The 288358-nt window shown below is 47.6% G+C and overlaps 4 protein-coding genes across 16 annotated transcripts; 1 reads left to right on the top strand and 3 right to left on the bottom strand.

The window, feature by feature from the left end:
* Window positions 1-20300: 20300 nt before the first annotated feature.
* nkiras2 (NFKB inhibitor interacting Ras-like 2) lies at window positions 20301-28943 on the bottom strand. Of its 2 annotated transcripts, XM_041173800.1 has the most exons (4): window positions 28908-28943; window positions 26054-26191; window positions 23564-23805; window positions 20301-22329 (listed from the first exon to the last, which is right to left on the bottom strand). In XM_041173800.1, exons 2-4 carry the CDS (start codon window positions 26145-26147, stop codon window positions 22093-22095), a joined length of 573 nt encoding a protein of 190 aa, XP_041029734.1. In that variant the 5' UTR covers window positions 26148-26191; window positions 28908-28943; the 3' UTR covers window positions 20301-22092. The 2 variants fall into 2 exon arrangements, with proteins under 2 accessions (XP_041029734.1, XP_041029735.1); XM_041173801.1 differs by lacking the exon at window positions 28908-28943 and having other exon boundaries at window positions 23564-23757.
* Window positions 28944-32815: 3872 nt separating this feature from the next.
* dnajc7 (DnaJ (Hsp40) homolog, subfamily C, member 7) lies at window positions 32816-75911 on the top strand. 3 transcript variants are annotated; one of them, XM_041173798.1, is made up of 15 exons: window positions 32816-32943; window positions 50207-50295; window positions 52462-52521; window positions 53598-53647; window positions 54162-54275; window positions 55739-55813; window positions 58703-58821; window positions 60897-61050; window positions 64268-64432; window positions 65270-65361; window positions 68011-68084; window positions 68939-69085; window positions 73740-73892; window positions 74717-74779; window positions 75638-75911. In XM_041173798.1, the coding sequence occupies exons 1-15, from the start codon at window positions 32873-32875 to the stop codon at window positions 75673-75675; spliced, it is 1464 nt and encodes a 487-aa protein (XP_041029732.1). In that variant the 5' UTR covers window positions 32816-32872; the 3' UTR covers window positions 75676-75911. The 3 variants fall into 3 exon arrangements, with proteins under 3 accessions (XP_041029732.1, XP_041029731.1, XP_041029733.1); XM_041173797.1 differs by lacking the exon at window positions 53598-53647 and having other exon boundaries at window positions 52462-52586; XM_041173799.1 differs by lacking the exons at window positions 50207-50295; window positions 53598-53647 and having other exon boundaries at window positions 32857-32943; window positions 52462-52586.
* Window positions 75912-80926: 5015 nt separating this feature from the next.
* On the bottom strand, window positions 80927-212988 carry LOC121269227 (2',3'-cyclic nucleotide 3' phosphodiesterase). 5 transcript variants are annotated; one of them, XM_041173777.1, is made up of 4 exons: window positions 212967-212988; window positions 85678-86323; window positions 83991-84124; window positions 80927-81923 (listed from the first exon to the last, which is right to left on the bottom strand). In XM_041173777.1, the coding sequence occupies exons 2-4, from the start codon at window positions 86303-86305 to the stop codon at window positions 81492-81494; spliced, it is 1194 nt and encodes a 397-aa protein (XP_041029711.1). In that variant the 5' UTR covers window positions 86306-86323; window positions 212967-212988; the 3' UTR covers window positions 80927-81491. The 5 variants fall into 5 exon arrangements, with proteins under 5 accessions (XP_041029711.1, XP_041029708.1, XP_041029709.1 ...); XM_041173774.1 differs by lacking the exon at window positions 212967-212988 and adding an exon at window positions 106660-106783; XM_041173775.1 differs by lacking the exon at window positions 212967-212988 and adding an exon at window positions 106325-106750.
* A 10879-nt stretch (window positions 212989-223867) lies between these two features.
* Window positions 223868-271641, bottom strand: LOC121294039 (NGFI-A-binding protein 1-like). 6 transcript variants are annotated; one of them, XM_041217553.1, is made up of 9 exons: window positions 271473-271641; window positions 266018-266237; window positions 257283-258114; window positions 242974-243107; window positions 239036-239156; window positions 235789-235908; window positions 234871-235048; window positions 228477-228692; window positions 223868-224290 (listed from the first exon to the last, which is right to left on the bottom strand). In XM_041217553.1, exons 3-9 carry the CDS (start codon window positions 258075-258077, stop codon window positions 224235-224237), a joined length of 1620 nt encoding a protein of 539 aa, XP_041073487.1. In that variant the 5' UTR covers window positions 258078-258114; window positions 266018-266237; window positions 271473-271641; the 3' UTR covers window positions 223868-224234. The 6 variants fall into 6 exon arrangements, with proteins under 6 accessions (XP_041073487.1, XP_041073486.1, XP_041073484.1 ...); XM_041217552.1 differs by having other exon boundaries at window positions 266054-266237; XM_041217550.1 differs by lacking the exon at window positions 266018-266237.
* Window positions 271642-288358: the final 16717 nt, after the last annotated feature.

Genomic DNA, 288358 nt, shown 5'->3' with positions numbered 1-288358 from the left:
TCCTGAGGTAAGTCAAAAAACTTCTTTAGCGAAGCCAAGAGGATCAGAAGCCTGGCTCCAGACCCCACAAGGAAAGCGTTGACGTTTCGAGTCCTCATGACCCTTCGACAGAACTAGTTCTGTCGAAGGGTCATGAGGACTCGAAACGTCAACCCTTTTCTTCTCCGCCGATGCTGCCAGACCTGCTGAGTTTTTCCAGGTAATTCTGTTTTTGTTTTGGATTTGCAGCATCCGCAGTTTTTTTGTTTTTATCCCCCAAGGAAAGCCTTGGACTCTGCTGCCTGAAGCCCGTCCCACTTCTCATCTCAGTTGCTGTAGCTGTTTAAACACAAATAGAAAGACCTGCCCCAGGACATTCCCCGAGTCCCTCCCAGCCTCTGAATTTATAATCCAGTGGGATCGGTGGTTCTGACACTTCATTTTCCAACCCTAAGTGTGAGAGCAATGGGATTGGTGTCTCATGGCGTAGCATCTGCTTGGAGGCAGGCACTGGGGGGTCTTGGAGCATTTGCAGATTGTGACGTGGGTTACAAAGCGGTGAGGGGCCGGAATGCTGAATTATGTAAGCATTGAGTTGGGGACCACTGGGTGGGCTTTCCCACACGCCCCAACTATAGTCCTGCACCCACTCCGAGTTCAAATGCTTCCCCTGAGTGAAAACTTGAGGTGATACTGAAATCTACCACAACGGGTTGGACCGGTGGCAGCCTACAGATCTTCATCACCACCCACCCCCCCCCACCCCCCAAAAAAAATATTCTCACTGATGACAAACGTCTTTAAGTGAAGGAAGATAATGACGTTTGCCCATCGATTTATTGGACAAAGAAATCACTTAATTACCCACTGAAAGGCCAAGGTTTTTTGCTAAGAAGTTTCTATTATTCCAGCAGTGTTTTCACTGGCAATTCAGTATCGAGCGCTGATAACATCAGCAAGGTGATTCCGTGGCTTTAATTATTTTAGTTCTTTACTATGCAAATGGATGATGATCAGCTTTGCAGTTTTATTGTCATCTTTTCTGATTTTTAAATCTGTAGCTGACACGAAAACTGTGATAAGTGTGTAAATGGGATCTATTGTGGCAGAAGAAGGGAAGCCTTTTTTTCTTCAATAATGTAATGAATTTTCCTTTTGAACTGTGTACCTGCACTGATTTATGAGGCAAAGGAAAGGACAGTAATCAGCCAGCAACAGCTGGTGGTAGCCGATAGCCTGAGAGCCGCTCTTCAATAGTATTCAACGGACAATAAATTGGCAGCTGTTGTCTTGCCTCTGACTGTTTAATTGGTTGGAAACAAAATTTACCGCTCATTGTCCTAGAGAGAGAAAGCAAGCCCGAAACTGGTCCAAAGATTGATTTTAGAACGTGACTGTATGAAAGCTTTCTCCTTTTGCAAGTGGTAAAGGGCTGAAACTTCAATGTTTCATATTGTGTAGAATCCTGTCCTACACAGTAACATCTGTTATGTACCCCAACTTGTGCTAAACCATGTTCAACATTGTCTAATCTGTAGTGTAACCCAATCTGCGCTGACACTGTACAATCCATACTGTATCCCAATTCATGCTAAACTCTGTCCAGCACTGTAAACTCTACAATGTATTCCAACCCATGCTGCATCTTGTCCAACAATCTGGTGCAATCCACAGTGTACCCCAACCAATGATGTCTCCTATCCAACAGGACACTGGGCTGAGTCCTGAAGCTGAGTGACTGGGCCCCCTTCAAATACAACCATTTTTCCTTTGTGTCAGGTATGATTCCACCCTCTGGTGTGTATTTCCCAATCCCCCAACAACTTCAACTTAACTAGGGCTCCTTGATGCCAAGGGCAGTCATCCTCATTTCATCTCTGGAGCTCAGCCATTTTGTCCATGCTCAGAGAGCTAGTGCAGACACAGTGGGCCAAATGGCCTCCTTCTACACCATAACAATTCTGTGATTCTCTCATGTTTGAGCCAACACTGTAGTGGGATTTAGAATAGAGTAGTCCTGGCAGAACTCAAACAGAGCATCTTGGAGTAGATTATTGCTGAGTAAGTGCTACTTGATAGCACTGTTGACAACTGCTTCCATCACTTTGCTGATGATTGAGAGTAGGCTGATAGGGCAGCAATTAACTGGGTTGGATTTGTCCTGCTTGTTGTGCACAGGACATACTTGAGTAATTTTCCACATTGTTGGGTAGATGCCAGTGTTGTAGCTAGAATGAAACAAGTTAGCTAGAGGCATGGCTAGTTCTGGAGCACAGATCTCCAGCACTACAGATGGGATGTTGCTGGGGCCCATAGCCTTTGCTGTGTCCATTCAATCATTTCTTGACATCACATGGAATTAACCTAACTGACTAAAGACTGGTATCTGTGATGATGGGACCTCAGGAGAAGGCCAAGATGTATCATCCACTTGACACTTCTGGCTGAAAATGGTGGTGGTCTTGCTTGCACTCATGTTGGACTCGGCCACCACTTAGAATGGGGACGTTATGGTGCCTTCTTCCCCAATAGTTGATTAATTGCCCACCATAATTCATGACTGGATGTGGCACGACTGCAGAGTTTTGACCTAATCCATTGGCTGTGGGATGACTTTACTCTGTCTATAGCATGCTGTATCCACTGTTTAGCAGGGATGTAGTCCTGTGTTGTAACTTCACCACATATAACAAGTGACTGCTTTCGCTGTGTTCTTCTAAACTCCTCATTGAACCAGAGTTGACCATCCAGCTTGATGGTGATGGTGAAATGAGGGATATGCCGCACCATGAAGTTTTGATTATTGCTGAAAAAAGAGACATGTTGAAGTTTTTCATTTTGCACTCATCAGGACAATTGAAACCGGCGCAATGTGTGTACATGTTCCTTCTGTCTGCTAAACCGTGTCCATCACTATATAATCTGTAATGTACCCCAATGCATGCTAAACAGTGTCCAACACTATAATCTGTAATGTACCCCAACCCGTGCTAAACTATGTCCAACACTGATGTGCTATTTGAGAAATTTGCCAGGGGGTTCTCTACCATGGTCTACTGTAAGCCTACCTTCACTGGTCAATATACATGTTGAGATTCTTACAGTTCCACACGCTATAAGATTGATCTTATCAGCAATCTTGTAAATAGGGCCTAAGCCATTTGCTCACCACGCAAGCTTGATGCTGAAATAGGAAATATCAAGGACATCCTGCAGGATAATGATTACCCTGACCAGATAATTTCACACTGTATATCATGGCAATTCATGAACAGGACTAAGGCCATCACTTTCAGTCCTGAAAAGTGCGCAACCAACCCCAGATTATCCTGGAAGGGCAAGGTATTTTGGAAATTTGAGCAGCAGGTGAAGCTAGCTGTTTCACACTGCTACTATGCAGTAGCAACACGAGTGGTATTCAACACTGAATGGCTGTCATCAAGCCAAAAATTTGTTCTGCTTATCACACAAATGAGTAAATAAAGACTGGCAGATCATATCAAACAGCATGTCCCAGCCACCATTTGCAAAGGGCAAGGTACAGGCCACATCCAACCAGCCTGTGCTTGCAAAACTCAAAACACAGTGTCCATGATTGGATAACATTTGCTAAATAATCCTCAATGTGCTAAGAATTATGCTGACAACCAATTTAAGATTGTCAGTCAGGCTTGCATTTGGGTGTACTGAAAGCTACATATATTAATACACAGGGCCCTGTTCTTTGCAGACAGAAAGAACATGTATTTACACATTGCACCTGTCTCAGCTAAACAAAAGAAGTGACAGCCATTCACTGACTCATTCCTCAGGACAATGCTTTGACTAATCAGGGTCAAGCTGCCTGGTTTAAATGTCAAACAATGCTTGGCAGTTAACCGTCAGTCACTATCACTGGTGCATTCTCCATGGTAACACCTCTACCAATCAGAGTTCACTTGCTAACCAATCAGCCCTCTCTTCACATACACTATAAATTGTTCTTTTTCCCCTTATATTGGTATTCTTGCATAGTGTCCTGATGAGTGCAAGACAAAAAGCTTCTACATGTCTCTTTTTTCAGCAATACTCAAGTTCTGTACTATCGAACGACTGTAAGTTATAGATTGTTGTGTAATGCAATTCTGCTGCTGCTAGTGGGCCACAGCCCAAGGTTGCTCAGTTTGAGCTGCTCGATCGAGTAAGCTATCCCATTTAGCACAGTACAGTGCTAAATCCCATCCAATACAACACACCTCAAAATGTATCCCTGCTATGTTAATTCCCACCCTGCATTACACACCTTATAATATTCCCTCCCTACACTATAATCGCATATTTTGCTGATTTCTTTGGCCATAGCTCCCTCCCATTTTGCAAGTTCCATTGATGCTGAGGGAGCTATCATCTGTCCAGCCAACTTCCAACAATCACTGGCTCTTTTTTCTGCACCGATGAAATGATCAAAATCAAAACTCTCTGAAGTTATCAACAGTCTCTCCCGACTGACTGATATTTTAATTTGACATGACTAACTGACAATTGTGGTATATCAGATCATTCGCTGAAAAGGCTGCTGCAAAATTTCAACTTCAATTTGCTCTTTCAGTCTAAACTCAGATCTATCCCTAACACAAGCTCCAGATTAACCTGCTGCTCTGTGTTGGGAGAATGCGATAGTTGCAGCTTTAACCATGAGATATAACTTTTATTAAGCAATTGGTGTTACGTAGCTCATCTGTATTCATTAACAAGAGCCTCGCCTCACAGTTAACAAGTAGACTGTCAGAGTGAAGATAACAATGTATGGCATTATTCCTTATTAAATATTCTTTATTTAATTACAGTGGTACCAGAGTGAAAAACACCCTTTGTCTCTCAACAGATAATGGAAATAGGTGGATAATCACTGATCTAAAGTTTTAGTTTTACATGTTCAGTACAATAACACCCCAGCAAGGAATGAAGACAAATATATCACAAATAATTAAGAAAATATTACCTGTGGAAGGGTCACGAGGACTCGAAAGGTCAACTCTTTTCTTCTCTGCCGATGCTGCCAGACCTGCTGAGTTTTTCCAGGTAATTCTGTTTTTGTTAAGAAAACATTACACTGTTTTATCCTCCAAGAAGGTAAATTAAGTCCAGAAATGCATCTGGATTACAAATCATTGCACGTAAAAATGACATTGTGTAGGTCAAAAGACGTTTCTAGAATGTGCCATGCAGTTTTGGATATTCTACCTCAAAAGTGATATTGATGCATTAGAGTGGGTTTTTAGAAGATTGATTTCAGACCTTACAGTCTAAATCATCGCATGAAAATATCAAGCAACTAAACTTATTTTGCTAAGGGGAAATGTGATACAGATTTTTAAAACAATAAGAGATGTAGGTAACCTTGAGTTAAGCAAGCTATTTGGCAGGGAGAATAAGCATACATCTGGAAGGTACATGTGTAAAAGATCCACAGCTCGAGGAAGATTAGGGATTTCCTGCCAACCAATTTGGAACAAATTCTTAGACAAGTTCTTTATTCAGAGCCTGTTGTCATATTTAAAAGGGAGCTGGATACCTGTTAAGAGATAGGTGTGAGGAATATTGAGGTATTGGAAGATTGTTTTTCAGAGCAGGGTAAATTTTGTATTCCTTAAAGTTGGGAGTCAACAGATAATAACAACTGAGGGAATCCATGATAGAATAACACTGAATAACAACAGATAATAACAACTGAGGGAATCCATGATAGAATAACACTGAATAACAACAGATAATAATGACTGAGGGAATCCATGATAGAACAACACTGACTTAGGATGGAGCCAAACTGATGGGCCAAATGGCCTTTAGCAGCTACAGATTTTCTTGTGCTTCTCAAGGAAAGGTGAAAAAGAAATATCAAAAGACTTTGAGCTGCAGAATTCTGGTCGATAATTGGGATGGCGGAGAGCTATGTTAACAATGGCCAAAAAGGCTTTCTCTAATTTATCATTATTTTAGTGGTGCACATAATATTTTTGGCTGCTCACTGTTACTGTGACATGTGCTTCAATCTAAAAATTTGGTGTTGCTCTTGATCCAGGATTAATCACAGAATCTTACAGCCATTCAGCCCATGACGTCTATGCCAGCTCTTTGGAATGGCTATCCAATTTTATCCCATACCCTAGCTATTCCCCTATGACCCTGCAAATGAGTTCTCTTCAGGTGTATTCAGCTTTTAAGACTTCTTATGGAATCTGAATTCATCTCCCTTTCAGGCAGTGCGTTCCAGATCATAACAACCCTCAGTGTGAAAAATTCCTTCTTATTTCCAGTTGAGGGCTAAACAGAGATTTGTGAAGGTTTATTATGACTTCCTTGTTTTTGTACTCAATCACGTTTAAAAAGCCAATATCCCATATGCTTTCTGAACCATCTATCAACTTGCTCTGCCACCTTCAAAATTTGTGAATATGCACCCCAGTTACCCCTGTTGTTGCAACCCACTCAAAATGGTGCCATTTAGATTATACTGACCATTTCACTTACCTGTCTATGTCCTTATAATGTCTGCTGCTATCATGCTCACTATTCACTAGGTTGTCAAGTTTTGTGCCATCTGTAAACTTCGAAAGTGTGCTCTCTGTACCCAAGCCTTGGTCACCCTTGGAGAGTCTCCATTGAGTGCTAATTCTCTCCAGTCAGAAGTACATCCATTCAGCACAATTCTCTGCTTCCTATCCTTATTCAATATTGAACCCAAGTTATCATCAGCCCTTTAATGCCATAAGTATGTTATAAGATACTTTATCAAATTCCTTTTGAAAGTCCATATATGCAACATCTGTCCACAACCTTCAGCAATCTTCTCTATTTCTTCATCAAATAGTGATTGAGATGGACAATTGAGTGTAAAATCTTTCCACTCCCACTTAATTGGAACTCAGCATCCGTGTCTGTGTTATTCAATCTCCAACAAGTTCAGAAGCAGCCAATGTTACCAACACATCCAACTCAACCATCTTCCAAGAAACATTGATGTTCTTCCCCTCAATAGTTTGGGTAAGCTGTCAAGGAAAAAACTCGGAACCTTCCAGATCCACAAGGCTCAGATACACTGCCCCCACAAGCCTCTCTGCCCAACCCCCACCCGACCCCCCAACCAACCCTATCACCAACCTGCATTCCCACCCACCTGGTACTTTTACCCACAGAGACACTTGAAACAACATTTTAAATTAAAACAGAAACTTTTATGATCGACTAGTATTCTGCACCAACAGATCCGTACGATATTTGTCAGTCTCATCGGTATTTGTTGTTACATCTTCATGAATAAAACATTCATAATTAAGGTTTATGAAATAGTCAGTAATGTATTACTCATGAATTGGTAGACATCAGAAGTCTATTAAACTCCAGAGTTCTATTTCTTGTGATCTATCTGTCAATTACTCAGAAATATATCTATATTTTCTATCTGTCAAGAAACTCAGTAGATAAATTATTGACACAACATAACTCTTTTCAAAGTAAAAATCCGAAAGACATAATAATGAAAACATTCAGAACAAAGGATGAGACACTTATTCTTCTGGTTTTGTTATAGGATTACATGGGTGGTCAGGAGATTATAACGTGTAAAAGTATATCTAAAAGGGATAAGAAAATGTAAAAGGCATAATAGTTCACCACTATTTTGAAATGGAGTCCCATTGTCCATTACTATGAGAAAAGCCAAGTTTAAGACATCCCAATAGTCCAGTCGATCATCTCTGAACTTCCCTTTAAACTTTTTTTTAATGTTCACAGGGAGCAAACAGTCATTTTATTAATTATCATTATATTAGGGCATCAAGGAGCCCTATTAAAATTTAAATCAATGGGAATCAGGAGGAAAACGCTCCACTGGTTGGACGTAGCACAAAGGAAAGTGGCTATGTTTTTATGGAGGCCAATCATCTCAGCCCAGGACATTGCTACAAGAGTTTAACATTATTTTCCAAAAGGTGGATCCTCCGGCTGTGTAGCACTCCTTCAGTATTGCACTGGAGCGTCTGCCTACATCTTGTACCACTGTTCCTGAACTGGAACTTAAATTCACAGCCTTTAGATTCAGAGGTGTAAGTGCCATCTATTGAACGCTGATGATGAGAGTAAGGATTCTTCAGGTGTGTTTAATGAATATTCTAGTTAATCCCAGCTTTAAATCTGGAATTTCCCTCCAGAAGATTCAGCAGATATTTTTTCCAAGTATGATATTCTGGCCGTTTAAGGAGAGATTCCAGTTCAAAACCACTGCTATTATATCTGGTTACAAGTCTAGCTTAGTTTTGATCATCTCATCTATTTAAAATACAACAAGAGCTTATATTTATATATATAAATGAATATTTTCCACATAACATGCAGCAACTTATTGAGAGATGAATTGCTGCTCTTGTCACCAAATAATGATAATTATCCATATTTTTAAATGCCTTCAAATAAAATTCAGAATGTATGAATAAGCGTTTATTATCAACAACTGTGATATTTTAACATAGATAATTTAAAATATGTAGTGCGTAACTCAGTGTAAAGGAGGCAGACTTCTGAGGGTTCCTTTGCTTGTGAGACTAACAGTAATGAAACAAAATCTTGCATTTCTCTAGCGCCTGTCCTGACTACAGGATGCCCCAAAATGCCTCACAGACAATGAAGCAATTTTGAGGTGTACTCATGGTTGTAATACAGGGCAGCTGATCTGCACAAGCAAGCTTCCAATAATCCTTAACAAAAACAGAATTACCTGGAAAAATTCAGCAGGTCTGGCAGCATCGGTGGAGAAGGAAAGAGTTGACATTTCGGGTCCTCATGACCCTTCAGCAGAACTGGGGCGAATGATAAAAACAAAAAACTGCGGATGCTGGAAATAATCCTTTACAGGCACAACAGGCTGATGTTGCCCTCCGGTGGCCCAGAAATCCATTACAGGCAAAGGAAGCAAAGAAACTGCTGCAAGTAACAGCATAAAAGCAAAAACCACCAGGAAATGCATCGCAAGGAAATCAGGAACCCAGTAGGTTATTGGCCACACCCGAAACATTAACCTAGTTTTCTCTCTCAATTAACCTGCGCTCCTAGCTTTTTGTTTTGATGCAAGGGGGCCAATTCTCCACATTTGCCAGTTCATGATTCTCTGCGCATTCACTGTTGTAATGCAGGAAATACAGTAATGTACGGAGAAACCTGTGAACTACAGATCCCGACAGGCCTGGTATCAATGTCCCTTCTTTTCAGGTGTCGGTATATTTCAACTGGTCATTTTACTGCAAGTTTTCCGCATCAACTTATCCCTTCACAAATCTGTTATTAAATGGTGATTTTAATTTTTATGAAGCCAGGAATTGATAATCAATTATCCACCCATACAATAAAAGATCCTAGAGTTACTTGAGGAGATAGTCAGTGGACAGCATAAGCTTTTGACACCACTTAGGATTGTGGAGTGGATGCGGGCACTGGATTGTTCTTGGTTGAGGCTGGAGCTCAGCATACATCAGGTCTGTGGCAGGACCGCTTTTCTGGCAGGTGACCAATGGGATTCATAAAAAGTTCTTGCATTTACATAGCGCCTTTCATGACCACAGGATGTCCCAATGCATTTTACAGCCAATTAAGTACTTTTGAACTGTAGTCGTTGTAACGTAAGAAACACAGCAGCCAAGCTTTGCACACAGCAAACTCCCACAAGCAGCAATTTGATAATGACCAGATAATCTGTTTTAGTGAAGCTGTTTGAGGGGTAAATATTGGTCGGGGCACCGGTTCTTCTTCAAAATAGTGCCATGGGACCTTTAATGCCCACCTCGGAGAGCAGACAGGTCCTCAGTTTAACATCTTATCTGAAAGACAGCACTACCAACAGTGCAGCACTCCCTCATTATGGCGCCGTGGGTGTCATCCTGAAGTGGGGCTTGAACTCACCACCTGCTGACTCAAGGGCTGCCAGCTGTGCAATGGCTGACATATGAACCAGGAAGTTTCCACATAGAAGTTCTGCTGAAGGGTCATGAGGACTCGAAACGTCAACTCTTTTCTTCTCTGCCGATGCTGCCAGACCTGCTGAGTTTTTTCCAGGTAATTCTGTTTTTGTTTTGAGTTTCCACATCGGGGTGCTTGAAACTTGGCTTTAGTCAAAAAGGATTTTTCATCAACCCATGGACGTTTTGGCTGCCTACCTCGTGCTGATTAACGAATTTTGATTGTTTTTTCCTTTGGCTGGATCATAACTCATTTTGAGATTCAGCAGCCGTTTTCTGAAATCTCACCTGAAACTGGCTTAAAACGCGTGCCTTACAATTTCACTGTCATTAGACGCAGGGAAACATAACTGGAATCAATCCATTGAAATTAATAGGAAACTTTACAAGGGCCATGTTTTAAGGTGTTTTAACACACTAAGAAAATGGGCTCTCTAAATCGAAGACGGTCTGTAATCCATATCGTATAGTTATCGTTGTTTGCCAGTGTTCGTAGCACTAAGCATCACTGTATTTACAATATTGTTTTTAGAAGGCCACACCTCGGTTGGAGTAGGTAGTGAAGGTGAGCTCTGCGAGGGCTGCTATAGTCAAGTAGCAGGCAGTAGGTGCCACAACTTTGTAGGAACATTTTGACAGAATTGGATAAGAGTTTCAGCAAGGGATTTGTTGCTGCTCAGAAACCAATTTTTTTTTTTTAAACTTCACCTCAGACTTTTATCTTCAATAAAGGTGAGTGTGAGGTGATACGTTTCGTTAGGGAAAATAAGGAGATCACATATCCCTTGGAAAATAAGTGTCAAAACGGGACAGAGGAATAGATAGTTCTGGGGATACAGATATGCAAATAACTAAAAGGAGCAGCACAGATTTAGAAGGCCAGAAAAGAATGTAAGAAAAGCGTTGAGGTCCATTTCTAGACTGAGGGCAAGGAGGTAAATTAAACTTGTATAGAAGCCGGGTGAGACCACTGCTTTTTTTTTGTTTATTCATTCATGGGATGTGGGTGTCACTGGGCTAGGTCAGCTTTTATTGCCCATCCCTAATTGCCCTCGTTCAGAGAGCATTTAAGAGTGAACCACATTGCTGTGGGTCTGAAGTCACATGTAGGCCAGACCGGGTAAGGATGGCAGGTTTCTTTCCCTGAAGGGCACTGGTGACCCAGGATAAAGGCAAAATGCTGCGGATGCTGGAAATCTGAAACAAAAGCAAAAAATGCTGGAAAAACTCAGCAGGCCTGACAGCATCTGTGGAGGGAAAGACAGAGTTAACGTTTCGAGTCCGTGTGACTCTTCATCAGGCTCTGAAGGGGAGCCATATGGACTCAAAATATTAACTCTCGTCTTTCTCTCCACAGATGTTGTTAGACCCAAATTAGTGAACCAGACGGGTTCTAATGACAATTGTTTCATGGTCAAAATCAGACTTTTAATTCCAGATTTTTTTTTTTATCGAGTTCAAATTTCATTATCTGCTGCGGTGGCATTCAAACTCAGGTCCCTGGAACAGTCCCCTGGGCAGGTCCCTGGAACAGTCCCCTGGGCAGGTCCCTGGAACAGTCCCCTGGGTCTGTGGAATATCAGTCCAGTGACAATACCACTATGCCACCACCACCACCCCAGTTGGGAGAATAGTGCACAGTTCTGGACTCCATATTATGAAGAGGACATAGAAGCACTGAAACAGGTGTAAAAGATTTGCAAGAATGATGTTAGAACTCAGAGATCATACCCGTTATGAACAGGCTGGGATTCTTTTCTCTAAAAAAAGAGGATGCTGAGGGGTAACGTGGTAGAGGTCTTTAGGATAATGAAAGGGGTCCCTGAGGTAATGCACAGAAGATGGTTCCACTTGGGGACCATAAAAATAAGATGGTTAAGGATAAATCAAATTGGAAATTGGGTAAGGAGAAACTTATTTACCCAGAAAGTGGTCACAGTGTGAAACTCAGTAGCACGGGAGGCGGTTAATAAAGATGCATTTAAGGTGGAGCTAAATAAGCAGACAAGGGAGAAAGAAATAGAAGGATATGTTAATGGGAGGAGGCTTGTGTGAAGCTTAAAACACTGGCAATGATGTGTTGAGCCTGTTTCTGCATTGTAAATATTTTGTAACAATTTGTATCTGCAAAATTTGAAGTGTTTCATCAGCTACTTGCACTATCGGGGATAAGTGTAGAAAATCACTGGATTTAACTTGGGGTGTTGTGCCAGGACAAGTGACTGTTTGCAGCCCCATGTCACTCCCACATTGTAGGGACTAAGGTAAACTTGTGAATGGAATGGATTAGAAGCACACAACATGAGTGGTCAGAGAGCTCAACAGCTCGTTGCCATGAAAACTCAGGGTCCCTCAGATAAAACGCAGGCCAGTGATATGTTTCCACATTTACTTGACATTAATTTGCACAGAAGATTTGCAGGCTGGCCAGTTAAATGACAAGTTAACTTTAACCGTTGAGGATTGCACTTTGATAGGAAAAATTGAAACATCATCTACACCTTCCAAAATAAATAAAAAAACTGAATGGGGTAAAAGAGTAAAGCAATCTGGGGATAAAGGTGAATAGACTATTAAGAGCAGCACTGCAGCATTAGCAAAGCAATTAAGAATACCGAATTAGGCCAAATGACCTGCGTTTGTGACGTTCAATGAGATCATGGCTGATCTGGCTATGACCTTAACTTCACTTTCCTGCCGGCACCCTTGACTTCCTTGCAGAACAACGATCTGTCTAACTCTGCGTTGTAACCACTAACCCAGCCTTCACTGCTTTCTGGGGAAGAGAATTCCAAAGATTAATGACCTTCTGAGAGAAGAAATTCCTCCTTGTCTCAGTATTAAATGGGAACCCCCTTATTTTTAAGCTGCGCCCCCTAGTTCTAGACCTCCCCCCACACCCCCCCAACACCCCTAACCCCAAGAGTGCCTAGATCTCATTGAATGGCAGAGCAGGCTTGAAGGGCAGAATGGCCAACTCTTGCTCCTATTATGATCTTATAGAATTACGTTGATAGACGTCACAAACACAGGTCATTTGGCCTAACTCGGCATCCCTAATTGCTTTGCTAATGCTGCAGTGCTGCTCTTAATGGTCTATTCACCTGTCAAGCCCTCTTAGAATCTTACACGTTTCAAAAAGGCCACCTCTCATTCTTCTAAACTCCAATGAGTATAGGTGCAACCTGCTCAACGTTTCCTTATATATAAAGTCTAAATGAAATACATTTTAAGCATAGGCTTGATTTTTTTTTTTTGCCTTTGAACAACATATGGAAAAATTGTTTTTTTTTTAAGCAGTCAATAGTCCAGGAGGCTGTGTGTCTACATCAGCAGAGCCGTACTCCTATTGACGTGAATAGGGAGTGAAATCTTGTCAGCTTTGGTGTGCTGGTTATATTATCACATCCTCAGAACACCGCAGGGGAGCCATGCAGAACTGTCAGCACAAGTTTGTCATTACTTTCCAATCTGGGGGAAGGCAGAAGTAAAATCAACAGCAAAGCGCCCAAGAACAGGCCAAAAAAAAATTTTTTTTTAAATTCTGATCTGAATTTCTGAGGTTGGCAGTCACCTGACCCAGATTCACTTCTAAAAATCGAACCCTTACAAATAATTGCAGCTGACTCCAAAATTCACGGGAGGACTTTAAGGTACCTACGTGTCTCCCATGGTGTTGGTCACCATGATCTCACTTCAAACTCAGGGCAGGATCTGTGTCCCCCCCAAAGGGTAGAGCAGGGCGGGCGAGAAACTCGCATCCTGAGGCCTGGTGGGTTTTTGGCTCCCAGGCCTCACTTACGTTCTCAAGAGTGGTATCCTTTTTATTTATTCTTTCACAGGATGTGAGCACCGCTGGCTGCAGCCCATCCCTAGTGGCCCTTCAGAAGGTGGGGGTGAGCTGCCTTCTTGAGCCGCTGCCCTCCCTGTGGTGTAGGTGCCGTTAGGGAGGGAGTTCCAGGATTTTGACCCAGCGATAGTGAACGAGCGGCTGATACAGTTCCAGGTCAGGATGGCGAGTGGCTTGGAGGGGAATTTGCAAGGTGGTGGTGTTCCCCTGTGTCTGCTGCCCTTGTCCTTCTAGCAGGACTTTGGGAAGATTAGAGGCTGCCACCAGGAGCTGATTGAAATGGTCCCCGGGACTAGGTTTGTCAAACCGCCAATATTGCCCCGGAGTCTCAGAACAGGCCCAGCCTGCTTCAGGGTTTTCCAGGCTCCCGCTCCTTCTCAACCAGAAGAGTTTATTTTTGTTTTGCATCGTTTGGCACAGAGACTGGGCATGGATGCTTTCCTTGGCAGTGTTAATCCAATGGGCCAGTCCCCACTGCTCCCCCCTCTCAAGCCTCAAGCTGGAATGGTATCAAAAATGCCTTGGCCCCAGCCACCAGAGGTCCAGGCTGCAGGGAGAGACCAAGGCCTGAGATCCAGGAGCTTGAGCGCAGGGCAGGGAAGGGAAGATGCCAGCTGCCGATCAGGCGGTGAAGTGTGAGTAACCCGGGGCACGTGAGGAAGGTAGCAGGACACCCGGCTCCATCAGCAACTCACCCGGTCCCCCCACCCCCGGCTTCCCAGAAAATGCTGGAAAAACTCAGCTACCAGCATCTGTGGAGAGAGAAACAGAGTTAATGTTTTGAGACGGTATGAACCTTCTTCAGAGCTGAAGAGAAGTGGAAATGTGATGAAATTTATACTGTTTAAGAGGGGTGGGGGTGGGGCGGGTGAAGCTGGATATAAGGCCAGCAATAGGTGGAAGCTAAGGAGAGACTGACAAAGATGTCATGAACTGAAGGACAAAGGGAGTGTTGATGGTAATGGTTAGTGCTAAAAAAGGTGCGCATAGTGGCGTAAAGGTAAGAAAGCAGAATGTGATTATGGCAGAACAAGGGTGGCATTGTGTGAAAGAACAACATGGAACAAGTAACAGATGGACCTGTAGGGGATGGGGAAGGGGGAGGGAGCGGTGGTGGGGAAAAAAGGATAGAAAATGGGATTTAAAAAATGGAAAAGACCACGGATAAATGAATAAAAAACAAGTGGATAAAAACTAAAAATGAATGTAGAAAAAAGGGGTGAAAAAGGAGGTGGGGATGGAGGAGACAGCTCATGTTCTGAAGTTGTTGAACTCAATATTCAGTCTGGAAGGCCAAGTCGGAAGATGAGGTGCTGTTCCTCCAGTTTGCGTTCACTGGAACATTGCAGCAGGCCAAGGATGGACATGTGGGCATGAGAGCAGGGTGGAGTGTTGAAATGGCAAGTGACAGGGAGGTCTGGGTCATGCTTGCGGACAGATCTTTTTTAGCACTACAACACTCCCTTTGTCCTTCAGTTCATGACATCTTTGTCAATCTCTCCTTTGTCCCCACCTAACACTGGCCTTCTATCCAGCTCCACCCTCTTAAACAGGAGCTGTGCTACTCATTAAGGGAAAGCAAATTCAGCCATCGCATTAAAGCAGTGGGTGAGTTGAACATTTTTGTATTCTCTCTTAAAAGAAATAAATTAAATTGGTTTTTATGTGTGTATGGCCCTGAACTGATTTTGTCTATGGCCCTTGATAAGAAAAAGGTTCTCCACCCCTGATCTAGAGAAAGGGATGGGTAAGTCCTCTGCTGCACAACCATGAGGAGTTAAAGTCAAGGCCAGTCAGAGAGATCATACTTTAGAAGGATAAGATATAATGCAGCAAATGTAGTGCCTTTAACGTGGAAGAACATTCCAAGGTGATTCTCAGAGGCTTGGGGGGGAAATGGAACCAAGTTAAAGAAGAGATCCGGAGAGGCACGGTTAAGGAAATAAGTTTTAAGGATGTTCTTAAAGGAGTAGTTAGAGGTTGAGGACTTTAGGGATGGGTGGAACCTAGGCATCTGAGGACACAGTCAACAAAAGTGAGCCAAAGAAATATGGATGTACATGAGGCCATGTCAGAGGAATGTAGAGTTCGGGGAAGGATTGTAGGGCTCAAAGCAGAATAGTCCATTGGTAAAATGAATCGGTTCATTTAAGGCACAAGATCTAATTACTGTAAATAGGATCCCAGTGTGTATTACATGCTAACTGGCTCCTCTTCAAGGTCATTAAAGTCTGGCATTTTTCTTTTTTTAAAGACAGCTTTGTGTGTGTAAGAGTTTCGTGACATCTGAAATTTGACACTGTCATGAGGATCTTCTCTCTCATTGTTCACAATAAGTCACAAGAGCATTATGACATATAATGCACAATATATTTATTATTCTGCTACTAAAGGGCAGCAGGATCTTAACACTATGAAAGATCTAATTGCTGCAACGTTCTGATGTACATTCCTCTTAAGGCCAATCCTAAGGTACATTCAGTAGCCAGAGAGATACAATCTGTGGTAATAATTTGTCTTCCCTTCATACTACATTTTGTTTCAAGAGTTTGATTTTTTAAAAATTGTGTCCAATGAACTCTTGAAGTGGGGTGGACCCCTCTCTCTCATAAATATGCACATAGATAGATATCTTTTAACAGTAAGAACTGATACAAACTTAAGAGTCTGCATTAAAAACCTTAAATCAGGAATTGCATAACAGGCCCATTAACCTATAATAAATAAGAGGACACTCAGTAGAGTTCATTCAGCCACACTGTGTTAACTCGATGTTACTACAATTACACAGCTCTTTCTTGAGGCCTTTTCCCTCCCTGGTTGTTGCTCTGTAACTGCAAAGCTGAAGAAAAATCTTTTTATTAAGAGATTCCATCTCACCAACGAGGCTTCAGGCCGATCCACAAAAACAACCTGCTCTGAAAACTCTGCTCACATTTTGACAGATGTGACAAATTCAACCACAGCAGCTGAGACAATCCACAAAATTCTTTTAAAAAAAGCCAATTTGCCCTATCCCCCAATATAAACAGACGGGTCCTTTAAAAAAATTCCAGGATCCAGATCCAGATCTTCGCCAAAAACTAATCAATTCCTCCTTGGGCCATACCCTATCCGTATAACCAATGAAATCTGTCCATTAGCTTTTGATATATTGTTTGCAGACAGACTAACAGGGACAAAAACATCATCCCTGCCCACTTTCAGTGGCAGAGGCAAAAAGATAGGTCAATAATTTTCCAGTGACCTGATTTCAGCATCTGGCTTTCTCTTCACTTTTCTAATCTGTTACTTTTTTTTGCTCCAATGGCCTGTTCTTGCCTTTATGTTTAGCATTGAGTAGGCTTACTGTGCAATATAAAACACATAGTGTTCCCTGAATTTAACTTTCTATAGTAGGATATTTTATTTTCATGGGCCTGTGAATGCAAGTGGGGTTGTGCGCATGTAATAGTGTGGCAACTTGTTATCAATTGCATATCTCCAATGTAGCAACACTATAAATGGGGGCACTGCCTCTGCCAGTGTGAGGAAGCTAATAGACATTGCCATTAACCCCAATTCCAGGTAATTTATCAGCTGCCTCGCAGTGTCAGGCATAATTACTCCTCTGAGATCATGCGATATAAGCAACACTCAAACATTTGAACAAAAATGTTCGGTAGAATTAGATAGATACACAAGAGGATATTAAATATATAACTTTCTAACCATCTGAGGGAGACATCACATCAAGTAATTGGCCGCTCACTGTTTTATCACAGCACCTGTTCCCTCAAGGAAGCATTGCTTAGACTCAAAGTTCACGTCTGTATCGACAGTCTGATGGATGCTTTCAAAAATGCTATTATATTTGCTTATGATTTGTGGGTAGGGGGTGGATTTATTTTGTTTGCTTTCTGAAGCAAACAGGACAAAATATCACAAATACTTTTCTGATGGAGAAGATTACATGGAGTTTCATTACACTTCAAACATAAACAGCATTTCAGATTAGACAGAATTATATATCTCAAAATTGACTGCACTTAGCTGTGGTAGAAATGTCACATTCTTGCACTGTCATAAATCTGTTTAGAGACTGTGATTTTTTTTTGTGTGGTGGCAATTAGTCATTATTTTGGTGCTCAAAAACTAATTAGGGTCAAGTTTGATTGACCAGCCCTGCGTGTTTCTGAAATGTTAACACACGTGAATTTACAGATTTGTAGCAGACATTAATAACCGTTACAGCCAGGTTTCATGAACCAACAATTCGATTAGAACTGCCAAGAGATTTTGAGGCTCGAGACTCAAGTGGAATAAATGTTTAATATCCTCATTGCTTGTTGAGGATTTCTTTGATCTTGGGCATTGAAACCTGCCTTTGGAAGTTCGGAAACATATGCAAATGGTTTCAGGTGAGGAAGAATCCTACAGGGCCTCAATTACCTATTGGGATTGAATATCTCCAGATTGAGGTGCCAAAGAACAGCTCCCCGGCGTTCATCTCTTGTAATGTTTCATCAGAGACTCAGTTTAAAAGGTAAGGGGAAGAACAAAGAGTTCCAATTTTAAGTACGTAAGTTAAGTGCTACACTATGGTTATTTGTTTTTTATTATTTTGTGTAATAATCTTATTCCCTTTCCTGTATAGTCATTACTGCTGAACACCTCTCCAGATCAACGTGGCTGCAACCCACGCCCAAAGCACTTCTTTCAGCTTGCTATCAACTGCTGAATCAGGGTTTTTTTTTTACTGATTCAATAGATTATTTTATTCTACGTAGATGTTTGCTTCTCATCTGATACGCTAGTTACAATGGGCAAATGCTGAAAGTTCCACAAAATTTCAATGCTCTCAAGTTTTCATTCTCTAGTGATGGAGCACACACAGGGCACTCAGGTTAGAAACATGTGCTTCAGCCTGAAGCAGTGGCTGAGGAGAAGGATGGAATCAGTGGCAGGAGCCAAGGGTGATGGGTTCAGTCTTACTGATGTTTACCTGGAGGAAATTGTGGTTCATCCAAGGCTATACATCAGACAAGCAATTTGACAGTAAAGGGAGTGGAGAGTTCAATATAGGTCAGCTTGAGAGAATAAAAAACTATTCCTGTCCTTTTGACACAAGCTGTATCCTCCCTCACAGCTGCCAAAAATGATGGCAATCTCCACAGGCAACATTTAAATTTACTACTGGAGAATTTGTGAAAACCATTTCTTTAGATGGGTCCCCTGCAAAGACAAAAATTCTGCTACAGAAGTCTGACTGGGTCAGCAGCTGCAATACAAAGGGGTTGATTCTGGTAACAAGCTGCCCTAACACCTAGACTTTGAGGCATCATTGTGGCACCTGCAGTTAATGGAGAACAACAGAAAATATATTCCTCATACTATTACAGTGTGTACAATATTCAAACGCTAAAATCACTATCGTAAACCTCTTCGTCCCATCATTCAATATACTCACCCGCAACCCATCTCTTCTCTCTACAGCTCCACTTCTAACTTCCTGTTCCTTTCAAAAGGTCCCCAAGCATGTTGGCTACACATCCACCTCACCTGAAATTTCCTATTTGGATCACTCCATCATGCTTTCACCCAGCTCGCAGGACATTAATAATTCCGGCCAAAATCACAAATGACACCTTTTGTGACTCTGGACGTAGTGTTACTCCTCCTCAACCTCTCCAGTGAAGAAATGGTGAAGGAGGCTGGCGTGGTCAACCACAGTAATCCAATTCAATAGGACAGTCCATGTGTGGTTTGACTTCTGCCTATCCAAAGACAATGCTCTTCTTCCTCCCACCACACCACCTCCCCTAGAATCCTCCAAGCATCTATCTTTGGCCCCTCATCTTTCTTACTTATATACTTCTCAACATCACCTTCAAACACTGGGTCTGGGTCAGCATCCATATGTATGTTAATTCAGCTGGTTCAACCCCTTAAGCGCTTTCTTATTGAAGCATGTTCGATGAGTCACCACTTAATTCAGCTGAACATGCAGGAGATCACTTTCAACATCCAACACAATTCTGCTCCCTCTGTCACCTCTAATGCACAAGTCACTCACTCAAACCTTGAACCCCAAAGTCTTGTTTGACATCGTTCCACATCCTCGCCATTACCAAGACTGTAGACTTTTACCACTGAACTTTTCAGTCACCCTCGTTCTAGTTTACCTAACTTTGTACGTACTTTATATTGTCACTGCTTTAGGTTCAGAACGGAAGCTATAAATCAACAAGTGCGATAGGCGTCACTTTACTTTTGCCCACTAATCTCGATGTATTTTCTCTTTTGTGGAACAAGATAAGGTGTCAGTGCAGACTCAATTGGCCTCCTTCTGCACTGTAAAGATACTGTGAAGATGTCCCTTTCTAGAAAGCTTCCTAATATTTCACTGGAATCATCTTGGCAACCTTCCATAAATAAACTTTTAAAAATCTATAGACTAGAAATCTGAAATTAAAAAAACAAAATATTGTAAATACACAAATCTGTAAAGACAAAAACCATTTTATTATGTTTTGCATGTGTACCCTTCATCAGAATCCAAGGGTCTGCCTGCTTGTTAAGTCTTTCTCTTGCAGGAGATGCTTGCAAGTTTGATTAGGATAGAGGGGCTGGGACCCCAGTTCCTCCCAGGCTCATTCATGCTTGTTATTCCTTTTATTTACAGCCCACAGTACAGCATTACTCAGCTCATTACTACATAACCTAAAGGTCTCCTTCAGACCCAGGTGCATGGACTCTGTCGCCATTCATTCTGGTGACACCTGGGTAGCCTATTTTTCTTTCAATTTTAATTATTTCAGCATTTCAGAATTAAGCTTTTTTTTAAAAAAAAAAATCTGGTCTGGTCATGTAATTTATAACGGCCAGCTTTTCTACAGAGGTTCCAACAGCATATGTAAAACAAAACCTGTAAATGTTAGTAACCAAAATAGAAAATACTCACTCACTTTCCCAGAACCTCTTCACCCAATTCAGGGTAGCGGGGAGTCGGAGCCTATCCTGACAGGCACTGGGCGCTAGGCGGAGTAGACCCAGGACAGGACGCCAGTCCGACACGGGGCAGACACTCACAGAGGGGTAATTTATCGTAGCCAATCCACCTAACCAGCACATCTTTGGATGATGGAAGGAAACCCACACAGACACGGGGAGAACGTGCAAACTCCACACAGACAGATACCCGAGGTCAGGATCGAACCCGGGTCGCTGGAGCCGTGAGGCAGCAGTGCCATCGTGCTGCCCGATCTGAAAACACTGACAGATGAAAATAGGAGTGAAACGTTTTGTAAGAATATCTTATCTTTCAGACGCTGAGCCACCTTGCGTCCCTAGCATTTTTATTTCAACAGAATATCCAAATCCGTCACTCCATCTCTCTTCCCACCTCCCCCCATCCCCCCAGTAGCATGGTACTAAATGATCACTGTACAGGGTGCAGAAGAGATTTACAAGGATGTTGCCAGGATTGGAGAATTTTAGATATGAGGAAAGATTGGGGTTGTTTTCTTTGGAACAGAGGAGGTGGAGGGGAGATTTCATTGAGATTTATCAAATTATGAATGGTCTAGATGTGGTGGACAGGAAGGACTTATTTCCATTAGCAAAGAGGTCAATAACCCAGGGGAATAGATCTAAAGTAACTGGGGCAAGGGTTAGAGAGGAGTTGAGAGAAATTCTTTCATCAGATCAGGGTAGGGGTCTGGATGTCACTGCCTGAAAGGGTCGTCGACACAGAAACCCTTATTGCATTTAAAAAGTATTTGGATATGCACTTTGAAATGCCATAACCCATGGAGCTATAGACTAAGAGTTGGAGAATGGGATTAGGCTGGATAGCTCATTTTCAGCTGGAAACAAACATGATGGGCTGAGTAGTCTCCTTCTGTGCCATTAAATTTCTATGTTGCCTGATGAAGCTATGGCAATGTGTTAGTAAAGAAGCTAAAACTGACCGTGTTGTGCATGGATGACCCTTTATAAGTTTTAGTTGACCCTTTCTTTCCAATCCTTTAATCACTTTTACCTACAATGACACCTTTACAATAACAGTCAATGCACTTCAAAAGTAATACATTCATACTTTCAAGATTACACTTCAATAAGGTCCAGTATAAATAGAAGGTAGAGCACAATATAAATAGAAGGTTTGTTATGTGAATGGGAAAGGAACATTAGCAACATAAATACAGTACAGGATCTTCTCATGGGATGTATGCTTTGCAGGAATGGAATAAAGTTTTTGCATTTAAATGGAATCTTTGCTTTTCAATTACTGTATTAACTGTCAATTGAGCCGCTCCCCTTCTTCCGGCTCAGGGGGAATGTGGATTTGCTTTGGGGCTGTGTCATCTTATTAGCCAGATGGACAAATGGCTCGATCAGAGTCTTGCGTTCTGCCACAGAAACCTCCCACAGCTTAACCTTCTCCGACTTTGCCCAGTGTTGAGCAGCATCATGGTCCACACGTCGCCCCTCCTGTAGTTCACATTTGTTCCCCAAAATTACAATTGTCACCTGCAGAAAGACCCAAAAAGGGAGAGCTTTTAATGCCAAAACACATTTAAAGCTTTCAAGACGCTTTAACATCTATATAAGAATTACTGGAAAAAAAACTTAAGCAAAAACTGAGTAATACTATTTCATGATAAAGGTAATGGTGCAAAGTGACTTCCAGCTCAGGAGCTCCCTCATTGATTCAGCTGATAAATGCACAGCCCTGTGTGGAACCAAGCCAGGGTGAACACAGGTTCAATGCCTGCTTTGTGCCGAGTTAGCTATCTCAGTCTCGTTTCCCAGCTTCAGCCCCATAGCCCTGCAGGCTTGGTTCCCTCAAGTGCCCATCCAATTCATCATCTCCGCCTCTACTTTGGGACTAAATTGGACAGCTGAGAGGCATGATGGGCCAAGTGGCCTCCTTATATGCTGTAAGAATCTATGATACATCAACAGACATAGTGCCTGTGGCAGGATATTTCACCATGGCAAGAAAAGGTGCAGATTGAGTTTTTTGAGCATAATAGACTTGCTCTGAAGGTCATTCAGCTGACTGGTTCTTAGGTGTATGAATTACTTGCAGGTAAACTACACACAACCTCTTTAAAATGACGGGCATAAGGACAGTGTGGCACAGGCTGATGAGATGGCAGACTTTTCTGCCGCTGGCTGCAAAAGTCCTAAGTGACATGAGCATAGGACACCTGAACCCAGTTCCTGGTTGGCTCAAGACACAGCGCACACAACTGTCTGCAAACTGGAAGTCTCATTCAGCTTGTTCTGGATGTTTATTTCATAATTTTTTTGGGATCAAGGAATGGGGAATTTAAATGGGTTGGGCAGAGTCCACAATAATGTAGGTTGTACGTTGTCTGTGGAAGAGCTGTGCTTGATGGACTAAATTGCTTTTTTCCATCTCATATTTTATATTCTTGTAAGAATAGTTAGTGTGTGGAATGCCTGTTGGTACATTTGGGCTGTTCTAAGTTTGTAATGTGCTAGATGCTGAAAGAAGTGGTAGAATGTTCCATTCTTCAGGACCAACATCCCTCATCATAATAAGCAGAAATTTCACCAGTGTAGCATTTTCCAACAATTTACATTTGAAGTGCAGCTCTTCATTCAGCTGTTCAGAAAGTCTAAAGTGTTATTGGAAACCATTAAACAAAGGGAAATACACATTCTTTTAATCAAGCACAAAGGAACATGGAAATGTTTTGGTGGCTGGACCACAAAACAGTGTTTATCACAGTACCTCCTTCTTATCGCGGGACCTGTCGATTTCCTTCTTGAGGGCTTCGACTCGCTTGAAAGATTCCCGGCTGTCTATACTGTACACCAACACAAATCCATCAGCAAAGGAGTAGTAGTGCTTGGGAAGCTCGATGCCTTCCCTCAGGCCTCTTGTGTCATAAAAGCGCACCTGCTCCCGGACACCACGGTCTGTCTCTATAGAACCAACATAAATATCTTCCAGGGTTTCATTTGTCTCGGAACCTTTTGGGGGGGGGTGGAAAAAAGGGAGATAATATTGTGCATAAAACTCTTAGAGGCCTTGACAGGGTTGATGCTGAGAGGCTGATGCCCCTGGCTGTACAGTCTCGAAATCAAGAGCAAAATCTCAGGGTAAGGAGTTGGCCATTTGGGACTGAGTTGAGGAGAAACTTCTTCACTCATGAGATTGTGAATCTTTGGGATTCTCTGCCCAGAGAGCTGTGAATGCTCAGTTATTGAGTATATGCAAAAGACTGAGATTGATAAGGTTTTTGAACACTAAGGAAATCAAGTGATATGGGGACAGGATAGGAAAGTGAAGTTAAGGTAGATTGGCCATAACTAAATGAATGGCAAAGCAGACATGAGGGGTTGTATGGTCAACTCCTACTCTTATTTCTTATGTTCTTATGTGTCAGGCACCAGACTATAATAAAACCAATGTTGTTATTATTGCTTTTCCTCTTCAGACATCCCAGATGTTAGTATATATTTTACAAAATAAAAGAACTTTTACCTCTGTGGCATCTTAAACAATGTTAAGACTTTCCAAAATGCTTCACGGCCAAAGAAATATTTTTGAAGTGTAGTCATTATCGTAATGTAGGCAAATACTACAGCCAATTTGCACATGACAAGGTCCAATAAGTAGTAATGAAATAACACAGGGAGACAAGGAATAGGAGCAGGAGTAGACCATATGGCTCATTGAATATGCTCCACCATTCAATACGGCATGGGCTGATCTTGGGCTTCAACTCCGTTTTCCCATCTGCTCCCCATACCCTCAGTTCCCTGTGAGAGTAAAAATCTGTCTATCCCAGCCTTAAATGTATTCAACCATTGGGCATCCACAACGCTCTGGGGTAGAGAGTTCCTAAGGTTCACAATCCTCTGAGTGAAGTAATTTCTCCTATCTTAGTCCTAAATGATTGGCCCCTTTCCTGAGACTGTGCCCATGTCTTAGACTCTCCAACCAGTGAAAACAATCTCTCAGCATCTACCCTATCAAACCCCCTCAGAATTTTGTAGGTTTCAATGAGAATGCCTTACATTCTTTTGAAGTCCAGAGAATATAAGCCCAATTTACTTTGCCCTTCATCATAGGACAACCTCTCATCTCAGGGTCCAATCTAGTGAATCTTCTAGTGAATAATCAAGTGAATAAATGACCAGGTAATCTGTTTTAGTGATGTCAGTGGAGGGGCTTTGGGAGATCCCTCCTGCTTTTTTTCGAGTAGTGCCCTGGGATTTTTACATCCACCTGATTTAATGCCTCATTTGAAAAGTGGCACCTTGACGATACATTCTTGAAATACTACACTGCAATGTCAGCCTAAACTTTGGGTTCAAGTCTCAGGAGTGATTTATGAAATGGGAGCAATCTATAAACGCTAGAAGTGCAAAGGTCAGTACATATCAGAGCAAGACTCCTGACTGAAAGGTTAATGTATCTTTCTGTTATACATTCCCTGTGATTTGTATTTCACTCTCTTCAGTATTCAATATCTGCATATGTAGTTTCCTACTGTTTGCTATTAGAGTGGTCTATATTCATCCCCCACTGCAGCTCCCCAAAGAATACATTTTCATAGCTAGCTCGATCTCCAGGTCAGAAACTACACCTGAGACTGCTGTAGTCATCACCATATGGTGGGAAACTTGCCCCACTTGTTGTTACAGGAATAGGGTGCAGCTGCTGTTGTGATGTAAATATACCTTTAGGGGTGCATATCTCAAACTGCTATCCATCCCTATCCACCATGAGACAGGATGCGATGTATAATCCTATGTACCCTGTAGACAGAGCACAGCAGCTGTCCTGCAGGTCCAATGTGTCTACATAGCCTCCCAGTTACTATTGTATGTATATAGTTTCATCTTCAAGTAAAGAAACTACATTATTGTTTTACCAATTCTTGTTGTATGCTTGGTATATTTGTGCTAAACAGAAGAATGCAACAGCTGTCTCTGGTTACATTCCAAGTGTCAGCCCCACCAGCGCATATTATTGGCTCAATACTGTTATAAAAAGTCTTTTATTACAGACTTATATCTGACACTTGATTGGTGACCACATCGTAATTCCACCAGCAAGGCATGTTATACCAGATCTCTTCATTCAGCGTATACCAACACACCAAGAAATAAGTCCTTTCCTATCCACATTCTACACACTGGTTGAAACCACAGGAAGGCTGTAAATAAAACTGGATTTTTTTCCCCCCCTATCTGTTGTCTCTGTACTCACCAACAGTATGGTTCCCATAGAGAAGCTGTTCCAAAATGGCAGTTTTTCCAACTGATGCCAAGCCACAAACCACAACTTTACAACTCTTCCCCATCTCACTCTTCTGGAACTGCCAACACGAATGGGGAGAAGTGGATACTGTATGGAACAAAAGAAGTGAAAATATTCAATAACATTCAGCACAAAGCATGTGAAGAGCATCAATATACAGAATTAGATTTAAAGTGGTTATGAATTCAGTATTTCTGGCTTGCAAGTGGCATACTTGAATTCACACAACACAGAGATTGCAAGCATAATGTGCCAATATCATCAGTATTTCTTGATGGAGGGCTGCAAAATTGATAATATTGTCAGGGTGATCTGGAAAGCGCTGCCCAAAAGGGCGGTAGGAGTAGATTTAACAGTAACTTTCAGAAGAGAATTGGATATATACTTGAAAAGGAAAAACTTGCAGGGCTGTGGGGGAAGGAAAAGGGGTGTGAGACTAACTGCTTAGCCAGTACAGGCAAAATGGGGCGAATGGCCTTCTGTGTTGTACAATTCCACATGTTCAAGAAATAGGTAGAAAGAAAATCTCAAATGCTGTAAATCTTTACAAAACCTCGATTATTTGCACTCTTCATTGCTCAGCAGTATTTACTGGTAGAGTTGGTTTAATTTTGCACAAAATGGCAAAATTCAACTGGGTGTTTTGGTTAATGTTGAGAGTCTCTGGACATGTAATTCAGCACAATGTGGTTCTGTTCTTGTTGGTCAGTAGCTGGTAGGATTTACCATACATACAGGTCTAAATTTTAACTTGGAAACTAGCAGGATTTGAGGTGCCAGCAATTTAGTGCCTTGTTTTAATAGTTTAGTAGAAAAACTTGGGTCTTCTCTGCACATACTGGGACATTGATCAGGTAAACTCAATTCATCAGGATTCAAAAAATATCTGTCACACTAAGCGTTGGTGGGGTGGGGGTGGTGGCGGGTGGCTAGTGACTAATCATCTACTAAGTTCCATCCACCAACATCCTTTATTTGTGTTGAGCGAAGGGAAGATAGATAATTGAGGTATAAACGTAACTGTTATAAATGTCGATTCTCACTAGCATGGTCACTTGGTCTTAACCACAATTGTGTGTGTGTTACAGTTCACTCAGGGAGTCTGACTTGCTGTGACAACATGCACTTTTATAAGCATATTGTACTCTGGAGCTATGGACAGTGATGGCAGAGGTTCCAACTTCCTTTCCATCACATGGCTGACCAGGAATCTCTCCCCCTCTTACCGCCTTTCACTGGCGTCTGTCAGAAGAATTTTCAGACGGATGCTCAACCTGCTTGGCTGCATTACAATCACACCTTCCGTGGCCACCAAGTCCTGGGGTGGGACTCGAACCCAGGGCTTCTGGCTCAGAGGCGGGGATGCTACCCACTGCACCACAAAAATCTCCTTAACCACATGATTACCATGGCCCAATCAATTATACAAAAAAAGCAACAGTTGCTTTTTGTTCACGATCCATATATCCAGTTTGTTTTTCATAATGATTTATTTATATTCTAGCTTTTTAGTTTTAAGTCCTCTTTTTCCCCCTCTTTAGCATCAAGTCCCACCCTGCTCAGCCTCTCTCGTTCTCCTTGGCCCAAATCCTCCTTTTCCTCTCGGTGAAACCCAGGGCCAAAACTGAGACACGCTCAGCTACTCTGTCCCCATCAAACCCAAATCAACCCAAATCTCTCTCTCGCTTCCTCCAAGCTTGGCCCGACAGCCAGGGCTGGTAAAATGAACACAGAGTGAATTTAAATAGCAACTGAGGAGAAATGTATGAACAAATCTGGCAAAAATGCATAAAGAAAGGGGAGACAGAGACAGAATATGACAGGCAAGCGAGTGATAAAGAGATAGCGAAGAGAGGCTTTAGAAAGAAATGCAAAAGACTAATCTTTTTTTTTGTATTAGCGATGTCAATTGAGGGATAAATATTGGCCAAGACACCAGGGAGAGTTCCCCAGTCACCGGGTCTTCTACATCCAACTGAAAAAGCAAACGGGGCCTCAGCTGAACACCTCACTTGAAAGACAGCACCTCTGGCAGTGTAGAACCCCCTCAGCGCTGCAACGAAAACAGAAAACGCTGGAAAAACTCAGCGGGTTTGGCAGCATCTGCGGACAGTAGAAGCAGAGTTAACGTTTCGAGCCCCTATGACCCTCCTTCGGGGCTGGACTCAGTACCCCCAGTGCAGTGCTGAGGGACCGTCCTCAGCACTGGGAGATCAGCCTGGATTCTTGGGCTCAAGTCTCTGGAGGGGGGAGGGGGGAGGGAAGAGGAAAGGGAAGGGGGGAAGAGGGGAAAGGAGGGAGGGGGAAGAGGGGAGGGGGAGTGGGGAGTGGGGAGGGGGAAGAGGGAGGGGAAGGGGAGGGGAGGAGGGGGTAAGGGGGAGGGGGAAAGAGGGTGGGGAAGAAGAGGGAAGGGGAGGGGGAGGGGGGAAGGGGAGGGGGAGGGGGGAAGGGGAGGGGGAGGGGGGAAGAGGGGAAGAGAGGGGGAGGGGTATTTGAACCCACAACCTGCCCAGCCCAGAGCTACCCATTGAGTCACAGCAATGCAAAGCTAAAAGGTTTCTGAACACTGAGAAGTACATAAGCAGAATTAACAAACAGCCCAATGTTTCTGCCCTAGTCAGATCCCAACCTCTGATTTACAAACAAATAATAAACAAGGTGATTCTTGTTTTTTGTTGGGGGGGGGGGGGGCGAGGCCGCTCTATTATCACCCCCTCCTGAATACCCGGGAGGAATGAGAACATTTAAGGCCGTCACATTAAAAGGTTAAAGTCAACGGGACGCTTTTCCCTTCAGTACAAACCTGTCCTTCCCTTCCCCCAAAAACAAACAACAAGAGCGCGCGGCACAAGCGTTACCCCAGCTCCACCCCTCACACAGCGCCCTCACCAGGCCCGGAGGAGATCTCACCACCACCCACAGCCACACACAGCGCCCTCACCAGGCCCGGAGGAGATATCACCACCACCCACCCCCCCCCCCCTCCACACACAGCGCCCTCACCAGGCCCGGAGGAGATATCACTCCCCCTCTTTAAAAATCTCAATGAAGAATTGATCTGCCATTGACTTAATAGATGGCAAAGAAACACTTTAGTTATTGGAAATTATTTAAGTCCAACAAACCTTTCTTTTGTTTTTTTTGCGCAAATGCTGTCCCTCATTCCCCAGATTCAAAGACTTGCATTTATATAGCACCTTTCACAACCTCAGCCTGTCCCAAACCCCTCCACAGTCAATCAGGTACTTAGTCACGGTTGTAAAATAGGAGATGCAGCAGCCAGTTTGTGCACAACCAGCTCCCATAGAGAGCAATGTGTTCATCTGTTTTGTAGTGCTGATTGAGGGATAAATGTTTTGATGGGATTCTAGGGGTAACTCCCCTGATCTCCTTCGGGATAGTACCATGAGGTCTTTTACATCCACCAGAGAATGCAGACATGGCCTCGATTTAATATCACATCCCAAAAACAGCACCTCCATCAGTGCAGCAGTCAGTACAGTATGTAATAACTATATGATGCTCTGCAGCAACTCACCAAGTCTTCTCTGGCAGCACCACTCAAATGGTCAACTGCCAACCTAGAAGGTCAAGGGCAGCATTCTCGTTGGAACACCTTCATCTCCAAGTTCCCCTCAAGTCGCACACCATCCTAACTTGAACATATACCATTGTTCCTATAGCGTCACTGGGTCAAAATCCTATAAGACCCTGCCTAACAGTATTGTGAGAGTACCTTCAAAACACGGACTGTTATAAATACGTTAACTGTAATGGTTTTGTATGTCATTTACCATGTGAAAAAAAGTACTTTCAGATGATGACTCAAAGGGTTGGTCTTGGGACCACTAACCATGTGATTGGCTGCCCAGTATCATCAGTACCTGTAAGTTCATGCATTCATGCTTGGTCAGCATTGTTAGATGACGGCCACTTATGCCTGTTTCCCTGAGCTCCTCTTTCACCTGAGTCACTCCTCTTGGCTGTGGTTTCCTGGAGTTAAGTCACAACGTGGATGAGCCACACTAATACTTGGACTGGAAGCTGCATTATTGTGCATATCAAAATAGCAGTACAAAAGGACACTGTTCACAGTTGGCAGGAGGTCCAGGAAGACAGAAGCTCGCCCCAAGGATGGAAGCCGAGACATGAAATCCAAGAAAAAGTGGGCAGCTAAAAAAGCAAATTTCAAAGCAACTCAGTTGGCGTACAAAAACCGACAGGAGAAAGATAGCACAGCAAATCATAGGTGCACAGTCCATTCAATGTCCATTCAGCAAAGCTGAACTCAAAGAGAGTTTTACCGAGAAACTCTCAAAACCAAATAACAAAGCAAACCTCCAAAAGTTTGTATTATATAATGGAATGAGAGATTACAACACTTTGAAAGAACCCATACAGAAGGAAGAGGTCAAGGAGGCAATTAAAGGCAATGATAAGAGCACGGCAGCGGAACTTGATGGGATGAAGGTGGAAGACACCATGGACGTCCAGGCAGAGTACGAAGACAGGCTTCCATGTTTCGTCTCCTTCTGGCTCAAGTCAAGTTCCATCCCAAGGGTCTTGAAAAAGAGTCGCACAGTTCTCATTCTGAAGACAGACGACACTGAGAAACTAAAAAGCATAGACAACTGGCGACCAATAACGATCGGCATGATTTTATTACAACTCTTCACTAAGATCATCGCTAAAAGCTTAAGTGAAGCAGTCCAGATCAACCCAAGGCAGAAAGGGTTTCTGGTGGCGCCTCCTGGTTGTAATGAGAACATCATAGTTCTAATAAACATCATGAAAGGGGCCAAACGCAACAGGAAATAGCTGGCCATTGTCTTTGTGTATCTGGCTAAGGCATTTGATTCCGTAGGACATAAAATGCTCATCGAGGCACTTCAAAGAGTGGGGCTGCCAAAAAGACTCATAACAATGATCACAGATCTGTCCTCGGAAACTAGCACATGTATTGAAGGTAAAGATGGTCAAACGGAACCTATCAATATCATGAGAGGGGTCAAGCAAGGTGACCTGTTATCATCACCAATTCTGTTTAACATCACGATGGATTCCCTGATCTGTTCCCTACAGGAGTTACAGTTGGGTGTCCACTTGCCCTTCTGGGGAATGCAGATTAGTTGCTCAGCTCTGGCGTTCATTGACGATATTGCTTTACTCAGTGACTCCCATGCAGGCACGACCAAGAACTTAGCCATCGTACAGGACTTCTGCCGGGACACGGGGTTGGAGATGAATGCCGGGAAGACCATGGGCTTCCATTTCATCCACAACAGGAAGACGTTTCTGTACAATAGTATGGCGAACTGATAGTTGAGAGGAAGTCCAATCTCATACGTAACACCAGGAGAGACAGAGAAATATCTGGGAGCCAGAATCGACTCCTGGGCATGGGTAGCTAAGGAACAATGGGGATCCAAAATTGATGGATGGATAGCGAATTTGAAGAACACAGCACTTTGACCTATTCAAAGGATCAAAATCCCTAAAACCCACATGATTCCAAGAATCTACTTTCATTTAATCCTCGCAGAGGTATCGCAAAACACATTGGTGAAATTCAATCATTCCATTAAAAATGCTAGGCTCCTGCTTTTGATTGTTATTCAGTGAATTGATTTAGTTGGTAATGTGGACTTCAGATAGAATCGAATTCAGCTGTGATGCACCCAAAATCAACTAAATTTCTGACAAGGACTTACAAGTCACATGCATAACATATTGGAAGTTAGATGTTGACCATAAGAATGAGACAACACCTTCAGAAGAAGAGGGAAAAAATGGAACAACACAAAATAAAATTGACGTGTCAAAATAGGTCGTCTTTAAAGAATGCCACATTCACAATTTTGGCCTTTTTGATTGTGTTCATAGCACAAATATCTCAAGCATGCTCGCAGCCTGTACCAGTGCCACTGACAAGCGGGTTTAAATGTTAAGGAATAATGCTCGGTAGTGATATTGCCAAGCAGTGTCTATGTCAGTAGCGCACATGTCTGCCATTATCAATGTTTGTAATGGTAATGTCAGACCATACCCATGGCAATCATACCAGTGCTTATTCAAGTAATGACAGTGCTGGGCAGTGTTATTGCCAGCAGTGCCATGATACCAGGCATTTTAGTGGTAGCGCCAGTGCCTGGCATTTTTTTTTTAATTATTCTTTCGTGGGATGTGGGTGTCATTGGCTAGGCCAGCATTTATTGCTCATCTCTAAAAGTAATTATCATCACTGTCGTGGTGCCAGGCATTGCCTGTGCTGGTAATGTTGGTGCCGGGCAGTGTAATTTCCATTAGTGCCAATGGCAGGCTGTGTGGTTACCATGTGCCATTGTGCCAGGTATTGCCAATACTGGTGCCAGGCAGTGTAATCACCAACAATGCCATAATTTCAGACATTACCAATGCTGGTAGTGTTGGTGGTGGGTGGTGTATTAACCATTGGTACCGCTGTGCCAGGCAATGTAATTACCATTATTGCCAATGCCAGCAATGTAATAATCATCAGTGCCATGGTGGCAAGCATTGTTTATGCTGGTTGGGCCAGCAGTATAATTGCCATCAGTGCCATACTGCCAGGCATTGCCCATGTTGGTATTGTTGGTGCCAGACAGTGCCAGCGCCAGCCAGTGTTAGTCCTCCAGCAGCTCCGGAGGCCAGCGGTTGTTTGTGCCGCGGGGGACTCTCTTGCCCCCGTTCCTCCCGGATGGCCAGCTCTTTGTTCCGGAAGCCGGCGTGCCGGGCTCCGGGTGTTGGGAAATGGCGGCCGGAGACTGCGATGTGATGATGGCCCCGGAGCCGAGCGGAGCGGGAGAGGCCGATCTGGAGAGGTAGCGGCGGCGGGAGGGGGCGGGAGGGGGCGGGACGGGATGACCGCCAGAGCCCGGGAGGGAAGGAAACCGAGCGAGGGGACAACCAAGAAATAAAAACCCGGGCCTCGGGCCTCGAGTGGAAGCGGTGCCCGGCTCCCCCCCTCCTCCCCCGGGGTAGGGGGAGGGGGGCCCTCGGGGTGACTCAAAGCCACCCCCCCTCCCCCCCCCCCGGAGGGATGGAGAGTGGGTCCCGGGGACGGGGGTGGTTAACACCCCCCCCCCCCCTCCCCCCCCCGGGCTCCCGTGGGTGAGAGGCTCCGGCTGCAGTTTAATCCGCTCAAAAAAAAATTATGTTTCGGAAATGGGTCCGTTTTATATAAATAAATAACTGGGAAACAGTGGGTCATTTCTCAGCCTTTTGGTGCTGCAACTGCCCCTTTCCTCCCGCCCTGAGGTGGAGGAGGAGGAGGAGGAGGGGGGGTGGGGGAGACCCCCCCACTGCGCATCCCCATCTGCCTCCAGTTGTGTTTTTTATCTTCACTTTTCTTTAATCGATCAGCATTTACCGTTTGTAACATTAAACATTAGGGGTTTTTTTTGTACAAGACTCTCTCTCCCCACGTCCCCCCCCCCCCCCCCCCGACGGGAGGGAATCGCTTCTCCATATCCACGTGGGGTTTGATATCAGGATGGGAATCAGACCGCCCCCCCAGGTTTAAACACTAGAACCTTCCACTCAGATCTGCATTTTTTCCCCTCTGAGATCAGCTCACACTCGCTCCGTGGAAAATATCTTGTTTAATTCGCGAATGGTTCTGATTTTTTATCAAACATTGATTTGCTCAGTCAAGTGCTTGTGGTTGTGGGTGAAAATGTTCCCGGCTGTGCACCAGCCAGTGAATTACTCACTGTAGTGATGAGTTCTTTCATTCTGGTGATGTAAGAGGTTCCTCTTCCCCCGCACCCCTCCTCCCCTCTGCCCCCCACCCCCAACACCCCTCCTCCCCCCACCCCCCCCACCCCCTCCCTCTCCTCCACCCCCCCAACCCCCACTCCCTCTCCTCCCCCCCACACCTCTCCCTGCCACACCCCCTCCCCCCTGCCCCCCCCACCCCCTCCTCCCCCCTGCCCCCCCCACCCCCTCTCCTCCCCCCTGCCCCCCCACCCCCTCTCCTCCCCCCTGCCCCCCCACCCCCTCTCCTCCCCCCTGCCCCCCCACCCCCTCTCCTCCCCCCTGCCCCCCCACCCCCTCTCCTCCCCCCTGCCCCCCCACCCCCTCTCCTCCCCCCTGCCCCCCCACCTCCTCTCCTCCCCCCTGCCCCCCCACCTCCTCTCCTCCTCCCCCCACCCCCTCCTCCCCCTGCCCCCCCAACCCCCTAAATATGACCTCTCAGAAAATATTTCAGCATTATATGCAGTTGGAAATCTATTAATTCCTTGGTTGTGTATTTGTTTGGAGCAAAGTCAGAATGCAGTACCAGAATTTGCTGCTGGACAGGTAGGGAGATTGTAAAACAAATCCTTTGAATGTAGAAGATCAGGGATGATTTAATTGAGCTGTTTCAGGTGATTAAAGGATTTGCCGGGTTTGATAGGGAGAAACTATTTCCTGTGGTGAAGAAACCCAGAAGGAGGGGGCATAACGTTAATACTAGAATCAGGCCCCTCACAGGTGATATCAGGAAGTAGTTCTTCACACAAAGTAGTTGAAATCTGAAACATTCTTGTACCAAAAGGTGTTCAGGCTGGTTCAATTGTAAATTTCAAAACTGAAATTCTTCGATTTTTGTTAAGCATGGTTATTTAAGGGTTACTAAAACAAGACTGATGCAAGGGATTGTGATACAGATCAACTTTGATCTAACTTTTTTCACCCAGAGGCTGGTGGGAATCTAGAAATCACTGCCTGAAAGGGTGGTAGAAGCAGAAACTCTCATAACGTTTAAGAAGTATTTGGATGTGGACTTGGAATGCCATGACATACAAGGCCTAGTGCTGGAAAATGGGATTAGAATAGTTAGGTACTTGTTTGACCGGTGCAGATTCAGGGGGCCGAAGGGCCTTTTTCTGTGCTGTAGACCTCTATGACTCTATAACTGAATGGAGGGACAGGTTCAAAAGGCTGAATGGCGTGCTGATATTAATACTGGACAAGTCAGATCCCAGAGTGAAACCTGGCTTGATAGATCCTAACCATTTTCTAGATATCTGGGAAGAAAGTTACTGAACATTCACAGGAGTGTGCTGGTGAACTTTTAACATGATGAATAAAATATTTATTTAAGAAAAAAAAAATTACACCAGACAAAAAGGATGGAAAGTTCTCAACACAAGAAATGCTTCAAATTCACACTATTCCTTTACCCCTGCAATATCTTTACAGACACGCAAACCAGTGGAGAGTTTTCACTAGCTTGACACACAAAGGCTTCTCGCTTGGGACTGGCACAGTTGCAAATGGTTTTCTGCTGGTGAATTCCTGAGCTTTTCACCCAACTGGTGTATCTCCTCAAGAGACCCAAAAACCGCATTCTAAACTCTATTGTCCGGTAGCACCTCTGCTAAACTGATCGCTTTACTGAGTTCTGTGACTGACTATTCAGTCAACTACTGTCCTAATAGATTTGTCATGTTTTCTTCTCAGAGAGCTGAAAATCCCTGCCTTCACTCTCTAAATTGTCTCTTCTGTCTTTTCTCTGCCTGTGTCACTTGACCACTGTCACTAAGCACCAGTAACAGTTTTTCTTCCAGAGTCCCTAAACTTTTAACTAATCTCCTTACCTTCAAGGGTTGGAAAACTTCACTAAAAATGTATATGTACAAACAAACCCTAAAGACCTGACCTTTCAGTCAGGAGCCCATCTAGACTTCCCAGCATCAAAGTTCACGAACAAAACCTAAATGAAACTTGAACCCTTTTTACCTTACTTAACACATGTATATTCAATGTAAAAGTTATACATTGTTTCTAACACTATTGATGATTCTTTTAGTCTCTTGTTTCTTTTACTCCACTCTCCAAAAAGAAATGACTTTTCCTCAACGTAAGTAAACATTTATTGAGTCATGAATTGCAATGTAGTAAACAGAAAGTTGGAGCATTTTTTTTACTAGTGATATTTGTGAAATATTTGCAGATTCCCATGTAACACTTGAGCTGTGAAGAGTGTATATACATATATATAGGAATAGGGCAGGGGAATAGAACTAGTTGCTCTTTCAGGGAGCAAACCAAAAGGACTGAGGGCCAAATGACCATTACTGGAAAATGATGTGATTATTCAATTTGCTATTTCTCAAGTGGTGATTCTGCTAAATCCAATGTACAAGTTAGCATTTTGATCAATTCTGTTGTATCTTTTACCTGGAACTTGGTAGGAAATTTTGGTTCAGCTCTGATTCTTCCCCCACACATCCATCGAAGGTCATTATTATCAAGTAATCTCCGATGAGAATTCTTGCTCTGCAACAGCACAAAAAGAGCCACCATTTGGCTATTATGCCTGTCTTGGCTCTCTGAAGAGATAATCCCTCTTTTACCATTTCCCGGTATATTTTAAGTATTTCTTCAATTTTTTAAAGTAGATAATGGATTCTCTGCAGCCCTCTTTCCTTAGGCTATTGCATGCCCTCGCAACCCCTCTGTGTGTTTGAAACAAAAACCTCCTACCCTCGCCCTTTGCTCCTTTGGTGATCTTAAATGTATGATTACTGACTTCCAATTAACCAAACAATGAATTTAGTTATTCCAAATTTGCTTCAAAATCTGTGTGTGTGTGTGTAGGACCGTTTTCTACAGATTGGGGCAGATGTGGAAAGGGCTCACTGCCCAGTGTGGACGCTGCATCATTCATTGCAGGAAGCACCCAGGTTTGATCCCTGGTTTGTTTTATCTGCTAATCTCAGCTAGAATTAGGTAATTAAATGAGAGAGGGGAATAAACAGTCAGATTACACCCTTGATTACCGTTTAATCTTCCTTGATGGTAAGCATGTATGGTTACCAAGGGTAAAGTATGTCCAGGACTGCTGTTAGACAGCGGTCCAAACAGGGTCTTACCTATAAGACTCAGGTCTCAGCTTATTAAGGAATTCTTCCTCATACAACTTTACCGGTGTCTGGGAAGCTCTTTCTGTGTTATCAAATTGTGCTATCAAAATGCTTGTTTGCTGGATCTTGTGGAGGAGAGTTGGAGCAAAGGAAAATAAATTAAATCATATAATTTCTCTGAAAGCCTGCAGAGCGGAAAAACATTGCTGCTCATCAGTTCATAACTTAACATTAAGCTCTGTAGCTAAAGGAACTTCATCTGAATTCCTTGAGATTCTGATTTTAAGATGTCAGATGAATGTTTCTTTGTTGCATTTTTTTATTTATGTAACACTCATTCTTTTAGACAAGTGACCTGATGCTTAGACGTTGAATGGTTCCTGGTGGTGTAACAATGTTATACTGGGAATCGTAAACTTATGAAATGCAAATATTTTTCTGATGTTAAAGGGCCAGAGGTGGATTTGATGCTAAAGGTACCTATTCTTGAGCACCCTTGATACCTACTTTAGTCAGCTCACTGACCAGTGTGGAAGCTGCATCATTCATGGCAAGAAGCACCCAGGTTTGATCCCTAGTTTGTTTTATCTGCTAATCTCAGCTAGAATTATGCAGTTAGATGAGAGAGGGGAATAAACAGTCATTTTACACCCTTGATTACTGTTTAACCTTCCTTGATGGTAAGCATGTGTGATTACCAGGTGAGGACAAAAGCAAACTGGAATGTGATCCCCCCACCAACCCAGAAGCCAAATAGCTTTTTGAAACTGTTCAAACTCGTATCAAAGTGGAATTCTACTCATGAACAGGTGGTTTCTTTGTAGGGAGTTGCGGATATGGAAGCGTGGTATCCTCTTCTCCGTTTTGACGGAAGCACAAATCTGACCAAATCTTGTCGGGGCAATTGTCTTATGAAGGTAGAAATTGTCCTTTTTCATAGTTCTTGCTAGGGTGTTATTAAAAAAGGACAATTCCTGCCCTCATGAGAAACAATAATCCTGATTTTGCAAAACTGTCAGCGCTGACTGTTAAAAGCAGAAATCAAGAAGTTGCTGTCAGTGATTCCCGTTCCTCCACAGGGTGCACTAGTGAAGTCTCTGCAGATGGCAAATCACTGAACTGAGAAGAGCCTCCCCTTTTAATGTCACTGTTGCAAAACCTGAAAAGGTTACTTCTTGTTAATAAGGTGAAACTTAATTTTTAATGGCGTATGATGAACAAGTTGATGAACAACTTCTCTGGGCTGGAAAACTAATTCTATATTGTATAATGTCATTATTTTTCCAATATGAGAATCCCATAGTTTTTAAATATTTTAGATCATGAACTCTCCTCCATCCCCACCCCTTTTCCAATCTCCCTTTTTCCAATAATTTATATATATTTTTCTTTTCCCACATATTTCCATTATTTTTAAATGTATTTCCATCCATTGTTTCATCTCCACCTTTCAGCCTATTTCAATTCCTTCACCCCACCCCCACTAGGGCTATCTGTACCTTGCTCATCCTGCTTTCTACCCTTAATGTCACCATTAGCACATTCCTTAGCTAATATCACCACCAACAACACCCCTTTGTCCTTTTGTCTATGACATCTTTGGCAATCTCTTCTTTGCCTCCACCTATCACTGACCCTCTACCCAGCTCTACCTGTCCCACCCCCCTCAACCAGCTTATATTCCACCTCGTTTCTATATTTCTTTAGTTCTGATGAAGAGTCATACAGACTCGAAATGTTAACTGTATTCCTCTCCGCAGATGTTGTCAGAGCTGCTGAGTTTTTTCAGCTATTTTTATTTTTGTTTTAGATTTCCAACATCCACAGTATTTTGCTTAGGATATTTATTTATCTTAGGATAAATTTAATTTTACTTTTCTATATACTGTATGGATACCAATGTGCCAACTAAATTTGATGCAGTTAGGTGAAAGTATCTGTAAACTTTAACTGTTTTCTTAATTGAGAATGGCACTAAAAAGTTAGCAAGTTGCTTGATTTGGCAAGAGCCGCCATAGAATTCAAGCACACTTATACTGCTGCTCAGTAAAAACTCCAAACAGATAGTTTTGAATCCCATCAGTCGAGTTCAGCAGATCCCCCTTTTTCCAATAATTTAAATATATTTTTCTTTTCTCACCTATTTCCATTATTTTTAAATGTATTTCCATCCATTGTTTTATCTCTACCTTTTAGCCTATTTCGATCCCTTCCCCCTACCCCCATCCCCACTAGGGCTATCTGTACCTTGCTCGTCCTGCTTTTTACCCTAATGTCAACATTGGCACATTTCTTAGCTAATATCACCACTTTGTCCTTTTGTCTATGACATCTTTTGGCAATCTCCACCTATCACTGGCCCTCTATCCAGCTCTACCTGTCCCACCCCCCTTAAATCAGCTTATATTTGACCTCTTTTCTATTTTTCCTTAGTTCTGATGAAGAGTCATTTGGACTTGAAACGTTAACTGTGTTCCTCTCTGCAGATGCTGTCAGACCTGCTGAGTTTTTCCAGGTATTTTTGTTTTTGTTTTGGATTTCCAGCATCCGCAGTTTTTTGCTTTTATCTTAAGAGTTCTGCATGGTTCTGGTACAGTTGACATTGGTAGTGGTGCCATTTAAAATTTAGCGTTGGACTAGATTAGGATTTGCTACTGCAGCCCACACAGTGTGGATCATGTCAGTCAGCTCTGTTACATGGCTGAGTTTGAGTTTGCTTTGTGAGCTGGAAGGTTGTAAGAAATGGCTGATGCTCCTGTTTTTTTGTAACCCGCCCTAACATTGGCACTTTTTTCATATCCATGAACTGCCCCACTGTAACTTGGAAAATTTAAGAGTGTGATTTATTGTTTGATGCAAGTTACAGTTTTGGTGGATCTGTTAAACCGATACCTTTTTAAAGGGTACGACTGTTCTGGTGCTTAAAATGTGATATAATCCCTAAAAAGAAATTAAACAGCAGAGCAGATTGTAGGTTAAAAAAGGATGCTGGGCAGTGAGCAAGTGAATGGCTTCAAATTAATTGAACCTGTTAGGCTTTGTGTTCTCAACATGATTTCCTCATTTTATCATAAGTTTCCCACAATTGATCCATGACTTCCATTAGCAAAACTTGTATGAGAAGGTGGTAATACCAGTATAGTAAAGTGATAAAATTAATTGTTTTATTGGATGTGGTTTTATCAAAAGCTGCAATGCGCTTAAGGCTTCCTGTAGAATGCTGATCAAAGGGAACCGAGGGTTATGGGGAGTAGATAGGAAAGTGGAGTTGAGGCCACAATCAGATCAGCCATTTTCTTATCGAATGGCGAAGCAGGCTTGAGGGGCTGAATGGCCTACCTGCTAATTTTTGTGTTCATATTCATATGGCATTGGCTTGTGGACAAGCTCACCTCGCACACGATTATTCGATATTCACTAGGAACAGGAATCTCTTGTGTGAACTGTCAAGAAGACGTGGAGAAAATATGGTAATTAATGTCACCATTAAATGGGAACTTATTCATTGTATGTAGCAACATTGTAATGGCATGTTCACTTTGCCCGTGCCTTACAGAGGGTAGGGTTCTACAGGAAAACTTTGGAATGAAATTAGGGCCTGGCATTTGATTAAAGTGCATGTACAAAGTTCAGTGCCTGACTATTGGTCCTCCCATGATCTGTCCATGAAAAGCCAGAACAAGATGAAATTCCCTCTGAGCACTTTGGTGATGCTGTAGCTATAGATATGGTTGGGGGTGGGTGGATGGATGCGTGGGTTGGGTGGGGGGTGGGGGGTGGTGGTTTGCAGAGGGTGGGATCTGTGGCTTCTGGAGCTTGTGAAGTTCAATCTCATGGTAGAAGTGTGAAGCTGCAGTCATGACTGTGCATCACGCACATCAAATTTAATATACTGTAGGTATTGGGGGTCATGTATTACCTTACCAGTTTCTGATTATGTTTATCTGCCTTGTCTGTCCAAGACTTTGGAGAGTGGTGGAACAGAAGTGTCTCAGATAGAAAGAATGAAATTGCAAAATACAGCATCTTTCACGACCTCAGGACTTTCCCAAACAAAAAATAAGTAATTTTGAAGTCCCATCACAATTGTACTGTACAATTGTACAGCAGCCCATTTGCCCCCAGCAAGGTCCCACGAGCAGCCATAAGTTAAGTGACAAGATAACCTGATTTATTGGGTGTTGATTGAGGGATGAATCTGAGAAGCTCCCGAGCTCTTCTTTGAAAACTGCTAGGAGATAATTTAGCCACTTTCTCAGTAGTGCACTGAAATGTCAGTGTAGATTACATGTTCAAGTCCTTCAGCGTCTTCTTTCTGACCACTGAGCCAAGCTGACACCCTAGTCGTTCTCATCCTATGGTGTATAAAAGTCCGTGGCACAGCCTGAAAATTCAGCTGTAGTTAATACTAAATTGGCAGTTTCAGTGAGTTGCTGTCTGGAGGTAGGATTGAAACATTGTGTAATGGGAGATTTAGCCACAATCATCTAAGTTATTTGAGGCCTTTAACGTAAATAAACCTCCCACAGCACTTCACATGTTGGGAAATGGAAGCTGAGATGCAAAACTACTGATTAACAACAACATGCATTTATGGGAGACATTATGGAAAGCTTAAGGTGACTGTGGGAAAACAATGCTAAGATAGCCTCTATTCATAGTGGTCCACATTGTTACTTTTCAATTTCATCCCCAGCAGTTAAAGGGAATAATTCTTTGAGATTCCAAATCCTGGGGCTGGGGACAACCCCAATTCTTCAAGCATGCCCAGTCACTCAATCATAATTCAATGTTTTCTCATGATTCAAACACCAATCCACTGAATGGCTTAGAGCATGGTAACAACACAATTTAAGGTCGTAGGGAATGGATGGGGTGTCATCTGCATTAATGGCAGTAGGTAAAACCCTTGAAAAGCAACAGCTGTTGCTAAATCTTGGGAGATTAGTATCTTTATCTTTTAATAGTTGTTTAGTAGTACAGAACTTGAGTATTGCTGAAAAAAAGGGACATGCTGCACCTTGCACTCATCAGGACAGATTGCAAGATTACCAACAGTAAAGGGAACAACAATTTCTACTGCATGAGAAGAGACTGCTGCTGGGTTGGCAAGTGGAGGCACTACAATGGAGAATGCAGCCAGGAACAGTTAACTGCCAAACTTTTGTTCAAATTCAGACCTTTACTGTTGGTTAACTTGCAGTCATTATCTTTATGCTACTGACTGCAGGAGACCCATATGTCAGTAGTTGATGGCATGCTCAGAAAGTAAAAATACCTTTGATCTGCATCCAGCCAAAGCTTAATCTGTTCTGGACCTTGGTGTTGACATATAAAAGAAACAATTTGTTCCCCTTTTTAATAAGTGCAAAAGTCACCCAAGAAGTAAGATGTATCTTTTAAATTTGTAAAACAATAAAATAAATGATGTAGCTGCTGATGAATTCTACAGAAGACCACAACTTTTTATTGCCACAGAGGTGTACTCAAGCTTGACACTAAAAGCTACCTTTGCTGATCAACGCTAACCTTGCCTGGCGCCTTGTCTCTGGATTTTAACAGCTAAGCCATGTACCAATAATTGTTATTTCTTTGAATGTCCCCCATCCCTTATTTTCAAGCTATAACAGCCTGCAGCGTTGGAAAACAAATAGGCTTAAAATCAGTTTTTTGTCAGGTTTATTCTCTTTAATAACTTACTGAAATTGTGGATCAGTGTTGTGTGATTTTGGACTCGGGATCAATGCTGTTACAAGAACGAATATTGGGACTACAAAAAGAGTAATTTTTGTCAGGAGCAGGGTTCACCTGGTTTACAGTTTTAACAGCTACCAATCCTTTTGGGAGCCTGGAACTTTCAGTGATGGCTTCAGCCGTGCTGTGCTCTAATATTACTGTTTCTATGTTTAGATGGGACACATTAATACTTCATCCACTCGTCAAGGACATTCATGTACTGTGATATTTGTTTAAAATAGTCCACAGAATACACTGCATTCCTTGCAAACTGGTAACCAAGGCTTACTTTCAAAAACATTTTCAGGGACATTTTTATTTGCATCTCCCACTAATTTTCAGAAGTATTTTGTTAATATAGCCCAAGGAAAATGCCCTACATAATTTGCATTCGATTCAAATCCTTTCCAGTACTTTTCTCTTGATCGAGAATCTTCTGGAAATATGAGTCAACATCTAAAACAAAGGTATGTTAACGTTTCCCAGGCATTGCTGATGCTGCATCTCTTGAAACATAAGCCTAACTTTCGCTTTCCATTCCTGACGTATTGCTACACATTTCCAGCAACTTCTATTTTGTTTCCAGATATTCCAGCCTTCATTTTTCTTTCTCTCTCACCTTGTTTTGGCTAATGGTTTACCGGTGTAAAAGTGATCGAAAACGGATGACAGAAGATAGTCAAGTGGGACTCCTTCAGAAATATACTGCCCATTCCATAATTTGAATGAAAAAGGATCAGACTTCAATCATGGCTTCTGTAAATTGTAAATATCTGCAAGCTTCAAATGTGGTGTCCCACTCTGCTTGAAAGGACACAAGTACTGAATTTTGAGCATCAGTCTAATATTGTATTAACCTCTACGCTTTATAAGTAGTAGATTTTGGAACCACATTCAATGGAAATTTTAATTGAAAACTAAATTGTTCAGGAAGTAATACTTGGTGTGTGGACTTGGAGCAATTGCTACAGATTCACGTTTGTATTTTGGCATTTTTCAAGTGAGTTTACAGAACTGTGCTGAAATATCTGAAAAGTCATAACGCTAATACCCATTTATAAGCTACTGTCATACATGTGAAGAGGAAGCTTTTAATGTTTTGAAATTTGGTATAAACGAGCTGTTCATTGGAACAATACTGTGAATGTTGACCATATCCACCAATTGTTCTCTGTTTCGAACAGGAAATGTTTGCCAAAGTATGCCCCTCTGCCTGCCCTTAGGAATTAATTGCAGACTAATAAAATTTAGTAATGTTGGGCAGTGCTTGCTTACTTCCTGGCATCTTCAGGAAATTCCTGCTTGCATTGGAATGTGGTGCTGCTATTAGAATACTCTTACTCAGGGTGTAGTGCTGCTGGAGCGCAACAGAGCGCCGCTCTGGCATCTCCAACCAGGGCCCAGAGAAGGGGTACCAAACACTGGGGCCTGAGGACTTTGTGGGGTGGGGGGGGGGGGTGCAGGCTCTGTTTTAAACAGAGTTCTCGTCATCCACACTGAGCAGCCAGAGTTTAGGACCTGACAGACCGGCTGAAAAAAAAGATTGGAACTTTCAGGCTGAGTGTTCTGATTTTTTTAAGCTGATCTGTCAAGTGAGTTTCACTTATTGCTGTGTTGCTGTTGGGGAGGGATGGTGGGGGGAAATTGAGTGGGAGGTTGTGGGGCAGGGGTGGGGTGGAGGTTAGAGGGGGTTGCGTTGAAGAGGGAGGGCAGGGGTGGGGTGCTGCCAGAGCGCTCCGGAGCACCACTCCGGCATCTCCTGTTTAAAGGCTTTAATATTCACCGCTGGATGGTAAGCTCTCCTTTGCTGATTGCCCATTCACTATATGCCCCACTTGATTTTTTTTTCCACTGATCTCAGTGGAACTCATTCTCATTAATTGGCTGACTGGATTTTCAATCTGAAAGATTGGTGTTGATTTTAATCCTCACTGCCCCCAATATTGAAGCTATTTGTTTCCAGGGCTAGCATGCAGGGGGATTTGGCTGATTAATGGCAACAATCAGAACTGGAGGGAAATCTTCACACAACCACATGGGGCTGCACGACTTGTGACATGGCCGGCCAGTGCAGGGACCATGTCGAGTGAATTCTACCCGCGTTATTATGTGGGGCACAAGGGCAAGTTTGGCCATGAGTTCCTGGAGTTTTCAGTTCAGGCCGGAAAGTAAGAGTTGACCAGAATGTCCGGAACTTGTGGTGTAGCTGTGAATCCGGACCCTGGGAGGTTAAGAAATGGCAGAGGGAAGGCCAGCCCAGGGTCCCAGGCCTCACGCTGCTGCTGCTGAATGTCTCTGAGTCAATGTGCAACAGCAGTAACCTTCCTGTACAGCTCCCTGACACAGCTTTCTCATAAACAGACATTTCGGGGCCTTTGAAGCTCAGGGTTCCCAGGATCTAACGCAGCATCAATATCCCTAAACACCCTGCTGCATTTGCCTACTGAACATTAATTCCTTGGCTGTGATGGCCTGAAGATGTGAAACCCTTTATAGAATTTGTATTCCCTGCTGACAGCTTTACATGGAATTTACAGCACAGAATCAAACCCTTTGGCCCACCTCGTCTATATTGATATTTATGTTCCACAGATACCTCCTCCTGCCCTTCTTGATCACACTATCAGGGTAACCTTCAGCTTTCTTCCTCATGCATTTATCAAGTTCATTGAATGTATCTGTACTAGAATCATAGAATGGTTACAGTACTGAAGGAGGCCATTCAGTGCGTTGTCTCTATCAGTTCTTTGCAACAGCAACTCAGCTAGTCCCACTCCTCCACCTTTTCCCAGTGGCCCTTTAAAATCTTTTCAGATAATTATCCAGTTCTGCTTTGTAAACTGCAATTGAATCTGTCTCCACTGCATGCTCAGGGAGTGTATTCCAGATCCAAACCACTTGTTGCATAAAGAAGTTTTTCCTCGTGTTGCCTCTGGTTCTTTTGTTAATCACCTTAGGGTCCTCAACCTTCTGCCTCCAAGGAGAACAGCCCCAGCTTCGCCAATCTATCCACAGAACTGAAGTCTCTTATCCTCGGAACCATTCTCGTAAATCTTCTTTGCATCCTTTCTAAAACTTTCACGTCCTTCCCGTTGAGGCTTAACCAGTGTATTATGTAGGTTCAGAACTTACTTGCTTTTGTACTGCGTTCCCCTATTCATAAAACCCAGGATTCAATATAAATTATTAACTGCTTTCTCAACCTATCCTGCTACCTTCAATGATTTATGCACATATACACCAGGTCCCTCTGCTGCTGCATTTACTTTAGAATTGCACCCTTTATTTTATTTCACCTTCTCTCGTTCTTCTGACAAAAATATATCACTTCCCACTTCTCTACATTAAATTTCATCTACTATTGTCTGCCCATTCCACCAACTTGTCTATATCCTCTTGAAGTCTATGACTATCCTCCTCACAGTTCACAATGCTTCCAAGTATCACATCATATTCAAATTTTGAAATTATGCCCTGTACACCCAGGTCTATAGTATAAAACAAGAAAAGCAGTGGCCCCCCCCTATATACCCACCCCCAGTCAGGAGTAAGTAAAAGTTTTCATATTTTTATTAGGCTTGAATTAAATAAACTGTTGCATGATGAAATTCTAGTTATTCTAAAGACTAATATTCAAAACACATTGTTCGAAATAAAATGCCTACCAGCACTAATATTTTTCATTCAAAAAGCATAGTTTTGCTGATGTTTGGGGACTCAAATGATTAATACATAAGAAAACAACATAATAATAGATTTAGAAATAATTTGGCCAACACGTTTTCTTAGAGCTCTGGCACCTCAAAATTTATCACTACACCCCTGCTCTTGCTGACTAGTGCTAATTCAAAGTCAACTTTCCTTAAGAAATCAAATTATCCAGTAATTCAAATTAAGCAAGTTTAATAAAACAGCAAAGGAGGCAATTTGCTTGATTTCAAATCAACAGATATTTTGAATTTAGCAACTCCAAATTAAGGTTAAGTTAGCACATTAACATGCTACTCCAATGTTAGGAGTTGCTTTATTATTGTAATAGTAAACCAATACATTTTAAATCACGCCATTTGAAATAATACAAACTTTGGTGCCTCTTGTTTCTGTACTCCCTATGATCCCCGTTCCCTGCAATTCTTTTGTCCTTTACTTTTTTAAGTGCTGTCTTTCCCTGTCTATTACAATCTAAAATACTCTCATAAAACTGACTTAATCCTTTTACCGACTTTCATTCTTCCTTCTTGTGGTTCCCGTTATCCATTTTGTCGGTGGCAAAAACCTAAACGCTGTGGCCTTTCATTGATAATGCCCATAAAGTCATCAAAAATTATTTTATCAAATGGATATGCTTATTGTTGACCTCACCCTCAGATACTGGTTGAGTAAACTTGGCCAGGGCACTGTAAGGTTTATTAGAGTAAGTGAAATGCTCTGATTGTCCCAAGCTCCTTGGGGTTATACTACTGCTGTGTTCCAAATTGAAGTAGAATGTGATATGTTAAATGGGTTGTTGTATAATAATTGGCTGTGGGCGTAATTATGTCATAGTCATTGATTCTTCTGCTTAGATGCCACCATGCATCTGGATATAGCACAAAACAGTACACTCTCCCAAGCTGTGCAGTAACCTAAGAAATAATTAGCATGCTTCCACGACCTTAGTCTCAGCGAGAAATTTCAATAGCCAAAAACTTTATGTAGTTAAAATATTTACTGTTAAGTTGTTCAACCTTTTAATGTTGTTTCAACCTTACAATTTACGCAGTGATCTTATTTTTTTATTATTCATTCTCGGAAAGTGAGGACCATTGGCAATAGCAGCATTTATTGCTCGTCCAAAGATGCCTTGAGAAGGCAGTGGTGAGCTGTCATTGAAACCTTTCCAGTCCATGTGATAAAAGAGCTCCCAGGGTGCTGCTTAGTAGGGACCTCTCAGATTTTGTCCAAGCCACTATGAAGGAACCGTGATTTATGTCCAGTTTGAGATGGTGTTTGACTCGGAGGCGATGGCGTCCCATGCACCTTGTCCTTGTAAGTGATGGAAGTCAGGTAGAATGTTATTCCTTTGGAATTTCTCCTGGTATGTATTCTCTGCACCTTGAATACCTGTTTGAACTATTGTACTTTTTATTAAACTAGCAATTTGCATATAGCCACCGGAGGCAAAGAGTTTGATGCACATCTCTAGCAAGGCAAAAGACAAATGGGAGCTGTAATGACGAAGGAGCAGAATCATGATTAATCAGAATCTCCATGTTTTGTGCATCCTTAGCTTACCTATGCCATCAAAGCGCATTCATTTCTTCACTTAATTTACCTCTCCCTTAATTCTACACAAGGCATTCTGCATCCCCTAGTTAATAGGTGATCTTGAGTGTGGCCCTTTCTCACTATTTGTTTGGCCAATTCCAACTAGGATCACCAAACAAGGGTTAGAAGGCAATAGCTCGGGTCAGATCACTCTGTTATAAGCCTTATTTTCACCAACTAGTTACCCCCTCTAATTGCATTCAAAGTGTGAAATAGAATTTATCTCCTGTAGATAATATTTCATTCCTTATAAATTGTTACAAGGCACCTTACTAAAAATCAGCTAATAAAATAAAAAACAAATGCTGCAAATCCAAAATAAAGACAGAAAATGCTGGAAATTCATAGTTGATCAGTTCTTGTTAAAGAGAAAGGCAGAGGTTATGGTATTTTGCTTGTATACTCTTTTTTGGAACACCATTTTGGTAAAAGGGTTCATCCCTGAAATGTCATAATCTGTCTTTTCTCTCCTGGCTGTGTATTTTCAGCATTTTCTATTTTTTCCTGCCAAAAATCAGCCTCCTCTTGATATGCAATTAGTTATTCAATACCAAGTTTTTGCATCTGTACCAAGAATGTCTATTGAATTAAAATTTCTCATTTTCATTGACATTAGATTTAAGACATCACTTAAGGTGCCACATGGTTTTCACAGGAGACATTCTATTAACTAGAGCACCCTAGTCCATGTCTGCTAGTGTAATGTCAGCCTGGAAAATTTGCCTTATTTTTAGGCGATGCACATTGGTGTAGGGCCTGTTTCTGATAGTGTTGAGTTACTGTAATAATATTTCATGTCTCAAACAGGTTAAAGGTTAAGGCTGTGTAGTTTCCATTCTGGTATTGTTTGTGATCATTGTGTTTTGCTGAATCATTTCATTACATAATTTCTGAGGGATATACTTGCATTGGAAGCAGTTCAGAGAAGGTTCACTAGGCTGATTCCTGAGATGAGGGGTTTGACTTATGATGGAAGATTGGGCCGATACTCATTGGAGTTTAGAAAAATGAGAGGTGATCTAATTCTGAGGAGGCTTGAAAGGGTAGATGCTGAAAGGATGGTTTCCCCTTCGTGGGAAAATCTAGAACTGGGGGTACAGTTTCAAAATAAGCAGTCTTTGCATTTAAGGTCGAGTTGAGGAGGAATTTCTTCTCTGAGGGTTGTTAAGTATCAGGAATTCTCTTCCTCCAGCGAGCAGTGGAGGCTGGACCATTGAATATATTCAAGACTGGGTTAAACAGATTTTTGATTGACAAGGGAGTCAAGGGTTATGGGGGGATAGGCAGGAAAATGGAGTTAAGGACACAATCACATTAGCCACGACCTTACTGAATGGCAGAGCAGACCTGATAGGGCCGAATGGCCTATTGCTCTTGTGTATTATTGCGCCGTGAATATATTGGATATTTCAATGGGACTCTCCCCGCACCACATATTCAGTCTTGCATAGAGTTGCCTCAGGAGGTGGCAGAGGTTTATGAGGCTGTTCCTCACCCCGGATTCAGGAAGTTGACAGGCTAGTCCCCTTGACGGGCTACTCTGTGATTCCTGACAGCTGGGCTTGAAATTCTGCCTAAATTTTAATGGTGGTAAATCGGCTGCCAACTCATCAAGACATGGTTTCTTAAAATTTGTCCTGGGATGTGGGCAACACTGGCAAGGCGTTTATTGGTGAACTCTGGTTGCCCTGATAAGAACATACACTGAGAAGATGGTGATGTATCTTATGCTTCATGACAGCTTCAGAGGAGATTAGCAGTCAACCATATTGTATACACTGGAGTCATGTGGGAAGGGCAGGTTCTTTTCACTACGGGGCATTCATGAACTGGTTTGGAGCTTTACAACAATCTAGTAATGCCTGGTCACCTTTCTGATGCTAGTGCTCAAGTTTAACTCCCCGCATTGTGAGCCCAGTACCATCAGCCTACCACTGTACCTGTTTTTCTTATGCAAGATGTAAGGATGATAAAGGTTATTTGCACAACCTAAATTTACAAGGATACAAATTTATAAAAACATCAGCATTGCAATACTGCGCCATTTTTTCTTAAATGATTCAAACCTGGAAATTGTTAAAAGCTTTTGTGACAATTGAGGGAACAATGAAGTTAGATTACATCTGGGGAAAAGAGTTAAGATCCTCTATTTAATACCTAAAATTAAAGCTGTTTTTTAATTCTACAGAGAGGCTGAATTATTTAAAGAGCAAGGCAATGTATTTTACGCAAAGAAGGACTACAACGAAGCATTTAATTATTACACAAAAGCAATAGGTAAGAATTTGGTTTAAGCCAGCATCTGACACCATTGCAGTGCAAGAGATTATGAACTTTTAAGTTTAAATTGATTCTTTGAAAATGATGGAGCAGTTCTGTTCTGTCATTTTAAATGCTTGAAGTTTAATTAAAATGATTTACTGTCATCCCTTTCCAGAGTCTTTTTCCCAAACTGATTTATAAAACGAGTGTGGCAAGCTGGACAATTCTGGGCAAAACTCACTGACACAGTTAGTGTCATCTCTTTGTTTCTGTTAATGCTGTATATAAAGTTTGACCATTTTAACCTGGTTTTGGTGTCTGCCATGTAAAACTGCCCCCAAATTGTAATGAATTCTAATTTGACTTCAAAAAGTGGCTAGTACGGGAAGTGAAGTGGCAAAATTCACACTGCTGAGGTCGTTGGGCAAAGAAACAAGGAGTTTGCTCTGCCTCTGACCACTGTCATAACAGGTCGGAGGTTACTGGACATCAGGTGTACCTGGTGCAAGTGTTGAGCCCTCGATCATATAAAATTAGCTTTTTGGATTTTGTTTTTAAAAACAGTATTTATGTTTATCCATCCCATTGATTCTGGATGGACAAAAGATGAATGTGGTGAGTCTTGCAAAGATGGCCTGTTAACTGACAGGGAAACAGTGTCACACAGCAATCGAACAGAAATATGTCACTGATGTTTGTTCAGCCCACGCAAATCGAAAATGATGATCTCTTGCTAGTGCTGATCTCCAATCTTAATATTACAAGTTGGTTTTAACAATTGAGATGGTAGAATTGGCTTCAGCTCCCCTGGATTACAGATTTTATCACCAAATTCAAGGAAGCCAGAGGGAGATAGGAACAAACTTGGCTGTGATGCCTTTCCTGCTTTAATGGCCTTCTATGGTCACTGTCAAGGGGCTCACACATGAAGAATGGTGATGGATGTGAGATACCAGAGAGTTGCTGATATCTAAAGATTCAGTTCCAACCTTTCAAGGGAGAGGAGCAAATTGGAGGGTGGGGGAAAATACAAGTATCTTTAAAAGTTGTTATTATTAAACCTAACAAGCTATTAACAGTTGATTTTGATCAGTGGTTCCTTTCAGAACCAAAGTCTTTTTAACTTTAAAGAATTTTTAAATCCATTTTTTTCATTACCACAGCCCATGGGAGAATGAGCGGAACAGGATTTCACGGTAAACGATTAGTCTGTTGGTTCCCTGCCATTTTCCTTACATAAAAGCCATATTTTAATGGCAGGGGGCACAGATTTAAGGTAATTGGTAGAAGGATTAGAGGGAACATGAGGAAAAACTTCTTCACCCAGAGGGTGGTGGATGTTTAGGATTCACTGCCTGGTTTGGTGGTGGAGGCAGAAAGCCTGAACTCATTTAAAAGGCACCTGGATCTGCACCTAAAGTGCAAGGCTATGGACCAGGTGCTAGAAGGTGGGATTGAAATGGGCAGTTAGTTTTTTTTTAATTTCTTTATTGGCCGGCGCAGACACAATGGACTGAGCTGTAACTTATCTATGGTTCTATGAAAAGGCTGGTTTATATGTTGTTCCCTAGAGCTGTGCAACACAACAGTGTTCAGAATCAAACTTTCTCGCGCCTGAACACACCCTCTTCCCAACCTCCCCTACTGACACAACACCCCAACCCCACTCACCCCCAGAGCAGGTAAGGATATGAAGTAAAAGACACAACTGGAGAGAATAATAACCCTGACCTGTTTTCTTATTTATCATAAAGCTGCAATATTACTGGTGTGAGTGACATAAGCCAAGGGAGTCAACTTCAGACCATTTGTTCCATCTCCCTTTACAGGGCTTGAGAAAAAGCTTTATTAAACAACAATCAAAAAAAAGTTAACATTTCCAAGAGATCTGGATAAATAAAGCAGTGCAAAGTTAGTTCCCAGTCAAGGGAGCATTCAGGTGACTTCAATTAAAATATGGTATCCTATAAATGATTTGTTTAAGCCCCTGGAGGAGTTCTGTGCATAACTACTCATCAGCAGATGAGTTTGATTGTAGAGCTATTTTCTCCTTTTAAAGATTTATGAGATATAATTCCAAATTTGTGTTGGTTTTTATGCTAAGTAATAAGTGAGATGTTTAATTTGGCATTTCCAGTACCTGTTCTACAGCTCCTAGTAAGTGTTCATCTGTTTTCCCAGATATCTGTCCTAAAAATGCCAGTTACTATGGCAACCGAGCAGCAACTCTTATGATGATTGGTAAGTTCCGGGAGGCTCTTGAAGATGCACAGCAGGCTGTGAGGCTGGATGACACTTTTGTGAGGGTATGTCATGGATGATCAGACTGAATTGTAGTTTGGGTAGTAGTGAATCCCTGTTTCGGTTTTTATTGTATAACACATGGCAGAATTCTCTTTCAAGTTTTTCCTCGCATTCTCCATTATCCTTGTCACTATTAATTGTAATGGTTAGTGTGCTTATAAGGAAGTGCATTGTCTTAAATTTGCTTCTCTATAGAATGGGTAGTAACCTCAAATTCTGAAATTATGTTCATTTTTACCTTTCCTATCAATGGCAGAGGAATGTACTCACATTTGCCTCACATCAATCTGTTGTGACCTGCTTTATTTTCTTTCTGGAATGTATTGACTCACTTCTTTAAAACAAGACATTAGGGGTGATGCCTGTTAAAGCTCTATTGTACATAGTTGTATCTTTGATATAACACAAGTAAAATAGACCTTAAATGTGGGTTTAACCCGGTTTTAGTAAACATGTACATTTGTTTGACTTGAACTGTGAATTAGCTAAGATGTCTTCTGAGATGAACTGAAAATTAGCAAGGTTGGGCCTGTTAAGCTCAGCCATGCTAATAAACCATAGAAAATAACCACAATAATTCCCCATTTACTTTACAGGGTTGCCTCCAATGGCGCACTTCTTGTTGCCAATTTTGTAAACTAAGCAAAGTAGCGACAGTGCCACTGGAGTCACCAAGATGCCCTGGAACTAAATTTGCCTCCGCTTTCTGTATGCCAGAGATGCAAATGTAGACAGCTGCCTCCAGCAGTGCATAAGTAACATCAATCATCTTGGATCTGGCCACAGGTGAGCTGGCCCCTCAGCTCATCAGTACAAGCCGGCAGTGTGCTTTTGTATTTTTGGCCTTAGTGGAGCTTCCCCAAATTTTGGCAAGGGCCTAACCAGACTGAAAGAAGTATCAAACGTGCCATTTTACTAACTATACTTCTAAAGCTGCTTTAAAGCTTCTTTTGCAACTCCCAAACATTTCTATGTACATAAACATGTTGTCTGTTGTCATATTCACCCCATAGCGGAAACATCACAGATTCAGGAGCAAGCCCAGTACGTAACCATGCCAATGGTAATGTTCTGTAGTATAAATGTTGTGTGATACTGTTAATTGATCACCTAATATGATTTTTATTTTGATAACCGCCATATGTGGCCATCAGCACTTCAGTCTAGTTTTATATTAATAGGAATGTTGTCTAATAGAATAAAACGCTTAATTGTACTGATGGGTGTTTTTCATAGTTCAAAGCGCATATGGCACGAACGTTTTAAACCCATTATACTTTATTGAGGTCCTAATGCCAACACTGCAGTCGCTGTGGCTGCTGTTTTTTTATTGCCAGCTTACATCATTTTATCCCCATGAGTTTCTGTGGTGCACCACAGAATACAGACGTTGATGGTCTGCTCTGCCCCTTTACTAATTTTGCTACTTTTCTAAGCAAAACTTATATTAATAGTTGAAGGGGGAAGGAAACCTTTTTTTTTTAAAACATTTGCCCTGTTGCCCCAAAGTTCACTTTTATGTTGCAGATAAAAAAGTAACAATGCTGCTAAAAAGTTTAATTATCTTTTAATTTTAGGGTCACCTGCGAGAGGGAAAATGCCACCTTTCTTTGGGAAATGCCATGGCAGCTGGTCGGTGTTTTCAAAAAGTTCTGGAACTGGAAACCAATAATCCTCAGGCACTTACTGAGGTATGGAGCAGGCTTGTTAGAAATATTGCCAGTATTTGATTTACCAAGCTACCTTAAAACAGTGCTCCTGGATTCTAATGTTGCAGATTGACCTGAGAGCCTTATATCTAAACATCATTATGTTTTTGCAATTTTTAAAAAAATGTTTGAATTCACAAATACTTATGCAGCTAGCTGTGACCAGCTGTTGGAATCACATTTTCATTTAACTACACAGTCCGTTGTCTATTGACCATCTTTTTTTGGGTGAGGAAGTAAAGCGTAAGCCCACACTGGGGTCAAACTGGTTTTGGGGGGATTGGAACAGATTGCTTTAATGCTGGATAGACCGTGGGACAGTCAAAGGAACAACCTTGCATCAGAGGGGCAAAAAGGCCTGGCTGAATGTCATTAAATGTAGGGAACCAAATGCTTTTTGGTTTCATGCTTTCATATAATGCTATAAAGCAGTGGCAAATAGATTATGAAAAAAACAGGGAGGGTGGGTTGAGGGTGAAGTCACAGGTGCTTGTGCAGGTTAGGAGGAGAAAACATTTGTTATTAGGACATGAGTACATAAAACCAAAAGAAAATGCTGAAATTTTGTAGTGATAAGGAGAGACTGAGGAGAGACAAAGAGTGATCAGCTGTGTAACAGCGCCAATCTAGGTTCCTTCCAGATGCTAGCATACTGCAATAAGATTCCTATAAATTATTGATCTGCATTAAAATGGCTACATGCCAAAAAAAAGGCAGCGGAGAGGTCAAAAAAGACTTGAAAGGATAGCGAACTGCAGGCATAGATGTTAGTAATTAAAAAGAACAATCTCTGTGCTGGGGCTGGGATAGAGGTCAGATTGCATCGCCTCAAAAAAAGATGTGTGCGTACAGTTAGAACCAACATTTTTTTCTGGGCTTTGGAGAGGAACAAAAGATTTAAGCAAGATGTGAATTAGAAAGATTAATGGGTTTTAAATTGGGATTTATGATGGGGGGGGTGGGGTATGGTGGTGGTGGTGATTTGTTATTTTGAATGAATGAGGGGCCATACAAGAAGGTACAGAAAGATTGATGTCGACAAAGGACTGCTTGGGTTCAAGTTTTAAGGAACTGGGAGGAATTAAATGGAGCAGATTGTGGGCTTTGTAGACAGGATAAGATTGATGAAGGAAGAAAAATGTTTAAATATGTATACTAAATATATATTTTAATCATAGACAAATTATACCATGCAGACTGCTGAGTGTCCACAGTAAATTGCCTGTCTCAAGCTTCATTCACACATTTTGTTTTTTATATTTACACAAAATTAGAAATATTTTGACCTGGCATTATCACCACTGGCACAAATAGGATTGTGTGTTACTTAATGCTGTACAATAGATCCTATCTGAATAAGAACCTAAGTTACTATATTAAGCACTATTTAAGAAAGTTGACCTTATTTTGGAATCGTGTATTTGATTGTCCTGCCGTTTCTCCAGCTGAAGAATGCGGAAGCAGTATTGGAGTATGAAAGAATAACTGAAGTTGGCTTTGACAAAGGAGATTTCAGAAAGGTAATCAGACTATCATAAGTACATTGTTGGAAATGTATTGAAATTTAATTCTTAACAACGTGGGGCTTAAAGATATAAATCTTTTTTTAAATGTTGCAACATGTAAGTATTCAGCATGACTGGCTCACTTTCAAGGAGTTAATTTAGAAGATCTGGAAATTTATGAAGATTAAAATAGCCTGTTTTTACCTGGTGACTTTGTAAACTGGTATTTAAAAAGTTGCATTCTGTCAACATGCTGCGACTCTGGATTTTAAAAAGAAACAGTCAAATAATTGAAAGCACCTTCTTCTCGCTCTTTGCCCTGTTCCAAAAGAGAGTGCTGGCCTTCTCTGATGTTTAACAGTACTGCTATGTAGGTGGTTAGTAAAACTTTGCTACAAAGCTACACTCTGCCTTCACTTAGTGTATCCCCACAATAGCACTCCACAAAATCGAGAACTTGTGCATTATGGATGCAAACCTACGTCCTCCTTTGATTAAGAACAAAAAACTGCGGATACTGGAAATCCAGAACAAAAACAAAAATACCTGGAAAAACTCAGCAGGTCTGACAGCATCTGTGGAGAGGAACACAGTTAACGTTTCGAGTCTGTATGACTCTTCATCAGAACTAAGGAAAAATAGAAAAAAGGTGAAATATAAGCAGGTTTAAGGAGGGGTGGGACAGGTAGCGCTAGATAGAGGGCCAGTGATAGGTGGAGATTGCCAAAAGATGTCATAGACAAAAGGACAAAGAGGTATTGAAGTTGGTGATATTAACTAAGATATGTGCTTATGGTGACATTAAGGGTAGAAAGCAGGACGAGCAAGGTACAGATATCCTTAGTGGGGGTGGGGTGGGGGGGAGGGATCGAAATAGGCTAAAAGGTAGAGATAAAACAATGGATGGAAATACATTTAAAAATAATGGAAATAGGTGGAAAAAAATATATATATAAATTATTGGAAAAAGAGGGATCGGAAAGGGGGTGGGGATGGAGGAGAGTTCATGTTCTAAAGTTGTTGAACTCAATATTCAGTCCGGAAGGCTGTAAAGTGCCTAGTCGGAAGATGAGGTTTGCCTTGAGCTTCACTGAAACAATACAGTAGGCTAAGGACGGACATGTGGGCATGAGAGCAGGGTGGAGTGTTGAAATGGTAAACAACAGGGAGGTCTGGGTCATGCTTGCGGACAGACTGAAGGTGTTCCGCAAAGCGGTCAGCCAGTCTGCATTTGGTCTCTCCAATGTAGAAGAAATCGCATTTGGAGCAGCAAATGCAGTAGACTAAATTGAGGGAAGTGCAAGAGAAATGCTGCTTCACTTGAAAGGAGTGTTTGGGCCCTTGGATGGTGAGGAGACGGGAAGTAAAGGGGCAGGTGTTGCACCTTCTGCGGTTGCATGGGAAGGTGCCGTGGGAGAGGGTAGAGGTATAGGGGGTGATGGAAGAGTGGACCAGGGTGTCCCAGAGGGAACGATCCCTGCGGAATGCCGCCGGGGGGGGTGAAGGGAAAATGTGTTTGGTGGTGGCATCATGCTGAAGTTGGTGGAAATGGCAGAGGATGATCTTTTGAATGCGGAGGCTGGTGGGGTGATAAGTGAGGACAAGGGGGACCCTATCATGGTTCTGGGAGGGAGAGAAAGGTGTGAGGGTGAATGAGCAGGAGATGGGCCGGACATGGTTGAGGGCCCTGTCAAGCACCGTGGGTGGAAAACCTCGGTTAAGGAAGAAGGAAGACGTGTCAGAGGAACTGTTTTTGAAAGTGGCATCATTAGAACAGATGTGCTGGAGGCGAAGGAACTGAAAGAATGGGGTGGAGTCCTTTCAGGAAGTGGGGTGTGAGGAGCTGTAGTCAAGGTAGCCGTGGGAGTCGGTAGGCTTGTAATGAATGTTGGTGGACAGTCTACTGCATTCGCTGCTCCCAATGTGGTTTCCTCTACATTGGAGAGACCAAATGCAGACTGGGTGACCGCTTTGCGGAACACCTTCAGTCTGTCCACAAGCATAACCCAGACCTCCCTGTCGCTTGCCATTTCAACATTCCACCCTGCTCTCGTGCCCACATGTCCGTCCTTGGCCTGCTGCAATGTTCCAGTGAAGCTCAACGCAAACTGAAGGAACAGCACCTCATCTTCCTACTAGGGACTTTACAGCCTTCCGGACTGAATATTGAGTTCAACAACTTAAGATCATGAACTCTCTTCTCCATCCCCACCCCCTTTCCAATCCCCCTTTTTCCAATAATTTATATATATTTTTCTTTTCCCACCTATTTCCATTATTTTTAAATGTATTTCCATCCATTGTTTTATCTGTACCTTTTAGCCTATTTCGATCCCTTTCCCCCACCCCACCCCCACTAGGGATATCTGTACCTTGCTCATCCTACTTTCTACCCTTAATGTCACCATTAGCATGTATCTTAGCTAATATCACCAATGTCGACACCTCTTTGTCCTTTTGTCTCTGACATCTTTTGGCAGTCTCCACCTATCACTCCCCCTCTATCCAGCTCTACCTGTCCCCCCCCCCAAACCAGCTTATGTTTCACCTCTTTTCTATTTTTCCTTAGTTCTGATGAAGAGTCATTCCGACTCGAAAAGTTAACTGTGTTCCTCTCCGCAGATGCTGTCAGACCTGCTGAGTTCCTCATTTGATTGTTTCTAAAAGATTCCCATCCATTCACTAGGATTGCTTTTATAAAAAAAAATGTAAGGTATTGGCCTCTTTTACTTTAACCTTTCAGTATTGATCAATTCATTATGTCTTCATTGGCTAGTGAAGTTGAAGGGAGTATTTGTGGTAAAGTAATTCAGCAATTCTAATTTCAGTCCCAATCTAATGGAATTAAGGAATTAATTGTTTGATGTCCTATGTTACGTCGTCTTCTCTGAAATCTTCACCCAGGTTGTATACTATATGGACCGTGCCCTTGAGTTTGCTCCTGCCTGCCATCGCTTCAAAATCCTTAAAGCTGAATGCTTAGCACTGCTTGGCCGCTATCCTGATGCACAGTCAGTAGCAAGGTAGATATTCATCCCTTTGAGTACCGTAACTTTGTGTTATTTGCTGTAGTTTCTCATATTTTTAAATTGCAGTCATTGTGGTGATGGATATTAGTTCTGAGGAATGACTCACTTTCTATTTTGAATGCCTAGAGTTAACATCATCAGGTATATAATATCAAATATTCCCAGTTATAGTCTGGTGAGACATAAGGCTGAATGTTCCCCCTCTCGGTGGGGTGTGGATGCAAACCCGACTGGGTCCTCCGATTGGGGACGTGCCGTCACTTTGCGTTACGCTCGCCTGGAAGGCTCCCTGTGTGGGGGTGGGATTCCGTGAGCCGTTCCCTGTGTTGTTTTGCTCATGCGTGTGAAAGAGCGCAGAGATCTCCCTGAGGCACGGAGGGCACTGTCAGGTGAACTGGGGCGGGTGAAATAATTATTTTTTAAAAATTTTTTATTGACTTTTAAAACACTTCAAGGAACCTCATCCCAACCGTGGATGAGGTTTCATGAAAAATGCAAAGGCTGCCTGAGCTCTTCTCCTGCTCGCCAACTTTAGAGTTGAACGGGTAGCTCAGCTAATTACTTTTGAGATGACCATAATAGGCCTTTGAAAGTTTGGCGGGTGTGCAGCCGACTGAAAATCTAAATGACGCACGGTGACATCAGGACTCCTGCCAGGCGTCACCACACATCATTTTATGCCCCCGCTCGCTGACCGGAGAATTCTGCCCATAGAGTAAAACTTCCTCTGCCCCAGTGTCAAAAAAGCAACGCGTACCACACCAATGTGAATGCTTTCCCCACTTTTCCTTGCCAAGGATTAGAGGCATGTTTTAACTTTAGTCCCATGGGCACCAAGAACTGAGCATTTGATATTGCACCACTCACATAATTGGAGATGTGCAATAGAGTTTTTAAAAAAGCGTATTGTGAAATAATGGTCCATAACTCCCAGGCTGCCCAGCATTGGATTGTAGGGTACAAAAAAAAGGGGGGTGTGGCCTCCTTCACTTGGACTCTCCTGCACTTCGAAACTGGGCCTCGAGGACTGCTGCATGGCCTGGATCTCACCCGGCCTGAGTTAGGAGGTCGTGCGAGATAGGATCGAAAAAGATTCGACGTAAATAATTGGGCGCGGAGTGGCAATCTGACGCTTCTTTCTGCTCCGAGGAAGTTCAGGCCCAGTGTATTTCCCTGATGACCGAATGAGTCCTCTTAATCCTGCTGCTATGTTCCTATGTAAAGGCCAAGTAGGTAAAGCACAAAGATTTGTAAAATGCCAAGTTTTACAGGCCAGAATATACCAGGTTCAATTTCCTGTCTGTGCTGAGTTAACTATCTCATCAGGGACATCGCTTGCTGTGCAACAATTGGCCTCATTGTGCCATGGCTGAACAGGGAGAAGTCGTGTGTGGGGAGAAACAGCCAAAATAAAGTCCTAATACTGACCCCGGCTAGAAAATGCCTGTATATAAATGTTGCGTGACAGCATTATCAGACTTGGCTGCAACCTGCTGTCAAGTTCCCTGCAGAGACTCATTGTTCAGCCTTGCAGGCAGAGGTATCGTAGGGCTGCCAGTGCCCATGGGGCCATATCACAACATGAAACAGTATTTTCAAGGATAGAGTGGATAAATTGGTGGGCAGTCTATAGTTTAAAAAAGCATTAATAAGTGTTTTCTTTTGTAACTTTGCTGATTTTTCTGCCAACTAAACTGTTCATTTTAAGTAGTATCGTAGAATCCTACAGTGCAGAAAGAACCCATTTGGCCATTGTGACTCTTCTGTAGATGAGTTATCCAATTAATCCCATTCCTCTAATCTTTCTCCATTGCCCTGCAATTTTTTTTCCATTAAGCATTTATCCAATCTCCTTTAGAAGTAACCATTGAATCTGCTTCCACAACCATTTCAAACAGTGCACTCTAGATCCTTAGGTACTCTATTAAACCCCTCAGAATTTTGAATGCCTCTCTTAAATCATCTTTTAACCTTCTTTCCTCCAAAGAGAACAATCCCGGCTTCTCTAATCTGACTGCTTAACTGGACTGTTAGCAATAATCCTTTGTTTCTGCTCGTTTTTCTTTCAGTGACATTCTACGTATGGATTCAACAAACGCTGATGCCCTGTATGTGAGAGGACTTTGCCTTTACTATGAGGACTGTATTGAAAAGGCTGTTCAGTTCTTTGTCCAGGCTTTAAGGATGGCACCTGATCATGAAAAGGCCCGACTCGCTTGCAGGGTAGGTACTGATGGCCCTTTTGTGGGTAGCCAGAGGCTGAAGGCTGATACTCTTCCTACTGTGATTGATTTTTGTAAGAGATTTTCTCTTCCAACTTGGTGACATTTTGAATTGGTTAATGTGATTTAAGGTTTTTTAGGTATCAGTCACAGGGAGAATTGGAGGCATCATTTTTTTCTTCCTTCCATTTTACTTGCTTGCAGTTGTGCAATATTTTCTTTTATTATTGTGAAACTGGGTGAAGAGTCAGCACCAAGGTTAAAAAGAGAGGAGAAAGAATGAGATAAATCAAGTAGCAAGTGTGGAGAGAAAACAGAAAGTTGGATCTTCTCGATTTGTTTTGCTCACTAGTGGCCTTTGGTTGGCTCGAGCCACTGTGAAATGAGGCCAGATGAAATGTTCTATTTTTCAAAAAAAAATTCTAGATAAATACTGGATTATTACTTGTTTCAATTTTACAGTTCTTTTTATAATGTTGAAATGTCGGGCCTAAAATATCATCCAGTGATCTTTTGAGATGTTGGTATGTTTTTCCAGATTCGATTCAGAGCAAAAATCTAACCAGTAATCTCCAAACTGAGTTGCTTCATGTCTGAGCATAGTGAAATCAGCCCTGATGCAGTGAATTTGGGTTTCGGATAAACAGATGTTGGAATATATTTCAGTGATCCAGATGAAAGATTTTATTAAATCATTTATTAAATTCTCTGTCATCCTGTGATCAGCGACCACTGTGTGTTATAGTTGGTTGCTACCAAAGTGAATGAACCTTAGAACATTAGAAGTATTGTAACAAAGTTAGAACCAAGGTCAGTAGAAGGCTTCATAATATCTACAGATTTGACACATGGCTGTCGACTGTAATTTCTGGACCAAGTATTTGGACAGAAAGCAAGATATATGCAGTAGTAACATATGTGCAGAGTATTTTCTCTACATGTTTTTAATAAATCTAATTAGTAAATAATCTAAATTGGCCAAAAGGTATCTGCCACGTCTCCCTAGTTTAAAGTTTGAGTTCTCAGAAAATGCAAAGTGTCTTATCAGAGCACAAAGGATTGCCGTCTCAGTCAAGACCTTCATTGTGCTGATTACTTTTTAATCAGCGGCACCAGCAAAGCCAGGAAGCTAACCTTACCACAAATTAATTCTGTTTCCAGCCAAGGGGAATGGAACAACATGTTTTTCTATTCAATCATGGGATGTGGGTGTCGCTGGCTAGGTCAGCATTAAATGCCCATCCCTAATTGCCCTTGAAAGGTTGGTGGTGAGCCGGTGTTGCTTTGGTGCATTTCCGAAAATAAATTTGTAAGTAATTTCACTATAGCTACTGAGATGGCTCGGTATGGGATTGTAGCATCATGTCTCCATGGAAGAGGTCAACTTGCAGGAAATACAAGTTTCTGGGTGCCACACTTTAGGAAGGATGTGAACACATTGGGGAGAGTGCAGAAAAGATACACACAAGAATGGTTCCAGGGATGAGGAACTTCAGTCATGAAGATAGATTGGAGGAAATTAGAATTGTTTTCCCTGGGGGGGGGGGGCGGGAAAGGAAGACGGAGAGGAGATTTGATAGAGGCATTTAAAATCATGAGGGGTCTGGAGAGAGAAAGGAGAAAGTATTTCCACTTGTGAACGGATGGAGAACGAAAGGGCACAGATCTAAAGTAATTAGCAAAAAGAAGCAAAAGTGATTTTAGAAAAAACTCCTACACACACCGAGTGGCTAAGGTCTAGAATTCACTGCTTGAGAGTGAGTGGAAGCAAGTTCAATCAAAGCCTTCAAAGGGGAACTAGTTATCTGAAAAGGTAGAATGTGCAGGGCTATGGGGAGGAACAGGAGGGGGACACTAAATGAATTGCTCATTCAGAGAGCCGGTGCAGACACAATGGGCCGAATAGCCTCCTGTACTGTAACAATTCTGCAATGCCTCTCTTTATGACCTGTTGGTGGGGGCAGAGAAAATTCCACAAACACTTTAGAACAGCAAAAGATGATTTTTTTAGAATCATATTTGCCACACTATCAAAAACTCTTGGATAGGTATCCAAATTTCATTCACAATTATCCATTAATTTCTGCAATTGCATTCAGCTACAGTGACTGTTGTGTAACTGCGTTAGTGACTTCATAATATCAGGACCCTGGCAGCATCAACTCCAGAAAATATAATTGCACTGCTGCTTGTCCTAGTTCATAGAAATATAGAAACTAGGAGCAGGAGTAGGCCATTCGGCCCTTCGAGCCTGCTCCGCCATTCATAATGATCATGGCTGATCATCCAACTCAATAGCCTGCTCCCGCTTTCTCCCCATATCCTTTGATCCCTTTCGCTTCAAGAGCTATATCTAACTCCTTCTTGAAAGCATACAATGTTTTGGTCTCAACTACTTTCTTCAGTAACGAATTCCACAGGCTCATCACTCTGGGTGAAGAAATTTCTCCTCATCTCAGTCCTAAATGCTCTACCCCATATCCTCAGACTGTGACCCCTGGTTCTGGACTCCCCCACCATTAGGAATACCCTTCCTGCATCTACCCTGTCTAGTCCTGTTAGAATTTTATAGGTTTTTTTTATACAGATGCCCAAGATAATACACCAGGGTCTTGAGTTCAAATCCCAACGCAGCAACTTGTGCAATTTAAACTCGATTAATAAACCTGGAATTATAAAACTAGTCTCCGTAATGATGAACATGACAAGTATCATTGATTGTTGTAAAGACCTATCTGGTTCACTAATGTCTCTTTAGAGAAGTAAACCTGCCATCTTTTCCTGGTCCATGTGCCGCCTGAAATGGGCTAGTAAGCTACTAAGTTCAAGGACAATTAGGGATGGGCAACAAATGCTGGCCTTACCAGTGACACCCACATGAAAGAATAAAGAGAAAAAGGAGAAATGCACAGCAGGCTGGCAGGAATCTGAAAGAACGAAAGGTTCATATTTTGGGGTGGGGTCCTTCATCATAACTCTAGGTTCTGTTGTACCAGAAATGCTAAGATTTGCCTTTCAGTAGCTTGAGAATAGATTGAACCATTTTAGTGAGAGACCTACAGGGGGGTTTTATTTCAAATTTGCATCTTTCAAGATAGTAATGTAAATGTAACATAAAAGAAAAGCCCGATGGTTAAACATAAATTTCTGATGTTACTTTACGACATGTTTTAACTGAAACAACAGTATGGCGCTACCTACTTTCTTTCTGCAAATAGAATGCTAAAGCTTTACGAGCGAAAAAGGAAGAAGGCAACCGGGCTTTTAAAGAAGGATCCTTTGACGAGGCGTTTGAACTTTATTCAGAAGCCCTGAAAATAGATCCAAATAACATCAAAACTAATGCTAAATTGTACTGTAATCGAGGAACAGTAGGCTCCAAGGTAAGTTGCTTTAGTTTTTACAGTTCCTTCATATAAATGTTATCTGTAGCAATCATAAGGGTAAATATGTAAGATTGACCCCTGATTTTCCTGATCAGGTTTATCCAGTGATTTGTGAGCTGGGTGTTAGGTGATGATTTCTTGTGAAAAGGTATGGGTGTGACAATTCCCCTCAGTTCTCTGGTTAAGGTAGAGATAAAATTAATCCAGATCCTTGCTCCTGGTCACCATCCGTTGATCTCTGTTGGAAATGCACATCAAGTGAGGACACGATGGGGCTCAGCTGTGATGTTTACGCACTCTCTCGCCTTATGCCTGGCCATGACTCATAGTCAAGGCTCCCATGAATAATAGGGATCACAACAATTGGAACCATCAAAGAATCAGTGCCCACAGGAGAAAATTACTGAAGAAAACAGTTCAATTCAGGTAATAAATGAATAGTACACTTAAAATTCTTCATAAATTTGAGAACTGTGCTGAATTTGCTCCATGGCATAACCATGAAGCTATTATGTCTATATATGGGGTGAAAAGGTTGCACATGTTTAAGAATAATTTCAGTTTTTTGCACTGTCAGTAAAGAAATTACAATTATAACATGTACTAAATGCATTTTAAAATGGCTTTCTGATTTGAGAATATTTAAAGAAAGTCTGTTCTTTTATTTAAATATTGAGAAATGCAGCAGTGTGGCTATGTCCGCCCATATATGACATTATAACTTTGAGAAATGTCATGGCAAATATAAAGTAGCTTTAAAGACCCATGCTGTAACATTATTGAATCAGGTTAATGAACCCTAAGTTCACTGGTTGTTTGGAAAATATTTTACAGCTCCATAAGATGCAGCAAGCAATAGAAGACTGCACAAATGCAATAAAACTTGATGACACATATATCAAGGCTTACATGCGGCGGGCACAGTGGTGAGTAATGGGTTTGTTGGGATGATTTTCAGCGTTTCCAAATTCTGAAAAATGTTTGTTTTGAGCTATTGCATCCACTGACACTAGACTAAGGCTTTACGTTTCACGTACCACTTTTCTAGGTTCCTATCAGACTGTGATGGTTTGGATTTGAGAAGTAAAAGAACCATATCTTAACTTCCGTGACAGCCAGTTCCAACACGACAAGTTTTTATCACTGAAAGAAACTGACAATCATATAATCATCCCATACAAAGGAAGGCATTCAACCCACTGCGCCTGTGCTTCCTCTTTGAAAGGGCTTTCTAGTTAGTTCCGCTCACATGCTCGTTCCCCAGAGCCCTGCAAATGTTCCCTTTCAAATAAATATCTAATTCCCTTTTGAAAGTTACTATTCAATCTGCTTCCACCATCTTTGTAGGTGGTACATTTCTGATCATAATTCATTCTGTGAAAGAAAAGAAATTCTTTAATTCCCCCCTGCACCCCTGGTTGTTTTGTGACTTATCTTCTGACCTCTCCAACCCTCCCACCCGTGGAAATGGTTTCATCCTAACTAATCTATTAAAACGCCTCAATTTTGGGTAAGTATATTAAATCCTTTACCAAAGGAGAGCAATCTGAGCTTTTCTAGTCTCTCTGTATAATGGAAGTTTCTCATCCCTGGTACCATTCTCCTAAATCTCCTGTTATGTTCTTTCCAAGATCTTCAACATATTTTTGCCCAGAATTGGTCAAAATACTCTAGCTGAGGCCAAACCAGTGATTTATAATGGTTTACTATCACTCCCTTGCTTTTGTACTTCGTCTCCACATAATTTATTTTGCCACCTTGTCAACTTTTCCTGCCATCTTCAAAAGTTTGTGTATGTGAAGCTACAAGCCTCTGTTCCTGAAAACATCCCCTCCCCTTTAAAATCATACCATTTAATCTATAATGCAGCACTTCATTCTTCTCTGGACTAAATATCACCTGCCATGTGTCTTTCCATTTCATCAGCCTGTCCATATCCTCCAGAAACCTGCTACTCTTACTGTTTATTACATTTCCAATCTTTTTGTCTCATGCAGCCATTGAAATTTTGCCCCAAACCCAAAACCAGGTCATTGATATATATCTAAAAGAGCAATGGTTGCATTATTGACTCTTGACAGAATACTACTGTATATTTCCATCCTATCTAATTAACAGTCAGTTCATCACCACTGTCTGCCTTTTGCCTCTTAGCTGATTTTGTGCAACCCACACCACCACTACCCCTTTAATCCCGTGGGCTTTAGTTTTGCTAACTAAGCTTTATGTTTTATCAAATGCATTGTGCAAATTGATATACACTAACTGCACTGCCTCCTTTGACCCTCCATTATTTCATTGAATAACTTAATCAAGCGTTGTCAGGACATGATTTGCGTTTAACAAATCTATGCTGGCTATTATTTGTTAACCGTCGTTCTTCCAAGTAATTAGTTTTGCCCTGGGTTATAGCCTGTGGAAGCTTTCCCACCATTGATGTTAGGCTGACTAGCCTATAGTTACCTTGTTTACCCAATCCACTATTTTTAAACAGAGCTGTAACAAATGCATCCTTCCAGTCGCCTGGCCCTACTCCAATGTCAAAGAAAAATTGTAGCCAAAGCCTTTACTAGTTCCACCTTTATTCCCCTCAGCAATCTAGGATGCATTTTCCATCTGGATCAGGTGCCTTTTCTACCTTGATCACTGCCTTCTTTAATTATCTCCTTTCTATATCTATTCTGTCCTATTCATTTTTTGTGCCACCACCACCTCCTCCTGTACCATGACATTAGCAGCATCCTCTGTACTGAGTACAAAGACAAAGTAATCATTTAGTACCTCAGCCATGTCCTTTACTTCCCAAAAAAAAATCATTTTTGGTCTCTAATCATGAACTGAACTATATTGTACAGAAGCAACCCTGTAGCACTATGATCTAGTTTGTATCTTACTATTTTTTAAGCTTCATGGGAATTGACTCCTTTTGTGCAAATGCATATTTAACTTGAAAAGCACACTGTTTCTCCTAGCCTTGTTTGTAATCGTTTTAGTATGTAGAACATTTTCTGTGAGAGGCAGTGCTAATTGCTTACCAAACTGTAGCTCGCACTGACAGAAGAAGGAAAGAACTTGTTTTATAAAGTACCTTGCCATGTCCTCGGGATGTTATGAAATGCTTTGCATCCAATTACAGTGCAATCATCATTACAATGTAAGTAAATAAGGCAGCTAATTTTTCGCACACCTAGTCCCGTAAAACAGCAAATGAATGTTGGCCTGTACACCTACCCCACTCTTCCAATTTTGCTGTGGGCTCTTTTACATCCACCTGATCTCATTGAAAGACATCAACTTTAATATTGCATCATTTCCTTGATACTGCAGTGAGATGCTAGCTTAAATTAAATGTTCAGGTCCTGAAATGGGCCTTGAACCCAGGACCCCCACCCCCGATTAAAGAGTCAAAAGTACTACCGACCATGCGAGGTCACATTAGAGTAGCTGAAATTGGCTGATTACGTGAAAGTGAAAATTGAACTAGTCTGGAACCTCCTTTCTAAACACTGGGAATCTGAGAGTATCCCGTTACCTATGATAAATTTGTACATTTTATGAATTTTTATATTCTTTAGTTATATGGATACAGAACAATATGAAGAGGCTGTAAGAGATTATGAGAAGATTTACCAGACAGAAAAAACAAAAGGTAAAATTAGATCTTCCAGTGGATGTTTCTGTAAAGGCCTCGACATAAAGCTTCAAAATGAAGCAAAATGTCTCAAGATATTTATTCAGCAAAGCAAGCAGAATGCATTTGATCTATTTGTTGAAGTTATTCACTAGTTACAACTAATAGGCTGTATTGTTTTGATTGTATACAAAATGAATGAAGTGTGCATGGTATGGTGTGATAGCCAGTCAGTTGTAGAGTGTTTTATGATGCAGGCAACTTTGAAGACTGCTTTTGGTGGTACTGGGTATGCTGCTGCACTTGCCCAGTGAATTTTGATTGTAGTTAGAGTAGTGAGATTTACCTAACTGCATGCAAGATGACATGTGTCTCTTCCTCATATCATTTGTGAGGAGCGACAGAACCTACCCTGTTTCTCTTACCAAAGTATGTTTTCTCAGTTAAATTATCAGCACTGCCCAAATTAATTTATTGGAGCGGTTGAGAATAGAACTTGGTGTTCCCTAAAGTATAAATCAGCAGATGGTTGACAGCGAAGTCGCAGATAGTGTATTCATGAATGGGCCCTGAATGCAGGAGCTTTGATGGGCTGAATTGCCTTCTCTTGCTGTGAGTTTTATATTTTTATAAAATTCCACATCCAACCTTTAAGGACAGCAGATGTTTCTCTGGTTTGGGCTGTTCAAATGTCTTCTGAATGACCTGTAAACGGCTACATAAAAAATAAATCTAAACAATTGAGGCTGTGAAATGAGAAGACAAATAATGTGTTTGAGTTTATTTAAATTTAAGCATGCCTAGTTAGCACTCCTTCCCTTGGTGGAGCACAACCCATGACGTTTAGGATTTTGATGTTTTCTCTTGTTAAGAGCACAAGCAGCTTCTTAAGAATGCACAACTGGAGCTGAAAAAGAGCAAACGAAAAGATTACTACAAAATTCTTGGGGTTGACAAAAGTGCTTCGGAAGATGAAATTAAGAAAGCCTACAGGAAGCGGGCGTTGATGCATCATCCAGGTATGACAGGTTTCCCTTTGTTATGTGATACAAGAGCCTGCTGGCTCGTAACACTTCCCAAAGCTGAGCCCGAGCCCCAGTGCCGTTGAATTAATTTTGCTGTACCTGAGAAGAATATTCTGCCTCAGAATTTGCATTTAAGTAGAAAATAAGAAGCGAGTTCAGCTACGCTTATTTATAATTTCGAGACACTTTTAACACTCTTTGTGCGATTGTGCCTTTTGGACTTGCCTTGTTCTGCCCATACATTTATACTCTTTAAAAGGAAAGCCAGTGTGCTTTATTGGGAGTTGAAAAGGTGAAGGCTTTTTTCCCCCTCCATACCTGCTGAAATGAAAGGGCTTGATGGGGTGAATGACCCATAAATTTTTATAAAATTCTATTGCAAAACTGTTACACACTGCAAAATTTTCTGTAGCTTTATGCTGTTCAAATTTTGTTATCCCCAGAGTTAGCCATATATTCTTGTTTGCAAATGTCAATGTTAATAACTTCTCAACACACTAACATAGGATAGGATACATCCTGATGTGCAAACCAGTTAACTCATCCAGAAAAAATCTACAATCCTCTATCAATGAGTCACAGTATCTTCCCAGTGCTGAAGGAGGCCATTCGGCCCCCATTGAGCCTGCACTGGCTCTCTGAAAGAGCATTCCACCTAGTCCCACTCCCCTGCCTCATCCCCATAACCTTGCACATTCTCTCTCTTCAGGTAGCGATCAGAATCAGGCGCTTTTCTGGGGTGAAAACCAGTCAGCCTATTGTCCATCCCTGTGTTTGCTTTACAACTAACTTTATCTATTTTAATGCTATTTCCCTGCCCTTCCCCTACATTACATACTTCCTTTTCAAATTTCTAGCCACTTCCATTTGATGATATAGTTGTTGCTTCAATAATCAATTGTGATAAAATTCAATAAGGTTCTGATAACCCTCATGTGAAAGCATTTCCTCCTCTTAGTTCCCCCTTCTCTCTCCGTAATCTGAGTTTAGAACCCTTATTGCTGAGTTGCCAACCGGTAGAAACAACCTTTCACTATTTTCCTGTCCTGAACCTTTTGCTACATTGAAAACTTAATTAGCCATTTAACCTTCTCTGTTCTCATTGAGAGAACACCCAGGTGTTTGAGCCCTACTTCAGAGTTTTAGTCCCTTATTCCTGGCACCATTTTTTTTGTACCTTTCCTTGGCTCTAATATATTTTCAATAATGGAGATCTCAGAACAGCACACAATACTACCCAGATATGCTTTAACTGATCTCATCTGCGAATATGAGTTGAGATGAGAGTGACTGCCCTTGACATCAAAACAGCATTTTACCGAGTGTGGCATCAAGGAGCCCTAGCAAAACTGGAGCCAATAGGAACCAGGGGGGGAACTCTGTTAGTTGGAGTCACACCCAGCACAAAGGAAGATGGCTGTGGTTGTTGGAGGTCATTCATCTCAGTTCCAGGGCATCACTGCAGGAGCTCCTCGGGGTTGTAACATTTGTGCCACACAAGTGCCAGACAATGACCATCTCCAACAAGAGAGAATCTAATCATGGTCCCTTGATAACCAATGGCATTACCAATGCTGAATCCCTCACTATCAACATCCTGGGAGTTACCATTGACCAAAAACTGAACTAGAACAGCCATGTAAATACTGTAGCTACAAGAGCAAGTCAAAGGCTGGGAATCCTGTGGCGAGAAACTCGCCTCCTGACTCCCCAAAGCCCGTCCAAGGCACAAGTCAGGAGTGTGATGGAATACTCGCCACTTGCCTGAATGAGTGCAGCTCCCACAACACTCGAAGCTTGACACCATCCAGGACAAAGCTTGATTGGCACCCACCCACAAACAATCACCCCCTCCACCACTGACACACAGTGACAGCAATGTGTACCATCTACAAGATGCACTGCAGGAACTCACTAAACCTCCTTAGACAGCACCTTCCAAACCCACAACCTCTACCATCTAGGAGGATAAGGGCAGCAGACACATGAGAACACCACCACCTGGAAGTTACCCTCCAAGCCACACCAACCTGACTTAGAAATATACCACCGTTCCTTAATTGTCGCTGGGTCAAAATTGTGGACCTCTCTCCCGAACAGCACAGTGGGTGTACCCTACACCACATGGACTGCAGCGGTTCAAGAAGGCAGCTCACCACCACCTTCTGAAGGACAATTAGGGATGGGCAATAAATGCTGGCCTAGCCAGTGACACCCACATACCATGAATGAATTTTTAAAATGTAACGCCAAATCTCTCACCTTTTTGTGATCTTTTCTATCTACACTTTATTTAGCAACAAAAACCTCTGCAAGTCAATAGAAGCCCTACTGTACAGAGCAGTTGCACTGCAGTGAGACCTGGACTGTATCAGCATCACAGAGCACTAGAGAAATTTTATCAGCAATGCCTCCGCCACATCTTCGAGATTCAATGGGAGGAGTGCCAAATAAATGCTATTGACCTTGAAGCCAGCTCCCCAAGCATTCAAGCAAAACTCCTACAAAATGAACTTTAATAGACTGAACACTGTGTCCGGGAAAACATCTCCCCTGCCAGATCCTGTTTTCTCAACTCTCAAAAGGCCAATGCTCCAGGGGAGGACTAAGAAAAATGCTTCAAAGAGGCTCTGAAACTCCCCTTCAAGCGGGGCAACATTGACGTTAATGACCGGCAGGAGCTTGTTACCAGTCATTGAAAATGGTGACAATCTGTCCATCGAGCTCCATGATACTTTGAATCGCAACTTCTTAATGATGAGGCAAGAGTGTTGGCAGAGAAAGGAAAGAAAAGGAAGTAAAACCTGCCACTTGATCATGGGACGTGCTGCCCCATGTACCCAAAGGTCTGTGGGTCAAGCATCAGCCTGTTTAGTCACATGAAGATCCATGGCAGAAACTCATGGCCCTGAGTGGGTGCCATCCTCGCATTGAGGCAGAGATGATGGCATATCTATGTCCATGTTTAAAGAGCCATGTTTCTGTATCCCTAGATTCCACTCTTCTTGTGCTCTAAGCATCGTATCAGTTAGGTTATACTTCATTTTACTACATATTTTTCCAAAATATGTAACTTCACATTTCTCTGCAATGAACTGCATCAGCCACTTATTGGCCCACTCTGCTGACTTGTATGCGTCTCCTGCATTCTATCCAGCAAATTGCCGTGGCACCTAATTTGGTGTTATCTGCAGACTTCAGCATTATTCCTCCGCGCTTAGATGCAAATTATTTAATTTAGTGGAAAGCAAAGAGCTCTTCGATGACAGCTGTCCTATTTTGAAAGAATAGCAGCCATGCTGCTGTGGGACATATTTTCTGGCCAGATTGTTTTCTAGTTTGCCTGTCGGAGGAGTTAACTCTGGAGTGGGCTGCCACCTAGTGTAATATTTGTAAAATTTCCAGGTACATTCAGAATGGAATAGATTCAACAAACAGCAGGAGGAGATATGTTTCAATTACAAGGGAGAGGAACTGTTTTAAAAAAAAATTGTACAACTAATGGCCAAAAATATAGCAACGAATGCAGCAGTAAATCTGCTTACTCAATAGGTTGTTTTGAAGCTGCTAATCTAGAATTTCCCACCCTTAGGCGAATTAATCTGTTCAACGCCAATTTTTGCCACGAGCCTTTTATCATGCTGAATTTACAAAAGTGCCTATGCAGAACCTGTGGATTCCTTTGTTTATTCAAATTCTACTCAGTGAATGTACAAACAGTGGAATTTTACTTTGCATGAAAACTGCATTGCTCCTCATTTGCATATCATGTAGGACCAGTCAAGCTGAATTGTTAGCTAGCAAATAGATCCACCCTTCCCATTCTGCGACCTAACTCAACCCAAGTCGACGCAGTAAGAAACCTGGATGTATCAATGCATTTTTCCTGCCAGTACCGTGGAATCAGAACAGCCATAGCTTCATAAATTATATATCGAAATGTACATTCCCACAAAGTATATTTGTGAATGTACACCTAAGTGTCCTGTGACATGCGTGTTTATTATTTATTCTTTCATGGGATATGGGCGTTGCTGGCTAGGCCAGCATTTATTGCCCATCCCTAATTGTCCTTGTGAAGGTGGTGGTGAGCTGCCTTCTTGAACCATTGCAGTCATGTGGTGTGGGCACACCCACAGTGCTGTTAGGGAGAGTGTTCCAGAATTTTGACCCAGTGACAGTGAAGGAACGGCGATATATTTCCACGTCAGGATGGTGAGTGGCTTGGAGGGGAACTTGCAGGTGGTGGTGTTCCCATCTATCTGCTGCCCTTGTCTTTCTAAGTGGTAGCGGTTGTGGGTTTAAAAGGCGCTGTAAAAGGGACGTTGGTGAGTTGTTGCATTGCATTTTGTAGATGATACACATTGCTGCCACTGTGTGTCAGTGGTGGAGGGAGTGAATGTTTAAGGTGCCAATTAAGCGGCTGCTTTGTCTGGATGGTGTCGAGCTTGGTGAGTGTTGTGGGAGCTGCACTAATCCAGGCAAGTGGAGAGTATTCCATCACACTTGTGCCTTGTAGATGGTGGACAGACTTTGGGGAGGCAGGAGGTGAGTTACTCACAAAGGTTACATATTTGAGAATTCAAACTTAAAATTGCAAAGAGAAACACACTTCACTACTAACTGGCCTCTCTACCTCTGTCCACAGATCGACATAGTAGTGCCAGTCCAGAGGTACAGAAAGAAGAAGAAAAGAAATTTAAAGAAGTGGGGGAAGCCTTTAGTATCCTGTCAGATCCAAAAAAGAAAGCACGTTATGATAGTGGTCAGGATTTGGATGACGACGGCATGAACTCTGGTGGTAAGTGCTCTTCTCTGCAAAACTGTCTGCTGGCGTTCACCACTTTAACCTGCAACATTTCCATACAGCTTTGAACGTACAATCCTGCACAGGTTGTCAGTCTGCAAATTTCTAATTCAGAGTAAGGTAATTCCGAATCACTTGTAAGCTAATGACTTTTAGAGAAAAGGCATTGTCCGGGATTTTTCAATAGAGGCTATTTGAACATGTAGTACTATTTGCAGCTTGGCTACAACTATATCTAGATTGTAAAGGCTGCTGCATAACAGCTTCTTGCATTCACTCGATTGCCAGTCCTCAGGCTTACTGTCACTGCAAAAGCTATGGTTACAGTAAAGTGTTTTGCTTGGTTTTCAAGTGCGGCCTAATAGGTGAGAAGAAAATATTTGGTTATTTGAACCCAGGGTATATTTGCAGTGACTTCAGATGAATATGTGGGACCATATTGGAGTAGTGTGCAATTTTCCCCAATGGACTTGTGATAAACATACTGTGGTGCTGAGCCAGAAGCATCTTACCTGTGCTGTTAGGGCCATTTCAGCTGAAAATTCAGCTTGTGCTGTTGCCCCAGATTATCTGGGTGACTCTTGCTGGAAATCTTTGTGTATGTGGGCTCAAAGGTGCCAGATTTGCTTCCGATGGTCCTTGTACTCGCATGTGAGCTGCCTGAATGCCCTCAGAACCTGAATCAGGAACCCAGTTCACATTTCAGTTCAGGACAAAACCAGAAAAAGAAAAAAACATGCAGAATAGGTTAGTTCTGTTAACAGTCTACAGTTTGAGATTGTTTTATTAACGTTAATATGTATATTCTTTTGTTACAGATTTTGATGCTAATAATATTTTCAAGGCATTTTTCGGTAGCCCAGGTGGCTTCAGTTTCGAGGGTGAGTTTGAAGCACTTGGCACATTTGATAGGTACAGGATGCATAATTGTGAGCTTCTAATTTAAAAGAAAGTCATGTTGTAAGAGTTTCCTCGCCTCAACCAATCATTCAGTGGGAAGAGGCAAGGCTTCCAATGCTCTGAGCTGGAAAATGTTCCTGTGTGGAATTAGGAATTAGGGATTGGGTTGCTGACGTCCAGCATCAATAAATAGCTTGACAACATTTACTCTGCCAGCTCACATGCAAAATTTAACTGAGTTGCCCCCTGGAACATGGAGTCAGCATTTTCAGAAAGATGAGGAGCAGTTATTTTTAGATAGATGAAGGTGGCCATTTGGCCTTTTTGGTTTCATTCTCCCAGTGTACCGACCCTATTGCCTTCCCAGTGGAGGCGGACAGGGCTTTGGTCCAGTGCCTCAGATAAGGATGGACAAGTTCCACCTATGATGGGGCAGCCATCGGTGGTCCTGGTGCCGGAGTTACCACAGCCAGCCACTAAAAGTAGCTCACCTTGGTATAGTGCCTAATCTGCACAAACAGCCTTCCAATAATATTAAACTTATTCACACCAGTTGCGACTTAATTACTAGAGATCGGATGTGCAATCCACTGTAGTGAGGAGAAATTCACTTCAGATAAATTGACCTACCTGTAACCAAGTGGAAGTTGCTGTTTACATTGAGTAGACTTGTAGCTGTTTAATATTGGATGTTGATGTTGGATATTGATGTTGGATATTGATGTTGGATATTGATGTTGGATATTGATATTGATATTTGATATTGATATTTGATATTGATAATTGATATGGATATTGTAATGTTGGATGTTAATAGATTTTTCTCTTTCTCTTTTCAGCTTCTGGTCCTGGGAATTTTTTCTTCCAATTTGGCTAATGCACAACCTTTTGTTCAATGTCACTGGGTGTAACTCGAGCAAAAATAAATAAATACCCCCTGTTTCCCTGTGTTTAATCTATTTAGAGGAAAAACTTTCATGTTTCAGTTGAATACTTCTTGTATTCATGTAATTCTATGTTTTTGTTGAAAAAGAAGCCGTCATCACAGAATGTGAAGCTGACCTTATTAATGCTTTGTTTTTATATTAATTACAAATAAAAAGGATTACCTCATTTTGAAGTATGCAGTCCCTCACGCTAATGATCTTCAGTTATGTAAATAAAGGCCATTGAGCTTTTACGTAGGTGAGAGTATTTCCTTCCAACACAGGAAAATCCACTTTTCATTCAAACAAATCTAGAACTCGTACTTGAAGCAGTGGATTTTTCTGTGCTTCTCTTCAGCAGAATGACCAATTTTTAAATGACTGCTGGAGTGGCTCACTTTGTCAGCCTCTCTGCATAGTCCACTTTTCACGTTCTTCCTGGTTATCAACCTTGCTGGTGAAAGGAACGTTTGCTACTGAGTTACAGGTGCTAGTTTTAAGTTGCTGCTGATAGGGATGGGGAAAAGAGAGGAAAGTGATTTGTTTAAAGGCATGTTTAATTGCAGCTTAGCTTTAGAGCTGGACTGGCAGGAACCTTGCCATCGTTATAAAATCATCAATCTAGGAATTTTCTGAACTAATACAATGGCATTTCATAAAGATCGTCTGAACAAATCACCTCAAGTTCTGGAAACCTTGAAGTGCTCCACTGACACTTTAAGGAAGTCATCTGTATTTATAACCTAACTATTCTACCTGCATGTGCTCAGTGTATGTCAACACATAGTGAACTACAAGTGCAACAGTAAAGTTACCATGAAAGGAAACATGAAACCCCTCATAGCTGAACACGAGTTACAGCTCTCCTCAAATTATGTTCATTTGCCCAAATCAAATCACATTTTTGATGTGATATCGTTGCCAAGACCTTCAGGTCTTCTCATCCAAGGGTGCTCTGGAATCTCTGTCATGCTCACACCATTAGCAGTTTGGGTGAGTTGTTTCTGGGATGCTAACTCACTTAGGTCACGGAGATAGGATTTTGATGATATCTGCAAAATGTTTTGAGCCGAAGCACCACTTGGTAAACAAGCACCCCATATTAAAGAGTCTCAGCTGCATCGTAGCAGGCGGGTTCTTAAGTATCAAGCGGACTTTGGGAGGCACTATATGTGAGGCAAGTCGCCACAGACTATGCAGATTCTAATTTGCTGCTTACAAAGTGGCCAGGGCCTTGAGCATGTAGCAGAGTATCTGAGGCAAAGAGGGTTAATGAAAATGGGATTAGGAGAGGACAATAAATTTAAAATTGTACATTTGTATTTATAGGCCCATTGTATCTTTTGTGTGTATGTGTTTTTATGCAATTAATTGAGATGTTTTCTGAATTTTTTTTTTGGTGATGTGGAAATAGGAAGGAGGGAAATCTGCTTCAGAGTAAACACTCCACCTCCATGAATATTGCTAGGTTGATTTGTTTTTAAGAATTGAAGTAATGTCTGGGTCTTGAGGAAAAAAAAAAAAGTATTCAAACTAAGCCCTTTATCATTTTTAAATGAACACTTCTGTAAATGTACAATAATTTGCAAAACACAAGCATCTTGCATTAAAACCCTGATCATTTGGACTACAGTGTGCAAATTGGAAAGGACGGCTGTACATCAAGTCTCCCCATCAGCCTGTAACTCATGTCCATGAAGCATCAAGCCAACAAATCTCTCATCTCTTTAGCGCTGTCCGCTGGGCATTCACTTCTCCAGATTCACCTGCATCACGTTTATTTAAAAATAAATCAGGTTCTCATTTAGCTCATTTTAACGGAGTTCTGTGACATTTTATCCAATTTACTGTTATGGTCTTAACTCCGTAAAGTGCTGACTTCTGTGGGGATAAGCCTTTTGTATAATTCATAAACTTAGACTTAGTACGTTACTAAATTGCAAGTCTCTTCCCATTCAAAATTGTTTTTTTTACTTGCAAATGACACTTTTTTTTGTAAATAACAATTACTCTCGACTTGTTTTGGTGTTGAGCTGCTTGCCTTCATTCAGTTTAAATTTGCAAGTGGCAGTGTGCCATTTGGATTGTCTGTATGCATTAAAAACCCATTTAAAGCTGATAAAACATATTACAAGATTGTGAATTTCTTGCAGCATTCTGCACGAAAGACAGCCAGACATTACAGTGAAACCTTTCATTTATGATTGGCCAGTACACTTGTGCAAAGTTTTACAAACTTTTGTCATTGGGGAAACAAACTGGTAAGTGACCTGGACCTACTAAGATACAGCTCACTTTTTTTTTTAAAAAAAATGAGCCTGATTGAACATTTTAAAAGCCATTTCTGAATATACAATGACATTAAAGGAATATTTTTTAATATGTACACTTAAGATATTGAATATATTCTTCCCAGCCCCAGAAAGCAGGTTGACTTGGTCTCCTATCCTTGCATTTTTGTGGCTTATCCCATTTTTTTTAAAGCCCACACCTCGCTTCATAAAGATGTTTCTCATGTTAATTTTTTGGGCAGAGAGGTAGTTGCATTATATATTTTGACCTACCACATCACAGAAATGTAGTTAAAGCAACATTGGGAGTGGAAAGGGTGCAATAAATAGGCAGAAAAGATTGGACAGATTTATCCCCTGTTGTGTCATTAATGCATATCTTTGAATTTAAAAAAAAATACAGGAGTAATGTTGACATTACTTAATTGGCATTTGTAGCCTTTTTTTGTTAATGATGCAGACTATTTTTGAATACTCTTAAAGATATTCCAGAGTGAAATACTTCAAACTTCGGCCGAGCGAGGCTCAACTAAGGGTGTCAATCTGTAAAAGAGGAAGCCTTTTCTTCACATAGAATTATTAGTTTGTGGAAAAAGTTCAAAAGAAAATGGCCTGAGAGAAAATGTTAATGAATCTTTGAGTTGCATCAGTTGCAGTTGATTTTTTTAATATATATTTAAGAACCCTTGAAATAGAAGAGTTTAGTGCAACATCATACGGTTATTTATCCACTGAGCTATCAGGACTTCATGCCTAAATAGATATACAAGGGAAAGTGAGGAATTCAAAAGCTCTTGGTCTGACATTATGAATCTTTATATTAAGAAAGTAAGGTATTTAATAAAACTGACAATGATCATTTTTTAAAAAGTTTGAAACTCTGCTATATATTTCCCACCTGTCCACTAAAATTTTTTCTGTAAGGGTTGAAAAAAAATTGAAGAGCTCTGCCCATTCCTTCACAGGTATTTCTTAGTACATTCCCTCCCTATCCCCGTCAAGTAGTGTAAGCTGCAATTCATGCAAAGATATTTCCACAGGTTTTGGTGTCAATTTGATGCTTCATCCAAGCAGTCATTCGTCCAGAATAACAAGTGTCTGATGACTGTTCAGGCTGTGACAGCCATGCTCCATCTTTCTCGCCTGATGTTCACTTGCGTGCACCCCCAACAGGGACCACTGGATGATGTCTCTCGTTCCTGGCCATTTATGTACCAGCCATTTGTGTATCTTCCATTTTCCTGGGAAGCTGAAGCCAGTGTTAGTGTCTTAATTGCCGCTCTACTGAGAGCAGTTAACTCAATAAAAATGAAAAGATCACATCTAGGACTTTGGTCCATCTGGTTCGGTTCAACAGTCTAAAAGATTGAGGAAATTTAAAGGATCTGACTTCAGTTTCATACCAAGAATCCAAAGCTAAATTAAGTAATATCTAAAGGTTTGATCTGTTTTGCCCACCTTCCTTCAGTGAATGGGGTACTTTAGTTAAATATTCCAATTAACTGAGCATAACACACATGAGTTGGAGATCTAAGCTTTATGTATATGTTCACTTAAGCAACTGGTGGATGAGTGTAAAGGAAACATGGGTATTAGATGATAAGTGCTGAAAATTTGAAATGAAGGGAAAATACATGAGATAGGTATACCTATGGTGGAAGTGCTTCAGAATTGTTCAGATAAATAATCTATACCCAAAATATTAACCAAGCTTGTCAAACATATGTTGTTGATGTTTGTGCAAAATGTTTGTGCTGTCTGACTTTGAAAATCATTTGCAATTATTGTTTTACTATAAGGCCAAACATTGTCAGGGCGGGGGGGGGGGGGGGGGGGGGCGGTGCTAGGGTGCGGTGATGAGGGAAAAAGAGGCATTAATATTCTGGATAATGCTTAGTTTACAAACTGAAGTTGAATTGCTGTTGGCTATTATGACAATTTTTAGTTTTGTGCCTGTTTTCACGCTGAAAATTGCCAAATACAGACTGTCAGACTGCTGTTTTTTTTAAAACCAGACCCCTTTTATAAAATGAAAATCAACACCGGGTTATTAGCATTAATGCGTTAGTTCTGTAGAATTTTTTTCTTCACATTTTATGTTGAACTTTTGGGGAACTGGCCTAGAGAAGTTATCAAGAGCCAACTTCTTCATTAAATTGTTAAAGGGCCAGGTCAGTGACACTTATACAGTACAGTTAATTTCAGTTTCCTATATTGTGGCTCCATACCTCCTCCTAATGATGACTTCCCACACTATTATCACTGCTGGAATATAGGTATCCAAACATATATAATATTTAAAAACTTAATTCTAATTCCAAGTAGTTATTTTCCACTTAAGGTGTCCTCATGAACCTCATGAAGGGTTTTAAATGTTTCCTATTTTGTGTAATGTATTTCTCTAGTAAGCCTTGTGATGTACATTAAGCTGCACATACTTTGTTCTGATTGTATGATTTCTCACTGTTTTACTGCTGTACAATATGTACACTCTGTACAGTATTCATGTACAAAGTGAATGTTAAATAAAAATAAACAGGATTGCTCTGTTAATAGATGATTTCAATACATCAGAATTTTTTTTTTTGCATGCCTGCTTTGCAGTTATTGGCTCAGGCAATTGTGTAGCCCTCAAAGGGCTTCACTGTCCAATGTGGTAATCTTAACAGCAAGTGGTGTCTGACATTTACAGTAGCCATATACTAAGCTTGATCCTGTTCCCATCTGCTGCTATTATTCATACTTATGCACACAAGTAGTAACTGAGCAGGCAACAGCAAAATGAATAAAGAAATCACAGACTTGCTAAATGAGTACTCTTAAATAATGGGTCTTAAGTTAGACAAGTTTTCAGAACCTGATGGTTTCTACAACATAGTATAAACTATAGTTAAAGCATACCAATGAAACAGATGGTTCCATCTCCTTTATTGAAACTCTGGAGTTACATCTTTGAGAAAGCAACATGACAGAACCACTCAGAACAATTAAAACAAAAAGCTGCATATTTAAAGTAAGCTAGCATTTTCAATAATTGATCGGGTGGATTCCCACAATAGGCAGAAACTCTCACCTTATCTACACTTCTTGCGTGAGCTGGCACAGAAAAACTTAGGCACAAACACATTATAGCACCTGCATGCTACAGTAGTCTTAACGCTGGTTCCATAATAACCTGATCTCATCTGAAAGCAAACAAGATTAAGTACTAAACACTAGGCCAACTGTTAGTATTAGTCATACTGAATCATAACAAGCCATTATAGCTGAAGCAAGAAAATGTCCTACCTGAACAACAACTACAATCATAAAAAAATTGAGAAATATAGGAAATTGTCACCTTTGGTTAAAATAAGTACCCTTAATGTGCTTGGATGTGGTCACAGTTATCTACACACTACCATCTATTTTAACTTTTACTGTAATCCAGTTAAAACTTTTCACGTCTCACAATCTGGTTCACATTTTGTTTCTTTCTAATTCCCCTCTGACTCAGTAGTGGGCTTCTTTTTTGGGTAAAAACCAGAAAAAAGGGTCTTCACTTCAACCGGCTTGGTCAGATCGACAATCCACCTCCCCTCGCCATAGCAGCAAAGCAAACCTTCTGCTGTCTCCAGTTGTTGCTCTGGTTTATTGCCGGCCTTCATGAGCTTTAAAATTTTGAGCAGGTCTAATCCCGTCTGAAGCGACTTCACTCCGGGAGCGCAGGCCAAGGTGATGTGGGACCTGCTGCCAAATGGCAGGTCTGTCTTTTCCTCGCTGTCACTGCCATCTTCACACAGTTCCTTCCTTGGCCACAGTAGTTTCTGATCTGTGTCCAGTAGAACACGGGCTCCCACTGTTCTGGGTGTGACAAACAGCGCTGTCACGTTCAGTGTGAAGGCCTTCCCATAATTTTCTGCCACAGCCTAAATGGGGGAAACATAAAAAGAATGCAGCACTACTTACTGATCAAGATCACACAGCAGAAAGTAAATGGTTCTCTTAAGTCAAACACTAGGGTTTGGTTGTGGTTCAGTTGGTAGCACACTAGCCTCTGAATTACAAGATTCCAGGTTCAAGTCCCACTCCAGGGATAGAGAACAAAAATTGAGGCTAACACCCCAATGCAGTATGGAGGGAGTACTGCACTCTTGGAGGTGCTGTCCTTAAAACGAAGCTCCATCTGCCTGCTTGGGTGGATGTAAAAGATCCCGTGATACTACTTTGAAGAAGAGCAGCGGAGTTATCCCCGGTGTCCTGGCCAATATTTATTCCACAATCACATCACGAAAAGAGATTATCTAGCCATTATCACATGGCTGTTTGTGGGAGCTTACTGTGCACAAACTGGCTGCTCTGCTGTGTTATCTACATTGCACTTCAAAAAAATACTTCACTGGCTGTAAAGTGCTTTGAGATCGCTGTATAAATGCAAGTATTTATTTTTAGTTACCACAGGCAAATAGATGGTAAAAATATAGATACTTTTTTCATAGATTACAAACATAATAGATTACTGGACATGCCTGTGTTTATGCTCCACACAAGTCTCGTCCCACCCCTCTTCATCTAACCTCATAAACTTAACCGTCTACTTCTTCCCTCTGACTCTTTCACTTCCCCTTAAATGCAACAGACACGAGGAGAGAGAAAAACAAATGCCTTCTCGTGTCTGGGCACACCAACTACCTTGCAGTCCCAATAAGAACCAGGTGGTGGCAGTGCTGAACGAATTGCCATTTTGCACTTCACTGCAGCTTAAAGAGCTCTGCTCTTGTATTCCCAAGCTAAAATCTTTCAAAACAAGTGTGCAAATAAGAAAACGTTATGCTCACAGAATGGGTTGTAGTCCAGCCTGAAGAATGGGAAGCACCCAACTTGGCACAGTTGGAATTAGACCAACAGTAAAGGCAACACTCGGGGACAGTTCCATTGTTAGTGTGCTGACCAGTTTGCACTGATACACAGATCATATGTGGTTAAGTTTATGGGGTTAGATGAAGAGGGCTGGGAGGTAGCCTGTGTGGAGCCTGGGCTGTTGACTCCTGGAAGAGAGCTTAAACCCAGGCCCTGTCTGCCTGTTCAGGCGGACATAAAAAAAATCCACCCATGCCATTCAAAGAGTAGTGACTTGGTCAACATTCAGCCCTCAAACAACACACCACCAAAAATAAGATTGATTAACCGTTCATTTCATTTTTAATTACACAGTGTCCCAACTGGACACTGACTGATTAGCTCAGCCACTAAAATGGATGATCATCCAGTCAGTTCATTGAGTAATGATTATCAAATTTCCTTAAAGAACAGTTCTCACAAGAACTTTCCAATCATAGAATGATAGAGGCCATTTGATCCATCGTGCTTGTGCCAGCTCTTTAGTAGAGCTACACAATTAGTCCCACCCCCCCCCCCGCTCTTTCCCCATAGCCCTGCAAATAGTTTCCGAATGACTTCGGTCCATGTCGCACAAAACTGTCCCTCATTTGGCACAAATTGGCGGCCTATCCTCATAATCAGACAGAGAAGTGGAAGCTTGGTGAGCTTCTGAAGTTTGGAGGATTATTGTAATGAAGATGCTAACTGGTCTCCCTGAGAGAGAAGTTGGTGCTGGTGTTAAAATCATAAACAGAAGTGGCTCCTGCTGTTGTATAAGGGTCTGGCACATATAGGGTTAATGGGGGACTGAGAAGCTGAGTACAGTACCGCCCCCACAGTGATGTAAGAAGACACATGACCCAGACCGAGGGTCAGTCTGGTGTTGTACAGAGACTTGTAAAGGCCTTGGCATGGAGACAGCTCCTGTATATCTGTAAATAGTTACAAGTAGTTAATAAAAACTTGCTGTTAACCTAATGAAGACTATGAAGACTTCTTTAAGAGACACCATTCTGTAACCAACTCCTGCAAATGTTATAAATCCATTAGCATCACCTTAGCTTATTTCCGAATAATGGTGAATGACAAAGATTCTCTGCCAACCAATTACCAACCTTACTGGAAGAGTACAATTCACAGTCTGGGACTGTTCCATAGCCACAGAATTTTGTTGTACAATGCAGCACACTTGGCCTCTTCTGGAAATATTCCTGGATGTTGAATTCCTCTTCTGAATGCCATTGCACATCTGTAATGAACAAAGTTACCTTTACTGCATTGCTCAGCTTCTCTATTCTGCAGCGACTCATGACACCAGCATCCATTCTCTGTGTGTCAACGGTCAGTCCCTTTGTTCAACAAAGAGCATGGGAGAGGAATTTTACATAAACTCGCTCCTGTTCATACCCAAAGTGGTGGACATGGTACTATTTCGAGGGAGTGCAGGGCAGTTCTCCTGGGTGTCCAGGTCAAATAACATCACTAAAAAAAAAATAGATCTGGTCACTATCTCATCCATGGGCCCTGCAGTGTGCAAACTGGGTGCTGTATTTCCTGTATTACAATGCTACCAAGCACTCTGGGACATCCTGAGGGTGTGAAAGGTGCTATATAAATGCAGGTTTTTCTTTTACGAATAGACAAAGAGATGTGCTGAATGAGCTAGATCGTCACACTACAATTGGTCTTTATGTCCCTTGACTGAGAAGTAGAATAATCAGTAATATTCCTACTCTCGGTCACTATCCAGGAACCTCTGCTCACATAGAAGTTGAAAGGACAGAAATATGCCATTCCACCCAGTTGGTGGTGTTTATGCTCTACCCCTCTTTATCTAACTAGGGTTGCAGACAGGGCTTTAAACTGAAAAAGTGAGCTGGTGGGGTTGCATGTGAGGGTATTTTTAAAAATCTAAAGAGAAATCCCAAAGCACCAGAGTGTAGCGATGGTAAAGATAAGCAGAGCGTGACGGCCAGCGAGACTAACTAATAATGCAAATAAAGTCCAAGCAGGAATAATGGTTAAAAAAATTAAAATTATACCTATTTATCTGAAAGTACAAAGCATCTGTAACAAGGAAGATGAACTCGTGGCATAGATTCTGACTTGGAAATATATCGGCCATTCTTCACTGTCACTGGGTCAAAATCCTGGAACTCCCTCCCTAACAGCACTGTGGGTGTACCTACACCACATGGACTGCAGCTGTTCAAGAAGGCGGCTCACCACCACCTTCTCAAGGGTAATTAGGGATGGGCAATAAATGCTGGCCTAGCCAACAAAGCCCACATCCCTTGAACGAATAAAAAAAACCAAACAAATTATAGATAAATGGATTTGATCTAATAATCACCTCAGCTACTCTCCTTCCACGTCTAACCACTCTCTGGGTAAAGAAATATCTCCCAAATTCCTTTTTGGATTAACAGTGACTATCTTATATTTTTGACCTCTAGTTTTAGACTCCCCCAGAGGTGGAAACCTCCTTTCTGCTGTATGTATTTGGATGGTCAACTGAGGACTGCTGAGATGGTCTCCACAGTCAAACAGCTTACCAACTCAGGAGGAATGGCTACCGTTGCAAAGTACCGAAGGGTTGTCGGCACGTCTAGAACATAACTCGCCACCTTTGGGAGAGGGGGAGGGAAGAAAATTAGAGTTACTAAATTAAAATAGTGATTCTAATGCCAAGCGAAGGTTGGACATGGAATAATTAAACTTGGAGTATTTAACCATCCAGGACTATGCCCTTAAGATGTGGCATTGCTCCCTCCAAAAACCCCACAGAGAAGATCACGTTACTTGTTCTGAACTCTTCTAAAAACTCGTCATTACTGCTGAGCAGATTCAGGAAACCCTCCGCCTTCTCACGCATCTCCTTGGCACTCTTCCTCAACAAGAACCAGCCGAAGTAGTATGGTATGATGTGTTCCTGGAAACCCTGCTTTATGGTGTCCAGCTGCTTCACAGACAGTTTCCACTGGTTTTTTTTCGCAAGCATCTCGCAGTTGTCTTTCCACTCGGTCTTAGGGGTGACAATGAGGACAATATAGTCATTGTCTCTGGCTAGATCAATGAGGTAGGTCAGACGCTCCGCATTGTGATGGTTGTCGTCAACCACGATGACCTTTCTCATTTCCTTCAAGCCCTCTTGAATTTTCTCATCCACCTTGGCGTACCAACTGTCGCTGGATTCAGCCTCCTCCACCATGGGAGAAATCCCCAAAGGGTCAGCAAAAGCACAAGCAATGGATGCTTGGTAGGTTTCTGAGATCTTGCTGCCAATGGTAGACTTGCCGCTCCCTGGCAGACCGCGTAGAATGAAGAAGGTGTGGGCTTCTTTAATGAGCTGGACGGTGTTGTTGTCATTAAGGAATGGGAAATTACCACAATCAACGTGGGGTTTGGGCTTAGAGTGTTTCTCCCCCATCGTAATTAAATTCTTAACCTAAAAAGCAAAGAGAAACAAAGTGAGAATGGCAAAAAGAATGTTTCTAAGAAAATGAGATTTCAGTAGTGACCTCTCATGTAAATGCCACCAGATGTTGGGCTTTTGATTCACTTCCTCAATAAAAGAGAAGAAAGACTTGCATTTATATAGCAACTTTCATGACCACCAGATGCCTCAAAGCGCTTTCCAGCCAATCAAATACTTTTTGAGGTATAGCCACCATTCTAATATAGGAAACATGATAGTCAATCTGCACACAGCAAGCTCCCACAGGCAGCAATACAAGATTACCCAGATAATCTGTTGTTATGATGCTGATTGAAGGATAAATATTGGCCAGGGCACCAGGATAACACCTCTCTTCTTCAAAATAGTACCATGGGATCTTTTACATCCATCCAAGCAGGCAGGTGGGGCCTCAGTTTAACATCTCACCTGAAGGAGTGTCAGCCTTGGTTTTTGTGCTCAGGCCCTAGAGTGGGACTGGAACCCAGAACCTTGCTATTTAGAGGCAGGCGTTCCATCAGTTGATCCACAGCTGACACCCTGACAAAGCAGGGTAACTACACCTGGAGTACTGTGTGCAGTTTTAGTCTCCATATTAAAGTAAGGATATTTTTGCATTACAGGCATTGCAGCACGGTCACCACACTGGTCCCTGGGAATGAAAGGGTTGTCATATGATGACAGGCTGAGTAAACTGGGTCTAAATTCTCTACAGTTCAGAGGAATGAGAGGTGATCTCTTTGAAAGATTTTGAAGGGACTTGACAGAGTAGACACTGAGCGATTGGTTCCCCTGGCTGGGGAAGCTAGAACAGGGGGTCACAGCCTCAGGAGAAGGGGACGGTCGCTTAGGACTGAGATGAGGAGAAATTTCTTCATTCGCAGGGTTGTGAATCTTTGGAATTCTCCACCCCAGAGGGTTGTGGATGCTCCCTTGTTAAATGTATTTAAGGCTGGGACAGGCAGATTTTCGGTCTCTCAGGGAATCAAGGGATATGGGGGGGTGGACAGAAGTGGAGTTGAAGCCCAAGATCATCCATGATCATAATGAAAGGCAGAGGAGACTCATGGGGCCATATGGCCTAGTCCTGCTCCTACTTCTCCAGTTCTTATGTTCTTAGCTTCATACGCCTGAAGTCCAGCCTCCTGTGGATGATGAATGTAGTATCTGATGTGGCACTGATGCAGGAAAGCCAATATCGATTGCGGCTAGGAGTGGGTTTGCCTAATCTCAAAGGACTCCTGACCTAGGCTGGGGGAAAATTGGCTAGGTATGAGGAAAGACTTCTTCACACAGCAAATGGTGGGTTCTGGAATGCACTGTTTGGGATCACTGTGGCTTTCAAAAGGGAATTGGATTATTATCTGAAGAGAAAAAAATGGGAGGTTTCTGCAGGGAAAAGGCGGGATATTGGGACGAGCTGAATTTTCTTGCAGAGAGTCAGCATGGACACGATGGGTCAAATGGCCTCCTTCTGTGCTGTGGCCATTCGATGATTCTGTCCTCAAATCAGTGCTGGTTGGGCCTGCTGAAAAGTTGGTGAGTAGCAGAAATCAGAGAAGGCTACACCATCGCAGGGCAGCTAAGGGTGGGTAACAGTTGCTGCCTATATCCCAAAAACAGGTCAACAACAGGTGAGGACAAATCAGGCTCTGCCACAAGACCCTACTTGACCAACTTGCCCACTCTCATGAGGGCTGGTGTTTTGGAACAAAGTGAAGCTGGGAATCTGTGCGATTATGTCATAATTCCCCAGCGCAAAAGCACATCTTCAGGGGAGGGAGTCGGGTGGGTGGAGGGTGAGGAGATAAAACAAGGAGGTTAATAGCTAAAGATGCTTGACCTTTACAGAACAGAATTCAATGGTGCAAATTTATCATAGAATCTTATGGCACAGGAGACCATTCAGCCCATCGTGCCGGTGCCAGGTCTATGAAAGTTAGCTATCCAATTTGTCCCACTCCCCTGCTCTTTCCTCACAGTCCTGTAATTTTTCCTTTTGAGTAGGTATCTAACTCCCTTTTTTGAATCTGCTTCCTTTCCAAATCATACGCAACACTGTGTAAAAGAAAGATACAACTGAGTGGTTTGCTTCACCATTTCAGAGGGCATTTTGAAAGTCAACCACATTGCTGTGGGTCTGGAGTCACATGTAGGCCAGACCGGGTAAGGACAGCAGATTTCCTTCCCTGAAGGACATTAGTGAACCAGATGGGTTTGTACAACAATGGTCGCCATTACTGAGACTAGCTTTTTAACTCCAGATTTTATTAATTAAATTTAAATTCCTCCCTAACAGCATGGTGGGTGTACCTACACCACATGGACTGCAGCGGTTCAAGAAGGCAGCTCACCACCACTTTCTGAAGGGGCAATTAGGATGCGCAACAAATACTAGCCAGCCGTGCCCACATCCCATGAAAGAATAAAATAAAATGTATAAGGAAAATCTGGACTTAAAATTAAAGCCGGACATTACACAGGACCTTGAGATCAAGGTTTTTATAAACATGTGAACAATGATGGACAGGTAAAGCCTTCTGGTTGATTCTGCCTGTTGCACACCATTCTAATACATTACTATGAGAATATATACATTCTCAGCCCCACCCAAAGCCATGTGATCCCCACTGAAGGGGGGGGGGGGGGACAGATAAAATCCCAAGACAAAAAAATCTGGGAGATACTTTTCCAAACAATCTGGGCAGCCAAAAACGTTCCAGGAGGTCACTTGACCTAAATTCCCTGCACTGCTTACCTCACTTCAGATGGGAACAAATGCAGCTCTCATTGGGAGGAACTCAGCGTATCAGCTACGTGAGACAGGCTCACCCTTCTCTGGGAAAAGAGCCCACAAGAGTGGCAGAAGTGGAGGCGATTATCGGCTTCAAAAGGAAATTGGATGGACACACGAGGGAAATAAACTTGCAGGGTTACGGGGAGAGAGCGAGGGAATGGGACTAAGTGGATTGCTCTACAGAGGGTCAACATGGAGCAGAGTTTTACGCCAGTGGGATTTTAATGGTCCCGCCGAAGTCAATGGAGTTTTGAACTGCTCACCGCCTTTTACAGCCCCATCCCCTGCCGGGACAGGGCCATAAAATTCCTCCCATGGACTCGATGGGCCAAATGGTCTCCTTCTGTGTGGTAATGAGGTTGCTATGACATCTAACCTAGGTCTGGCTTTGTACAGCTTCAAGTTGTGGCCCCGGGTCCTCCCTCGACTAGTTAATCGGAACAAACGGTCAAGTGGAACACAATCTATTCTAGAAACAGTGTCAACAACATTGACAACTTACAACGCGTCTTTACCGTAATGAAACCTTCCAAGGTGCTTCACAGGAACATTATAAAATAAAATTAGACACCGAGTCACAAGAGGGAGGCAATAGGTCAGCTGACCAAAAGCTTGGTCAAAGAGGAGGATTTTAAGACGCGTCTTAAAGGAGGAAAGTGAGATAGGGAAGCAGAGAGGGGTGGGACGTTTTTAAAAAATATACACAAAATACCAACGCGCTGAATGATCTGAAACAGATGAGTGCACACAGTGCCCTTCAAGCAGGTGTTGCAAACTGTTTTTTTTGAACACTGCACACAGAGGTTTCCTGTTTGTGAGATCGACAGTGAAATGGTTCAAACGTTAAAAGCAACCAGATTAATATCCACACCCCTGCTATTCTCTCCAGAAACAGAAAACTGTGGCATATGCGAGCACAGTGAGTGAGTGACTCCTGGTTACAGGACAACCTTAGCAAGGGAACAGGCGTCAAGTAAACCCAGTCAACAGCCAGCATCATAAACAGAGGTCACAAAACAGAATACAGCAGATGCTGGAAATCTGAAATAAAAACAGAAAATGCTGCAAAAAAAAACTCAGCAGGACTGGCAGCCTCTGTGCAGAAAGTGAAACAGAGTTAACGTTTCAGGTCTGTGGCCTCTCGTCAGAACTTCAGAGCTGTATTTCAGATCAGAGCTGTATTTCTCTCTCGCTACATGGTTGCTGCCTAACCAGCTGGGGTTTTCCCAGCATTTCCTGTTTCTGTGTCATAAGCAGGAGGCTTGGTTCAAGCTGGGACTCTTATGAGTTTGACGAGAGGTTTGTGGTGATGCTGGGACCCACTACGTGCAGCGTAATAGAGTGGATTTGGGCAGTGGATGATGGAAACTAGCAAATAATCGAGAATTCACAAATCCTGGTTGAATGCAATCGATAGTCAAGGTTCACACAGAACAATCAGACCATGTCACTGGGACTGCTCAGTGTTTCATCGTTTTTAAAAGAACAAAGATACAAATTGCACAAATGTTCAAAACTCTTGGCAACCCCCTTGATAATAAAGGCAGTGTGTCTGAACTGAACCCAATTAAATGGTGTGTGTGAACTGAACCGCATCTTGGGTCAAGTTGACTGATGCCAGATTGGCACCAACAAGCCACATGCTACCTTCTACAGTCCTGAACAATTCGGACAAACATTTGGGAATAGCTGGAGGGTGAATCATGGGAATTTCGCAAATGCAACGCAGAGAATTACATTTATGTTCTGCTATTAATTGAAAATGAATTATTCAAAAACAGTAACCATTTTTCTGACCAGATCTACTCTGAAGCTCCAGTTTATAATTCAGACTTGTGTCTCACCGAATACGAAGTCTGTAATTTTCCAACACTTGCTTTACTGGACAGTTATGGCTGTTCCTATTTTGCTCTTAACCGTCTATAATGCACACTCAGTTCCGCCCAAGGGTTGCCAACTCAGGCTGGACATGTTGGGATACATTGATGGACGAGATGTTATGGAAAGCCAGTGGCATGAAAACTGGATTTCTTCACTGGCCCAATTACTCATCCAGCTGCCATCTCACCCCACTCACCTTGGCCACTCTCCTGGATTCAGATTTTTGACATTTATTTCCCCTTTTCGGTTTCTCCCTTCTCTGCCCTGCAACAACTACCTAGGGGGACTTTTAAATGTTTAATTCTGGCTTCCAACATGAGTTGTGTTCCATGCCCCAAGATTAGAAGACAACAAACAAAACGACACTTACACTGAGCTGACTGGCTTCACAGTTGTCGTAGAATGGCCAAGTTGTACTGTTAGTGATAGAGTTGATCTACAGACAGTTCCTGGGTGGAAGCTTTAAATTTATTTACAGTATATTCAGCAACAACTATATGTGTGCTTTCAACTCCAACTCTAACTCTACATTGACTGATGAGGTAGCCTGTGCTACTCTCCTATTGGCTACTACAGATCATGTGATCTCTCCTAACAAGTATTATTCTCAAAGGTACATTACCCACTAAATAAAAAGATAATTACTACATTCCTCCCCCTTTAATTTATCTATACATATTATATTTACAAGTACATATTTTTCAAGACAGCATAATATTTATACTGGGTAAGGAATTTACAAGTTCAGTCCTTCAGGTGGTTTCCTGGTAAGTGTGGAACATCGCAGATCCACAACTTCAGATTCTTTGTCAGGAACCTCCTTCTCCAGAGTTGCCTGATAATCAGGTGCTTCGGTGGGGATTTGCAGTTCTGTATCCTCAACTCTTATAGGAACATCAGACATGTCTGTGCTGGGTTGAGCATCTTCAACAGGAAACCCAGGCCCGGTCATGATCACTGGTGGAACCAAATCTTGGTGATTTGTCTCTCTCTTCCTTAAACGGTCCACATGTTTGTTTATGGATGATCCGGCCTTTCACCTCCACGTGGTAAGATAGAGGCCCAGTCACCGCACTTATTTCACCCAATAATCACTTTGGTCCTTCCCTGAAGTTTTTCACATATGCCAACCATCTCAAGGTAAATTTCCTCTCGCGACGATACCAGCCTAATTTTCTGGCTTCCCTGACTCCTTTCAGCCTTCCCCATTAAATTCGGCATTATTAAGCTCAATCTCGTCCTGAGATGGAGTTTCAACAATAACTCTGCAGCTGTGATACCTGTTGTTGTGTGAGGGGTTGTCCTGTAATGAAAAAGAAAGCTTGCTAGCTTGGTTGCCAAGGAGTTGCCAGTTAGCTTTTTCTTACCTGTCTTGAACATTTGAACCACCCTTTCGGCCAGGCCATTTGAGGAAGGGTGGGTACGGTGCAGTTTCTACATGAGTGATACTGTTGAGGCTGATAAACTGTTGAAACTCAGCACTTGTAAATGCCGTGCTGTTATCGGAAACGGCTACTTCTGGTAGTCCGAGAACGGCAAATCTCTGACATAGTTTCTCAATTGTAGTGGCCAACATTGGTGACTTCACCTCATATATGTCCCAACCATTTTGAACGGGCATCGACAATGAGCAGAAACATTGTTCCCAGGAAAGGTCCAACGTAGTCAATGTGTAACCACACCCAGGGTCTACCTGGCCACTCCCATGAGTGTAACGGAGCTGTCACCGGCAACTTTTGCAGTGCTCATTTTGCACACAGTGCTTTACTAAACTCTCTATTTAGCCATCCATCCCTGGCCACCATTGATAGCTGTGTGCTATGGTCTTCATTCAGGAAATCCCTGGATGGGCACTGTGTAGTTCAATTAAAAGTGGCTCCCTTCCCTTTTGAGGAACTATGATTTATGCTCCCCATAACAAGGTGCCATCTTCGCTGGTTATTTCATGTCTTCTGTTGAAGTACGGTTTCATTTCATCAGATACAGGCTCCTGTGACCAACCATGAAGCACTTGTTCTCGTACCTGAGATAGGACTGGGTCCCAACTTGTCCAGTCTGATCTGTCGAGCACAGACCAGCAAGGAATCTAAGAAATGTAACAGTAAAGCAAGTTCCTGTGGAACTAGGACATGCTCATCATTTTCTTGTAAAGGCAAACGATTAAGGGCATCAGCGTTTGCGATTTGATTGTCAGGCCTGTGTATGAAAGTGTATTCGTATGCTGCCAGAATTAAGGCCCATCGTTGTATTCTTGCTGAGGCTATGGGTGGTATAGCTTTGTCCTCACTAAACAATCCTGGCAATGATTTGTGGTCTGAAACAATTATAAAATAGCAGCCACGTACATACTAATGATTGAAAATTAGATGAGGGATAGGAAACAGGTTAGTGGGTATTATTCTGGCTGGAAGAAGGTTTGTGGTGGAGTTCCCCAAGAGTCGATATTGGGACCTTTGCTCTTCCTGATATATATAATTAATCTAGATCTTAATGTGCAGGGGACAATTTCAAAGTTTGTGGATGACACAAAACTTGAGAGAATTGTAAATTGTGAGGAGGACAGTGTAACATTGACATTGGCAAGGACATTGACACATTGGTGGAGTGAGCAGATAGGTGGCAGATGAAGCACAATGCAGAGAAGTGTGAGGTGATACATTTTGGTATGGAGAATATGGAGAGACGGTATAAAATAAAGGATACTATTCTAAAGGGTGTGTAGGAGCAGAGAGACCTGGGTGTATATATACACAAGTTATTAAAAGGTGGCAGGACAAGTAGAGAGAGCTGTTTCTAAATCATACAGTATTCTAGGCTTCATTAATAGGGACATAGAGTACAAGAGCAGGAAGGTTATGATGAACTTATATAAGACACTGATTAGACCTCAGCTGGAGTATTATGTACAGTTCTGGGCGCCACACTATAGGAAGGACGTGAACACAATGGAGAGAGTGCAGGAGAGGTTTGCGAAAATGGCTCCAGGGATGAGACGCTTCAGTTATGAGGAAAGATTGGAGAAGTTGGGGCTGTTTTCCTTGGAGAGGCGAAGGCTGAGAGGAGACTCGATAGAAGTTTTCAAAATAATGAGGGGCCTGGACAGGATAGATAAGGAGAAACTGTTCCTGCTCATAAATGGATCGAGAACCAGAGGACACAGTTGTAAAGTGATTTGCAAAAGAAGCAAATGCGAGGTGAATAAAAACTTTTTCACACAGCGAGTAGTTAGGGTTTGGAATACACTGCCTGGAAGTGTGGTGGAGGCAGGTTCAATTGGATGATTATCTAAATAGAAACAATGTGCAGGGTTACGGGGAAAAGGCAGGAGAATGGTAATAAGTTAAAATGCTCAGAGGGCCGGTTCAGACACGATGGGTCAAATGGCCTCCTTCTACACTGTAACCATTCTGAGATATTTCTTAGCACCAAAGGTGATGGATAGGCCCTTCTTTTTCTATCTGTGAGTATCCCTTTTCCACTGTGGTGAGCGTTCTTGATACGTAACCTATTGGCTGTCCCGTGCCATCATCCATCCGATGAAAGAGCACTGCTCCCACTCCGTGGGGAGATGCTTCACACGTCAGCACCAATTCTTTCATCTGGTCACGATGCACATAATGGACGAGTGCAACAATTGTTTCACCTTTATGAAAGCTTCTTTCTGGGCTGCCTCACAAGACCAATATTGGTTCTTTTTGAGTAGAGAATGCAGGGAGGGGCAGCACTGTAGACAAATTGGGTAAGAACCACCCATGATAGTTGATCATTCCTAGGAATGATTTGAGCTCTGAGGCGTTCTTTGGTGCAGGTGCCTCTTATGGCTCTCACTTACTCCTCAACTGGTGGAGGCCCTGTGAATCTACCCGGTGACCCAAATAGATTAGCTCCCTCACTTGGAAAGTGCACTGTTCTTTTTTTAAATGCACTCCAGCTTCAAGAAACGTTTTAAGACTTCTTCTCAGTTTGCCAAATGAATCCTGTCACCAATACATCATCTAAATAGACTACAACCTGGGGCAGTCCCTGCAGTGAGCTTTCTATTGTTCTCTGAAAGATAGCACTAGATGAGGAAACACTGAAAGGCAAGTGTGTATATTGGTACAATCCTTTGTGGGTATCAACTGTGACAAATTCCCAGGAGGCATTATCCAACTCTAGTTGTCGATAAGCATGACTCATGTCAAGCTTTGTGTACATTGTCCCTCCTGCCAGCTTGGCATACAGGTCTTCGACTTTTGGAATGGGGCACCTGTCTAGCTTAGCTGCCTTATTAACTTGTCAGTTTGTAATCTCCACAAATTCGGACACGCTTTGGTCGGGTTTAAAGATGGGGACTATGGGTGCCGCCCATTCTGAGAACTGAACAGGTTATACAGCGTCCAGTTTCTCTAGTCTGTTCAGATCAGTGTCAACTTTTTCTCGCAGGGTATATGGCACCGGTCTCACCTTCATCAAGTGAGGGGTTGCTTCCAGATCCACATGAATCTTGGCCTCTAGGCCCTGGATTTTCCCTAGTTCGTCCTTGAAGATGGTAGCACACTTTCGAAGTAGCCCTGGTAGCCCACTTGCTCTCAACTGGAAAATTCCAGCCCATTCTAACTTAATCTCCTTTAACCAATTTCGCCCCAGGAGACTTGGCCCTTCACCTGCTACCAGCAGCAAGGAGAGCTTTGTTGATCGGCTTCCATAATGGACAGTTACTCTGCTTATGCCTTTTACTTGAATGTCTTCACCCATATATGTTTTGAGCTTGGCAGCTGTTTCTTCTAAACTTAATTGATGTTCACCATTATTCAAATATCTGAAGGTTTGTTCCCCAATTACTGTAGTGGAAGCTCCCGTCTCCATTTCCATTCTAACAGGTTTGCCAGTTGCCTTCACTGTGACAAATATCGGTTCTGTCTTTCCAGCTTTCAGATTAAATGACGAGTAAATGTCAGAATGTTGTTGTTTCAGGCCCTTCTACATTGTAGATTTCATTTAGCTTCTTCTTTTGTTTACAAGCCTGCTTGAATCTTTCCGTGCACTGCCTCATCGTATATCCATTTCTGTGACAATAGTAGCATTCGATTTTTTTAAACTGCCAGTCGCTAAAAGACTGATTCTTTCCACCTCTATTAAAATTATTCTTCAATTTCACTGCTGCGAAGGCTGTTTCCTGCTTCTTGGCGGAGTCTCGCTCTTTCACGCCACTTTCAGCCGAGGTTTCCCACCCGATGTAGAGGACGGAGCCATTTTGCGCCCCCTGTATGGCTTTTGAATCTCTTACTGCACTTTCCATGGCCAGCGCTATCTCTAGCGCCTTCTTGAAATCCATGCACTTCGGACAATAATCGTTTCTGAACAGTGTCCTGTTTAACACCACACACTAACCGAGCTCTGAGCATGTCGTTCAGAATCGCACTGAACTCACAATGTCCTGTTAGCTGCTTTAAATTTGCCATTCAGCATGCAATTGTCTCACCCGGGGCTCTGTTTCATGAATTAAACCTGAACCTCTGCAGCATGGCTGAGGACTTGGGTTAAAAGTGACCCTTCACCAGGTCCAACAATTCATCGAAATTTTTCGAGTCTGGGACACTGGGTGCCATCAAACTTCAAAACTGACTGCAGGTTTTGCTCCCACTAGTGCTCAAGAGGATCGCTCATCTCTTTCTTCCCCTGTAATCTCGTTTGCTTGAAAAAAGAACGTGAGACATTCTATGAATTGAGACCAATCATCTGTGGCTGGTTCAAAATGATCATTTCTCCCAAATTGTGGTATTTTGAGAGAGGATAACTTCTTCAATTCTAATGGAGCTTGCTACTTATAATCATAGGGCGAGCTACAGTGCCGATTTCTTAACTTGATTTCTTCTGCTCGATCCTGTTTTATCCTCATCTCCAGTTTGTTACAGGGTGGCCGAGATGTACTAATAGTGATAGAGTTGGTCTGCAAACAATTTTTGGGTAGAAACTTTAAGTTTATTTACAGTATATTCAGCAGCAACTATACGTGTGCTTTCAACTCCAACTCTAACTCTTCACTGACAGCTGAGGTAGCCCGCACTACTCTCCTATTGGTTACTACAGATCATGTGATCTCTCCTAACAAATATTATTCTTAAAGGTACATTACCCACAAATAAAACCATAATTACTATAATAGCATCAAATTTCGCGACAACCGCAACGGATGTGATGCTAAACTTTATAAAAGTCCTCGGACTGTCTTCCCAATTCAGTGATATGAATAATTAAACCAGCGCCTTTAACCAACAGACAGATCTTAACATGGATACAGAAAGCTCCGTCTACCTATCTCGCCTCCAACAGGTTTACTTGAACTGAGATGTGCTTGAAATGTTGACATTTAAACTGTTTTAATCTCGCGCCTGTACTTGCGGCACCAACTGCCAGAGCCCTGCTCCGCCCTAAGACCATTTGCAGAACTCGGATGTGTTCAGCACACGAACCGAGTCCACAGTGCTACAGCAGCACAGAACAGTGGTTCCACCCCGTCGGCCCAGCTTGGGTCTGTCCCTGTTGGTGAGCTCGCTCGGTCACGTTTACTGATCTGAGATTTTCTAAGCACGAACGAGGAGAATTATATCATCTCAGAAATTTGTGTCTTTCCCAAGATAATGTACAGAAACAATCCTAGCCACCTGAATTTATGTTTATGTCGTCAGTTTGTTCACCTTTTTCCTGGCGACAGATACAAACAATGAACGTTTGGTCTTTTAAAATCTCCCGGATTACTTTTAAAAGCCACCAGGAGATCGATGCCGATTCCAGGAGACTCCCAGCCATTCCTGGAGGGTTAGCAACCCTACCCTGTCCTTCTTGACAGATGTTTCAACAGAGGGATACCGATTGTTTTAATTCTCTGGCCCAACACTCCTGATATTTGAAACTGGAGTCTCTTGAATATACTTTTGGTCACAGGTTTACCTAACTCCAAAAAGTAAGGGAACTGAGAGAAATCGCTCTGAAAGCAGTTCACTGTTAAACAAAGACCAGCCCACAGCCAATCAAGGTCTATTTCACCAACAAGGGCGTTCCAGGTAGCACCACTTTCAAAAAACTGATCTGTATCAGATAAGTAAGACCTTTCAAGACTGCAGTTTTCCCCCCGTCATATTTAAGCAGGCTTCTCATTTCCGTATAGTTCAATATATGAACCCAAAATATAATACGAGTAGAAAAACAGAACAACTAGTTCAGATGAAGAGTCACAGACCTGAAACAGTAACTCTGTTTCTCGCTCTCTACACAGACACTGTCAGACCTGCTGAGTTTTTTTCCAGCACTTTCTGTTTTTATTTCAGATTTCCAGCAACCTCTGTATTCTGCTTTTCGACTCCCGTTTATGCTGCTGGCTGTTGACTGGGTTACAAGGGGCGGACTTACAATGAGACACACCGAGCTGTGGCATGGGACCCCCAAACGACAGGCCGGGGTGGGGGGGGGCTGCCAGAACGAACGAATGAGCTTCAAAGCATTCAAACTGAGTGTGCGAACTGGTGGTGCCACAGCCCCTCCCACCCAGGGGGGATGCGAGACGTAAGGCGAGAGCCTTTTCCTCGATGTTTCCTTTGGCTTTGCTGCAGTTGCTCCGCTCTGAGGCTGATTTAATTTGGTGTTCATTAGTCGTTTGGTAGGGATAAGGGAGATGGCCAGAGCGGCTGGGACCTAACTCCAGCCAGTACTCCAGTCAGGCCGGCTTCATCTACGGGGGCAGCCTCCCTGAACTGCCCCAGCCCAACAGGCTGTGGCCAACCACGGGTCGGGGTCACTGAGGGGAAACGCGTGTGCCTGACCTGCAGAGGACAGATTCCCCTGGGAAGGTGCTGGTGGCTCAGGAAGCTGAGCAGAGACACGGGGGAACGGTACAGCTGACTGGGAGTGACTGGGGGTACGACGCCCATCGGACCATTACCGGGAACCGCCGGGGGGAGTGGTGGGGGGGGGGGGGTGTGGTGGTGAGCGTGTGCTGGGACAAATGGTGGAAATCGGAACAGAGAATCCATGTCTACATGTGGGGATCACGGAAGACCTGCCCCACGGGCGTATCCATTATCTTTTCCGCAGTCTGGCTGGACAAGGGGAAGGGGGTGGAACGGGATTCCCACCTACACGCTTGCATAACCCCACCCTCTCCAGCCTCAGTTAAGGCCACTGAACTCGTGGCACGCGCCCAAAGGCCTCTGCCCACGGCCCCGAGAGTAAGGACACATATGGAGAAGTGCCCTGCCACCACCAAGGGACCAGGGAATGGGCTGGTACTAGTGCCGACCGAAACGGTGCTATACCAGGGGGTACACTACGCGGTAGCTTCCGTGATTCTGAACCTCACAGGAGGTGGACTGACCTGAGTGGTGCCCCAAGGAGACAGAACAGCTACACCAGGCCCTGTTAAGAGAAACGTTCAGGAAATTCTACAAGCTCGATTTTGCCGATGTAGACAAAACAGAACTGGACACTACCCACACTGAGTACTTTAGCAATGCAGGGAACCTGGAATGATGTTTTCACAGCGTATAATACAGGATCCTCTGTGATAAACAGTCTGGATGACATAGAATTGCAATCACAAATAAACAGTTTAAAAACACAATTACGATAAACCTTAACAGAGGAGAACACAGGGATAGGCTCAGAGCTACCCGAGGACCAGACCATGATGGTCCATTTCAAGGAGATTATTGCTGAGTTAGAAAGGCACGCCAAAACAGTGAATGTTCTCATTCGAGAGGATAGGAATGCACCAGACCAGGCTGCACAGCATGAGGTGTGTGTGCTGTACGGGGCACGGTTACTGGGCAAGGGCCGCAGCAACCTGGAGGATTTAAAGCCAGGTTTAGTCCCCTCCTGGAGCAGCAACAAGCACCTCGCAGCCCTCCACCCATTTGAGAACTCACTCAGCCCGTGTCAGGTCCGCCCAACCTCTGAAGCCTACCCTGTCCCAGTGGATTGTGGGCGCTCCAACCACACCATCATGGGTATGGTAGTGAGGATGCTGGACATGGATGGGACAGCCCGACCTGCACCGGTATATAGGGTGGAGAACATTGGAGTCATTCAAGTGGGGGCACACGTCCGGTTTGCAGTGGCCCCACCTTACATCATAAAGTGGGAGCACATGATGACAGGTACAGACCTCTCTGGGTGCCGGAGCCGGGGTGCACACGTAGTACTGTGTCCCCAGCAATTGAACACCTATTCCAGACCACAGTGCGGGTTTAAAACTGCTGGTGCATGGCTTATAAACTGTACCATAGAGGTAATGGCACAAGGCCATGTTCCCCCAGAGGTAGCATATATAGGGGGTGGGACATATTGTGTCACCACAAGCGCGCCCCACTACCAGCTTGGACAGCACATCCGGTGTCCGGTAAGTGACAGCAGTTTTTGTTTTAAACCCGAGGCAGAAGTTCCAGTGGCCCAGGAATGGATTGTCCACATTCCTGAACCCTCCACTGCTCACCTCACTGTTAGGGAAAACATTACCAACCTGCAGAGCTCTGTCACACATTTCAGTTACAAAATTCTCCCTCTACCAGAACATCTCACTAAACTACTAAAATCTGTAGAGTTATCTCAAAAGTATTTCTAAACTTTGGAACAGGAAACACAGGAGATAGAGGGAGAGATTCAAGGTATCACAGTCTCACCCTGGTGGGACATTTTCGAAAGCATAGAGGTCCCTTCATGGGTCAGAATGGCTTCCTACATCCTGGTGGTTTGCCGGCTGGGAATAGTGTTGTACCTGTTGTGCTCTCAGTGCAAGAGAAAAGGCAAAATCCTCGAGTTCCAAAACAAAAGGACCCGGAAGAAGCATCATGCTAAGGTGGAGAGAGAGACACCTGTTTGAACCTTTCATATATTTTTTTTGGTGTTCCTGAATAAAGGTTGGTTTTTTTTGTGTTCGGTTATTTTTAAGAAATACTTTTATGTGTTGTATTTTTTAATAAAGATGTATGTGCACCAAGTGGGGTGTTGGACCCTCTAAGTGTTTGGATGTAAATAACTGCATTTTGCCTCTGCATGTTTACGTACAGCACACTTTAAAGAATGGGGAACGTATGTGTCATGAGATCTTAGATAGGTAATTACAGGGGAAGATTGACTATGGAGGGTCGGGAATTTTGTTGTTTTTTTCCAGTATGATACTTGAAGCAAGGGTTTAAGTATCACGGGGGGGCTGAAGGGTTCTCAAAATTCCCACATTTTTCATATCATCAACAAGGATATGACTTTTAGACTTTTATGGCAGAGGTTCCAACAGCTGAGTTAAGTGTAGAACCCAGCAGCCCATGAAGGCCGAGGACTGGACATGCCTGGGCTTGTTGAGTGCAGTGTGGATTGTTGCCTGTAACCAGACAACGAGAGGAGGCAGAATATGCATTCTTCCCTTTAAAACAATCACCCCAGAGGAAGACTTCATCTTACACGAAACTAAAGCTCATAAAAATCTTGCCTAAATAATCACTACTAACTACTAAGGCAGGAAGGCAGCAATCAATGCAATTATGCGAGTCCATCTATACTCCACATATACAATGGCTTTCAGTTCAAAACTAGTTACAGGGACAGGAAGACAACGATAAGCATCATGCGAGCACATTAAAAACAACGAGACAACAATCACCTGAAAAAGCCCAAATCAGACAAAGAACTAACCTTGGTTTGGTTTCAGATAAGAAATTCGAAATAAACAGTATAACACCAGTTATGAAGGGGGTGGGCAGTCTTTGAAGGGTGAGCAGTTTTGGAACAGTTGAAGCAGAGTTTAAGCAGGGAGAGGGAGCTGAACCAAGCAGAGGAAGGAGATCTGGAGGTTTGCAGGCCCGCAGGTGAGGGGCACGGGGTGGCAGGCTCAACCGAAGACAAGGCCGCAACCACAGCCCTCCACGAGGATCGACCACCCACAACCGCGCCCTCCACCCAACAGAAGAACCTTCGCAGATTCCACAGACCAGGACCACATGGGGATAGCAGGCCCCAGAGGACACAAAGAGCGTACCCCAAAACCGCAACCGGCTTACCTGGCCGGATTTCGAACTGTCAAGGAGCCCTGGGTTGGTTAGCATGATCCCTGACCTCTCCTAGTTCAATTTAGTTAGGTTTTGGGGGTGGGGCAAGGGTAAGGGGATTAGTAGCGTGATTTTCCCTCGTTATGCCGTGTGTTCCCCATTCTTAACTCAGTGTACTTTGTACGTCTGTGTAATCTCAGTGTAATCCTAATGTTATAAATTCATTTGTGACTTCAATAAACCCAGGTTTTTTTTTTTCTTGCACCAAAACCAGTTGGCTGCTGCACTTTGTCACAACCCCCAAATAAGTCCAAAGTCTAGAACCCAGGGAGTGGGAGCGATTCGGACCGCTCAGAAGTCAGAGGGTGAAGCTAACACACACACCACCACCCCCTGCACAAGCTCCCACAAACAGCGATGTGATAATGGTCAGATAATGTTTTTTATTATGTTGATTAAGGGATAAATATTGGCCAGGACACTGGGGAGAACTCCCCTGCTCTTCTTCAGAATACTGCCCAGCAACCATTAAGCTTGCTGTCTGTCATTTTATGGAAGACATGCAAATGTAGAAATTGATATTGTCTAAGCCTTCTTTGAAAGCACTGGGTGTCTGTGAACATTCCATAGCTTCCATCTGGGCTGATCCCCAGAGCAGTGTCTTAACCACTTTTTAACCTCCCACTACTGCAGGTCTGCTGGCAAATAATGTGCAGCAGCTGGCAGGATTACTCAAGAAGGGGGGGATTCCTGGTGAATGAGTCAGGCTGCGAACAATAATTTATCGAGTATGTTGTGCACATTAACAGCTGACACACAAAAACAGCCTATCCAACTAAATGGTGCGTCTACAGAGGTGGCTGGAATTAAACAACGTGAAGCTGTAATTGAGGTCTCTAAATTAAAAATTCTAACTGGGTTAAACTTCAATCTTGCAAGTCCCTTGTGATTTGTGCAAGAGTGGTCAAACATTCTGCCTCCAAGGCCTCAGCCCCTGTGTTATAAACATTCCACTGACCCCCTGTGACACAAGGAGTGTTTTTCTGCATAAAAATTAGTTACACAGTTAAACAATATCTATATTTACATTTATTGTTAGTTTACTCACTTAAGGTGAACCTTGTTGCTAGTGCTGGTTTGCTAAACACTTTGCGGCCACACCTCTCCTTCCTGTATCTAGAACCTGCTCCAGCCCCTACAATCGTCCGAGATAATGGAGTCATAGAATCTCACAGCGCAGGAGGCCCTTCGGCCCATTGAGTTTGCACCGACACGTGAGGAACACCTGACCTACCTACCTGATCCCATTTACCAGCACTTGGCCCATAGCATTGAATGTTATGATGTGCCAGGTGCTCATCCAGGTGCTTTTTAAAAGATGTGAGGCAACGCGCCTCCACCACCTTCCCAGGCAGTGCATTCCAGACCGTCACCACCCTCTGGGTAAAAAAGTTTTTCCTCACATCCCCCCTAAACCTCCTGCCCCTCACTTTGAAATTGATCTCTTCACTCTTCCAATTTTGGCCTCTTACACATCCTGGTAGATGGTGGTGTAGTAGTAACGTTGCTGGACAAGTAATCCGGAGACCCAGGTTACTGCTCTGGGGACATGGGTTCAAATCCCACCATGGCAGCTGGTGGGATTTGAATTCAGTTAGTCTTAGTAATAGTGACCACAAAAACCTATTTGGTTCACAAATGTCCTTTAGCGAAGGAAATCTGCTGTCATTACCTGGTCTGGGCCTACATGTGACTCCAGACCCACAGCAATGTGGTTGACTCTTAACTACCCTCTGAAATGGTCAAGCAAGGGCAATTGGGGATGGGCAACAAATGTGATGTCCACATCCTATGAAAGAATAAAGAAAAATCATCAGCATCTGTGCCTCTAGCAGGTTCTGGAACTGCCCCTTAAATCTCTCCAGCTCTCACAAATCCTTGAAAACTTATCGTTGTAGCCTTTAGCTACCTGTACTAATATGTGGCTTGGTATCAAATTTTGCTGGATAACAGTCCTGTGAAATGTCTTGGGATATTTTAAAGGTGCTAAATAAAAGCAAGTTGTTGTTGTTGGGCTCCGGGCATTCCCAGGATTCAGCAGTTTGGTCAGATCAGTGACAATCAGGAATAGACAAGCCGGCTGCTTTACATCAGCTGTGAATCATTAAGCAAGTGTTGCATTCATTTCAAAAAGAATCGCTGGTTAATTTGTGACTGTGTAAAGTGCCACTGGACTGATCCACAGTACAATTCCTCACCTTCACATATATCAGCTTGCCTTTTAGTTCAATCTCCTTCTCCAATGTTGAAAGCTTCTCCTCAATGGAGTTTAAGTGCTGTTGAATTTCTCGAAACTGTTCCTCCATTTTCCTTTAGGATCTTCTCTTTGTTCCCTGAGATCACTAGTTAAACAAGGCTCCTTCCCAGCGACAATCTCTGTCTCTGAGTAACAATCTACAGTTAAGCCACTTCCCCAACAGCTCTTCACTGGAAACAGCTCACTCCTCTTGAGTGACAGCTGCTCTGGTCAATCACCTCCCTAGGCACTCCTTTAACGGACAAAACTGACCATTCAACACCACCGGAAGGGCGGGATTTACAGAGTTAATTGCAAGAAGCGCGCACTCAAAACTCGTTTCAAAAACAGAAAATGCTGGAAAAACTCAGCAGGACCCTTCTTCAGAGCACTGAAGAGTCATATTGGACTCAAAACGTTAACTCTGTTCCTCTCTCCACAGATGCTGCCAGACCTGATGAGTTTTTCCAGCATTTTCTGTTTTTGTTTCAGGTTTCCAGCATCCACAGTATTTTGCTTCTATCTCAAAACTTGTTTGTTCAGTTTAAATTTATATTAATTCCTGGTATTAATTTCTTTCTGACAAGACAACATGCTTTGACGGACCCCTTAAAACCTTCTGTAGACCCCTAGCTGAGTGCATCCCCCCCCTCACCCCCAACAGTTGAGGGGTTCTGGCTCATGGGCAGTTAGGTCATTTTTAAGCTCTACATCCATAGTTTTGATCATTGGGTGAGGGAATCCCTTTTCACTCCAATTTATAATGGACTGGTTGTTGAAGGTTTCAAGAGCTTTGCGATCATTAAACTGAGGCCCTATCTGCCCTCTCAGGGGGACATTAAAGATCCCATGGCACTATATCGAAGAGCAGTCAAGTTATCCCCAGTGTCCTGGCCAATATTTATAATTCAGTCAACATCAGAGAAAATGATTGGACCAGATCTTCTGCTATCGGGAGCAGTGATGCACTGAACTTAAGTTGTTGTTGCTCATTGGGACCCTCGGAAGTCGTGACCTCTGCACATGCATTGTAATTACCCGGGAAGTTTAAACTTCCAATGGGCTGATCTGTGGTGTCCAGGGCACTATGCAAAAGTCTCTTATATTGGTTTCAGTGTCAGAGACTTGGGCTAGGTACGCACTAATTACCCGGATACTTACCCTAGAATTGTTACACAATTTAGTCTCTGGTGTAACTCAGTGGTTAACAGCATAACTCAGCCCAACACCACAACCAACCCCCAACTGCACACTCTACCCAACCCGATCTGACAACCACTCCCAACCTGATTACCGCCCCCCCCCACCCCCAACCTGCTCCAACTGACTCCCCAATCCGACTATACCCCCGGCCTGTCCCAGCTACCCTACTGCTCAACCTAACTATGCACACCCACACCCTCCCAACCCCACAACCTGACCGCACCTCCCCCCAACCTAACTAACCTCCGCCACAAACCCCAGACCCAACCTGACCCAACTGCCAACCCCCCCCCACCGACCTGACCCGACTAACCACCAACCCAACCACCGTCCCACACGACCCGCCTCCCTGACCCAACCCGACTCCCTGTGACCCGACTACCGGCTCCCATCACCCATCCAATCGCTTCCCCCCCGTTACCCTCCTGACTCACTCGCTCGCTATTCCCGCTGAAAGACTTGACACCTTTAAAAGACTTTACCTGAACACGGCATCTAATGTTGCAAAAAGCCACTGGGTCCCTGGGGGTGGGGGGCTGGTCCTCCCTGCCCATCTTCTCCTGCGCTCGTTGGTGTTCACCTTCAGGGGCTGAGGCCCTGCTGCATCTGGGATCAGCACACCCGGCCTGGAAGGGCGCAGAGGGTGGTGAAGCGTGGGGCGTTGCTGCTGATTGGAGACCTGACCCTGGGAGCTTGCTGTGCGCAAATTGGCATTACCGCTGTGACCACGCCTCAAAGGAACTTCACCAGCTGGAGAGCTATCTCCACGCCATAAATTCTGATGAAAGATCACTAACCTGAACAGTTATCTCTGTTTTCCTCTCTCTCCAGAGATGATGTCTGGTCTGCTGAGTATTTCCTACCCCTGCTGTGTTAATTTCAGGTTCTCAGTATCCGCTGGATTTTGCTTTTCTTTATCAATCCACGTTTTTTAATTGAATTGGGGGGTGGGGTGGGGGATATTGTTAATTAATTAGAACCAATTCGTCCTGAAGAATTGCAGGAGGGGAGCAGTAACAGGGAAATGAAGCTTGCAGAACGGAAGGGGCAGCAGAACAATGACCAAGATGCTGAGGGAGCTGGATCTCCGCTAATGCAGCGCAGGGTTTTGCTGATTGCGCTCCGCACTCACCAGCCTCCAGAGCCCAGCTCGCATCCCAGCCCCGGACCAGCAACAACCAGCGGACAAAGTCACAGCAAAACGAAACCAAAAATAACATAACAAGCGCGGACCCGACACACACACACGCACACGCGTGCTCGCCCCCCGACGAACAGGGTTCGCGCGCGTCCCGGAAAAAGAGACAATAGAGCGTGCGCGTAACAGAGAATAAATCGCACAGCTTCTCAGTAACATTGTCTGTAAATCCCAGTGAGTCCCCTCCCTCAGTGTGTACCCTCCCTCAGTGTGTCCCCCTCCCTCAGTGTATACCCTCCCTCAGTGTATACCCTCCCTCAGTGTGTCCCCCTCCCTCAGTGTGTAGCCTCCCTCAGTGTGTACCCTCCCTCAGTGTGTCCCCCTCCCTCAGTGTATACCCTCCCTCAGTGTATACCCTCCCTCAGTGTGTCCCCTCCCTCAGTGTGTCCCCCTCCCTCAATGTATACCCTCCCTCAGTGTGTCCCCCTCCCTCAGTGTGAATACCCTCCCTCAGTGTGTCCCCCTCCCTCAGTGTATACCCTCCCTCAGTGTATACCCTCCCTCAGTGTGAATACCCTCCCTCAGTGTGTCCCCCTCCCTCAGTGTATACCCTACCTCAGTGTATACCCTCCCTCAGTGAGAATACCATCCCTCAGTGTGTACCATCCCTCAGTGTGCCCCCCTCCCTCAGTGTGTACCATCCCTCAGTGTGTCCTGCTCCCTCAGTGTATACCCTCCCTCAGTGTATCCCATCCCTCTGATAGTGTGACTACCGTTCCTCAGTGTGTACCCTCCCACAATGTGTACCCTCCCTCAGTGTGCACCCTCCCTCTGACAGTGTGACAACCCTCCCTCATTGTGTACCCTCCCTCTGACAGTGTGACTGCCCTCCCTCAGTGTGTCCCGTCCCTCTGATAGTGTGACTACCGTTCCTCAGTGTGTACCCTCCCACAATGTGTACCCTCCCTCAGTGTGCACCCTCCCTCTGACAGTGTGACTACCCTCCCTCTGTTAGTGTGACTGCCCTCCCTCAGTGTGTCCCGTCCCTCTGATAGTGTGACTACCGTTCCTCAGTGTGTACCCTCCCACAATGTGTACCCTCCCTCAGTGTGCACCCTCCCTCTGACAGTGTGACAACCCTCCCTCATTGTGTACCCTCCCTCTGACAGTGTGACTACCCTCCCTCAGTGTGTACACTCACTCTGATAGTGTGACTACACCCTCTCAGTTTGTACCCTCCCTCAGTGTGTTCCCTCCCTCTGGCAGTGTGACTACCCTCCCTCTGTTAGTGTGACTAACCTCCCTCAGTGTCTTCCCTCCCCCTAACAGTGTGACTACCCTCCCTCTGTTAGTGTGACTACCCTCCCTCAGTGTGTCCCCTCCCTCTGGCAGTGTGTCTACCATCCCTCAGTGTGTACCCTCCTCACTGTGTACCCTCCCTCACTGTGTACCTTCCCTCTGACAGTGTGACTACCCTCCCTCAGTGTGTCCATTCCCTCTGACAGTGTGACTACCCTCTCTCAGTGGGTCCCCTCCCTCAGTGTATACCCTCCAACAGTGTGTACCCTCTCTCAGTGCGTACCCTCACTCAGTGTGTACCCTCCCTCTGAAAGTGTGTCTAACCTCCCTAAATGTGTAACCTCCCTCAGTGTGCACACTCCCTCTGACAGAGTGACTTCCCTCCCTCAGTGTTTCCCCTCACTCTGAGAGTGTGAATACCCTTCCTCAGTGTGTTCCCTCCCCCTGACATTGTGACTACCCGCCCTCAGTGTGAACCCCTCCCTCTGACACTGTGACTACCCTCCCTCAGTGTGTACCCTCCATCAGCCTGTACCCCTCCCTCTGACACTGTGACCATCCTCCCTCAGTGTGTACCCCTCCAACTGACAGTGTGACAACCCTCCCTCAGTGTGTACCCTCCCTCTGACACTGTGACTGCCCTCCCTCAGAGTGTACCCCTCCAACTGACAGTGTGACTACGCTCCCTCAGTGCGTACCCCTCCCTCTGACACTGTGACTGCCCTCCCTCAGAGTGTACCCCTCCAACTGACAGTGTGACTACCCACCCTCAGTGTGTACCCTCCCTCTGACAGTGGAACTACACTCCCTCAGTATGCACCCTCCCTCTGATAGTGTGACTACACTCCCTCAGTGTGTACCCTCCCTCTGACACTGTGTCTACCCTCCTGCAGTGTGTACGCGTCCTCTGACAGTGTGACGCCCCTCCCTCTGTGTGTACCCTCCCTCTGACAGTGTGACTACCCTCCCTCTGATTGTGTGACTACCCTCCCTCAGTGTGTCCCCTCCTTCTGGCAGTGTGACTACCCTCCCTCAGCGTGTACCCTCCCTCACTGTATACGCTCCCTCAGTGTGTACCCTCCCTCTGGCAGTGTGACCACCCTCCGTCAGTGTATCCCTCCCTCTGACTGCGACTACCCTCCCTCAGTGTGTACCCTCCCTCTGACACTGTGACTACCCTCCACCCGTGTGTCCCCCTCCCTCTGACACTGTGACTACACTCCCTCAGTGTACCCTCCCTCTGACAATGTGACTACGCTCCCTCAGTGTGTACCCTCCCTCTGACAGTGTGACTACACTCAATCAGTGTGTACCCTCCCTCTGACTGTGTGACTACCCTCCCTCAGTGTGTACACTCTCTCTGACAGTGTGACTATGCTCCCTCAGTGTGTACCCTCCCTCTGACACTGTGACTACCCTCCCTCAGAGTGTACCCCTCCAACTGACAGTGTGACTACGCTCCCTTAGAGTGTACCCTCCCTCTGACACTGTGACTACCCTCCCTCAGAGTGTACACCTCCAACTGACAGTGTGACTACGCTCCCTCAGTGTGTACCCTCCCTCTGACACTGTGACTACCCTCCCTCAGTGCGTACCCCTCCCTCTGACACGGTGACTACCCTCCCTCAGTGTGTTCCCTCCCTCTGGCAGTGTGACTACCCTCCCTCTGTTAGTGTGACTAACCTACCTCAGTGTGTACACTCCCTCTGACAGTGTGACTACACCCCCTCAGTGTCTTCCCTCCCTCGGACAGTGTGACTACCCTCCCTCTGTTAGTGTGACTACCCTCCCTCAGTGTGTCCCCTCCCTCTAGCAGTGTGTCTACCCTCCCTCAGTGTGTACCCTCCCTCTGACAGTGTGACTACCCTCCATCAGTGTGTCCATTCCCTCTGACAGTGTGACTACCTCCCTCAGTGGGTCCCCTCCCTCTGATAGTGTGACTACCCTCTCTCAGTGTGTACGCTCCCTCTGACAGTGTGACTACACACCCTCAGTGTTTCCCCTCCCTCTGAGAATGTGATTACCCTCCCTCAGTGTGTTCCCTCCCTCTGACATTGTGACTACCCTCCCTCAGTGTGTTCCCTTCCTCTGTCAGTCTGACTACCTCCCTCAGTGTGTACACTCCCTCTGACAGTGTGTCTACCCTCCCTCAGTGTGTACCCTCCCTCTGACATTGTGACTACCCGCCCCCAGTGTGAACCCCTCCCTCTGACGCTGTGACCATCCTCCCTCAGTGTGTACCCTTCCCTCTGACAGTGTGACTACGCTCCCTCAGTGTGTACCCTCTCTCTGACAGTGTGACTACACTCCCTCAGTATGCACCCTCCCTTTGATAGTGTGACTACACTCCCTCAGTGTGTACCCTCCCTCTGACACTGTGTCTACCCTCCTGCAGTGTGTACGCATCCTCTGACAGTGTGACTCCCCTCCCTCTGTGTGTACCCTCCCTCTGACAGTGTGACTACCCTCCCTCTGATTGTGTGACTACCCTCCCTCAGAGTGTACCCCTCCAACTGACAGTGTGACTACGCTCCCTCAGTGTGTACCCTCCCTCTGACAGTGGAACTACACTCCCTCAGTATGCACCCTCCCTCTGATAGTGTGACTACACTCCCTCAGTGTGTACCCTCCCTCTGACACTGTGTCTACCCTCCTGCAGTGTGTACGCATCCTCTGACAGTGTGACTCCACTCCCTCTGTGTGTACCCTCCCTCTGACAGTGTGACTACCCTCCCTCTGATTGTGTGACTACCCTCCCTCAGTGTGTCCCCTCCCTCTGGCAGTGTGACTACCCTCCCTCAGCGTGTACCCTCCCTCACTGTATACGCTCCCTCAGTGTGTACCCTCCCTCTGGCAGTGTGACCACCCTCCGTCAGTGTATCCCTCCCTCTGACTGCGACTACCCTCCCTCAGTGTGTACCCTCCCTCTGACACTGTGACTACCCTCCCCCCATGTGTCCCCCTCCCTCTGACACTGTGACTACACTCCCTCAGTGTACCCTCCCTCTGACAATGTGACTACGCTCCCTTAGTGTGTACCCTCCCTCTGACAGTGTGACTACACTCACTCAGTGTGTACCCTCCCTCTGACAGTGTGACTACCCTCCCTCAGTGTGTACACTCTCTCTGACACTGTGACTACGCTCCCTCAGTGTGTACCCTCCCTCTGACACTGTGACTACCCTCCCTCAGAGTGTACCCCTCCAACTGACAGTGTGACTACGCTCCCTCAGTGTGTACCCTCCCTCTGACACTGTGACTACCCTCCCTCAGTGCGTACCCCTCCCTCTGACCCGGTGACTACCCTCCCTCAGTGTGTTCCCTCCCTCTGGCAGTGTGACTACCCTCCCTCTGTTAGTGTGACTACCCTCCCTCAGTGTGTCCCCTCCCTCTGGCAGTGTGTCTACCCTCCCTCAGTGTGTACCCTCCCTCTGACAGTGTTACTACCCTCCATCAGTGTGTCCATTCCCTCTGACAGTGTGACTACCTCCCTCAGTGAGTCCCCTCCCTCAGTGTATACGCTCCCACAGTGTGTACCCTCCCTCAGTGCGTACCCTCTCAGTGTGTCCGCTCCCTCTGACAGTGTGACTACCCTCTCTCAGTGTGTTCCCTCCCTCTGACATTGTGACTACACTGCCTCAGTGTGTTCCCTTCCTCTGTCAGTCTGACTACCTCCCTCAGTGTGTACACTCCCTCTGACACTGTGACTGCCCTCCCTCAGTGCGTACCCCTCCCTCTGACACGGTGACTACCCTCCTTCAGTGTGTACCCTCCCTCTGACAGTGACTACACTCCCTCAGTATGCACCCTCCCTCTGACAGTGTGTCTACCCTCCTGCAGTGTGTACGCATCCTCTGACAGTGTGACTCCCCTCCCTCTGTGTGTACCCTCCCTCTGACAGTGTGACTCCCCTCCCTCTGTGTGTACCCTCCCTCTGACAGTGTGACTACCCTCCATCTGATTGTGTGACTACCCTCCCTCAGTGTGTCCCCTCCCTCTGGCAGTGTGACTACCTTCCCTCAGTGTGTACCCTCCCTCACTGTATATGCTCCCTCAGTGTGTACCTTCCCGCTGACACTTTGACTACCCTCCCTCAGTGTATCCCTCCCGCTGACTGCAACTACCCTCCCCCCGTGTGTACCCCTCCCTCTGACACTGTGACTACACTCCCTCAGTGTACCATCCCTCTGACAATGTGACTACGCTCCCTCTGTGTGTATCCTCCCTCTGACAGTGCGACTACCTACCTCAGTGTGTACCCTCAATCTGACAGTGTGACTACCCCCTCTCAGTGTGTCCCCTCCCTCAGTGTGTACCCTCTCAGTGTGTCCCCTCCCTCTGACAGTGTGTCTAACCTCCCTAACTGTGTACCCTCCCTCAGTGTGTACACGCCCTCTGACAGTGTGACTTCCCTCCCTCAGTATTTCCCCTCACTCAGAGAGTGTGACTACCCTACCTCATTGTGTACCCTCCCTCTGACAGTGTGACTAACCTCCCTCAGTGTGCTCACTCCCTCTGACAGTGTGACTGCCCTACCTCAGTGTGTACCCTACTTCTGACAGTGTGACTATCTTTCCTCAGTGTGTACTCTCCCTCTGACAGTGAGACTAACCTCCCTCAGTGTGTACACTCCCTCTGACAGTGAGACTAACCTCCCTCAGTGTACCCTCCCTCTGACAGCGTAACTACACTCACTCAGTGTGTACCCTCCCTCTGACAGTGCGACCACCCTCCCTCAGTTTTTATACTCTCTCTGACACTGTGACTACCCTCCCGCAGTGTGTCCCCTCCCTCTGATAGTGTGACTACCTTGCCTCAGTGTGTACCCTCCCTCAGTGTGTACACTCCCTCTGACTGTGTGTCCCCTCTCAGTGTGTCCCCTCTCTCAGTGTGTCCCCTCTCTCAGTGTGTCCCCTCTCTCAGTGTGTCCCCTCCCACAGTGTATACCCTCCCACAGTGTGTACCCTCCCTCAGTGTGTCCCCTCCAACTGAGAGTGTGTCTAACATCCCTAACTGTGTACCCTCCCTCAGTGTGAACACTCCCTCTGACAGTGTGTCTAACCCCCCATAACTGTGTACCCTCCCTCAGTGTGTAGACTCCCTCTGAGAGTGTGACTACCCTCCCTCAGTGTGCCCCTCCCTCAGTGTATACCCTCCCCCAGTGTGTACCCTCCTTCAGTGTGTACCCTCTCAGTGTTTCCCCTCCCTCTGACAGTGTGATTACCCTCCCTCAGTGTGTACCCTCCCTCAGTGTGTACACTCCCTCTGACAATGTGACTTCCCTCCCTCAGTATTTCCCCTCCCTCTGAGAGTGTGACTACCCTCCCTCAGTGTGTGCACTCCCTCTGACAGTGTGACTACACTCCCTCAGTTTGTACCCTCCCTCAATGTGTAACCTCCCTCTGACAGTGTGACTACCTCCCTCAGTTTGTCCCATCCCTCTGATAGTACGACTACCCTCCCTCAGCTTGTATCCTCCCTCTGACATTGTGACTACCCTCCCTCAGTGTGTAAACTCCCTCTGACAGTGTGGCTACCCTCCTCAGTGTGTACCCTCCCTCTGACAGTGTGACTACCCTCCCTCAGTGTGTACCCTCCCTCTGACAGTGTGACTACCTCCCTCAGTTTGTCCCCTCCCTCAGTATGTCCCCTCCCTCTGACAGTGTGACTGCCCTCCCTCAGTGTGTCCCCTCCCTCTGGCAGTGTGACTACCCTCCTTCAGTGTGTACCCTCCCTCTGACAGTGTGACTACCCTCCCTCAGTGTGTACCCTCCCTCTGAAAGTGTGACTACAGTCACTCAGAGTGTACCCTCCCTCTGACAGTGTGACTACCTCCCTCAGTTTGTCCCCTCCCTCAGTATGTCCCCTCCCTCTGACAGTGTGACTACCCTCCCTCAAGGTGTACCCTCCCTCTGACAGTGTGACTACCCTCCCTCAGTGTGTACCCTCAATCTGACAGTTTGACTACCCTCTCTCAGTGTGTACCCTCAATCTGACAGTGTGACTACCCCCTCTCAGTGTGTCCCCTCCCTCTGACAGTGTGACTACCCTCCCTCAGTTTGTACTCTCAATCTGACAGTGTGACTAACCCCTCTCAGTGTGTCCCCTCCCTCAGTGTATACCGTCCTACAGTGTGTAGCCTCCCTCAGTGTGTACCCTTCCTCAGTGTGTACCCTCTCAGTGTGTCCCCTCCCTCTGACAGTGTGTCTAACCTCCCCAACTGTGTACCCTCCCTCAGTGTGTACACGCCCTCTGACAGTGTGACTTCCCTCCCTCAGTATTTCCCCTCCCTCTGAGAGTGTGACTACCCTCCCTCATTGTGGACCCTCCCTCTGACAGTGTGACTACCCTCCCTCAGTGTGTTCATTCCCTCTGACAGTGTGACTGCCCTATCTCAGTGTGTACCCTCCCTCTGACAGTGTGACTTCCCTACCTCAGTGTGTACCCTCCATCTGACAGTGTGACTTCCCTACCTCAGTGTGTACCCTCCCTCTGACAGTGAGACTAACCTCCCTCAGTAAGTACCCTACTTCTGACAGTGTGACTATCTTCCCTTAGTGTGTACCCTCCCTCTGACAGTGTGACTACCCTCCCTCAGTGTGTCACCTCCCTCTGACAAAGTGACTACCCTCCCTCAGTGTGTGCCCTCCCTCAGTGTGTACACTCCCTCTGATTCTGTGACTACCCACCCTCAGTGTGTACCCTCCCTCTGACAGTGTGCCTACACTCCCTCAGTGTGCACCCTCCCTCTGACAGTGTGACTACCCTCTCTCAGTGTGTACACTCTCTATGACAGTGTGACTACGTTCCCTCAGTGTGTACCCCTACAACTGACAGTTTGACTACCCTACCTCAGTATGTACCCTCCCTCTGACAGTGTGACTACACTCCCTCAGAGTGTACCCCTCCAACTGACAGCGTGACTACGCTCCCTCAGTGTGTACCCTCCCTCTGACACTGTGACTACCCTCCCTCAGTGCGTACCCCTCCCTCTGACAGTGTGACTACCCTCCCTCAGTGTGTACCCTCCCTCTGACAGTGTGACTACACTCCCTCAATGTGTACCCTCCCTCTGACACTGTGTCTACCCTCCTGCAGTGTGTACGCATCCTCTGACAGTGTGACTCCCCTCCCTCTGTGACTACCCTCCCTCTGACAGTGTGACTACCCTCCCACTGATAGTGTGACTGCCCTCCCTCAGTGTGTCCCCTCCCTCTGGCAGTGTGACTACCCTCCTTCAGTGTGTACCCTCTCAGTGTGTACCCTCCCTCTGACAGTGTGACTACCCTCCCTCAGTGTGTACCCTCAATCTGACAGTGTGACTACCCCATCTCAGTATGTCCCCTCCCTCTGACAGTGTGACTGCCCTCCCTCAGTTTGTACCCTCAATCTGACAGTGTGACTACCCCCTCTCAGTGTGTCCCCTCCCTCAGTGAATACAGTCCAAGAGTGTGTACCCTCCCTCAGTGTGTACCCTTCCTCAGTGTGTACCCTCTCAGTGTGTCCCCTCCCTCTGACAGTGTGACTGCCCTCCCTCAGTGTGTCCCCTCCCTCTGGCAGTGTGACTACCCTCCTTCAGTGTGTACCCTCCCTCTGACAGTGTGACTACCCTCCCTCAGTGTGTACCCTCCCTCTGAAAGTGTGACTACAGTCACTCAGAGTGTACCCTCCCTCTGACAGTGTGACTACCTCCCTCAGTTTGTCCCCTCCCTCAGTATGTCCCCTCCCTCTGACAGTGTGACTACCCTCCCTCAAGGTGTACCCTCCCTCTGACAGTGTGACTACCCTCCCTCAGTGTGTACCCTCAATCTGACAGTTTGACTACCCTCTCTCAGTGTGTACCCTCAATCTGACAGTGTGACTACCCCCTCTCAGTGTGTCCCCTCCCTCTGACAGTGTGACTACCCTCCCTCAGTGTGTACCCTCAATCTGACAGTTTGACTACCCTCTCTGTGTGTACCCTCAATCTGACAGTGTGACTACCCCCTCTCAGTGTGTCCCCTCCCTCTGACAGTGTGACTACCCTCCCTCAGTTTGTACTCTCAATCTGACAGTGTGACTAACCCCTCTCAGTGTGTCCCCTCCCTCAGTTTATACCGTCCTACAGTGTGTAGCCTCCCTCAGTGTGTACCCTTCCTCAGTGTGTACCCTCTCAGTGTGTCCCCTCCCTCTGACAGTGTGTCTAACCTCCCCAACTGTGTACCCTCCCTCAGTGTGTACACGCCCTCTGACAGTGTGACTTCCCTCCCTCAGTATTTCCCCTCCCTCTGAGAGTGTGACTACCCTCCCTCATTGTGGACCCTCCCTCTGACAGTGTGACTACCCTCCCTCAGTGTGTTCATTCCCTCTGACAGTGTGACTGCCCTATCTCAGTGTGTACCCTCCCTCTGACAGTGTGACTTCCCTACCTCAGTGTGTACCCTCCATCTGACAGTGTGACTTCCCTACCTCAGTGTGTACCCTCCCTCTGACAGTGAGACTAACCTCCCTCAGTAAGTACCCTACTTCTGACAGTGTGACTATCTTCCCTTAGTGTGTACCCTCCCTCTGACAGTGTGACTACCCTCCCTCAGTGTGTCACCTCCCTCTGACAAAGTGACTACCCTCCCTCAGTGTGTGCCCTCCCTCAGTGTGTACACTCCCTCTGATTCTGTGACTACCCACCCTCAGTGTGTACCCTCCCTCTGACAGTGTGACTACACTCCCTCAGTGTGCACCCTCCCTCTGACAGTGTGACTACACTCTCTCAGTGTGTACACTCTCTATGACAGTGTGACTACGTTCCCTCAGTGTGTACCCCTACAACTGACAGTTTGACTACCCTACCTCAGTATGTACCCTCCCTCTGACAGTGTGACTACACTCCCTCAGAGTGTACCCCTCCAACTGACAGCGTGACTACGCTCCCTCAGTGTGTACCCTCCCTCTGACACTGTGACTACCCTCCCTCAGTGCGTACCCCTCCCTCTGACAGTGTGACTACCCTCCCTCAGTGTGTACCCTCCCTCTGACAGTGTGACTACACTCCCTCAATGTGTACCCTCCCTCTGACACTGTGTCTACCCTCCTGCAGTGTGTACGCATCCTCTGACAGTGTGACTCCCCTCCCTCTGTGACTACCCTCCCTCTGACAGTGTGACTACCCTCCCACTGATAGTGTGACTGCCCTCCCTCAGTGTGTCCCCTCCCTCTGGCAGTGTGACTACCCTCCTTCAGTGTGTACCCTCTCAGTGTGTACCCTCGCTCTGACAGTGTGACTACCCTCCCTCAGTGTGTACCCTCAATCTGACAGTGTGACTACCCCATCTCAGTATGTCCCCTCCCTCTGACAGTGTGACTGCCCTCCCTCAGTTTGTACCCTCAATCTGACAGTGTGACTACCCCCTCTCAGTGTGTCCCCTCCCTCAGTGAATACAGTCCAAGTGTGTACCCTCCCTCAGTGTGTACCCTTCCTCAGTGTGTACCCTCTCAGTGTGTCCCCTCCCTCTGACAGTGTCTAACCTCCCCAACTGTGTACCCTCCCTCAGTGTGTACACGCCCTCTGACAGTGTAACTTCCCTCCCTCAGTATTTCCCCTCCCTCTGAGAGTGTGACTACTCTCCCTCATTGTGGACCCTCCCTCTGACAGTGTGACTACCCTCCCTCAGTGTGTTCATTCCCTCTGACAGTGTGACTGCCCTACCTCAGTGTGTACCCTCCCTCTGACAGTGACTAACCTCCCTCAGTATGTACCCTACTTCTGACAGTGTGACTATCTTCCCTTAGTGTGTACCCTCCCTCTGACAGTGTGACTAGCCTCCCTCAGTGTGTACACTCCCTCTGATTCTGTGACTACCCACCCTCAGTGTGTACCCTCCATCTGACAGTGTTACTACCCTCCCTCAGTGTGTCACCTCCCTCTGACAAAGTGACTACCCTCCCTCAGTGTGTGCCCTCCCTCTGACAAAGTGACTACCCTCCCTCAGTGTGTATCCTCCCTCTGACAGCGTGACTACCCTCACTCAGTGTGTATACTTGATCTGACAGTGTGACTACCCTCCCTCAGTGTGTATACTCCCTCTGACAGTGTGACTACACTCCCTCAGTGTGCACCCTCCCTCTGACAGTTTGAATACCCTCCCTCAGTGTGTACCCTCCCTCTGACACTGTGTCTACCCTCCTGCAGTGTGTACGCATCCTCTGACAGTGTTACTCCCCTCCCTCTGTGTGTACACTCCCTCGGACAGTGTGACTACCCTCCCTCAGTGTGTCCCCTCCCTCTGGCAGTGTGACTACCCTCCCTCAGTGTGTCCCCTCCCTCTGGCAGTGTGACTACCCTCCCTCAGTGAGTACCCTCCCTCTGACACTTTGACTACCCTCCCTCAGTGTATCCCTCCCTCTGACACTGTGACTACCCTCCCCCCGTGTGTACCCCTCCCTCTGACAGTGTGACTACGCTCCCTCAGTGTGTACCCTCCCTCTGACAGTGTGAATACACTCCCTCAGTATGTACCCTCCCTCTGACAGTGTGACTACCCTCCCTCAGAGTGTACACCTCCTACTGACAGCGTGACTATGCTCCCTCAGTGTGTACCCTCCCTCTGACACGGTGACTACCCTCCCTCAGTGTGTACCCTCCCTCTGACAGTGTGACTACACTCCCTCAGTGTGTACCCTCCCTCTGACACTGTGTCTACCCTCCTGCAGTGTGTACGCATCCTCTGACAGTGTGACTCACCTCCCTCTGTGTGTACCCTCCCTCTGACGGTGTGACTACCCTCCCTCTGATAGTGTGACTACCCTCCCTCAGTGTGTCCCCTCCCTCTGGCAGTGTGACTACCCTCCTTCAGTGTGTACCCTCTCAGTGTGTACCCTCCCTCTGACAGTGTGACTACCCTCCCTCAGTGTGTACCCTCAATCTGACAGTGTGACTACCCTCCCTCAGTATGTACCCTACTTCTGACAGTGTGACTATCTTCCCTTAGTGTGTACCCTCCCTCTGACAGTGTGACTACCCTCCCTCAGTGTGTCACCTCCCTCTGACAAAGTGACTACCCTCCCTCAGTGTGTGCCCTCCCTCTGACAAAGTGACTACCCTCCCTCAGTGTGTGCCCTCCCTCTGACAAAGTGACTACCCTCCCTCAGTGTGTACCCTCCGTCTGACAGCGTGACTACACTCCCTCATTGTGTATACTCCCTCTGACAGTGTGACTACCCTCCCTCAGTGTGTATACTCCCTCTGACAGTGTGACTACACTCCCTCAGTGTGCACCCTCCCTCTGACAGTGTGAATACACTCCCTGTGTGTACCCTCCCTCTGACACTGTGTCTACCCTCCTGCAGTGTGTACGCATCCTCTGACAGTGTAACTCCCCTCCCTCTGTGTGTATCCTCCCTCTGACAGTGTAACTCCCCTCCCTCTGTGTGTCCCCTCCCTCTGGCAGTGTGACTACCCTCCCTCAGTGTGCACCCTCCCTCACTGTATACCCTCCCTCAGTGGGTACCCTCCCTCTGACACTTTGACTACCCTCCCTCTGACTGCGACTACCCTCCCTCAGTGTGTACCCTCCCTCTGACACTGCGACTACCCTCCCTCAGTGTGTACCCTCCCTCTGACACTGCGACTACCCTCCCTCAGTGCGTACCCCTCCATCTGACACGGTGACTACCATCCCTCAGTGTGTACCCTCCCTCTGACAGTGTGACTACCCTCTCTCAGTGTGTACACTCTGACAGTGTGACTACGCTCCCTCAGTGTGTACCCCTCCAACTGACAGTGTGACTACCCTACCTCAGTATGTACCCTCCCTCTGACACTGTGACTACGCTCCCTCAGTGTGTACCCTGCCTCTGACACTGTGACTAGCCTCCCTCAGTGCGTACCCCTCCCTCTGACACTGTGACTACCCTCCCTCAGTGTGTACCCTCCCTCTGACAGTGTGACTACACTCCCTCAGTGTGCACCTGCCCTCTGACAGTGTGACTACCCTCCCTCAGTGTGTACCCCTCCCTCTGACACGGTGACTACCCTCCCTCAGTGTGTACCCTCCCTCTGACAGTGTGACTACACTCCCTCAATGTGTACCATCCCTCTGACACTGTGTCTACCCTCCTGCAGTGTGTACGCATCCTCTGACAGTGTGACTCCCCTCCCTCTGTGTGTACCCTCCCTCTGACAGTGTGACTACCCTCCCTCTGATAGTGTGACTACCCTCCCTCAGTGTGTCCCCTCCCTCTGGCAGTGTGACTACACTCCTTCAATGTGTACCCTCTCAGTGTGTACCCTCCCTCTGACAGTGTGACTACCCTCCCTCAGTGTGTACCCCCAATCTGACAGTGTGACTACCCTCTCTCAGTGTGTACCCTCAATCTGACAGTGTGACTACCCCATCTCAGTGTGTCCCCTCCCTCTGACAGTGTGACTACCCTCCCTCAGTTTGTACCCTCAATCTGACAGTGTGACTACCCCCTCTGCGTGTCCCCTCCCTCAGTGTATACCGTTCAAGAGTGTGTACCCTCCCTCAGTGTGTACCCTTCCTCAGTGTGTACCCTCTCAGTGTGTCCCCTCCCTCTGACAGTGTGTCTAACCTCCCCAACTGTGTACCCTCCCTCAGTGTGTACATGCCCTCTGAGAGTGTGACTTCCCTCCCTCAGTATTTCCCCTCCCTCTGAGAGTGTGACTACCCTCCCTCATTGTGGACCCTCCCTCTGGCAGTGTGACTACCCTCCCTCAGTGTGTACCCTCCCTCTGACAGTGTGACTACCCTCCCTCAGTGTGTACCCTCCCTCTGAAAGTGTGACTACAGTCACTCAGAGTGTACCCTCCCTCTGACAGTGTGACTACCCTCCCTCAGTATGTACCCTCCCTCTGACAGTGTGACTACCTCCCTCAGTTTGTCCCCTCCCTCTGACAGGGTGACTGCCCTACCTCAGTGTGTACCCTCCCTCTGGCAGTGTGACTACCCTCCTTCAGTGTGTACCCTCTCAGTGTGTACCCTCCCTCTGACAGCGTGACTACCCTCCCTCAGTGTGTATACTCCCTCTGACAGTGTGACTACCCTCCCTCAGTGCGTACCCCTCCCTCTGACACTGTGACTACCCTCCCTCAGTGTGTACCCTCCCTCTGACAGTGTGACTACACTCCCTCAGTGTGCACCCGCCCTCTGACAGTGTGACTACCCTCCCTCAGTGTGTACCCCTCCCTCTGACACGGTGACCACCCTCCCTCAGTGTGTACCCTCCCTCTGACAGTGTGACTACCCTCCCTCTGATAGTGTGACTACCCTCCCTCAGTGTGTCCCCTCCCTCTGGCAGTGTGACTACACTCCTTCAATGTGTTCCCTCTCAGTGTGTACCCTCCCTCTGACAGTGTGACTACCCTCCCTCAGTGTGTACGCATCCTCTGACAGTGTAACTCCCCTCCCTCTGTGTGTATCCTCCCTCTGACAGTGTAACTCCCCTCCCTCTGTGTGTCCCCTCCCTCTGGCAGTGTGACTACCCTCCCTCAGTGTGTCCCCTCCCTCTGGCAGTGTGACTACCCTCCCTCAGTGTGTCACCTCCCTCTGACAGTGTGACTACACTCACTCAGTGTGCACCCTCCCTCTGACAGTATGAATACCCACCCTCAGTGTGTACCCTCCCTCTGACACTGTGTCTACCCTCCCTCAGTGTGTACGCATCCTCTGAGAGTGTAACTCCCCTCCCTCTGTGTGTATCCTCCCTCTGACAGTGTAACTCCCCTCCCTCTGTGTGTCCCCTCCCTCTGGCAGTGTGACTACCCTCCCTCTGTGTGTCCCCTCCCTCTGGCAGTGTGACTACCCTCCCTCAGTGTGTCACCTCCCTCTGACAGTGTGACTACACTCACTCAGTGTGCACCCTCCCTCTGACAGTGTGAATACCCACCCTCAGTGTGTACCCTCCCTCTGACACTGTGTCTACCCTCCCTCAGTGTGTACGCATCCTCTGACAGTGTAACTCCCCTCCCTCTGTGCGTACCCCTCCCTCTGACAGTGTAACTCCCCTCCCTCTGTGTGTCCCTTCCCTCTGGCAGTGTGACTACCCACCCTCAGTGTGTACCCTCCCTCTGACTGTGTGACTACCCTCCCTCAGTGGGTACCCTCCCTCTGACACTTTGACTACCCTCCCTCAGTGTATCCCTCCCTCTGACACTGCGACTACCCTCCCTCAGTGTGTACCCTCCCTCTGACACTGCGACTCCCCTCGCCTCGTGTGTACCCCTCCCGCTGACAATGTGACTACGCTCCCTCAGTGCGTACCCCTCCCTCTGACACGGTGACTACCCTCCCTCAGTGTGCACCCGCCCTCTGACAGTATGACTACCCTCCCTCAGTGCGTACCCCTCCCTCTGACAGTGTGACTACCCTCCCTCAGTGTGTACCCTCCCTCTGACAGTGTGACTACACTCCCTCAGTGTGTACCCTCCCTCTGACACTGTGTCTACCCTCCTGCAGTGTGTACGCATCCTCTGACAGTGTGACTCCCATCCCTCTGTGTGTACCCTCCCTCTGACAGTGTGACTACCCTCCCTCTGATAGTGTGACTACCCTCCCTCAGTGTGTCCCCTCCCTCTGGCAGTATGACTACCCTCCTTCAGTGTGTACCCTCTCAGTGTGTACCCTCCCTCTGACAGTGTGACTACCCTCCCTCAGTGTGTACCCTCAATCTGACAGTGTGACTACCCTCTCTCAGTGTGTACCCTCAATCTGACAGTGTGACTACACCCCTCTCAGTGTGTCCCCTCCCTCTGACAGTGTGACTACCCTCCCTCGGTTTGTTCCCTCAATCTGATAGTGTGACTACCCCCTCTCAGTGTGTCCCCTCCCTCAGTGTATACCGTCCTACAGTGTGTAGCCTCCCTCAGTGTGTACCCTCTCAGTGTGTCCCATCCCTCTGACAGTGTGTCTAACCTCCCCAACTGTGTACACTCCCTCAGTGTGTACACGCCCTCTGACAGTGTGACTTCCCTCCCTCAGTATTTCCCCTTGCTCTGAGAGTGTGACTATCCTCCCTCATTGTGTACCCTCCCTCTGACAGTGTGACTACCCTCCCTCAGTGTGTTCATTCCCTCTGACAGTGTGACTGCCCTACCTCAGTGTGTACACTCCCTCTGACAATGTGACTTCCCTACCTCAGTGTGTACCCTCCCTCTGACAGTGAGACTAACCTCCCTCAGTATGTACCCTACTTCTGAGTGTGACTATCTTCCCTTAGTGTGTACCCTCCCTTTCACAGCGTGACTAGCCTCCCTCAGTGTGTACACTCTCTCTGATTCTGTGACTACCCACCCTCAGTGTGTACCCTCCCTCTGACAGTGTGACTACCCTCCCTCAGTGTGCCACCTCACTCTGACAAAGTGACTACCCTCCCTCAGTGTGTGCCCTCCCTCTGACAAAGTGACTACCCTCCCTCAGTGTGTACCCTCCCTCTGACAGCGTGACTACCCTCCCTCAGTGTGTATACTCCCTCTGACAGTGTGACTACCCTTCCTCAGTGTGTATACTACCTCTGACAGTGTGACTACCCTCCCTCAGTGTGTACCCTCCCTCTGACTGTGTGACTACACTCCTTCAGTGTGCACCCGCCCTCTGACAGTGTGACTACCCTCCCTCAGTGCGTACCCCTCCCTCTGACACGGTGACTACACTCCCTCAGTGTGTACCCTCCCTCTGACAGTGTGACTACACTCCCTCAGTGTGTACCCTCCCTCTGACAGTGTGTCTACCCTCCTGCAGTGTGTATGCATCCTCTGACAGTGTGACTCACCTCCCTCTGTGTGTACCCTCCCTCTGACAGTGTGACTACCCGCCCTCTGATAGTGTGACTACCCTCCCTCAGTGTGTACCCTCAATCTGACAGTGTGACTACCCTCTCTCAGTGTGTACCCTCAATCTGACAGTGTGACTACCCTCCCTCAGTGTGTCACCTCCCTCTGACAAAGTGACTACCCTCCCTCAGTGTGCGCCCTCCCTCTGACAAAGTGACTACCCTCCCTCAGTGTGTACCCTCCCTCTGACAGCGTGACTACCCTCCCTCAGTGTGTATACTCCCTCTGACAGTGTGACTACCCTCCTGCAGTGTATATGCATCCTCTGACAGTGTGACTCACCTCCCTCTGTGTGTACCCTCCCTCTGACAGTGTGACTACCCTCCCTCTGATAGTGTGACTACCCTCCCTCAGTGTGTACCCTCAATCTGACAGTGTGACTACCCTCTCTCAGTGTGTACCCTCAATCTGACAGTGTGACTACCCTCCCTCAGTGTGTCACCTCCCTCTGACAAAGTGACTACCCTCCCTCAGTGTGCGCCCTCCCTCTGACAAAGTGACTACCCTCCCTCAGTGTGTACCCTCCCTCTGACAGCATGACTAGCCTCCCTCAGTGTGTATACTCCCTCTGACAGTGTGACTACCCTTCCTCAGTGTGTATACTACCTCTGACAGTGTGACTACCCTCCCTCAGTGTGTACCCTCCCTCTGACAGTGTGACTACACTCCCTCAGTGTGCACCCTCTCTCTGACAGTGTGACTACCCTCCCTCAGTGTGTCCCCTCCCTCTGACAGTGTGACTACCCTCCCTCAGTGCGTTCCTTCCCTCTGACAGTGTGACTGCCCTACCTCAGTGTGTACCCTCCCTCTGACAATGTGACTTCCCTACCTCAGTGTGTACCCTCCCTCTGACAGTGAGACTAACCTCCCTCAGTATGTACCCTACTTCTGACAGTGTGACTATCTTCCCTTAGTGTGTACCCTCCCTCTGCCAGTGTGACTAGCCTCCCTCAGTGTGTACACTCCCTCTGATTCTGTGACTACCCACCCTCAGTGTGTACCCTCCCTCTGACAGTGTGACTACCCTTCCTCAGTGTGTCACCTCCCTCTGACAAAGTGACAACTCTCCCTCAGTGTGTGGCCTCCTTCTGACAAAGTGACTACCGTCCCTCAGTGTGTATACTCCCTCTGACAGCGTGACTACACTCCCTCAGTGTGCACCCTCCCTCTGACAGTGTGAATAACCTCCCTCAGTGTGCACCCTCCCTCTGACACTGTGTCTACCCTCCTGCAGTGTGTAAGCAGCCTCTGACAGTGTGACTCCCCTCCCTCTGTGTGTACCCTCCCTCTGACTGCGACTACCCTCCCTCAGTGTGTCCCCTCCCTCTGACACTGCGACTACCCTCCCTCAGTGTGTACCCTCCCTCTGACACTGCAACTACCCTCCCCCCGCGTGTACCCCTCCCTCTGACAATGTGACTACGCTCCCTCAGTGTATACCCTCCCTCTGACAGTGTGACTACACTCACTCAGTGTGTACCCTTCCTGTGATAGTGTGACTACCCTCCGTCAGTGTGTACCCCTCCCTCTGACACGGTGACTACCCTCCCTCGGTGTGTACCCTCCCTCTGACAGTGTGACTACGCTCCCTCAGTGTGCACCCTCCCTCTGACAGTGTGACTACCCTCCCTCAGTGTGTACACTCTCTCTGACAGTGTGACTACGCTCCCTCAGTGTTTACCCCTCCAACTGACTGTGTGACTACCCTCCCTCAGTGTGTACCCTCCCTCTGACACTGTGACTACCCTCCCTCAGAGTGTACCCCTCCAACTGACAGTGTGACTTCGCTCCCTCAGTATGTACCCTCCCTCTGTCACTGTGACTACCCTCCCTTAGAGTGTACACCTCCAACTGACAGCGTGACTATGCTCCCTCAGTGTGTGCCCTCCCTCTGACACTGTGACTACCCTCCCTCAGTGCGTACCCCTCCCTCTGACACGGTGACTACCCTCCCTCAGTGTGTACCCTCCCTCTGACAGTGTGACTACACTCACTCAGTGTGTACCCTCCCTCTGACACTGTGTCTACCCTCCTGCAGTGTGTACGCATCCTCTGACAGTGTGACTCCCCTCCCTCTGTGTGTACCCTCCCTCTGATAGTGTGACTACCCTCCCTCAGTGTGTCCCCTCCCTCTGGCAGTGTGACTACCCTCCTTCAGTGTGTACCCTCTCAGTGTGTACCCTCCCTCTGACAGTGTGACTACCCTCCCTAAGTGTGTACCCTCAATCTGACAGTGTGACTACCCTCTCTCAGTGTGTATCCTCAATCTGACAGTGTGACTAGCCCCTCTCAGTGTGTCCCCTCCCTCAGTGTATACCGTCCTACAGTGTGTAGCCTCCCTCAGTGTGTACCCTCTGTGTGTCCCCTCCCTCTGACAGTGTGTCTAACCTCCCTAACTGTGTACACTCCCTCAGTGTGTACACTCCCTCTGACAGTCTGACTTCCCTCCTTCAGTATTTCCCCTCCCTCTGAGGGTGTGACTACCCTCTCTCACTGTGTGCACTCCCTCTGACAGTGTGACTACCACCCTCAGTGTGTTCTTTCCCTCTGACAGTGTGACTGCCCTACCTCAGTGTGTACCCTCCATCTGACAGTGTGACTACCCTCCCTCAGTGTGTACCCTCCCTCTGACAAAGTGACTACCCTCCTTCAGTGTGTACCCTCCCTCTGACAGTGTGACTACCCTCCCTCAGTGTGTACCCTCCCTCTGACAGTGTGACTACCCTCCCTCAGTGTGTACCCTCCCTCTGACAGTGTGACTACCCTCCCTCAGTGTGTACGCTCCGTCTGACAAAGTGACTACCCTCCCTCAGTGTGTACCCTCCCTCTGACAAAGTGACTACACTCCCTCAGTGTGTACCCCTCCCTCTGACACTGTGACTCTTCTCCCTCAGTGTGTACCCTCCCTCAGTCTGTACCCCTCCCTCTGACAGTGTGACTACACTCCCTCAGTGTGTACCCTCCCTCTGACACTATGACTACCCTCCCTAAGTGCGTACCCCTCCCTCTGACACTGTGACAACCCTCCGTCAGTGTGTACACTCCCTCTGACAGTGTGACTACCTTCCATCCGTGTCTACCCTCCCTCTGATACTATGACTAGCCTCCCTCAGTTTGTCCCATCCCTCTGATAGTTTGACAACCTTTCCTCAGTGTACACTCTCCCTCAGTGTGTACACTCCCTCTGACAGTGTGACTACCCTCCCTCAATGTGTCGCCTCCCTCTGACAGAGTAACTACCCTCCCTCAGTGTGTACACTCCCTCTGACAGTGTGACTACCCTCCCTCAATGTGTCGCCTCCCTCTGACAGAGTAACTACCCTCCCTCAGTGTGTACCCTCAATCTGACATTGTGACTACCCCCTCTTAGTGTGTCCCCTCACTCAGTGTGTCCCCTCCCTCAGTGTGTACCCTCCCTCAGTGTGTACCCTCCCTCAGTGTGTACCCTCCCTCAGTGTGTACCCTCCCTCAGTGTGTAGCCTCCCTCAGTGTGTACACTCCCTCAGTGTGTACACTCCCTCTGACAGTGTGATTTCCCTCCCTCAGTATTTCCCCTCCCTCTGAGAGTGTGACTACCCTCCCTCATTGTGTACCCTCCCTCTGACAGTGTGCATAACCTCCCTCAGTGTGTACCCTACTAATGACAGTGTCACTATCTTCCCTTAGTATGTACCCTCCCTCTAACAGTGTGACTACCCTCCCTCAGTGTTTACCCCTCCCTTTGACATGTCACTACACTCCCTCAGTGTGTACACTCCCTCTGATTCTGTGACCACCCTCCCTCAGTGTGTACAGTCCCTCTGACACTGTGACTACCCTCCATCAGTGTCTACCCTCCCTCTGATACTGTGACTACCTTCCCTCAGTGTGTCGCCTCCCTCTGACAGAGTGACTACCCTCCCTCAGTGTTTACCCTCAATCTGACAGTGTGACTACCCCCTCTTAGTGTGTCCCCTCCCTCCGTGTATACCCTCCTACAGTGTGTACCCTCCCTCAGTGTGTAGCCTCCCTCTGACAGTGTGACTAACCTCCCTCAGTGTGTACCCTACTTCTGACAGGGTCACTATCTTCCCTTAGAATGTACCCTCCCTCTAACAGTGTGACTACCCTCCCTCAGTGTGTACACTCCCTCTGATTCTGTGACTACCCACCCACGGTGTGTACCCTTCCCGGTGACACTGTGAGAACCCTCCCTCAGTGTGTACAGTCCCTCTGACACTGTGACTACACTCCTTCAGTGTGTACACTCCCTCTGACAGTGTGACCACCATCCCTCCGTGTGTATACTCCCTCTGACAGTGTGACTACACACCCTCAGTGTGTACACCTCCCTCTGTCAGTGTGTACCCCACCCGCTGGCCCTGTGACTACCCACCCTCAGTGTGTACCCTCCTACAGTGTGTACCCTCCCTCAGTTTGTACATTCCCTCTGACAGTGTGACTACACTCCCTCAGTGTATACCCCTCCTCTGATTGCGACTACCCTCCATCAGTGGATACCCCTCCCTCTGACACTGTGACTACCTCTATCAGTGTGTACCCTCCCTCTGACACTGCGACTACCCTCCCTCAGTTTGTATCCTCCCTTTGACACTGTGACTCCCCTCCCGCATTGTGTCCCCTCCCTCTGACATTGTGACTAGCCTCCCTCAGTGTGTCCATTCCCTCTGACAGTGTGACCAGGTCCCTCAGTGTGTCGCCTCCCTCTGACAGTGTGACTACCCTCCCTCAGTGTGTCGCCTCCCTCTGACAGTGTGACTACCCTCCCTCAGTGTGTCCCCTCCCTCTGGCAGTGTGACTACCCTCCCTCAGTGTGTACACTCCCTCAGTGTGTACACTCCCTCAGTGTGTAGCCTCTCAGTGTGTCCCCTGCCTCTGATAGTGTGACTACCCTCCCTTAGTGTGTACCCTCTCAGTGTGTACACTCCCTCTGACAGTGTGACTTCCCTCCCTCAGTACTTCCCCTCCTTCTGACAGTGTGACTTCCCTCCCTCAGTATTTACCCTCCCTATGAGAGTATGACTACACTCCCTCAGTGTGCACCCTCCCTCTGACAGTGTGAATACCCTCCCTCAGTGTGTACCCTCTCAGTGTGTACGCATCCTCTGACAGTGTGACTCCCCTCCCTCTGTGTGTACCCTCCCTCTGACAGTGTGACTACCCTCCCTCAGTGTGTCCCCACCCTCTGGCAGTGTGACTACCCTCCCTCAGTGTGTACACTCCCTCACTGTATACCCTCCCTCAGTGTGTACCCTCCCTCCGACACTGCGATTACCCTCCCTCAGTGTGTACCCTCCCTCTGACACTGCGACTACCCTCCCTCAGTGTGTACCCTCCCTCTGACACTGCGACTACCCTCCCCCCCCGTGTGTACCCCTCCCTCTGACAATGTGACTACGCTCCCTCAGTGTGTACCCCTCCAACTGAAAGTGTGAATACGCTCCCTCAGTGTGTACCCCTCCAACTGACAGTGTGACTACCCTCCCTCAGTGTGTACCCTCCCTCTGACACTGTGACTACCCTCCCTCAGAGTGTACCCCTCCAACTGACAGTGTGACTTCGCTCCCTCAGTATGTACCCTCCCTCTGTCACTGTGACTACCCTACCTCAGAGTGTACACCTCCAACTGACAGCGTGACTACACTCCCTCAGTGTGTACCCTCCCTCTGACACTGTGTCTACCCTCCTGCAGTGTGTACGCATCCTCTGACAGTGTGACTCCCCTCCCTCTGTGTGTACCCTCTCTCTGACAGTGTGACTACCCTCCCTCTGATAGTGTGACTACCCTCCCTCAGTGTGTCCCCTCCCTCTGGCAGTGTGACTACCCTCCTTCAGTGTGTACCCTCTCAGTGTGTACCCTCCCTCTGACAGTGTGACTACCCTCCCTCAGTGTGTACCCAAAATCTGACAGTGTGACTACCCTCCCTTAGTGTGTACCCTCAATCTGACAGTGTGACTACCCCCTCTCAGTGTGGTCCCCTCCCTCAGTGTATACCCTCCCTCAGTGTGTACCCTCCCTCAGTGTGTACCCTCCCTCATTGTGTACCCTCTCAGTGTGTCCCCTCCCTCTGACAGTGTGTCTAACCTCCCTAACTGTGTACGCTCCCTCAGTGTGTACACTCCCTCTGACAGTGTGACTTCCCTCCCTCAGTATTTCCCCTCCCTCTGAGAGTGTGACTACCCTCTCTCAGTGTGTGCACTCCCTCTGACAGTGTGACTACCTCCCTCAGTGTGTTCATTCCCTCTGACAGTGTGACTGCCCTACCTCAGTGTGTACCCTCCCTCTGACAGTGTGACTACCCTCCCTCAGTGTGTACCCTCCCTCTGACAAAGTGACTACCCTCCCTCAGTGTGTACCCTCCCTCTGACAGTGTGACTACCCTCCCTCAGTGTGTACCCTCCCTCTGACAGTGTGACTACCCTCCCTCAGTGTGTACCCTCCCTCTGACAAAGTGACTACCCTCCCTCAGTGTGTACCCTCCCTCTGACAAAGTGACTACACTCCTTCAGTGTGTACCCCTCCCTCTGACACTGTGACTCTTCTCCCTCAGTGTGTACCCTCCCTCTGACAGTGTGACTACCCTCCCTCAGAGTATACCCCTCCCTCTTACAGTGTGACTACACTCCCTCAGTGTGTACCCTCCCTCTGACACTATGACTACCCTCCTTCAGTGCGTACCCCTCCCTCTGACACTGTGACTACCCTCCGTCAGTGTGTACACTCCCTCTGACAGTGTGACTACCTTCCATCAGTGTCTACCCTCCCTCTGATACTATGACTAGCCTCCCTCAGTTTGTCCCATCCCTCTGATAGTGTGACAACCTTTCCTCAGTGTATACTCTCCCTCAGTGTGTACACTCCCTCTGACAGTGTGACTACCCTCTCTCAATGTGTCGCCTCCCTCTGACAGAGTGACTACCCTCCCTCAGTGTGTACACTCTCTCTGACAGTGTGACTACCTCCCTCAGTATGTACACTCCCTCTGACAGTGTGATTTCCCTCCCTCAGTATTTCCCCTCCCTCTGACAGTGTGACTAACCTCCCTCATTGTGTACCCTACTAATGACAGTGTCATTATCTTCCCTTAGTATGTACCCTCCCTCTGACAGTGTGACTACCCTCCCTCAGTTTTAACCCCTCCCTCTGACATTTCACTACACTCCCTCAGTGTGTACACTCCCTCTGATTCTGTGACTACCCACCCACAGTGTGTACCCTCCCAGTGACACTGTGAGAACCCTCCCTCAGTGTGTACAGTCCCTCTGACACTGTGACTACCCTCCCTCAGTGTGTACCCTCCCTCTGACAGTGTGACTAACCTCCATCAGTGTCTACCCTCAATCTGACAGTGTGACTACCCCCTCTTAGTGTGTCCCCTCCCTCAGTGTATACCCTCCTACAGTGTGTACCCTCCCTCAGTGTGTACACTCCCTCTGACAGTGTGACTACCCTCCCTCAGTGTGTACCCTCAATCCGACAGTGTGATTTCCCTCCCTCAGTATTTCCCCTCCCTCTGACAGTGTGACTGCCCTACCTCAGTGTGTACCCTCCCTCTGACAGTGTGACTGCCCTACCTCACTGTGTACCCTCCCTCTGACAGTGTGACTAACCTCCCTCAGTGTGTACCCTACTTCTAACAGTGTCACTATCTTCCCTTAGTATGTACCCTCCCTCTAACAGTGTGACTACCCTCCCTCAGTGTGTACACTCCCTCTGATTCTGTGACTACCCACCCACAGTGTGTACCCTCCCAGTGACACTGTGAGAACCCTCCCTCAGTGTGTACAGTCCCTCTGACACTGTGACTACACTCCTTCAGTGTGTACACTCCCTCTGACAGTGTGACTACCATCCCTCCGTGTGTATACTCCCTCTGACAGTGTGACTACCCTCCCTCAGTGTGTACCCTCCCTCTGACAGTGTGACTTCCCTCCCTCAGTACTTCCCCTCCCTCTGACAGAGTGACTTCCCTCCTTCAGTTGTTCACTCCCTCTGACAATTTGACTACCCTCCCTCTGTGTGTTCACTCTCTCTGACAGTGTGACTACCCTCCTCAGTGTGTTCCCTTCTTCTGATAGTGTGACTATTCTCCCTCAGTGGGTACCCTATCTATGGCAGTGTGATTACGCACCCTCAGTTTGTACCCTCCCTCAGTGTGTACCCTCCCCCTGAAAGTGTGACTACCCTCCCACAATGTGTACCATCTCTCTGACCGGGTGACTACCCTCCCTCAGTGTGTATCCTCCCTCTGACAGTGTGACCACCCTCCCTCAGTGTGTACATTCCCTCTGAATGTGTGACTACCCTCCCGCAGTGTGTAACCTCCCTCTCACAGTGTGACTACCCTACCTCAGTGTGTACCCTCGCTCTGACAGTGTGACTACCCTCCCTCAATGTGTACCCACCTTCTGACAGTGTGACTACCCTCCCTCAGTGTGTACACTCCCTCTGACAGTGTGACTACCCTACCTCAGTGTGTACCCTCGCTCTGACAGTGTGACTACCCCCCTCTGTGTGTACCCTCCCTCTGACAGTGTGACTACCCTACCTCAGTGTGTACCCTCGCTCTGACAGTGTGACTACCCTCCCTCAATGTGTACCCTCCTTCTGACAGTGTGACTACCCTCCCTCAGTGTGTACACAGCCTCTGACAGTATGACTACCCTCCCTCAGTGTGTAGCCTCCCTCTGACACTGTGACTACCCTCCCTCAGTGTTTACCCTCGCTCTGACAGTGTGAGTACACTCCCTCAGTGTGCCCCCTCCCTCGGACATAGCGAATACCCTCCCTCAGTGTCTACCCTACCTCAGTGTGTACCCTCAATCAGTGTGTACCCTCCCTCAGTGTGTACCCTCCCTCTGACACTGTGACTACCCTCCCTCATTGGGTTCCCTCCCGTGACACTGTGACTACCCTCCCTTAGTGTGTACACTCCCTCTGACAGTGTGACTACCCTCCCATAGTGTGTACCCTCCCTCTGACAGTGTGACTTCCCTTCCTCAGTGTGTACCCTCCCTCTGACAGTGTGACTTCCCTCCCTCAGTGTGCCCCCTCCCTTGGACATAGCGACTACCCTCCCTCAGTGTGTACCCTCCCTCAGTGTGTACCCTCCCTCTGAGAGTGTGACTGCCCTCCCTCAGTGTGTAACCCTCCATCTGACAGTTTGACTACCCTCCCTCTGACAGTGTGACTACCGTCCCTCAATGTGTACCTTCCCTCTGACACATTGACTACCCTCCCTCAGTGTGTACACTCCCTCTGACAGTGTAACTACCCTCCCTCACTGTGTACACACCCTCTGACAGTGTGACTAACCCCCCTCAGTGTGTATACTCCCTCTGACAGTGTGACTATCCTCCGCAGTGTGTACACACCCTCTTACAGTTTGACTACCCTCCCTCAGTGTGTACACTCCCTCTGACAGTGTGACTACCCTCCCTCAGTGTGTACCCTCCCTCTGTCTGTGTGACAACACTCCCATAGTGTGTACCCTCCCTCTGACATTGTGACTTCCCTCCCTCAGTGTGTACCCTCCCTCTGACAGTGTGACTCCCCTCCCTCAGTGTGTCCCCTCCCTCAGTGTGTCCCCTCCCACAGTGTGTCCCCTCCCTCTGAGAGTGTGACTGCCTCCCTCAGTGTGTCCCCTCCCACAGTGTGTCCCCTCCTTCTCATAGTGTGCTACCTTCCCTCAGTGTGTACCCTCCCTTAGTGTGTACACTCCCTCTGACAGTGTGACTATACTGCCTCAGTGTGTCCCCTCCCTCAGTGTGTCCCCTCCCTCAGTGTGTCCCCTCCATCTGACAGTGAGACTACCCTCGCTCGCTGTGTACCCCTCCCTCTGACACTGTGACTACCCTCCCTCAGTGTATACCCATCCCTCTGACAGTGTGACTATCCTCCCTCAGTATGTACCCTCAATCTGACATTGTGACCACGCTCCCTCAGTGTGTTCCCTCCCTCTGACACTGTGACTACCCTCCCTCAGTGTGTATACTCCGTCTGACAGTGTGATTACGCTCCCGCAGTGTGTACCCCTCCCTCTGACACTGTGACTAGCCTCCCTCAGTGTGTGCCCCTCCCTCTGACAGTGGGGCTACACACCCTAATTGTGTACCCTCCCCCTGACACTTTGACTACCTTCCCTCAGTGTGTACCCTCCCTCTGACACTGTGAATACCTTCCCTCAGTGTGAACACTCCCTCTGACACTCTCACTACCCTCCCTCATTGTGTACCCGCCCTCTGACACCAGGACTACCCTCCCTCAGTGTGTACCCTCCCTCTGACAATGTGGCTACCCTCCCTCAGTGTGTACCCTGCCTCTGACACTGTAACTAACCTCCCTCAGTGCATACCCTCCCTCTATCACTGTGACTACCCTCCCTCAGTGTGTACCCCTCCCTCTGACTGTGTGACTACAGTCCCTCAATGTGTACCCTCCCTCTGACAGTATGACTACCCTCCCTCAGTGTGTACACTCCCTCTGACAGTGTGACTACCATCCCTCAGTGTGTACACACCCGCTTACAGTTTGACTACCCTCCCTCAGTGTATACCCTCCCTCAGTGTGTACCCTCCCTCAGTGTGTCCCCTCCATCTGACAGTGTGACTACCCTCCCTCAGTGTGTCCCCTCCCTCAGTGTGTCCCCTCCATCTGACAGTGTGACTACCCTCCCTCTGACAGTGTGACCACCATCCCTCAGTGTGTACCTTCCCTCTGGCACGGTGACTACCCTCCCACAGTGAGTACCCTCCCTCTGGCTGTGTGACTACCCTACCTCAGTGTGTACCCTCCCTCTGACAGTGTGACTACCCTCCCTCAGTGTGTACCCTCCCTCTGACAGTGTGACTACCCTCCCTCAGTGTGTACACTCCCTCTGACTGTGTGACAACCCTTCCGCAGTTGTGTACCCTCCCTCTGACGGTGTGACTACCCTCCCTCAGTGTGTACCACTCCCTCTGACACTGTGACTACCATCCCTCAGTATGTACACTCCCTCTGGCAGTGTGACTACCCTCCCTCAGTGTCTACACTCCCTCTCACAGTGTGACTACCCCCCTCTGTGTGTACGCTCCCTCTGACAGTGGGGCTACACGCCCTAATTGTGTACCCTCCCCCTGACACTTTGACTACCTTCCCTCAGTGTGTACCCTCCCTCTAACAGTGTGACTACCCTCCCTTAGTGTGTACCCTCCCTCTGACAGTGTGACCACCCTCCCTCAGTGTGTACCCTCCCTCTGACCCTGTAACTACCCTACCTCAGTGTGTACCCTCCCTCTGACAGTGTGACTACCCTCCCTCAGTGTGTACACACCCTCTGACAGTGTGACTACCCTCCCTCATTGTGTTCCCTCCCGCGAGACTGTGACTACCCTCCCTCAGTGTGAACACTCCCTCTGACACTCTCACTACCCTCCCTCATTGTGTACCCTACCTCAGTGTGTACCCTCCCTCAGTGTGTACCCTCCCTCTGTCTGTGTGACTACACTCCCTCAGTGTTTCCATTCCCTCTGAGAGTGTGACTGCCCTCCCTCAGTGTGTCCACTCCTACAGTGTGTCCCCTCCCTCTCATAGTGTGATACCTTCCCTCAGTGTGTACCCTCCCTTAGTGTGTTCACTCCCTCTGACAGTGTGACTACACTCCCTCAGTATGTACCCTCACTTTGACACTGTGGCTAGTCTCCCTCAGTGTGTACCCTCCCTCTGACCCTGTAACTACCCTCCCTCAATGTGTACCCTACGCTGACACTGTAACTAACCTCCCTCAGTGTATACCCTCCATCTATCACTGTGACTACCCTCCCTCAGTGTGTACACTCCCTCTGACAGTGTGACTATCCTCCGTCAGTGTGTACACTCCCTCTGACAGTGTGACTATCCTCCGTCAGTGTGTACACACCCTCTTACAGTTTGAGTACCCTCCCTCAGTGTGTACCCTCCCTCAGTGTATACCCTCCCTCAGTGTGTACCCTCCCTCTGTCTGTGTGACTACCTCTCTCAGTGTGTACCCTCCCTCAGTGTGTCCCCTCCATCTGACAGTGTGACTACTTCCCTCAGTTTGTACCCTTCGTCAGTTTCACCCTCCCTCTGACTGTGTGACTACCCTCCCTCAGTGTGTACCCTCCATCAGTGTGTACCTCCCTCAGTGTGTACCCTCCCTCTGACAAGGTGACTACCTTTCCACTATGTGTTCACTCCCTCTGACACTGTGACTACCCTCCCTTTGTGTGTTCACTCATTCTGACACTCCCTCTGACACTATCTCTACCCTCCCTCATTGTGTACCCACCCTCTGACACCAGGACTACACTCCCTCAGTGTGTACACTCCCTCTGACAATGTGGCTACCCTCCCTCAGTGTGTACCCTGCCTCTGACACTGTAACTAACCTCCCTCAGTGTATACCCTCCCTCTGACACTGTAACTAATCTCCCTCAGTGTATACCCTCCCTCTATCACTGTGACTACCCTCCCTCTGTGTGTACCCCTCCCTCTGACTGTGTGACTACAGTCCCTCAATGTGTACCCTCCCTCTGACAGTGTGACTACCCTCCCTCAGTGTGTCCCCTCCCTCAGTGTGTCCCCTCCATCTGACAGTGTGACTACCCTCCCTCTGACAGTGTGACTACCATCCCTCAATGTGTACCTTCCCTCTGGCACGGTGACTACCCTCCCACAGTGTGTACCCTCCCTCTGGCTGTGTGACTACCCTACCTCAGTGTGTACCCTCCCTCTGACAGTGTGACTACCCTCCATCAGTGTGTACCCTCCCTCTGACAGTGTGACTACCCTCCCTCAGTGTGTACCACTCCCTCTGACACTGTGACTAGCCTCCCTTAGTGTGTACCCTCCCTCTGACAGTGTGACTACCCTCCCTCAGTGTCTACACTCCCTCTCACAGTGTGACTACCCCCCTCTGTGTGTACGCTCCCTCTGACAGTGGGGCTACACGCCCTAATTGTGTACCCTCCCCCTGACACTTTGACTACCTTCCCTCAGTGTCTACCCTCCCTCTCACAGTGTGACTACCCCCCTCTGTGTGTACGCTCCCGCTGACAGTGGGGCTACACGCCCTAATTGTGTACCCTTCCCCTGACACTTTGACTACCTTCCCTCTGTGTGTACCCTACCCCGACACTGTGACTACCCTCCCTCAGTGTGAACACTCCCTCTGACACTCTCACTACCCTCCCTCATTGTGTACCCGCCCCCTGACACCATGACTACCCTCCCTCAGTGTGTACACTCCCTCTGACAATGTGACTACACTCCCTCAGTTTTTACCCCTCCCTCTGACACTGTGATTACCCTCTCTCAGTGTTTACCCTCCCTCTAACAGTGTGACTACCCTCCATTAGTGTGTACCCTCCCTCTGACAGTGTGACTACCCTCCCTCATTGTGTACCTTCCCTCTGACCCTGTAACTATCCTACCTCAGTGTGTACCCTCCCTCTGACGATGTGACTACCCTCCCTCAGTGTGTACCCTCCCTCTGACACTGTGACTACCCTCCCTCAGTGTGTTCCCTCCCTCTGACAGTGTGACTACCCTCCCTCAGTGTGTTCCCTCCCTCAGTGTATACCCTCCCTCTGTCTGTGTGACTACACTCCCTCAGTGTTTCCATTCCCTCTGACAGTGTTACTACCTCCCTCAGTGTGTACCCTCCCTCTGGCAGTGTGACTACCCTCCCTCAGTGTGTACACTCCCTCTGAATGTGTGACTACCCTCCCTCAGTGTGTACAACTCCCTCTGACACTGTGACTACCATCCCTCAGTGTGTACACTCCCTCTGTGAGTGTAACTACACTCCCTCAGTGTGTACCCTCCTTCTGACAGTGTGACTAACCTCCCTCAGTGTGTATACTCCCTCTCACAGTGTGACTACCCTCCCTCAGTGTGTACACTCCCTCTGACACTGTGACTACCCACCCTCATTGAGTTCCCTCCCCCTGACACTGTGACTACCCTCCCTCAGTGTGTACACCCCCTCAGTGTATAGCCTCCCTCAGTGTATACCCTCCATCTGACAGTGTGACTACCCTCCCTCAGTGTGTTCACTCCCTTAGACAGTGTGACGAACTGCCCTAAGTGCGTACCCTCCCTCTGACTGTGTGACTAACCTCCCTCAGTATGTACCCTCCCCCTGAAAGTGTGAGTACCCTCCCTCTGCGTGTACCCTCCCCCTGAATGTGTGACTACCCTCCCGCAGTGTGTACCCTCCCTCTGACGGTGTGTCTACCCTCCCTCAGTGTGTACCACTCCCTCTGACAGTGTGACTACCATCCCTCAGTGTGTACACACCCACTGGGAGTCTAACTACCCTCCCTCAGTGTGTACCCACCCTCTGACAGTGTGACTACCCTCCCTCAGTGTGTATACACCCTCTGACACTGTGACTACCCTCCCTCAGTGTGTACACTCCCTCTGACTGTGTGACTACCCTCCCTCAGTGTGTATACTCCCTCTGACAGTGTGACTATCCTCCCTCAGTGTGTACACACCCTCTTACAGTTTGACTACCCTCCCTCAGTGTGTACCCTCCCTCAGTGTATACCCTCCCTCAGTGTATACCCTCCCTCAGTGTGTACCCTCCCTCTGTCTGTGTGACTACCCTTCCTCATTGTGTACACTCCCTCTGACAGTGTGACTACCCTCCCTCAGTGTGTACACTCCCTCAGTGTGTACCCTCCGTCAGTATGTACCTCCCTCAGTGTGTACCATCCCTCTGACAGTGTGATTACACTCCCTCAGTGTGTTCACTCCCACTGACAGTGTGACTACCCTCCCTCAGTGTGTATCCTCCCTCAGTGTGTACCCTCCCTCTGACCGTGTGACTACCCTCCCTCTGTGTGTTCACTCATTCTGACACTGTAACTACCCTCCTCAGTGTGTTCACTCCCTCTGACACTGTGACTACCCTCTCTCAGGTTGTACCCTCCCTCCGACACTGTGACTACCCTCCATCAGTGTGTCACCTCCCTCAGTGTGTCCGCTCCCTCAGTGTGTCACCTCCGTCAGTGTGTATACTCCCTCTGACTGTGTGACTACCCTCCCCCAGGGTGCCCCCTCCCTCAGGGTGCCCCCTCCCTCAGGGTGCCCCCTCCCTCAGGGTGCCCCCTCCCTCAGGGTGTCCCCTCCCTCAGGGTGTCCCCTCCCTCAGTGTGTACCCTCCCTCAGTGTGTACACTCCCTCAGTTTGTACACTCCCACTGACAGTGTGACTACCCTCCATCAGTGTATACCCTCCCTCTGATAGTCTGACCAACCTCCCTCAGTGTATCCCCTCCCTCAGTGTTTCCCCTCATTCAGTGTTTCCCCTCCCTCAATGTATAACCTCCCTCAGTGTGTACACTCCCTCTGACAGTGTGACTACTCTCCCTCAGTGTGTACCCTCTCTCTGACCGGGTGACTAACCTCCCTCAGTGTGTACACTCCCTCTGACAGTGTGACTACTCTCCCTCAGTGTGTACCCTCTCTCTGACCGGGTGACTAACCTCCCTCAGTGTGTACACTCTCTGTGACAGTTTGACTACCCTCTCTGTGTGTTCACTCCCTCTGACAGTGTGACTACACTCCCTCAGTGTGTACCCTCCTTCAGTTTGCACCCTTCCTCAGTTTGTACCCTCCAGCAGTGTGTACCCTCCCTCTGACAACATGACTACCCTCCCTCAGTGTGTTCACTCCCTTAGACAGTGTGACGAACTGCCCTAAGTGCGTACCCTCCCTCTAACAGTGTGACTACCCTCCCTTTGTGTGTTCACTCATTCTGACACTGTGACTACCCTCCCTCAGTGTGTACACTCCCTCTGACAGTGTGTATTCCCCCTGTGACAGTGTGACCACCCTCCCTCAGCGTGGAACCTCCCTCTGACACTGTGAATACCCTCCCTCAGTGTGTACCCAGCCTCTGACAGTGTGACTACCCTCCCATAGTGTGTACCCTCCCTCTGACCGCGTGTCTACCCTCCCTCAGTTTGTACCCTCCCTCTGACAATGTGACTACCCTCCCTCAGCATGTACCCTCCCTCTGACAGTTTGACTACACACCCTCACTGTGTACACTCCCTCTGACAGTGTGACTACTCTCTCTCAGTGTGTACCCTCCCTCTGACAGAGTGACTACCCTCCCTCAGTGTGTACCCTCCCTCTGACCGGGTGACTACCCTCCCTCAGTGTGTTCACTCCATCTGACACTGTGACTACCCTCCCTCAGTGTGTACACTCCCTTTGAGAGTGTGACTACCATCCTCAGTGTGTACCCTCCCTCTGACAGTGTGACTACCATCCTCAGTGTGTACCCTCCCTCTGACAGCGTGACTACCCTCCCTCTGTGTGTTCACTCATTCCGACACTGTAACTACCCTCCTCAATGTGTTCACAGCCTCCGACACTGTGACTACCCTCTCTCAGTTTGTACCTTCCCATTGACACTGTGATTACCCTCCCTCAGTGTGTCCCCTCCCTCAGTGTGTCCCCTCCGTCAGTGTATACCCTCCCTCAGTGTGTAAACTCCCTCTGACCGTGTGACTACCCTCCCTCAGTGTGTACACTCCCTCAGTTTGTACCCTCCCCCAGTTTGTACACTCAGTCAGTTTGTACCCTCCCTCAGTGTGTACCCTTCCTCTGAGAGTGTTACTACGCGCCCTCAGTGTGTTCCCTCCCTCAGTGTGTTCCCTCCCTCAGTGTGTTCCCTCCCTCAGTGTGTTCCCTCCCTCAGTGTGTACCCTCCTTCAGTGTGTACCCTCCTTCAGTTTGTACCCTCCTTCAGTTTGTACCCTCCTTCAGTTTGTACCCTCATTCAGTTTGTACCCTCATTCAGTTTGTACCCTCCATTAGTTTGTACCCTCCCTCTGTGTGTACCCTCCCACTGACCGGGTGACTACCCTCCCTCAGTGCGTTCACTCCATCTGACACTGTGACTACCCTCCCTCATTGTGTACCCTCCCTCAGACAGTGTGACTACCCTCCCTCAGTCTGTACACTCCCGCTGACAGTATGAATATCCTCCCTCAGTGTGTACCCTCCTTCTGACAGCGTGACTACCCTCCCTCACTGTGTACCCTCCCTCTGACAGTGTGACTACCCTCCCTCTGTGTGTTCACTCATTCCGACACTGTAACTACCCTCCTCAGTGTGTTCACTCCCTCTGACACTGTGACTACCCTCTCACAGTTTGTACCCTCCCATTGACACTGTGACTACCCTCCCTCAGTGAGTCCCCTCCCTCGATGAGTCCCCTCCCTCAGTATGTCCCCTCCCTCAGTGTGTACATTTTCTCTGACAGTGTGACTACCCTCCCTCAGTGAATACCGTCCCACTGATATTCTGACCACCCTCCCTCAGTGTATCCCCTCCTTCAGTGCAACCCCTCCGTCAGTGTATACCATCCCACAGTGTGTACCCTCCCTCTGACACTGTGACTATCCTCCCTCAGTTTGTACCCTCCCTCAGTTTGTACCCTCCCCCAGTTTGTACCCTCCCTCAGTGTGTATCCTTCCTCTGACAGTGTTACTACCCGCCCTCAGTGTGTTCCCTCCCTCAGTGTGTACCCTCCTTCAGTTTGCACCCTTCCTCAGTTTATACCCTCATTCAGTTTGTACCCTCCGTTAGTTTGTACCTTCTATCAGTGTGTACCCTCCCTCTGACAATGTGACTACCCTCTCTCAGTGTGTTCACTCCCTTAGACAGTGGGACTAGCTGCCCTAAGTGTGTATCCTCCCTCTGACAGCGTTACTACCCTCCCGCATTGTGCAACCTCCCTCAGACAATATGACTACGCTCCCTCAGTTTGTACCCTCCCTCAGACCTGTGACTACCCTCTCTCAGTGTGTTTACTCATTCTGACACTGTGACTACCATCCCTCAGTGTGTACACTCCCGCTGACAGTATGAATTTCCTCCCTCAGTGTGTACCCTCACTCTGACAGTGTGACTACCCTCCCATAGTTTGTACCCTCCCTCTGACACTGTGACTATCCTCCCATAGTGTGTTCACTCCGTCTGACACTGTGACTACCCTCCCTCAGTGTGTATACTCCCTCTGACAGTGTGGACCCTCCCTCTGACAGTGTGACCACACTCCCTCAGCGTATAACCTCCCTCTGACACTGTGACTACACTCTCTCAGTTTGTACCCTCCCTCTGACACTGTGACTACCCTCCCTCAGTGTGTGCACTCCCTCCCACAGCATGTAACATCCCTCTGACACTATGAATACCCTCCCTCTGTGTGTACCCTCCGTCTGACAGTGTGACAACCCTCCCATAGTGTATACCCTCCCTCTGACAGTGTGACTTCCCTGCCTCAGTGTGTTCACTCCCTCTGACAGTTTCACTACACTCCCTCACTGCGTACACTCCCTCTGACAGTCTGACTACCCTCCCTCAGTGTGTACACTCCCTCTGACAGTGTGACTACACTCCCTCAGTGTTTTCACTCCCTCTGACAGTGTGACTACCCTCCCTCAGTGTGTACCCTCCCACTGACAGTGTGACTACCCTCCCTCAGTGTGTAACCTCACTCTGACAGTGGTATTACCCTCCCTCAGTGTGCACCCACCCTCTGCCAGTATGACTACCGTCCCTCAGTGTGTACCCTCCCTCTGACTGCGTTACTACACTCACCCAGGCTGTACAGTCCCTCTGACAGTGTGACTACCCTCCCTCAGTATGTCCCCTCCCTCAGTGTATCCCCTCCCTCAGTGTATCCCCACCCTCAGTGTACACTCTCCCTCAGTGTGTACCCTCCCTCTGACAGTGTGACTACCCTCCCTCAGTGTGTACAGTCCCTCTGACAGTGTGACTACCCTCCCTCAGTGTGTACCCTCACCCTCCCTCATTGTGTACCATCCCTCTGACAATGTGACTATCTTTCCTCCGTGTGTACCCTCCCTCTGACAGTGTGACTACCCTCCCTTTGTGTGTACCCTCCCTCTGACAGTGTGACTACCCTCCCTCAGTGTGTACCCTCCCTCAGTGTGTACACTCCCTCTGACAGTGTGAATACCCTCCCTCAGTGTTTATCCTCACTCTGACAGTGTGAAACCCCTCCCTCAGTGTGTAACCTCCCCTCTGACACTGTGACTACCCTCCCTCAGTGTGTACACTCCTTCTGACAGCTTGAACCCTCCCTCAGCTTGTAACCTCACTCCAATACTGTGACTACCCTCCCTCAGTGTCTACCCTCCCTCTGACACTGTGACTACCCTCCCTCAGCATGTACCCTCCCTCTGACAGTTTCACTTGACTCCCTCAGTGTGTACACTCCCTCTGACAGTCTGACTACCCTCCCCCAATGTGTACACTCCCTCTAACAGTGTGACTACACTCCTTCAGAGTTTTCACTCCCTCTGATAGTGTGACTACCCTCCCTCAGTGTGTACCCTCCCACTGACAGTGTGACTACCCTCCCTCAGTGTGTACCCTCACTCTGACAGTGGTATTACCCTCCCTCAGTGTGCACCCACCCTCTGCCAATATGACCACCCTCCCTCAGTGTGTACCCTGCCTCTGACTGCGTTACTACACTCACCCAGGCTGTACAGTCCCTCTGACAGTGTGACTACCCTCCCTCAGTATGTCCCCTCTCTCAGTGTATAACCTCCCTCAGTGTGTACCCTCCCTCTGACAGTGTGACTACCCTCCCTCAGTGTGTACAGTCCCTCTGACAGTGTGACTACCCTCCCTCACTGTGTACCCTCACCCTCCCTCAGTGTGTACCCTCCCTCTGACAATGTGACTATCTTTCCTCAGTGTCTTCACTCCCTCTGACAGTCTGACTACCCTCCCTCAGTGTGTACTCTCCCTCTGACAGTGTGACTACCCTCCTTCAGTGTGTACCCTCCCACTGACAGTGTGACTACCCTCCTTCAGTGTGTACCCTCCCTCTGACAGTGGTATTACCCTCCCTCAGTATGCACCCACCCTCTGACAGTGTGACTACCCTCCCTCAGTGTGTACAGTCCCTCTGACAGTGTGACTACCCTCCCTCAGTGTGTACAGTCCCTCTGACAGTGTGACTACCCTCCCTCATTGTGTTCACTCCCTCTGACAGTGTGACTACCCTCCCTCAGTGTGTACACTCTCTCTGACACTGTGAATACCCTCCCTCAGTGTGTACACTCCATCTGACACTGTGACTACCCTCCCTCAGTGTCTACCCTCCCTCTGACACTGTAACTACCCTCCCTCAGTTTGTACCTGCCCGCTGACAATGTGACTACCCTCCCTCAGCGTGTACCCTCCCTCTGACAGGTTCACTACACTCCCTCACTGCGTACACTGCCTCTGACAGTCTGACTACCCTCCCTCAGTGTGTACAGTCCCTCTGACAGTGTGACTACCCTCCCTCACTGTGTACCCTCACCCTCCCTCAGTGTGTACCCTCCCTCTGACAATGTGACTATCTTTCCTCAGTGTCTTCACTCCCTCTGACAGTCTGACTACCCTCCCTCAGTGTGTACTCTCCCTCTGACAGTGTGACTACCCTCCTTCAGTGTGTACCCTCCCACTGACAGTGTGACTACCCTCCTTCAGTGTGTACCCTCCCTCTGACAGTGGTATTACCCTCCCTCAGTGTGCACCCACCCTCTGACAGTGTGACTACCCTCCCTCAGTGTGTACAGTCCCTCTGACAGTGTGACTACCCTCCCTCAGTGTGTACAGTCCCTCTGACAGTGTGACTACCCTCCCTCATTGTGTTCACTCCCTCTGACAGTGTGACTACCCTCCCTCAGTGTGTACACTCTCTCTGACACTGTGAATACCCTCCCTCAGTGTGTACACTCCATCTGACACTGTGACTACCCTCCCTCAGTGTCTACCCTCCCTCTGACACTGTAACTACCCTCCCTCAGTTTGTACCTGCCCGCTGACAATGTGACTACCCTCCCTCAGCGTGTACCCTCCCTCTGACAGGTTCACTACACTCCCTTACTGCGTACACTGCCTCTGACAGTCTGACTACCCTCCCTCAGTGTGTACAGTCCCTCTGACAGTGTGACTACACTCCCTCAGTGTTTTCACTCCCTCTGACAGTGTGACTACCCTCCTTCAGTGTATACCCTCCCTCTGACAGCGGTATTACCCTCCCTCAGTGTGCACCCACCCTCTGCCAGTATGACTACCCTCCCTCAGTGTGTGCCCTGCCTCTGAAAGTGTGACTATGCTCACTCAGTCTGTACATTCCCTCTGACAGTGTGACTACCCTCCCTCTGTGTGTACCTTCACCTTGACAGTGTGAATCCCCTCTCTCAGTAGGTACCTCATTGTGTAACCTCCCTCTGACCGGGTGACTACCCTCCCTCAGTGTGTTCACTCCATCTGACACTGTGACTACCATCCCTCAGTGTCTACCCTCCCTCTGACAGGTTCACTACACTCCCTCAGTGTTTTCACTCCCTCTGACAGTGTGACTACCATCCCTCAATGTGTACCCTCCCTCAGTGTGTACACTCCCTCTGACAGTGTGAATCCCCTCCCTCATTGTGTGTCCTTCCTCTGACAATATGAATATCCTCCCGCAGTGTGTACCCTCATTTTGACAGTGTGAATCCCCTCCCTCAGTGTTTACCCTCACTCTTATAGTATGACTACCCTCCCTCAGTATGTAGCCTCCCTCTGATAGACTCACCACCCTCCCTCAGTGTGTCCCCTCCCTCAGTATGTCCCCTCCCTCAGTATGTCCCCTCCCTCAGTGTATCCCCTCCCTCAGTGTATCCCCTCCCTCAGTGTAAACCCTCCCTCAGTGTGTACCCTCCCTCTGACAGTGTGACTACCCTTCGTCAGTGTGTACACTCCCTCTGACAGTGTGACTACCCTCCCTCTGTGTGTACCCTCACCTTGACAGTGTGAATCCCCTCTCTCAGTAGGTACCCTCCCTCTTAGTGTAAATTACCCTCCCTCAGTGTGTGCCCCCCCCCTTTGACAGTGTGTACCCTCACTGTGACATGGTGAATCCCCTCCCTCAGTGTGTAGCCTCCCTCAGTCAGATTGACTACCCTCCCTCAGTGTACACACCCGCTGACAGTGTGACTACATTCCCTCTGTGTATACCCTCCCTCATTGTGTACACTCCCTCTGACAGTGTGACTACCCTCCCTCAGTATATACCCTCCCTCTGATAGTCTCACCACCCTCCCTCAGTGTATCCCCTCCCTCAGTGTGTCCCCTCCCTCAGTGTAATCCCTCCCTGAGTGTATACCCTCCCTCAGCGTGTACCCTCCCTCTGACAGTGTTACTACCCTCCCTCAGTGTGTACACTCCATCAGTGTGTACACTCCTTCTGATACTGTGACTACCCTCCCTCCGTTTGTTCACTCCTTCTGACAGTGTGACTACATGCCCTCAGTGCGTACACTCCCTCTGAGTGTGACTACCCTCCTTGAGTGTTGATACACTCCCTTTGACAGACTCTGCATTCTTGCTCAAGGATTGTGCACCCTCCCTTGAAGAGTGTGGGTCCACTCCCTCAGACATCGTGTGTACCATCCCTCAGAGACACTGTGCACCCTTCCTCTGATAGTGTGATTACCCTCCCTCAGTGTGTACCCTCCCTCTGACACTGTGACTACTATCCCTCAGTGTTTACCCTCCCTCTAACACTGTGACTACCATCCCTCAGTGTATACCCTCCCTCTGACAGTGTGACTACCCTCCCTCAGTGTGTTCACTCCCTCTGACAGTGTGACTACCCTCCCGCAGTGTGTTCACTCCCTCTGACAGTGTGACTACCTTCCATCAGTGTGTACACTCCCTCTGACAGTGTGACTACCTTTCCTCAGTGTGTTCACTCCCTCTGACAGTGTGACTACCCTCCGTCAGTGTGTACACTCCCTCTGACAGTGTGACTACCCTCCCTCAGTGTGTAGACTCCCTCTGACAGTGTGACTACCCTCCTCAGTGTGTACACTCCCTCTGACAGTGTGACTTCCCTCCCTCAGTGTGTTCACTCCCTCTGACAGTGTGAATACCCTTCCTCAGTGATTACCCTCCCTCTGACAGTTTCATTACCCTCCCTCAGTGTGTACCCTCCCTCTGACAAAGTGAGTACCCTCTCTCAGTGTGTACACACCCTCTGACATTGCGACTAACCCCCTCAGTGTGTACACTCCCTCTGATACTTTGACAATCCTCCCTCAGTGTGTACCCTCCCTCTGACAGTGTGACTACCCTCCCTCAGTGTGTTCGCTCACTCTGACACTGTGACTACCCTCCCTCAGTGTGTACACTCCCTCTGACAGTGTGACAACCCTCCGTCAATGTGTTCACTCCTTCTGACACTGTGGCTACCCTCCCTCAGTGTGTACCCTCCCTGTCACAGTGTGACTACCCTCACTCAGTGTGTACACTCCCTCTAACAGTGTGATACCCTCCCTTAGAGTGTTCACTCCCTCTGACACTGTGACAACCCTCCCTCAGTGTGTTCCCTCCCTCTCACAGTGTGTACACTCCCTCTCACAGTGTGACTACCCTTGATCAGTGTGTAACCTCCCTTTTACACAGTCAGTACCCTCCCACAGTGTGTACCCTCCCTATGACAGTGTGACTACGCTCCCTCAGCATCTACCCTCCCTCTGACACTGTGACTACCCTCCCTCAGCGTCCACCCTCCCTCTGAGAGTGTGACTACTCTCCCTCAGTGTGTACCCTCCCTCTGACAGTGTTATTATCCTCCCTCAGTGTGTACCCTCCCTCTGACAGTGTGACTACCTTCCCTCAGTGTGTACACTCCCTCTGACAGTGTGACTACCCTCCTCAGTGTGTACACTCCCTCTGACAGTGTGACTTCCCTCCCTCAATGTGTTCACTCCCTCTGACAGTGTGACCACCCTCCCACACTGTGTACTCTCCCTTTGGTTATTTGACTACCCTCCCTCAGTGTGTTCACTCCCTCTGACAGTGTGACTACCCTCCCTCAGTGTGTACCCTCACTTTGGCTGTGTGACTACCCTCCCTCAGTGTGTTCACTCCATCTGACACTGTGACTACCCTCCCTCAGTGTATTCACTCCCTCTGACACTGTGAATACCCTCCCTCAGTGTGTAAACACCCTCTGACACGTGTACTCTCCCTCAGTGTGTTCCCTCCCTCTGACAGTGTGTACCCTCCTTCTGACAGTGTGAATACCCTCCCTCAGTTTGTACCCTCCCTCTGACAGTGTGAATACCCTCCCTCAGTTTGTACCCTCCCTCTGACAGTGTGAATCCCCTCCCTCAGTGTGTACCCTCTCTCTGACAGTATGACTACCCTCCCTCAGTGTGTACCCTCACTTTGGCTGTGTGACTACCCTCCCTCAGTGTGTACCGTCCCTCAGTTTGTACACTCTCTCTGACAGTATGACTACCCTCCCTCAGTGTGGACCCTCCCTCTGACACTGTGACTGCCCTCTCACAGCGTTTACCCTCCCTCTGACAAAGTGACTACCCTCTCTCAGTGTGCACCCACCCTCTGACAGTGTGACTACCCTCCCTCAGTGTTTACACTCCCTCTGACACTGTGATTACCCTCCCTCAGTGTGTACCCTCCCACTGACTGTGTGACTACCCTTCCTCAGTGTGTACCCTCCCTCTGACAGTGTGACAAACTCCCTCAGTGTGTACCCTCCAACTGAAAGTGTGACTACCCTCCCTCAGTTTGTTCACTCCCTCTGACACTGTGACTACCCTCCTTCAGTGTGTACCCTCCCTCTGACAGTGTGACTACCCTCCCTCAGTGTGTACCCTCTCTCTGACACTGTGACTACCCTCCCTCAGTGTGTACCCACCCTCTGACACTGTGACTACCCTCCCTCAGTGTGTACGCTTCCTCTGACAGAGTGACTACACTCCCTCTGACAAAGTGTCTAGCCTCCCTCAGTGTGAACCCTCCCTCAGACAGTGACAACACTCTCTCAGTGTATTTACTCCTTCTGACACTGTGAATACCCTCCTTCAGTGTGTACCCTCCCTCAGACAGTTTGACTACCCTCCCTCACTGTGTTTACTCCCCCTGACACTGTGCATACCCTCCCTCACTGTGTTCACTCCATCTGACAGTGTGACTACCTGCCCTCAGTGCGTACCCTCCCTCTGAGTGTGACTACCCTCCTTCAGTGTATGTGCAATCCCTCAGACAGACTCTACATTCTTGCTCTTGGACTATGCACCCTCCCTTGAAGAGTGTGTGTACCCTCCCTTAGACATTGTGTGTACCATCCCTCAGAGACACTGTGCACCATCCCTCTGACAGTGTGACTACCCTCCCTCAGTGTGCACCCTCCCGCACACAGTGTGACTACCCTCCCTCAGTGTGTTCACTCCCTCTGACACTATGACTACCCTCCCTCAGTGTGTACCCTCCCTCAGTGTGTACGTTCCCTCTGACAGTTTGAATACCCACTCTGTGTATACCCTCCCTCTGACATTGTGACTACCCTCCCTCAGCGTGTACCCTCACCTGACAGTGTGACTACCCTCCCTCAGTGTGTTCACTCCATCTGACACTGTGACTACCCTCACTCAGTGTGTTCACTTCCTCTGACTCTGTGACTACCAACCCTCAGTGTGTTTACTCCCTCTGACACTGTGACAACCCTCCCTCAGTGTGCAAACACCCTCTGACACGTGTACTCTCCCTCAGTGTGTTCCCTCCCTCTGACAGTGTGTACCCTCCTTCTGACTGTGTGAATACCCTCCCTCAGTTTGTACCCTCCCTCTGACAGTGTGAATCCCCTCCCTCAGTGTGTACACTCCCTCTGACAGTATGACTACCCTCCCTCAGTGTGTACACTCCCTCTGACAGTGTGACTACCCTCCCTCAGTGTGTTCACTCCCTCTGATAGTGTGACTACCCTCCCTCAGTGTGTACACTCCCTCTGACAGTGTGACTATCCTCCCTCAGTGTGTCACCTCCTCTGACAGCTTGACTACCCTCTCTCAGTGTGTACATTCCCTCTGACAGTGTGACTACCCTCCCTCGCTGTGTACCCTCCCTCAGACAGTGTGACTACCCTCCCTCAGTGTGTACACTCCCTCTGACAGTGTGACTATCCTCCCTCAGTGTGTCACCTCCTCTGACAGCGTGACTACCCTCTCTCAGTGTGTACCCTCCCTCTGACAGTGTGACTACCCTCCCTCAGTGTGTTCACTCCCTCTGATAGTGTGACTACCCTCTCTCAGTGTGTACATTCCCTCTGACAGTGTGACTACCCTCCCTCGCTGTGTACCCTCCCTCAGACAGTGTGACTACCCTCCCTCAGTGTGTACACTCCCTCTGACAGTGTGACTATCCTCCCTCAGTGTGTCACCTCCTCTGACAGCGTGACTACCCTCTCTCAGTGTGTACCCTCCCTCTGACAGTGTGACTACCCTCCCTCGCTGTGGACCCTCCCTCAGACAGTGTGACTACCCTCCCTCAGTGTGTACACTCCCTCTGACAGTGTGACTATCCTCCCTCAGTGTGTCACCTCCTCTGACAGCGTGACTACCCTCTCTCAGTGTGTACCCTCCCTCTGACAGTGTGACTACCCTCCCTCGCTGTGTACCCTCCCTCAGACAGTGTGACTACCCTCCCTCAGTGTGTGCACTCCCTGTGACACTTTGCCAACCCTCCCTCATTGTGTACCCTCCCCTCTGACACTGTGACTGCCCTCACTCAGTGTGTACCCTCCCTCTGACAGCGTGAACCCTCCCTCAGCTTGTAACCTCCCTCCGACACTGTGACTACCCTCCCTCAGTGTGTACCCTCCCTCTGACCGGGTGACTACCCTCCTTCAGTGTGTTCACTCCATCTGACACTGTGACTACCCTCCCTCGGTGTCTACCCTCCCTCTGACACTGTGACTACCCTCCCTCAGTTTGTACCCTCCCTCTGACACTCTGACTACCCTCCCTCAGTGTGTACCCTCCCTCTGACAGTGTGACTACCCTCCTTCAGTGTGTACCCTCCCTCTGACAGTGTGATAACCCTCCTTCAGTGTGTACCCTCCCTCTGACAGTGGTTTTACCCTCCCTCAGTGTGCACCCACCCTCTGCCAGTATGACTACCCTCCCTCAGTGTGTACCCTGCCTCTGACAGCGTGACTACAGTCACTCAGTCTGTACACACCCTCTGACAGTATGACTACACTCCCTCAGTGTGTAACCTCCCTCAGACAGTGCAACTACCCTCTCTGTGTGTTTACTCCTTCTGACAGTGTGACTACCCTCCCTCAGTGTGTACCCTCCCTCAGTGTGTACCCTCCCTCAGTGTGTACCCTCCCTCAGTGTGTACACTCCCTCAGTGTGTCCACTCCCTCTGACAGTATGAATATCCTCCCTCAGTGTATACCCTCACTCTGACAGTGTGAATCCCCTCCCTCAGTGTTTACCCTCGCTCTTATAGTATGACTACACTCCCTCAGTGTATAGCCTCCCTCTGATAGTCTCACCACCCTCCCTCATTGTGTCCCCTCCCTCAGTGTACACTCCCTCTGACAGTATGACTACACTTCCTCAGTATATACCTTCCCTCTGATAGTCTCACCACGCTCCCTCAGTGCATCCCCTCCCTCAGTGTATCCCCCCCCTCACTGTATACCCTCCCTCAGTGTGTACCCTCCCTCTGACAGTGTGACTACCCTCCCTCAGTGTGTACACTCCCTCTGACAGTGTGACTACCCTCCCTCAGTGTGTTCACTCCCTCTGACAGTGTGACTACACTCCCTCAGTGTGTGCCCTCCCTCTGAGAGCGTGAAACTTCCCTCAGCTTGTAATCTCCTTACGACACTGTGACTACCCGCCCTCAGTGTGTACACTCCCTCTGACACTGTGACTACCCTCCCTCAGTGTGTACCCTCCCTCTGACAGCGTGAAACCTCCCTCAGCTTGTAACCTCCCTCCGACTCTGTGACTACCCTCCCTCAGTGTGTACCCTCCCTAGGACCGGGTGACTACCCTCCCTCAGTGTGTTCACTCCCTCTGACACTGTGACTACCTTCACTCATTTTGTCCCCGCCCGCTGACAATGTGACTACCCTCCCTCAGCGTTTTCCCACCCTCTGACAGTTTCACTACATTCCCTCACTGTGTACACTCCCTCTGACAGTCTGACTACACTCCCTCAGTGTGTACACTCCCTCTGACAGTGTGACTGCACTCCCTCAGTGTTTTCACTCCCTCTGACAGTGTGACTACCCTCCCTCAGTGTGTACCCTCCCTCTGACAGCGTGACTACCCTCCCTCAGTGTGTACCCTCCCTCGGTCAGTTTGACTACCCTCCCTCAGTGCGTACACTCCCTCTGAGTGTGACTAACGTCATTCAGTGTTGGTACACTCCTTCAGACAGACTCTGCATTCTTGCTCAAGGATTGTGTACCCTCCCTTGAAGAGAGTGTGTACCCTCCCTCAGACATCATGTGTACCATCCCTCAGAGACACTGTGCACCCTTCCTCAGTCAGTGCATGTTCACTCCCTCTGATAGTGTGACTACTCTCCCTCAATGTGGACTCTCCCTCTGACACTGTGACTACCATCCCTCAGTGTATACCCTCCCTCTGACTGTGTAATTACCCTCCCTCAGCGTGTACCCTCCCTTTGACAGTGTGTACACTCCCTCTGACAGTGTGACTATCCTCTGTCAGTGTGTACACTCCCTCTAACACTGTGACTACCCTCCCTCAGTGTGTACACTCCCTCTGACAGTGTGACTACCCTCCTCAGTGTGTACCCTCCCTCTGACAGTGTGACTACCCTCCCTCAGTGTGTACACTCCCTCTGACAGTGTGACTACCCGCCCTCAGTGTGTTCACTCCCTCTGACAGTGTGACTACACTCCCTCAGTGTGTGCCCTCCCTCTGACAGCGTGAAACTTCCCTCAGCTTGTAACTTCCCTCCGACACTGTGACTACCCGCCCTCAGTGTGTACACTTCCTCTGACACTGTGACTACCCTCCCTCAGTATGTACCCTCCCTCTGACAGCGTGAAACCTCCCTCAGCTTGTAACCTCCCTCCGACTCTGTGACTACCCTCCCTCAGTGTGTACCCTCCCTAGGACCGGGTGACTACCCTCCCTCAGTGTGTTCACTCCCTCTGACACTGTGACTACCTTCACTCATTTTGTCCCCGCCCGCTGACAATGTGACTACCCTCCCTCAGCGTTTTCCCACCCTCTGACAGTTGCACTACATTCCCTCACTGTGTACACTCCCTCTGACAGTCTGACTACACTCCCTCAGTGTGTACACTCCCTCTGACAGTGTGACTGCACTCCCTCAGTGTTTTCACTCCCTCTGACAGTGTGACTACCCTCCCTCAGTGTGTACCCTCCCTCTGACAGCGTGACTACCCTCCCTCAGTGTGTACCCTCCCTCGGTCAGTTTGACTACCCTCCCTCAGTGCGTACACTCCCTCTGAGTGTGACTAACGTCATTCAGTGTTGGTACACTCCTTCAGACAGACTCTGCATTCTTGCTCAAGGATTGTGTACCCTCCCTTGAAGAGAGTGTGTACCCTCCCTCAGACATCATGTGTACCATCCCTCAGAGACACTGTGCACCCTTCCTCAGTCAGTGCATGTTCACTCCCTCTGATAGTGTGACTACCCTCCCTCAATGTGGACCCTCCCTCTGACACTGTGACTACCATCCCTCAGTGTATACCCTCCCTCTGACTGTGTAATTACCCTCCCTCAGCGTGTACCCTCCCTTTGACAGTGTGTACACTCCCTCTGACAGTGTGACTATCCTCTGTCAGTGTGTACACTCCCTCTAACACTGTGACTACCCTCCCTCAGTGTGTACACTCCCTCTGACAGTGTGACTACCCTCCTCAGTGTGTACACTCCCTCTGACAGTGGGACTACCCTCCCTCAGTCTGTGCACTCCCTCTGACAGAGTGAATCCCCTCCTTCAGTGTGTACCCTTCCTCTGGCAGTGTTATTACCCTCCCTAACTGTGTACCCTCCCTTTGGCTGCTTGACTACTCTCCCTCAGTGTGTACCCTTCATCAGTGTGTACACTCTCTCTGTCAGTGTGACTACCCTCCCTCAGTGTGTCCCTCACTCAGTGTGTGCCCTCCTTCAGTGTGTACACTCCTTCTGACAGTGTGACTACCCTCCCTCAGTGTGTACACTCCCTCTGACAGTGTGACTACCTTCCCTCAGTGTGTTCACTCCCTCTGACAGTGTGACTACCTTCCCTCAGTGTGTACACTCCCTCTGACAGTGTGACTACCCTCCCTCAGTGTTTACCCTCCCTCTGACAGTGTGACTACTATCCCTCTGTGAGTACCCTCCCTCAGTGTGTACACTCCCTCTGACAGTGTGAATACCCTCCCTCTGTGTGTACCCTCCATCAGTGTGTACACTCACTCTGACAGTGAATACCCTCCTTCAGTTTGTACCCTCACCTTGACAGTGTGAATCGCCTCCCTCAGTGTGTACCCTCCCTCAGTCAGTTTGACTACCATCCCTCAGTGTATACCCTCCCTCTGACACTGTGACTAACCTCCCTCAGTGTGTACCCCCCCTCTGACAGTGTGACTACTCTCTGTCAGTGTGTACACTCCCTCTGACAGTGTGACTACCCTCCCTCAGTGTGTACCCTCCCTCAGTCAGTTTGACTACCATCCCTCAGTGTATACCCTCCCTCTGACACTGTGACTAACCTCCCTCAGTGTGTACCCCCCCTCTGACAGTGTGACTATCCTCTGTCAGTGTGTACACTCCCCCTGACACTGTGACTACCCTCCCTCAGTGTGTTCACTCCCTCTGACAGTGTGACTACCCTCCCTCAGTGTGTAGCTGCCCTCAGACAGGGTGACTTCCCTCCCTCAGTGTGTAGACTCCCTGTGACAGAGTGACAACCCTCCCTCAGTGTGTGCACTCCCTCTGACATTGTGAGTACCCTCCCTCAGTGTGTACCCTCCTTCAGACAGTGTGATTGCCCTCCCTCGGTGTGTACCCTCACTCTGACAGAGTGTGCTCCCTCCCTCAGAGTGTACCCTTCCTCTGACAATACGACAGCCCTCCCTCAGATTGTACCCTCCCTCTGACACTGTGACTACCCTCCCTCAGTCTGTACACTCCCTCTGACAGTGTGAATCCCCTCCCTCAGTGTTTACCCTCCATCTGACAGTGTGACTACCCTCCCTCAGTAGGTACCCTCCCTCAGTGTGTACCCTCCCTCTGACAGTATGACTACCCTCCCTCAGTGTGTACCCTCACTGTGACATTGGGAATCCCCTCCCTCAGTGTGTACCCTCCCTCTGACAGTATGACTACCCTCCCTCAGTGTGTACCCTCACTGTGACATTGGGAATCCCCTCCCTCAGTGTGTACCCTCCCTCTGACAGTATGACTACCCTCCTTCAGTGTATACCCTCCCTCTGACAGTGTGTACCCTCCCTCAGTCAGTTTGACTACCCTCCCTCAGTGTGTTCACTCCCTCTGACAGTGTGACTACCCTCCCTCAGTGTGTACACTCCCTCTGATAGTGTGACTACCCTCCCTCAGTGTGTTCACTCCCTCTGACAGTGTGAATACCCTCGCTCAGTGTGTACCCTCCCTCTGACAGTATGACTACCTTCTGACATTATGACTACCCTCCCTCAGTGTTTACCCTCCCTCTGACAGTGTTATTACCCTCCCTCAGTGTGTACTCTCCCTTTGACAGTTTTATTACCCTCCCTCAGACTGTACCCTCCCTTTGAGAGTGTGACTACCGTCCCTCAGAGTGTACCCTCCCTCAGTGTGTACCCTTCCTCTGACAGTGTTATTACTCTCCCTAACTGTGTACCCCTCCCTTTGGCTGTTTGACTACTCTCCCTCAGTGTGTACCCTCCCTCAGTGTGTACACTCCCTCTGACACTGTGACTATCCTCCCTCAGTGTGTGGCCTCCCTCAGACTGAGTGCCTACCCTACCTCGGTGTCTTCACTCCCTCTGAAAGTGTGACTACCCTCCCTCAGTGTGTACACTCCCTCTGATACTTTGACAACCCTCCCTCAGTGTGTACCCTCCCTCTGACAGTGTGACTACCCTCCCTCAGTGTGTTCGCTCACTCTGACACTGTGACTACCCTCCCTCAGTGTGTACACTCCCTCTGACAGTGTGACAACCCTCCGTCAATGTGTTCACTACTTCTGACACTGTGGCTACCCTCGCTCAGTGTGTACCCTCCCTGTCACAGTGTGACTACCCTCACTCAGTGTGTACACTCCCTCAAACAGTGTGATACCCTCCCTCAGTGTGTTCACTCCCTCTGACACTTTGACAACCCTCCCTCAGTGTGTACCCTCCCTCAAACAGTGTGATACCCTCCCTCAGTGTGTTCACTCCCTCTGACACTGTGACAACCCTCCCTCAGTGTGTTCCCTCCCTCTCACAGTGTGTACACTCCCTCTCACAGTGTGACTACCCTTGATCAGTGTGTAACCTCCCTTTTACACAGTCAGTACCCTCCCACAGTGTGTACCCTCCCTATCACAGTGTGACTACGCTCCCTCAGCGTCTACCCTCCCTCTGACACTGTGACTACCCTCCCTCAGCGTCCACCCTCCCTCTGAGAGTGTGACTACTCTCCCTCAGTGTGTACCCTCCCTCTGACAGTGTTATTATCCTCCCTCAGTGTGTACCCTCCCTCTGACAGTGTGACTACCTTCCCTCAGTGTGTTCACTCCCTCTGACAGTGTGACCACCCTCCCTCACTGTGTACTCTCCCTTTGGTTATTTGACTACCCTCCCTCAGTGTGTTCACTCCCTCTGACAGTGTGACTACCCTCCCTCAGTGTGTACCCTCACTTTGGCTGTGTGACTACCCTCTCTCAGTGTATTCACGCCCTCTGACACTGTGAATACCCTCCCTCAGTGTGTAAACACCCTCTGACACGTGTACTCTCCCTCAGTGTGTTCCCTCCCTCTGACAGTGTGTACCCTCCTTCTGACAGTGTGAATACCCTCCCTCAGTTTGTACCCTCCCTCTGACAGTGTGAATACCCTCCCTCAGTTTGTACCCTCCCTCTGACAGTGTGAATCCCCTCCCTCAGTGTGTACCCTCTCTCTGACAGTATGACTACCCTCCCTCAGTGTGTACCCTCACTTTGGCTGTGTGACTACCCTCCCTCAGTGTGTACCGCCCCTCAGTTTGTACACTCTCTCTGACAGTATGACTACCCTCCCTCAGTGTGGACCCTCCCTCTGACACTGTGACTGCCCTCTCACAGCGTTTACCCTCCCTCTGACAAAGTGACTACCCTCTCTCAGTGTGCACCCACCCTCTGACAGTGTGACTACCCTCCCTCAGTGTTTACACTCCCTCTGACACTGTGATTACCCTCCCTCAGTGTGTACCCTCCCACTGACTGTGTGACTACCCTTCCTCAGTGTGTACCCTCCCTCTGACAGTGTGACAAACTCCCTCAGTGTGTACCCTCCAACTGAAAGTGTGACTACCCTCCCTCAGTTTGTTCACTCCCTCTGACACTGTGACTACCCTCCTTCAGTGTGTACCCTCCCTCTGACAGTGTGACTACCCTCCCTCAGTGTGTACCCTCTCTCTGACACTGTGACTACCCTCCCTCAGTGTGTACCCTCCCTCTGACACTGTGACTACCCTCCCTCAGTGTGTACGCTTCCTCTGACAGAGTGACTACACTCCCTCTGACAAAGTGTCTAGCCTCCCTCAGTGTGAACCCTCCCTCAGACAGTGACAACACTCTCTCAGTGTATTTACTCCTTCTGACACTGTGAATACCCTCCTTCAGTGTGTACCCTCCCTCAGACAGTTTGACTACCCTCCCTCACTGTGTTTACTCCCCCTGACACTGTGCATACCCTCCCTCACTGTGTTCACTCCATCTGACAGTGTGACTACCTGCCCTCAGTGCGTACCCTCCCTCTGAGTGTGACTACCCTCCTTCAGTGTATGTGCAATCCCTCAGACAGACTCTACATTCTTGCTCTTGGACTATGCACCCTCCCTTGAAGAGTGTGTGTACCCTCCCTTAGACATTGTGTGTACCATCCCTCAGAGACACTGTGCACCATCCCTCTGACAGTGTGACTACCCTCCCTCAGTGTGCACCCTCCCGCACACAGTGTGACTACCCTCCCTCAGTGTGTTCACTCCCTCTGACACTATGACTACCCTCCCTCAGTGTGTACCCTCCCTCAGTGTGTACGTTCCCTCTGACAGTTTGAATACCCACTCTGTGTATACCCTCCCTCTGACATTGTGACTACCCTCCCTCAGCGTGTACCCTCACCTGACAGTGTGACTACCCTCCCTCAGTGTGTTCACTCCATCTGACACTGTGACTACCCTCACTCAGTGTGTTCACTTCCTCTGACTCTGTGACTACCAACCCTCAGTGTGTTTACTCCCTCTGACACTGTGACAACCCTCCCTCAGTGTGCAAACACCCTCTGACACGTGTACTCTCCCTCAGTGTGTTCCCTCCCTCTGACAGTGTGTACCCTCCTTCTGACTGTGTGAATACCCTCCCTCAGTTTGTACCCTTCCTCTGACAGTGTGAATCCCCTCCCTCAGTGTGTACACTCCCTCTGACAGTATGACTACCCTCCCTCAGTGTGTACACTCCCTCTGACAGTGTGACTACCCTCCCTCAGTGTGTTCACTCCCTCTGATAGTGTGACTACCCTCCCTCAGTGTGTACACTCCCTCTGACAGTGTGACTATCCTCCCTCAGTGTGTCACCTCCTCTGACAGCGTGACTACCCTCTCTCAGTGTGTACATTCCCTCTGACAGTGTGACTACCCTCCCTCGCTGTGTACCCTCCCTCAGACAGTGTGACTACCCTCCCTCAGTGTGTACACTCCCTCTGACAGTGTGACTATCCTCCCTCAGTGTGTCACCTCCTCTGACAGCGTGACTACCCTCTCTCAGTGTGTACCCTCCCTCTGACAGTGTGACTACCCTCCCTCAGTGTGTTCACTCCCTCTGACAGTATGACTACCCTCCTTCAGTGTATACCCTCCCTCTGACAGTGTGTACCCTCCCTCAGTCAGTTTGACTACCCTCCCTCAGTGTGTTCACTCCCTCTGACAGTGTGACTGCCCTCCCTCAGTGTGTACACTCCCTCTGATAGTGTGACTACCCTCCCTCAGTGTGTTCACTCCCTCTGACAGTGTGAATACCCTCGCTCAGTGTGTACCCTCCCTCTGACAGTATGACTACCTTCTGACATTATGACTACCCTCCCTCAGTGTTTACCCTCCCTCTGACAGTGTTATTACCCTCCCTCAGTGTGTACTCTCCCTTTGACAGTTTTATTACCCTCCCTCAGACTGTACCCTCCCTTTGAGAGTGTGACTACCGTCCCTCAGAGTGTACCCTCCCTCAGTGTGTACCCTTCCTCTGACAGTGTTATTACTCTCCCTAACTGTGTACCCCTCCCTTTGGCTGTTTGACTACTCTCCCTCAGTGTGTACCCTCCCTCAGTGTGTACACTCCCTCTGACACTGTGACTATCCTCCCTCAGTGTGTGGCCTCCCTCAGACTGAGTGCCTACCCTACCTCGGTGTCTTCACTCCCTCTGAAAGTGTGACTACCCTCCCTCAGTGTGTACACTCCCTCTGATACTTTGACAACCCTCCCTCAGTGTGTACCCTCCCTCTGACAGTGTGACTACCCTCCCTCAGTGTGTTCGCTCACTCTGACACTGTGACTACCCTCCCTCAGTGTGTACACTCCCTCTGACAGTGTGACAACCCTCCGTCAATGTGTTCACTCCTTCTGACACTGTGGCTACCCTCGCTCAGTGTGTACCCTCCCTGTCACAGTGTGACTACCCTCACTCAGTGTGTACACTCCCTCAAACAGTGTGATACCCTCCCTCAGTGTGTTCACTCCCTCTGACACTGTGACAACCCTCCCTCAGTGTGTTCCCTCCCTCTCACAGTGTGTACACTCCCTCTCACAGTGTGACTACCCTTGATCAGTGTGTAACCTCCCTTTTACACAGTCAGTACCCTCCCACAGTGTGTACCCTCCCTATCACAGTGTGACTACGCTCCCTCAGCGTCTACCCTCCCTCTGACACTGTGACTACCCTCCCTCAGCGTCCACCCTCCCTCTGAGAGTGTGACTACTCTCCCTCAGTGTGTACCCTCCCTCTGACAGTGTTATTATCCTCCCTCAGTGTGTACCCTCCCTCTGACAGTGTGACTACCTTCCCTCAGTGTGTACACTCCCTCTGACAGTGTGACTACCCTCCTAAGTGTGTACACTCCCTCTGACAGTGTGACTTCCCTCCCTCAGTGTGTTCACTCCCTCTGACAGTGTGACCACCCTCCCTCACTGTGTACTCTCCCTTTGGTTATTTGACTACCCTCCCTCAGTGTGTTCACTCCCTCTGACAGTGTGAATACCCTCGCTCAGTGTGTACCCTCCCTCTGACAGTATGACTACCTTCTGACATTATGACTACCCTCCCTCAGTGTTTACCCTCCCTCTGACAGTGTTATTACCCTCCCTCAGTGTGTACCCTCACTTTGGCTGTGTGACTACCCTCTCTCAGTGTATTCACTCCCTCTGACACTGTGAATAACCTCCCTCAGTGTGTAAACACCCTCTGACACATGTACTCTCCCTCAGTGTGTTCCCTCCCTCTGACAGTGTGTACCCTCCTTCTGACAGTGTGAATACCCTCCCTCAGTTTGTACCCTCCCTCTGACAGTGTGAATACCCTCCCTCAGTTTGTACCCTCCCTCTGACAGTGTGAATCCCCTCCCTCAGTGTGTACCCTCTCTCTGACAGTATGACTACCCTCCCTCAGTGTGTACCCTCACTTTGGCTGTGTGACTACCCTCCCTCAGTGTGTACCGTCCCTCAGTTTGTACACTCTCTCTGACAGTATGACTACCCTCCCTCAGTGTGGACCCTCCCTCTGACACTGTGACTGCCCTCTCACAGCGTTTACCCTCCCTCTGACAAAGTGACTACCCTCTCTCAGTGTGCACCCACCCTCTGACAGTGTGACTACCCTCCCTCAGTGTTTACACTCCCTATGACACTGTGATTACCCTCCCTCAGTGTGTACCCTCCCACTGACTGTGTGACTACCCTTCCTCAGTGTGTACCCTCCCTCTGACAGTGTGACAAACTCCCTCAGTGTGTACCCTCCATCTGAAAGTGTGACTACCCTCCCTCAGTTTGTTCACTCCCTCTGACAGTGTGACTACCCTCCTTCAGTGTGTACCCTCCCTCTGACAGTGTGACTACCCTCCCTCAGTGTGTACCCTCTCTCTGACACTGTGACTACCCTCCCTCAGTGTGTACCCTCCCTCTGACACTGTGACTACCCTCCCTCAGTGTGTACCGTCCCTCAGTTTGTACACTCTCTCTGACAGTATGACTACCCTCCCTCAGTGTGGACCCTCCCTCTGACACTGTGACTTCCCTCTCTCAGCGTTTACCCTCCCTCTGACAAAGTGACTACCCTCTCTCAGTGTGCACCCACCCTCTGACAGTGTGACTACCCTCCCTCAGTGTTTACACTCCCTCTGACACTGTGATTACCCTCCCTCAGTGTGTACCCTCCCACTGACTGTGTGACTGCCCTTCCTCAGTGTGTACCCTCCCTCTGACAGTGTGACAAACTCCCTCAGTGTGTACCCTCCAACTGAAAGTGTGACTACCCTCCCTCAGTTTGTTCACTCCCTCTGACACTGTGACTACCCTCCTTCAGTGTGTACCCTCCCTCTGACAGTGTGACTACCCTCCCTCAGTGTGTACCCTCTCTCTGACACTGTGACTACCCTCCCTCAGTGTGTACCCTCCCTCTGACACTGTGACTACCCTCCCTCAGTGTGTACGCTTCCTCTGACAGAGTGACTACACTCCCTCTGACAAAGTGTCTAGCCTCCCTCAGTGTGAACCCTCCCTCAGACAGTGACAACACTCTCTCAGTGTATTTACTCCTTCTGACACTGTGAATACCCTCCTTCAGTGTGTACCCTCCCTCAGACAGTTTGACTACCCTCCCTCACTGTGTTTACTCCCCCTGACACTGTGCATACCCTCCCTCACTGTGTTCACTCCATCTGACAGTGTGACTACCTGCCCTCAGTGCGTACCCTCCCTCTGAGTGTGACTACCCTCCTTCAGTGTATGTGCAATCCCTCAGACAGACTCTACATTCTTGCTCTTGGACTATGCACCCTCCCTTGAAGAGTGTGTGTACCCTCCCTTAGACATTGTGTGTACCATCCCTCAGAGACACTGTGCACCATCCCTCTGACAGTGTGACTACCCTCCCTCAGTGTGCACCCTCCCGCACACAGTGTGACTACCCTCCCTCAGTGTGTTCACTCCCTCTGACACTATGACTACCCTCCCTCAGTGTGTACCCTCCCTCAGTGTGTACGTTCCCTCTGACAGTTTGAATACCCACTCTGTGTATACCCTCCCTCTGACATTGTGACTACCCTCCCTCAGCGTGTACCCTCACCTGACAGTGTGACTACCCTCCCTCAGTGTGTTCACTCCATCTGACACTGTGACTACCCTCACTCAGTGTGTTCACTTCCTCTGACTCTGTGACTACCAACCCTCAGTGTGTTTACTCCCTCTGACACTGTGACAACCCTCCCTCAGTGTGCAAACACCCTCTGACACGTGTACTCTCCCTCAGTGTGTTCCCTCCCTCTGACAGTGTGTACCCTCCTTCTGACTGTGTGAATACCCTCCCTCAGTTTGTACCCTCCCTCTGACAGTGTGAATCCCCTCCCTCAGTGTGTACACTCCCTCTGACAGTATGACTACCCTCCCTCAGTGTGTACACTCCCTCTGACAGTGTGACTACCCTCCCTCAGTGTGTTCACTCCCTCTGATAGTGTGACTACCCTCCCTCAGTGTGTACACTCCCTCTGACAGTGTGACTATCCTCCCTCAGTGTGTCACCTCCTCTGACAGCGTGACTACCCTCTCTCAGTGTGTACATTCTCTCTGACAGTGTGACTACCCTCCCTCGCTGTGTACCCTCCCTCAGACAATGTGACTACCCTCCCTCAGTGTGCACACTCCCTCTGACAGTGTGACTATCCTCCCTCAGTGTGTCACCTCCTCTGACAGCGTGACTACCCTCTCTCAGTGTGTATCCTCCCTCTGACAGTGTGACTACCCTCCCTCAGTGTGTTCACTCCCTCTGACAGTATGACTACCCTCCTTCAGTGTATACCCTCCCTCTGACAGTGTGTACCCTCCCTCAGTCAGGTTGACTACCCTCCCTCAGTGTGTTCACTCCCTCTGACAGTGTGACTACCCTCCCTCAGTGTGTACACTCCCTCTGATAGTGTGACTACCCTCCCTCAGTGTGTTCACTCCCTCTGACAGTGTGAATACCCTCGCTCAGTGTGTACCCTCCCTCTGACAGTATGACTACCTTCTGACATTATGACTACCCTCCCTCAGTGTTTACCCTCCCTCTGACAGTGTTATTACCCTCCCTCAGTGTGTACTCTCCCTTTGACAGTTTTATTACCCTCCCTCAGACTGTACCCTCCCTTTGAGAGTGTGACTACCGTCCCTCAGAGTGTACCCTCCCTCAGTGTGTACCCTTCCTCTGACAGTGTTATTACTCTCCCTAACTGTGTACCCCTCCCTTTGGCTGTTTGACTACTCTCCCTCAGTGTGTACCCTCCCTCAGTGTGTACACTCCCTCTGACACTGTGACTATCCTCCCTCAGTGTGTGGCCTCCCTCAGACTGAGTGCCTACCCTACCTCGGTGTCTTCACTCCCTCTGAAAGTGTGACTACCCTCCCTCAGTGTGTACACTCCCTCTGATACTTTGACAACCCTCCCTCAGTGTGTACCCTCCCTCTGACAGTGTGACTACCCTCCCTCAGTGTGTTCGCTCACTCTGACACTGTGACTACCCTCCCTCAGTGTGTACCCTCCCTCTGACACTGTGACTACCCTCCCTCAGTGTGTACGCTTCCTCTGACAGAGTGACTACACTCCCTCTGACAAAGTGTCTAGCCTCCCTCAGTGTGAACCCTCCCTCAGACAGTGACAACACTCTCTCAGTGTATTTACTCCTTCTGACACTGTGAATACCCTCCTTCAGTGTGTACCCTCCCTCAGACAGTTTGACTACCCTCCCTCACTGTGTTTACTCCCCCTGACACTGTGCATACCCTCCCTCACTGTGTTCACTCCATCTGACAGTGTGACTACCTGCCCTCAGTGCGTACCCTCCCTCTGAGTGTGACTACCCTCCTTCAGTGTATGTGCAATCCCTCAGACAGACTCTACATTCTTGCTCTTGGACTATGCACCCTCCCTTGAAGAGTGTGTGTACCCTCCCTTAGACATTGTGTGTACCATCCCTCAGAGACACTGTGCACCATCCCTCTGACAGTGTGACTACCCTCCCTCAGTGTGCACCCTCCCGCACACAGTGTGACTACCCTCCCTCAGTGTGTTCACTCCCTCTGACACTATGACTACCCTCCCTCAGTGTGTACCCTCCCTCAGTGTGTACGTTCCCTCTGACAGTTTGAATACCCACTCTGTGTATACCCTCCCTCTGACATTGTGACTACCCTCCCTCAGCGTGTACCCTCACCTGACAGTGTGACTACCCTCCCTCAGTGTGTTCACTCCATCTGACACTGTGACTACCCTCACTCAGTGTGTTCACTTCCTCTGACTCTGTGACTACCAACCCTCAGTGTGTTTACTCCCTCTGACACTGTGACAACCCTCCCTCAGTGTGCAAACACCCTCTGACACGTGTACTCTCCCTCAGTGTGTTCCCTCCCTCTGACAGTGTGTACCCTCCTTCTGACTGTGTGAATACCCTCCCTCAGTTTGTACCCTCCCTCTGACAGTGTGAATCCCCTCCCTCAGTGTGTACACTCCCTCTGACAGTATGACTACCCTCCCTCAGTGTGTACACTCCCTCTGACAGTGTGACTACCCTCCCTCAGTGTGTTCACTCCCTCTGATAGTGTGACTACCCTCCCTCAGTGTGTACACTCCCTCTGACAGTGTGACTATCCTCCCTCAGTGTGTCACCTCCTCTGACAGCGTGACTACCCTCTCTCAGTGTGTACATTCTCTCTGACAGTGTGACTACCCTCCCTCGCTGTGTACCCTCCCTCAGACAATGTGACTACCCTCCCTCAGTGTGTACACTCCCTCTGACAGTGTGACTATCCTCCCTCAGTGTGTCACCTCCTCTGACAGCGTGACTACCCTCTCTCAGTGTGTACCCTCCCTCTGACAGTGTGACTACCCTCCCTCAGTGTGTTCACTCCCTCTGACAGTATGACTACCCTCCTTCAGTGTATACCCTCCCTCTGACAGTGTGTACCCTCCCTCAGTCAGGTTGACTACCCTCCCTCAGTGTGTTCACTCCCTCTGACAGTGTGACTACCCTCCCTCAGTGTGTACACTCCCTCTGATAGTGTGACTACCCTCCCTCAGTGTGTTCACTCCCTCTGACAGTGTGAATACCCTCGCTCAGTGTGTACCCTCCCTCTGACAGTATGACTACCTTCTGACATTATGACTACCCTCCCTCAGTGTTTACCCTCCCTCTGACAGTGTTATTACCCTCCCTCAGTGTGTACTCTCCCTTTGACAGTTTTATTACCCTCCCTCAGACTGTACCCTCCCTTTGAGAGTGTGACTACCGTCCCTCAGAGTGTACCCTCCCTCAGTGTGTACCCTTCCTCTGACAGTGTTATTACTCTCCCTAACTGTGTACCCCTCCCTTTGGCTGTTTGACTACTCTCCCTCAGTGTGTACCCTCCCTCAGTGTGTACACTCCCTCTGACACTGTGACTATCCTCCCTCAGTGTGTGGCCTCCCTCAGACTGAGTGCCTACCCTACCTCGGTGTCTTCACTCCCTCTGAAAGTGTGACTACCCTCCCTCAGTGTGTACACTCCCTCTGATACTTTGACAACCCTCCCTCAGTGTGTACCCTCCCTCTGACAGTGTGACTACCCTCCCTCAGTGTGTTCGCTCACTCTGACACTGTGACTACCCTCCCTCAGTGTGTACACTCCCTCTGACAGTGTGACAACCCTCCGTCAATGTGTTCACTCCTTCTGACACTGTGGCTACCCTCGCTCAGTGTGTACCCTCCCTGTCACAGTGTGACTACCCTCACTCAGTGTGTACACTCCCTCAAACAGTGTGATACCCTCCCTCAGTGTGTTCACTCCCTCTGACACTGTGACAACCCTCCCTCAGTGTGTTCCCTCCCTCTCACAGTGTGTACACTCCCTCTCACAGTGTGACTACCCTTGATCAGTGTGTAACCTCCCTTTTACACAGTCAGTACCCTCCCACAGTGTGTACCCTCCCTATCACAGTGTGACTACGCTCCCTCAGCGTCTACCCTCCCTCTGACACTGTGACTACCCTCCCTCAGCGTCCACCCTCCCTCTGAGAGTGTGACTACTCTCCCTCAGTGTGTACCCTCCCTCTGACAGTGTTATTATCCTCCCTCAGTGTGTACCCTCCCTCTGACAGTGTGACTACCTTCCCTCAGTGTGTACACTCCCTCTGACAGTGTGACTACCCTCCTCAGTGTGTACACTCCCTCTGACAGTGTGACTTCCCTCCCTCAGTGTGTTCACTCCCTCTGACAGTGTGACCACCCTCCCTCACTGTGTACTCTCCCTTTGGTTATTTGACTACCCTCCCTCAGTGTGTTCACTCCCTCTGACAGTGTGACTACCCTCCCTCAGTGTGTACCCTCACTTTGGCTGTGTGACTACCCTCTCTCAGTGTATTCACTCCCTCTGACACTGTGAATACCCTCCCTCAGTGTGTAAACACCCTCTGACACATGTACTCTCCCTCAGTGTGTTCCCTCCCTCTGACAGTGTGTACCCTCCTTCTGACAGTGTGAATACCCTCCCTCAGTTTGTACCCTCCCTCTGACAGTGTGAATACCCTCCCTCAGTTTGTACCCTCCCTCTGACAGTGTGAATCCCCTCCCTCAGTGTGTACCCTCTCTCTGACAGTGTGAATACCCTCCCTCAGTTTGTACCCTCCCTCTGACAGTGTGACTACCCTCCCTCAGTGTGTACCCTCTCTCTGACAGTATGACTACCCTCCCTCAGTGTGTACCCTCACTTTGGCTGTGTGACTACCCTCCCTCAGTGTGTACCGTCCCTCAGTTTGTACACTCTCTCTGACAGTATGACTACCCTCCCTCAGTGTGGACCCTCCCTCTGACACTGTGACTGCCCTCTCACAGCGTTTACCCTCCCTCTGACAAAGTGACTACCCTCTCTCAGTGTGCACCCACCCTCTGACAGTGTGACTACCCTCCCTCAGTGTGTACACTCCCTATGACACTGTGATTACCCTCCCTCAGTGTGTACCCTCCCACTGACTGTGTGACTACCCTTCCTCAGTGTGTACCCTCCCTCTGACAGTGTGACAAACTCCCTCAGTGTGTACCCTCCATCTGAAAGTGTGACTACCCTCCCTCAGTTTGTTCACTCCCTCTGACAGTGTGACTACCCTCCTTCAGTGTGTACCCTCCCTCTGACAGTGTGACTACCCTCCCTCAGTGTGTACCCTCTCTCTGACACTGTGACTACCCTCCCTCAGTGTGTACCCTCCCTCTGACACTGTGACTACCCTCCCTCAGTGTGTACCGTCCCTCAGTTTGTACACTCTCTCTGACAGTATGACTACCCTCCCTCAGTGTGGACCCTCCCTCTGACACTGTGACTGCCCTCTCTCAGCGTTTACCCTCCCTCTGACAAAGTGACTACCCTCTCTCAGTGTGCACCCACCCTCTGACAGTGTGACTACCCTCCCTCAGTGTTTACACTCCCTCTGACACTGTGATTACCCTCCCTCAGTGTGTACCCTCCCACTGACTGTGTGACTACCCTTCCTCAGTGTGTACCCTCCAACTGAAAGTGTGACTACCCTCCCTCAGTTTGTTCACTCCCTCTGACACTGTGACTACCCTCCTTCAGTGTGTACCCTCCCTCTGACAGTGTGACTACCCTCCCTCAGTGTGTACCCTCCCTCTGACAGTGTGACTACCCTCCCTCAGTGTGTACCCTCTCTCTGACAGTATGACTACCCTCCCTCAGTGTGTACCCTCACTTTGGCTGTGTGACTACCCTCCCTCAGTGTGTACCGCCCCTCAGTTTGTACACTCTCTCTGACAGTATGACTACCCTCCCTCAGTGTGGACCCTCCCTCTGACACTGTGACTGCCCTCTCACAGCGTTTACCCTCCCTCTGACAAAGTGACTACCCTCACTCAGTGTGTTCACTTCCTCTGACTCTGTGACTACCAACCCTCAGTGTGTTTACTCCCTCTGACACTGTGACAACCCTCCCTCAGTGTGCAAACACCCTCTGACACGTGTACTCTCCCTCAGTGTGTTCCCTCCCTCTGACAGTGTGTACCCTCCTTCTGACTGTGTGAATACCCTCCCTCAGTTTGTACCCTCCCTCTGACAGTGTGAATCCCCTCCCTCAGTGTGTACACTCCCTCTGACAGTATGACTACCCTCCCTCAGTGTGTACACTCCCTCTGACAGTGTGACTACCCTCCCTCAGTGTGTTCACTCCCTCTGATAGTGTGACTACCCTCCCTCAGTGTGTACACTCCCTCTGACAGTGTGACTATCCTCCCTCAGTGTGTCACCTCCTCTGACAGCGTGACTACCCTCTCTCAGTGTGTACATTCTCTCTGACAGTGTGACTACCCTCCCTCGCTGTGTACCCTCCCTCAGACAATGTGACTACCCTCCCTCAGTGTGCACACTCCCTCTGACAGTGTGACTATCCTCCCTCAGTGTGTCACCTCCTCTGACAGCGTGACTACCCTCTCTCAGTGTGTATCCTCCCTCTGACAGTGTGACTACCCTCCCTCAGTGTGTTCACTCCCTCTGACAGTATGACTACCCTCCTTCAGTGTATACCCTCCCTCTGACAGTGTGTACCCTCCCTCAGTCAGGTTGACTACCCTCCCTCAGTGTGTTCACTCCCTCTGACAGTGTGACTACCCTCCCTCAGTGTGTACACTCCCTCTGATAGTGTGACTACCCTCCCTCAGTGTGTTCACTCCCTCTGACAGTGTGAATACCCTCGCTCAGTGTGTACCCTCCCTCTGACAGTATGACTACCTTCTGACATTATGACTACCCTCCCTCAGTGTTTACCCTCCCTCTGACAGTGTTATTACCCTCCCTCAGTGTGTACTCTCCCTTTGACAGTTTTATTACCCTCCCTCAGACTGTACCCTCCCTTTGAGAGTGTGACTACCGTCCCTCAGAGTGTACCCTCCCTCAGTGTGTACCCTTCCTCTGACAGTGTTATTACTCTCCCTAACTGTGTACCCCTCCCTTTGGCTGTTTGACTACTCTCCCTCAGTGTGTACCCTCCCTCAGTGTGTACACTCCCTCTGACACTGTGACTATCCTCCCTCAGTGTGTGGCCTCCCTCAGACTGAGTGCCTACCCTACCTCGGTGTCTTCACTCCCTCTGAAAGTGTGACTACCCTCCCTCAGTGTGTACACTCCCTCTGATACTTTGACAACCCTCCCTCAGTGTGTACCCTCCCTCTGACAGTGTGACTACCCTCCCTCAGTGTGTTCGCTCACTCTGACACTGTGACTACCCTCCCTCAGTGTGTACACTCCCTCTGACAGTGTGACAACCCTCCGTCAATGTGTTCACTCCTTCTGACACTGTGGCTACCCTCGCTCAGTGTGTACCCTCCCTGTCACAGTGTGACTACCCTCACTCAGTGTGTACACTCCCTCAAACAGTGTGATACCCTCCCTCAGTGTGTTCACTCCCTCTGACACTGTGACAACCCTCCCTCAGTGTGTTCCCTCCCTCTCACAGTGTGTACACTCCCTCTCACAGTGTGACTACCCTTGATCAGTGTGTAACCTCCCTTTTACACAGTCAGTACCCTCCCACAGTGTGTACCCTCCCTATCACAGTGTGACTACGCTCCCTCAGCGTCTACCCTCCCTCTGACACTGTGACTACCCTCCCTCAGCGTCCACCCTCCCTCTGAGAGTGTGACTACTCTCCCTCAGTGTGTACCCTCCCTCTGACAGTGTTATTATCCTCCCTCAGTGTGTACCCTCCCTCTGACAGTGTGACTACCTTCCCTCAGTGTGTACACTCCCTCTGACAGTGTGACTACCCTCCTCAGTGTGTACACTCCCTCTGACAGTGTGACTTCCCTCCCTCAGTGTGTTCACTCCCTCTGACAGTGTGACCACCCTCCCTCACTGTGTACTCTCCCTTTGGTTATTTGACTACCCTCCCTCAGTGTGTTCACTCCCTCTGACAGTGTGACTACCCTCCCTCAGTGTGTACCCTCACTTTGGCTGTGTGACTACCCTCTCTCAGTGTATTCACTCCCTCTGACACTGTGAATACCCTCCCTCAGTGTGTAAACACCCTCTGACACATGTACTCTCCCTCAGTGTGTTCCCTCCCTCTGACAGTGTGTACCCTCCTTCTGACAGTGTGAATACCCTCCCTCAGTTTGTACCCTCCCTCTGACAGTGTGAATACCCTCCCTCAGTTTGTACCCTCCCTCTGACAGTGTGAATCCCCTCCCTCAGTGTGTACCCTCTCTCTGACAGTGTGAATACCCTCCCTCAGTTTGTACCCTCCCTCTGACAGTGTGACTACCCTCCCTCAGTGTGTACCCTCTCTCTGACAGTATGACTACCCTCCCTCAGTGTGTACCCTCACTTTGGCTGTGTGACTACCCTCCCTCAGTGTGTACCGTCCCTCAGTTTGTACACTCTCTCTGACAGTATGACTACCCTCCCTCAGTGTGGACCCTCCCTCTGACACTGTGACTGCCCTCTCACAGCGTTTACCCTCCCTCTGACAAAGTGACTACCCTCTCTCAGTGTGCACCCACCCTCTGACAGTGTGACTACCCTCCCTCAGTGTGTACACTCCCTATGACACTGTGATTACCCTCCCTCAGTGTGTACCCTCCCACTGACTGTGTGACTACCCTTCCTCAGTGTGTACCCTCCCTCTGACAGTGTGACAAACTCCCTCAGTGTGTACCCTCCATCTGAAAGTGTGACTACCCTCCCTCAGTTTGTTCACTCCCTCTGACAGTGTGACTACCCTCCTTCAGTGTGTACCCTCCCTCTGACAGTGTGACTACCCTCCCTCAGTGTGTACCCTCTCTCTGACACTGTGACTACCCTCCCTCAGTGTGTACCCTCCCTCTGACACTGTGACTACCCTCCCTCAGTGTGTACCGTCCCTCAGTTTGTACACTCTCTCTGACAGTATGACTACCCTCCCTCAGTGTGGACCCTCCCTCTGACACTGTGACTGCCCTCTCTCAGCGTTTACCCTCCCTCTGACAAAGTGACTACCCTCTCTCAGTGTGCACCCACCCTCTGACAGTGTGACTACCCTCCCTCAGTGTTTACACTCCCTCTGACACTGTGATTACCCTCCCTCAGTGTGTACCCTCCCACTGACTGTGTGACTACCCTTCCTCAGTGTGTACCCTCCAACTGAAAGTGTGACTACCCTCCCTCAGTTTGTTCACTCCCTCTGACACTGTGACTACCCTCCTTCAGTGTGTACCCTCCCTCTGACAGTGTGACTACCCTCCCTCAGTGTGTACCCTCCCTCTGACAGTGTGACTACCCTCCCTCAGTGTGTACCCTCTCTCTGACAGTATGACTACCCTCCCTCAGTGTGTACCCTCACTTTGGCTGTGTGACTACCCTCCCTCAGTGTGTACCGCCCCTCAGTTTGTACACTCTCTCTGACAGTATGACTACCCTCCCTCAGTGTGGACCCTCCCTCTGACACTGTGACTGCCCTCTCACAGCGTTTACCCTCCCTCTGACAAAGTGACTACCCTCACTCAGTGTGTTCACTTCCTCTGACTCTGTGACTACCAACCCTCAGTGTGTTTACTCCCTCTGACACTGTGACAACCCTCCCTCAGTGTGCAAACACCCTCTGACACGTGTACTCTCCCTCAGTGTGTTCCCTCCCTCTGACAGTGTGTACCCTCCTTCTGACTGTGTGAATACCCTCCCTCAGTTTGTACCCTCCCTCTGACAGTGTGAATCCCCTCCCTCAGTGTGTACACTCCCTCTGACAGTATGACTACCCTCCCTCAGTGTGTACACTCCCTCTGACAGTGTGACTACCCTCCCTCAGTGTGTTCACTCCCTCTGATAGTGTGACTACCCTCCCTCAGTGTGTACACTCCCTCTGACAGTGTGACTATCCTCCCTCAGTGTGTCACCTCCTCTGACAGCGTGACTACCCTCTCTCAGTGTGTACATTCTCTCTGACAGTGTGACTACCCTCCCTCGCTGTGTACCCTCCCTCAGACAATGTGACTACCCTCCCTCAGTGTGCACACTCCCTCTGACAGTGTGACTATCCTCCCTCAGTGTGTCACCTCCTCTGACAGCGTGACTACCCTCTCTCAGTGTGTATCCTCCCTCTGACAGTGTGACTACCCTCCCTCAGTGTGTTCACTCCCTCTGACAGTATGACTACCCTCCTTCAGTGTATACCCTCCCTCTGACAGTGTGTACCCTCCCTCAGTCAGGTTGACTACCCTCCCTCAGTGTGTTCACTCCCTCTGACAGTGTGACTACCCTCCCTCAGTGTGTACACTCCCTCTGATAGTGTGACTACCCTCCCTCAGTGTGTTCACTCCCTCTGACAGTGTGAATACCCTCGCTCAGTGTGTACCCTCCCTCTGACAGTATGACTACCTTCTGACATTATGACTACCCTCCCTCAGTGTTTACCCTCCCTCTGACAGTGTTATTACCCTCCCTCAGTGTGTACTCTCCCTTTGACAGTTTTATTACCCTCCCTCAGACTGTACCCTCCCTTTGAGAGTGTGACTACCGTCCCTCAGAGTGTACCCTCCCTCAGTGTGTACCCTTCCTCTGACAGTGTTATTACTCTCCCTAACTGTGTACCCCTCCCTTTGGCTGTTTGACTACTCTCCCTCAGTGTGTACCCTCCCTCAGTGTGTACACTCCCTCTGACACTGTGACTATCCTCCCTCAGTGTGTGGCCTCCCTCAGACTGAGTGCCTACCCTACCTCGGTGTCTTCACTCCCTCTGAAAGTGTGACTACCCTCCCTCAGTGTGTACACTCCCTCTGATACTTTGACAACCCTCCCTCAGTGTGTACCCTCCCTCTGACAGTGTGACTACCCTCCCTCAGTGTGTTCGCTCACTCTGACACTGTGACTACCCTCCCTCAGTGTGTACCCTCCCTCTGACACTGTGACTACCCTCCCTCAGTGTGTACGCTTCCTCTGACAGAGTGACTACACTCCCTCTGACAAAGTGTCTAGCCTCCCTCAGTGTGAACCCTCCCTCAGACAGTGACAACACTCTCTCAGTGTATTTACTCCTTCTGACACTGTGAATACCCTCCTTCAGTGTGTACCCTCCCTCAGACAGTTTGACTACCCTCCCTCACTGTGTTTACTCCCCCTGACACTGTGCATACCCTCCCTCACTGTGTTCACTCCATCTGACAGTGTGACTACCTGCCCTCAGTGCGTACCCTCCCTCTGAGTGTGACTACCCTCCTTCAGTGTATGTGCAATCCCTCAGACAGACTCTACATTCTTGCTCTTGGACTATGCACCCTCCCTTGAAGAGTGTGTGTACCCTCCCTTAGACATTGTGTGTACCATCCCTCAGAGACACTGTGCACCATCCCTCTGACAGTGTGACTACCCTCCCTCAGTGTGCACCCTCCCGCACACAGTGTGACTACCCTCCCTCAGTGTGTTCACTCCCTCTGACACTATGACTACCCTCCCTCAGTGTGTACCCTCCCTCAGTGTGTACGTTCCCTCTGACAGTTTGAATACCCACTCTGTGTATACCCTCCCTCTGACATTGTGACTACCCTCCCTCAGCGTGTACCCTCACCTGACAGTGTGACTACCCTCCCTCAGTGTGTTCACTCCATCTGACACTGTGACTACCCTCACTCAGTGTGTTCACTTCCTCTGACTCTGTGACTACCAACCCTCAGTGTGTTTACTCCCTCTGACACTGTGACAACCCTCCCTCAGTGTGCAAACACCCTCTGACACGTGTACTCTCCCTCAGTGTGTTCCCTCCCTCTGACAGTGTGTACCCTCCTTCTGACTGTGTGAATACCCTCCCTCAGTTTGTACCCTCCCTCTGACAGTGTGAATCCCCTCCCTCAGTGTGTACACTCCCTCTGACAGTATGACTACCCTCCCTCAGTGTGTACACTCCCTCTGACAGTGTGACTACCCTCCCTCAGTGTGTTCACTCCCTCTGATAGTGTGACTACCCTCCCTCAGTGTGTACACTCCCTCTGACAGTGTGACTATCCTCCCTCAGTGTGTCACCTCCTCTGACAGCGTGACTACCCTCTCTCAGTGTGTACATTCTCTCTGACAGTGTGACTACCCTCCCTCGCTGTGTACCCTCCCTCAGACAATGTGACTACCCTCCCTCAGTGTGTACACTCCCTCTGACAGTGTGACTATCCTCCCTCAGTGTGTCACCTCCTCTGACAGCGTGACTACCCTCTCTCAGTGTGTACCCTCCCTCTGACAGTGTGACTACCCTCCCTCAGTGTGTTCACTCCCTCTGACAGTATGACTACCCTCCTTCAGTGTATACCCTCCCTCTGACAGTGTGTACCCTCCCTCAGTCAGGTTGACTACCCTCCCTCAGTGTGTTCACTCCCTCTGACAGTGTGACTACCCTCCCTCAGTGTGTACACTCCCTCTGATAGTGTGACTACCCTCCCTCAGTGTGTTCACTCCCTCTGACAGTGTGAATACCCTCGCTCAGTGTGTACCCTCCCTCTGACAGTATGACTACCTTCTGACATTATGACTACCCTCCCTCAGTGTTTACCCTCCCTCTGACAGTGTTATTACCCTCCCTCAGTGTGTACTCTCCCTTTGACAGTTTTATTACCCTCCCTCAGACTGTACCCTCCCTTTGAGAGTGTGACTACCGTCCCTCAGAGTGTACCCTCCCTCAGTGTGTACCCTTCCTCTGACAGTGTTATTACTCTCCCTAACTGTGTACCCCTCCCTTTGGCTGTTTGACTACTCTCCCTCAGTGTGTACCCTCCCTCAGTGTGTACACTCCCTCTGACACTGTGACTATCCTCCCTCAGTGTGTGGCCTCCCTCAGACTGAGTGCCTACCCTACCTCGGTGTCTTCACTCCCTCTGAAAGTGTGACTACCCTCCCTCAGTGTGTACACTCCCTCTGATACTTTGACAACCCTCCCTCAGTGTGTACCCTCCCTCTGACAGTGTGACTACCCTCCCTCAGTGTGTTCGCTCACTCTGACACTGTGACTACCCTCCCTCAGTGTGTACACTCCCTCTGACAGTGTGACAACCCTCCGTCAATGTGTTCACTCCTTCTGACACTGTGGCTACCCTCGCTCAGTGTGTACCCTCCCTGTCACAGTGTGACTACCCTCACTCAGTGTGTACACTCCCTCAAACAGTGTGATACCCTCCCTCAGTGTGTTCACTCCCTCTGACACTGTGACAACCCTCCCTCAGTGTGTTCCCTCCCTCTCACAGTGTGTACACTCCCTCTCACAGTGTGACTACCCTTGATCAGTGTGTAACCTCCCTTTTACACAGTCAGTACCCTCCCACAGTGTGTACCCTCCCTATCACAGTGTGACTACGCTCCCTCAGCGTCTACCCTCCCTCTGACACTGTGACTACCCTCCCTCAGCGTCCACCCTCCCTCTGAGAGTGTGACTACTCTCCCTCAGTGTGTACCCTCCCTCTGACAGTGTTATTATCCTCCCTCAGTGTGTACCCTCCCTCTGACAGTGTGACTACCTTCCCTCAGTGTGTACACTCCCTCTGACAGTGTGACTACCCTCCTCAGTGTGTACACTCCCTCTGACAGTGTGACTTCCCTCCCTCAGTGTGTTCACTCCCTCTGACAGTGTGACCACCCTCCCTCACTGTGTACTCTCCCTTTGGTTATTTGACTACCCTCCCTCAGTGTGTTCACTCCCTCTGACAGTGTGACTACCCTCCCTCAGTGTGTACCCTCACTTTGGCTGTGTGACTACCCTCTCTCAGTGTATTCACTCCCTCTGACACTGTGAATACCCTCCCTCAGTGTGTAAACACCCTCTGACACATGTACTCTCCCTCAGTGTGTTCCCTCCCTCTGACAGTGTGTACCCTCCTTCTGACAGTGTGAATACCCTCCCTCAGTTTGTACCCTCCCTCTGACAGTGTGAATACCCTCCCTCAGTTTGTACCCTCCCTCTGACAGTGTGAATCCCCTCCCTCAGTGTGTACCCTCTCTCTGACAGTGTGAATACCCTCCCTCAGTTTGTACCCTCCCTCTGACAGTGTGACTACCCTCCCTCAGTGTGTACCCTCTCTCTGACAGTATGACTACCCTCCCTCAGTGTGTACCCTCACTTTGGCTGTGTGACTACCCTCCCTCAGTGTGTACCGTCCCTCAGTTTGTACACTCTCTCTGACAGTATGACTACCCTCCCTCAGTGTGGACCCTCCCTCTGACACTGTGACTGCCCTCTCACAGCGTTTACCCTCCCTCTGACAAAGTGACTACCCTCTCTCAGTGTGCACCCACCCTCTGACAGTGTGACTACCCTCCCTCAGTGTGTACACTCCCTATGACACTGTGATTACCCTCCCTCAGTGTGTACCCTCCCACTGACTGTGTGACTACCCTTCCTCAGTGTGTACCCTCCCTCTGACAGTGTGACAAACTCCCTCAGTGTGTACCCTCCATCTGAAAGTGTGACTACCCTCCCTCAGTTTGTTCACTCCCTCTGACAGTGTGACTACCCTCCTTCAGTGTGTACCCTCCCTCTGACAGTGTGACTACCCTCCCTCAGTGTGTACCCTCTCTCTGACACTGTGACTACCCTCCCTCAGTGTGTACCCTCCCTCTGACACTGTGACTACCCTCCCTCAGTGTGTACCGTCCCTCAGTTTGTACACTCTCTCTGACAGTATGACTACCCTCCCTCAGTGTGGACCCTCCCTCTGACACTGTGACTGCCCTCTCTCAGCGTTTACCCTCCCTCTGACAAAGTGACTACCCTCTCTCAGTGTGCACCCACCCTCTGACAGTGTGACTACCCTCCCTCAGTGTTTACACTCCCTCTGACACTGTGATTACCCTCCCTCAGTGTGTACCCTCCCACTGACTGTGTGACTACCCTTCCTCAGTGTGTACCCTCCAACTGAAAGTGTGACTACCCTCCCTCAGTTTGTTCACTCCCTCTGACACTGTGACTACCCTCCTTCAGTGTGTACCCTCCCTCTGACAGTGTGACTACCCTCCCTCAGTGTGTACCCTCCCTCTGACAGTGTGACTACCCTCCCTCAGTGTGTACCCTCTCTCTGACAGTATGACTACCCTCCCTCAGTGTGTACCCTCACTTTGGCTGTGTGACTACCCTCCCTCAGTGTGTACCGCCCCTCAGTTTGTACACTCTCTCTGACAGTATGACTACCCTCCCTCAGTGTGGACCCTCCCTCTGACACTGTGACTGCCCTCTCACAGCGTTTACCCTCCCTCTGACAAAGTGACTACCCTCTCTCAGTGTGCACCCACCCTCTGACAGTGTGACTACCCTCCCTCAGTGTTTACACTCCCTCTGACACTGTGATTACCCTCCCTCAGTGTGTACCCTCCCACTGACTGTGTGACTACCCTTCCTCAGTGTGTACCCTCCCTCTGACAGTGTGACAAACTCCCTCAGTGTGTACCCTCCAACTGAAAGTGTGACTACCCTCCCTCAGTTTGTTCCCTCCCTCTGACACTGTGACTACCCTCCTTCAGTGTGTACCCTCCCTCTGACACTGTGACTACCCTCCCTCAGTGTGTACGCTTCCTCTGACAGAGTGACTACACTCCCTCTGACAAAGTGTCTAGCCTCCCTCAGTGTGAACCCTCCCTCAGACAGTGACAACACTCTCTCAGTGTATTTACTCCTTCTGACACTATGAATACCCTCCTTCAGTGTGTACCCTCCCTCAGACAGTTTGACTACCCTCCCTCACTGTGTTTACTCCCCCTGACACTGTGCATACCCTCCCTCACTGTGTTCACTCCATCTGACAGTGTGACTACCTGCCCTCAGTGCGTACCCTCCCTCTGAGTGTGACTACCCTCCTTCAGTGTATGTGCAATCCCTCAGACAGACTCTACATTCTTGCTCTTGGACTATGCACCCTCCCTTGAAGAGTGTGTGTACCCTCCCTTAGACATTGTGTGTACCATCCCTCAGAGACACTGTGCACCATCCCTCTGACAGTGTGACTACCCTCCCTCAGTGTGCACCCTCCCGCACACAGTGTGACTACCCTCCCTCAGTGTGTTCACTCCCTCTGACACTATGACTACCCTCCCTCAGTGTGTACCCTCCCTCAGTGTGTACGTTCCCTCTGACAGTTTGAATACCCACTCTGTGTATACCCTCCCTCTGACATTGTGACTACCCTCCCTCAGCGTGTACCCTCACCTGACAGTGTGACTACCCTCCCTCAGTGTGTTCACTCCATCTGACACTGTGACTACCCTCACTCAGTGTGTTCACTTCCTCTGACTCTGTGACTACCAACCCTCAGTGTGTTTACTCCCTCTGACACTGTGACAACCCTCCCTCAGTGTGCAAACACCCTCTGACACGTGTACTCTCCCTCAGTGTGTTCCCTCCCTCTGACAGTGTGTACCCTCCTTCTGACTGTGTGAATACCCTCCCTCAGTTTGTACCCTCCCTCTGACAGTGTGAATCCCCTCCCTCAGTGTGTACACTCCCTCTGACAGTATGACTACCCTCCCTCAGTGTGTACACTCCCTCTGACAGTGTGACTATCCTCCCTCAGTGTGTCACCTCCTCTGACAGCGTGACTACCCTCTCTCAGTGTGTACATTCTCTCTGACAGTGTGACTACCCTCCCTCGCTGTGTACCCTCCCTCAGACAATGTGACTACCCTCCCTCAGTGTGTACACTCCCTCTGACAGTGTGACTATCCTCCCTCAGTGTGTCACCTCCTCTGACAGCGTGACTACCCTCTCTCAGTGTGTACCCTCCCTCTGACAGTGTGACTACCCTCCCTCAGTGTGTTCACTCCCTCTGACAGTATGACTACCCTCCTTCAGTGTATACCCTCCCTCTGACAGTGTGTACCCTCCCTCAGTCAGGTTGACTACCCTCCCTCAGTGTGTTCACTCCCTCTGACAGTGTGACTACCCTCCCTCAGTGTGTACACTCCCTCTGATAGTGTGACTACCCTCCCTCAGTGTGTTCACTCCCTCTGACAGTGTGAATACCCTCGCTCAGTGTGTACCCTCCCTCTGACAGTATGACTACCTTCTGACATTATGACTACCCTCCCTCAGTGTTTACCCTCCCTCTGACAGTGTTATTACCCTCCCTCAGTGTGTACTCTCCCTTTGACAGTTTTATTACCCTCCCTCAGACTGTACCCTCCCTTTGAGAGTGTGACTACCGTCCCTCAGAGTGTACCCTCCCTCAGTGTGTACCCTTCCTCTGACAGTGTTATTACTCTCCCTAACTGTGTACCCCTCCCTTTGGCTGTTTGACTACTCTCCCTCAGTGTGTACCCTCCCTCAGTGTGTACACTCCCTCTGACACTGTGACTATCCTCCCTCAGTGTGTGGCCTCCCTCAGACTGAGTGCCTACCCTACCTCGGTGTCTTCACTCCCTCTGAAAGTGTGACTACCCTCCCTCAGTGTGTACACTCCCTCTGATACTTTGACAACCCTCCCTCAGTGTGTACCCTCCCTCTGACAGTGTGACTACCCTCCCTCAGTGTGTTCGCTCACTCTGACACTGTGACTACCCTCCCTCAGTGTGTACACTCCCTCTGACAGTGTGACAACCCTCCGTCAATGTGTTCACTCCTTCTGACACTGTGGCTACCCTCGCTCAGTGTGTACCCTCCCTGTCACAGTGTGACTACCCTCACTCAGTGTGTACACTCCCTCAAACAGTGTGATACCCTCCCTCAGTGTGTTCACTCCCTCTGACACTGTGACAACCCTCCCTCAGTGTGTTCCCTCCCTCTCACAGTGTGTACACTCCCTCTCACAGTGTGACTACCCTTGATCAGTGTGTAACCTCCCTTTTACACAGTCAGTACCCTCCCACAGTGTGTACCCTCCCTATCACAGTGTGACTACGCTCCCTCAGCGTCTACCCTCCCTCTGACACTGTGACTACCCTCCCTCAGCGTCCACCCTCCCTCTGAGAGTGTGACTACTCTCCCTCAGTGTGTACCCTCCCTCTGACAGTGTTATTATCCTCCCTCAGTGTGTACCCTCCCTCTGACAGTGTGACTACCTTCCCTCAGTGTGTACACTCCCTCTGACAGTGTGACTACCCTCCTCAGTGTGTACACTCCCTCTGACAGTGTGACTTCCCTCCCTCAGTGTGTTCACTCCCTCTGACAGTGTGACCACCCTCCCTCACTGTGTACTCTCCCTTTGGTTATTTGACTACCCTCCCTCAGTGTGTTCACTCCCTCTGACAGTGTGACTACCCTCCCTCAGTGTGTACCCTCACTTTGGCTGTGTGACTACCCTCTCTCAGTGTATTCACTCCCTCTGACACTGTGAATACCCTCCCTCAGTGTGTAAACACCCTCTGACACATGTACTCTCCCTCAGTGTGTTCCCTCCCTCTGACAGTGTGTACCCTCCTTCTGACAGTGTGAATACCCTCCCTCAGTTTGTACCCTCCCTCTGACAGTGTGAATACCCTCCCTCAGTTTGTACCCTCCCTCTGACAGTGTGAATCCCCTCCCTCAGTGTGTACCCTCTCTCTGACAGTGTGAATACCCTCCCTCAGTTTGTACCCTCCCTCTGACAGTGTGACTACCCTCCCTCAGTGTGTACCCTCTCTCTGACAGTATGACTACCCTCCCTCAGTGTGTACCCTCACTTTGGCTGTGTGACTACCCTCCCTCAGTGTGTACCGTCCCTCAGTTTGTACACTCTCTCTGACAGTATGACTACCCTCCCTCAGTGTGGACCCTCCCTCTGACACTGTGACTGCCCTCTCACAGCGTTTACCCTCCCTCTGACAAAGTGACTACCCTCTCTCAGTGTGCACCCACCCTCTGACAGTGTGACTACCCTCCCTCAGTGTGTACACTCCCTATGACACTGTGATTACCCTCCCTCAGTGTGTACCCTCCCACTGACTGTGTGACTACTCTTCCTCAGTGTGTACCCTCCCTCTGACAGTGTGACAAACTCCCTCAGTGTGTACCCTCCATCTGAAAGTGTGACTACCCTCCCTCAGTTTGTTCACTCCCTCTGACAGTGTGACTACCCTCCTTCAGTGTGTACCCTCCCTCTGACAGTGTGACTACCCTCCCTCAGTGTGTACCCTCTCTCTGACACTGTGACTACCCTCCCTCAGTGTGTACCCTCCCTCTGACACTGTGACTACCCTCCCTCAGTGTGTACCGTCCCTCAGTTTGTACACTCTCTCTGACAGTATGACTACCCTCCCTCAGTGTGGACCCTCCCTCTGACACTGTGACTGCCCTCTCTCAGCGTTTACCCTCCCTCTGACAAAGTGACTACCCTCTCTCAGTGTGCACCCACCCTCTGACAGTGTGACTACCCTCCCTCAGTGTTTACACTCCCTCTGACACTGTGATTACCCTCCCTCAGTGTGTACCCTCCCACTGACTGTGTGACTACCCTTCCTCAGTGTGTACCCTCCAACTGAAAGTGTGACTACCCTCCCTCAGTTTGTTCACTCCCTCTGACACTGTGACTACCCTCCTTCAGTGTGTACCCTCCCTCTGACAGTGTGACTACCCTCCCTCAGTGTGTACCCTCCCTCTGACAGTGTGACTACCCTCCCTCAGTGTGTACCCTCTCTCTGACAGTATGACTACCCTCCCTCAGTGTGTACCCTCACTTTGGCTGTGTGACTACCCTCCCTCAGTGTGTACCGCCCCTCAGTTTGTACACTCTCTCTGACAGTATGACTACCCTCCCTCAGTGTGGACCCTCCCTCTGACACTGTGACTGCCCTCTCACAGCGTTTACCCTCCCTCTGACAAAGTGACTACCCTCTCTCAGTGTGCACCCACCCTCTGACAGTGTGACTACCCTCCCTCAGTGTTTACACTCCCTCTGACACTGTGATTACCCTCCCTCAGTGTGTACCCTCCCACTGACTGTGTGACTACCCTTCCTCAGTGTGTACCCTCCCTCTGACAGTGTGACAAACTCCCTCAGTGTGTACCCTCCAACTGAAAGTGTGACTACCCTCCCTCAGTTTGTTCACTCCCTCTGACACTGTGACTACCCTCCTTCAGTGTGTACCCTCCCTCTGACACTGTGACTACCCTCCCTCAGTGTGTACGCTTCCTCTGACAGAGTGACTACACTCCCTCTGACAAAGTGTCTAGCCTCCCTCAGTGTGAACCCTCCCTCAGACAGTGACAACACTCTCTCAGTGTATTTACTCCTTCTGACACTGTGAATACCCTCCTTCAGTGTGTACCCTCCCTCAGACAGTTTGACTACCCTCCCTCACTGTGTTTACTCCCCCTGACACTGTGCATACCCTCCCTCACTGTGTTCACTCCATCTGACAGTGTGACTACCTGCCCTCAGTGCGTACCCTCCCTCTGAGTGTGACTACCCTCCTTCAGTGTATGTGCAATCCCTCAGACAGACTCTACATTCTTGCTCTTGGACTATGCACCCTCCCTTGAAGAGTGTGTGTACCCTCCCTTAGACATTGTGTGTACCATCCCTCAGAGACACTGTGCACCATCCCTCTGACAGTGTGACTACCCTCCCTCAGTGTGCACCCTCCCGCACACAGTGTGACTACCCTCCCTCAGTGTGTTCACTCCCTCTGACACTATGACTACCCTCCCTCAGTGTGTACCCTCCCTCAGTGTGTACGTTCCCTCTGACAGTTTGAATACCCACTCTGTGTATACCCTCCCTCTGACATTGTGACTACCCTCCCTCAGCGTGTACCCTCACCTGACAGTGTGACTACCCTCCCTCAGTGTGTTCACTCCATCTGACACTGTGACTACCCTCACTCAGTGTGTTCACTTCCTCTGACTCTGTGACTACCAACCCTCAGTGTGTTTACTCCCTCTGACACTGTGACAACCCTCCCTCAGTGTGCAAACACCCTCTGACACGTGTACTCTCCCTCAGTGTGTTCCCTCCCTCTGACAGTGTGTACCCTCCTTCTGACTGTGTGAATACCCTCCCTCAGTTTGTACCCTCCCTCTGACAGTGTGAATCCCCTCCCTCAGTGTGTACACTCCCTCTGACAGTATGACTACCCTCCCTCAGTGTGTACACTCCCTCTGACAGTGTGACTACCCTCCCTCAGTGTGTTCACTCCCTCTGATAGTGTGACTACCCTCCCTCAGTGTGTACACTCCCTCTGACAGTGTGACTATCCTCCCTCAGTGTGTCACCTCCTCTGACAGCTTGACTACCCTCTCTCAGTGTGTACATTCCCTCTGACAGTGTGACTACCCTCCCTCGCTGTGTACCCTCCCTCAGACAGTGTGACTACCCTCCCTCAGTGTGTACACTCCCTCTGACAGTGTGACTATCCTCCCTCAGTGTGTCACCTCCTCTGACAGCGTGACTACCCTCTCTCAGTGTGTACCCTCCCTCTGACAGTGTGACTACCCTCCCTCAGTGTGTTCACTCCCTCTGATAGTGTGACTACCCTCTCTCAGTGTGTACATTCCCTCTGACAGTGTGACTACCCTCCCTCGCTGTGTACCCTCCCTCAGACAGTGTGACTACCCTCCCTCAGTGTGTACACTCCCTCTGACAGTGTGACTATCCTCCCTCAGTGTGTCACCTCCTCTGACAGCGTGACTACCCTCTCTCAGTGTGTACCCTCCCTCTGACAGTGTGACTACCCTCCCTCGCTGTGGACCCTCCCTCAGACAGTGTGACTACCCTCCCTCAGTGTGTACACTCCCTCTGACAGTGTGACTATCCTCCCTCAGTGTGTCACCTCCTCTGACAGCGTGACTACCCTCTCTCAGTGTGTACCCTCCCTCAGACAGTGTGACTACCCTCCCTCAGTGTGTGCACTCCCTGTGACACTTTGCCAACCCTCCCTCATTGTGTACCCTCCCCTCTGACACTGTGACTGCCCTCACTCAGTGTGTACCCTCCCTCTGACAGCGTGAACCCTCCCTCAGCTTGTAACCTCCCTCCGACACTGTGACTACCCTCCCTCAGTGTGTACCCTCCCTCTGACCGGGTGACTACCCTCCTTCAGTGTGTTCACTCCATCTGACACTGTGACTACCCTCCCTCGGTGTCTACCCTCCCTCTGACACTGTGACTACCCTCCCTCAGTTTGTACCCTCCCTCTGACACTCTGACTACCCTCCCTCAGTGTGTACCCTCCCTCTGACAGTGTGACTACCCTCCTTCAGTGTGTACCCTCCCTCTGACAGTGTGATAACCCTCCTTCAGTGTGTACCCTCCCTCTGACAGTGGTTTTACCCTCCCTCAGTGTGCACCCACCCTCTGCCAGTATGACTACCCTCCCTCAGTGTGTACCCTGCCTCTGACAGCGTGACTACAGTCACTCAGTCTGTACACACCCTCTGACAGTATGACTACACTCCCTCAGTGTGTAACCTCCCTCAGACAGTGCAACTACCCTCTCTGTGTGTTTACTCCTTCTGACAGTGTGACTACCCTCCCTCAGTGTGTACCCTCCCTCAGTGTGTACCCTCCCTCAGTGTGTACACTCCCTCAGTGTGTCCACTCCCTCTGACAGTATGAATATCCTCCCTCAGTGTATAACCTCACTCTGACAGTGTGAATCCCCTCCCTCAGTGTTTACCCTCGCTCTTATAGTATGACTACACTCCCTCAGTGTATAGCCTCCCTCTGATAGTCTCACCACCCTCCCTCATTGTGTCCCCTCCCTCAGTGTACACTCCCTCTGACAGTATGACTACACTTCCTCAGTATATACCTTCCCTCTGATAGTCTCACCACGCTCCCTCAGTGCATCCCCTCCCTCAGTGTATCCCCCCCCTCACTGTATACCCTCCCTCAGTGTGTACCCTCCCTCTGACAGTGTGACTACCCTCCCTCAGTGTGTACACTCCCTCTGACAGTGTGACTACCCTCCCTCAGTGTGTTCACTCCCTCTGACAGTGTGACTACACTCCCTCAGTGTGTGCCCTCCCTCTGAGAGCGTGAAACTTCCCTCAGCTTGTAATCTCCTTACGACACTGTGACTACCCGCCCTCAGTGTGTACACTCCCTCTGACACTGTGACTACCCTCCCTCAGTGTGTACCCTCCCTCTGACAGCGTGAAACCTCCCTCAGCTTGTAACCTCCCTCCGACTCTGTGACTACCCTCCCTCAGTGTGTACCCTCCCTAGGACCGGGTGACTACCCTCCCTCAGTGTGTTCACTCCCTCTGACACTGTGACTACCTTCACTCATTTTGTCCCCGCCCGCTGACAATGTGACTACCCTCCCTCAGCGTTTTCCCACCCTCTGACAGTTTCACTACATTCCCTCACTGTGTACACTCCCTCTGACAGTCTGACTACACTCCCTCAGTGTGTACACTCCCTCTGACAGTGTGACTGCACTCCCTCAGTGTTTTCACTCCCTCTGACAGTGTGACTACCCTCCCTCAGTGTGTACCCTCCCTCTGACAGCGTGACTACCCTCCCTCAGTGTGTACCCTCCCTCGGTCAGTTTGACTACCCTCCCTCAGTGCGTACACTCCCTCTGAGTGTGACTAACGTCATTCAGTGTTGGTACACTCCTTCAGACAGACTCTGCATTCTTGCTCAAGGATTGTGTACCCTCCCTTGAAGAGAGTGTGTACCCTCCCTCAGACATCATGTGTACCATCCCTCAGAGACACTGTGCACCCTTCCTCAGTCAGTGCATGTTCACTCCCTCTGATAGTGTGACTACTCTCCCTCAATGTGGACTCTCCCTCTGACACTGTGACTACCATCCCTCAGTGTATACCCTCCCTCTGACTGTGTAATTACCCTCCCTCAGCGTGTACCCTCCCTTTGACAGTGTGTACACTCCCTCTGACAGTGTGACTATCCTCTGTCAGTGTGTACACTCCCTCTAACACTGTGACTACCCTCCCTCAGTGTGTACACTCCCTCTGACAGTGTGACTACCCTCCTCAGTGTGTACCCTCCCTCTGACAGTGTGACTACCCTCCCTCAGTGTGTACACTCCCTCTGACAGTGTGACTACCCGCCCTCAGTGTGTTCACTCCCTCTGACAGTGTGACTACACTCCCTCAGTGTGTGCCCTCCCTCTGACAGCGTGAAACTTCCCTCAGCTTGTAACTTCCCTCCGACACTGTGACTACCCGCCCTCAGTGTGTACACTTCCTCTGACACTGTGACTACCCTCCCTCAGTATGTACCCTCCCTCTGACAGCGTGAAACCTCCCTCAGCTTGTAACCTCCCTCCGACTCTGTGACTACCCTCCCTCAGTGTGTACCCTCCCTAGGACCGGGTGACTACCCTCCCTCAGTGTGTTCACTCCCTCTGACACTGTGACTACCTTCACTCATTTTGTCCCCGCCCGCTGACAATGTGACTACCCTCCCTCAGCGTTTTCCCACCCTCTGACAGTTTCACTACATTCCCTCACTGTGTACACTCCCTCTGACAGTCTGACTACACTCCCTCAGTGTGTACACTCCCTCTGACAGTGTGACTGCACTCCCTCAGTGTTTTCACTCCCTCTGACAGTGTGACTACCCTCCCTCAGTGTGTACCCTCCCTCTGACAGCGTGACTACCCTCCCTCAGTGTGTACCCTCCCTCGGTCAGTTTGACTACCCTCCCTCAGTGCGTACACTCCCTCTGAGTGTGACTAACGTCATTCAGTGTTGGTACACTCCTTCAGACAGACTCTGCATTCTTGCTCAAGGATTGTGTACCCTCCCTTGAAGAGAGTGTGTACCCTCCCTCAGACATCATGTGTACCATCCCTCAGAGACACTGTGCACCCTTCCTCAGTCAGTGCATGTTCACTCCCTCTGATAGTGTGACTACCCTCCCTCAATGTGGACCCTCCCTCTGACACTGTGACTACCATCCCTCAGTGTATACCCTCCCTCTGACTGTGTAATTACCCTCCCTCAGCGTGTACCCTCCCTTTGACAGTGTGTACACTCCCTCTGACAGTGTGACTATCCTCTGTCAGTGTGTACACTCCCTCTAACACTGTGACTACCCTCCCTCAGTGTGTACACTCCCTCTGACAGTGTGACTACCCTCCTCAGTGTGTACACTCCCTCTGACAGTGGGACTACCCTCCCTCAGTCTGTGCACTCCCTCTGACAGAGTGAATCCCCTCCTTCAGTGTGTACCCTTCCTCTGGCAGTGTTATTACCCTCCCTAACTGTGTACCCTCCCTTTGGCTGCTTGACTACTCTCCCTCAGTGTGTACCCTTCATCAGTGTGTACACTCTCTCTGTCAGTGTGACTACCCTCCCTCAGTGTGTCCCTCACTCAGTGTGTGCCCTCCTTCAGTGTGTACACTCCTTCTGACAGTGTGACTACCCTCCCTCAGTGTGTACACTCCCTCTGACAGTGTGACTACCTTCCCTCAGTGTGTTCACTCCCTCTGACAGTGTGACTACCTTCCCTCAGTGTGTACACTCCCTCTGACAGTGTGACTACCCTCCCTCAGTGTGTACCCTCCCTCTGACAGTGTGACTACTATCCCTCTGTGAGTACCCTCCCTCAGTGTGTACACTCCCTCTGACAGTGTGAATACCCTCCCTCTGTGTGTACCCTCCATCAGTGTGTACACTCACTCTGACAGTGAATACCCTCCTTCAGTTTGTACCCTCACCTTGACAGTGTGAATCGCCTCCCTCAGTGTGTACCCTCCCTCAGTCAGTTTGACTACCATCCCTCAGTGTATACCCTCCCTCTGACACTGTGACTAACCTCCCTCAGTGTGTACCCCCCCTCTGACAGTGTGACTACTCTCTGTCAGTGTGTACACTCCCTCTGACAGTGTGACTACCCTCCCTCAGTGTGTACCCTCCCTCAGTCAGTTTGACTACCATCCCTCAGTGTATACCCTCCCTCTGACACTGTGACTAACCTCCCTCAGTGTGTACCCCCCCTCTGACAGTGTGACTATCCTCTGTCAGTGTGTACACTCCCTCTGACACTGTGACTACCCTCCCTCAGTGTGTTCACTCCCTCTGACAGTGTGACTACCCTCCCTCAGTGTGTAGCTGCCCTCAGACAGGGTGACTTCCCTCCCTCAGTGTGTAGACTCCCTGTGACAGAGTGACAACCCTCCCTCAGTGTGTGCACTCCCTCTGACATTGTGAGTACCCTCCCTCAGTGTGTACCCTCCTTCAGACAGTGTGATTGCCCTCCCTCGGTGTGTACCCTCACTCTGACAGAGTGTGCTCCCTCCCTCAGAGTGTACCCTTCCTCTGACAATACGACAGCCCTCCCTCAGATTGTACCCTCCCTCTGACACTGTGACTACCCTCCCTCAGTCTGTACACTCCCTCTGACAGTGTGAATCCCCTCCCTCAGTGTTTACCCTCCCTCTGACAGTGTGACTACCCTCCCTCAGTAGGTACCCTCCCTCAGTGTGTACCCTCCCTCTGACAGTATGACTACCCTCCCTCAGTGTGTACCCTCACTGTGACATTGGGAATCCCCTCCCTCAGTGTGTACCCTCCCTCTGACAGTATGACTACCCTCCCTCAGTGTGTACCCTCACTGTGACATTGGGAATCCCCTCCCTCAGTGTGTACCCTCCCTCTGACAGTATGACTACCCTCCTTCAGTGTATACCCTCCCTCTGACAGTGTGTACCCTCCCTCAGTCAGTTTGACTACCCTCCCTCAGTGTGTTCACTCCCTCTGACAGTGTGACTACCCTCCCTCAGTGTGTACACTCCCTCTGATAGTGTGACTACCCTCCCTCAGTGTGTTCACTCCCTCTGACAGTGTGAATACCCTCGCTCAGTGTGTACCCTCCCTCTGACAGTATGACTACCTTCTGACATTATGACTACCCTCCCTCAGTGTTTACCCTCCCTCTGACAGTGTTATTACCCTCCCTCAGTGTGTACTCTCCCTTTGACAGTTTTATTACCCTCCCTCAGACTGTACCCTCCCTTTGAGAGTGTGACTACCGTCCCTCAGAGTGTACCCTCCCTCAGTGTGTACCCTTCCTCTGACAGTGTTATTACTCTCCCTAACTGTGTACCCCTCCCTTTAGCTGTTTGACTACTCTCCCTCAGTGTGTACCCTCCCTCAGTATGTACACTCCCTCTGACACTGTGACTATCCTCCCTCAGTGTGTGGCCTCCCTCAGACTGAGTGCCTACCCTACCTCGGTGTCTTCACTCCCTCTGAAAGTGTGACTACCCTCCCTCAGTGTGTACACTCCCTCTGATACTTTGACAACCCTCCCTCAGTGTGTACCCTCCCTCTGACAGTGTGACTACCCTCCCTCAGTGTGTTCGCTCACTCTGACACTGTGACTACCCTCCCTCAGTGTGTACACTCCCTCTGACAGTGTGACAACCCTCCGTCAATGTGTTCACTCCTTCTGACACTGTGGCTACCCTCGCTCAGTGTGTACCCTCCCTGTCACAGTGTGACTACCCTCACTCAGTGTGTACACTCCCTCAAACAGTGTGATACCCTCCCTCAGTGTGTTCACTCCCTCTGACACTGTGACAACCCTCCCTCAGTGTGTTCCCTCCCTCTCACAGTGTGTACACTCCCTCTCACAGTGTGACTACCCTTGATCAGTGTGTAACCTCCCTTTTACACAGTCAGTACCCTCCCACAGTGTGTACCCTCCCTATGACAGTGTGACTATGCTCCCTCAGCGTCTACCCTCCCTCTGACACTGTGACTACCCTCCCTCAGCGTCCACCCTCCCTCTGAGAGTGTGACTACTCTCCCTCAGTGTGTACCCTCCCTCTGACAGTGTTATTATCCTCCCTCAGTGTGTACCCTCCCTCTGACAGTGTGACTACCTTCCCTCAGTGTGTTCACTCCCTCTGACAGTGTGACCACCCTCCCTCACTGTGTACTCTCCCTTTGGTTATTTGACTACCCTCCCTCAGTGTGTTCACTCCCTCTGACAGTGTGACTACCCTCCCTCAGTGTGTACCCTCACTTTGGCTGTGTGACTACCCTCTCTCAGTGTATTCACTCCCTCTGACACTGTGAATACCCTCCCTCAGTGTGTAAACACCCTCTGACACATGTACTCTCCCTCAGTGTGTTCCCTCCCTCTGACAGTGTGTACCCTCCTTCTGACAGTGTGAATACCCTCCCTCAGTTTGTACCCTCCCTCTGACAGTGTGAATACCCTCCCTCAGTTTGTACCCTCCCTCTGACAGTGTGAATCCCCTCCCTCAGTGTGTACCCTCTCTCTGACAGTATGACTACCCTCCCTCAGTGTGTACCCTCACTTTGGCTGTGTGACTACCCTCCCTCAGTGTGTACCGTCCCTCAGTTTGTACACTCTCTCTGACAGTATGACTACCCTCCCTCAGTGTGGACCCTCCCTCTGACACTGTGACTGCCCTCTCACAGCGTTTACCCTCCCTCTGACAAAGTGACTACCCTCTCTCAGTGTGCACCCACCCTCTGACAGTGTGACTACCCTCCCTCAGTGTGTACACTCCCTCTGACAGTGTGACTATCCTCCCTCAGTGTGTCACCTCCTCTGACAGCGTAACTACCCTCTCTCAGTGTGTACCCTCCCTCTGACAGTGTGACTACCCTCCCTCGCTGTGTACCCTCCCTCAGACAGTGTGACTACCCTCCCTCAGTGTGTGCACTCCCTGTGACACTTTGCCAACCCTCCCTCATTGTGTACCCTCCCCTCTGACACTGTGACTGCCCTCACTCAGTGTGTACCCTCCCTCTGACAGCGTGAACCCTCCCTCAGCTTGTAACCTCCCTCCGACACTGTGACTACCCTCCCTCAGTGTGTACCCTCCCTCTGACCGGGTGACTACCCTCCTTCAGTGTGTTCACTCCACCTGACACTGTGACTACCCTCCCTCGGTGTCTACCCTCCCTCTGACACTGTGACTACCCTCCCTCAGTTTGTACCCTCCCTCTGACACTCTGACTACCCTCCCTCAGTGTGTACCCTCCCTCTGACAGTGTGACTACCCTCCTTCAGTGTGTACCCTCCCTCTGACAGTGTGATAACCCTCCTTCAGTGTGTACCCTCCCTCTGACAGTGGTTTTACCCTCCCTCAGTGTGCACCCACCCTCTGCCAGTATGACTACCCTCCCTCAGTGTGTACCCTGCCTCTGACAGCGTGACTACAGTCACTCAGTCTGTACACACCCTCTGACAGTATGACTACACTCCCTCAGTGTGTAACCTCCCTCAGACAGTGCAACTACCCTCTCTGTGTGTTTACTCCTTCTGACAGTGTGACTACCCTCCCTCAGTGTGTACCATCCCTCAGTGTGTACCCTCCCTCAGTGTGTACCCTCCCTCAGTGTGTACCCTCCCTCAGTGTGTACACTCCCTCAGTGTGTCCACTCCCTCTGACAGTATGAATATCCTCCCTCAGTGTATACCCTCACTCTGACAGTGTGAATCCCCTCCCTCAGTGTTTACCCTCGCTCTTATAGTATGACTACACTCCCTCAGTGTATAGCCTCCCTCTGATAGTCTCACCACCCTCCCTCATTGTGTCCCCTCCCTCAGTGTACACTCCCTCTGACAGTATGACTACACTTCCTCAGTATATACCTTCCCTCTGATAGTCTCACCACGCTCCCTCAGTGCATCCCCTCCCTCAGTGTATCCCCCCCCTCACTGTATACCCTCCCTCAGTGTGTACCCTCCCTCTGACAGTGTGACTACCCTCCCTCTGACAGTGTGACTACCCTCCCTCAGTGTGTACACTCCCTCTGACAGTGTGACTACCCTCCCTCAGTGTGTTCACTCCCTCTGACAGTGTGACTACACTCCCTCAGTGTGTGCCCTCCCTCTGAGAGCGTGAAACTTCCCTCAGCTTGTAATCTCCTTACGACACTGTGACTACCCGCCCTCAGTGTGTTCACTCCCTCTGACAGTGTGACTACACTCCCTCAGTGTGTGCCCTCCCTCTGACAGCGTGAAACTTCCCTCAGCTTGTAATTTCCCTCCGACACTGTGACTACCCGCCCTCAGTGTGTACACTTCCTCTGACACTGTGACTACCCTCCCTCAGTGTGTACCCTCCCTCTGACAGCGTGAAACCTCCCTCAGTTTGTAACCTCCCTCCGACTCTGTGACTACCCTCCCTCAGTGTGTACCCTCCCTAGGACCGGGTGACTACCCTCCCTCAGTGTGTTCACTCCCTCTGACACTGTGACTACCTTCACTCATTTTGTCCCCGCCCGCTGACAATGTGACTACCCTCCCTCAGCGTTTTCCCACCCTCTGACAGTTTCACTACATTCCCTCACTGTGTACACTCCCTCTGACAGTCTGACTACACTCCCTCAGTGTGTACACTCCCTCTGACAGTGTGACTGCACTCCCTCAGTGTTTTCACTCCCTCTGACAGTGTGACTACCCTCCCTCAGTGTGTACCCTCCCTCTGACAGCGTGACTACCCTCCCTCAGTGCGTACACTCCCTCTGAGTGTGACTAACGTCATTCAGTGTTGGTACACTCCTTCAGACAGACTCTGCATTCTTGCTCAAGGATTGTGTACCCTCCCTTGACGAGAGTGTGTACCCTCCCTCAGACATCATGTGTACCATCCCTCAGATACACTGTGCACCCTTCCTCAGTCAGTGCATGTTCACTCCCTCTGATAGTGTGACTACCCTCCCTCAATGTGGACTCTCCCTCTGACACTGTGACTACCATCCCTCAGTGTATACCCTCCCTCTGACTGTGTAATTACCCTCCCTCAGCGTGTACCCTCCCTTTGACAGTGTGTACTCTCCCTCTGACAGTGTGACTATCCTCTGTCAGTGTGTACACTCCCTCTAACACTGTGACTACCCTCCCTCAGTGTGTACACTCCCTCTGACAGTGTGACTACCCTCCTCAGTGTGTACCCTCCCTCTGACAGTGTGACTACCCTCCCTCAGTGTGTACACTCCCTCTGACAGTGTGACTACCCGCCCTCAGTGTGTTCACTCCCTCTGACAGTGTGACTACACTCCCTCAGTGTGTGCCCTCCCTCTGACAGCGTGAAACTTCCCTCAGCTTGTAATTTCCCTCCGACACTGTGACTACCCGCCCTCAGTGTGTACACTTCCTCTGACACTGTGACTACCCTCCCTCAGTGTGTACCCTCCCTCTGACAGCGTGAAACCTCCCTCAGCTTGTAACCTCCCTCCGACTCTGTGACTACCCTCCCTCAGTGTGTACCCTCCCTAGGACCAGGTGACTACCCTCCCTCAGTGTGTTCACTCCCTCTGACACTGTGACTACCTTCACTCATTTTGTCCCCGCCCGCTGACAATGTGACTACCCTCCCTCAGCGTTTTCCCACCCTCTGACAGTTTCACTACGTTCCCTCACTGTGTACACTCCCTCTGACAGTCTGACTACACTCCCTCAGTGTGTACACTCCCTCTGACAGTGTGACTGCACTCCCTCAGTGTTTTCACTCCCTCTGACAGTGTGACTACCCTCCCTCAGTGTGTACCCTCCCTCGGTCAGTTTGACTACCCTCCCTCAGTGCGTACACTCCCTCTGAGTGTGACTAACGTCATTCAGTGTTGGTACACTCCTTCAGACAGACTCTGCATTCTTGCTCAAGGATTGTGTACCCTCCCTTGAAGAGAGTGTGTACCCTCCCTCAGACATCATGTGTACCATCCCTCAGAGACACTGTGCACCCTTCCTCAGTCAGTGCATGTTCACTCCCTCTGATAGTGTGACTACCCTCCCTCAATGTGGACCCTCCCTCTGACACTGTGACTACCATCCCTCAGTGTATACCCTCCCTCTGACTGTGTAATTACCCTCCCTCAGCGTGTACCCTCCCTTTGACAGTGCGTACACTCCCTCTGACAGTGTGACTATCCTCTGTCAGTGTGTACACTCCCTCTAACACTGTGACTACCCTCCCTCAGTGCGTACACTCCCTCTGACAGTGTGACTACCCTCCTCAGTGTGTACCCTCCCTCTGACAGTGTGACTACCCTCCCTCAGTGTGTACACTCCCTCTGACAGTGTGACTACCCGCCCTCAGTGTGTTCACTCCCTCTGACAGTGTGACTACACTCCCTCAGTGTGTGCCCTCCCTCTGACAGCGTGAAACTTCCCTCAGCTTGTAATTTCCCTCCGACACTGTGACTACCCGCCCTCAGTGTGTACACTTCCTCTGACACTGTGACTACCCTCCCTCAGTGTGTACCCTCCCTCTGACAGCGTGAAACCTCCCTCAGCTTGTAACCTCCCTCCGACTCTGTGACTACCCTCCCTCAGTGTGTACCCTCCCTAGGACCGGGTGACTACCCTCCCTCAGTGTGTTCACTCCCTCTGACACTGTGACTACCTTCACTCATTTTGTCCCCGCCCGCTGACAATGTGACTACCCTCCCTCAGCGTTTTCCCACCCTCTGACAGTTTCACTACATTCCCTCACTGTGTACACTCCCTCTGACAGTCTGACTACACTCCCTCAGTGTGTACACTCCCTCTGACAGTGTGACTGCACTCCCTCAGTGTTTTCACTCCCTCTGACAGTGTGACTACCCTCCCTCAGTGCGTACACTCCCTCTGAGTGTGACTAACGTCATTCAGTGTTGGTACACTCCTTCAGACAGACTCTGCATTCTTGCTCAAGGATTGTGTACCCTCCCTTGAAGAGAGTGTGTACCCTCCCTCAGACATCATGTGTACCATCCCTCAGAGACACTGTGCACCCTTCCTCAGTCAGTGCATGTTCACTCCCTCTGATAGTGTGACTACTCTCCCTCAATGTGGACTCTCCCTCTGACACTGTGACTACCATCCCTCAGTGTATACCCTCCCTCTGACTGTGTAATTACCCTCCCTCAGCGTGTACCCTCCCTTTGACAGTGTGTACACTCCCTCTGACAGTGTGACTATCCTCTGTCAGTGTGTACACTCCCTCTAACACTGTGACTACCCTCCCTCAGTGTGTACACTCCCTCTGACAGTGTGACTACCCTCCTCAGTGTGTACACTCCCTCTGACAGTGGGACTACCCTCCCTCAGTCTGTGCACTCCCTCTGACAGAGTGAATCCCCTCCTTCAGTGTGTACCCTTCCTCTGGCAGTGTTATTACCCTCCCTAACTGTGTACCCTCCCTTTGGCTGCTTGACTACTCTCCCTCAGTGTGTACCCTCCATCAGTGTGTACACTCTCTCTGTCAGTGTGACTACCCTCCCTCAGTGTGTCCCTCACTCAGTGTGTGCCCTCCTTCAGTGTGTACACTCCTTCTGACAGTGTGACTACCTTCCCTCAGTGTGTTCACTCCCTCTGACAGTGTGACTACCTTCGCTCAGTGTGTACACTCCCTCTGACAGTGTGACTACCCTCCCTCAGTGTTTACCCTCCCTCTGACAGTGTGACTACTATCCCTCTGTGAGTACCCTCCCTCAGTGTGTACACTTCCTCTGACAGTGTGAATACCCTCCCTCTGTGTGTACCCTCCATCAGTGTGTACACTCACTCTGACAGTGAATACCCTCCTTCAGTTTGTAGCCTCACCTTGACAGTGTGAATCGCCTCCCTCAGTGTGTACCCTCCCTCAGTCAGTTTGACTACCATCCCTCAGTGGATACCCTCCCTCTGACACTGTGACTAACCTCCCTCAGTGTGTACCCCCCCCCCTCTGACAGTGTGACTACTCTCTGTCAGTGTGTACACTCCCTCTGACAGTGTGACTACCCTCCCTCAGTGTGTACCCTCCCTCAGTCAGTTTGACTACCATCCCTCAGTGTATACCCTCCCTCTGACACTGTGACTAACCTCCCTCAGTGTGTACCCCCCTCTGACAGTGTGACTACTCTCTGTCAGTGTGTACACTCCCTCTGACAGTGTGACTATCCTCTGTCAGTGTGTACACTCCCTCTGACACTGTGACTACCCTCCCTCAGTGTGTTCACTCCCTCTGACAGTGTGACTACCCTCCCTCAATGTGTAGCCTCCCTCAGACAGGGTGACTTCCCTCCCTCAGTGCGTAGACTCCCTGTGACAGAGTGACAACCCTCCCTCAGTGTGTGCACTCCCTCTGACATTGTGAGTACCCTCCCTCAGTGTGTACCCTCCTTCAGACAGTGTGATTGCCCTCCCTCGGTGTGTACCCTCACTCTGACAGAGTGTGCTCCCTCCCTCAGAGTGTACCCTCCCTCTGACAATACGACAGCCCTTCCTCAGATTGTACCCTCCCTCTGACACTGTGACTACTCTCCCTCAGTCTGTACACTCCCTCTGACAGTGTGAATCCCCTCCCTCAGTGTGTACCCTCCCTCTGACAGTGTGACTACCCTCCCTCAGTAGGTACCCTCCCTCAGTGTGTACCCTCCCTCTGACAGTATGACTACCCTCCCTCAGTGTGTACCCTCACTGTGACATTGGGAATCCCTTCCCTCAGTGTGTACCCTCCCTCTGACAGTATGACTACCCTCCCTCAGTGTGTACCCTCACTGTGACATTGGGAATCCCCTCCCTCAGTGTGTACCCTCCCTCTGACAGTATGACTACCCTCCTTCAGTGTATACCCTCCCTCTGACAGTGTGTACCCTCCCTCAGTCAGTTTGACTACCCTCCCTCAGTGTGTTCACTCCCTCTGACACTGTGACTACCCTCCCTCAGTGTGTTCACTCCCTCTGACAGTGTGAATACCCTCGCTCAGTGTCTACCCTCCCTCTGACAGTGTGACTGTTTTCCCTTAGTGTGTATCCTCCCTCAGGCAGGGTGACTACCTTCCCTCAATGTGTCACCTCCCTCAGTAAGTCACCTCCCTCAGTAAGTCACCTCCCTCAGTGTGTCACCTCCCTCAGTGTGTCACCTCTCTCAGTATGTCACCTCCCTCAGTGTGTCCCCTCCCTCAGTGTGTCCCCTCCCTCAGTGTGTACACACACTCTGACAGTGTGACTACCTTCCCTCAGTGTATACCCTCCCTCAGTGTGTACACTCCCTCTGATAGTGTGACTACCCTCCCTCAGTGTGTTCACTCCCTCTGACAGTGTGAATACCCTCGCTCAGTGTGTACCCTCCCTCTGACAGTATGACTACCTTCTGACAGTATGACTACCCTCCCTCAGTGTTTACCCTCCCTCTGACAGTGTTATTACCCTCCCTCAGTGTGTACTCTCCCTTTGACAGTTTTATTACCCTCCCTCAGACTGTACCCTCCCTTTGAGAGTGTGACTACCGTCCCTCAGAGTGTACCCTCCCTCAGTGTGTACCCTCACTCTGACAGAGTGAATCCCCTCCCTCAGTGTGTACCCTTCCTCTGGCAGTGTTATTGCCCTCCCTAATTGTGTACCCCTCCCTTTGGCTGTTTGACTACTCTCCCTCAGTGTGTACCCTCCCTCAGTGTGTACACTCCCACTGACACTGTGACTATCCTCCCTCAGTGTGTGGCCTCCCTCAGGCTGAGTGCCTACCCTACCTCGGTGTCTTCACTCCCTCTGAAAGTGTGACTACCCTCCCTCAGTGTGTACACTCCCTCTGATACTTTGACAACCCTCCCTCAGTGTGTACCCTCCCTCTGACAGTGTGACTACCCTCCCTCAGTGTGTTCGCTCACTCTGACACTGTGACTACCCTCCCTCAGTGTGTACACTCCCTCTGACAGTGTGACAACCCTCCGTCAATGTGTTCACTCCTTCTGACACTGTGGCTACCCTCCCTCAGTGTATTCCCTCCCTGTCACAGTGTGACTACCCTCACTCAGTGTGTACACTCCCTCTAACAGTGTGATACCCTCCCTCAGAGTGTTCACTCCCTCTGATACTGTAACAACCCTCCCTCAGTGTGTTCCCTCCCTCTCACAGTGTGTACACTCCCTCTCACAGTGTGACTACCCTTGATCAGTGTGTAACCTCCCTTTTACACAGTCAGTACCCTCCCACAGTGTGTACCCTCCCTATCACAGTGTGACTACGCTCCCTCAACGTCTACCCTCCCTCTGACACTGTGACTACCCTCCCTCAGCGTCCACCCTCCCTCTGAGAGTGTGACTACTCTCCCTCAGTGTGTACCCTCCCTCTGACAGTGTTATTATCCTCCCTCAGTGTGTACCCTCCCTCTGACAGTGTGACTACCTTCCCTCAGTGTGTACACTCCCTCTGACAGTGTGACTACCCTCCTCAGTGTGTACACTCCCTCTGACAGTGTGACTTCCCTCCCTCAGTGTGTTCACTCCCTCTGACAGTGTGACCACCCTCCCTCACTGTGTACTCTCCCTTTGGTTATTTGACTACCCTCCCTCAGTGTGTTCACTCCCTCTGACAGTGTGACTACCCTCCCTCAGTGTGTACCCTCACTTTGGCTGTGTGACTACCCTCCCTCTGTGTGTTCACTCCATCTGACACTGTGACTACCCTCCCTCAGTGTATTCACTCCCTCTGACACTGTGAATACCCTCCCTCAGTGTGTAAACACCCTCTGACACGTGTACTCTCCCTCAGTGTGTTCCCTCCCTCTGACAGTGTGTACCCTCCTTCTGACAGTGTGAATACCCTCCCTCAGTTTGTACCCTCCCTCTGACAGTGTGAATACCCTCCCTCAGTTTGTACCCTCCCTCTGACAGTGTGAATCCCCTCCCTCAGTGTGTACCCTCTCTCTGACAGTATGACTACCCTCCCTCAGTGTGTACCCTCACTTTGGCTGTGTGACTACCCTCCCTCAGTGTGTACCGTCCCTCAGTTTGTACACTCTCTCTGACAGTATGACTACCCTCCCTCAGTGTGGACCCTCCCTCCGACTCTGTGACTACCCTCCCTCAGTGTGTACCCTCCCTAGGACCGGGTGACTACCCTCCCTCAGTGTGTTCACTCCCTCTGACACTGTGACTACCTTCACTCATTTTGTCCCCGCCCGCTGACAATGTGACTACCCTCCCTCAGCGTTTTCCCACCCTCTGACAGTTTCACTACATTCCCTCACTGTGTACACTCCCTCTGACAGTGTGACTACCCTCCCTCAGTGGGTACACTCCCTCTGACAGTGTGACTGCACTCCCTCAGTGTTTTCACTCCCTCTGACAGTGTGACTACCATCCCTCAGTGTGTACCCTCCCTCTGACAGTGTGACTACCCTCCCTCAGTGTGTACCCTCCCTCGGTCAGTTTGACTACCCTCCCTCAGTGCGTACACTCCCTCTGAGTGTGACTAACGTCATTCAGTGTTGGTACACTCCTTCAGACAGACTCTGCATTCTTGCTCAAGGATTGTGTACCCTCCCTTGAAGAGAGTGTGTACCCTCCCTCAGACATCATGTGTACCATCCCTCAGAGACACTGTGCACCCTTCCTCAGTCAGTGCATGTTCACTCCCTCTGATAGTGTGACTACCCTCCCTCAATGTGGACTCTCCCTCTGACACTGTGACTACCATCCCTCAGTGTATACCCTCCCTCTGACTGTGTAATTACCCTCCCTCAGCGTGTACCCTCCCTTTGACAGTGTGTACACTCCCTCTGACAGTGTGACTATCCTCTGTCAGTGTGTACACTCCCTCTAACACTGTGACTACCCTCCCTCAGTGTGTGCACTCCCTCTGACAGTGTGACTACACTCCTCAGTGTGTACCCTCCCTCTGACAGTGTGACTACCCTCCCTCAGTGTGTACACTCCCTCTGACAGTGTGACTACCCTCCCTCAGTGTGTGCCCTCCCTCTGACAGCATGAAACTTCCCTAAGCTTGTAATTTCCCTCCGACACTGTGACTACCCGCCCTCAGTGTGTTCACTCCCTCTGACACTGTGACTACCCTCCCTCAGTCTGTACCCTCCCTCTGACAGCGTGAAACCTCCCTCAGCTTGTAACCTCCCTCCGACTCTGTGACTACCCTCCCTCAGTGTGTACCCTCCCTAGGACCGGGTGACTACCCTCCCTCAGTGTGTACCCTCCCTCTGACAGTGTAACTACCCTCCCTCAGTGAGTACCCTCCATCAGACAGTGTGACTACCCTCCCTCAGTGTGCACCTCCATTAGACAGTGTGACTACCCTCCCTCAGTGTGTATCCTTCCTCTGACAGTGTAACTACCCTCCCTCAGTGTGTACCCTTCCTCTGACAGTGTGAATACACTCCCTCAGTGTGTACCCACCCTCTGACAAAGTGACTACCCTCCCTCAGTGTGTACCCTCCCTCAGACAGTGTGACTACCCTCTCTCAGTGTGTTTACTCCTTCTGACAGTGTGACTACCCTCCCTCAGTGTGTACCCTCCCTCAGACAGTTTGACTACAGTCCCTCAGTGTGTTCATACCCTCTGACAGTGTGACGACCCTCCCTCAGTGTGTACCCTCCCTCAGACAGTGTGACAACCCTCCCTCAGTGTGTAGCCTCCCTCAGGGTGTCGCCTCACTCAGCGTGTACCCTCCCTCAGTGTGTACACGCCTTCTGACAGTGTGACTCCCCTCCCTCAATGTGTGTCCTCCCTCTGACAATATGAATATCCTCCCTCAGTGTGTACCCTCATTTTGACAGTGAGAATCCCCTCCCTCAGTGTTTACCCACCCTCTTATAGTATGACTACCCTCCCTCAGTGTATAGCCTCCCTCTGATCGTCTCACCACCCTCCCTCAGTGTGTCCCCTCCCTCAGTGTACACACCCTCTGACAGTGTGACTATATTCCCTCTGTGTATACCCTCCCTCATTGTGTACACTCCCTCTGACAGTGTGACTACCGTCCCTCAGTATATACCCTCCCTCTGAAAGTCTCACCACCCTCCCTCAGTGTATCCCCTCCCTCAGTGTATACCCTCCCTCAGTGTGTACCCTCCCTCTGACAATGTGACTACCCTCCCTCAGTGTGTACACTCCCTCTGACAGTGTGACTACCCTCCCTCTGTGTGTAACCTGCATCAGTGTGTACACTCCCTCTGATACTGTGACTACCCTCCCTCCGTTTGTTCACTCCTTCTGACAGTGTGACTACGTGCCCTCAGTACGTACACTCTCTCTGAGTGTGACTACCCTCCTCCAGTGTTGATACACTCCCTTTGACAGACTCTGCATTCTTGCTCAAGGATTATGTACCCTCCCTTGAAGAGTGTGGGTCCACTCCCTCAGACATCGTGTGTACCATCCCTCAGAGACACTGTGCACCCTTCCTCTGATAGTGTGATTACCCTCCCTCAGTGTGTACCCTCCCTCTGACACTGTGACTACCATCCCTCAGTGTGTACCCTCCCTCTGACACTGTGACTACCATCCCACAGTGTATACCCTCCCTCTGAAAGTGTGACTACCCTCCCTCAGCGTTTACCCTCCCTCTGACAGTGTGACTACCCTCCCTCAGCGTATACCCTCCCTCTGACACTGTGACTACCCTCCCTCAGTGTGTACCCTCCCTCTGACAGTGTGACTACCCTCCCTCAGTGTGTACCCTCCCTCTGACACTGTGACTACCATCCCTCAGTGTGTACCCTCCTTCTGACAGTGTGACTACCCTCCCTCAGCGTGTACCCTTCCTCTGACAGTGTGACTACTCTCCCTCAGTGTGAGCACTCCCTCTGACAGTGTGACTATCCTGTCAGTGTTTACACTCCCTCTGACACTGTTACTACCCTCCCTCAGTGTATACACTCCCTCTGACAGTGTGACTACCCTCCCTCAGTGTTTTCACTCCCTCTGATAGTGTGACTACCCTCCCTCAGTGTGTATCCTCCATCAGACAGTGCGACTACCCTCCCTCAGTGTGTACCCTCCCTCTGACAGTGTGACTGCCCTACCTCAGTGTGTAGCCTCCCTCTGACAGTGTGAATACCCTCTCTGTGTGTTTACTCCTTCTGACAGTGTGACTACCCTCCCTCAGTGTGTACCCTTCCTCTGACAGTGTGAATACACTCCCTCAGTGCGTACCCTCCCTCTGACAAAGTGATTACCGTCCCTCAGTGTGTGCACTCCCTCTGACAGTTTGACTACCCTCCCTCAGTGTGTACCCTACATCAGACAGTGCGACTACCCTCCCTTAGTGTGTACCCTCCCTCTGACAGTGTGACTGCCCTCTCTCAGTGTGTAGCCTCCCTCTGACAGTGTGACTACCCTCCCTCCACGTGTACACTCCCTCTGACAGTGTGACTACCCTCCCTCATTGTTTTCACTCCCTCTGATAGTGTGACTACCCTCCCTCAGTGTGTACACTCCCTCTGACAGTGTGACTACCCGACCTCAGTGTTTTCACTCCCTCTGATAGTGTGACTACCCTCCCTCAGTGTGTACACTCCCTCTGAAAGCGTGAACCCTCCCTCAGCTTGTAACCTCCCTCCGACACTGTGACTACCCTCCCTCAGTGTCTACCCTCCCTCTGAAAGTTTCACTACACTCCCTCACTCTGTACACTCCCTCTGACAGTCTAACTACCCTCCCTCAGTGTGTACACTCCCTCTGACAGTCTGACCACCCTACCTCAGTGTGTACAATCCCTCTGACAGTGTCACCACACTCCCTCAGTGTGTACATTCCCTCTGACAGTGTGACTACACTCCCTCAATGTGTATCCTCCCTCAGACACTGTGACTACCCTCTCTTAGTGTGTACCCTCCCTCTGACACTGTGACTACTCTCCCTCAGTCTGTACACTCCCTCTGACAGTGTGAATCCCCTCCCTCAGTTTTTAACCCTCCCTCTTATAGTATGACTACCCTCCCTCAGTAGGTACCCTCCCTCTTACTGATATTACCCTCCCTCAGTGTGTGCCCCCACTTTGACAGTGTAACTACCCTCCCTCAGTTTGTACCCTCCCTCTGACAGTATGACTACCCTCCTTCAGTGTGTACCCTCCCTCTGACAGTATGACTACCATCCCTCAGTGTGTACCCTCCCTCTGACAGCGTGACTACCCTCCCTCAGTGTGTACCCTCCCTCGGTCAGTTTGACTACCCTCCCTCAGTGCGTACACTCCCTCTGAGTGTGACTAACGTCCTTCAGTGTTGGTACACTCCTTCAGACAGACTCTGCATTCTTGCTCAAGGATTGTGTACCCTCCCTTAAAGAGTATGGGTACCCTCCCTCAGACATCGTGTGTACCATCCCTCAGAGACACTGTGCACCCTTCCTCAGACAGTGCATGTTCACTCCCTCTGACAGTGTGACTACCCTCCCTCAGCGTGTACCCTCACTCAGGCAGGGTGACTACCCTCCCTCAGTGTGTCCCGTCCCTCAGTGTGTCCCCTCCCTCAATGTGTACACACCCTCTGACAGTGTGACTATCCTCCAACAGAGTGTTCACGCCCTCTGACAGTGTGACTACCCTCCTTCAGTGTGTACCCACCCTCTGACAGTGGTATTACCCTCCCTCAGTGTGCACCCACCCTCTGCCAGTATGACTACCCTCCCTCAGTGTGTAACCTCCCTCAGACAGTGTGACTACCCTCTCTGTGTGTTTACTCCTTCTGACAGTGTGACTACCCTCCCTCAGTGTGTACCCTCCCTCAGTGTGTACACTCCCTCTGACTGTATGAATATCCTCCCTCAGTGTATAACCTCACTCTGACAGTGTGAATCCCCTCCCTCAGTGTTTACCCTCGCTCTTATAGTATGACTACACTCCCTCAGTGTATAGCCTCCCTCTGATAGTCTCACCACCCTCCCTCATTGTGTCCCCTCCCTCATTGTACACTCCCTCTGACAGTATGACTACACTTCCTCAGTATATACCTTCCCTCTGATAGTCTCACCACGCTCCCTCAGTGCATCCCCTCCCTCAGTGTATCCCCTCCCTCACTGTATACCCTCCCTCAGTGTGTACCCTCCCTCTGACAGTGTGACTACCCTCCCTCAGTGTGTACACTCCCTCTGACAGTGTGACTACCCTCCCTCAGTGTGTTCACTCCCTCTGACAGTGTGACTACCCTCCCTCAGTGTGTTCACTCCCTCTGACAGTGTGACTACCCTCCCTCAGTGTGTTCACTCCCTCTGACAGTGTGACTACACTCACTCAGTGTGTGCCCTCCCTCTGACAGCGTGAAACCTCCCTCATCTTGTAATCTCCCTCCGACACTGTGACTTCCCTCCCTCAGTGTGTACCCTCCCTAGGACCGGATGACTACCCTCCCTCAGTGTGTTCACTCCCTCTGACACTGTGACTACCTTCACTCATTTTGTCCCCGCCCGCTGACAATGTGACTACCCTCCCTCAGCGTTTTCCCACCCTCTGACAGTTTCACTACATTCCCTCACTGTGTACACTCCCTCTGACAGTCTGACTACCCTTCCTCAGTGTGTACACTCCCTCTGACAGTGTGACTACACTCCCTCAGTGTTTTCACTCCCTCTGACAGTGTGACTACCCTCCCCCTTGTGTGTACCCTCCCTCTGACAGTGTGACTACGTGCCCTCAGTGCGTACACTCCTTCTGAGTGTGACTACCCTCCTTCATTGTTGGTACACTCCCTCAGACAGACTCTGCATTCTTGCTCAAGGATTGTGTACCCTCCCTTGAAGAGAGTGTGTACCCTCCCTCAGACATCATGTGTACCATCCCTCAGAGACACTGTGCACCCTTCCTCAGTCAGAGCATGTTCACTCCCTCTGATAGTGTGACTACCCTCCCTCAATGTGAACCCTCCCTCTGACACTGTGACTACCATCCCTCAGTGTATACCCTCCCTCTGACTGTGTAATTACCCTCCCTCAGCATGTACCCTCCCTTTGACAGTGTGTACATTCCCTCTGACAGTGTGACTATCCTCCTCAGTGGGTACACTCCCTCTGACAGTGGGACTACCCTCCCTCAGTCTGTGCACTCCCTCTGACAGAGTGAATCCCCTCCTTCAGTGTGTACCCTTCCTCTGGCAGTGTTATTACCCTCCCTAACTGTGTACCCTCCCTTTGGCTGCTTGACTACTCTCCCTCAGTGTGTACCCTCCGTCAGTGTGTACACTCTCTCTGTCAGTGTGACTACCCTCCCTCAGCGTGTCCCTCACTCAGTGTGTGCCCTCCTTCAGTGTGTACACTCCTTCTGACAGTGTGACTACCCTCCCTCAGTGTGTACACTCCCTCTGACAGTGTGAATACCCTCCCTGAGTGTGTACTCTCCCTCTGACAGTATGAGTACCTTCTGACGGTATGACTAAACTCCCTCAGTGATTACCCTCCCTCTGACAGTGTTATTACCCTCCCTCAGTGTGTGCTCTCCCTTTGACAGTTTTATTACCCTCCCTCAGACTGTACCCTCCCTTTGAGAGTGTGACTACCGTCCCTCAGAGTGTACCCTCCGTCAGTGTGTACACTCCCTCTGACAGTGTGTATACCCTCCCTCAGTGTGTACGCTCACTCTGACATGTGAATCCCCTCCCTTAGTGTGTACCCTCCCTCTGACCTTATGACTACCCTCCCTCAGTTTGTATCCTCCCACATTCAGTTTGACTACCCTCCCTCAGCGTGTACCCTCCCTCTGATAGTGTGACTGCCCTCATCAGTGTGTCCCCTCTCTCTGACAGTGTGACTACCCTCCCTCAGTGTGTTCACTCCCTCTGACACTGTGACTACCTTCACTCATTTTGTCCCCGCCCGCTGACAATGTGACTACCCTCCCTCAGCGTATTCCCACCCTCTGACAGTTTCACTACATTCCCTCATTGTGTACACTCCCTCTGACAGTCTGACTACACTCCCTCAGTGTGTACACTCCCTCTGACAGTGTGAATACCCTCCCTCAGTGTGTACCCTCACTCTGACAGTGTGAATCCCCTCCCTCAGTGTGTACCCTCCCTCAGACAATGTGACTACCCTCACTCAGTGTGTACACTCCCTCTGACATTGTGACTACCCTCCCTCAGTATGTACACTCCCTCTGACAGTGTGACTACCCTCCCTCAGTGTGTACCCTCACTCTGACAGTGTGAATCCCCTCCCTCAGTGTGTACATTCCCTCTGACATTGTGACTACACTCCCTCAGTGTGTTCACTCCTTCTGACAGTGTGACTACCCTCCCTCAGTGTGTACACTGCCTCTGACAGTATTATTACCCTCCCTCAGTGAGTACCCTCCCTCAGTGGGTACACTCCCTCTGACAGTGTGAATACCCTCCCTCAGTTTGTACCCGCCCTCTGACAGTGTGAATCCCCTCCCTCAGTGTGTACCCTTCCTCTGAAAGTATGCCGACCCTCCCTCAGTGTGTACCCTCCCTCTGTCAGTGTGACTACTCTCCCTCAGTGTTTAGCCTCCCTCAGACAATGTGACTACCCTCCCTCAGTGTGTACACTCCCTCTGACAGTGTGACTACCCTCCCTCAGTGTGTACACTCCCTCTGACATTATGACTACCCTCCCTCAGTGTGTACACTCCCTCTGACATTGTGACTACCCTCCCTCAGTGTGTTCACTCCTTCTGACAGTGTGACTACCCTCCCTCAGTGTGTACACTCCCTCTGACAGTATTATTACCCTCCCTCAGTGTGTACCCTACCATCCGCTATGTCACTACCCTCCCTCACTGTGTACCCTCCCTCTGACAGTGTTATTACCCTCCCTCAGTGTGTACCTCCCTTTGAGAGTGTTACTACCCTCCCTCAATTTGTACCATCCCTCAGTGTGTACACTCCCTCTGACAGTGTGTATACCCTCCCTCAGTGTATACCCTCACTCTAACAGTGTGAATCCCCTCCCTTAGTGTGTACCCTCCCTCTGACCTTATGACTACCCTCCCTCAGTGTGTATCCTCCCTCATTCAGTTTGACTACCCTCCCTCAGTGTGTACCCTCCCTCTGATAGTGTGACTGCCCTCATCAGTGTGTCCCCTCTCTCTGACAGTGTGACTATCCTCCCTCAGTGTGTTCACTCCCTCTGACAGTGTGACTACGCTACCTCAGTGTGTATCCTCCCTCATTCAGTTTGACTACCCTCCCTCAGTGTGTACCCTCCCTCTGATAGTGTGACTGCCCTCATCAGTGTGTCCCCTCTCTCTGACAGTGTGACTACCCTCCCTCAGTGTGTTCACTCCCTCTGACAGTGTGACTACACTCCCTCAGTGTGTACCCTCCCTCTGACAGTATTATTACCCTCCCTCAGTGTGTACCCTCCGTCTGACAGTATTATTACCCTCCCTCAGTGTGTACCCTCCCTTCGGCTGTGTCACTACCCTCCCTCAGTGTGTACCCTCCCTCAATGTGTACACTCCCTCTGACAGTGTGAATACCCTCCCTCAGTGTGTACCCTCACTCTGACAGTGTGAATCCCCTCCCTCAGTGTGTACCCTCCCTCTGACATTATGACTACCCTCCCTCAGTCAGTTTGACTACCCTCCCTCAGTGTGTTCACTCTTTCTGACAGTGTGACTACCCGCCCTCAGTGCGTACACTCCCTCTGAGTGTGACTACCCTCTTTCAGTGTGTGTACACTCCTCAGACAGACTCTGCATTCTTGCTCAGGGATTGTGTACCCTCCCTTGAAGAGTGTGTGTACCCTCCCTCAGACATCATGTGTATCATCCCTCAGAGACACTGTGCACCCTTCCCCAGTCAGTGCATGTTCACTCCCTCTGATAATGTGATTACCCTCCCTCAGTGTGTTTACTCCCTCTGACAGTGTGACTACCCTCCCTCAGTGTGTACACTCCCTCTGACAGTATTATTACCCTCCCTCAGTGTGTACCCTTCCATCAGCTGTGTCACTACCCTCCCTCAGTGTGTACCCTCCCTCAGTGGGTACACTCCCTCTGATAGTGTGAATACCCTCCCTCAGTTTGTACACTCCCTCTGACATTGTGACTACCCTCCCTCAGTGTGTACCCTTCCTCTGACAGTGTGACTACTCTCCCTCAGTGTTTAGCCTCCCTCAGACAATGTGACTACCCTCCCTCAGTGTGTACACTCCCTCTGACATTGTGACTACCCTCCCTCAGTGTGTACACTCCCTCTGACATTGTGACTACCCTCCCTCACTGTGTACACTCCCTCTGACATTGTGACTACCCTCCCTCAGTGTGTTCACTCCTTCTGACAGTGTGACTACCCTCCCTCAGTGTGTACCCTACCATCGGCTGTGTCACTACCCTCCCTCAGTGTTTACCCTCCCTCTGACAGTGTTATTACCCTCCCTCAGTGTGTACCTCCCTTTGGGAGTGTTACTACCCTCCCTCAATTTGTACCCTCCCTCAGTGTGTATCCTCCCTCATTCAGTTTGTCTACCCTCCCTCAGTGTGTACACTCCCTCTGACAGTTTGACAATCCTCCCTCAGCGTGTACCCTCCCTCTGATAGTGTGACTACTCTCCCTCAGTGTGTACACTCCCTCTGACATTGTGACTACCCTCCCTCAGTGTGTACCCTTCCTCTGACAGTGTGACTACTCTCCCTCAGTGTTTAGCCTCCCTCAGACAATGTGACTACCCTCCCTCAGTGTGTACACTCCCTCTGACATTGTGACTACCCTCCCTCAGTGTGTACACTCCCTCTGACATTGTGACTACCCTCCCTCACTGTGTACACTCCCTCTGACATTGTGACTACCCTCCCTCAGTGTGTTCACTCCTTCTGACAGTGTGACTACCCTCCCTCAGTGTGTACCCTACCATCGGCTGTGTCACTACCCTCCCTCAGTGTTTACCCTCCCTCTGACAGTGTTATTACCCTCCCTCAGTGTGTACCTCCCTTTGGGAGTGTTACTACCCTCCCTCAATTTGTACCCTCCCTCAGTGTGTACACTCCCTCTGACAGTGTGTATACCCTCCCTCAGTGTGTACCCTCGCTCTGACAGTGTGAATCCCCTCCCTTAGTGTGTACCCTTCCTCTGACCTTATGACTACCCTCCCTCAGTGTGTATCCTCCCTCATTCAGTTTGTCTACCCTCCCTCAGTGTGTACACTCCCTCTGACAGTTTGACAATCCTCCCTCAGCGTGTACCCTCCCTCTGATAGTGTGACTACCCTCCCTCAGTGTGTACACTCCCTCTGACAGTGTGACTGCCCTCATCAGTGTGTCCCCTCTCTCTGACAGTGTGACTACCCTCCCTCAGTGTGTTCACTCCCTCTGACAGTGTGACTACGCTACCTCAGTGTGTAGCCACCCTCTGACAGTGTGACTACGCTTCCTCAGTGTGTATCCTCCCTCTGACAGTATTATTACTCTCCCTCAGTGTGTACCTCCCTTTGAGAGTGTTACTACCCTCCCTCAATTTGTACCCTCCCTCAGTGTGTACATTCCCTCTGACAGTGTGTATACCCTCCCTCAGTGTGTACCCTCACTCTGACAGTGTGAATCCCCTCCCTTAGTGTGTACCCTCCCTCTGACCTTATGACTACCCTCCCTCAGTGTGTACACTCCCTCTGACAGTATTATTACCCTCCCTCAGTGTGTACCCTTCCATCAGCTGTGTCACTACCCTCCCTCAGTGTGTACCCTCCCTCAGTGTGTACCCTCCCTCAGTGGGTACACTCCCTCTGACAGTGTGAATCCCCTCCCTCAGTGTGTACCCTTCCTCTGACAGTGTGACTACTCTCCCTCAGTGTTTAGCCTCCCTCAAACAATATGACTACCCTCCCTCAGTGTGTACACTCCCTCTGACATTGTGACTACCCTCCCTCAGTGTGTTCACTCCTTCTGACAGTGTGACTACCCTCCCTCAGTGTGTACACTCCCTCTGACAGTATTATTACCCTCCCTCAGTGTGTACCCTACCATCGGCTGTGTCACTACCCTCCCTCAGTGTTTACCCTCCCTCCGACAGTGTTATTACCCTCCCTCAGTGTGTACCTCCCTTTGAGAGTGTTACTACCCTCCCTCAATTTGTACCCTCCCTCAGTGTGTACACTCCCTCTGACAGTGTGTATACCCTCCCTCAGTGTGTACCCTCACTCTGACAGTGTGAATCCCCTCCCTTAGTGTGTACCCTCCCTCTGACCTTATGACTACCCTCCCTCAGTGTGTATCCTCCCTCATTCAGTTTGACTACCCTCCCTCAGTGTGTACACTCCCTCTGACAGTTTGACAATCCTTCCTCAGCGTGTACCCTCCCTCTGATAGTGTGACTACCCTCCCTCCGTGTGTACACTCCCTCTGACAGTGTGACTACCCTCATCAGTGTGTCCCCTCTCTCTGACAGTGTGACTACCCTCCCTCAGTGTGTTCACTCCCTCTGACAGTGTGACTACGCTACCTCAGTGTGTAGCCTCCCTCTGACAGTGTGACTACGCTTCCTCAGTGTGTACCCTCCCTCTGACAGTATTATTACCCTCCCTCAGTGTGTACCCTCCCTTCGGCTGTGTCACTACCCTCCCTCAGTGTGTACCCTCCCTCAATGTGTACACTCCCTCTGACAGAGTGAATACCCTCCCTCAGTGTGTACCCTCACTCTGTCAGTGTGAATCCCCTCCCTCAGTGTGTACCCTCCCTCTGACATTATGACTACCCTCCCTCAGTGTGTATCCTCCCTCAGTCAGTTTGACTACCCTCCCTCAGTGTGTTCACTCCTTCTGACAGTGTGACTACCCGCCCTCAGTGCGTACACTCCCTCTGAGTGTGACTACCCTCTTTCAGTGTGTGTACACTCCTCAGACAGACTCTGCATTCTTGCTCAGGGATTGTGTACCCTCCCTTGAAGAGTGTGTGTACCCTCCCTCAGACATCATGTGTATCATCCCTCAGAGACACTGTGCACCCTTCCCCAGTCAGTGCATGTTCACTCCCTCTGATAATGTGATTACCCTCCCTCAGTGTGTTTACTCCCTCTGACATTGTGACTACCCTCCCTCAGTGTGTACCCTTTTTCTGACCGTGTGACTACCCTCTCTGTTTGTTCACTCTTTCTGATAGTGTGACTACTCTCCCTCAGTGTGTACCCTCCCTAAGACCGTGTGACTACCCTCCCTCAGTGTGTACCCTCCCTCTGACAGTGTGACTACCCTCCCTCCGTGTGTACCCTCCCTCTGACAGTGTGACTACCCTCCCTCAGTGTGTACCCTCCCTCAGACTGTTTGACTACTCTCCCTCAGTGTGTTCACTCCCTCTGATAGTGTGACTACCCTCCCTCAGTATGTTCACTCCCCTTGACATTGTGACTACCCTCCCTCAGTGTGTTCACTCCCTCAGACAGTGTGACTACTCTCCCTCAGTGCGTACACTCCCTCTGAGTGTGACTACCCTCCTTCAGTGTGTGTACAATCCCTCAGACAGACTGTGCACTCTTGCTCAGGGACTGTGCACCCTCCCTTGAAGATTTTGTGTACCATCCCTCAGAGACACTCTGCACCCTTCCTAAGACAGTGTGTGTACACTTCCTCTGACAGCGTGACTACACTCCCTCAGTTTCCCCTCACTCAGATATTGTATGTACCCTCCCTCTGACAGTGTGTTTAACCTCCCTCAGATGGACTGTGCACCCTCTTTCAGAGAGAACGTGCACCCTTCCCCTGACATTGTTCATACCCTCCCCTAGAGAGTACCCTCCCTCAGACAGTATCTGTCCTTCCCTCAGATAGTGTTTACCCTCCCTCAGACAGTGTGTGCTCCCCCAGAGAGTGTGTACTCATCCTCATACAGTCTGTACCCTCCCTCAGGAAGTGTACACTCTCCTTCAACAGTGTATATACCCCCCCTCAGACACAGTGTGTACCCTTCCTCAGAGAATGTATGCTCCCTCAGTCAGAGAATGCGTGCCTCATCCAGAAATCACAGCCCCCACCTCTGCACTCCCAGTCTCAGCAGGAGAATGTGCCTCTGCTGAGGTCCAAAGCACTGGACAGTGAAGGGCTGTTCGCTCTCAGACACAGAATGAAGGAGGACGTCTGAGTCCAAGGATCAGTGTGAAGAACTTTCAATCCTTGAGGGATAGAGTGGGTGTAGCAGTGAGACAGAACATGTACCCTTAACGTGGTGTTTTCCCATACTGTTTGAGACTCTTTTCTAGTTTGTCTGAAGGGAGCCTCCCAGCTCCCACCTCCTCAGGAGCCTTGGACACACTCTCTGCTCAGCGCGGAGCAGAATCTGCTAAAGCCAACTGGAAAGATAAATGCCGGTGATAACGTGGTCTGGAATGAGCATCTGATACCGAGGTTGGGCTGTACAGTGTTCTCTCAACTTTCAAGGTCCATCCACAATAAGCCCGTCCTGAAGGCTACTTTTTGTAACATCGGGGCAAAGTCAGTGGGAAGGTATTTTTCATATTACCAGAAAGATTCAGTGTCATAAAAAGGGCATACAAGAGACACAAACACGTGCCTAACAGCGACAACATGGCAGAGGTGGTGATCTGCGTCCAAATTGTACAAGTTTATGTCATGGAGCCATAGAGTTATACAGCACAGAAACAGGCCCTTTGGCCCATTTGTATCTGTGCCAGCCATCAATCAAACCTATCTATTCTAATCCAATTTTCCAGTACTTGGCCTGTAGCCCTGTAGTTATGGTGTTTCAAGTGCTCATCTACATACTTCTTAAATGTTCTGAGGGCTTCTTAAATATTGTGATTGAGTTTTTTAATAGGCAAGACAATACCAGTAAGTATTTGTGATACAGTGAAAACCATCTTGAAGAAAAATGGAATATGAGAACAGAGGTTTATCAGTTTATACTTAGGATCTAACACGTGGAACAGAGACAGATTTGCATCCCTCCCAGTAGGGAGATGTAGAAAGGGAGTTTGGAGTTTGCCTTGCGCTGATCTTCAAATCCTGTCCATCATCAGGATCACCTATTTCCTCTCTGCCCATACCTCACAGCAGCTTCTCCTAAAATCCTTTGTGTCTCCTAGTTCAATTTTTCCAGCACTTTTCTTGCTGGCTTCTCAAGCTCCAGACTCTTAACTCATCCAAGATCACCTGTGCCTGAAACACTCAGCGCAGACAACTGGCTCTCGATACTCCAACATCCATTTCAAATTCTCACCCTCATTGATACAGCTCTCTATCCGTCACCCCCACCCACCTTACATCCGACAGCAGCATCCTCCTCCATCCCGGATATTCCGGTTGGCACCACAGTTTGTTCCTCACACCGCTCAACGGTAGGGTTTCCACTTACCACATTCCTGTGTTCGGCAATTCTCTGCCTAAAGCTTTGGCGCCTCTCACACCTTCAAAAAGTGCCCCATTCACATTCGGTGACTCTCTATAACTCCTCCCTAACTCTTATTTGGCATCCTTTTATGAAGTGCGATATGACACTAAGTTATTCTAAGTGGAAGCGTTGCTCAACCTCTTTACTGGTTCAGTTTCTGTTTCTATCTGCATTTTTGTGGCTTGTTACATTCCAAAATAAACTACAAAATATATATAGCCTGTCCTCTCCCCAAGGGTAAAAGCTGGGGTTGTACCAACAGCTGCCAATCTACATAAACTTCCCACACTCCAGACTCTAACCACCACTGTGCTGGATAAACAAGAGTTTCCCTCAACATTGGCGCAACCAAAACCATCCCACCTGACTCCCACTATCACCTCCATGTGGCTCTGTACTTCTCCCAGGCAACTCGTTCAGGCTGATACACAGAAAAAAAACCCCAAAATGCTGCAGTGGCTGAAAATCTGAAATAAAAACAACGTCCATGGAGACACAAACAGAGTTAATGTTTCAGAGCAATGACGGTGCTAACGACAGGTCATCGACCTGAAACGTGGGGCGGGATTTCCCACACCCGCCCGCCACTATGATCTTCCGGTCACGCCACAAGTCAATGGGCTTCAGTCTGGGGCGCCGCCTCTCCCACGGTGGGTCCCACCCACAATGGGGATGGAAGTTCCCGGCCATTAGGTCTGTTTATCTCTCCACAAATACTGCCAAACCCACTGAGCTATTTCCACCATTTTCTGCTTCTATTTCATTCAGACACGACACAATTTGAGAATCCTATTTTTTCCTGAGTTGAGTTTCAAAACTCTCATATTTGGAGCGATTTAACTCCATCTCCATAATATTTCCACAGCTATCCATACCTCACCCTCGCTACCAGTGAGCGGTATCAAAACCCTGGGTTTGCTTACTCCAACATTCTCCACCTCGATCTTGACATTTTTGCCACCACAAATCACAACTTGTCTGAAACTCCATTGCCCACAGCCATATCTATGCCAAATCCCGCTCCTCACTTATCCCAGTCCTCGCAAATCTTCACCATCTCTGAACGCAATAATATCAGAATTCTAACACCAGCAAGCCTGTCCATGACCTTTACAAAATGTATTCTTCACTCGTGTAGCCTTGAAAAGTTGGAACCTTTATAAGACACTGGTTTGGCCTCAACTGGAGTATTGCCCAATTCTGGGCAACACACTTTAGCAAGAATGTGAAGGCTTTACAGAGGGTGCAGAAAAGATTTACAAGAATGGCTCCAGGTATGAGGAACTTCATGTATGTGGGTAGATTGAAGAAGCTGTGGTTATTCTCCTTGAGGAAGGGAAGGTTCAGAGGAGGTGTGATAGAGGTTTTAAAAATCATGAGGTGTCTGGACAGTTTAGATAACGAGTTACTGTCCCCATTGGTGGAAGGATCGAGAAACAGACGACACCGATTGAAGACGAATGGCAAATGAACCAAAGGTGATGTGAAGAAAAATGTTTTAATGCAGCGAGTGGTGAGGATCTGGAATGCACTGCCTGTGAATATGGTGGAGGCAGATTCCATCATGGCTTTTGAAAGGAAGTTGGATAATTAAAGAGAAAGACATTTCAGGGTTATGGGGAAAAGACAGGGGAGTGGGACTAGGTGAGTTGCTCTTGCAAAGGGCTGTCACAGACATGACAGGCTGAATGGCCTCCACCTATTCTATGATTCCATGATTCATCCAAGAAGGAAGCTTCACAATATAGTTCTTTAGAGGTTGCTTTTAGAATATGTTGATATGTTTCTTGATGGGTGTGCAGTATTATGGTCACATAGGAGGAGTGAAAATGACTCTCCTATCCTACCATTCCAAATCTGACCATAACAGGGTTTGTTTTTGTGAATTTATAAGGGTGAAGATATTTGCTCACTGTCTGTGCTTAACCATTTATGTGCTGATTGTAAAGAAACTAGTCTGGCAGACTTTCTTGAGTTTAAAACAAAAAAGGGTTAGTTTCTATTGAATAAAAAACCCACCCAGGTAAAGATATAAAAATATTTAAAAAGGTAAACCCGTGTCCGACCTTCACAATACACACACATACACATGCAAGCAAGCAGAATTACAAAATATACAGTAGGAAGTTGCTTTCATAGCCAAATTAAAGTTCAATAATAAAAGGTAAAAAATAGAGAGTTCACTGTTTATGAGTCCTTTGCTGGTATCTGTGCCTGTGGCAGTATTTCCTCCACGGTGATCTTGAAATTCCAGGAGTTGAAGCTGTAAAACTGTAACTGCCAGAGACAATTTCTTCTCAAACCATAATCAGTCTTTTCCAGCAGTCAATTACTTTTACACCTGAGGTTCCCTTTGATAGAAAATCTCCATCTCTGTGTTTAGAAAATCTCCATCTCTGTGTTGGATTTTAAACTGTATAGAGATAGCGTACTGAACTTTGGAGAAAAGGGAGCTTGTCACTGCTTCATTGGCAGCTTTTCCAGACTAGTGTTTTAACAGCTTGTGTGCTGTTTAAAAGAGATTTTTAAAAATGGTTACTTCAGTCACATGACCTCTCTCCTCATAATGATTTCAAAAAGTATTTGCTTAGCTGACGTCTGAACAGACAGTGGCTATTGTCCCATGGCCTATAACATTCTAGCCGTTAGTTTCTGAATGATTTGTTATCTATTTTGATGAGGTAGGAAAAACATCTCTCCATGTGGCCATTGTCCTGGGGACTTTCTGTCTCCGCTTGAGTGGTAGCCTTATAGAAATGCAAATGTGAGGTCCAGTACAATTTTTATAATCTCTTGAATTAGTTCTTGACCTCAGCAGGCGCGAAATTCCATAGAAGGATGTAGTGGCATGTCTGAATTGTAATTCACATTGGAACTTTCCAAAAACTGGTCAACTGCAATACCAGATGTCAGGAGACCTAAGGCAGCCATCTTAAGTCAGTGGCTTTGCTTGATTTTTTGAAAGTCTTTTTTAAACAGTCCAATTTTTTGATCAGCTGATGAATTTACAGATTACTAACAATCATGCACAAATCATCATCATGACAGGTGGGAGTTCACACAGGGTTCAATCCTCAGTCTATACTGAGGTAATCGATGACAGCATTATGTATGGAAGTAAAAGCCCTACAATTGGTTTCATTGTCCATCATTCAGGGAAGGAAATTTCAGCTGCCAGCTCCTATTCATGAATCTGTTCAGGAAGTTGTACCTGTGTGAATTCTGGGTGGCAGGATAAGTCAGGTCACTTTTGCTTTCCACAGTCAAATGCCTTGTTAATGCTCACTGTCCCGGCCCGAACAATGGACACTTGGGCAAGATGTTAAGTGGTTGTTGGCAACCACAGTAAGAGTCCATAAACTCAGCAAGGGAGGGAATGAAATTGGGACAATTATAGTTATTGTTTAGACAAATCCTCAAGGTTAACATGATTTCAGAACCTCATTCTGGAGAATTCCATTAAAGAAGTGTCAAGTAGTATTTCCAATGTAATTTGTAACAGCACGTTGGAACAGTACATACAACCAGCAGAACAGCTTAACGAAGAGATATGTACAAGCAGATTTTGTTCTTTATTCATAAATGTACTATTTCTCAAGTACATTTTTTTTAACACATAGGCATTTAAAGTTGAACAGATGCAGAGATGAGAGCAGGAGCAGGTTAAAGAAAAATATTATTAAAATATCTATTAAAGAAAAATAATCCCAGATGTATTAATTTGCAAATCCCTCTGAATGGAGCCATTCCCTCTTCCAGTGCGTCAAATACTGGCATTAGCTCCTAAAGCTACAAGATGCTGTGTAGCAATTAAAGAATGACATTGACATTTGTGCTTACAGGAGTATTAATATCAGTAACAAAAAAGCTAGGAGCGCGCATCCTAAAATCTTCACCTTTCAACTCAGTGACCAAGATTTGAATCCACTTTAGAAAGAGGTGACGCTCTGAATCTCTGTAACAATGCTAACAATGCTGAATTTCCAGAGCAGGAGAGGTAAAACTATTTCCCCTACTAATTTCTGCCCAGGAATGTGCATCAGGACCAGACTCACTCTGAATCCTTCCAGAATTTACCACACTTAAGCAGGTCCAGCTGGTCTTTGTTGAGCTTCATGTACCACATGAGCCTGTTACCATCTTACTTCATCCCATCCTAGCGACATAATCCTCCATTTCTTTCCCCCCCTGGTGTACGAGCTTCCCTCTGAATGCATCTTTGCTATTCACCTCAACCACACTATACTTGTCCCACATTCTCATCACTCCCTGAGGAAGGAAGTTTCTCCTGAATTTCCTGTTCTGTCAAGAACTGGGCAGAATTTTATGGCTGATGTGTGGTTGACGGACCCCACACAACAGCGCTTAAAATGTCAGGCGAGCGTCCTGACGTCAGCGCGCAGCATCGTGATATCTAGCTGGGTGGATGCACTATGAAGCGTGACACTCGCCCGCCATTAATTAAAGGCCTTGTTAAGGCCCCTAACTCTGCAATCGACGCCGATTTTGAGGAGCCCGTGCGATCTACGCCTCGGTGCACACTTGGGCAGGATTTTTTAACAAACCTCATCCACAGGCAGGATATGTGGGCTCAGAGGGGTTGTTCATGTTTTATCTGAAGTATTTAATGCAGAAAGTGTTTTAAGCTTGCCAGTGTGATTGTTACCAGCTCAGATCGATTTCCAACAGCATTCTCTGTACTTTGAAACTTCCGCTCACCAGTCTACAGACAGGAATCTTTATCGGGCCTGCAGCTTTCCGGAGGCCTCCCTTTAGCCTGGGGGTAAGGGTTCTGACCTTTCCACTGGAGGCAGCTCCCCTGAGGAGGAAGTGGGGGATAGAATAAGGAGGAGGCCAGGACTGGATAATCAGCCTCCAGGGGAGCCACCTTTGGGAGGCCAGACGCAGGCCCAAGGGGCGCAGGGCCGAGAGGTTGTCCAAGGTGGAAGGGGCTGCAGAAGATGCCACTATCCTGCTGTCAGGGTTTACAGGCAGTGAAGCAGCTACCTCAATATGTCTGAGGTGCAATGTCGAAGGAGGCTCCGACTGTCAAGGGAAATAGTCAACTATATCTGTCAGATGATTGGCCCTGAGATCTCCCCTAACTGTGTGGGTGGACACCCCATGCCAGTGGTTCTAAAGGTCACAGCTGCCCTCCACTTTTATGCCTCTGGCTCCTTCCAGGGGTCGGTGGGTGATCTTTGTGGTGTCTCCCAATCAGCTGTACACACTTGTGTCAAGCAGGTCACAGACGCTCTGTTCAGATGGGCATTGACCTTCACCCACTTCCATTGGGACCGGGCAAGTCAGACACAGTGAGCCAGAGGCTTCGCAGCCATTGCTGGCTTCCCCCGGGTCCAGGGTGCTATAGACTGTACACATGTGGCCATCAAGGCACCAGCAGGTGAGCCCGGTGCCTTCGTCAACAGGAAGGGCTTCCATTCCATGAACGTGCAGATAGTGTGTGATCACAGGATGCTGATTCTACAAGTCTGTGCAAGGTACCCAGGCAGCTTCCACGATGCCTACATCCTCAGACACTCCCAGGTGCCGGGGCTATACAGTGCTCCAGCCCGGCTGGATGGATGGCTGCTGGGTGACAAGGGCTATCCCCTCAGAAGGTGGCTCATGACATCTCTCTGCCGTCCAAGAACAGAAGCTGAGCAGCGGTACAATAGGAGCCACACCTCCACAAGGGCTGTGGTGGAGAGAGCCATCGGTCTTCACAAGATGTGCTTCTGATGCCTGGACCACTCAGGGGACGCACTCCAGTGCCCCCCAGATCGTGTCTGTCTGATAGTGGTTGCATGCTGCGTTCTCCACAATCTTGCGCTGGAAAGGGGGGATGCAGTTGATGATGAAGACATTGACGCCCTGGATGAGGCTGCACATGATGAATCCAGCAGTGGCTCAGAGGATGAGGAAACACAGGGCGATGATGAGGGGCAGCACGCTGACCCGCTACTACACCAAGGAGGCAGGGATACCCGGGACACTTTAATCCAATGAACCTTCAGCTAGCTCCACACACATGGATCAGCAGGACCAGCATTGCCTGGCGCTTCCACACGTGGCACTTAGGTGCTACATCTTCCACCTCATCAGCTGCAACTAAGGGCTTAGTACAGAAACATCAAAGTCCACTCAAACACTCATGGTATGTCTGTGAAACATACAAATGCAGCACAAAGGAAACACCCTCAGCCATGGTCAGAAAAGTGGACTTTATTGCCACCAAAATAAACAACAAACATTGCTCTGTTGCACATAATGAAACATTCCCTAATCTAGGGGCAGCACGAAATCACCAGTGACAAACCCGTGGAATGCTTATCCTGCCTTATACTTTCGTTCCTGGGTGCTACGTCTAGGTGCCGCCCCATCGCTCGGAGTGGCTGTGAGCCAGCCTGCTGACTCTGCTGTCCTGTTGGCCTCGATGACCCAGGCTGTGGAGCCTGTGCTGGGCCCGCCTGGGGGGGAGCTGCCAGTTCCACAGCTGGCATCTCCCCAGTCATCGCAGCCTCACCGGATGCCACGGTCACTGGGAGAGGGGCGGAGGAGCTGCTGCCCTCATCCAGAGCGCCCTGAGAGGTGCCCGCAGAGACGACAGGCAGCTGCTGCACCAACGTGAGGTCACATTGGACCTTCCTGCTCACCATGGACGGATGGGCACTGAGCGGCGACACTTGGTGCCCAGAACATCTCTCACGTTGCCAATGACCACCTGTGGCCATTAGCGCTGTGAGGGCTTGCAGGTCCGAGCATAACCCAATCAGAAGAGTCTCAATCCGATTGAAGCCCCTCTCCATGAGAGTCGCCAATCTCTCAATGGAGGAAGCCTGAAGCTCTGTCCTGAGGTTCGTGCCATCACTGACACTCTGCCTGGATTCCTCCACCACAGAGACCAAGTGAAGCACACCCTCATGCAACCCTGCCAGATGCTCCTGCGCATCCTGCCGCTTGTCCTGCAGCTGCTGCATTGCTGACATCTCCAGAGGTGCCCGACTCAGCGTGCACCTGGTCCCCTGCAGTCCTCCAGCTGCTGGCGCCATCGGCACTCTCTGTCCGTGCCATCTCCTCCAGCAATTATGAAGTGCCCTCTCCACCGTGCCCCGGGACACTAACCTACGTCATAATCCCCACCGATGTGGTAGTCGCTGCGCTAGTGCCTGGCTGGCTGAAATGATGTGACGCAAGTCGCAAGTGTTGGCCCTCAGGCATGCAGGTGTGGACGTGTTGGGGGCAGCCATGCGGTGGTGATGCTGAAATTAACAACAAGGACAGTGCATCAGTTAGCGTTCAGTCAGTAACACCTTTCATCCCTTTCCTCCCCAACCTCATAATTCGCTCAACCTTCAAGAACCTAAGTAGACGAACATTGTTGGGGTGGTAAATAGTCAAGAGGAGGCCCAAACATTACATGCGCATACAGACAGGCTGGTCAGATGGCCTAAGGAATGCCACATGGAATGTTATGTGGATAAGTGTTCGATTAAGCACTTGGGCAAGACAAACAAGGTACAGGAGTACATGAGTAATGGTAGGACCGTGGGAAGTCACGACGATTACAGGGACCTTGCTGAGCAGACCCGTTAAGGTAGCAGAACAGGAACATAAGGCGTTTAACAAGGTAAAAGCCAGACTTGCCTTTATTAGCCGAGGAATAGAATGTAGGAAAAGGGAGGTCATGTTGCAAGTGCAGAAAACACTGTCAAGGCCACAGCTACACTTCTGCGTTCAGTTGTGACCTGCACTTCATTGGAGGGATGGTATTGGAGTGGGGAGAATGCAGAGGTTCCTGACCTGGATGCATCCTGGCCTGGAGAGTTGGAGTGATGAGGAAACATCACAAACACTTGCGACATTTGCCGTGGATCACAGGAGATTGACAGGTCTCATTATTGACCTTCATACCATTATGAGGGGCATAGAACGGGTGGACAGAAGGCAACATTTCCCCTTGGCGCAGGGATGACTAACGTGGTGGCATTTATTCAAGTTGAGTGCCATGAGGTTGACAGGTGAGGTTCTGAGGACCTTTTGGACAGAGTAATGTGGGACGCACTGGCTGAAAGGGTGGTGGAGGTACAAACCCTCCTAAGATGCTATAAGTCTTTGGATGTGCAGCAGCGATGCCATGGCATGTTAGGCCATGGAGATAGTGGTCACAAACGGGATAAGGCGACTTTGGAAGGTGCTAGAGATGCGAATCCTCGAGGGGTCGAGGAACCTTTGTATATGACCCACACGTCTGACTGTATCAGTCTGTGAATGAGCATTAACAATTGCAGCAACCATCAGTGATTTGGATGGTGGGGAGACAGAGTGGATGGGACTGTGGGCCTCAATTACCTGCCCACTGGACCCCAGCCTCACCTACACCTGCCAACCTCACCGCCTGCCTCCTCCCCAGCTCCATGACCTGCTCCTCATAAATGGTGAGGTGCTGCAGCACAGCGTGCCCACCAGCAGTCCGCTGACGCTGCCATATTTGCTCTCAGTTTTTGCCTGCAGAACAGAAAAGAGGATTTATTGGGGCTGCTCGCTCATGTACTCTGCACACGCCGCATCCCAACCACAGTGGCCCATCTGAGGCCTCCAGCGGCTCCTGTCCACACGACTGGTGATCAGTCCCCAGAAGATAGTACGGCTGCTCCCAACCCCCTCCCCCAACGGACACCTTAGACACATTCGGTGTCCATCACTTTGAATAACACACGGGTCTTAGCGCCCATGGCAAGGAGGTGCAACTAGGTGGGGCGCTGAGGCCAGCAGATGGCTCTTGGTCACGACACCTTGAGGCTCCCCTTGCACCATCTCATCACCATCAATAAGACATGTGTTGGAGTTCTGGGTGTGTGTCTAGCTGCCTCTCCTGCAGGTTGCCCCCAAACTACTCAAATACCACAAACACCAACATATGATGTGGGGAGAACCCATCTTATCCTCACCCACTAAGGCTGCTGTAAGCATGGTCACTATCTGTTTGCCCACCCAGCGTGTGCCAAATGCCCACTGCAGTAACGACACTAAGACGTGGGGTGTCAAAGGCTAAGGCTGCCTTCTGGGTCAAATGGTCAAGGCCGACATGATACTCACCTTTCCAGAGCGCAACAAACCATTGAATTGCTTGTGGCACTGGGTCCCTGTGCGCCACACACCATCTAGAGAGCTTGCTGTCTCCGCCACCTCCTGCCTTGCCTGCCCCCCCTCAACCTCTGCCCTCACCTCCGCTGGAGCCCGGTCGCTGGCCATGGTGAACAGCCTAGAGGAGGCTGCCTGGCCTTTCTTTATACAGACCACCGGCTCCCCATTGGAACACACGGTCTGAACACGCCCGCCGCAGATTTGAATTTCCCGCTGAACACGGGAGTCTGAAACGCCTTAATTGGCTTTAATTGGCCGGCCCGCGCAAAATGGCAGTGCGGCCCGTTTCGCCGGCGGCGATCGGCTACGCTCCCGGCACCGATTGGGTCAGGCCCACCCCGCCCGACAAACACACAATTCAGCCCACAGTCCGGGCGCACACAGGGAGACTGGTCACTAGACTGGCCACTTGGATGAGGTGCATTTACTTCTGGAACGAGGCTCCAGCCTGAAGAACTGCCCTGAGGAGAGCAGCAAATGTTAAAACACGGGGCCACAGGCTCAGGGTTAGGGGTCAATCACTTAGGACTGAGATGAAGAGAAATGACTTCACTAGGAGGGTTGTGAATCTTTGGAGTTCTCTACCCAGAAGGTTGTGGATGCTCCAGTGTTGAATCCATTTAAGGCTGGGGATAGAGACGTTTTTGGTCTCTCAGGGAATTGAGGGATATGAAGAGCAGGTGGGAAAATGGAGCTGAAGTCTAAGATCAGCCACGATTGTATTGAAAGGTGCAGTAGGCTCTTCGGGCCATATGGTCTACCCTTGCTCCTATTTCTTGTGTTCTTGTGTACACAGAATGGCCTTCTCTCACAGGGGTCCAAACCCTAATACCGGTGGGCAAGGGGAGAGGGTCCTAGCCTGGGGACGGAGGGGTGGTGATTGGAGGCCTGCAGTATCAGAGGCTGGTGGTGATGTGACGGGGAAAAAGGTCAGAGACATCAGAAGGAGTGACCTATCGTCGTGGGGTTGGTGAGACAGATAAACTGGATCCAGCAGATAAGTGGAAAACAATTTACCTCCTGGATTCAACAGTCCACACCTCTCCCCTTAGCTGACAGATTTCCTCAAGGCCGTAGAAACCCAGCCAGCCAGAGTTAAATTTGAAATGGTGGATAAATATGAGGCACACAGACTCCTTATAATATTTAAATTGCCAGCTCACCTTCAGTGAGTGGGTTGGTTGTCCAATTCCCCCTGTCCTGCCTTGATCAAACTGCAAGTGGGTGGGGTGGAGTCAGGATACAGATCTTTAAAACCTGACCCAAACCCACCAGTTAACTAGGGTTAAACTTAGGTCTCTAATTAAATTAGAGTAGTTATTCTTCAAGTGGAGTTAGGATACAGTGCGGGGTGGACTAGACTCTCATCTCCAAATTCAAGTCAGCTTAGACAAAGAGGCTGGGGTTCACTCGAATTTATTAATGACTGATTTGAAGATTCTTGCTCCCCCTTACCCTCCAAAAGTGCATGTGTACCGATGTCAGATGCGGACTGAAATGGGGTCGTCCATAATTGTCAAAGTTCACATGTGTGATATTGCTACCTGGATGAAATGGCACATCTGTCCTTAGGGTTCAGGGGGGGAAAGACTGAATCTCCATCAGAAAATGCAGGAGTGGGAACTGTCCATTGACTTGATGAATAAGACAGGGGAGGAGAGGGTGGCACCAGGAAGGGGGCACAGCAAATGATACCAAGACACATGTTAAACAGCGGGTTTCACAAAGCAGTAAATATTTATTGTGTTATTGCTGTCTGGAAATCAGACAATCGCAAATGACATACACCTACAGTGACAGAAACTAAAAAACAAAGCAAAAACAATACTGTAAATCCTGAATCTGTGTGTAATAAAAAAAAAGGAACGGTCACTAACTGTTCGATTGCTGGTTTAGCAAGCGTCAGTATATACAGAAATAACTTCGAAATACTCCAAAAAGAAATTCGTCAAAGTTACACAAGTAAAAAAAAGACATGTTTTATTAATTAGAAAAAAAATGAATAAATACTTTTGTACCTGAATGAATTAAAAAAGAAACCTAATCCATTACGCTTTTAAAAATGTCTAATCACTAAGTGAAAGTTCATGAGTTGCGGTTTGATGTAACATCAGAATCCTCCTTGTAATTCTCTTCATCTTCTGTAACAAGAGGGAAAGAATATGATAAAGGCATTAAAAAGGATAAGATCGTGTGGATTGTGAAGCTCATTTCTTCCACTGGCCACATAAAACCTTCCACATTGTAGACTCCAAGTCCTGCAATAAATACTCTCCGATCCATAAAAGCAAAACCTCTGAATATTCACTTCCCTCAATCTCCCCGGCCAGCTTTTTGACACATACAACATTCCCCCTCTCCCTGCGACTTAGTGATGTCCTAAATGTTGGATTGTCTCAGTTTACACCTATAACCAGAATCCCATTCCTCACTCCACACTGCAGCATCCTTTAACCCTACCTCCCGTCTTTTGACACTAGTCTACGCTACATTGGTTACAGAGGTTTTGGCCTTGCACTGTGGAATTTTCTTCCTAAACCTCTCCACATTTCGATGTCTCTCCCCTCTCGAAAAGGCTCCTCAAAACCTTCATTCGTGTCTTTAGTCCCTGAGCTCCTGTTCCCCACCTTGGTAACAGCGCCCTGCGATCTGCACTGTGTTTAAGTTGCTACGGAAGTGCAAGTTAGCGTTGTAACATTCTGGGTTTTGCAAATGCTGTATCAAAGTGGGAGTAAAGACTCATTAAGACGTCATGTATGGAGGCATAGGAATGTAAGGAGCCTACATACTCTAACTTGGAATAAAAGCATTCAGGGGTAAGAGCAACTTCCACACTTAGGGACAGGCTTCTGAAATAAAACCAGGAGCATTAGAAATGCAAAAACCCCTTGAGTATTGTGAATTCAGGGAGAAGGTATTGGTTAAAGTATTGTTCTTTTCTGCACCACAATGAATGCAACAGTGATTCCACTTCTGAGTCTAATCAAGTGAACGGACTGAGACTGTAGCAAAGTGGAAACAAAAAACAGGACGTGCTAAAAAGTCAGTGTTATCTGTCCCTCCTTCAGAAATAGTTCACAGACTGTGAAGAACTTTCAGATTGTCCAACAAGGTGGTGAGGCACTCGCTCCTGTTTACCCTCCTGTATGGCTTTTATTTTTAATTCTCTTATTTATTCCCCAATAAATTATTATCCCTTGCCCCGATAACATAGGCTGAAATTCTCAGAACAAAGAGGAATCAATAGGGATTTACAAGTTGACAATAGGTTTAAAAAAATATACACTTAAAGCACTTGCACAGCTTTTAGTTAAACAGGGCTTGCACGAGTGACATCAACCAAGGGCACATTTCCACTACTGATAGATTCGTGTTAATGCTATGGATTTTTTTCCCTTTATTCTTTCATGGGATGTGAGCATCACTGGCAAAGCCAGCATTTGTTGCCCATCCCTAATTGCCCCTTGCTTGGCCGATTCAGAGGGCAATTCAGAGTCAATCACGTTGCTGTGGGTCTGGAGTCACACCTAGGTCAGACCAGCTAAGGACAGCAGATTTCCTTCCTTAAAGGGCATTAGCGAATCAGATGGGTTTTTTTTTAATGACGATCAACGATAGTTTCAAGGCCACCATTACCGAGTCTGGCATTCAGTTCCCGATTTTTATTAACTGACTTCGACTTCCACCAGCTGCTGTGGTGGGATTTGAACCTGTGTCCCCAGAGCGTTAGCCTGGGTCTCTGGGTTGCTAGTCCAGCGACATTCCCACCACACCACCGTTTTCCCTCACAAGTCTGCTTCATGGAGGTTTTGTTGGTTAGTGTCAATGGAGCAAGTCAGTTTCTCATCCTCATTAGCAAAAGCCCTTCAAATCCTAGTACTTCCACACTTTAGGCCTTTAGATCCTTTGACTAGGCTTCTAGTAGAAGAGATAAAATGATAATTTTGCAGGATAAGAACCATTTGAACACTTGGAAGTTCACTGGAGTCCTGATTCCCACCTACGAAACTCCTGATCCCAGTCACAGCTGACTGGGACAGATTTCTCAATCCAATGGGAAAACCCACTGGACAGTAATAACTCTCTACGTCATTTGAAGAGAAGCTGGCATTACCAGCTGAAGATGGCCATGGGGTGGAACTTTCTCAGGCAAAGGGGCCACTAAGATGGAAGAATGCATGGAGTCAGATGGGTGAAGAGAGAAGTGGGTTTTAATCAGCATCAACCCAGCCCGCCCACCACCCCCCTCCCCAATCCTCCTTTCGTGCCCTTGCCAAGGACATCCAGCACCTGCACAGATCTAAATAGGTTGGCAGGGAAGGATCTTGGCATCAAACCATACCAACATTATCATCAGGTCTAACCACTGGCTTATTCAACTAAACACAGGATTTCTCCATTACCGGCTTGGCTCAAACTCACCTAAAAGTGTCAAAGAAAATTGAATTTGGACTCAAACTTGTGATCTCATAGTTGAAAGTCAAATGTTAACCCATTTAAACATTGGCTATCTGTAAAAAGAAATAGTCTTTAGGGCTTCTGGTTGAGATTTTCAATGCCGGTGTGTTCTGCTGGTCAACATTAGCTCCATACATGATGTCTTAATGGGGCTTTACTCCCATTTTCCCTGAAGATTTGGGAATATAGGAATTTAGGAACATAGGACTTAGGAGCAGGAGTAGGCCATTTGGCTCTTCAAGCCTGCTCTGCCATTGAATTAAATCATGGCTGATCCAGTTGTGGTCTCAACTCCATATTCCCGTCTGCCCCCCTATAACCCTTGGTTTCCCTGTCTGTCAAAAATCTGTCTAACTCGGACTTGAATAGATTCAAAGGCTAATCCTCAGCTACCCTGTGAGCTGGACTGCAGAGTGTGAATCAGGACTTCACTCACCCCTGTATGCCGTCTGTTAACAGGGCACACGCTAGGTCTGGAGACGGCTCACCCATCACAAGAAGGTTCACTCGTTTTCCTGTTAGGTGGAGGCACTGCCTGGTATAGAACAGTGACCAAGGGCAGGATGTTCCCATCGCCGAGCAGGGGGTGGGGCCCGCTCGCCGACATGTAAAACGACGCGGGATGACCTCGGGCGGAACCCCCGATATCACCGCGCCCCATTTAAATTTTCAGGTGCGGGGGGGGTGGGGGGGGTCAGAAAAATCAGCTGTGCACCCGCCAACCTGTCAATAGCCAATTGAGGCCATTGACAAGAGTCATTAAAGCAATTAATGGACCTGCCCGTCCAACCTTAAGATTGGTGGGCAAGCCAGGAACCCCGGCGGGAATTAGAAAAAGCATAAAACCTCGTCCACGGGTGGGATGAGGGTTCATGTAGCTTTTAAAAAATTTTATTAAAGTTTTTTAAAAAGTTATGGAAATGTCCCAACTCATGTGACAGTGTGACGTGAGGGGACAAGTCAGGGGAGTTTTTTTTTTCCTTGTTTTAACATTTTTTTACTGTAGAGAAGATCTCCCTGAGGCAGCACTTAGCTTAACTGGGCCTTAATTGGCCCACACATGTAAAATGGCGGCACGCCCCGAATTGAGGGTGCCGATCGGAGACACGCCTACACATGCCCACCCTTCAACTTCGCCCCCGACAGTTGGGGGCGGGGGGGGGGCAGAATCCTGCCCCAAGAGAAGTTTGATTTCATTTGGTTCCAGGTTAGATGATGTTGGTGGGGTGTATGGGGGGTGCTCAATCACCTACATCGATTGCGTAAAGATGGTGGGTGGATGGGGGCGATGGAGGGGGTGGGGAGTGGGAAGCAGCCAGAATCCTCAGTGTCAACCTCCGTCCAGTGATTCCCATTGGAAACAGCACATGGATAAATAATGGGAGGAAAACAGGAGTGGGCTTGGCTGGCAGAACCAACGCTTTATACTGGATTCACAACCGCTCGAGCGAGGTACTGGAAGGCTGCTGGTGAGTGGAACCATTTCCCAGCAGGTGCCCAGCACCCTCGGCGGGGGGAAGAGAGAAAGTTTGAAAAACTTTCAATACACAAACACAAATATAAAAGCAAAAGTCAGCGGATGCTGGAAATCTGAAATAAAAACAGAAAATGCTGGAACAACACAGAGGAAGGATCGTACAGACTTGAAAATTTAACTCTTGTTTCTCTCTCCACAGATAATGCCAGACCTGCTGAGTATTTCCAGCATTTTCTGACATACAAACATCAGGACGAGAAGCAAGTGCCTCAAACAGCAGGTCCCTCAATACATCTGACCCCGCTATTATCCCACATTACCTCAGAGTGAGGGAAGCACATAAACACACAGAAGGCACACAGACAGCGGAGGCGTACAGAAGTTTCATTTACCGGAAAAAGCCTCCTGTTTGATTCTGGGGCTGATCCTCTCCCCCTCCTCGGTACTCGGGGAGGCGTGCTGCTGTGCCACTCGTAGCCCCTCGTCAATCAGTGCCAACTGAATCATCTGCTTAGTTTTGCTCTGGCACGGCCTGAATGTGCTGGGAATGTCTGAGGGGCACGGAGATGGCGCGAGGCTGGAGTTTGAAGTCATTTCCTCAGAAGCATCTGTGTCAAAAGGACAACTTTAGAAAAGTGACAACTGCAGTTTTGTGCTTTAACGTCTGATTACAAAGCAGATGCCATTTGGTTTCCCACATTACTATCTGTTCTCAGCTAATGATAACGTGCCCCTCACCAGAAGCAACGGGACTTGAAGGGTTGTATACGCACACATCGGTCACGTCATGTGTGTGCTCTGCCCAAAGTCAGCTCCTTGGCTCATTGCTGATGCTTCACCCTGAGCTGCTTTTTTGGCACTTTTTGGTCGGTGGTGGTTTGCCAATGCCTTCCACTCTCAGGGGTAGGATGAATACGCTGGTCCCAAGTCTACCTCAGCCAGAAAGAGAATCAAACCGCACTGCTGGTGTTATTCTGAACTGCACGCTAGCCACCTAAACTAACTGGCCCTCACGGGGAATTGTTTATCTACCACAAGCTCAAGGTCATTGCCGCACAATTAAGGCGATATTTTTATTTAACAGGTGTTGAAGATCTCATGTGCCTGCACTGCTTTCCTTCTGATACCATTTCTTGGCCTGCTGGACTGCAGCTGTGAATAGCTAGTACCAACATTCACTACCGCATTCTCCGCTCTCTTTGCAAAAGCTTAAAAACTGACTGTAAAAGTTTCTATAGGTATGTGAAGAGAAAAAGGTTGGTGAAGACAAATGTAGGTCCCTTACAGTCAGAAACAGGGGAATTTATAATGGGGAACAAAGAAACGGCTGACCAACTAAATACATACTTTGGTTCTGTCTTCACAAAGGAGGACACTAATAACATACCAGAAATGTTGGGGAACACAGGGTTTAGATAGATGGAGGAACTGAAAGAAATCAGTATTAGTAGGGAAATGGTGTTGGGGAAATTGATGGGATTGAAGGCCGATAAATCCTCAGGGCCTGATAATCTACATCCCAGAGTACTTAAGGAAGTGGCCCTAGAAATAGTGGATGCATTGGTGGTCAACTTCCGAGATTCTATAGACTCTGGAACAGTTCCTACAGATTGGAGGGTAGCTAATGTAACCCCAGTATTTAAAAAGGGAGGCAGAGAGAAAACAGGGAATTATAGACCAGTCAGCCTGACGTCGGTAGTGGGGAAAATTCTAGAGTCCATTATAAAAGATTTAATAGCTGAGCACTTGGGAAACAGTGGCAGAGTCAGACAGAGTCAGCATGGATTTATGAAAGGGAAATCATGCTTGACGAATCTACTGGAATTTTTCGAGAATGTAACTAGTAGAGTTGACGAGGGGGAGCCAGTGGATGTGGTTTATTTGGACTTTCAGAAGGCTTTCGAAAAAGTCCCACATAAGAGATTAGCGTGTAAAATTAAAGCGCATGGGATTGGGGGTAGTGTACTGAGATGGATAGAAAACTGGTTGGCAGACAGGAAACAAAGAGTAGAAATAAACGGATCTTTTTCCGAATGGCAGGCAGTGACTAGTGGGATACTGCAGGGATCAGTGCTAGGACCCCAGCTATTCACAATATATATTAATGATTTAGATGAGGGAACTAAGTGTAATATCTCCAAATTTGCAGATGTCTCAAAGCTGGGTGGGAGGGTAAGCTGTGAGGAGGATGCAGAAATGCTTCAGTGTGATTTGGACAAGCTGAGCAAGTGGGCAAATGCATGGCAGATGCAGTATAATGTGGATAAATGTGAGATTATCCACTTTGGTAGCAAAACCAGGAAGGCAGTTTATTATCTGAATGGCTATAAATTGAGAGGGGGAATGTGCAATGAGACCTGGGTGTCCTTGTACACCAGTCGCTGAAGGTAAGCATGCAGGTGCAGCAGGCAGTAAAGAAGGCAAAAGGTATGTTGGCCTTCATAGCCAGAGGATTCGATACAGGAACAGGGATGTCTTGCTGCAATTATACAGGACCTTGGTGAGACCACACCTGGAATATTGTGTGCAGTTTTGGTCTCCTTATCTGAGGAAGGATGTTCTTGCTATAGAGGGAGTGCAGCGAAGGTTTACCCGACTGATTCCTGGGATGGTGGGACTGACATATGAGGAGAGATTGAGTCAGTTAGGATTATATTCACTGGAGTTCAGAAGAATGAGGGGGGATCTCATAGAAACCTATAAAATTCTAACAGGACTAGACAGGATAGATGCAGGAAGGATGTTCCCGGTGGTGGGGGAGTCCAGAACCAGGGGTCACAGTCTGAGGATATGGGGTAGACCATTTAGGTCTGAGATGAGGAGAACTTTCTTCACCCAGAGAGTGGTGAGCCTATGGAATTCGTTACCACAGAAAGTAGTTGAGACCAAAACATTGTATGTTTTCAAGAAGGAGTTAGATATAGCTCTTGAAGCGAAAGGGATCAAAGGATATGGGGAGAAAGCGGGAGCAGGCTATTGAGTTGGATGATCAGCCATGATCATAATGAATGGTGGAGCTGGCTCGAAGGGCCGAATGGCCTCCTCCTGCTCCTAGTTTCTATGTAAGCTACTCTGTTAGAGGCAAAAGTACTCCAGTGTCTAGGTATAAAGTCCTGTGAGTCCAGTGGGTAAGCAGAGGGGGCAGATTTAACGCGATTGGCAAAAGAACTGGAACAAAAGTTAATGAGTTTGAATCTGTAACTCAAATGACCTTTGAACTCACGTATGAATTAGGAGCAGGAGTAGGCCACTCGGCCCTTTGAGCCTGCTTCACCATTCAATAAGATCATGGCTGATCTGATTGTAACCTCCCACCTACTCCTGATAACCTTTCACCCCTTTGTTAATCAAGAATCTATCTGGCTCTGCCTTAAAAATATTCAAAGATTCTGCTTCTACCGCCTTTCGAGGAAGGGAGTTCCAAAATCCCACCGCCTTCTGAGAGAAAAAAATTCCCCCCATTTCTGTCTTGAATGGGCGACCCCTTATTTTTAAACATTGACCCCCCCAGCTCTGGATTCTCCCACAAGAGGAAACGTCTTCTCCACATCGACCCTGTCAAGACCCCTCAGGATCTTAAAAGTTTCAATCAAGTTGCTCACTCGGCCAGACAGGGTGAGTTTTGTCAGTTCTCAATTGGACCATTAGATGGAGCAGGGCACACAGTGGCTGGAATTTAATGCCCTCTTTCGTGGAAAGTTTGGTGGTGTTGGGGGGGGGGGGGCGGTGGGTGGCATTTAATCAAGCGAGGGGGGTGGGGTTGGCAGGTGGGGACACCACCGCTTTCCCCCTCCACACCGCTTTCCCCCTCCACCTCAATTAAGTCCTTGGGGGGAAGTCTCAGGGAGGCCTTCCTGCCCTGTCACTGACTGAGGTCCTTACATGGACAATTAACCCAGTAGCAGGCAGGGGGCTTGCCATATGGGGAGGGCAATGATCAAACTGGTATTGGGTTGTCTGCGAGCTCCTGGCGAAGGGAGAGGTGGTGGTCCCTTGTTCAAAGGCACTCGGCATTGATCGAGGTTCCGGGTGTCAGGAAGGTGGGGGATTTGGGGGGGTGGGGGGGGGGGGGTAGTACTCATTTCCACCCCCTTGCCCTTCCTGGCAACCTCCTCAACCGGTGACCCCCTCCTCCCAGGGATCCAGTGATGATCCTGGGGATCGGCCAGGTGACCTATCAGCAGAAACCACCCCCCACCCCCCAGAGACAGGATGTGGTTGCCCATCCGGCAGTACCTCTGGTTGGAAATCCCTGCTGGGCAAGGCCCATTCGATGGAGGTGACTCTAATTGGCTGGTAGCTCTAAGCAGGTGGGGTTTAAGTGACGTGGGGCTCTTGATACCCCCCCCCAGTTGCCTCCAAGAATTACCGCCCAGTGAGTAGGAGTGACTGGAGAAATGATCAACAGGTTGATCGCCCCTTTTTAAACTTTCCAATCATCCAAAAACTGTAATTTGACCTTCCAGCAAGGAAGAAAATCACAGGGATCAGATAACAAAAGGAGAGGGTGAGAAGCCACTGCAGTGGGAGAGATACCGGCCAGGGTGCTGTGCTCACCACTTTACACCGGTTCAAGTGAATATGGAAGATCAGGGGTTGCTGAGTGTGCAAACGCGGAAAGCACAAACATTGTTCATTGCGAACTCCAGGTTACTCCAGCAATTTTCTCCCCCCCTCACCTGAGACCACTGACTTTTCTAAAGGGGTGCAGTTCCAACAGTAACGGGCATTCCAGAGTCCTGTCCAAGCTCTGAGCTCTGACGCTCACGTGGTAGATTTGATGAATGAATGCACGCTCCCAGCACAGATTCCCAACCAGAGGGAATGCTGATTGGCCAATTGCAGGCAGGCTCCGTGGTAATTTGCTACCCATAAAACGTAGAGATGGGGAGCCACACCTGCGATATACTCTCCCAATCCAGGAGTACCAAATTTACCATCGATTGCTCAGTGGGATAGTCAACTGTGGAATGCATCGCTGTCTTCACCAAACATTTAAACCTGTGCTACTTAAAAGCAGTATACCAATAGACAGTAGTTATTAAAAAGGACTTCCCACCATCCCCTGCACCAATGCTCCCCTACATGTGTCAGTTAAATGAGACCAAACTTCTGTGAAAGAATAAAAAGAACCAGCAAGGTCACGCTAAATCAGCAGGCTTTGTTTGATAGCGCTCCCGTGAAGCTCTTTGGAGTGTTTTACTATGATACAAAGGTGCTATATAATGCAAGTTACTGCTGTATACCCCTTGTCAATCAATCATGAGGAGTCGGGGGGGGGGGTGGGGGCACTGATGCTAGGTTCATGACCCTGACCATCCCAGCTTGAGAAGGAGGACAATGCAGGGCAGCAATTAGTGAGGTGCTGAAAGGCAATGGGACCAAGTCCTGTCACTGCCAACTTAAACAATAAATCAGTGTTAACAGAATTTGGGAGACGCAGGACCTCCTCGCAAAAAAAACACAAGAATTAGGACATTCAGCCCCTCGAACCTACCCCACCATTCGATAAGATCATGGCTGATATGACTGTGGTGTCAACTCCATTTTCCCATTTGTGGAACTCTCTTCCCCAGCGAGCAGTGGAGGCTGGGCCATTGAATATATTCATGGCTGAGTTAGATAGATTTTTGATTGACGAGGGAGCCAAGGATTATTTGGGGGGGGAGGTGGGTGGGGAAACTTTGGCAGGAATAATAGGAAGCAGTATATTATTTAAACAGAGAGGGATTTCAGAACTCTGTGATACAGAGGGATCTGGGTGTCTCGGTGCATGAATCACAAAACGTTAGCAGGTACAGCAAGTGAATCGAAAGGGAAATGGAATGTTGTCATTTATTGCAAAGGGAATCGAATATAAATGTAGGGAAGTGTTGCTACAGTTGTACACAGACTTAGTGAAACCACAACTGGTGTACTGGGTACAGTTTTGGTCTCCTTGCTTAAGAAACAATATAATTACATGAGAAACAGTTCAGAGAAGGTCCACTCAACTGATTCCAGGGATGAAGGGGTTACCCTTATGAGGAAAGGTTGCACAGGTTGGGCCTATACCCATTGGAGTTTAGAAGTTTGAGAGGTGATCTTATTCAAACATATAAAATCCAGAGGGAACTTGGCAGGGTGGATGTTGAGAGGATGTTTCCTCTTGTGGGGAAGTCTAGAACTAAGAGGACACAGTTTAAAAATTAAAGATCTTCTATTTATGAAGAGGAGGCAAAACTTTTTCTCTCAGAGAGTTGTTAGTCTGTGGAACTCTCTTCCCCAGAGAGCAGTGGAGGCTGGGCCATTGAATATATTCATGGCTGAGTTAAATACATTTTTGATTGACAAAAGAGTCAAGGGTTATTGGGGGGAAACAGGAAAATGGAGCTGAGACCACAGTCAAACCAGCCATTATCTTATTGAATGGCAGAGCAGGTTCGATGGGCTGAATGGCCCACTCCTGCTCCTAATTCTTGTGTTTTAGTGTTTGCACAGATTGGCAGTTGAGTTTCCCTTCATTGCAACATCGACTACACTTCAAAAATACTCCACTCACTTTGAAAGGCTTTACACAAAGTGGAAGTGCGTTCCTTTCTTAGTGGTTTGCGCACTGGTGTAGCTGTGACTATGTGAGACATTTCAGGCCACCAGTCTGTTTTCTGTTAAACTGTGATGGAGCTTCCTAGAGCTCTAGTGCTCCATCAAGCTGCCCTGAGCTAAAAGGTGACTTTGTCAGAAATATTCTGCTGCAGCGTTGAAAGGGCTTAAGAGTGGCATCAAGCAATGAAATGGTTAACTTACCATCACCGCTACCTTCTGACATCCCACCATCCTCCTCTTCCACAGGATGCATCCCGAGCAAGGAGAGGCTGCGAGCCTTCGCTGAGAAATATTTATCGCTACGCTTCTGTTTCTTGATGAGGTCATTCTGTTCCTGCATCAGAGAGAGTTGTTCTGTGGTGACCTTCTCCAGTTCTAGCTGCGAGGTTCCACAGGAAAGAAGAGAGACAGAGAGAGATAGGGTGAAGCAAAAATAACCAGGCAGAAGACAAGAGCAAATAAACATCTGGATGAGACCAAATCACCAAGTGATGGGCACAGCACATCACGGGTGCTTATTATATTTATGAGCAGTTTGTTGCTGCCACAGCCTCCCCAGAAAGCCAGTTGAAGAAGAATACAACTGGAGCCAATATTTACACATTTCTATATTTGATGAAAAGAGAGACATGTTGCTGAAGCGTCTCATCTTGCACCCATCAAGACAAATGCAAGGATGTCAAATTTCAAATGATCACAACAATTTATATTACAGGAGAGAAGGGTGCTGATTGGTTGTCAAGTCGACAATGATTGACCCAGGTGTTGCCTTAAAGGAAGCAATGAAGAACTATAGGCCACCCAAGCTCCCAGGTAATTCAAAAAAGATACCAGGCTTGAATATATTCCTTTTTTTTGCAGAGAATGGGCCCCTGTGTAAAAATGTATGTTGCTTCTAGCAAGTGTGAATGAACTACGTTATAAGCTCAACTGATTATCTTAAATTGGTTATTAGCACGCACAGAATTGGTCAGCAAGTCATGGGATCACTTCTAACAGTAGACTAGTCCATTAACTACTGGAAGAGAATACATAAACCTCTGAGCTACCACCATCCCTAAAGGGTTCTGTGGCAAATCAGAAGCAATTTCACTTCAGCATCGCAGTATGAAAGCTCACCTGAAGTTCATGGACCTCAGCCACATTGTGGCTAAGCTCCTCCTGGATAATCTTGGATTTTAGGGTTTCCTGTTTCTGGTAAATGCCAGCCAGTATAGCCTGAATCTCCAGCAGTCGCTCCTGTATGAGAGAGAAAAAACATGTGAACTCCCCTTAGTACTTGGCAGCATGCAGGGCAACCAGCGCCATGCCTGTATGTGCTATGAAAGCAACTGGTGGACATATCACCAAATGAATAACTTTCACAGATATTAATCAGTGTCCTGGCCAACTTTGACCTGCACTCACTCAACCAATTCCGGTTGAAGAATCCCAAAGTAGATGGTTCAGTCCCCATTAGAATATAAGAAAAAGGAGTAGGGGTGGACTATTCGATCCCTCAAGCCTGCTCTGCCAGTCAAAAAGATCATGACTTATTTGATTCTGTCCTTAACTCCACTTTCCTGCCACCATCACTCACCCATAATCTTTGACTCCCTTGTCAATCAAAAATCTGTCTAACTTAGCCTTGATTATATTCAACGATCCGATTGCCACTGCTCACTGGGGAAGAGAATTCCTAACACTAACGTCTGAGAGAAGAAATTCGTCTTCATCTCCGTCTTAAATGGGAGACCCCTTATTTTGAAACCGTGCCCCCTAGTTCTAGATTCCCCCACGAGGGGAAACAGTCTCTCAGCACCTACCCTGTCAAGCCCCCGCAGAATCTAATATGTTTGAATAAGATCACCTCTCATTCTTCTAAACTCCAAAGAGTGTAGGTCCAACCTGCTCAATCTTTCCTCTTAAAACAACCCCTTCATCCCAGGAAACAGCTAGTGAATCTTCTCTGAACTGCCTCCAATGCAAGTTAGACCCTCCTTAAGCAAAGTGACCAAAATCCCCTTAAGGGGTATGGGCAAAGGTGGGTATATGGAACTAGGTGGTAAGTCATGGGGTGTCACTGAATGGCAGCAAAGGCTCAAAAGGCTGACTGGCCTACTCCTACAGGGAAGAGATAATCAGCCCCATTGCTGATTGATTTGGGAGAGGGGGGTATGAAGGGAAAAATGTCAAGATTCTTGCTCCTGATCTTTAGCCAGCGACCCTTCCAGGGGAGGGCAGGTAATGCCATGGTTGGGTTTAGCATTATCTCTTTAAACCCTGTGCGGTGCACAAGGATTGTAAGTGCCCACAGCACATGACCCCAGAATGCTGTAACCACTTCAGTTGGCAAAATGATGCTGAACAGCAATTCACACCAAAAAAAAGAGGAAGTCAGCCCAAAGAGTTTTTTTGTACATTTTAAAGTGGAAGGACAAAATTATGAAGCTGTAAGAGAAGCATTACCATCCTAAAGCACAAAAAGGTAATGCTAAACCCATTGAAATCAGCGATTGGACTGCAGTTATAACCTCGCGTCCAGTGTGGGTGACATACTTCAAGAAGCATGCAAAGGCCACTCACACAGTGCAGACAGAGACTTATTCAGATGATACCAGAAACCAGAGGCATTATTATGAGGAGAGGCTAGAGAAACAGCAGCTCCTTCCATTAAGATAGAGCAGGTTAACAGGAGACTTAAAACCATGAGGCAGTGCCTCCCAAACTTTTACCCCACAGTGACCCCATTTTGAGGCTTGTGAATTGCTATGACCCCAGAGTGAGAGCTAGGTGGGGCGGGGTGGGGGTGGGGGGGCTAGAGCTGTGAAAGCAGCGGGTGGAGGGGGAGAGGGAAAGGCTTACACTCAACTGCAGGTTAAAACACTCAGCTTTTCACTGGCGATTGGACCATGCCCACAGTTAAAAGGGACATGGGCCAGAAACTTACCTGTGTCGGATAAATAATAAAATTATTTAGACACGTCCCCTCACGGGACCGTTGTCACATGAGCTGGGACATGTTTGTCAATTTAGCAAAATTTATTTGTTGATTTTATTAAACCTTCAGGAAACCTCATCCCGCCCCTGAAAAAGGCAAAGGTCGCTTGGGCTCTGTTAATTATCTAAATTAGTTTCCTAATGGCCTTAAAGGGCCTTTGACAGTTCGGCAGGTGCGCAGCTACCTCTGGCACGTGTCCGCTGAACGGAACATCTAAACGACTCACGATGACATTGCGGCAAATGCCGGACATCATCACGCATCATTTTGCGCGTCGGAGTGTGGGGCCCGTCCCCTCCGCGCTCGCCGACGCCAATATTCAGGCCATGAGGATTTAAAGGGTCCTCACAGCAGTCCAAGCTCCACGACAACCACTGCCGCCTCGGAGCTCATGACCCCAAGCTCCCATCTAGCCACCCCACTGGGGGCCGCGACCCACAGTTTGGGAAGTCCTGCTGCGAGGTAAAGAAGGAAAACCGATTTCCGCTGGTCGGCGTATCGGTAATTAGAGGGCATAAGTTTAAGATCGTGGCCACAAAAAAAAACCCGAAGGAGATTCGGGAGTGCTGCACTGTCAGAAGTGCCATCTTTGGGATGAGACATTAAATTGAGGCCCCAGCTGACTGTTCAAGTGTAGGAGGAAGATATACATATCTCCCAGTGTCCTGTCCAACAGCTATCTGCTAACCAATTACCACCACAACAGGTTAAATGGCCATTTACCTTATTTGTTATTTATGAGAGCTTGCTGTGGGAATATCGGCTGCTGGATTTGACTGAGAAACAGCCAGCCCATTTCAAAAGTAGATCACTAGCTGCAAAGCACTTTGGGACATGTAAAAGATGTTACACCAATGAAAGTTCCTTGTTACTTGCATGCGGTGTGGGTCTGTGATGGGGCGGTGGGCTAGAGGGGAGGCGGAATCTAAAAGATAAAGCAAATTTCCAGCTGCTGAGCCGAGACGTTCCCAGGAGCAAAGAGCGTTCAGCACGTAGCGCATCATTCCTGCTGCTCTGAGCACCCACGCTTATGGCCGCGTGTTCCAAGGACACATATCGATGACCTGGTCAAGCTCACTTCTCATCGTCCTGGAATGATCAGCTCCTCTAACTACCCCTGGGTTTCGAGGATTCTCCCACGTGTCCCACACCAGTCCAATTTCCCTCTCCGAGCCGTGACAACAGCAGGTGAAACTGGCTTTGGGCAAAACAGGAGCAAGAAGCAGGGCCAGGTAGAAAGGCAGGGAAGGAATCAGAGTTGAGCCTGATCGTCTCCTCCCCAACATCTAGCCACACGGCCTTTTGCAGCAGGGATCACTGGGCTGTAGCTAGGGGATGGATCGCTCCGGGGACAACACTGGAAATTAAACAGCAAGTGGTGTTCACCTGTCTCTTCAGTTTCATCAATTCTGCTTGCACAGTCCGAGTGTGAACCTCATCACGCAGGTACTGCCCATTGGGATCCAGCCTTGGCCTTTTAGGTATGGGTGCATCTGCAAACTTGGATCTAAAAAACATTAGAGATGATCCTAATGACTTTGGAAACGATCTAACATTAAAGCTGAATAGAGAGTCATGTTGCCAAAGCTTTTTGTCTTGCACTCATCAGGACAAATGCAAGAATGCCAAATTTCAAACGATGGCAACAACTTATACTTTAGTGATTGTTTGAATTCTTGCATTTGTCCTGATGAGTGCAAGATGAAAAGATTCGGCAACATGTCTCTCTTTTGAGCAATATTAAAGTTCTGCGTTACCAAGCGACTATTTAAACAGCTTGTTCAAGATGCACTAGGATTGCCAACTCTGTTCAAGCGTATTCTAGGAGGCTTCATCTCAGGATCTCCTGCTCCTCCGAATCCCCAGCCTCCTGGCTCCTGCCACTGGTTGGCCAACACATCTGACCTCGCAGTGCACTGCGTTCCCAGCCAATTGAAAAACAAATAAGACTCTTCAGGATCCAATTGGATGAGGCTTGACCGTCAGGCAAACAGCCCTGTTTTCCTATCTCCAATATTTTTAAAACTAATAAACAGAACAGTTCAAAGAAAATGAAAACCACACAAATTTTGTTTAACACTCTCAGGATTTTTCTCCTGAGTTGCTCCCTGGGATTAACATCAATTCCTGGAGACTCCAGGTCTGAGAGGGTGTTGGCAATCCTGGAATCCATCTTGTCACATATTCCAATAAAATCATTAATTTCCTAATAGCTACTAATTATTTCTGGGAAGCTAAGATCTGGAGATAGAATAACTTGTAGAAAGTGGTTTCACCAAGCCTCCGCCCTCTTTATATTTGACATTCGCCAGAAATGGGGAACTCCCTTCATTGACAGGCACTAGCTTGGCTGAGCACTGTCGCCTCTGGGTTCAGAGTGTTATGGCTCCATGCCCCTTTCCTACTCAAAGACTTGAGCGTACATCCTAGGCTGGCCGTTCAATGCAGTACCAAGAGAGTGCTGCATTGTCAAGGCTGTCGTTCCTCGGATGAAACTTTAGAGCAAAGAAAGAAGAAACAAAGAATGCAAAACTAAAAAAACACAATTCAGGAAATACTCCGCCGGTAAGGCCGCATCTACGGAGAGAGATTTTGATGAAAGGCCACTGACCGGTTAACTCTGTTTCTCTCTCCACAGATGCTGACTGACCTGCCGAGCATTTCCAGCATTTACTGTTTTCATTTTAAACTTCTAGAATCTGCAGTATTCAGCTTTTTGAAGGAATGTGCATTTACATAGCGCCTTTCACAGCTACAGGATGCCCCAAAGGATATTAAAGCCAATTAAGTATTTTTCTGTTTGAAGTGTAGTCACTGTTGTAATGTAGGAAGCACAGCAGCTAATTTGCGCACAGCAAGCTCCCACAAAAAGCGAGGGGATAATGATCAGGTAATCTGTTTATTCGTGATGTCGAGTTAGGGATAAACATAGGCCAGGGCACCAGGGGAACATGCCTGCCTTTCTTCAAGTAGTGCCATGGGATTTTTTACATCCAGCTTCATTATGAAGGCAGACTGGTACCTCAGCTTAACATCTCATCATAAAGAAGCATCTCTGACAGTGCAGCACTCTCCAAGTACTGCCAGCCCAGATTATGTGCTCAGATCACTGAAGTGGGGATCGAACCCACAACTTCCTACTCAGGAGGAAGGTATATTGCCACTGTGCCAAGATTAACACAGAGGGTAAACACCTGGAAAGTGAAGCCATTTACTTTGGTCTTGTTCTCCCCATCTCTGCGGAAGGCACTCTCTCTCACTGGCTCCTGTGCCACAGGCATCTGCTCTTTAGTACCTCACGCAACAAGAAAAGGCAGCGGTCATCAGCAGGGCTTTCCAGTGTGCTGATAAACCAAGACCATGTCTTCTGATCATGTGGATGCAAAAGGATCTGGGATCTGTGGGGCCCTGCTGTGTGTATATTAATTGTGATGCTTGACTGCGTGACAATGCTTCAGAAGTAATTCACTGACTGGGAAGCATTTTTGGATGTCCCGAGGATGTGAAAAGAGCTATATAAATGCAAAGACTTTTTTTTAATGCTTTAGCTGTCGTCAGACTCAACCGGTGGGAATAAAACTGGTGTCCATACCTTTCAATCACACTACAGACACCTGGCAGTGCTGTCTCAGTCTCCCATCTAAACGCCAATTAGCATGGCACCACGTGCAACCTAAACTACTGGTGGTGAGTAGTAGATGACTGATACCCAACAATAAGAGACTGCAAAACAGTTTCACCACTGCTGGCCTGTACAGTGCACCGACTTTGCTCTACTGATGGCACGGATATTGGAACTCAGTAAATCCTCATGAACTGGTTGCTGCAGAAATGTTCAGCAATATGAATAGGGCAGTTAAGGCTGGAGAAGGGGCTTCAGAAAGCAGCTATCCAATACAAATGGATGCCCTTGGGTGTCGAACAAGGTCAAATCAATATTAGTTCTCAATTTCTTAAGCAAGTGAAAGAATTTTGGTGAAGGAAGAGCTGCATTTTCAAAGCAAAAAGGAAACAGGTTCCAAGTGACTCCATTTTGTTCAGAACAATCTATTTGTTGTTCTCTGCTCCAGTCCTGGGCGGAGTGAGTATTATGGGGTAGGACAAGCTTTCATGGGTGGCAGTGACCAATCAGCCCCTCGTCCATGTGGCTGTGCATCGTGTAAGCATGGAGAGTTAAGGAACGAGTCTCCAATTACTTCCTTCCTTGCCCAACAGGAGGACAAATGGGAAATTGCACTTGGGAAGCCTGCAATTTTACCCTTATTAATTTTAATGGACTAAACATCATGGGGTGGGCAGGGCACGTGTGTGATGTTCCAGAGAGCATTCCCCAGGGATGAGGGTCGACACTGGGAGTGCGTAGTCGAAAAACCTACCTTTTTGTGTCAGAAGGTTCCTTGGGGACATTACACCTTGACGTCCGCAATTAAGCAGGAGTGGGAATCTTTATTTATCCTTCCTTAGCCCAGGGAAACTGCAAGGTGGACTCAATGGGCCATATGGCCTCGTTCTGTGCCATAATGACTATAGCTGTCCACTTCTGCCAATGCAACATTGACCAGGGCTGGAACCTGGGACTTTCCTGATATGTATGACTCACTATCATCCCAACTTGAACACATATCACACACTGTTCCTTCATGGTCGTTAGGTCCAAATCTTGAAATTCCCCAGCTAACGGTACCTTCACGGCACGGTCTACAGCGGTTCAAGAAGGTGGCTCACCAACATCTTCTAAAGGGCAATTAGGGATAGGCAATAAATACTGTCGCCAGAGACAATCACATCCCCAGAATTCATTAAAAGTTCATGTCAATCTATTTACATTGTAAATTTGCATATATTTTCTATAATATAGATCTTATATATTCAGTGGGCAGAATTTTACAGCCTCTCCTGCCGGCCAGATTTCACAGTCCTGCCAAAGTCAATGGATTTTTGGACAGCTCTCCACATTTTTCAACCCTGCTCTGCCACAACAGGGCTGTAAAGTTCTGCCCAGTGTTTCAGTCTTCTCACATTATGATTTAGCTTTGCTTTGTTTCTTAAATCTTTACATCAGAAAGTTATTTCTCGCAATGGCCCAGTTGGTCAATGGAATCCTTGATGGCCGTGAGATATTAAGTCAAGTTGCCACAAACACAGGTTCTGGGACACTGTTGTGGTGTCCAGTCCTTTCAGGGTTGAGCACAAGCTGCGTGCTTTCAGTAGTTAGCCCTGGTGGTGTCAGGTTGTGTGGTCTGTGGCTGGGAGGGGTGGGCCCTGATTGGGTGGTTTGTGGCTGGGAGGGGTGGGCCCTGACTGGGTTAAACCACCTTCCCTACCTGGAGTACCTGTGACTGTATTTGTACCCGGAGTCTCGGACCACTTGTCGGGCGAGTGGGAAAAGCTCGTCCCGCCTGGCGAGCAGGGTGGTGTCGATCAGGCAGAGTTGGGCAGCCGCTTCGTTAACCATTACCTGCCAAGCAAAACAAATCAAACGGTTAAACCTGGGCTCACCACTTGAGCTTGGAAGACTGCAGCGATACAATAGGGTTTGTAGGACTCACTCCCCGCTATTTTAACAGAGCATTAGCTGTCAAATCAAACAGGGTAACAACTCTATTATAACAGTTTGTATTAGATTCTTCATAAGCAAAGGGGTGAAAGGGGGGGGTTGGTGGGAATGTGGGGTTGAGATTACAATCAGACCAGCCATGATCTTATTGAATGGTGGAGCAGGTTCGAGGGACTGAGTGGCCTACTCCTGCTGCTAATTCATACGAGAAAGTAATTTTATAGAAACGTATTTAACATTTGATTTGTCACTAAAAAAAACACTAAAAATAAAGCTGAAAACTCAAAGAAAATTATCCAACTGAGACAACAACTCAATGGCACGCTGTGCATCATTCTGCACTTTGGGATCAGACGCTGATCAGCTCCCAGGATCCCAATCAAAATGGAAAAGCACAGAATAAAGAGCCGGTGCTTTTCACCAAGAGGCGATAGCATCTGCTGCATCCTCTATCCCCCTTTATTTCCCACTCCCCTTTGCAGACACTGGGATAGATTGAGACGGTGTGCGCTGGTTGTGAAACTGGATGATGGCAAGTCTGCAGCCACTGACTTCAAAGGGAGAGACGCAAGACAAAATGCCAACTCACCATCCACCCGTTCTACACTATCGCACACAACCCAGGCCTAACCTAACCACCCCTTGCTGGGGTCTGATTCCAATGGCACTGGGATTCTCCAATAACCTCACTAAAGTTCTGATCGTCATGTTTCGGTCTAGAACCGAGAGTTAGCAGGTTATCTGCCTATAGGGTCAATCCTCTTTAACTGTGTCACTCTCCACATTTTGTTTTATTTTTGGTGTGGTCTCCCACTGACTAGTCTGTGATCTAAACTGTGATCTCAGTTATTGACTATTGCTGAAAGGTGAGGCACTGGCACAGTTTCAACAACATGTCGCTCTCTTCAGCAATATTCAAGCTCTCTACCTACCAAGTGACTGCTTGGTTATTGTCCCAATGCAGCAGGTTAAAGGTCCTGAGGAAAAGGCTGCAGCAATCTGGAGAAGGGGTAGGATGTGTCAGTGCGATTATTTGGGGTGGGGGGAGGGTAGGGGGAAGGCAGGGTGGTGGACAACTCCTGGCTTGGAGGGGGGTTGGAGGGGGTGCATTGGTTGGGAAACCTGGGAGTTGGGCTTTCCCCAGCACCTGCTGCCGAATTTTGGCTCCACAGCGTTGCACAGACTGTTTCCTGTCTGGAAGTCAAACTGGTGGACAGGCAGCAGAAGCAGTTCGGAGGCCTTGAGCTGCAGCTGGCAGCTTGAAAGAGACCCTGACCCAACAACAACTCATATTTATATTTAACATAATAACACATCCCAAGTTGCTTCGTTGGAACATTATTAAACAAAGTATGACATTGAGCCACATAAGGAAATATTAGGTCAGACGACCAAAAAACTTGGTCAAAGAAGTAGATTGTTTTAAAAGAGGAAAGGGAGGTGGAGATGTAGGGAGGATATTCCAGAACCTGGGGCCTAGGCAGCCGAGAACATGGCCACCAATGGTGGAGCGATAAAAGTCAGGAATACACAAGAGGCCAGAATTAGGGGGGCACAGATATCGCACAGGGTTGTCTGGCTGGGGGAGATTGCAGAGATAGGGGGGGAGCAAGGTCAAGGAGGGGTTCGAAAACAAGGGTTAGAGCTTTAAAACCAAGGTGTTAAAATCAAGGACCCTTGGGGTGTTTATATGGGGCCGGATCTAATGGGGAGGGGGCTTGTGGTGGGTGGGGATTGGTGGAGGGGGAAGCACTCATGTTCCTCCTAGCCCACAAGCAGTGCTGGAAATGCGCTTATCTTTTCCCCGATCTGCCCTCACCTCAGTTCTCCCAGTCCTGAGACACTCGGAAAGCAAAACCTGCAAGGTAGATTAACACTAAGGCTACCAGCTTCATTAAAATATTGAAATGCCTACCCTGCCTCTTGAAGCTGGTCCATTGCCCGTTCTCTTGTCTCACCTCTGTTAAACCCGGGCCTGGGTGGGTTGGGTTTGACATTTTGGAGTTAAAGACAGAGAAACTGTTCTTGTCGGTGGAAGGATGGAGAACCAGGGGACACAGGTTTAAGGTGATGGGAAAAAGAAGCAGCGACGACATGAGAAAAAAAAACTTTCATTATGTAGTGAGTGGTCAGGATCTGGCACGCACTGCCTTGAAGTGTGGTGGGAAGCAGATTCAATCGTGGCTTTCAAAAGTGAATTGGGTAATTCTCTGAGGGGAAAAAGATTGCAATGCTGTGGGGAACAGGCAGGGGGAACGGAACTAGGTGAGCTGCACATGCAGAGAGCCGACACAGACACAACAGGCCGAATAGCCTCGTTGTGTGCTGTAACCGTTCTACGCTCTCACTCAACTCTGCCATACTCCTTTTTGGAGGCTAATATTCAGCCCAAAATATCCACAAATTTGTGCAGCTAAACAGTCATAAACTAAACCATCTTTGATGCACACCTGTAATGTGATAGCTTAAAAGTCAGAGGCAGGAATAAATATTTAGTCAGAAATGTTGTGTCAAAACCTGCAGGTCTGTGATTTATGGTTTTTAAGTTTGGCTGAAACTCTGGGAGTATCCTATGAGTCTTCCTACGCATCTGACATTGCAACATTCAGATAGCTCAAAATGCTCACTCTTTAGGCGCACACTTTCATCCATATCCCAAAAGATACATCAACTCAAACATTTACTCTGTTAAAAGGTTTACAGCTGTTAAGATTAAGGAAGATCATTAAAATGAGTCCAGGGTGGGGAAAGTTTAGACACAAGAAACATTCTCATGAGCGTGGAATGCACTTCCCCAAAACGATGATTTTAACTGACCGAGAAAATGCTCTAGTTTGGCTTTGTTAGAGGGGCCGAGGCTGACTGTTCATATTTTACACCCACCTAGGATTATTTAAAACAAACTTCAATTAAACTAAAGGCAACACCTTCATCCCCAGTCTTGCACATACCAGGCTGGTACACCATTCCAGTGTTGAAGCATCAGGGGAGAGAGAAACAGAGCTAACATTTCCAGTTGAAAATGGCTTCTTCAGAACTGTTCCAAAGAGGTCATATTCCACTCAAGACGTCAACTCTTGACTCCTTCTCCACAGATGCTGCCAGACCTGCTGAGTTTTTCCAGCGCCCATTGTCCTTATTTGAGATTTTCAGCAGCCGCAGTGCTTCCTTTTTATTCCAGTTTTTGAAATCTGCCATTTGATAAAAGTTGTGAACAAAATCTGAAAGTCTGTGGAAAACAAAAGCAGGGCAATTTTTTACCGAGGGGGCTGGGGGGGTGGTGGGGGGGGGAGGTGGGGAGAGGGGCCGTGGGTGGCTTCCTTCTGTCAGCTCGTTACCTTAATCCATGTTGGTAAAGTATAATTTATGGAGTCTTGCAGTTTTATGTAACACCATTCTGACTCTCTTTTGTCAGTACACAGGCTTTCTGCTCAGCTGTAGCTAACATGTGTGATCGTGCAATCCCACACCAATCACAATCAACATGCACCTAATTTCCCAAGCTGCTCTCTCTCTCTCCCTCTCTCTCTCTCTCTCTCCGGGAATGCTGAATGCCCCTCTCTTGTTTAAAAGCAGCTCGTTTTCTTTTATGTTCCTTTGAAGTTATAAGACCCGGTTTCAGTAACAGGAAGGCTTGGCAGATGGATCGCTGCCTTTATCTAGAGACGTTTAACTCAAAAGAGGAACAGAGAACAAGTGACACGGAGACAAAAGAACAGGAACAGTGGAAAAAACAGTGAGGGAAAGGGGCTGGGTTCAGGGGGAATTGACTGTAAAAAACCTGGAGGAGCAGGACAAGAAGAGATTCGAGTCAGATTTTAAAGCAAGAAATTGTCAAACATGTTAGCAGCTCAATGAGTTTGTAGGACTCCGCTACTTTAACCGAGCATTAGCTGTCAAACCAGACAGGGTTACAACTCTATTATAACAGTTCACATTAGATTCTTCACAAGCAAGGTGGTAGGCAGGAATGTGGGGTTGAGGTTACTATCAGATCAGCTATGATCTTATTGAATGGTGAAGCAGGCTCGAGGGGCCGAGTGGCCTACTCCTGCTCCTAATTTGCATGAGCAATTTTATAGAACCGTATTTAACATTGTGTTACTAAGAAAGAAGACTGAAAATAAAGCTGAAAACTCAAAGGAATATTATCCAGCTGAAAGACAGCCCTGAATTAAGGATAATGTCTAAGGTTGCTGCTTCAGTGTGACAGAATAAGTTTAATTCCTTTACTCCATTAGATTTTAGCATTAAAGTGAGAAAAGCTTGCATTTATGTAGCGCATTTCTTGAGAAGCGGACGTCTCAAAGCACTTTACAGCCAAGGAAATACTTTTGAAGTGTAGTCACTGTTGTAACGCAGGAGACACAGCGGTCAATACGCATTAGGCAACAATGTGATGATAATATGCAGATAATCTGGTTTTTTTTTGAGGGGTAAACATTGGTCAGGGCACCAGGGAAGTCTCCATTGCTCTTCTTCGAGTAGTGCCATGGTTTCCTGGACATCCAACCGAGCGAGCAGATGGAGCCTCAGTTAAACATCTCGTCTGAAAGGCAGCACCTCAGACAGCGCAACGCTTCCTCAGTACTGCAGCAGAGCGTCAGCGTTCAGATTTTTGTGCTCAGGCCCTGGAGTGGGACATGAACCCGAAACCTTGTCACTCAGAGACAAAGAGTGCGACCAACTGAGCCGGGGCTGACACTTGCAATTCTACAAGGCCCTTCCGGCGAAAGATGAAATCCGATAGCCTCACGTCAGATGTGTGAAAAAAAATCACACAGGACACAAGAACATCACAACAAACTGCAGCAATATGTAATGTGTATTCCACCATGAAAATAAACTGATGGATGCAGAAGTGCAATTTTTGCAGTGGTGGATTTGGAATTGTATAAACTCTGCTGGAGCATATTTATATCCGGGGTGGCAATCGGGGAGAGCAGGAAATTTTGACATCTTTTGGGGTAGTTTCCATCATTTTGACATGCTTTGACATTCCCTTCGAGGTGATTATTTTATACTGAAATACAGACAAATGGTCTCCTTCTGTGCCTTCAGGACTCCATAAGTACCTTCTTACTCCTGATAAGAAAACTAATGCACCATGGCCATGAAAAGCAAACGTGCATTTACAAAGCACATCTAACGTGGGCCAGAACTTCCGGCTTGGTGAGCGGGCCCTGCTTCCGCTCGCCGAGGGGGTAAAATGACGCGGGCGTGTGTCCTGACATCACCGCGCGTCATTTAGATTTTCAGTTTGGCGGGCGCGCAGCCAAACTGTCAGAGGCCTATCAAGGTCGTTTAAATATCAATTAAAGTAATAAACTGAGCTGCCCATCCAACCTTAAGGTTGTTGCGGGGCAGGTGAAGAGCCCAGGCGGCCTTCATGGAACCTCATCCACGGGCGGGGTGAGCTTTCATGAAGGGTTTATAAATTGAATCAATTTTTTCATGAATGTTCCTTGACATGTCCCAGCTCGTGTGACACTGTCACATGGACAATACTTCCTTTTCTTTATTTAAACTTTTAAACCTTAAACTAATCTTCCTGAGGCACCTCTGTGCCTTAGGGAGATCTCTGCGCTCTTTTGCGCGCATGGAACCCACCCACCCCGTCCACATAGGGAGCGCACAGCGCTTCTGGGCGCACGCCACGCTTGGTGGGCCTTAATTGGCCCGCCCACGTTAAATGGCGGCACCGACCCAATTGGGGGCACCGATCAGGTTTGCGCTTGATCCCACCTGCACCCCCCCCTCACACAACCCTCCCAACGGGGTGGAGGTGGGGGGGAGAAATTCTCCCCATAGTAAAACACCCCAACGTACTTCTCAGGAGCATCAAATAAGTTTGGATATAAAACCAGAAAAGGAGATAACAGGACAAGCGAAGAGATAGGCTTTACTGAGCATCTTAAAGGGCAAAAGGGAGTTTGAGGGACGGAGAGGTTTAAGGAGGGAATTCCAGAGGTTCAGGGCTTGGCCACTTTGGCAAGGCCACCAATGTTGGAGCGATTAAAATCAGGATTGCACAAGAATTGGAGACAGGTAGAGATTCCACAGGGTTGTTGGGTTGGAGGAGATTACAGAAACTGGGAGGGTAGAGGTCGTGGACGGATTTGAAAATAGGAATGAGAATTTTGAAATCAAGGCGTTGCTAGACATGCCAGTGTAGATCGGCAAACAGCTTCATACAAACTGAGGAACAGATACTCAGGCTGTGAGAAAAAACACTAAAAATAGCTTCATAAAGGCTCTGTGGAACCGATATTTAAGACTGGTTCGGAGTACAGCGAGAACAGCATTAATAAGGAAAGTGGCAAGAATCCAGACTTCACTGTCTGAGTCTGGAGTCTGATTTCAGACAAAATTATGCTTAGATATGGATTTCTCAACATGGGTAGGAGGTGAGAGGTGAATTTATAGGTAGTTAATGGTATGGAATAGATAAACCCGAAATAATACTTTAACTTCAACAGTGCAAATAGGAGAATGGGATGCAGATTCAGACTAGTAAAGAAAGGTAACTTTAGGGCTGAAATGAGGATATTCTTTATTGCACAATGCTCAACGCTTGGGATGGCTGTCCTGTGCAGTGGTTAAGATGAAAACACTGGAATCATTCAAGAAATAACCAGACTGAGCAATGCAGGGGATGGGAGAGGTTACGGATTAAAATGGGCTGAATGGCCGTCCTAATCTATTAGCGGTTTTGTGATTTTGTCAAAAGGCACAGGCTGAGAGTGGAGGATGAGAGAGGGGGAGACACTGAAACCAAACTCCTACACAGAGCTGGTGAGGAATTTATTCACTTACACTGAAACTGAGCTCCCACACAGTCAATGAGGAACTTACCCTCAGTCACGTAGGGGAACAAAGACACGTTGAAAGTTAGCCCCCCCCACACAAGCAGTGACGAACAGATACTCAGGTTGGCTGTAGTCCAGATAAAACCACACGAGTCCACCCCTACAGAATCCTCTCTCCCCCTCTGATGTTGATGGCCTGCACAGTTAGCTGGAGATCATATGTTGGCTCTAGGTCTCGTCCATACCTTTAACTTGCTGAACTCTGATTCTGAGGCTGTTCTGCATTCCTAACATATCCTTTCACCCTCTACATCATCAGACACATGCTCTGTGATAGCCTGCCACAACACGGGCATAAATTAAATAAAAAGCCCATTGGGACCGGCCCAACCTCAAAAAGCAGGAAACACACAGCGCAAAGCAAGTCAGCAGCAGGGAGATGAATGCAGTGCTGTCACATAGGGTTTAAATAAAGCCAAACACAAACTATTTATGGGGTACATGATCTAAGTGCAAGACTTTCTTTCCAAAGGCGAGTGTTTGAAATGATGACACGACATTCACTTGAGCTAAGGTATAAAATCGCCAGGGAAGCAGTTACAGACTGCTGTCCTTTCCAAAACCTGGGGTGTATCTGGAAAGAAGCACCTTGAACTGTGTAACAGAGGGTGAAGTACTGGACGTTATATTACCCCACAATCCTTCGAAATATCTGCTCTCATCTAACTCTGACCTCTTGAGCATCCTTCATTTTAATCGCTCCACCATTGACGGCTATGCCTTCAGCTGCATGGGCCCTAAACTCTCAAATTCCCTCCTTACAACGCTTTGCCTCTTACCTCTCTTTTCTCCAATAAGATACTCTTAAAAGCCTACCTCTTTGTCCAAGCTGTTAAACATCTGCCCTAAGATCGTCTTATGTAGCTGAGCCAAATTTTGCTTTCTAACCCTCATGAGGAAGTGCCTTGCTTTATTATGTCAAAGGCACTACATAAATACAGGTTGTTGCTGGTGTTGATGATGGTAGCGACACAGCTACTAACATAGTAGTTATGTAGTGACATGACTAACTCCACACATGAAAGTATATTAGCTTCAGTGTTATTTTTCCTCTAGTAACTTGATATCAGTACACTGAAAAAACCTGGTCACTCTACAATGTAATGCCTCCCCTCATTAAACAGGGATTCATTTGAAATAAAAACAGAAAATGCTGAAAAAACTCAGCAAGTCTGACAGCCTCTGTGGAGAGAGAAACAGAGTTAATGTTTCGAGTCCGTATGACTTTTCTTCAGAGAACTGCTCTGAAGAAAAGTCATACAGACTCGAAACATAAATTGTCTTTCTCTCCACAGAGGCTGACAGACCTGCTGAGTTTTTCCAGCAATTTTTGTTTTTGTTTCAGATTTCCAGCGTCCGCAGAATTTTGCTTTTATACTAAAGAAAAGAAAGACTTGCATTTATATCGCACTTTTCTTGACCACCAAACATCTCAGGTCACCTTACAGTCAATGGGGTGCTTCGGAAACGTAGTTAGCGTCGTAATGTAGGAAACCAATTTGCGCACAGCCAGCTCTGACAAACAGCAATGTGATAATTAGCAGGTAATCTGTTTTTTGTTGTGATGTTAATTGAGGGATAAAAACTGGCCAGGACACAGGGATAACTGCCCTGCTGATCTCCGAGATAGTGCCAATGGCATCTTTTGCATCCACCCGAGCAGGCAGATGGGGCTCCCAGTTTAACGTCTTATCCGAAAGACAGCACCTCCAACAGTGCAGCACTCCCTCAGTACCACACTGGAGTTTCAGCCTTGATTTTTGTGTTCAAGTCTGGGGATGGGACACGAACCCAGAACCTTGTGACTAAGAGCTGAGAGATGCTACCAACTGAGGTCACAGCTGACACTGCGACTGCGCACCCCAAAAAAATTACTCTTTAGCTATAGAATCACTTTGGGACATCCGAAGGTCACAAAAGACACTATATAAATGTTAAGTTCCTTCTCATTTTCAATTCCAAATGTACAAAGCTGATAAATCTTCAAATGTCAGCTTGCTGAATTTCATTCTGAAGTAATGAATTCATTCTGTCCTGCGACAGAATCTCCTGCATTTCAGCTCCAGTTGCTGCCCTGCCCCTGAAGTCTACACATCACCTGAGAACACAGCAGGACTCACACCCTATAGAAAGGTGGCAGCTATGGGATATTAATGTCGTCCCACAACTATCTCACTTTAATGGGTCAGCAAGCGCGGTAATTGGATGTGTCTGTTCCCTGGGCCATTGACTTACATAATATTCAACAGATCAAACAGCTAATGTTAACCATCAGAACCACTTTTGACTTCATTAATTTATGAAGAAACATTTGCACAGAAAGCACCTGGTTTTTTTATATTGATTCCATTTCAATTGAAATTCTAAGAAAGGGGCTCCTGTTGTTTTCAGTATGAAATCTGGCTCCGTTTTCCAAGGGGCAGATGCACACGGGGAGAATTTTATACCCTTCCCCATCACCCCCACTGTGCCCCTCAGCGGGAGCGGGGTTTAAAATTGTAGAAAATCTCAAATGCAGCTCCATGTTTGCCACAAACACACCAAATTTCAGTTACTCTCAACTGGCCTCACTCAGCACCTTTGCATTAGAGCAGGGGGGACAAAGGCCTGACACATTTCGGGCTCTGATTACCTCCCAACGACCCCTGATGACCTTGGCCAATGAAAGGCTCAGCCCAGTCCGTGATGGCTTCCCTGGTCAAGTAGCCTTCAAACATATGCGATCTAAACTCGCACGCAAGAAACAGCCAATTCTGTGAAAGAACAAGGCCGATGTCTGCTGGGGATCGGTGGGCACATTATTTTTTGCAGGGAGTGGGGGAGGAGGGGGCCAGTAAAAGGCTTTAAAAAGAAAAGGGAAAGAAGGAATTTCATCCTTGGACTGTGAATATGAACTGAAGGTCGGCACATGTTGAGTGTGTTTCTCAACGCACTCGGCACCACACACGATAACTAGGAGTGTGGACTGTGTGGAGATTTTCCAAGATGCTAGGACTCATTTTCCTGGGTCCTTCTTTACTCTTTGCCTCAAATCTTTCTTCGGTTTGGGGACTGGGTTTCAAGATGGCTGAACAGACGATAAAGATCTGACAACAGCCTGGAGGATGTAAACTGTGCGCTGTTCTCATTATTCTTCCTCGCAAAAACTTCGAAGTCGAAAGTGAGGAAAGTATCAGTTTCACGCGAGACCCGGCAGCCTTTCATATCGTGCTTCTGGACCTGCTCACTGAGGTTAGGTAAGAGGTGGTGACATTGAAGTAAATCTTTACTTAAAAACAATTCTTTGAAGTGAAATAAATTCTCGCTGTCACCTCATAACTCCCTTTAAACTGCTGCAGCTTTAAGCCTGAAAGTGCTGATTGTGGTTTCATTGAGTTTACTGATGTGACAGACCCAAACATGTCGCTGCTTATTCCCATCCAGGAGGCAGCAAGTGTCTCAGGCTGTCTTTGCAAAGGCTCATGGGGAAAGGCCACAGACTAAGGCCCTCCTGCCATTGTAAGCTGAGGGACTGGAAACCCTGTATTGTCTCTTGGGCTGTACACACCATGGAAAGTTTGACATGAAATATAAACCTACATGTGACCTGTGACTAAGTATAGTGAGGCACCTCGAGCACTGTGTTGAAAGAAAATGACCTGTATTACACTTCATTTCATGTCCAATTAGAACTGTTGTGTAACGCAGTGTGTTACGAATTTTATGAATAATGTATACGTTATGAAAAAGTGAAACATAAAAACGCTGGGACCTCCAGGTGATCTGGCCATTTATCTCATTGCTGTAAGTGGGAGCTTGCTGTGCGCAAATTGGCTGCCATGTTTCCTGCATTCCAACAGGGCCTACATTTTAAAAAAAAAATACTTCCTTTGGCTGTCAAGAGCTTTGGGGTGTCCTGAGGTTGTGAAACGTGCTATAAAATGCAATATCTTCTTTGGGTGAAATGACAGAAAATGTGATTTTTAAAAAAAATATAATAACTCTAGATTAATGTTATAACACGGCATTGCTAATCCTGTTGCTGTATTCAAGAGATTTGGAATATTTTCACTGATGACAGCACAAAAATAAGTAAAGACTTGATACAGATACACACAGAAAGTGACTGCTCTCATGTTCTAATTTTCTCCCCTTTTCAACAACAAGAGCCTGCATTTATGTACAGCCTTTAACATAGCAAAGTCTCCACATGACTGTGATTGGACAAAATTTGACACCGAGTCACACATGGTGACCGAGAGCCTGGTCTAGGAGGTAGGTTTTAAGCAGTGATTTACAGCAGAACAGAGAGGTGGAGAGGCTTCGGGAGGCAGAGGCAGAGCTTAGGGTTTTGGCAGCTGAAGGCATGGCCGCCAATGGTGGAAATGGTGGGGCGATGCTCAACAGGTCGGAATCAGAGGGGTGCAGATATCTCGGAGGGTTGTGGGGATGGGGGAGATTCCGGAGACAGGAAGGGGTGAGGCCTTGGAGGGGATTTGAAGAGACAAAGAATTTTAAAACTGATGCGTTGCTGGTTGGGAGCCAATGTAGGTTAATGAGCGTGGGAGTGATAGGCGAGTGGGATTTGGCAGCAGTTAGGACACGGGTAGCAAAGCTCTGGAAGAGCTCGGGTTTTCTTATTTAGTCTCTAGTTGGAGCTACCTGCAGCAGCAGCTCTCCAGCCCAGGGGAAAGAAATAAAAGAGCTTTTCACCTTCATCTTTGTACTCAGATGTGCTAGAGAGATGTCCTAAAACACTCAAAGACTCCAAATTAACTTGGAGAGTGGGGACGGGGGGGGGGGGTGGTGGAGAGAGAGAGAGAGAGCATCTGGCAGTTATGTAAGCAGCATTAGGTAGACTTTTTCTTCAACAACACCTCCCAAATCCACAACCTCTACCACATAGAAGGACAAGGACAGTTGCCACATGGGAACACCACCACCTCCAAGTTCCCGTCCAAATCACTCACCATCCTGACTTGGGAATTATATCAGCCATTCCTTCGCTGTCGCTGGATCAAAATCCTGGAACTCCCTTCCCAACAGCACTGTGGGTGTACCTACACCACACAGACTGCAGCGGCTCAAGAAGGGGGCTCACCACCAGCTTCTCAAGGGCAATTAGGGACAGGCAACAAATGCTGGCCTAACACCCCATGAACAAATACAATTAAAAAAATTCTTTGTGCAAGAGTCCAGTCAGTGAATGGCTATCAACTAATCGACTTAAGGGCCCTTGCAGTCTGTTCAGATATTGTCCTCTCTAGATGGAGAACACCAGATCGTCATTGAGGTTTGGAACTCTGGCTGATTCCTCCTGAGCCAAGGGCAGTTAAGGCCAATTGGAAAAGATGTATTTTGCCAGCTCACATCAGCTCCAACAACACAGACTACAGATCGAACCTGTAGCTGCTATAGCTTTCATCGCACGGTGTCCAGTAGTCGGACAAGTGATTGTTGGAAAGCTTGTAGCCATATCAGTATTAGAACCGAATTTGAGACTGGCTGAACACAATAAGATTGTTGTACAAGGTTTGCAAGTGTATGTCAAAATTTACAATAACCCAGCTACTAACAAAGACAGTGAACAATCTTTAAAGAAATGCATAGGAATGAGACAGAAACTCAACAACAACTTGCATTTCTATAGTATTTTTAACTGAGCAAAACATGGCACTTCACAGAGGTTTTACTGATTCGAATTTGACACCGAGCCACTAAGGTGGTATTAGGTGAAGTGGTTTTAAGGAGCATCTTAAAAGGTGGAGAGAATGGCAGAGAAGTTTAGGAAGGAAATTCCAGAGTTTAGGGCCTAGATAGCTGAAGCTACAGCCACCAATGGAGAGGTGACAGATATCAAATATGTACAAGAGGCCTGCATCGGAGGAGGGCTGAGATATCGGAGGGTGATAGGGCTAGAGGGGATTAGAGACAGGGTGAGGAAACTCGATAGTTCTCACTGAGGACAACGCCAGGTTGTTTGCTGCTGCTGAGCCAATTTTCCAGATCGGCCTGCAATTTGAAAATTGCAAAGACCTGGCAATCGAAACAGTTTCCTCACTGAGCAGCAATTCAACTCTCATTGTCCCTGGGCTTGCGATTCCCTGCGGCAATTAGACATTAGATCCTTAAAACTGGACAAACCAATGTGAAGACATCATCAGGCCAAAGGAACAGTTTACCTTACTCGGTATATAGGGCTGCTGTTACAGCAATACTCAATACTGAGAGAGGTTCTCCAGTGTTGTTGATGCCTGGTGCTTATACACCCTTTATAGGAGAGAAGGTTGAAACAGGAGACATGCAAAATGTAATTATAGCAACTATGCAGTGCAACGTATTTACACTGTGGAGGGAAGTACTTAAGTTCTCTTTGCTAAAGGTTCATTTTGGAACCCCCCCCCCCTTACATTTAATTGGCAGAGCATAGAAACCAAATCTACTGGTGACAGTTTGCACAGTGTGAATGTTCCCCACCATTTACACACACAGCACCATTTTCAGGCCAAAGAAGAACAAGCGTGGTCATGTATTGTGTCCAGTTCTGGATGCCGCACCTTAGGAAGGATAATAAGGCATTGGAGAGGGTGCAGAGAAGATTTTTTTTTAAATTATTATTCATTCATGGGATGTGGGCTTCACTGACTGGGCCAGCATTTATTGCCCATCCCTTGTTGCCCTTGAGAAGGTGGTGGGTGAGCTGCCCTCTCAAATCGCTGCAGTCTCTGTGGTGTAGGTACACCCACCGTGCTGTTAGGGAGGGAGTTCAATGATTTTGACCCAGCAACAATGAGAATGGTTCCAGGGATGAGGAACTTCAGTTATGTGGATAGATTGGAGAAGTTAGAGAAGAGAAGATTGAGAGGGGATGCGATAGGGGTGTTCAAAATCACGAGGGGTTTGAACAGAGTAGACAGGGAGAAGCTGTTCCCACTGGTGGAAGGGTCGAGAGCTGGAGGACACCAATTTAAGGTGGTTGGTAGAAGAATAAGAGGTGACATGAGGAAAAATGCTTTTACGCAGTGAGTGGTTAAGACCTTGTAGGCATAACCTGAGGTATGGCAGAAACCGATACAATCGGGGCTCTTGGAAGGGAATTGGATAACTATCTGAAGAAAAAGATTTGGAAGGTTACGGGGGAGAGATGAGCCGCGTTGATCTTACACACAGCTGGTACCGACACAGCCTTCTATGCTGCAACCATTCTATGACAAAACAATTACTGTACCTCATGCAACGTCAGGTTTTTTCCATCTTTTCGTTTGGAGTCAAATCTCCCATATATGGCGCTGAACTTCCGGATCTCCTCTTCCCGTTGTGGCTCCTGGTCACTCATCTCGAAGATGTGCCCTAGTGTTTTGGACATTTTCTTGTTGCTGATGAAGACGCACTCCAGCTCCTTGGGCTCCATCCTGGGCACCGTCTGGATGAGGCGCTCGGCGCAGGACCCAATGATCTGCACCACGTCTGGGGTCAAAGGCAGGGAGGGGCCATCTTTGGGGGGGGAGTGGGGCTCCTCCTTGGTCACCGTCATCACGTTGGAGATACTGGGCAGCGGGTGCCCGGCCGCCAACACTTCCGTCTGCGATGAGGTCTCCATCAGGCGGGAGGAGGCGTGGTTGTTAGCAATCTCCTGCCCAGCGGCCAGGCTCTGTACCAGGCGTGCCTGCTGCTCCTGGGTCGAGCCAATGGAGTTGGGGCTGGTCGCTGCGGTGTTCAGTTCCGAGATTTTGGCAATGGGAATGCTGCTCGCCGGAAGTTTGGTGAGGGGCTGGTTGAAGGCTGTGGGGTTGGTGATCCATTCCTGCAATGCCTTCTGCAGGCGCCGCACATGGAGCGGCTTACTGGACATCCCAACGAGGGCCATGATCTCCAGAAATTCCTCCTCCGCAGCATCACAGAGCTGCTGAACATCATCCCCTCCCTGCTGGATGAAAGCATCGTAATACACAAGAAGATTTGCCCGCTGTAGGACCCTATAGAGCTGGAGCTCCCCAAGGGTGGAGGGCTGTGAGGTGGTCATGGCCCCCTTTCTCTATGTCGAAACCAGTAAGTAGTCCCTAAAAAAACAAAAGGGAACAAATTTTCAGATCCTTAGCAAACTCAACGGGTAAAGAAAACATTAATCTTTCATTCTTAGAGCCTAGGGTTGAAGGTCAACCCAGGCTTATGATGACTTCTCTTCCCTGACAGCTTTTAGCTGGTTGATTTGTCAGTGGGTTTTTGAGCTTTGTCCTCATATCTTTTGGGAACCAAATCAAAAGTATAAAAATAAATTTCACTTCAGACTCTCGCCTACAACAACAACTTGCCTTTATATGGTGCCTTTAACATCATGAATCGGCCCTCACAGCAGCCTTATAAATCAAAATTAGACACCGAGGCACATAAGGAGATATTAGAGCAGAAAGCTGTTCAGAGAGGTAGCTTTTAAGGAGTGTCTTAAAGATGGGATGAGCGGTGGAGAGGCAAAGAAGTATAGACGGGGAATTCCAGAGCGTACGGCCCAGGCAGCTGAAGGCAGAGCCGCCAATAGTGGAGCAATCAAAATCGGGGGGGGGTGCTCAAGTGGCCAGAATTGGAGGAGCGCAGAGATCTCAGAGGGAGAAAATTATTTAACCTTCAGCACACAAAGTGTCACCCTCCGATCAATGGTAGCTCTCTCGCCTTGGAGGCAGGTCATGGGCCTGAGCCCCATTCCAGAGACTGTGGCACGTACATTTAGCTATCACGCCAAAGAGTGCTGCACTGTCAGAGGTGCCATCTTTCCAATGACTTGCTGAACCAACAATCTGCTCTCTCCAGTGGATGGAAAAGATCCCACAGCTCTTCTTGAAGAAGAGCAGAGGACTTTTTCAGATGTCCTGAACAACATTTATCCCTCAACCAAAGCACAATATCCGGGCATCCCAATGCTGATTGTGGAAGCTTGCTGTACACAAACTGGCTGTTGAATCTGCCTCCATTACAACGGTGAATACATTTTTACAGGTAGCACAGGCTGCCTTGGGAGGTTCTGAATGACAGGGCACATCTTCCTTGTTTCTAACAGTGAGTGGCAATAAAATGTACAGGAGAGGAAGCGACCACTGCAGTCCAACCAGCCAGAGCCTAAGTCGGTATAATATCACACCCACTACTATCCCCAACATTCCTCAGTCACTCACTCCATATTTGTCCAGGTCTCCCCTGAAGTTTACTGACATCATCCAATCCCGTTGCCTTCCTGGTGGATCTGCTGTGCTTAGTCTCCACTTTCTGTGCAAAGTAGTTATTTCAGAACTTGTCAGTTCAACTTCCCCATTTAAGCTCATGACGGAACAAAAACAGAAAACGTTGGGAAAACTCGGCCGGTCTGACAGCATCGGCGGAGAAAGAAAAAGTTAACGTTTCGAGTTTGTATGACCCTTCTTCAGAGCTCTGAAACACGGGCTCGAAATGTTAACTCTGTTTCTCTCTCTACAGAGGCTGTCAGACCTGCTGAGTTTCTCCAGCATTATCTGTTTTTGTTTCAGGTTTCCGGCATCTGCAGTATTTTGCCTTTAAGCTCGAGACGGGATTGACCGGCTGTACTTTAAAGTGAGAGAAACTGATGAAACAATAACTCTGAAACTGTCATGATTGCCTTTATCACATCAGCACTTTACTGCAGACTACAAGAAACTGTATTTTAAACTGAGAACTCCCACACTCCTTTAAGAGATTTTCAACTGAAATAAAAAGAAAGACTTGTATTTATATTGTGTTTTTCGCTACCGCTGGACATCTCAAAACGCTTTACAGCCAATTTCGAAATATAGTCACTGCTGTAATGTAAGAAACACAGCAGCCAATTTGCGCTGAGCAAACTCCCACAAACAGCAGTGAGACAACGACCAGATAATCCGTTTTGTTTGTGATGTTGATTGAGGGATAAACTTTGGCCAGGACACCAGCGGTAACTTCACTGCTCTTCTTTGAAATAGTGTCATGGGATCTTTTACATCCACCCGAGCAGGCAGGTGGGGCCTCAGCTTAACATCTCATCTGTAAGAAGGCACCTCTGACAGTGCAGCACTGCCTTGGTACTATACTGGAGCGTCAGGCTTGATTTTTGTGCTCAAGCCCTGGAGTGGGCCTTGAATCTGAAACCTTGGGTCTCAAAAGGCCTTAGTGATACCAACTGAGTCACAACTGACACTTGACATGATCACACTTCATTAGGGTAAGTCACTCAACATGAAGGAAGGTGTTGGCCAGGTATTTAAAAAGTTACAGGTACAAATCGCTTCTTGGCTATAAATGTGCCTACATGTCACATTTGCCCACTTTGCCGGCAAGTGAGCAAACACCAGAAGGATAAAAACGGAAAACGCTGGAAAAACTCAGCAGGTCTGGCAGCGTCTGTGGAGAGAGAAACAGAGTTAACGTTTCGAGTCCGAATGGCTCTTCTTCAGAGCTAAAGCAATTTATTGGTCAGTTATGCTGTGTAGTTTCAAACTCTAGTGCTATGACCAAATTTTAATACCATTGGTTCAGAACTTGCCAAGAATAAGCACAGGCAAAGAGCAAACATTCTTCCTTTAAAAATGCAAACAACAAAGCGTAAGTTCCAATTGTAGCCCAGATTGTGATCTTACTAAAAAGGAGGAAGTCATATAAGGGGGAATTAAGAAGTGGTATTTGCTGTGATGCAGCATCTTGGGTTGTCCCAAAGCACTTTGTAGCCAATGAGTTACTTTTGATGTGTTTTTGAACTGTTGTTTTTTTTTAAGTCAATGCAGTTCCTCCCTTTAACACCTCACGCTGACAACCTGACTGAGACCGGAAACTTCCGTGCAGAAACATCACAGCCACAAAGCCTCAGCCTATCCCCGAGGTACAAAGCGCAAATACATCAGTGATGAACTAAAAGTTTTATTTCCACTGTGGATTCGAACACATTTACACATTTCTGTTAGCTGTTGGTAACACCCCTGCCTTTGAGTCAGGAAGTTGAGGGTTCAAATCCCAACAGCAACTTATATTTATACAACACCTCTAACACAATAAAACGTCCCAAAGTGCTTCACAGTAGCATTATAACAAAGTATGACACAGCCACGAGGGGCAGGATTTCTAGGTTGGAATGCCGGAGCGATTGGCGGGCCTGGGAGCTGCTGGGAACGGAGCACCGACCGCGGTTCGATGCTGGCTGGTCAATTACTGGCCAATCGGTGTGAAGTGCACACTGAAACGGAGGGAGGGGTGGGTGGGTGGGTGAGTGGGTGCAGCACGAGCGCTGACGTTAAGCCCAGGCAAGCACTGAAGCACAGAGACTGCCTCATGGAGCTGAGACTTTAAAACCAATAAATAAAGATTTTAAAATCTGCAAAAAAAATGTCAACACATCACAATCAGTCACCTGACGAAAGTTCTGACCACATACATTTTTACTTTTTTCAATTTAATAATGAAAACCTCATCCCGCCCTTGGATGAGGTTTGTTGAAAAATGCAAAGGCCGCCTGGCAGATTCACCCGTCCACCCAGCCGTAAGGTTGGACGGACCACAAAAAAAATCGGAGATAATTACAACTTTCGTTCCCTCAGTTGGCCATTTAATTGTCGGAGGGCGCCCTCCCAAATTTTGTGCCCGCCCGCCAACCGAAATAGCACACCAGCGCGGGATGACCAGAAGCTTGGTCAAAGAGGCAGATTTTAAGAAGCGTCTTGAAGGGGGAAAGCGAGGTACGGTCGTAAGGCAAAGAGGAGGAAGAGAAGGAATTGCAGAGCTTGCAGCCAAGGCAGCTGAAGGCTAGGCCACCAGTGGCAATGCACAAGAGGACAGAATTAGAGACGTGCAGATATCTTGGAGGGTTGTGGAGCTGGAGAAGGTCACAGATGTAGGGAGGGACAAGGGCATGGAGGGATTTGAAAAGAAGGACGGGAATGTAAAAGTTAAGGCATTGCTTGAATGGGATCCGATGTAAATCAGCGAACAGGGGTAACAGGGGAACCAGACTCGCCACTAGTTAAGACTCAGGCAGCTGTGTCTCACTCCAGGATCTAAGCACAAAAATCGAGGCTGAAGCTACAGTGCCGTACTAAGGGACAGCTGCACTGGCAGAGGTGCTGTTTTCAGGTGAGATGTTTTCCCTCTCACGTGGATATAAAAGATCCCATGGCACTATTTTGAAGAAGAGCACAGGTGTTATCCCCAGTACCCTGCCCAATATTTATCCCTCAATCCACCTCACAAAAACAGATTATCTAGTCATTATCACATTGCTGTTTGTGGGAGCTTGCTATGTGCAAATTGGCTCCTACTTTTCCTAAATTACAACAATGACTGAACTTCAAAAGTACTTCACTGGCTACAAAATGCTTTGAGACGTCCAGCAGTCATAAAAGGTGCTATAGACGTGCTGGTCTTTCTTTTAGATGCTCAGTATCTAGGATGCAAGTGTTGGCATTGGGAACATTTTGAACATTGAAAGCAATTTGGCTACAGAAAAAAATAACCAACTTTCAGCCAGTGTACACTAACGTTGTGTGATGGTCTTTAGTTGATCACCTGAAATTGATACCACAACCTTTCACCTCCCGTGTCCAATAAACACCTGGATTAGCGCAGATTTGATCCAAATTATAATCATCAGTGTCTTGGTAACATTGTTTTTTTTTTATTCTTTCATGGGATGTGGGCGTCGTTGGCAAGGCCACCATTTGTTGCCCATCCCTAATTGCCCTTGAACTGAGTGGCTTGCTAGGCCATTTCGGAGGGCAGTTAAGAGTCAACCACGTTGCTGTGGGTCTGGAGTCACATGTAAGCCCCACCAGGTATCATTTTTAAAATTTACATAGAACTTACAACATAGGAACAGACCCAAGTGATCTGCGCTGCTGTTAATGCTCCACATGAGCCTCCTCCTACCCCAACCTCATTTTACCCTCTCACCATACCCTTCTGTTCCTTTCTCCCTTGTGTACTTATCCAGCTTCTCTTAATATGTGGAACATCAAACACAATGCAGCAATGTTAGGGTTACTTGTCTTAATATCTGCTTATCTGGCTTGGCATCAAACTTTGTCTCTTGACGCTCCTGTGAAGCGTCCTGGGATGTTTTACTACGCAACGCCACTACAGCAATGTAAGCTGTTGTTGAACCTTGCAATAAGAAATGAAAAGATGCAAGGGTGGTTTAAAGAGGTGAGTTCACATTTAGGAGTGGCGGAGATTTTGCAATGGTGAAGACACAAGATGAGCATCGAGCTGATATTCTGCATCCCATTTGGTTCCATAGCGTCAATCCCTCTGCCCCTGGCTCAGCTCATCCACTGCCGAAACCTTCACTCATGCCTTTCTTAACTCTAGGCTTGAGTATTTTAACACACATCTGGCCAGCCTCCCACATTCTATCCCTCATAAACTTGAGGTCATCCAAGACTCTGTTGCCTGTGTCCTAACTCACACTGAGGTCTGGATTTTCGTTCCCAAGGCAGAAGCGCGGAGTTGGGAAATTTCTCGGCTCACTGTACCCGACTCAAGAAAAAGTGCCTCAAATGGCGAGATCTTTGTTCCTGGGGTCTGCTGCCCCAATCTCCATGGCCCCAGCCATACCAATGCATGCCAACCAATGCCCCCCACTGACCCACCCCATGGCTTCTAACACCCTCCATTCCAACCCATGCCCCTTTCACTCATCCCCATGGCCCCGTTATAGCCCATATGCCAACCCATGCACTTCCATTCATCCCGTCACCCCTTTCAGTCCCTAAGCCAAGTTAGTGTTAACTCATGCCAATCATGCTCCCCACCCATCCCCATGGCCATTTATAGCCCCTATGCCAACCTAGTGCCAACTCATACCCCCCGCACATCACCCTTTGCCCATACACCCTCCATGCCAACTCACCCGGTATCCACCATAAGCAAACCTGAGGAGCCATGCTGTGATGGAATAAAGTTCTCAGTATCTATTAGAGATTTCACTACAGAATAAAAACACTGCCATTCATAAAAGTCCATTCAATGTATTGAAATCCCCTCAAGTAATTAATTGCTTCTAAAAACAAATACTTGTACTCATAAACCCAAGTCAAAAGCAGCTAATCCTTTAATAATCTCTTAGAGCTGTTAATCAAACTGTGAACTTACAGCCCCCCACTGTGACAATGATAGGTTGTGGAAAGCAGTCAAGCAATAATAATACAATAATGATAACCCTTAGGATTATGTCAACAAACAGCTATTGACATTGAAAGCACAGGTTGCCATTCAACTCACAGACACAGGCAGGCTGCTTTTTTTTCAAAATATAAAGGCTTTTAAATAACTTTGCAGAATGACTGTTCCTCAAATCTTATCCACTTTTACAAGTATTTCCGTCTACTCTAAAAAACTGTAACTTACACACTCCGGGATAAGGCCCTCACACTAGTGAAAATGGGGTCTGTTCAAAATTAGCAATGACTTCAAAAGGCCCAGCTAAGTTTGGGTTTTTCCACGTGTCAGGCATGTCCTGCCCCCATTTCCCTCTAAGTGAAAATAGGATCTGTTGGAAACGGGGGTGGGGTTTCTGGATCCGGGCCACTTTGGATAAGCCATGGAGTTGTCACAACTCTGCAAAAATCTAGGCCCGAGTCTTGTTCACACATCACCCCTGTACTCACTGACCTACATTGGCTCCCAGTCCAGCCACAACTCGATTTGAAAATTATCACCCTTGTTTTCAAACCCCTTCATAGCCTCCCCCTCCCTCTCCCTGCAATCTCCTCCAGCTCCACAATCCTCCGAGATATCTCCATTGCTCTAAATACAATCTCTTGAGCATTCTTGGTTTTAATTGCTCTACCATTGGTTGCCATACTATCAGCTGGCTGAGCCCTAAATTCTAGAATACCCTCCCTACACCTCTCACATTCCATGCTCCTTAAAACCTACCTCTTCGACCCAGCTTTTGGGTCATCAGTCCTGGAATCACCTTATATCGTTTGGTGTCCAAATTTTGCTCGATAACCCTCTTGTGAAGTGACTTGAGATGTTTTATCACAGTAATGGTGCTATATCGATGTTGTAAGTTGATATTGCTTGGTGCACTGCTCACATGTGCATATCTTAGAAAGCATCAAGAATCAGATTCTCAACCAGATAAAACAAGAGACAGCAGAAGACAAATATTGGCACTCAGATTCTGCTGGACACGAGCTCAGAGAATGAGGGAGGTTTTGGGGGGTGGGGGGGGGGTGGTGGAGAATGAAGAAGGAATAAAGTTGGGTGGGGGCGAATGGCAATGGAGATGGAAAATAAGCTGGTTGTTCTGTGGTAAATTGTACTGTTATATACATTCTGAAATATAATAAGCCTCTGTGGTCTACAGTACCAGGCACCCTCAAGGGTTTCTCTCCGCAGTAACCATTATTCAAGCAGCAGTCTGCACAGTGCCATCCATTATGGGTACTGCCACAGACAAAGCCAAGCCCGCACTCTCCATTAAAATCAGAGACAGGGGAATAAGAACATGTCAAGTAGTCATCTCACTAATACCGTCAACAGTAATCTCCAGCTCCAGCTATAGACTGTTGAGAGAGGGGCACTCCGATATAAATTGGCCTGTAATTTAAATTCCTCACATAGCTCACAAGAATTGACTGATGCAAGTGGTCTTGCAGCAGTAACCGTGTGTACAGGGAGCGATTGTTAATAGGAAGACCCTGACATTGCATCTCCATTGATGCTTTAAAGTAAGTAGCATCACTAATTTGATTCATTTCCTGTCCTATGATCACTAACCCATTGAGGAGAAGCAAGGGTGGTCATCCTGATCTTTTTCTCCTCCTCTCAGGCTAGGGTACATTTCTTTGGGCAACAGGAAGTCTCAAGTCACCAAAGAATCATAGAATAATACATCTCTATACAATAATTTAAATTTATATAGTGCCTTCAACATAATAAAACGCCCCAAGGTGCTCAGAGGAGCAATTATCAAACAAAATATCATACTGAACCACTTATGGAGATAATGAGCTGGATTCTTGCCAAGTCAAAATGTTCTGGGAGCCCTTTAAGAACGGCAGATGGGTCCCGGTTCCAGGATTCCCGACTCTGTTCCCAGGATTTCCGATTTTCACGACTGTCTTCCAAGGGTGCCGGCTGGTTTGTGTCGCAAGTCCCCACCCTGCACTCCTGTCCTGGCTGGCTCCATTATGGGGATACGCACATCCTGCAATTTTCATGGAGTCAGGCCAGCTTTTCAAAGAGTCATGGTGTCATGAACCATAGTCCGTGTGAGGGAGCTCAATAGGTCCTCCTCATGCCCCCATGCCAAGCTATGACCCCCCCATCCCCCAAACAACCCCTAAGGCCCCTCATGTCCCCCATGCCAAACTATGGCACATTCATGCCCATTCACTCACTATACACTGTATAGGACCAATGAACCTCTTAGTGCCAATGGAATGTGAAAAAAAAAGCTTCTAAAAAGTGTCATTCATTGATAAATTTCCTATTCCTAAAAAGCTCATTTTTACTACAGACAATAAATGTGTCAATCACCCAGACCCATAGACATAGGAGCAGAAATTAGGCCATTCGGCCCATCGAGTCTGCTCCAAAATTCAATCATGGCTGATAAGTTTCTCAACCCCATTCTCCCACCTTCTCCCCATAACCTTTGATCCCCTTACCAATCAAGAATCTTTAAAGTATTAATAGCAGAAAGTGCAAGCACTTGAATCCTCCTTATCTTGAGTAAATAAACATTGTGAAATTGACAACATAGATCAGAGAGCTAAAGCTGTTAATAAAGCAATGTTTTCCCTGGGGCTCGGGTATTTTAGTAAACTAATGGATGTCTGGGCTCTCAGGCCCAAGGAAAACATTGCTCCAGCTTTCTAATCTATGCTGTCAATTTCACAATGTTTATTTACACGAGATAATGAGGTATCAAGTGCTTGCAGTTTCTGCGATTACTAGAGAGTCTGAATTATTGCCACCTTTATTAGCATATAGCAAAAAGTTGATTTTAAGAAAGTTGGAAGTTATCAATGAATGACTGCGTTTTAAAAACTTTTTAAATTTCCTACTGTCGCAACAGGGTTCCTAGGTTATATATAGTGGGGGAATGGGCATGGAAATGCCATAGCTTGGCATGGGGGAATGAGGGGCCATAGGCAGTAGGCGGGGGTCATACCTTTGCATGAAGAGAATGGGTGGGGCATGGGAAGTGTGTTGAGGTGTGGGGGGGGGGGGGGGGGGGGGGTGAGGGTTGAGGGCTGGAGAGTCTTTCTGTTTTTATTATAACTGGGATGAAGTCCCACAGCACCAAGCTGGAACTTTTAAACAGCCCAGGCAGACCCACCTACAGCCTGCACCACCACCACCAGTGGTAGGGCAGGGGGAGATTACAGAGATAGGAAAGGACAAGGCCATGGAGGGATTTGAAAACAAGGACGAGAATTTTAAAATCAAGACACTGCTTGACCAGGAGCCAATGTAGGTCAGCGAGTACAGGGGTGATAGGGGAATGGACTTCGGTGCAAATTAAGACATGGGCAGCAGCAACCCATCCCCCCACCCCTTTCTACTCTAAGAATAAACTTATCTCTGCTGTCTAACTCCATGCTCACATCTCCTACAATTTCCTTCTCGAATCTGTAATGGAAATGTTTTTAATTAAATGTTCCTTTTTGTCTAAATTATAGTCGTCACGCACAAAGTTGCTGTTGGTCATGAGCTACCTGGGTTGAGTCGAAGAGACCAATTATATTGCCCCTATTCTCAGTCCAGGGCAACTTACATCAGAATGACCAACGCAGCCACAGGTTTGCAAAACCTAAGGCTATTCCGAAACAAATTGCATGGCACAACGCAACCCTATTATCAGGTAGGAATCATAATTAAGCGCTAGCCACCTAGGAAGTGATCTAAACTCGTGATAAAGCACTTTGCTGTGAAGGGAGAAAAGTTTGTATTTTTTGGGGCGTTTATTTCCTGCCGGAACTCTTTTTTTTAAAAAAAAGTGCTACAAATTAATCTCCCTTTCTTTACAGCGAGAGATTGGGCACTGGTGCCACTGAGTTTTATTTTACGCTCAGTTTTCCTTTCCTTGGATCTGACTGACTGATCTTTTACTGAAACTTAAGTTTTATTTTAAACTGGTGGAAATGATCAATTATATCAGTTCCTACATAACAGAAGCACTGCAAAAAAAAAGAGTAGAGGTTCAGAAGTAAAGTAGTTAAAGCACCTGCGGCAATCCACTTTGAAGCCTTTTCTGATAGGCCTCTCTGCCTCTTGGCTGTGAGTTCTTACTCACTGCCACCATCAAGGCCTTGGCTCTATTCCCACACAACACAATGACTTCACGAGCTTATATCAGTTGTAAACATTAGTGTTTAGATTGTTAGAAATACAGTACATGCATTTGAAATGGATGGGCAAGTCTATGAGGCCTGCCTGATACCATGAGCATTATGACTAAGTTCTTGTTTTCAACCTCAACAGCACCCCGACCCCCACCCCCACTGCTCCTCTCCCTCAGCCATGAAACCTCTGGGGAAGAGGCAAAAAAAAAAGAAGCGGAGAAAAAAAAATCTCCAGAAAATTTCTCTCTGACCTCCTTAGACGATCAAAAGCAGTCCAGGAAATCACGTGGGCCAACTAATTAGGAACCTGTACATTAACCGCAGTTTACAAGTCATTTATCATTTAATACTCAAACTGTATCAACGTAAGATTTAAGAGTTCCCCTATACCTAAGTAATTTTTTCCCCCAAAAATACACTTTATTCATCAAATTTGTAAAGGGACATTACAAAACAGTTCACGTGAAGTGTAATACAGTTAAGTTTTCTTTCAATACACGAGGTGCCTCACTACACTTACAATTACAGGTTATATTTACAAAGTACGTTCATGCCAAACATTTTCTGAGGAGTACAGCCTGAGGGGTTTTACACAATCTCCAGCCCCTGGGTGTAGTATGACGGAACGACCTGGGACAGTAGCCTTTCCCCATTTTATTCACTGCATAGATGAGGCATAGAGATAAAGATTTAATCTCCCACCTCGCCTGCTCAGGCTGGGCTCAACTGTGACTCCTGCCCTGGTTAAATTCCTCACTGACATTTACTCTTGAGGCAGACAAAGACCCGCTTGGAATGAGTTACAAGCGAGGGAAGAAAATTGACAAAATGTGAGATTTATTATCAAAAGGTGAGTTGAATTACAAATCTCTAAACATATGGAGCTTTATTTTTAAGAGGGATATAACCTATATATAGGTTATATATTTTTAACCAAAATGAGCATGGGTTCAACTCTATGACTTCGATAATAAAGTTCTTTTGGAGACACCCGAATTAATGTGGACCAGGGTGAATTCATTCCGTTGTAATTAGGAGGAATACATGGAACAAGTTAAGCTGGAGTGCAGTTCCACTGGCCCTGGCTTCTATCCCAATGCCAATTCTTCACATGCAAACTTTGACAGTGACTATGAGCAGGGCAATTGGACCTCAGCAACAGCCCACCACCTAATCAGCCAAGCCTGGTCCTGGCCTTGCCTGATGCCCCTAGCATGGCTCATTGGGTGGTGGCCAGGAATGATTCATCACCCGCCTCCCTAACCTAAGGCTGCTAAGACCAATTGTGGCACCTCTGCTATTGCCCCAGCAAATAACGCTTACACCACACAAGTGCCAGGCATTGACCATCTCCTCCAACAAGAGAGAATCTAACCATTTCCCCTTGACCTCCAACAGCATCATTGAAACCTCCATCATCAACATCCTGAGGGATTACCATCGACCAGAAACTAAACTGGACCAGCCAAATAAATACTGTGGCCACAAGAGCAGGTCACATGCTAGGAATCCTGTGGTGACTCACTCACCTCCTGATTCCCCAAAGCCTGTCCACCCTCTACAAGGTCTTAGCCAGGAGCATGATGGAATACTCTCCCCTTGCCTGGATTAGTGCAGCTCCAACAACGCTCAAGAAACTCAACAGCATCCAGGACAAGGCAGCCCGCTTGACCAACAGTGACAATGGGGCAGAAGCAGGCAAAGGAAATGATGTGCTTGGGTGTTTTAAGGCTCAGCTATTGGTCCAATAGGATACATGTACAGATACAGAAACTATCACAAAATATAAACGTCGCACAATATTCCATGCTACCAGGATGAATTAGCCATTACCCTCTGAATTAGCCGTTCAATTGTAAATTGTTTCAAGAAGGCCCACCACCGCTATCTCAATCAATTAGCAATGCAGCTTTGTCAGTGTCGTCTGCATCCAATGAGTCAAAAAGAAAGAAACTAATGATGCCATCAGCGACATAAATCGTTTTGCTAAATCACCATTTCTCAATGAAGAAGAGTCGTACAGACTCGAAATGTTAACTCTGTTTCTCTCTCCACAGACGTTGTCAGACCTGCCGAGTTTTTCCAGCATTTCCTGTTTTTATTTCACCATTTCCTGATATCTATCATGTACACAGGGAAAAGGGCTCACATTTCCCAATATGAGGAAATTAGAACCTGCTCGTTTTAATACACAACATCTCCCACAAACCAGGGTTACTTATTAAAAAAAAGACTTGCATTTATACAGCGCTTTTCACCATCACCAGACATCTCAAAGTGTTTAACAGCTAATAAAGTACATCTGAAATGTGGTCATTGTAATGTAGGAAACGCAGCAGCCAATTTGCACACAGAAAGCTCCCACAAACATCAGTGTGATAATGACCAGATAATCTGTTTTTGTGATGTTGATCGAGGGATAAATATTGGCCGGGACCCCAGGGATAACTCGCCTGCTCTTCTTCAGAACAGTTCAGCAGGGATCTCCTACATCCATCCAAGCATTCCGATGGGGCCTCGGTTTAACGTCTCATCCGAGAGACGGCACCTCCGCCAGTGCCGCACTCCCTCTGTACGGCACTGGAGTTAACAGTGTGGGGGAGGGTGGGGGGGGGGGGTAGAACGGCACTGAGGGAATGTGCCTCGCTCCTGCCTCCCTTCGCACTCGGCACCACCCCACCAACCCCACCCCCATGAACCCCAAAACTTGCCGGCAAATCAATGCCAAGAAATGAAAGACTGCTGTGTCAGAAGAGAGAGAGAAAAAATAATAAATAATTTTAACTGGGGAGGCCTGCAACTTCAGGTGGGGCCCACCAAATTAAATGGAGTGAGAGAGGAGACGTTGCTGCTTTAAATTGTGAGCACGCATGTCTCTCCGAGGAAGAGAAAGAAAGAAAGAGAGAGAGAGAGGGAGAGAGAGAAAGAGAAATGGGTGGAAGGATCTGGGATCAGAGCTCCCCTCCCTCCCCCATCCTACATATTTGGCATAGGGAATTAACGCACAGGGGTTGGAAGATTGTCCTTTTTTTTTTGTTTTTTTTTTTAAAAAGCCAAGTGGTTAAAGCTGGCACCCGGAGAGCGCTGCTTACCTGGAGTAGAGGCGGTGGATGGACGGACGGGCGCTTGTTCCGACTGTTGGCTTCAGAGTGAGAGGAGAGAGAGTGGGGGTGGTGGGGGGGAAGCCAGGCAGTGTGACCGAGCCTGGAGCAGGCAGCCTGGGGCAGAGGTGCTGGGGGTGTGGGGGTGGGGGTTTGTCAGGGAGCGAGGTGGTGGGGGTGGGGATGGTGATTTGCAGGAAGGGTCCACACCAACAAATATTGTGCCCCCCCCCCCCTTCCCCCCTCCTCCTCCTCCTCTCCCCAAAACCAATGCAACTGAGACCCCCTCCCAGAACCAAGCCACACAGCCACGGCTGCGAGTAATGGCGACAGATGCAGAGTAAATGTCTGCAAAGCGCTTCCCCACCCTGGTGCTGGCTCCCTCTGAGGGTGGGGAGCTGGGTCACACTGCAGGCGTTTAAGGTGGTCCATGGAAAAAAAAAGACAAGGAGAAAAATCCGAGCCTCCCACCCCAGCCTAATAATTAACTTCTTATTAACTTTAACCCCCCCCCACCCCCAACAAAAAAAACAGGAGCCAAGGTATCGGAACAAGTATCTCTTTCCCCTGGTTACTTTTGTTGCAATTTCACTCAGCTGTCCTGATATTGTAACATTTCCACACACCTTCCATTCCTCAAGGACAGACAGACTTTACAAGTTGTGTGTGTGTGGGGGGGGGGGGGTGATAATGTGTTGGTGGGTAATAATGTTGGGGGGCTTGATAATGTTTGGGGGGGGTGATAATGTGTTTGGGGGGGTGATAATGTGTTTGGGGGGGTGATAATGTGTTTGGGGGGGTAATAATGTTGGGGGGGGCTTGATAATGTTTGGGGTTAATAATGTTGAGGTGGTTGATAATGTGGGGGGGGTGATAATGTTTTGGGGGGAGGGGGGTGGTGATAATTGGGGTGGTTGATAATGTTGGGGGGGAGGGGGGGGTGGTGATAATGTTGGGGGGGGAGGGGGGGTGGTGATAATGTTGGGGGGGAGGGGGGGTGCTGATAATGTTGGGGGGGAGGGGGGTGCTGATAATGTTGGGGGGGAGGGGGGTGCTGATAATGTTGGGGGATGGTTGATAATGTTGGGGGGGTTGATAATGTTGAGGGGTGTGGTGATAATGTTGGGGGGAGGTCGGTGGTGTTGGGGGGGGGGGGCGGGTGGTGGTGGGGAGGAGAGGGAATTGGGGATTTTGCCCCTCATGGCATTAACCGGCCAGTTTTCAGTCTCCAGTAGTTATCGAGTTGCCCATTTTGGTCAAGCTGATGCTTGGGAAAGAGTTTATCAACCACACCTGGTTGAACTTTTTGTTTGGAATGCTTGCTGCCTGATATTTTTAGTTGCCAGTGCAAATTTTTTGGTTTTTTTCCCAACTATTTCCTTCGATGTTCTTGAGAGCTGGCACTGGTTTAAACTGGCAACCAACAACAATTTGCATTTACGTAGTACCTTCAATGTAGTAAAACGTCTAAGCCACTTCACAGGAGCGTTGTAAAACAAAATCTGACTGAGACACGAAGAGGTATTTGGACAGATGGTATATAGGTTTTATCTTGAAGGAGGAAAATGAGGTAGAACGGCAGGCGGTTTAGGGATGGAATTCCAGAGCTTAAGGTCCAGGCAGCTGGAGGTAAGCCCATTAATGGTGGAGATGCTCAAGAGGCTGGAATTTGAGGGATGCAGATATCTTGGAAGTTGAGGGGCCGGTGGAGATTGCAGAGATGGCATGGAGGTATTTGGAAACAAGGATGTTTTAAAATCAAGGTGCTTCTTAACCGGGAACCAGTGTAGGTCAGCGAGCACTGGAGTGATGGGCAAATGGGACTTTGTGCGAGTTAGGACATTAATCAGTGACCATTTCTGTTGCCCCCCAGCAATAAGGCAGACAGTGGCAACAGCATCTGGTTCTATGATTAACTTCACTGTCCCTAGATTTAAAAAAACTGAAAAAGCCCTCAAGGGTTGCCAATGTAGTCAAATGTGTTTCTAGAAGCATCATCACATGAATTACCCCCACAGTCCAACCATTACCCGGCCAACACATCCATCCTTATGCTCTTTTGATTAAACCAATAGAAAAAAGGAACAAATAAACAAGTTAACAAAGATGAAATTAACAATTAAAAGGGGCAGCCCCTTAAATGGAAACTGCAACAAAAAAGACAAAACACAAAGGAAACGTACAAAAGTAACGTCATTTTTGGGGTCAGTGATGCACCCCAGTCCCCGCAGTGCCCACCAGTCAGGGAAGGCCTCTACCACGCGCCCTCTCTAAGGACAGCTGGCCACGAACGCAGCCACGAAAGAGGGGCAATCAGGTCAAATAACCCCCCCCCCGACCACATGCATCCTTGTGATACACTGCCTTCCTACGCCAATTGGAAAGCAAACATGTCCATTACCCCAAAAAACTCAGCAGGTCTGGCAGCATCAGCGGAGAAGAAAAGAGTTGACGTTTCGAGTCCTCATGACCCTTCAACAGAACTGAGCGAATATAAGGAGAGGGGTGAAATATAAGCTGGTTTAAGGTTGGGGGGGAGAGTGGGGGGAGAGAAGTTGGGGGGGGGGGGGTGTTGGTGTGGTTGTAGGGACAAGCAAGCAGTGATAGGAGCAGATAATCAAGAGATTATCCTAATATTCCCTCAGTTCTGTGGAAGGGTCATGAGGAATCGAAACGTCAACTCTTTTCTTCTCCGCCGATGCTGCCAGACCTGCTGAGTTTTTCCAGGCAATTCTGTTTTTGTTTTGGATTTCCAGCATCCGCAGTTTTTTTGTTTTTATATCCATCACCCCATTGGATGATGCTTGACTGAAGGCAAACAACCTCCCCGCACCAACCCCCACCCCCCCCCCCCCCCCCCCCCTCCCCACCCACCGCCCCCCCCCCCCCCCCCCCCCCCCCCCCCCCAACCATTTTCAATAATTTTATAACTGGTAAAGAGAAATATTCAAAGAAAACGACAGGAAAAAAAAAATCATCTGAAATGTCGTGATGATTTTTTTTTCCCGGGGTTACACACAGCAGAGTCCTGGAGATTGATCTTCAGTTCCTGGAGACTCCAGGCCAATCCTGGAGAGTTGGCACCACCACCCTGACCAGTGATGTGTGCTTGGGAGTGTGAAGACCGGCTGTGAACGCACTGTGATTTTGAAGAAAACGAAGCTCAAAGAAAGGGACTATTTGTTCTCTCGCTGCATTTATTTTGTATGTAGAGAGTTGTAGTAGTGTTGATGGTTTGCATGCAACACATGCAAACTTTATTAAAGACAGAAAATGCTGCAAATATTCAACAGGTTAGGCAGCATTTGTGGAGAGGGAAAGGGAGTTAATGTTTCAGGTCTGTGTCTTTGGCATTTTTTTCTTTTTATTTCAGATTTCCAGCATCTGCAGTATTTTGCTTTTAATAGTAACACTGAAACTTTATTTTAGACATTAATCGCCCTGCAGTGTATTTTCAACATGTCTGCCTTTTTTTTTAAAATAAAAGACAAACTAGGAAGTGACTTGGTGCTTGAAGAAATAGCCTTCAACCTGTCTCAGTTAAAGCCTGGGGATTTTGCTTTAAAAATCCTTGTGAAAATTTGAGAGTAAAATAGTCTTCCCCATGTAAAATACGTATAAAGTTGATTTATTTTGTCTGGAGTATATATATATATATATATATATGAAAACCCACTGGATCACTGTAAGATGTTGTGCTAATCGAAGTTTATAAAGAGATTTGATCCTAGTGAATATGGTGCCTTCAAGTTTCATGGACCTCCTTAAGAGCCTTTTTCCCCACCCCCTGAGTGGTTTTGCATAGACTCTGAGAGATAGTGACGCGTTTCCCTGAGGCTGGGGGAGGAACAGAAGTGAGTACAGACCCAGAGAGAGACAATCAGGCCACAGACAATGTAAGCACGTCTGAGCCACGGAGGCAGAAAGGCTGAGAGTGAGGAGGCAGAGAGAGAGAGAGAGAGGGAGAGGGGTAAAAAAACCCCCACCAGAAACAGAGCCAGGCACACACAGAAATAACTGTAAGTTTCCACTAGATTCAGACAGGCTCAGAGACAAGAGCAGGAATGAATGTGTGTATATATGTGTGTGTGTGTTTGGTAGGCACCATGACCAGGCATATGAATCAATAGCAGTGTTTCAATTCACTGCTGGGGGAGGGGTGTTTGGGGGTGAATTGAGCTTCACAGAGACACTGAGAGAGCAAGTAACTAATGAAAAGGAGAAATGTAGAAAAAAAGCAGAATTAAGGAAGCAAGATTTATAAGGACTTAAGTCATTTTTAAAATTGGTATCAAATCCTGGTCAGATTGATGTACTGTCTGAAACAAAGTGAGACAAACAGTTGCAGTCAGTTGGAAGTAAGAGGGAAAATTAACATTGTCTGTATTGTAAAGAAAGGTAATTTGCAGCTTTTGTTTTGAATTAATTGGAAACATATATTTTCCAGCATTCTGATTTTATCAAATGCACCCAGTTTGTAATTTTTAATTTAAACGGTTCTACTTTTTGTATTTTTATAATTTCCTCTCCAAACCCCACCCCCTCCCCCACCAACCAAAAATTTCCCCCAATCATTTTGATGAGCAGAAAGAAACAGTTCATTCCCTGGACTCTTATCAATACTGGGCCATGATGAACCTATTAGAAACAGAGGTGGTGAGACTCTATGGACAGCTCCCCTGTTTCGCAGAGCTGTATATTCATTCCAAGCAAATGCTCAAGTATGAATGGCAATTAAGCCAAGAATGCAAGTCAAGTCTTGTAGCTGAGAGAGCAACTCTCTACTGGCTGCCTTGCAGGAGACTTGGAATCCCACAATGTTCTCCTTCTTTCACCTTTTAAGTGTTTTTAAAATTTTCTTCATGGTGCTAGATGGAATCACAAATCACTTTTGGCCATCCCTTCATTACAGGTACTGTGGCTGTGTAGGTTTTACTCCTCAAGGGCATAGCACCCTGATTCTGGTGCCAGCTGTGGTTTAACAGCTAACACTCACCTCTTTGAGTCAACCATCGTGGGTTCGAGTCCCACTCCAGGGACTGAGCACAAATTCCAACTTGACACTTGGGGCAGTATTGAGGGAATGCTGCACTGTCAGAGGTGCTGTATTTTTGTTTGAAATGTTAAAAGCAAGGCCCCATCTGCTCTCTCAGTTTGGACATAAAAGATCCCTTGGCACTATTTAGAAGAAGAGTAGGGGAGTTCTTCCTGGTGTTCTGGCCAATAACATCGCTAAAATGGATATCTGGTTATTATCACATTGCTGTTTGTGGGAGCTTGCTGTGCACAAATTGGCTGCTGTGTTTCATTTTTACAAAAGAGACTAGGCTTCAAAAAGTACTTGATTGACCATGAGGTTGTGTAAAGTGCTATATAAATGCAAGTTTTTCTTATCCTTGCTACATCAAAATTGAAATTTGATTACCATGTGTAATATGTGACTAACACCCAACAGTTCCTGTTACAATAAACATTTAGAATGTGTGCTATATGTGGACACTTCATTCAGATGATATTAAACCAATACAGTTACCATTTTACCTGAATCCTCATCTTTTATTTTTAGTCAATCCCAAAAATATTTTTTTAAGAGTCAGTCACAAAGACTGGACGGAACCTGAAGTGTCCCATGGCCTAGTTGGTAACAATAACAACGCTTTCATTTTTAAGGCGCCTGTAACAGAATAAAATATCCTAAGGTGCTTCACAGCAGTATTGTTAAACACATTTTGACACTAACGTAAGGAAATATTCGATCAGATGACCAAAAGCTTGTTCAAAGGGGTAGATTTTAAGGAGTGTCTTAAAGGAGGACAGAGAAGTGGGTAAGTGGACGGTCCAGTCTGTGACTCAATCATGGAGATCAGGAAGATACAGTGGGGCCCCTGCTCAACATCTGTTGGGATGTGGGGGGTAGGGCACCACAATTGTCCCCAGTGCTTGAGGATGGAGTCTGAACTTTGGTCCCAAACCAGTCCTGGGCCCCAAACAGATCCAGTGAAAAATTTAAGTTTTGAGGTGAATTGATCCATTTTTATGTTACCTATTGCAAATAAAATTAAATATGATTATACATGGAATCATACAGCACAGAAGGAGGCCATTTGGCCTATTGTGTGTGTATGTGTGTGTGTCAGCTCTTTGAAAGAGATTTCTAATTATTTCCATTCCCCCACACTTTTCCCATACAAGAGAGAGATGGTGTGATGGTTCCCCCTTTTTCTACCCCTTGATTGAGCAAAGTTTTAATTGATAAATGTATTAACCCCTCGAGTGCTGCAACTCTCAAGAACAGTCAAATTGCAGGTTTTCTCTTACGGCTTTTTTAACAAGGAGGATAAACGTTTATTCTTCAACGCCTGAAATGAGTTTGTAACAGCACCCACTCTCTCTCTCACACACACACACACACACACACACACACACACATAAGGTGGTTACCAAAAAGGTAGAACACACTTAAGTCTTAAAAGTCCAAAACCAGGCCTGTGATTTCCTATTTGGTCCACTGAAGAAATAGAGGTTGAATGTTGACAAAGGTGGATTCTCAGTAGCTTTTACTGCTTGCAACAGCAGGCCTCTGTTGCTTTGTTCCAGTCAAGGTACAGTTGTGTCCCTACCGTGAAAAACTGGTTTGGTTCCTCAAATAGGTAGGTAAAGGCCAGCCCGAATTTTCTGCCTCCTGGTGGATTTTAGGTAGGGTCCTGTTCCTTTGCTGGTCTGGAACTCTTCTTTCTTTCTTTCTCCCTCCATTCCCAAAAATATCTTATTAAATGACCTTTATCAAAAACTTGGTTTCTGTCATGAGACCATAGTATCTGTTTTCCATTGTCCTTACACATGGTCTCTGATGGCTTGGTCATTGACACACAGCGGTGCTTGAGTTTCACCCATTTACATATTCCTGTGACATATATAAGGTTAGTTTCACACCCATTCTTTGGATTTCCACTTTGAAGCCAAGACGTCTGCATGTCCATTGAGAACATCAAAATAATGTCAACAGCATAGGGTTTGATCCCCTGTGCCCCTATTTGGATAAAGACAGCCATTAATCCACAGGACAGGTTTGTTGCATTTTAATGTCTTCTCAGGACCTTGTGCAGTTCCTTACATCTTGACAGAAAAAAAGGTCACCTGACTTAAGGTAAAATGTTCATTTCAAATAAGTCCTTGGATCCATATTGTGTGAGTGTGTCACCTGTAACCTTTTCCTTTCTGAGTATACCTGTGCAGATCTGATATCTAAGTTGGTACTGTGTAGAATCATTGTCTTGTAAAATATAAGGGCTCCAAACTGAATCTTTGCATGCCATCCCCTCTCCCCTCAAGATAAGTACTGCTCCTGCCAGCGCTCCTATACTGGGGAATGCGAAAAGAAATTACTTAAAACTCTCAACTCCTTGCTGGAAGCTGTAGTTGTTAAGCAAGGATAGATTTAAGGCTTGACTGCAATGTTACTCACAATCAAAAATAGCCATCCACCATTCCTCAATCCCATACAGTACAAAGGCAACCTAAGGCTACCTGCTAAACCTTTACAAAATTCTGATTCTCGCCTTTCCACGGCTTATGCTGACTTTACTAAGCGGCAGGGTGAGGAGGCAGGCCATAGATCTACCTCAGCCAGGAAGATCAAACCCTATGCTGTTGACATTATTCTGATCCATTGTTAGATAAAATGCTGATTAAACCTTTATAAAACACTGATTATGCCTCATAGAGTGTGTAGAGGTGATCTATTAGAATGGTAGTAGGGATGAAAGACTCCCAGTTACATGGAGACACTAGAGGAAACTGGGGTTGTTCTCCGTAGAGTGGGGAGAACTAAGCAAAGATTTTTTTTTATATTTGTTCATGTAATGTGGGCATCACTGGCCAGGCCAACATTCATTACCCATCGATATAAAAATAAAAACAAAAAACTGCGGATGCTGGAAATCCAAAACAAAAACAGAATTACCTGGAAAAACTCAGCAGGTCTGGCAGCATCTGCGGGGAAGAAAAGAGTTGACGTTTCGGGTCCTCATGACCCTTCGACAGAACTAAGTGAATCCCAGGAAGGGTTGAAATATCAATTCATTACCCATCCCCAGTTGCCCTAGTTCAGAGGGCATTTAAGAGTCAACCACATTGCTGTGGGTCTGGAGTCAGGTCAGACCAGGTAAGGGTGGCAGATTCCCTTCTTCTAAAAGGTCATTAGTGAACCAGATGGGTTTTTACAACAATCGTTCCAACATTAGACTTTTAACTCCAGATTTTTATTGAATTCAAATTCCACCATCTGCCATGTTGGGATTCAAACCCAGGTCCCCAGAGCATTACGCTGGCTCTTGGGAATCCTAGTTTAGCAACATTACCACTATGCCTTCACCTCCCCACTAGGTGTTTATAAATTTAAAGGGTTTTGATCGGGTTAATAAGGAGAAATTATTTCCAGTGACCAAAGAATGGGTTATTTAAGCTAATGGCAAAACCAGAAGCTACGTGAAGAAGATGGATTTTAGGCAGTAAGTTATACTAATCTGGAATGCACAGCCTGAAAGGACAGTGGAAACAGATTCAGTAATAACATTCAAAAGGGAATAAGATAATTATTTAAAGAGGAAAAGAAAAGGAAGAATATGGGGAAGGAACAGGGGAGCGGGACTAATTGAATAACTCTTTCAAAGAGCCGGCCTAGTCACGAGGGGCTAAATGATCTCCACTGCTCCATGATTCTGATTGAGGAGTGCTCTTATGGGAGGAGAACTGAAAGACCCCAGTCGAGCTGCAACCCTGCAAGCCAGGAAAAGGAAGAGAAAGTTTTAAAAAATTATAATTCTAGTTGTCTTGCCCAGTGAACAGTTCTTGGGGCTGAATCTATAAGGTGCCCAGTTTACAGTGTTATGTTGTCATGGATTGGAAAAGCTGGCTTAATTGATCCTCATTGAGAGACAAAGGGAGAGACAGACACCAGGCTAACGACTGACTCTTGTCAGTGATCAGCTTTTGGATCTGTGCCAGTGCTTTGTGGGGGAGGGTAAAGCCCAGATAGAGCTGACGTACACAGTGTGGGTGTGATTGGGGGGTGGGTTGTGTGGGGGAGGAGAGTGGGCACAACCTTTGCTCTCAGTTATTGGAAGATATTTGACGTTTTAGTTTGGTGGTAAAGCACAGGAAAAGCTTAACAGTAGAACTGGCCTCCTGCATGAGTAATCCCTACCCATCAGAGTGTCCTTTGCATGGTTCTGATCTTAGAGAGTGTGATGCTCTGCCTACTCCCTCCCTCAGCTGCACTTTCAACCTGGTCATGCTATTCGGTCAGCAATACAGCCAGAGGGAAAAGGGAGCAATGACCCAGGAATTAATCAGAAATGAGAAATATTTAATTTAAGTCCAGTGACACAAGACCTTCTGTTTATTCAATGGGACTGGCTCAAAGCCAGTCAGGGTCTGTTATGTAAGAGCCAGGGTTATTCTGCAACTATAAACAATACACCACCACATCCAAGTAAAAATCAATCTCTGTTTTTTAAAATAATTTGTCTTAGAAACCTCCACCTTGTGCAGTATTGTGATGGGGCGTGTGCTAATGCTGCTACTTTTCTCACTTTTTCTTCCCATGTGTTTCAGGAATGTTTGTTGTATGGTCCCTTACCATGCTCCCAATGACCACACCCAAGTTGCTATTCTTCATTTGTGAAGGTAGAAAGTGAGTGTCAGGAGGCTGTTTGACTGTGGAGTCCATCACGGACAGCTCAGTCCTGTCCTCACCCAATGTTTGATCACGTATAAGGAATCTGCAGTCAGGACCGAGAACACACGCTAAGTCAGGACCGAGAACACACACTAAGTCAGGCCCGAGAACACACGCTAAGTCAGGCCCGAGAACACGCTAAGTCAGGATCGAGAACACATGCTAAGTCAGGACTGAGAACACATGCTAAGTTTCCAACCACGTAATCGAAGTTAATTATAGAACCCTTCCCACTGCACCAACTGAGATCGGCTAACCCAACCCAAACCTTTAATTGGGGCTTATAGAATCATAAAATGGTTACAACACAGAAGGAGGCCATTGGGCCTGGTGTGTCCGTACTGGCTCTCTGAAAGAGCAACTCAGCTAGTCCCACTCCCCTGCTTTTTCCGCGTGGCCCTGCAAGTTTTTTTTGTCTCTTCAGATAATTATCCAATTCCCTTTTGAAATTTTGAAAGCCACAACTGAATCTGCCTCAGGCAGTGCCTTCCAGATCCTAACCTATCTGTGTGTTAAAAGATGGTTTCCCCATTTCACCATTGGTTGTTCTACCATTCACCTTAAATCTTGTTCTCAGCCATCTGCCCGCTGGGAAACAGTCTTAACTTGATTCGTGATGTCAAGTCAGCACCAGGGAGCGACTTTATAAACTGACATGAAGGCAAAACTGAAGTCAGTACAATTTGCCTCGACCTAGTGCCTTGAACTTGGATGTCCCAAAAGTGACTTATATATATTTGAATAGCTTAAGCCTAAATTAAATAGAGAGAGATAGCTGACTGACTGATGTCATTTGATATACATCTCTTCCATGAACATAAAAATATAAGAAACAGGAACAGGAGTAAAAATAAGCCATTCAGCCCTCAAGACTGGGCACTATTTCATAAGATGCTCATACTCAACTCTGCCTTCCCACCTGATCCCCATATTCCTTGATTCCCTAAAATTGATTCCCTAAAATTGAATCCACAAATTGATCCCTCTCAGCCTTGAATATATTCCATGCTTAATGGTTTAAACTGTTTACCCAGGGAGTTGCCATTTAGAGCAAGTGTCATTTTCTGGTTTTTTCCAGTGTAAATTGTGGATGAGCAGTGCCAATCGGCAGCTATCCAGGGAACAATCGCATAGTGGTATTGTTACCAAATTAGTAAATTAGTAATCCAGTGATGTGAATTATCGCACTGGCGACATGAGTTCAAGTCCCACCATGGCTGCTGGGAGAATTTACATTCAATTAATGAATAAATATGGAATAAAATACCAGTCTCATTAATAACAAAAATAAAAATACCTGGAAAAATTCAGCAGGTCTGACAGCATCTGCGGAGAGAAACACAGTTAATGTTTCGAGTCCGAATGACCCTTCATCAGAACTAAGGAAAAATAGAAAAGAGGTGAAATATAAGCTGGTTTAAGGTGGGGGTGGGACAGGTAGAGCTGGATAGAGGGCCAGTGATAGGTGGAGATTGCCAAAAGATGTCATAGACAAAAGGACAAAGAGGTGTTGAAGGTGGTGATATTATCTAAAGGAATGTGCTAATTAAGGGTAGAAAGCAGGACAAGCAAGGTACAGATAGCCCTAGTGGGGGTGGGGTGGGGTAAGGGATCGAAATAGGCTAAAAGAAAAAGATAAAACAATGGATGGAAATACATTTAAAAATAATGGAAATAGGTGGGAAAAGAAAAATATATATAAATTATTGGAAGGGGGAATCGGAAAAGGAGTGGGGATGGAGGAGAGAATTCATGATCTAAAATTGTTGAACTCAATATTCAGTCCGGAAGGCTGTAAAGTGCCTAGTCGGAAGATGAGGTGCTGTTCCTCCAGTTTGCGTTGAGGTTCACTGGAACAATGTGGGCATGAGAGAGGGTGGTGTGTTGAAATGGCAAGCGACAGGGAGGTCTGGGTAATGCTTGCGGACAGACCGAAGGTGTTCCGCAAAGCGGTCACCCAGTCTGCGTTTGGTCTCTCCAATGTAGAGGAAACCGCATTGGGAGCAGCGAATGCAGTAGACTAAATTGAGGGAAGCGCAAGTGAAATGTTGCTTCACTTGAAAGGAGTGTTTGAGCCCTTGGACGGTGAGGAGGGGTAAGTAAAGGGGCAAGTGTTGCACCTTCTGCGGTTGCATGGGAAGATGCCATGGGAGGGGGTAGAGGTGTAGGGAGTGACGGAGGAGTGGACCAGGGTGTCCTGGAGGGAACCATCCCTACGAAATGCCACCGGGGGGGTGAAGGGAAGATGTGTTTGGTGGTGGCATCATGCTGGAGTTGGCGGAAATGGCAGAGGATGATCCTTTGAATGCGGAGGCTGGTGAGTGATAAGTGAGGACAAGGGGGACTCTATTATGGTTCTGGGAGGGAGAGGAACATGTGAGGGCGGATGCACGGGAGATGGGCCGGACACGGTTGAGGGCCCTGTCAACCATCGTGGGTGGAAAACCTTGGTTAAGGAAGAAGGAAGACATGTCAGAAGAACTGTTTTTGAAAGTGGCATCATCAGAACAGATGCGACGGAGGCGAAGGAACTGAGAGAATGGGATGGAGTCCTTACAGGAAGTGGGGTGTGAGGAGCTGTAGTCGAGGTAGCTGTGGGAGTTGGTAGGCTTGTAATGAATATTGGTGGACAGTCTATCACCAGAAATTGAGACAGAAAGGTCAAGGAAGGGAAGGGAAGTGTCAGAGATGAACCATATGAAAATGATGGAGGGTTGGAAATTGGAAGCAAAATTAATAAATTTTTCCAGGTTCAGTCTCATTAATGTTGATTGTAAATCTATCAAATTGTCTTAAGAACCCATTAGGTTCACTAATGCCCTTCAGGGGCGAAAATCTGTCATCTTTACCTAGTGTGGCCTACACGTGACTCCAGATCCACAGCAATGTGGTCGATCCTTAAAACTGCCCTCTGCCGTTACTCAGTTGTATCAAACTGTTACAGAAATAAAGCACTGTGGGTGTACTGACACCACATGGACTACAGTGGTTCAAGAAGGATTGGTGATAAATGCTGGTCTGGCCAGCGATGCTCACATCCTAACAATGAATTTTTAAAAACCCTCACTCTGTCTTGTATAAAAGGAAAGGTTTACATGAGTTTCAGGCTGACTCCGAGCTGCAGTTTTAAAATCATAAGACATAACAATAGGAGCAAAGTTACTGAGATCCTGAACAGACAATGTGAAGAACTGCGGCTAACCTGTTTTCTACCATTATACGTCAATGCTAATAACTTTCCACATGTTTAAAAGAATGTTAATCCCTGTACATAAAAATAAGTGGGGTGTAATTGCTGTTCATCTGGTTATTTTATTGGACTACATTAATCACAACTTGTATTTATGTAACACCTTAAATCTAAAACATCCTAAGGTGCTTAATAGGAGTGTTATCAAACAAAATTTGACATTGAGCCACAGTAAGGGCAGATGATCAAAAGCTTGGTCAACGTGCATGCGAAAGAGAGTAAGAGAGGTGAGGGAGAAATTCCAAAGCGCAGGCAGCCGAAAGGACTGCAACCAATGGTGGAACAATTAAAATCGGGGACCAGAATCCGAGGAGTGCAGATATTTTGAAGGGAAAAATTATCAAAAAGTTGAACGGGTGCTTTAAAAAAAAAAATCAACCAAACTGATCAATTCTTAAAAAGTAAGCAATTTAAGTATTTACATTGGCGTTCAAAATAATTGTTTCTCATTGTTTCCTTTCTCTTGACTTGGATTATGCAGGCATTGCTGAAAGAACACCTGTTGACAGGGAGAGTGTGAGACACAAGTGCCGGAAACAATTGTGCAGAAGCACTGATCTTTATCTCTTTGTATTTCTTTTTAAGAGATTGACTTAAAATTGTTACTAATTATTATGTGCTAACCTGGACTCAGTTATGTTCTCACCTCTTACTCAGATGGATGTGGGCTGAAGTCCTGTTCTGGAGATTTGAGCTTGTCAGCCCGGCTGACACTTGTACCTCGGAGATGCTGCCTTTCAGAAGGTCAAACCCAGGCACCTTCACCATCTGCCCTCTCCGGTGGATGCAAGCTATCTATTTAAAAAGAGCTGGGGAGTTGTGCTGGCCAATATCTACTCTTCAACCGGTTTCTAAAACAAATTATCTGATCATTCTCACATTGCTGTAGGTGGGGTCCTGCTGTGCACAAACTAACAGCAGTGGTTCCTGCATTATTAGTGACTTCGTTAGCTGTCAACGGCTTTGGGGACATTCTGGGGTTATGAAATGGCTCCTATCTAAATGCAAGTCTTCCTTTTCATTAAATATGATGCGGTTAGTTCTCCAGCAAATCACAAGTTCTGCTCTTCAGCCCTGGCGCAGTTTCCAAATTCCCTTAACCTCCCTATTTGCTTCCATATGTTGTTCCAGGAACGAGACTCTGGCTCCTGGTCCCCTTCCTCAGGCGATCTTTTCACAGGTCTACCCCTATATTTCTGTGAGGCCGTTTTTTCCAAAGGGAATAACTGCCTGTCCAATTTCAGAGCTCTGCAGCAGTAGAGAAGACAATGGCCAGTTTACTGACTAAATCATGCCTTTATGTACCACAAATGGCATCTCCTCTCTGAAAACTGATGACACAATTGGGAACAGATAGCAATACAAATAAAGATAGAATCCCCGGGTGATAGTTCATAATGGAATTGTTTGGTGTCATGCTGAACCTTACAGACCAGAAGGACTCCCAGCTTGTGCTGAATTAGTTACTCTCAGCCGGGAGGTAGTAATTGCAGCACAATCGGATGCAGCACACACCCTGACCCAGGAAGGAGAAAATCAGCCAGAGTTCCCATTGCTTATGTGTCTACTGACCTCTACTGGAAAGAGCTTGTCAGCAACACACTGACTCACTGTTTCGATTCCACAGGCATAGGCAGTCCACTACTCTGCTTTTTAAATTGGATTTATTTAAACACACGTACAACATTGTGACCATTCCTTTGTATCACCCAATCATTCCTTTAGCACTTTTTGACTGCAGAGATAAAATCACCATTAAAGGCATTAACAATATTCTGTTAAACCGTGCAGTCATTTCACCACAATTTATAAACTTCAGAAATTAACATTCATTTCCCATGACATATGTTATTCCATAGAACTTCAAAACCTGGTGAAAAGATTAAGGAGCCAGTCCCTGTGCAAGAATTTAACAAATTGTCCATGCAGAGGCAGTAACAACTGAATCTGAACTCAATACTGAGGATTAGCTGTACAATATTGATCAATTGAGGCAGTGACCACACTATTATTTGGCTTTTGTATCTAACTTCACTTTTTTCCCTCCCTATTCATTTTTGCACCTCCCTCATTTCTATTATATTTTTCCCTCCAGTATTTTCCAACTCTTAAGATTTGCCAGTACGTGCTCTGATTCTGTAAATCACAGGCAAACTGAAAATACAGATATATTGCAAAGAACAGTAAAGCTTAAACATCAGAAATGGCATTATAATTGCATACTAATCTCAAAGACTTCGAAAGCGCAACCTTACATTAAAAGTAAAAACGTTACCTATACTCATCCTGTTCTCTCCCTGTGCTATTGTTACCTTAAATGTTATTCTGTTCTATCTTTGGTTCTTAAGTTTATTTTAAAAAATGACTTTTCTCATTACTCCCATAGAATATTTCAGAGGTAGGAGTGAGATTTTTTCCTAAACATCACTAACTCTCCCAAATGCTCAGTTGACTTAAATGAATGTGTAACCAAACCTTGCAGAACAGGAAGATCCCAGGTACAATCCCAGTTTGCCGTGAGTGACCCAATTTCATCCAGTGACAGTTGGCGAGACAACTCCAAGATTTGTATGTCGATGTGGGTAGCATGTGAAGACAGAATTGTTTGGGTGACATAAACTGAAGGCATGTGGAGAATACTCCAGCTAGGACTCAACAGTTTGAGGAGGTGCCAGTGGAAGTACCCAGCCCCAGTAGAAACCTCTAATGGGTCAGCAGGTAGAAGAGAGAAAAGGATTTTTCCATTGGCTGGCGTTCAAAGGCTCATGTGCTGCCAATGAAGAGTCATTATGGCACAGGAGTTTATGCCATCAAGTTTATGCCAACAAAATAATTGCTAATATAGTTTGTCTTAACACTGAATTTCAGAGTCTTGCAGTGTGGCTAAACCAGAATCTGCAGTCTGATCATTGTTGAAGTCAATTTTTGACTCTCTAGCTGCATTGAAAGTTTTCTGTGAATTTTCTGTCTTCATATTTTCCATCTGCATGAAATACTCCAGGACACACTGAAATGAGTTAGATGCAGCATTAAACAATGTTAATATGGTTTAAACAAGCTCCGGAATGGCACCCTCTATACGTTTAGCACTTCCTTTTCCCAAACACACTCCCTCTGTGGTGCTATTATTTACTGCCAAATTACAGTAAGTTTTATCCCGATGTTCACTGGAAAGTCATTGTACACAGGAAGGACCCTGAAAGGTAAGAAAGGCTTTCATTTCCCCGCTCAATTCAAACTTGAGTCCCAGTGACAAAATAACAATATTCTCACACTTGGTACCATCACAGCTCCAAGATAAAAGGAAATAAGGAAAAAAAAGTTATGCTTTTTATAAATCACTGTCAAAGGCAATTTTCAGAGAGCCGGTACCCTGTACAAGATTTCCTTGTCATCATAAGTCATTGCACTTAGTAATTCCCTGTATCAGGCATTTGAGATGTTGACAAGAGAAGGCACTTTGTAAATATAAGTACTATTCTTTGTGTATGAGCACACAATATAGTTTTACTGATGTTAGCATTAGGATGCTTTCATTATTCTCCTGCTCCATTTTCAGGCTTCTGTTTTACACATTAGGGTTCATTCTGAACTCTCAAGTGGTGTCAGGTTTTTTACAAAGAGTCAGAATGCAATTGAGAACAAAGTACATGGGCCTCAGGGGTGTCTCACTGTGCAGTAAACATGCAGATTGTGTTTCAAATGTTCAAATCACCCACCCACCCCCACTATAACTCAATGGGTTTATCTAACGAGGAAGGTCCTCATTCCGATAATAAAAGCAAAATACAGCAGCGACTGGAAACCTGGAATAAAAACAAAGTGCTGAAAATACTTAAGTCAGATATGACTGTTCTGAAGGCACATTCAACTTATATTCAATGGAGA

Source organism: Carcharodon carcharias, chromosome 23, assembly GCF_017639515.1.
Source record: "Carcharodon carcharias isolate sCarCar2 chromosome 23, sCarCar2.pri, whole genome shotgun sequence".
Lineage (NCBI taxonomy): Eukaryota > Metazoa > Chordata > Chondrichthyes > Lamniformes > Lamnidae > Carcharodon > Carcharodon carcharias.
Note: the sequence above shows the minus strand (reverse complement) of the source record. Positions and strands in the feature narration are given on the sequence as shown.

Bases quoted from the DNA above. Each gene is read 5' to 3' on its own strand.
- LOC121269227 (XM_041173773.1), bottom strand. From the start codon at position 106,081: ATGGGCAGGGAGGACCAGCCCCCCACCCCCAGGGACCCAGTGGCTTTT. The intron at 84,125-85,677 runs GTAACGTGATCT...TGTTCATTACAG, and splicing joins TTTAGAAGAGTTCAGAACAA to ATGTGCAATGGCATTCAGAA. The intron at 81,924-83,990 runs GTTGGTAATTGG...TCCCCCATTTAG, and splicing joins AATTGTACTCTTCCAGTAAG to GCTGTGGCAGAAAATTATGG.
- dnajc7 (XM_041173797.1), top strand. From the start codon at position 32,873: ATGGCGGCCGGAGACTGCGATGTGATGATGGCCCCGGAGCCGAGCGGA. The intron at 58,822-60,896 runs GTAGATATTCAT...TTTTTCTTTCAG, and splicing joins GATGCACAGTCAGTAGCAAG to TGACATTCTACGTATGGATT. The intron at 68,085-68,938 runs GTAAAATTAGAT...TCTCTTGTTAAG, and splicing joins CCAGACAGAAAAAACAAAAG to AGCACAAGCAGCTTCTTAAG.
- LOC121294039 (XM_041217553.1), bottom strand. From the start codon at position 258,077: ATGACCACCTCACAGCCCTCCACCCTTGGGGAGCTCCAGCTCTATAGG. The intron at 243,108-257,282 runs GTACAGTAATTG...TTTGCTTGGCAG, and splicing joins AAAACCTGACGTTGCATGAG to GTAATGGTTAACGAAGCGGC. The intron at 224,291-228,476 runs GTAAATGAAACT...CTCTTGTTACAG, and splicing joins CAAACAGGAGGCTTTTTCCG to AAGATGAAGAGAATTACAAG.
- nkiras2 (XM_041173800.1), bottom strand. From the start codon at position 26,147: ATGGGGAAGAGTTGTAAAGTTGTGGTTTGTGGCTTGGCATCAGTTGGA. The intron at 23,806-26,053 runs GTGAGTACAGAG...CCCCCCCAAAAG, and splicing joins CTATGGGAACCATACTGTTG to GTTCCGAGACAAATGAAACC. The intron at 22,330-23,563 runs GTACTGTGATAA...GTCTTTCTGCAG, and splicing joins GGTCCCGCGATAAGAAGGAG to GTGACAATTGTAATTTTGGG.